Raw genomic sequence first — 257,116 nt, 5'->3', positions numbered from 1 at the left:
TTGCTCTTTCCATTCACTCCAGTCAAGCCTCTGAGGGTCCTTGTAGTTCACATAGGATCATGCTTAATTCTTATTCTTCATGAGTTTACTGTGATTACAGGAATGCCTGGAGACCCCCCAGGGAGATGCTGGTCCTACTGCTGGAGCTGTTGTATATCTTCAAGGCACCAGACAGGTCAGGATCTAAGCAGACAAGATGGATGCACAGTGCAGCAAAAAGAAACACAGTGACTCCCATATCAGAGGCAGAAGAAATGGAGCAGAAAAAAAGATTAAGGCCTGGTCTCCCCCAGAAAGTTTGAGTGCATCCATGAGTTGGCAAATTCCCTGGGTGTGAGCAGCAGGGTCAGGCCTTTCCCTTTGCAATGCCTGGCTTCATCGTCATGGGGAAATACCTGGTTGCAGTACACCCTGGGAGGGCACCCAGATGTGCAAACTGCTTTTGGTTCCTGCTGTTCTTAATCTGCAGCCCTGGCTTCCCTGCTGCCCTGGGGAGGGCAAGGCTGAGGGTTTGCTGGTGCTGGGTAGAGTGTGTCCAGCCCCATGCAGGCAGCGTGAGTGCCACTCACGCTGAAGATGGGGAGCTGGGGACAGGGCAGCTCCTCTTCTCCAGAGAGCATGGGGAGGCCAGCCAGGACAGCTTGTTGGGGTGCCAGCCCTATGGTGTCTCAGCACTGGGAGAAGGCATGAAAGGAGGCAGCAGGCTGCAGCCAGCCATGAGCTGGAGATGTGAATTCAGCAAGTGACCTTGCTGATCTGTTTTTGGGTCAGCAGGGCTCTACATGGGCTGGGAGATGCACCAGTCTGGCAGGAGGTCAGAGCAGACTCCAGAGAATGCTCCAGCAGAAGGAGGCTGCACAGTCACTGTCCATCCAAAGTCACCATCTGAGCCTTTGGGGAGCTGGAATGGGTGGCGGCAGACAGTCCGGGGTCAGGGCATGCTGTGCCACGCAATTTGGGGAGAGAAGAAGGGGAGGAGAGCTCAGGAGCTGACGCATGAGGATGCTGCTGTGAGTCAGAGGCAGGATGCTCTGAGTGCAGGGCTGAAGGCAGGGGGGAGCTGCCAGTGCAGCCTCCCGGTGCAGAGTGCTGACACTTCTTTTTGTTCAGCCTGACAGCAAGCACCTGGTGCCCCCACACGCAGAGCTGCCGGCCGCCCCCCCGCCCGCAGCGTGTGCCCGGGCACACACACGCGCTCGCATGCAGCCCCGCAGGTTGGAATCAATGCAAACATATGCTGCCATTAATGTGAAAATCACTTCTGCAAACATGAGGGTCTTTCTATTCATGGCCTTCCCCTTTCTCTGCAGGGAGGAGGGGGGTCAAGTGCAGACCTTTTATTTGAAATCCCTGAAAGGGACAAGGGGGAGAAAGGGGGAGATGGATGAGGCTGATCACAATATGGAAAATGGGACAACAGCCCAGACTAACCTACGGAAGCTGCTCTCCTGCCATGAACTGTGCTAAATCTGCATTGCTGCCTTCCCTTCTCCCTGTCCAAACACCTCCCTGGTACTGCCAGGTTTGCCCTTGCCTATTACTGATAAATGCAGGAGGAGCATGTGGGACTCGGAAGAATGGTCTGACTGGATGTCACAGTGATGGATGCTCATATAAGAGCTGAGGAGGCAAATTTCTGAGATGGTGGCAAGCTCCCCTTTCATGGTTAAAAGAGTGCTGATGAAAGGTGCTAGCTAGAGCAGTTTTGGTGACCAGTGTGGGAATACCCAATCTTCCGCAAAAGCACAGCATATATTTTGGTAAGCCCTGATGTGTGTGGGCTCTGTGCACTGAGCTGCACAGGGCTCAGGTCACTTGCAGTCAATGGAGGCTGGTTATCTGGATGCTGTTCTTTCACCATGCTGCAGTGCTTCAGTGAAGAGTGGGCCTTGCTGCAGATATTTACAGCAGCCCCTTTGGGCAAAGCGGCTTCTCTTATGCCCTTCTCTTTTCCACTGGCCACCTGCTGTGAAACACCCCAAGGTGTTTCTTCCCAGCAGCAGCAGTGTGGATGTGATAGGTGGGCAGGTTTGGTTCACAAAGCATCTGGGGTCTGTAAAACAGCTGGAAGGATACCATGTGCATCTGAATGTGAAAGGGGACACAGCTGATGTTAGAAGAACCAAACGGAGTTTCTGGACCTTGCAGTCATTTGACAAAGGCTTTAGAGCAACACTGTGAGATGTCACTAAGGTGTCTTGCCCCACTCTGCCTCCAGCTCCCCTGTAAGACAGGCTGTGTCCCTTGTCTGTCCTGTACAGAAACAGCTTTACGCCAGTGAATCTCTTCTATAAATCCACAAAATCCCCACCGTCTTTAAGGCTGTCTCCAACTGCTGTTCCCATACAAAAAGTCTTCTACAAGCTGTAGTTTCACTGCATGGAAAAATGCCTTCTTTCTCTGCATCTTGTTTCTCAGCCCTGAGCTTTGCTTTAAGGAGGAAAATTTTCCTGGCTCAGCTTTATGCCTGTCTCAGACTCATCTCAAAGCACCTGGTACTTTATAGCATCTCCATTTTGTTTCCTTGTGATGTCCTAGCCCAAGCACGTGTGCTGAATTCCCCAGCATCTGGCCTTCACTCATATCTATCTGTTGGAAGCTGAATGCATCTCTGATTTGGGAAATCAATCACACTTAATTGAAGGGTGATTGTTTTCACATACGAGCCTGCCACATCACTTTCATCTTTATCACATTCCCTTTCTCTCTGGGTTTTGTGTGACAAGATACTGCAGTGCAGAGGAGAAGAGGTCGCTGACCTTGGACCTGGATATAATTGAAAAAAGGAGGGCAGCATCTCTTTTCTTTCCTTGGGTGGATCAGTTTGCATTTCCTTCAGCTGTCGGACTGAGCACGTGCACATGCACTCAGAGCCATGTTTAATCCAGTCTCGCACACAGTCACGCTGCGATGCTGCACAGCAGAGCAAGCTGGTGCCCAGCACGGTTGGTGGCTCTTGCAGGGCTGTGGAGAAGGTGCATCCCCTCCATGCATCACAGCAGGGAAGAGGGAATGATACAGGATGAGGTCTGACATATGGCAGAACCTTTTGGGTGCCCAGTGTTTCTGGGTGACTCTGGGTGTCTTGAAGAGCAGCTTCAGGGAGATCAGCCTGGCTTTTTAATGAGATTTTGGGCAAGTGTCCTTTCTGTTTCCTCTTGCTCTTTGCCTGGTCACGCTGGAGACTGTCTTGCACTAGGATTCAGGTTTTTTTTACTGGAATATTATGATGCATAACAAGGATTTGATTTCCTTCAAGAGCTCCCATAACACAGATGGTGCATGAGCAATCCCTCCCAGTGGGCCTCTGCAAGGACTTGTGCCCAAGTCCAGTCCCTTGTGGCTGCCTTTCTTGTCATCCCACTGGGATATACCAGTTTGACGTGCTGATAAGCTCTCAGCACACAGAGATGTCTTCCTGTCTGTGCCAGTGAGCTGAATTGTAAGCTGTTCCCCAGACTCCAGTTTGAAGGTCTCTATAGTATTGACTTTCTCGCACTTGGAAGTGCCTCATTTATCTTATGCTCTGCATTTGTCTTTCCTGCCAGTGCAGTAGTAAGTGACTGAAGCTTGCTGCCAGCTTTTTTCCCTTAATGACATACCACATATGCAGACAAGGATCTGAATCAGAGCTTTGGAGTCGGTCCCTACTTCCTCACTTTGGAGAAATGTACCTTAATGCAGTATCCTTCCTTTCATAATCCTATCCTTGCAGTTTGTCTTGGGGCTTGGCAATGGAAGAGCCCCAATACCCCTGAAGGTTGTGATCCAGGGCATGTCTCCATATTTTGGACTCGTCTGAAGGCCGATGATGTCAATAGGAAGGCTCCTGCTGGCTTTGATGGCTCTTGGACCAGGCAGCTCCAACTATCTCCAACCTCCATCTGTGGTCAGATTTGTCCCTTCCAGATGTGGGGAGAGCCTTTCCCAGCAAAGACTTAACACAAGCCTTTTCCCGGACAATGGGTCTTTTCTGGATAACATGGAAGGAATTGAAGGTTCCTCCTGGTACAAGACCACGTGGTACCTGTTTTTTCTTACGTACTTCCAGCACGTGCCTCTCTTTCTGACAGGTGCTGATGACTTGCAGCCCAGGCAGACGGAGCTGAAAAGGGTAGGAGGGCTGGAGATTGTGTGATGGAACTGTGGGTTTCATTGATTTCTAAATAAAGCTTTCACGACACTGAGCCTCACTTCCCTCCCAATTTTGTAAAGCTCTTGTCAATCTATGACACAGCTGCCAGGGCAAAAAAAAAGCTGCTGGCATCATTGTGAAGGCGTGTACAGAAGCAGAGCAGCGGGTGGGGAGTTGGATGTCTTGCCTCTGCGGAGAGGAACCAGAACCCAAGCCCAGGACAATGCTAAGATGTACCTGCTGCCTGGCTTTCCCTTTGTGGCAAGTAACCCTACCGTGCTGATGATGCTCCGCATCCTCTGGGACTGCCCTGGCCCAGAGGGAAATTGTGTTTGAGATTAACTTTGCAGTGTTGGTGTGAGTTACAAATGACCTTTTGCAAAGTCACAGTGGAGCTAGGCAAGGAAGTGCATGATATTCACCAAGGCTGGGAGTACATGGGCAGAGCTCTGCTCAGGGCCAGGGATTGAACAAAGCCTCTGGGGTCCTTTTAGCATGGTAGCAAGTCACTGTCCTCTCCCAGATCTTCCTTCTGAAAGCTGCCAAGGGTAATTTTATGGAGCTGGCAGGACAACCTTTTACTGCAAGCTGTGTGTCTTTGGTGTCTTGTAGGGTAAAGCCTTCCCCATCACTGTGGGAGGTGGTGGGCTTGTTCCTCCCAGGGCTAGTGGAGGACACACTCCAGCTCCCTGCCTAGAAAGTGCTATGTTCTGGAGCAGGAGGATGGAGAATCAAGCCAAAAGCAATGATACAAGCATTATTTGCCTCTTCCACAAAATTTTGATGAAAACAGATGGAACATTTGTGGGTTTTTATGAATAAAACAAAGCCCAGAAATTTGAAGAAATTTTGTATTTGCTGTTAGTCTTTTCAGGCTTTTTTTTCCCCCTCTTGGCAAAAAATAGTTGATGACATTTTCCATCACCAAAAAATTTCCCCACTGAGGGTTAAATATCAAGTCTTCTGTGTTGCGCAGAGCTGAGAGGAAGAAGAAACTCTTCCCATTTCATTGACTCAGGCCAAGAGGGATCAGAGATCACTTGCTGAGAGTCCATCTCTCTCTGGCCAGCACCCAGAAGGAGCAGAGGCTCTCTCGAGCACTGAGTTGCTGCTGTTTCTCAGTAAGATGGCAAAGCCTTGCCTTTGTGAGTGTCAGCAGCATCTGCCATTTTAGCCTGTGCTCTGAGAGCTCAGGATGGTCTGAGCAGCCCATGCTGGCTGGCAGAGGGAGCCACTGGGGCTTTCAGGGAGGCTGAATCCCCTCAGAGCTGGGGAAAGGCAGAAATCACAGCAGGGGTGTGTGGGGTGTGGGCCACAGGGTGTCCTGCGGACATCCCTGGGAGAACAAGCACCCCTGAGATGGCCAGAGCATCTTGTCCTTGCCAAGCTCTTTGCCTGCGAGAGTCAAGATAGCAGAGCCAAACCCCTCCGCCCTCATCTGTCAGCATGGATGGAGGAGCCCATGGCCTCCCTCCGCCTTCTTCCACTGGCATTCAATTCAGACTTACACTAAAAAAGGAGCTGTCGGTTAAAATAAGAGCTGCTTTTCCAGCTCCCAGAGGACCCCCCTGATGTGACCTGCAAGGTGTTGCAATCCCTCTCTGCCACTGGCCTGCCTGGTTTTTGCCACACATGCACACACCTTCCTCCACCTTCCACAGTGCTTATCGCAAGCGTTTTGGTAGAACTGCCCTTGTCATATAAATCTAAACATAATTCTCTCTTTCCTGTTAAGCTAAAGAAAATAAACATGTAGGGCTGTTACTGGAAGCCAAGCTGTAGGACTGCCCTAAATTCTCTTCTTATTGAGTCTGGGCTGAAAATCACTCAATTCTGCTGAGGACACACATCTATGCTTGCACACACAGGGAGGGAAGGCAGGAGGGGGGAGGGTGAAAGAAATAGAGAGAAAGAGAGAGAGAGAGAGAGAGAGGACGCGGTGTGTATAAATATCTCCAGCTCTCTAGACAGTCGGCAGATTTATTCCGCTGCCAAGCCTGCAGAAAATTGACTTGTTTCATGGAGGCAGGCTATTGACACATTACCGCAAGGAGGGTTAGGAGAGAAAGCGGTGCGGCTGGCGCCCCTCTATTATACGATAATGTAATCAGCATTGTGGGAAATGACTGTGGGTAAAATGGCATCGCTGACATTTATATTAGAGGATATTGATGGCAGGAACTGTGACCACATCTATCGTACCTCCCGTTTGCCAGGATTGACACAGACGGCTCTTGTTGGCTGGATTTCCTCTCTCTCTCTCTCTCTCTCCCCCCTTCCTCTTAGCTCCGTTGCTCGCTGCTGTCACTGCAGATAGATAATTGAAAAATGGATCTCACCTTTCCAGCAAACAGGAGTGGTTCAGGCAATTACTGCAGAGGTTATCTACTCAATCTCGAGGCCTCTTCTCTGAGAGAGATTCAGAGGAAATTGGATTTTACATGGATGTTTTATTCTGCAAGGGCTTTAGTATAAATAGAGGCAAGGAGACACCAGCAGACTGTATGGCTGAGAACCACATGCAGAGGGGTAGAGTGGTGTTTTGACAGGGGGGCTTGGATGTAGATGTGGTGGTAATACCATGCCATGGCCCTCTGCAGAATTTCTGATCTTGATTTTTTTTTGAGGTTGCTGTTGGGTTTTTTCCATGTGTTGTTTTTTTTGAGGTGGAGGCTAAAAAAAGCTACCCCCATCCACAGCCACCTGGCTATGTTTTGCCCCTGGAATCTAAAAATAAAAGGGAGCTGTTCCCAAAGGAAATAAACGCAAACAGATGGCAAAATGCTCTGAAGATGAGAGGGCAGAGGAGAGCGAGATGTATTAAAAGTGCTCTGGAAACTGGCTTTTAAAGGAGGGGAATTGATCGCGGTGAGGGAATGTTACCCAAAGACCTATTCCCCATGAGCATCTTTGAAGAGGGTTAGGCCTTGAAGTGCCTGGCTATGTAAGAGGCAAAAATATACCTATGGTTCTTTAGGACACACTGTAATGCCAGGCTTTGGTTTGTGCTTGGTGGGAATCCAGCCCTTAAAAGCAATTTGCAGCTGGTATCCTCGTCCTCAGAAACTGCTGAGTGGGGGAGGCCAAAGAAGGACCTTGAAGATTTTGGTAGCCTTGATAGTTTGGTGTGGCAGGAAGAGACAGAGTACTGCATGGTTTGGAGCACACATGTAGATGCATGTATGTGTGGTGTACATTGCACTTGACCTCTGTTTAGAAAACTTCATGGGATTTCTCTTGCTGGAAATCCGGTCTTGCAAACAACAGGGTATTATTGTTACTGCTGTAGGACCCTTAAAATTCTTCATGGATAAATATGATCTGTCACTGTCCTGGGCTGTCAGTACAGCACCTTTCGTTGGCACTGAGTTCACTTCTAAATGAAATTTTAAAGAGAAAAACTTGGAAAGGGTTTCTCTCAGTGGTTTTGAAAACCTTGCTTCTGAGAGCTTTGTCTGGAGGAGTCTGGGTTACACAGCCTTTTCCTACCATTGCTCAGTGAGCATAGGGGAAGGCGGTGGGGTGGCCCACGGAAAGGCTTAGCAGATGTGCCTGGTCATGGACTGCTTTCCAGAGATAGGCAGACTAAGGTAAGGTCTTCCAGGAAGAGTTTGGGCAAAGCTGATTCCCCACTTGGGGAATTCATCCATCTTTTAATAGGCAATATACACTGTGTGGGGTGTTTTCACGTGTGGGTAAATACTCATGGATTTGGGTAAGATCAAAGTGCCCTTGCACCATCCAGTTGGTTTGACTCCCAGCCAATGCGTAGGGACACATCTTTGCACTATCAGCTCCTAAACTGTTATCCCAGATGGAAGCAGTGGGGCTGGTTTTGCAGAAGAAGAAATTCAGCACAGCATCAGACAGTCTCATCGGCCCATCTACTGCCCCCAGCAGAGACCCATGCCCAGTCCATGGGTGTTCCTGCTCAGCCCTGGGTCTCTGCACCCCGCCATGCACTGCAGTCCTGCTGTCCATCACTAGCTTTTTCGCACTCTCCTCTGCCTGTCCCCTGATGTCAGTGCTAGAGGTGCTCATCTCTCTTGCTGATCAAATCATTCCTGACATGCACAGCGGCAGCCTCTTCTTTGCTGAAAGTCTGTCCCCAGGGTCCTGTGTGAGGTCCTGCTCTCTCTTCCCCAGGTAGTAAGAAGGCAAAGATGGGGGAGGGCGGTGAGGAGGGCTAGGACAGGCTCCCCCACCCCTCACACCTCTTCTCCCCATGATACTGGAAGCCAGAGAGCCCCCCCAGCCTATTGCCTATTCTGGCAGTGAATGCAGGGCTGGAGATGAAGCCAGAAGGCTTTGAATGAGCAACAAAGGCCACGTTTTCAAGCAAAAGAGATGACCTGCTAGACCTCAGACTTAACGCAGGGGTGGCTGTTACATTCCTGAAGATCCCTGAATCTGAAAGGGATGTTTTCTGGGAAGGCAAACACAGGGTATGAGGCTGAGCTTTAGCTGAAATCTCCCAGCATTAGGCTGGCAGGCTGAGAGGAGAGGGGGGCCAAGGACAAGTAACGCTTTGTGATTGCTCTTCTGCATCAGCCCTGGGCTTCCCCTGGTGGCCACAAGAAAAGGTCTGACCTCTTGCATCAGGGTCCCAAAGCACAGTCATACAGATTCAGTAGAAAGAGATGGCAGAGCTTTCTGAAAATGGCTCAATTAAAAAAAAAAAGAAAAGAAAAAAGCACGGATAGGGTCAAGCCTGTGGAGTTAAAATTTGCATCTTGCTTTTGCACATCTTTTTCAAGTAAAGGAAATAGTGAGTTTCTATAATGTGACCAAAAAGCACATTCTCTGAAGAATGACAAAAATCTGCTTTTTGAGCTGCATATGATGGTCTGAAAGAGGGTGAGGAGTCCAGGCATGAGGAAGAAGTTTTAAAAAAACAGCAGCAAAAAATTTCAAATCACAGTGAACTAACACATTGGCTTCATTTCCTTCTGAAATTTTTCATTTAAAGAAAAAGGCAATGAAATGCTGCTGAAATGACATTTTTGACAAAGTGCCATTTTTCAGCATGACCTCTCGGACCCACTCACACCAGTGCTGCTAACTAGTTCTGCGTTCATCAAAGCCTGCAGGAGCGGAGGGCAGCGTACTGTGTGCTGATGAGCAGAAATTTTGGGTTTTTTTCTCTACCAGGGCCTTGTGGGTCTAAGTCCCAGAGCAGCTTCCACTGGAGATGTTCCAGATGGACTAGTGGTGTTTGTGACTTCAAGGCCACAGAAGAAAAGGTGGTGGCTTGAAGAGGCTTCATAGTCATCAATAACCTGCTCTTGTTTTACTCCTGGGGATTGCTTGCTCCTGACAGGCTTGTACCAACACAGCTCTGGAAGGGGAACATGATTTTCAAAAGCCGGAGAGCTTTCCATCTCCAAGCTGCTGGTGTCAAGTGGACAACCCCAAGTTAGTGCATGAAGAAATGCCTCTTGCAGAGCTCCAGGGCAGGAGTTAGGGTATACTGAGTAACACAGGGGAGAAGGCAAGACTCCTGCCTTCCCTGTGTTCCAAATCAGGAGCAGATGGGTGCCCAGCATCTGGTGAGAAACCACACTGCTGCCACAGCTGAAGATCTTTGCCATGGACCACAGTAGGTTCTGAACACCACAAAAAGTCCCTTAATACATCTAAAAGCCTAGTGTTTGAGCTAAGTGTCCTGGTACACTGTCTTCTCTATAACCCCTGTAATTGCTCTGAATATGGTATTTGCTTTCATTGCTTGGCCTAGATTGCTGTGGACTATTATTGCATACTCATAAATAGCTGCTGTGTTCCACCTTGGAGGAGACTGTACTCCACAAAGGTGGCGAGAAGGCTTTGCCGCTGTCTAAATAAGCTTTCCTGAAGTGGGATGGATGCCATGAGACTTAATCTCCTTTAAAAGCTTCAAGCTCCTTGGATGGAGTAGTACAATATTATTTTATTAACATTACCACAATTGTTAGCGGTATTACTAATATCAATCTTGTTATAGTCATAATATCTGGTCAGAATCAAAAATGATACAGCTTGACTAGCTGGCTGAGATGCTGGGTCTCCAGCCACATGACAGAAAGGTTTCCCCAGTGGGCACGTAGCGATAGGCCACCAATGATCCCAGCCGCACTGCAGCAGAGGAAATAAGCCTTGGAGATCCTGTACAACACAAGACACTAGCATGTTATTCCTTTGGAGTTAGTTTTCCCCGGTATCATCCTACTGTGGTAAGACCTCCACTGTGGATCAGGGTCCCCTCTGTTTCTGCAGCCCCAGAGCATAAAGAACTGCCTCCAAATTGCTTCCAGCCAAATGTGCTTACAGACACAGTGCTAGTGAGCTTGTTCAGTGTGACAGGGAATGGCTGAGCACTCCCATCGGCAACTGTGCCCAGCACTGATCACTAAGACCCACATGAGGCATGGAGCTGCTGCAGCCCAGGCACCCTGGGGGATGTGAGGGAGACGTCAGGGCTCTAGCGTGTCCTCTGAACAAATGGATGGAGAAACATTACCCCCCACTACTTTGGCCTATATTTGCAGATGCATTTGCTCAGCCGCAGAGTGAACCACCTCCACCTGCAGCTCTGGAGACATGTAAAAGGTCCTGCACTTTGCTTAGTTTGTGTTTAACCTCTCTCCATGTCCTTGCCCTGGCCATGCCACCCTCTGTTCCCAACCAGAGCATCTTTCCAGCTTTGCTTTCTTTCTCACCTCTCTTGGTATGCGCCCTGGGGGTGGGAGGAAGGTGGGAAGGATTCATGGCATTGATCAATAACTCTTTCCTACCCAGCCAGGAACCCAACCCGCCCAACTTTATTGCTGCAACCAGATCCTGGCTCGAGGGATGTTACGACAACCCGCCTGGGCCGCGGGGGCCAGAAGAACAAATACCTCCCTAACAGGCATGACTTTAGTCCACACATGCCCTGCTCGTCGGATGGCTCCTCTGACAGAGGAAGCCCCTGTGAGGATTTACAAGTCCCAACTACTTCCTGAAATTGCCACTCCTGCTCATTATCTCGCCCTCCCATCACCTTCACCAGTCCGGATGTCCCTTTGAAGGGAAAGGAGAGCCCTGAGAAGGAAGAGGAGGAGGTGTGCAAGTCTTGGTGATCGTTGGGCTGGGGGATGGCAATGGACCCCAACGATGAAATATTTGAGCACTCTGGCTGAGTCTTTTTACTACCTGTGATGGAAAATGAGTGCCAGCTGCAAATCAGGGATTTCAACAGCCTCTCTGAAGGCACGTCAAGCATTTTATGGCTGGAAATACATTCAGGGTTTATTATGGGCTGCCCACTGATCTTTCCTGCATGCATGCAGTGGCTAGACCCTGTTCCCACCCTGCTGTTGGCTGGGGAGGGGTCCCCCCAAATTGATCGGTTTTCGGATGGCAAATTGATTGGTTCCATCTGCTGCTACTCTGCTTTCCTGATCCTGAGCAAGATTTAACCTCACGTTGAGACAGGCTGGAAGCTGATTTGGAGGGCAGCCCTGGCCTGCAGTGGGATGCAGCATATGTTGCAGACCTGTCAAATGTCATACATGGCAACACTCACCCCATGGCTCCCTCCACAGCAGAAAGAAGCTCTCCCCTTCCCAGTGCTGTGCCCCAGTCTCCCCATCCTCCAGCACCTGAGATATGTAAACACCAAACCTTCATGAAAAGAGCAGCCCCATCATCCAGTCCCATGCAGGGATCTTGGGAGAGTGGGCAGAATAATGGGAGCCAGACTTCTTGGAGGTGGGAAGCTGCAACCAGGATATAGCAACATGGCTTTGCAAATAAGCACACAAGCTCTCCGGGAGCCTGAACACACTGGTTGTTGGAGAAAACATCTCTTGGCTTCACTGCTAGATGTGCTATAGCCATGTCTTCATTGCACTGCATCATCCCCCAGACAAACCTGGGCTTAACTTTGCAGCAGAGCAGCCAAACCGTCTGCTCAAAAGACAACTAGCTACATTGAGCAGTGCAAAGAAAGGCAGCAAGGGGATAATGGTCTTTCAAAGCTTGAGCTCCTCCTCTCAGTGAAGGTGTTAATTTGGGTTCTCTTTTTCCCAAGCACTTACCTTCCTAAAGACTGCCATAACTTAACATCTTTGAGGCCTCCTTCCTTCTGTCAAAAATACCTGAAAGCGTCCAACAGTTTCAGAAGTCACTGAGGAGGAGACAGGCATAGATGCAAACAGGGGGACTAAAGCTTGCTTCCATAGGAAATGCCAAGCTAAGGCTCAAAACTGCAGCCCTTTGGGTAGCAACCATAAATTACAGACACCTTGGCTGCGAACAAAGGCATTGGGTTTGGAGGAATGAGATGTATTGCTAATCAGTGGGACAGGCCTCCTACCAAACCCTCTGGCAGATGGCCACACCTCTCTATATGTACTGTATATGTAAAAGCATATTATGCCTGGCTATTCCCAGCAAAGCTTCTTGAAGGAACCCTCTCCACGTGCTTGCCAAAATGGTAATGTAGCCTTCTTACTATGCAGCAGAATAAAAGATTCCCTTAGAAAAGAAGATGCAGCTGATGCTCTTGCTGTTGATCTGCCCTCCTTGCTGCACCTGACTCTTGCTTGCCACACCATGACGCGGTGGGCTTGTGGATGCCATAGCATGCTAACCTGTGTACTAAGTGGCTTGTTGGGCAATCACACCCAGTGCAGCCCTGCTCATTAACACACCCAGATGGATACTGCTGGTCTTCGCTCTGCTCAGCTGCCGACCATGCCCTTTAGCATTGGTAGCTCCCTTCCTGTCCTGCCGCCCACCCTCCTGGCGAGTTTCCCCACTGTGCTCTCATCTCAGGTTGCTCAAAGGATCTTTTTCGTCCCTTCTTGAGAAACAGTTATACGCACCATACACACCTCAACCATCCAGATCCTTCTGTTCAAATGTTTGTTTAATGGTTCCTTTTGATTTCTGTAGATTGGTCTCTGTTCTTCCTGTTGCACTCACATCACATTTTCATGCTTTGCCAAAAAAACCCCACCAAAAAGTCACAGAAATTTCTCTGTAGCGTCCTGGTGCTAAGAATTCAGGACTTGAACATGTGCAGAAAGTCATCACTGTGGGTGATAAATCAGGAGAGCTGGGTGGATATACACAGGGGAGGAGGAAGAACAAAGGGAGGAAAGAGGGAGAGGAACGGGAGTAAATCTAAGGAGCTGAGGGAAGAGATGAGAGCTGCTATTACGTCACATCCTGAGGGAACAGTGGTGTGAGGTTTGAGGTGGGAGTACTACACTCTAAATGCAACCTGGGGACAACAGGGCTGTAAGTCAGTTCCTGCCCAGTGCTGTGGCAGCTGTCTTGGCCTGTGCCACTGCCGCCATCTTAGCCTGTGCCACCGCCGCCATCTTGGTCTGTGCCATGGCAGCCATCTTGCCTCACCCACCCCAGCTGGCCACTGTGTCTACGAGCACATCTCCCTGCCATTTCATATCTGAATTGACTGTGGGACTGGTGAGTCCTTCATCAGACTTGCGCTGTCCGTGTCCAGGGCTGTAGCACCCCAGGGTGCCTCGGCTCCAGGCGCTGCTTGCTCAGCAGCCATTCCCCCTGGACATCGGCCTTGCCGTGAGGAGCAGCAGCATCGCCGTGTCCAGCCTGGGGTCCCGGTGTGGATGCCCATCCCCTCGTATACTCCTGCTACCATCTGCTGGAAGGAATCAGCCTGTGCGCTTGCCCGCCACACGGAAACCCTGTTGGGAGCCATAACGGCGAAGCGGGAGGACGAGGGCAGTGCTAGGGTGAGCCAGCCTCGCTGCCTTCCCACCCTGCACTCGAGGGGACTGGGACACCCGGTGCTCTCTCCTAGCGTGTGGCCTCCTGCGTGTTGTTTGAAGGCTTCAGTTCCTGAGGGCTTCCTTGGCTTCGACACCACCCCGCTCCACAGTCTCGTGCAAGGCACTGATTTAGGCTGTACCTCAGTTTCCTTGCCACTACTTAAAACGCCAGCTCTTGGTGTTGCTCAGTCCCCTCCATTTGACTTGCTGTGATGGTGAACATTGTCCCGTCCTAGACAGGTACCATTATCTTCACCATGCTCCCATCTCTGCTCCTCCCCACTTTTCCCAAAACACTTGCCATCGAGCAGCACTCCCCTGCAACAGAAACACAGCCATGCCTTGAGCAGGGCATGTGGGCTGCTCATCTCTGAGTGTCTGGGGAAAAAAACGGTGCCGAAAGCCAAAATACCAGCTCAACATGCTCTCCTGTGCAAGCTGGGCTGGGGACCAAAGACAGTCGGTACCAAGCTGGAAGCTTGTGTATTTTTGTTATGGGTTGTTGAACAAACCACACAGTTTTACCCTACAGGGTATCATAAATAAGCAATGAAAAAGCAGAGAAGTGAAAAGGAAAAGTATTTGCCTGCAAAAATATGCCACAAAGTAAATGAGTCAGAAGGACATGGACCGCACTGTGCTGGGCCTGCTCCGTCTAAAAGCAATGCTTGTATAAGGTAGGGAAAGTGATTTAAGAGACTACGGGTAAACATGAGCTGCCACGTAGTGTTCTGGGGAAAAGTGGCAGAATAAATATGCAAATCCTTCTTATGTGACAGCCAGGATGGTGGAAATGATTATGAAATAGACCTGGAGAAGGCTGATTAATAATTTATCCTCAAATGGAAGTTAATTCTTGGCTGAGCAGTGAGGATAATAAGGCTGAGGAATCAATAAGAGCATTTACAACTCTGTAAAATGCGTTTACAAGTGCAAAAAGATGGGTTGCTTTGTGGCCATGCCTTGTATGAGCTAGGAGAGAGGGAAGGGAGAGCGCACAACAGTGATGGTGCAGCATCAACCATGCAGACAGGTCTGGAGAGGAAGCTGAGCATCAGCAGGTGCCGATGGAGCTGAGCATCATCTCTGGATCACTACTGCAACCTGAATGATCCTCCACCGTTAACTCATCCTCTGACAGCCCATGCAAGACATATTAATTAAGCCAAATCACTTATGAAGGTTCCCATAATGAATGCAGTGTAGACAGTGTTGACACAGTGGTTCAGTAGTGCCTTCATCCAGAATGTGACTGTCCTCAGGGACACAGAGTGGAAGTGACTGTCTGGGTCACCCACTGTCTGGGTGGCCTGTACACATCTAGCCTAGCTAATCCACCTCTTCACCACCACTGCACCATAGCACACGTGGGCAGCAATCTCACCCTGCTCTCACAGAGAAAGAAACAACCAGCAGCAGCCTCCTTTGGTGTAAACTCTTTAAAATACGTGCCTCAGATTTCAAATAATGTCCTCAATGAGATCTGTTGGGAAGATGGGAGGTTCGTTGCTTGTCCACCCCATCTCCCCTGGGAAGTTGAGGGAAGGGGGCCTTAACAGCAGCGCTGCTCTGAGAAGCGGCAAAGCTAGAGGCATCTTCACGTGGCCTGGCTCAGAGCTGAGAGCAGGTACCTCTGCCTCGATGTAGCTGAGAAGGATAGGATCTCCCAGCTTGGCCCCAGATGCTGTGACCCTGGAAGGACCATGAGCCCTTGACATGTAATTGTCACCAACGACTTCCAGTCTGTGGTCTGTGGGGTCCCAAAATGTCACTGAAAAGTGAGAAAGAAAAGCCAGTGGGGCTGCAAATGACCAAAATCCACATTGCCCCTGGCAAGTTTTCCTTTGTGGTTTCCTCTGTAATTAGAGCAGTGACATTTTGGAGGAGCAGAGGGAGGTGAGAAGGCATTTTCCACTGGGGATGTGCCGTGATATTGAGACCCTTCTTGCCTTCAGCAGAGAGTACAGATAATAGATTTGCACAGATTTCCTCTTAGTGCTGTTCATCCCCTCAGGGTCTTTGGCAGAGTGTCTCCAGCCCCTGGATGGTACGGTCTGTCCTAGCCGAATGGTTCGACAGAGGGAACATGAAGGGAGAATGTGAGGCTGGAGGGACCCTGACAGATAGTCTTGCAAGACAGCTCTCCCCAAACTCTCCCAACAGATGGGTGTCCAACCTGCTTGTAAGTACTGCCAGTGAAAGAGGCTCCATCCCTTCATGACAGCTTGTTCCAGGGTTTGTGTGTGCTCAGAGTTGAAGGAATTTCCTAACATCTGACCTAAATCATCTCTGCTGCAAATGGAGCCTCACTCTCCCTGTCTTGTCTCCATGCTGAACACGGAGAACAATCCATCCTTGTATAAAAACCTTATAAATGAAATTATTTTTTATTTGCTGCTTTCTGGTCCTTTCCTTTTTGGACAAAATAAATCCTGTTCCTTCAATTTTTCTTGCAAGGCTGGATTTTCCAAAACATTTATCTTTATTATAGCGTGATGCCAAGAATGGTGTGCAGCCCTCTGGATGTCCCACCTGCTGTGAGTAAAAAGGGATAGTCAGCTCCAGAGCACACTTCTGGTCTCCCCACTCAAAGAGCACTTAGCAGAACTTAATGAGAAAGAGAAAAGCGTTACAAGGATGGTCAGAGGATTAACACTACCAAGCATGAGGTGAGACTCTTCAGCTGGTGAAAGACTAGAGGCAGGTAGGTGACAGAGGTGAATGTTATTGGAACAGGTAAATAAGGAATGACTGTCCACTGTTTCTTTCAATACAAGAATCAGAGCTACGAAGTGAAAACAACAAGAGAACAAATGGAAAGATAAATTCTTTGTGCTGTGGTACAGCTAACCTGAGAGACTCTGTGCCTTGGGATATGTGGATGCTAGTTGTTTGAAGGGGTTCAAAAAGGAACTCAAAAAAATGCATGGGAAAAAATCCACATAAGCTGCTGTTAAACACAAAGCCACAATGCTTGGCTGAGGAAGCTGCCCATCAAAGATTGCTGAAGACCAGGAAGCTATTCTGGAGAAACAACATGGCACATCGACCCTCTTTTTACACATTAGTCATCCTCTCAGACACAATGCAGGGCTGTGTGGACCTTAGATCTGACCCAATCAGATCAGGCCTTCTATTCTAGCTTACACTGCGCCTCTGTTGAGCATCCCAGAACACTGTTTGCTTTAGTGAGCAACAGGCCTGATAAAAAACGGGTTCAGCATTAGCGGTCAGCAAGGCACTTATGCTGACTCAGTCACCTAGGGTCTCTCAGTAGCTAAAGAGAGAGGACACCTGAGAAACATGAAGAAAGGAAGAGAAAGAAGGCATCAGTGTGTCTTGTAGAAATTCACGAGGACTGACCAAACTTGGTCCCGTTTAGGGGAGTGCTGTCTAGCATAATAAACTGTGATTTTAAAAACATTACTCAGCTAAAAGTGCATGCTGAGCTAACATGGGACACTGGGACGGGGGTAAGGTGGCCTGCCTTGCAGCCTTGTGTGGCCACAGCTTTCTTCATGTCTCTGCCCCTGGACTTAAGGCAATTTATAGTAAGATTTCACATATCCCATCTCAGCCAGGTGTGAGATCAACTTACTGTCTGGAGCAAAGGTCAACCATCTTGGAAGCAAAGCGGTGTCTTGGCCCATCTGAGCCGGGCTGAAGCTGTCGGCAACCATGGCTTTTGTGTTTGTAATTTAAGCATGGATAGACACAAAAAGCCTAACTTTGGAGGCAACTCTCATCCTTTCTCACTGTTACCAAGCCTGGGGCTGGAGTACTCAAGAGCAGGAGACCCCTCCTGGTGTTACAGTCCTCCTGGCACGGATTGGAAGATGCCTGCTGCAAGTGGAGGACACTCCAGGCTTTAGAGGGCCCTGGCTTGTAAACGGTTTAATTCTACAGCAGCTCCTTCCAGGGAACAGTGCAGACTGACTTATGACACAGCTCAGCTGGTGTAAGCAGCAACTAGTGGGACCTAGAGCAGGGCAGCTGAGTTATTTGCTCTGCCCTCCAGGCCAATGTGTGCTTGGTGGTCTTTTTAATTCCTTCCTCAGTAGAGATCATGGACGACTCTTTCCAGTGCTCAGCCAGGGCACAGGCTGTCTCCAGGTCATGCAGCTACCCACATCCCCACTTCCAGGGTGCTCAAACATACTGAGGGTCATGTTTCCTCTGGGAGAAAGCGTGTAGCTGCTCTTCTGGAGGCTGGTGGCATTGGTAGGGTGGAGAGGGCCATTCCTTAGATTGAACAAGGCCTGAACACATGGACTGAGAGGAAGGGTGGGCACAGATGTGGGTTTCCAATGCTTTATTTATTTTTACAATCCTCCCTTTTCCCACCTCCCTCTCCAAGGTGTTTTGGAAGCCAAGACTGACACCTGCCAGGATGTGAGATGTCCAGACAAAATCAGAATGATCCTCTCCAAAGCTGGAGTGGGGGGGAATTGGCTTCAGCTCCTGTGGAGATCAAAGGGCCAGCTGGGTCTGGGGTTGCAGGGCTGGGTGATTCCCAGGTGCAGGGGACTGGCGAGGTGTCAGTCATGTCCCCCTGCACATGCTCCTGTAGACGCTCGGCATATGACTTTGGGGCAGCTGGTGGCAGCTAAACCTTGGCCCGCACACCCCCTTCCTTGAGAAGCATGACGGAAGGGATTAAGTGGCTTGTAAGGTGACACGGGGTTGATCAGCTCTCAGTGGCATGGTGGGAGGGGAGATGCTGAAGTGGCTTTCCATCTCTGTCCTTGGTCTCCTGTCCAGTTGTTATCCAAGCCCAGAAGGCTGTCCTCCCTGGAACTGGAGGAACAGCAGCTCCTATACCAGCCACCTGCCTTTCAAGCTTTACCTCTATGTCTTTCTTCCTCAAGGAGGGCAGGATTTGTCCCTCCAGCCTCTTCTCTGTGTCCCAAGCAGTGACACTCCCAGTGGGCTGCCTCCAGGAGCTGAAGGTGAGGAGGATGTATGGAGGCAACTAGACACTGTTCAAGCACAAATGTGTCCATTTGATGGAAAGAACTGAAGTCCCTCTGCCATTCCCATCTCCTTTCTGTCCTTGCAGCCCTGTGACAATGCTTCAGCTTTGCTCAGAAGAGGAATGAATGATCTGCAGCACAAAACTGCTCCTGCTTTCATCCCTCTGTGTCTTCCCTACTGCAGGGACACAGGAGCCAGATTTATCCCAACCAGCTCAGCTCACATTGAGCAGATTAAGCATTGCACTCCCCAGCACAAGGAGAGCTTCCCAGGGGCTTGAGGATAGCCATTGCCTGGCCATTAGGGAGGGAAATCTCTGAATGTAGCCCTGTGCTGAAAGTGTGAGCATTGCTGATTTTGATAACCTCTTCCTTACCTTGGGTCAGTTCTACCACAGTTATTTCCCCCTCGTATGGTACACACAAACATGGTGGGAACTGTATCACACAGAGCTTTTTCTGCAAGCACAAGTGGCTCCAGCATGTCCCTGCAATCCCTCCTCCGTCTGCACTGCTCTATTATCCTGCTCTCAGCCAGTCCCCTTGGCAGGCATTTCTGTATGGCTCCTGTGCTCTGCACTGGACCAACGCTTGTACCCCCACTGCTGCTGGCAGACATAGGATGGCAGCACATGGGTCTTGCTGGCAGAGCCCTAACAGCCATAGGGAGCAGGATTAGCAGCTCCTGTGGTATCCTTGTATTTTCCCATGCTCTGCCAGCCTTGTTATTCCTCTGCAGCCTTCCCACCCTCCAGCGACACCCAGACTTTCCGTAACACAGATTCCTCTCATAGAGAGACACCAGAGGGCAGGGAATAAATTTATGAGATTAGTTCATAATGACCGGTCAGGGCTGAGACTGGCCAGATTTTTTCCATCTTAGTTCATGTCCCTGCAGCACCTATGAACCTCACTGAGGTCAGGCACTCTGCATCTGATGGGTGAATCTTCACTAGACCTGCAGAGTTTTTTACAGACAGAAGAAACATTTTTGATTGTCCAGTCTTCTCTGCTAGCTCAGGAGCAGCTGTTGAGCTTTCCCCTTCCCAGGGCAGAAGACAGCAAACATCAAGATGCGGGTGATGTCAGGTCAGATGGTGGAGGAAGGAGTAAGGCACAAGGCTGCTTGTGGCATGGAGACCATCTCCTGTGGTCCTCATGAGCTTTGTTTGCTGCTATATCCCCCCTAGTCTCCCTCCCGATCCAGGATTCTGTGTGCCAAGTATGGCTGCATCAGTAGCAGGGGTCAAGAAGCAGGGAAAACGTTTGGTGCTGTGAACAAGTGATATCCAGACTGGCTGCAGGGCAGGAGACAAGGCTGCATACTTAATCCTTGAGGCTTGACAGCTTGGTGCTGCCCTGTAACAGAGGTTTCCCTTCACTGTGAGAACCCACGGGTGAAGGCTTAAACTAAAAGGGGTGAAAATATTCATGATAAGCATCAGTAGGGGGAAAAAAGGCATGTTTAAATGGCATCTCTAGTGGAAAATCTGCATCTCTAATGCAAGAAATCCAGGCCAGTTCATACGGAGAAGAAAGCTCAGGGTGCTGCTCTGCTGAGTATATCTATATCTGTATCTCTATGAAGGTCCCGCAGCGGCCGCATTGCTGTCGGGCCGGAGGTGACGGAGGAGCGAGAGGGAGCGGGTGCAATACAGACCTGGCAACATTAGAGGGAGCTTTGGGAAGGGGTTTGGAAAGAGTCGGAAACAATAACTAGATGTAAATTACATTTTGCGAGTTTGTTTAAATAAGGGATCCAGTTTAATCCCATCGACTGTTTGCTGAGTGTACAGCTGAAAATTAGCATCAACAATTTTATGCACACTAATAAATTTAAGCCATTACTCTCTCCATCTGCAGCTTCATTCATATAGTTTAAGAATCAAAGCGATTTCCCTGTAAATTTCTAAGGCTTGGTAATTTACTCCAAAGAATGTAAATAGAAAATGCCTGAAGGCCCAGAAAGACGGTCTTATAAGCCCTCCCTCCCCTTCCTCCCCTTCTCACTCATCTCCGGCGAAGGCGATGTGAGATGCCCGGCCTGGGGAGCGAACACAGATACCAGGCTGCAGTCCCTGACTGCCCATTGGTGTTATTCTGTGGCTGGACATGGCACACATCAGCTAGGGAAAGGGAGTCCTGCACACTCAGATGCTTGGCGTGGGTACAGCACCATGATCCAGGGCGGCCGTGAGGAAATCAGTCATCTTTTACTGTTCTTTGCTCCTCTGGTTGGGGTGGAACTTTCCTCCTAAAGAGAAACTTGTTATCCTCCCCAGCAATATCCCTGCTGAATTCCTGGCATTGGCGGCTATAAATAACCCCCATACATGAGAACAGCATGTGGGCAAGGCTCCCAGGGACCGCAGGCAGCGTGGAATCCATCCTGTCCGCACACCAGGCTCTGCCATCAAACCCCTGGGAGAGCCTTCCAGCCTGCTAGGGAGGTTGTTTCCCTGTTCTTAGCTTGAAAGCCAAGGCAAAAGAGGCAAAAGACTGCAAGGAAACCAGCTGGCCGGGTGTTCTCACTCCAGGGTTTTAGGTTTGGCTTGTCCAGCTGGGACAGGGACAAAGCTGGGATAAAGATCTATATCTTAATGAGTTTTACAGTCTGAGGCCTTGAAATATGGTTGGAATTAAGATTAGAAAGTCTCACTTTTTTTAAGAATTGTAGAAGTGTCCCATCCCAAATCAGGATAAAACCACCAAAAGTCACAGCAGCCCCCTTCCCATCCCCAGAACTATTTGGTCAGAAAACCGGATTAATATTTTTGTATATACCACTTTGAACCACCGGGTTTCAGGTTTCAACCTTTCAACAAACTATTTTACAATTTGAAAGAAAAAGCTCATTTTAAGCAGATAACAACTACTTTTTCATTGCAGATCATTTAAGCATGTAAATGGTTTTAAAATGTTTATATGGAAATATGTCTAAACCAGCCCACTGAATAATTTCACTTCAGCAAATCAAGAGATAAAATTAATAAAGCACTATTCTGCTTAGGCACGTTGTCTCTATTTTACAATCAAGGAGTTGGTGGATCATGCAAGAGGTCTGTGGCAGAGCAGGGGGGTGTTTGGAGGAAACTATGGGGTGGCAGGCTAAAGTGCAATGGATGCTGCACAAAGAGGTAACATGAAACAGCTTTCTAGGAGCAAATCCGTGCTTATAAATGAAAAACATTTGGCTCCATAAGAACTGAAGCTCTTGGATTTGGACTGGCATTGGGACTACCATTTTTAAATACTTACATAGCATCAAGTGCAGTAAGGAGCTGGCCAGAGCTCTGCAAAGTGCAGAAGTTTGCAAAATACAGAGAGGAAATTAGAAATGTCCATCTCCTTCACTCTCTGCTTTCACTGATTTCAAAACTGTCTGCAAAGGAAAGTCCTCAAGGAACACTCATTTCAGATCAGATTAATTAATTTCATTTTAATGTCAAGGTTTAAAAGCATCATAGTTTTAAAATGTTAAAACAAAAATAGTCGTGTCTAAAGAGCAAGCATAGTAATTTTTGAAAATACAGAAGTGAAATCATTAAACATTGACCAAACTTTTCCTCTGGGTTTTCTTCCAAACCAAAATCCTGGTAGCATGAGGCAAACTTTTACAATGTTGGAAGAATGGTCCATTCTGATCAAACGTTGTCCAGCAGAAATACTTTCAGCCATCTTGCTGCAGGGCTGATTTTTTGGGCCCTTCTGAGCTATGTCACAGGGGAAGATGGAAGCTGGCGGTGGTGTGTTTGGTATGAACAGATCTTACCAGAGACACCCTGGCACACTGATCTCTCATAAGCAAAGGCATCAAGTTGTTGCATTGCCACTGAAGTTGAGAGAAGCTGGATTGCTGCCAGGAGCCATGGGCACAGCAAGCCAGGTGAATATGGGTGAAAACGAGGTCTTTCAGGTAGGTTAGGGTGGAAATATTTTTGGTAGGATTTAAAACAGGTAATAAACACTGTGCTCTCTACTGGGTAGAAAAAAAGGAGATGGGCAGGGATGACAGGAAATCAGAAATCCAAACCAGAAATGAGATGCAAACACTGCACAAAAGCCAGTAAGAGAAAAGCAATACTGGTCAGGGTATGTGTACATGTGGAAGTGTCCATGTGAAAAAGAAAAGGTGATGAATATGCCTATGTGGTGATGGTGGAACAGGCTGCATGACTTCTAAAACTGACAGACTATCACTGTCTGACAACTGTAGTCTAGAAGTAAATATAATGAAGAGGAGAGAGAACCTTGGCCAGATCAGCATCTCTGCCCACAAAAGCCAATACCCAGTCCCAGAAACACCCAGAAGGAACGGTGCTGTGACTCGGGGGTCTAGAGGGTGTGGCAAGAAGACTGGTGGGGACTGAGGTCTTTCCATATCATGGGTGTGGACTTACAAATTCAAAAGATGAGTGCAAGAGAAGGAGAACCACCATCAGGCAGTGGATTTCTTTGGAGCCTGATTACACAGCTGTGTTGGGATCCGGATGTGATTTACCAGTTGAATCTACAGAGCTGGACCTAAATTCCGCTCAGTGTCTTTATCATCTGTACTTATTATCTGTGGCTTCACTCGGCCACACCCTGACCCCACTGCATCTAAACTCAAGGTTGCTCCCCTGAAGACGACAGCCTAGGTCAGTAATGCAGCTAGCAGGCCTTTGGGCAGGTTACACTAGCTGTGGATCCAACCAGCCAGAGTTGGGGCATCTTTGCAGACCACAAAGGATTGACCTCTACTAGTGATTAGACCCTGATGGTTGGATTGCTGTACCACCTTCCTCACCACCACCTTCCCATGCAGCCCATGACTAATCCTACAAACATACTGTATCTCTCCAGGCAATAAACTGCAGGTGCTGGGGTACCAAAGCAAATGTTGGGGTGTAGCGAATCCCTCGTCAAGGTCTGACGCATTCTCTGTTTTTCCAGCACCTCATTTTCCCTTCCTGTGTACCAGTTAGCAGAGATGTTACTCTGTTAGTTTGAAGGGCCACTCAAATCCCAATAGAATATTAAATTATCTGGTGTTGTGCTGCTGGCAAGAGCCAGCACAGAGGGCTGTATGTTAGCTTGACAGGAGAGTTGTCATTCTCTTAAGTTAGCTACATTTAAAAGCCGGTATCTTTGTTAGAGGGGAACCACAGGGTGAAGCAACTGGAGAGGGGATGTTCCTCCTTACCTGCTGACATTGTTGCACTCTATCAGGTTGCATGGACCAGCCACCCCAGTCTTCCTGCAAATAGGTTTGGGCATATATCCTCCTCCAGCCTCATCTTCAGATGATGTTTTCCTTGCCTACTGCTGTGGGGGAAATGGAACCCCCACCACTCTGCCCTTCTCCTAGACCAGGATGTTGCCTGACTTTCTTTGAAAGGCCAAGGTGAGGAGCAGGGAAGGTATGAAAGGGAAGCACCACAAGAAGCCCCTCCACAAAGCTAGAGGGGGGACCCTCCTCACACCTGTTGGGTGGAAAGACACCAGCTTGTCCAGGTGTTCCCTATGTCCCTACTAAGCTTCTCCAGGAGAAAGCAAGGCTTTAGGCTGCCCCTAGAGATGACCCTGGTAGCTCCTGTCTTGCTTAGGTGACTCCTGAACTGTGTTCTGGAGGGGACAGTTGAGCCACAGCATCTACCCCCACTCCTAGCAAGGCCATGCAACAAGCAAGGCATGGGGGCTGGGGTGGTATGAATCTGGCCCAGATGTGCTCCCACCTGGCTGCAGAAGCAAAGCAGCTGCAGTGCCTCAGTGCAGGATGTCCTTATCACTTTTGGAGAGAGGAGGCTGAACGAGCTTGGCTTGTTTAGCCCAGCACGACACCCACTGAGAGGGGATCTGATTGCTGTCCATAAATACATCAACAGGGCTAACAGCAGGGAAGAGCTGCTGAAGCTAAAAGAGGACATTGGCACTGGAGCAAACAGGGCTAAAGCAGAAGGAAGGAAATGTAGGCTGGAAATTAGCAGCAGATTTGTAACCATCAGAGCAAAGAAAGGCTGGAATAGGCATCCCACAGGGTCAGAGCAGGCCAAAGTCAATGCTTGTGTAAGACAGAGCCTGCTCAGTTTGTGAAGGGGCTGCTGTGCTAGATGCATTCGGAGCTATAGTCCCCAGCCCCAGTAATGTTTTCTATGCAAGTCAGGCATTGCTGGTGAAAGACACTTTTCCTTGTGTCTCTCAGTGGAGCTGCTGGCACCGGGAGCCCCCCTTTCTCAACCAGGTGGACTAGCTTCTCTGCTGGGGTGTGCTCCAGCTCCGAGGCCCCAACGGGCAGCTGGATGTTCAGCTTTCCACACCAGGTCCAACCCATCTAAGACATGACATAAGCTGTACCCATTCCCTGCTAGCAGGAGCATGCTGAGGTATCATTTGATACAGTTAAGCTTGGGTGAATCAAGCCACAGCAACGTTATCCCGGCTGCATACCCTGCCTCTGCTGGAGGGACCAGCCCTGGGGTAGTCAGTAGAAGGCACTAACAGCATAACCCAATGCTGAAGATGAATTTGTAGGCTGATCATTGGGGTGGCAGTGGTGAAGGCCATGTTCCCTTCTGCTGTTTCTGCAGAGTAGCAACATCCAGCAGAAGGGCAGGGCAGCTGGCAAGCGAGAACAAGGGACAACTCTAATGCTGCAGGCCAAGGTCAGATGGCAGACGTGCTGTACCCCTCACTGTCTGACTGGTCCCAGCCCCAAAGCTGTCCCTCTGTATGGCAGCAGCTGGATGGCTGTATATTTGCTTCTGAAGTGACACAGCTTAAAATCCAGCATCAACACTGCCTGCTGATTTCCCTCTGTGCCGATGCAATGGTGGCTAAAAGCTTGTGGCAGGTCGCGGTGGCTCTGGGCTGGACACACGATGTGTTCAGCTGTCCCGGCTGCGGAGGGCAGCAACATCTGGGAGAGCATGAGGGAATGGCTGTGAATTGATGTATCACACATGCCTCCCATTTGTGTCGGGAGCTCGAGTGCACCATGCTGACAGAGCCTGACGGGTTCGGGCTGCAGCCAGCCAGCTGGAGCCTGGGGAGAGCAAACTGACAGGTTTCAGCCATCAGCTGGGCACAAGGAGCCTGGATCCGGTCCAGTTTCTGTCCAGCCCTGGAGCTGGGCTAACCAACAGCCCTGCTGGTGGCCCTGTGATGTAAGTGGCTTGGGTGGTTGTTTGGATCTCATGGGGATTTGGAGTGGGCAGCGCAAGCTCAGCAGGTTTGTACTGGGTGGCCTGTGTTGCCCAGGCTAGATGTGAGCTGTGGGACTGGCCACGTAGCTCCACTGGTCCCCATATCGGCTTGGGCCAGACGTCCCTTTTCTCCTCTATGCCCAGAGCAGCTCGTGTTTTATGAGGAATTGAATTTAGTTATGTGGTTCATTGACTCTGTGCCCTGGAATTCCCTTGCCTCAAGCACCTCCTCCCTCCAGCACGTGCTGGGAATCTGCTCCGAAGCAAATCCCCTTTGATATCCATTAATCCTTTCTGTCTCACTCCATCCCACTGTGCCCCGAGCTGATACTGCTCTCCCCTCAGGGGCACAGACTCTTCCTCAGCGACCTGCTTAACAGGAGCCGCTGCAGCCTTCTGCAGTCAAACACATGCTCAGCAATGTGTTGTCCTCTCCTAACCAGCTGCTGGTACTGGTTTTGGCTGATGGCAATTGGAACCATAATTGGCATCCATAGCACCCCTCTCCAAACAACAAGTTCCCAGGCAGCAGCACACCCTGACCCCAAAAGCTGACACTGGCACTTCCTCTGAGCTCGATGCCTGCCATAAAGTTTAGATCCTTATGCAAATATCGAAGTGACAGCCACCTCTACACCTGCATCATCATCATCACTTTCCTGGCCACCTTGTCCAATGACAAACCAGTGTTTCATGCAGGCTCACAACTAAGAGACCAGTGCCCGGTGGTGGTGCTTTCCCCAGCAAACACCACAATGGTGACTCTGGGGCAGGCAGGGGAGGGACACAGCCTCGGCCCCTCTCCTGGTCCGCTCTCCCTACGATGGTGTTGTGTAAATGTTGAAATATAGCTCTTTCTTATTTCCAGTTATGAGAGGTGGGTATCCTGCTTCGATCTGTCTCTCTCATACACATTCATAACATTCAAATTTATAATGTAATCTTACTTGCCGTTCCATATTTATGAGAAGTTTTGATGGGTGTTTCTTTATGTGATAATATCAAGCAGAATGCTAACCCATTGCCTCAAACCACTGTAAAGTCGTTTTCTTACATAATTGACACCAGCATATTCTTTCATTATACAAGATTTAGCATGCATCTGCTCCACCATTGCACGGCAATAGATGACTTTTTCCAGAGTCTCCTATTATCAATTCAAATTAGCCCCATTTCCCGAAGCTACTGTATGGATTTTACAGTTGACAGTAAGGGAAAAACACAGGAGCATAATGACTCTATTAAATTATTCAGGCCTAGTTAAACCCAGTTCGGTCTGAACTGGAGAGCAAGGAAACAGGGAAGAGGGGGGAGAAAGGGAAAAAAAACCCCTAAACTCCACACAACTCATTGGTTATAAAATGCAGCCATCTTTACAATGAGTTATAGAGTGCATCACCTGCAAGAGGCCTGGAAGTCCTTAATCAAAGAGAAAAGTCTGTCATATTACAGCACATTCATTTTAGTTAGGGTAATTGGGTTCAGCAAGAGGCTAAGAGGAAAAGTTTGGTGAAGAAGCAGACATTTATCACTTTTTATCTTCCCAAATTTTGGTCCTACTTGGTTTTGTTTCCAAACTGTCTCACGGGACTTTCTGCTTCCTGCTAATCCTATGTCACTGCCTTTCCTTCTGTAAGGATGGGCAGCAGGACAGGGTGCCATTGGGGTTTGCCAGCTGATGCCATACTGACGAAATGCACTGTGCTTTATTCCCTTGGAGGACAGAGAGACAGACAGGTAGATAAGGATGAACCTGTGACTTGGGAGACGGAGATACTGTGTGAAGATGGACAGGTAAAGGGGTGACACTTGGGTGCTCATGGATGGCTGACTGGAAAGAAGGAGAGATGGGACTAGGTGTTTTGGCAGGAACACATCTAAAAATGGAGGACAGATGTATCGGGTTACCTGAGACATAGAAAAATAAGGGTCAGAGTTTATCCAAAATGCAGGCAGATGCTGAGTTCCTGAATAGTTTTCTAGGATCTCACACTGAAATGAGTATGTTGGATGCGATCAGCTGTAAATGTTAGACAAACAAGCCCTTTAGTATACAGCATGGCCAGTCAGTGCCCTTCCCTCCTCTTGGCAGCCCATTACCTGGTCTTCTTGGCCCAATTGCACCTCCAGGTTTGGCTTTGTGCTGCGTAAACTGTGAGCTCAGTGCAGACAAATGGAAAACACTGGCCTTAGGTATAGTAGTGCTCCTGCCACTTTGCCTGGATTATGGACAAGCCCCAGTGTTTGTGCATTGACTGTGGAGTCATGCACAGCGAGATAATAACAATTTGTAGCTTGCCCAGCTATGCCCTTTAACAAACAGCACCAAACCTACAGCACTCTATCCCCAACCAGACCCCACCATAGCATCATGACTTTCATCTTCATGAGCAAAGCCTTGTGCTAACCCATGGTTGTGAAAAAAATGGGCGAGCAGTGGAGAAAAATCCTCTCGCTGTACGCTTTTTGTGGCTGCTGGAGGAGCAGGAGTGATTCGGAGATATTTGGGTTTTTTTCTTTTTTGAAGGGAGCATGGAGGCACAAAAGCAGGAGGGAAGAAGACAAAAGTCAGAAGGAACTTTCTGAGAATCAATCTGTGTCCCTGACTTGAGATCACAAGAGGCACAAATGAGCTTCTCACAGCTGCCCTCTCCTGCTTGGATATATTTGCTCAGGTTGAAAACAGTGAGTCCAGCACAGCACAAACTTGTTGCCTGACAGGCTGATATAGTGCAGCGTGTTATCTCACTGCTGGTGGCTTTGTTTCACATATTAGCTACTGGGTCTTTTACAGAGTGAAGATTGTCCCTCAAATCCGAGAACCCTGGGCTAAGTCCCCCCTAAGGAACTACGCAGGGAACTGATACTTCCTGTCCTGCAGAGAAACTCCCTTTCCCCATTCCTGTTACAAACAAGTATTTTGGCAGCTCTGAAGTGGTAGCTGTTTCCAGATTTGGAAAACCTAGCAGAGATTTTCTTGAAATATAATGTGCTAGCACCAACCACCATGGGACATTTTTGGTCCAGCAGCTGTGCTTTGTCAGCTCCCCCTTGGTGACAGCTGAGCCCCAACGTATGGATTCCAGTCTTGCAATGGCTTGAAATGTCTGGTGCATGTAGAAGCAAGATGGGAGCTGCCGTCACCTGGGGATCCTGGCCAATGTGAATTGCTCTCCATTAGCAGAAATAAGCCTCTGGGGTCAAGAGCAAAATGCTGATGGAGAGCAACATTAGCCCTTCTCCCCATGGTGGGATCTGAGGAGCTTGTAGACTTGCCTTATGTGGGGTTTCCTCTCAAATGGGGTCTTTCTCCTCTTTTCCTCTTTGTATTCAGGCAGTACTCAGGCTTTTCTCACTCTCCTTCATCCGTTGCTACCTGCACCAGCAGCTGTTTCTTGCTGTCTCTTGAACAGCATGTCCCTGGGGTCTCACTGGCTGCTGGGGCTTCCTTTCTGTTTTGCTTCATAGCAGCAGGTGATAAAGTCCAAAGAGAGCATACCCTGGGGAACTGTGCCCAGTAAATTGCTGGTTGAATTGGGGAGGATCATTTAACAAAGCAGGGAAGTGAGTGGCTCAAATCACAGGACTGTTGGTGAGCAGCCGATGGAGTCAGACTGAGGACCCATGCCCCAAATTCCTGCTGTCTCTCCTTGCTCAGCAGATCCCAAAATGTTTTACAGACAAGTTTGGCGATGCTGCCTGGTTTAACAGAGCCGCGCAGATCAGAGGAGCCTGGATAGCAGAGCTGGGTGTATAACCCCCCCAGCTACGCAAGTGCTTTAGTTGTTGGATGGCTTGGTGCTCTTAGAGCAATGGCTGGACTGGGCTTCCCATGCTGCAAGTGGCATGGTGCTCAGTCCAGCTGTCTGGGGGCATGGGTCCATTGGTTCTGTTCACCAGCTGCTCTTTAATCTGTGCTTTGGCACTGCGGGCCAGGCTGCCCTGACCATCCCTAGTCTGGCATCACGGTGTGCAGGAGCCCAGCTTCAAATTCCCCCAGCCCAGATCACGGCTGATCTTCTCAGAAAATTTGCGTCGAAGGGCAAAGCCTCTGCATAGTTTAGCAGCAGCTGTTTTGCCTGATTTATTGGCTGTTGCAAAGGCCTGTGCAAATGTAGCAAAGTGGTCTATTATCACAAGATATATCCAGTGCCCCCTGCCTTGCAGATGACTGATGCCCTGATCCGGCAGCTTATGTAACACCTGTTCAGTTTTAAGCACGTGGGCCCGACCCTTTGAAGTCCTCTGGGAGCAGTGGCAGAGCTCATGTGCTCACAGTTTGAGTGTGTGCTTCAATATTTGCATGAATTGGGGTCCCAGCGGGGCTTAGATTTGAAAGCAGCAAGGGGCAGGACAGCACCTGCTCTCTGTGATGACTCTTACCCACTTACGGGGTGCAGGGCTGGGTAGGATTAGGGTACATTTGGGCTTGTCTCTTTGTGCCAGTGTGGGGCAGGGTCATGGCTGCACTCACAGACAACGAAATCGCAGAGAAATGGGGTATGGAAACCCGCAGAAGGGGGGCTAGCACAGTGCAGGGAAGGTACATCAACCAGGCAAAACCCAAAACATCTTGCATAGGGCCCCATCAACAACTTTTGTTCCAAAGCATACTTTGAGCCATTTTTTTACAAAACATATGGAGCTTTCTGGCCTGGCTGTGCCTGGCATTGCTGGCTGCCTGCCACCTAATTCTAAGGAAGTTTTTTTGTGGATATTGGGAAATCACTTCATCCCGTCCCCAAACCCTCTAATGGAGATATTGCTTTAAAATCCCAAAATATCTCACTGTGGTAAATCCTCCAGAGGAGACAGAGATGGGACAGAAACAACCTGAAACAAATTGTTTTGCCAGTCCTGCATTCTTCATTTCAAAGGGGCATTTTCCATTTAAAAAATTGGCCAGAATTTTAAGAAGGGCAGAAAAGGTTGCAGGAGGGACAAGCTGTTAAAAAAAGATTTGGAGCCACCATGAGTCCTGGAGTCAGCGATAAAGCAAGTGTGTTCTCAACAGGGAAATGAGAACGGTGTGACCCTGTCACCCAGCTGCAAAGTGGACTACCATTTTCCAGCACTGATGCCTGGTGTTATGACAGCTTTTAATTAAGCTCCCTGTTAATGATCTGGGAAGAGGTTGTTTCATTCCTGAAGCCTGTAGGTGGTAGTAAAGGCAGGAACAGACAGTGAAATGACACCAAAATATTTAGCACCCGGTTTCGTTTCCAGTGGGAGCTGGACAGAGCCCATGGGAACGCTGACCTGGGGTTTGAAATAGCAGATGAAGGTCAGCTTGGGAAAACACAGCTGATCTGCAAAAGGGAAAGTAACAGATGGGACCCGTCAGCTTCATTCCAGCTCCCAACCCAAAATACCCAGCGGTGGCTTGGCTTGTCATGGGGGGAAAGAATCCTGATCCATTTTCACCTGCTTCACTTTTCATGTGAGTTGCCACCACTTTCCTTGTCAGCTTAAAGGAAAACAGGCTGGCTTTATCAAAAGGGAATAGAAAGAATGAAATTTTATCATGTTTTTTTCAGTTCATGTTGGTTCAGCTGGTGTTGGAGTGGGGGAACATCATGCTTGGGCACAGCCATGAGTAGCCAGTAGAAAGAAGCTTGCCATGGGAAAGATGCTGATACGATTTGGGACTGAACACAGATGTGCAGAGGGAAGGATTAGCCTGGGAACACCTGAGCAGCTCTGCCTATGATCCAAGTAGAGTTACAAGGGTCATTTCCAGGCCTATGACCCAAAAGCCAGTGGCATGATTGGAAGACGTTCAGGAAAAGCTATGAAAACAAGCAGAGGTGCAAAGGAAAAGATTTATGCCGAAAGATTAAAGGAGCTAACTGCAAGAGCTTAGCCTAATGATGACTCACTGAAGACGAGATGATAGCTTGCAAATATCTGAGGGGTATTAACACTAGGAGCCAGCCTTGGGGGGATGAAAGGGTATAATTTAGAGGGACAGGCGGCAGGGAAGGCAGGCAAAATAGAGAAGGAGTTTCGAGAAAGCTTCCAGAGAGCCAGGAGCACTAGGAAATGGGAGGTACTCATTCAGGCAATGGCAGGACACAGCCTGGGAGCCATAAACAGCCTGAACAAGGAGATGGGATGTGTGCTGGGGAGCACACCTGGAGTGAGGGGCCAGAGTGAGGCCAGCTCACAAGCTTTTCAGATTGCTGGCCCATGTGATTCCTGGTGCGATGGGCTGGCACACTGCTGAGGAGCAATAAAACACCAGGCACAAGAGGCAAGCATTTGTGGAAGTGCTGGGGTCCAGCACCAGCTGGGCATGGCTGGAAGCCAGATAAATCCGTGCCTTAGTTGCACTCACACATCAGTTGGGGTGCACAGTCCAGGCCAGTCCTGCCCCTTTTCTGGTGCCTGCCCTGTCTTCTGCATCTCTCCCAGAGCTCCCCAGTGCCAGCTCTGCCGTTGCTGCTCAGGCTCAGACACCAGGCTCAAGGTCCCTTTGCTTTCATCGTACTCCTGGGCTCTCCTTGCCTCCCACCTTTCCTCCCAGCCCCTGCTAGGGAATCTCTGCACATCCTCCACGCCATGGTGGGCCTGACCTTTCCCACCTCTGCTATTCCAGCCCTCTGTCTTTCCAAGACAAGGATTCCCAATCATCCTAAGTAGCATGCACAGGGACCTTTCCACTTTTTGTGATACTGAATATGCATTGGCAGCAGGCTCTTGGGGAGGGCAAGCACCCTCCAGCCACCACCCTGCGTGTCCCTATGCCTCCTAGCAGTGCCAGATATAAGGTCACCTCTGGAGATGGAGTGCCACATGGCACAGAGCTGTGCCAGCCCCATCAGCTGATGCAAACACCGTTCCCACTCCCAAGGGAGCAGCGCCAGGTGCAGAGAAGGGAGGGGATGGGAGAATAGTGAAAGGCTGATTGCAGGATCTGACCTTACATTTGGACCTCCCAGAAGCTCTGCCAAGGTTGCCCACCATATGGTTTCCCAAGAAGAGAGGCTGACTCCCCTCTCTGCATCTCTCCCAGGCAGGGATGAGTCCCTGGAGACAGGAGCCCCTCAGTCACATCTTGCTCCCATCCACGTACAGCTGGGCTGTCAGATCCTCTTCGCAAAAGGCCCCTCAGCATCTCTCTGAACAGAGAGACCCTTCCAGCCCCTGGGACAGTAACCCCTCAGAGGTGGGGACAGGGTGGGCACAGCCGAGGGGAGCAGAGCTGCAAGCAGCTTGTTGCAGAGGTGGCAGGGAAAGCGTGATGAATCACCTGGTGTCTCTGCTGCTGGACAATCAAAGAATTCCTCCAACTGGTTGGATTTATCCAAAAGTGAAGTGCATCTGGGCTGGGGGCGGGGAGAGGGGGCTGGCAAGGGACTCTCCTTGTAGTAACAGCTGGGACCAGGCCTAAACATGATTAATTAACATTGTAAAAAAAATGAAAGAGCAAGACAGAAAGAGAGCAAGAGAGAGAGGAAACGAAAACCCTAGTCACAGACACAATTAAGATTTATGGGCCCAGAAGGATGAGGAGACTGGGGATGGAGAAGAAGAAGGAGGGACGGAGAAAGAGTGCCAAGGAGGTGGATTACAATTTAATGCTTGTTCGTGCTCAAAAATTACAAGAAGGGGCTGAGCATCGGTCCCTGGGGTGCGGGCTGTTGGAGCTTGGCTGGGCAGGAGTGGGGGGGCGGTGGGGGCATGCAGGCTTGCTGTACTTTTTGAAGGGGGAATGTGTCCTGAGCAAGATGCCACCAGAGGAATGTGCAGGCATGATTTACAGCTCACAGGATGGCCTGCCTGGCTGCATGGTGCCAGCGCTTGTTCGGCTCACAAGGCTTCAACGCGTGGGACCCCGAGTGGTGCGGGGCAAAGCGGGTGGCTGGCTCCATCCCTTTGGCTCTGCCTGCTCCACAAATGGCTCCTGGGGAGGAAGGGCTCAGAAAGACAAGGGGGTGAGATAAAATTGGTTTTAAGCAGAACGAAAGTGCCATGGCAAGGGGCCAACCACTGCCCCAAGGCTTTCACTAGAGGAAGCCAAGGTTGAAAGCAAGAGGGAACAGGAGCCGGGGCAGGTGACACACTTTGGATGAAATAGGAACCGGCTGGGACCTCCTCCCAAAACTGCCTACCAGCCCAGCTTTGCTTTACTCCCCTCAATTCACTCACAATTTATGGAACAGAGGGTACATGATCCCAAACAGCCCTTTCACATCTCTGTCTAAGAGCTGTCTTGTACCAGCTAGAGCTGTGACATGGCATTGACGTTTTCCTTCTGCCTCTCTGAGTTTGTGTTCAACTGCCAATGGCTTCACTTTTTCTCCTTTTTTTTCCTATGGATGGCTGGAAGAAACTCATCCTCACTCTCTCCGAAAATCAGCTTTCAAAGCCAGATTTTGTTAAATGTGCTGGGCTTTCCAAAAATCAGAACAACCCCCCGATTGTCATTTCTTGTTTATTTCGCCTTACTGAGTCCTAAATTGGACACAAGGGCATTGCCAATTTATAAATAAATAACAAGAGGGTTTCTACTGAAGTGAAAAGTTTCCGCAAAGGGTTTGCTTTAAGAAATGTTTTATCCAAAATGTCACCCAGTTTCATCAGCATTCGCTGCAGATGTGCAGAGTTCATGAGCAGTGCTACCTTTTGCCCTTCCCTGCTAAGTCATCAGTGTCACCAGCTCTGTTGCCTCTCATCTCACAAGGAAAATAAGGCTATGACTCCACTGACTCCATCCAAATAACACCTTGTTGCTTGCCCAAAACCACTCATGGCATGCAAAGCACCGCCCTTCCAGGATCTCTGCATGCCCTCTGACCAGCTTGGCTCCCACAGCAGGCAGCAGATGTGAGATGAGGAGAGCCAAGGGGCTGAAATCTAGCAAAGTGGGGGACTGCTGCTGCCTTGTGCCCGTGATCTGTGTCTCTGGGTAACTCCAGCCACACTGCAGACCAGCGAAGGAAAATTAACTTCACACCGCAGAGGTCTATAGTCTTTTTTTGATAGTGTGCGAATCACAGAGTGTTTGGGGGAGACAGGGACTAGCAACCTTCTCTGCTTCCCCAAGTTTCAGGGTTCCCCAAGTTTCAAGCCTGTTTCAGGGTGCAGATCAGTGCAAAGGTCTTGGTGGCTGATCAGGCTACACAATGTCACAAACGGGACAGCAAAAAATACAGACTCAGGAGTATCCTGTATCTGGCTCTGAGGGGACAATGTGCTTGTGGGAAGGATGTTAATCCCGGCTACTTTGGTACAGCATTTCATGCCATGCTGAAAGGGATCAGCAGGCAAGGCGCCAGCAGAATGGCATCGTATTGTTGTCAGAAAGTGGGAAAACTGTGGAATAAGGAAAAGTTTGGGGTGTTAGGTTTCACTACAGCAGATGGGAAAATAAATTAATATGAGGAATTTGGGAATTTACACCGGAACCTTGACTGGACCCACCATCCATCTGGGCTGCCCTTCATCCATCCCTCCATCCATGGATCTTCTGTGAACCACCCATTTATCCGTTTATCTTCCTCTTCCTGCCTGTAGTAATTGTTGGCACAAGGCATCGCACAGGGGAAACCAGCTGCAGAGCACAATGTCAATTTGTATCGGTACTAATTCCCCAGGAACGATGCTTCATGGTCTTACAGGCTTTCTAGTTGCCCCTTACACGTTAACCATTTGCATGTAGCAGAACAGCCATCCCAGCATTTCCACAGTGCAGGGCCTGCTCAGATAGGACAATTGCAGGCAATTTTCTCCCTGTTAAATCAGGACACAGGGAAGCAAGGAGGCTGGTGGTGAGGCCAGTGAGACCTGGAGCAAACAGAGCAGAGAGGGAAGCAGGGAGGGTTGGATGCAGTCTGATAGGAGATACCCGGTGGGGAGAGGTGAGGACAGGAGAAATAAGGGGTGTTGGCAGGAAAACAGGCACGAGGGAGAGGAGCAAAGAGTCAGAAGCTGCAGTGGTGGGAGCAGATGGGCTCATGCTGTGCAGGGGTGTCTTGAAAGGGTCCTGCAAGGAAAAAGGAGCTGTGAAAGGTAATAAGAGAGGCCACAAGACCCGGCCTCCATGTTCCCCCGAGGTGAGCAGCTCTGCTGGCTCCCTAGCCTGGCGGGCTGCTCTGTCCCACACTGCTCCACAGCACTGTCAGTGTTTTTCCAGCTGTCTCCCCTCTCCAGGGCAAACCCTGGGGTTTCAGCAGGAAAATGGCAAGACAGCATGTTCCAAAGTCATGTCCATAGTAAATCCCTGTTTGCATCCCTGGAGCCGCTGTGGGCAACAGTGGCTGGCGTACTGAAGGTGAGCCATGTGTCACTCCCATCAGAAATGAGGCAGACAGCATCCTGGCCCAGGTGGTTATCCTGTCCCTGCAGCACTGGGAGGCTGCCCCGATGCCGTGTCCAGTTTGGGAGGGCAGTGGAGAAGCTGGGTAGGGTCTGGTGGCCGGGACCATGGCAGGGGCCAGTGAGGAGAGAGCAGATCAGTCCTGTGCTGTAAGACAAGGTTTGTATTGCATTACCCATGTGTGTCCCTGTGTTTCTGCACCTTGGACCAGCCTTGCAAGAAACCTGAGAGTTTATTTGTTTATTTGAGGTAAATGTGAAATATCTCTGCCCCATTGCTGGGATCTATCTTCAGATGCCTCTTGATGCCTCTTAAACCTGATCCAAAATGTTTCGCACTGGTGTGCCTGGAAAAGGGACCCAGGTGCTCTGCTCTGAGCTCATGATTTGCTCTGGGCACACACTTTAGAACTTTGGATCAAGGCACCTTTCCCTTCACCTCTCTCTTTCCTCAGCAGCACAGGTCACACCGGAGCCAGCCTGGCTGCTCCTGGGTGATAGGCTACATAAACCAGGGAAGTATTCTGGACCTCTAAACCCCAGGATCCAGGGAACATATGCTGAGGGGAGCTAGAGGGTGGCCTACCTGCTATGAGGTTTTCATCCCCTTTGGAAACATATAGGTTGGTATGTTCTTGTCTGGTATCAGCATCATCATGTGGCAGCAAGGCACAGAGTCAAGTTCCTTGTGTCACCCCCATGTGCTCTGCTCTTTGGTTCCCCTGGAAGCCCCTTGAATTTTGTGTTGCAAGGCTGGGAGAAGACACAACAGCTCCCTCTGCTATTTTGTACACAGTTTTCTCCTCTCCCTTCACATTCACCCCGTCCTTGTCCTCTCCTGCTCTCCTACGAAGGGAAGTTTTCCCAGTCTCCCTGTCAGAGGTTCAGCCAGACATCCAGGCAGGAAAAGCTGCAGTTTCAGGATCCTTGTAGGGAAAAGAAATGGCTTAATGCTTAAATACCCTCCCCGCCATGTTGACACCTTCCTCCCCCCGACCTGGCGCGTGTTGAGCGAGCAGCAGGGTACCCCAGGGAGCTTTGCTCCAGCTGCATGCTCATCAGCCATACGGGGCGCACGCAGCGGTACTTCGCCACTAACGCTCGCCGTGTTTAATCACACATCTGTGGGTTCAAACAGATTTAGCCAGCGCGGGAAGGGACGCGCCAGGTAGCTTCAGGTGACAGAAGTTGCTGATTCTGGTTAAACTGTGAAAAACAGATTAGTTAGGGAGAGGAGAGAGGCAGTGTCATGGCAAGAGGGGAGCCATGGGCATCCTGGCCCAGGCATCCGTGGTAACAAAATGTCTGTGTGTGTGTGTGTGTGTGCATACATCCATGTGCATATGGGAACATCCAGACCTTTATACCTCTTTGATCAACGTAGGGTGCACAGCCTGGGTCTGCTGCGCTCCTGCTACTTGGTTCACACATGGGTCAACAGCGCCTGTGCACGTGGGTGATGTCTTTGTACACAGAGCAAACCCCACGTAGGTTTGAGCTGAGATGTTTGTGTAGCAGTCAGTGCAGGCTGCAATGATCCCATGTGGATGTGTTGGGACAACAGTGTGTTGCTCTGTGTGGCAGAGCCCTGTGTGGGTGTTTGGCAGGAGGAAAACTTGAGTCCATGTAGGTGTTTGCTGAGGTCTGTATCTGTGAGATTTTTTTTCTTTATTTGTTTGCATGCACCAGCAACAGAAATGAGTGGGGATGCTGCATCTTAAGCACTGGGGGAAGTCAGGGCTGGGAAATGAGGTTTTTGGAGCTTGGGCTCCTTCCTTTTGCATGCACGTGTGTGTGCGTGTTCACCCCGCTGACAGGCACATGTGTGCAGGGAGCGTGTGTGTCCCACATCTATACATGCACTCAGCCAAATGCCTGCACACAAGCTCCTGAGGAAGGAGGTGGGTGGGCTATGGTCCCTGGCTGTTGGCCATGGCACAGCCTGCATGGCACAGCCAGCTCAGAGCAGCCTCTCCCCCCTTGTGCCCCTGGCACAGTCTGCCCTGTTTGGGGAAGGGGAGAGGGGTCAGCCCGGGGCTGGCCCCAGGCATGGTTGGCTGTCACGGCCGGCAGCACTACCATGCCCAGGGATAGAGAGCCAGGACACGGGGGCCTGATGCTGCAGCTCACCAGCAGCTATTTCGGCAGTTCCCACTAGCTGTCAGCACGGGCAGTCACAAGGTCCCCCGGGCTGCCTTTTCCCCCAGGGATGCTCCCGAGCTGCCTGTGCCTGTGGCCTGACCTTTACCCTGCCTCTGCTGTCCCTGCCTCCAGTTTTCATGGTGCCCTGTTGCCACCTCTTCTCCTGCCTTCAGCCCCAGCTAGCAGCTTTCGTGCTTTCCCATTTCTGAGTATATCCAGGCAGCCCCTTGCTGCCTCCTGCCCAACTCAGCTCATTGTCCTTCGGTCCCAGCTTATCCCGTGTCTGATACACGGGGTGTCCAGGCTGGCAGCCGTGCTGTGCTGACTGGTGGAGGGGACAGGTGGGGTCAGAGGCAGTCTCTGTTCTGCAGCATGGCACAGTTCAGAGCCACATTTGACTCCCTCAGCGGGAGGGAGGCGGGCAAGGTAACGGCTGCTCTTTTAGGAACACGAGCATCCATCTGGTGTGCTGAGGGCACAGGGGGTTTGGCACCCAGGAGCTGGCTCTGCCACCACGTGTCCTTGGAAGGGTCAGACCTGAGCTCTGCCTGGAGAGAGAAACTTGTCCTTCCATCTGACCTTGGGGCTAAGTGGTCCCTGTGGGGCACACCGCATCCCTCAGTCCCTCTGCTCTGCAACAGCTCTCCACGCAGGCTGTGCGCAGGCTGGCCTCTGCCTGTCTCTTCCCAGGCTATGTCTTGACCCTGACTGTAACAGTAGATCTGGGGGACAGTGCGTTGGGCTCTGCACCTTGTGCCGTTACTTGCATCAGTGTAAAATGTGGGCATCACAGCATCACCTTGGAAGAGCATTTCATACACCTGAGGTGTGTTTGCAAATGACTGTACATCATACTGAAGGGTGAAGAGTCTGGAGATGCACAAGAAATCCCCACCAAAGCACACGAGGGGCTGAAAGGGAAATGCAATGGCAAGATGGGATGCACATGACCAGGCTAAGGAGAAGGCTCTAGTGGCAGTGGAGCATGTTTAGTGGCTTACCGTAAACCCTATTGAAACTCTGTAAAGAAAGAAGAGGATTTAGCTTATTCCACTCCTCTTCCCACTTCTCCAGTAGCTGCCTCACTTTCCCTGTGCAACACTGGCTATTTTTGTTTCCCTCTCCTATGGTTTAGTAACTAGCCCTCTGTTTCCCTCAAACTTGGATTTTTGTTATTGTCTCAAATGGACCCCAGAAACAGAAGGTAAATGCACCCCTTGGATGCCAACACATCTCTGCAGATGCAGGAGCCTGCTGGAAGATGTGTCCTTGGGAAGAGGCAGCAGGGACACCCGGATGCTGGTATAACCTCAGTGTTACTGCTGACAGATGCACAGTTAACGTTTTGTCTTTTTAATGTGTGTCACTTTGGGATCTAAAAACTCAAACTGGTGAATGGAAGTCCCCTTGTGCTGCAGCATCAAGGCTCTTGCTTGAGTCCCAAGCAGAGCAGTGACTTTCCATCCCTGGATCTCCTCTGTGTGAGTGCCTGGGGGAGCCAGTGACACAGTATGTCCTCATCCCATGGGAGGATGTTTCCCAAGTGCTGCTGTGTGAGGGATAGCAGCTCCTGGACTGGACAGGCTTTTTGGGGCACCTGGGCAGGTTTGGGGACAGACTACGTAAGTGCCAGGGGTGGCAGAGGAGGAGTGTGCTTTGAGGTTTAAGAGCTCCTTGAGCATTATTTTCTGTGGGTGGATTTATGCCATAAGGATTTACCTGTGTCCCCGCTACCTGCTGCTGAACAGAAACCCAGCACCATCCCAGGTGCAGCAGCAGAGGCTGGAGTTTGGAGCAGGAGGGCTCAAGGCTGCTCTTCCCCCAAGGATGTGTTTGAGGGCCAAGGGGGGAAAGTTGGATGACGACGGGACATGCAGGGCCCACAGGTTGTCACACTGATTCTCACAGAAAAAAACAGCAGGGTTCATTGATCCATGTCCCCAGAGCCCACCGCAGCCTGCAAACAGCACCACGACATTCACAGCACTCCCTCCCTCTCACTGCTCCACACTCACCATCACGCTGCACTCCCAAAACTGAAGCTGCGGCTCAGTTCCCCTGGCATCACCAACAACCAGGGTTGTGAGACTGACTCGCAAGCAAACACACCGGGGTGCTCACCCCCCTTGCCCCCCACCCCGCTCCCAGCAGGACAGCAGCCCACACCGTGCCAGGAGCCCGGTGGGCAGCACACACAGCCTCTGCCCGCGCCCCCGCGCTCCAGGAGCCCCCCACGCCTGCTCAGCCGCCCCGGCTGCTTGGAGTTTCTCCCTACTGAAGAATTATGTAGCATGAAGAAGCAGGCTCCACCATCTTGAACTGGCAGTGAACTTTGCTTTCTACATATAAATACAGATAGCAATCACACCCCAATCAGCACACAAGCTTCAGGGCATCATCACGGCAACTCTAACTTTCCCATTACGATAATGTGATTTTCACTCAGTCTATAATATCACCAGCCATGAATAAAACAACTGGCTTTTTCTCTCTTTCTCTCTCCCTTCCCTCTCTCCCCCCTCCCTCCCTCTCTCTCTCTCCCCCTCTCTCGGATCACAGTCTTTGCATACTAATGATGGCTGAATATGGCTTCCAGGGTGTGATCTCTGATGGAGGGGGGAGGTCAGGCTCTGGGTGGATCCCTGGTGCTCTCCGGTCCTCACATGCAAGCCTTCATCCCTCTTTTACCCTCCTGGTTATGTGGAACCCGACTGGACAGACAGACCTAGCTGGACAGACAGGCCATCGCTGCCTTCTTGCCCCATCTGTGTCATGCACCTGGAGTGGGGCAGGGACACACTGCAGCTTTTGTGGCCGGGTGAAGGAGGGGGTCTTCATTCCAGAAGCCCCCCAGCCCCTGCCCAGCTCCCGGGAGCATCCTCCATCTTTGCTCTGAGGCTCTGGTGTGTGGGAAATATGTCAAGCCAGGATTAATCCTGCGCCGGGGCACCCTCAGCAGCGCACCCCTGCTGCTCAGCCAAGCTGTTTGTCTAACCGCGTTCAGGTCTGCTGTCCCTGAGGACACACAGAGGCCAGGTCAGGGAAGCAATCCGGCTGAAAAAACCCCTATCACAAAAAAAAAAAAAAAAAAAAAAAAAAAATTTCCCACGGGGATCATGTCCCTGATCCAACCCACTACACAAAGCAGGGCTGTCCCAGGGAATTGCCTGGATTTCCCCTCTGAAAAGCAACTTGCTGGATCAAACCCATCCTCTTCTGGGTCCCAGCGCGCTGCCAATGTCATTAAGGGCTACCGCAGAGGAGAAAAGGAGAAACCCCTTTTGCAGTCTTTTAGGGAATAACCCTGACCAAGGGTTCCTGTTCACTCCAACAGCTCCAGATAAGCTTCCACCTGCCAGAAAGGGCTCCTGACTGACTCTGGTGTTTTCCAACAGACTGAGGGTCATGATGCATGTTCTGGTGTAACCAGGTCACCACTGTGCCCAGTATTACATGTCCTGCTCTGCATCCAGCCCCAGCAAATGTCCTATGCCTGCCCTGCACACCCCTGGCCAGAGCTGGCACCCAGCTGGCATGGGGGTGGCATGGAGCAGATCCCCCCGCATATGCAGGAACTCAAGCAAGATATGTCAGTTTGATTTTGTTTCCCATTCTCCCTTCAGAAAATGCCATGCCAAGGAACAAAAAACCAGGAGCAGTTTTGCCCATTTGAGGCCACGCTGATCCAATGTGCAAAGCCAAAGCTCAATTCACTGACATCTTCCCCCAGTTTGTTCTCTGCCACCAAAGTTTTCAGTAGAAGTGTGTTGTCTGGGGACAGCTGGTGTCTTAGAGAACTGTGAAGTTCTCTAACCCCGGGCTCCATACCAGAGCCAAGCACTGTTCCTTTAACTCCTCTGCACTCAATGCTTTGGATAGGGTTATTACCTTGGGGTGGGCAATTGATTCCCTTGAACATCAGCAGCTGACCCTGGGTGGGAGCTGTGCTGGGGAGAGCTGGCAAAGCACAGGACTAGGTTATAAAATGCAAGAACACCTGCTTGTGCCTTTTGTTTTCTCCCTAAGATCTACAAAGTGAGAGAGGTAAGGAGGCAAAGTCCCTGCCTGCTCTGCTCCAGGTAGGTGCCTGTGTGCAAGCTGCCGTGTGGAAGGGACTGGCTCTCCTTTTTGCAAGGTACAGGGATGCATCAAGCACTAATTGCTCAAGTGGCTGTTGAAATGCCCGTGTTCCTGACCAGTGCTCCTTGCTGTGTCAGGATTGCTGCAGGATGAGTGTTGAGCTACTAGGGTCCTCCGAAGGGTGTCTGAAGGAGCATTGCAAGGAATTAGGACCAGAAATGGGACAGGATGGTGCCTAGACTTTGTGGAGGGCAGGTGTGGGCGTTGTGGCTGAAATTGTGAACACCAAATGAGTTGTCTTGCTCACTTGCAAGTTTTTGAGTGCCCAAAGGGGAAAAACAGTCAGGAAAACAGAAAGGAGAGGTGACATCCTAAATTGTGCTACAGTTCTTTTACTGTGCATGAAGGGTGATGGACTGCATGGGGCAGACTCTGCTGTTGCTAACCTGTGCCAATGCTTTACTGCCATGGCTGAGCTGGCAGGATGGGTGCATGCAAAGAATGCCCTGAGTACTCTCAGCCTGAAAACATATAGCCGGGGTCTGCCATGTCACAGAGCTGCTGTGCAGCATTGTCATTGCTCCTGATTGCTTTGCTGGAGAGCTGCACAAGGGAGATGGGAGACTGTCCCTGCAGCCTGTCTCTGGGATAGGATGAGCCAGGAAGCTGCATATTACAGAACCTTGCAGCAAAAGCTGGCACCAAACCCTCCTGGTAGGGTGTACCATAGGTTGGCAGACAGGGCATCTCAAAATGAGACTGGGACAAGCTGCCTGTTCCCTCCTGCCTGTGAGTGCTCACACTTTCTAAGTGTCCTCATATATCAAGCTTCTTTCCTAGCTGGTGGCTGTCCCTGCAGTCTAGGTGGCTTTGGGGGTGACTCTGTCTCCACTGTCTCTCTGGTGTGAGATGGGCTGATCCAGAAATTCAATGGGTCCTGTTGCAAGTAGTCTGGAAAGTGCTCTCTGCAGATGAGAAAAGTGTGCTGGGCTGGTGTACTCCAGAAACCTGTGCTGGGGTCTGTCACCTGTCTTTTCCCCAGCCCCCAGCAGTGCTCTGGTCTGGAATGTCGGATGCTTTGGGGTTTCAGAGCCAGGCAGGAATGAGTCCTCAGCATTGCAACTGCTTTGGCTCCTTCTCCAGTTGGGAATGGCTCCCTTGCCTTCCCTGCCTTAAACAGAAGAGCAGAGGTGCTCCAAAAGCTAGCAGGCACCTTTGCCCGTTGATCCCCCCACAGGGCTCACCCCACACAGCAGGGGACATGTCCCTCGGTGGGTGACATAGCTGGCTGAAATGGATGGGGCTGTAATGGAGGTACCTGCCGGCAGGGCTACCTGGGAGACACTCTTATCTGTCATCTGATTTATCCAGGTTAAAAGGCTGCAATCAGTCACCAAGGTAGATTCATTCCCCAGTAAATAGTGCCCGAGGGCTTCCAGGACCTATTTTACTGCTAAGCACTCTCTTTCCAATGCTTGAATACCTTTGTTCCCGACGGAGCCATTGCTGGCTGATATATATAATACGGGGAGTCCCAGTGACTTTTTTATTTTTGCTCTGCACAGCTCCTGGCCTTGTCTTGGCTGTGTTGGGCTGCACGATGAATGATCTGTCCAAAGCTTCCTTGCATCTGGGGGCAAATCCAGCCGAGACTGCTCATGGCTGCTGGGAGACCTGTCTCTGCGAAACAGGCTCTGCCCAAAGCCTGGGTGACGGGCACAGCGAGAGAGGAGAGGTTTGGAAGGGAGGGAAGTGATGCCTGGAGTGCTGGTGGGGCTGGCCCTGGTCTTGAGCTGGGTGTGACCCGGCTCTCCTGCCATCACTGCTGCTGTTGGGGCACTTGGGAAGGGGGGGGGGGGACAGAGCTGGGCTGAGGGAGCGTCATGTGCTGTGGGTGTCCAAACAAACAGTTGTTTGCTCCAGTGACTCAGTCCTGCTGGACCCACCTAGGGCCCATCCCCTATTTGGGTTTGGATACTTCCAGGTTCAGGGAGGACTCCCAAGATGGGAAAAGCAGTGACAGACATCTCTCTGACTGTGATGCCTGGACCCCAGTGATCACCAGAAAAAGGGCCCCTTTTGCCCTCTGGGGTTCAAATGTTACCTCTCATGACGTGCCACAAAGCCATTCTGGTTTTTTCCTCTGGGCACAGATCTCCCCTGCCCAGGCCCTGTCATTCTGAGCATGTTTGTATCTGACTTGGTGGTGGAAGAGAGGAAATCTCTGGCAAGAAGGCCATGGGCGCAATATCAGTTTCTGTCCTCATTTTAATTTTTTTTTGTTTTCTTTTCATCCCACTTGAAACCAACAGTGCAGACCCCTGGAACTGCTGGCAATGGGCTGCCATCCCCGTTGAGCTCTGGATGCTGCCTGCCTCGCCGCCCCAAAGGCGAGGGGAAAGGCTGCATCTTGCTGCCTCCTTGGGGGAGCTCAGGAGCCCTTTTCTGCTACACCTTGTTCCTATGTACCTTTCAGGCACTTCTGCAAATATCTGAGATTTGGCTGCTCTTTATTTTTTTCTGTCTTTGACAAACCTCTTATGTAGTTTATCATCCCAAATGGGTTTGTTAACTTCCTCCCCCTCTTCCCCATCCCCTCCCACTCCTCCTCCTCCTCCTAATTAGATTTAGAGTGAAGGACTAATGGAGTATTACTGTGAGGGACTAGGCAAGCTTCCCAAAGTGCTTACCTAAGGGGAGAGCACTTTGACTAATAGATGTGCATTAAGGCTGTGCATCCTCATTGTCCTGAGAGTGGGAGGAGGGGGCCAAGAGCCCAGAGCAGAGCTGCAGGTTTTGGTATCACTGTCTCTCTCCAGATTTCCAGACCGTGCTGTATAGTTGGACTACTACTGCGCTCATATGCACCCTCAGGGATGGGTTTCAGATGTAGCTTGCCCTTTGGTGACACCCCAGGCAGGTGGATTTGACTTCCAGTAGATGCAACATGGTCCTTTGCCAGCTAGATATGAGCTTTCTGGCTTGGGGGAAGGAGGTCTTTTTTCCCCTGCCATGTTTGTACAGCACCTAGTGCAGGAGGACTCCTTTTGTCCCCTGGGGGCTGCTCTGAAGTGAAGGGCCTGCACAGGTGCTTTGAGCATTGGATCACCCAAAGCTGCCCTGGGACAAGATATTGGGACAGCCAGAAGGAAAGCAGAGGGGTTTGTCTGGTGGTAGAGCACTTCAAGAGCTGCAGTACCCACACTTTCCTCCCAGGAATGTCATGGGAGATTTTTCCTGCTGGTACTTTGGCTTTAAAGCCTCCTGAGCATTTCCCAGGGACTGCATTCAGAACTGGAGGGCTGGAGGCTGGAGCCATGCAGAACCACACAGCCTGAGCTTTGGGGACACGCTGGGATGATACAGTGATGATCAGTTTGCAGGATCAGGGATAGAGAGACAACTTGTTTCTGACCCTGTGCTAGGGTACGGAATCAATTGGATCACCCTGGCAGCCATCACCAACAGTCATTTGCAACCTTAAGTATTTTGCAGCTCAATCCTCTGGACCCCTGGAGGGCATCACACTGACATTTTAAACCCTGTAAATGGCAGCAGTGCTGGGTGGCACCAGGAGAAAAGCCAAGTGCTTCAGTAAGATGTGTGCAAGCGTGGGTTTGCACATGTGTTTGCTGGTTAAGTGGATGGGGACACCTAAACTTGGGAGAGCAGTAGCAAAGGGAGCTCAATGAGGGTGTAAACTGTGGGTGGACAGAGAGGATGGGAGAGGACATAAAAGTGGAGAGGAGTGAACTGGGGCTGTCATGGCCACAGCACACAGCCTGCGCGAGAAAGGTTTTCTGGAAGCTAGGTTTGGAGAAGCAAAGTCATAGTGTCTATGAAATTGTGGTGGCCAGGTTCAGGGGACTCCTGACAGGGGGTTCTGGAAGTGGCATCAGGGGACAGCTTATGGCATGTTTCTGAGACTCCTTGTTTTACCAGGGACAGAGCAACTTGCTAAGTGGACACAATACGTGCATGCAGCCAGCCCCACATTTGTGTTTCACTTGGGCTCTCCAGGTCCCAGATTTCTCCCTGCCATTTCTTGCTCGGAGCCACCCTTTTGGCATCTGACCTCTCAGCAATCTCAGTTAGATAAATGCTGGCTGTTGGGGAAGTTTTTTGTGTTCCTGGCTTTGCTCTCTGATTATCAGTAGCTCTGAAACAGGTGAGGTGTAGGCATAGACGCAGGACGGCTTTATCCTCATCCAGCTTCACTCACTGAAGTCAATACCTGCTCTGAGTCACCCAGACTCCTGGTATCCTCCATGAGGATGCTTCAGGAGGCAGGTCAGCCAAACCGAGCCTGGGCATCAGTGCATAAAGAGCCTGTGGGCAGTGGTGGAAGCATGGCTCTGTGCATCTTGTCCATCTCCTTTTACACATCCAAGGGCATGAAACCCCAAGCGCGGACACTGATATGAGGACTGAACTTGGCCCAGCTGCAGCATGGATCGCAGCTTGCGTCCCTGGCTCTCAGGCTCCAGGTTTTCAAGTGCTGGTACCTGGCGTAGTGTGTGCTGGGAGAAAGGAGTAATCCACCATAGCAAGAAAAGCATCCCCAGAATAATTGCCTACGTGCATTTGAAGTTCCGAGGGGGAGATGCAATGCTCTCCTGTTAGAGGGATGGGGGTTACCACCATCTTGGCCACCCAGCCATGCAAGGGGCTCCTTCAACCTTATTTATTCCAGCACTGGGGAGGAGGAATATGGGAGCTCCCCATGAGCTGGACACTGCTCCCTCCCTGCCTTGGCGAAGGCATGACATGAGGCCGCAGAGCGGGGTCACTCTGTCGTGCTCCCATCAGGGAGGAAGCCTTCCCACACCCTGGCAAACCCCTAGTGAAAGACAATCAGGCTCACTGTCACCAAGCTAATTCCGATGGCATAAAAGCAGTAATGAAATTCACGGCAGGATTAGCCTCTCCATCCAATGGGCCGGCGCCACAGTGACATATCGTGCTTCTTGCCCGAATGTAACACACCATCTAATTTACGTCGTGTAGCGAGCGGGAATGAAATGTTCATAAAGAATTGCTGAATCTTGTCACCTTAACTGCGGCCCCGGGCTCTGAGGCATCTGTCAGGGAGAGGAGAGCGGAGAAGGAGGCTCCTGCCTTGCAAAGCTGCGACCAGGGCTTTAGGAAAGGGGAGATAGCTGCATTAATCTTCTGGGTCTGTGCAATGGAGATGCAGCGTGTGGGGATGAGGACTCGAGGCTGGAGGAGGGGGGCTGTACAGCTCCCTTGTGTGTGCACGCTGTACTGAGTGGTGCCAGCGATAGGAAAGGGGCTGTTAGATCTCCCCCACCCCCAGAACTGCGTGCCTGGGATGCATGAGAAGGGACCTGTGGCGGTGTGGAAATAAGGGGCAGCATCCCTGGAGATCCATGTGCTCACAGCAGAACACAAGTTCCCAGTTTCCATGCTGGGTCCCATGGGCAGGTACACACCGGTCAGCAACTGTGGGTGTTTGTCTCCGGAAGTGTGTGCAAGTGTGCATAACCCTTCTGCTGTGGCTTGGCAGCCCCATTCCCCCGCCTCTCCTCCCTTCCCCAAATGTTTATTTGCAGTTAATTTTCATGGATCCTAATGGCTTGGATCCTGCTAGGGGGGATCATGCTTGTCTTTTCAGTCAGAAAGTTTGCAGAAAAAAATAGCCCTTTCCTGTTGTGTTTGGAGTAATAGCGTATTGGTGTCCGGAGGGGAGTTGGCAAGGAAACAGGGAAGTTTATTAAGAGTAAGAGATTGAATTCCACTGGGTTTAATTGGAAGTGCTTGAGCAAGCAGGAGAGGGAGCCGTCCAGTCCAGCCCCCTGGAAACAGCAGTGCTGTCCCCAGGCTCCATGCCCATGGGTCTGGCTGCTCTGAAGCCACCTCATCTCCTTGTCTGCTGGGGAAGCTGCAGGGTCTGGTTTGTTTGCTTCCTTGGGGTCATCTGTGCACCTCAATCCTGGCTTCCTATTCCATCAGTAGGTAGAATCCCACATGGGCTCTGGAAATGCTGGGTCAGGAGCGGTGCAGCTCTGAAGCAGCTGGGAAAAGGCAGTATTTGAGTCTGCATTTTACTTTGGAAGCAGTTTCAGGGCACAAGGCGTGCAAGTGAGACTTGGGCCCTGTCCTTCCTGTGCTGACCTAGTCTGCTCCTGTGAAAATCCGGGGTTTCCCCATAGGCAGGGACAGCACAGCTCCAAGCTGGGACTCGACAGCGGCTGGATGGTGTTCAGGTATCAGGTACGTAATTTGCAACGGGGATATGTTTTGGGAGAGTAACCTAAACTTGAGAAACCTGTTCTGCTTTCCCATTTTAAAGCAAGCAGAGTGAATCCATTTTAGATCCCAATCCCCTCACCATTCTTCAGTGTACAGAAAAGTCTCCAAGTCAGATTCCCATGGATGAAACCACCACCTGCCTTGGGCTGGGCTGGACGCTGCCAGCAGAATGAGCTGCAGCACCTTTGTGCCTCCACAACACTGACACTTGTAGGTATGCAAAGCAATATGGAATTGTGCCTTTGTGGTTGCAAAATGAGCTGAGTGCCAAAAGCTCGATCCCCTCCCAGAAAAGCTTCTCCTGCAAGACTTTCTCCTGTCCCATACTGAGTTGCAAGAGGCATCAAATACTCTTTTTGCTGATGAAGGTAAATGGGGGCTCAGGCTTTTGTTTCACCTTGAATCCAGTGGATTGCTCTGCTGAAAAATTCCAAATTAAAGAACAATAAATAAAGTAATAAATTATTTAGTTGAATTAAAAAAATGGCTTCCCCACAAATTAAGATATATTGCTTCAAATTAAATGTTTCATTAAAACCGAGATTAAACTTTTGGGGGCTGGGGAAAGGAAGACTTTTTAATTTGGCTGAAAACCTGAAAACTGCCATTTTGCATTGCTTTAATTGCAAACTCTGGAACAAAAGTGACAGAAATTTCACAAAGCACAGTTGTGCTGGTTTGGTCTCCGCTCCCATCCCTCTGGGAGACCAGCAAATTTCTCTTTCAGACTCTCCAGGGTGGCGCATGGCTGCAGACTTTCAGCTGCAAATCCAAAGCGAGCATGTCTCTTATCCCAACGAAACCTCACAGGAAAGTGCTTTAACTGAAGCACTTTGCAGCTCTTAGGCTTTGCAAAGTCTTGTTTCTCCACAACCTTGCTTCGTGGGTGAAATTGCCATAGTGGCTGGCTGTGTTCCAGCTTCCCCCTCTGAAATGAAAACTGGGAGTTTCCAAGGCACAACTCTTCCCAACCTTGTCCTACTTCGTGTATAGCACGCTGTGTGCTCTTTTGTTTTTATATACTTTTCTTTTCAACTTCTTCTTGGTTGATGACCTGTTCTGGGACTCTTGAAGGTGGGATTTCAGCGATATGTCATACCCCAGTCTCCAGATGTGACCTTCGCCTCTGACAATGTGAGATGTAACCTTGTGTCTCTGTTTTCTTGTGGTCTTACCCGTGTGGAGCTTTACTACAGGTTCTCACAAGCACATGGCCAAGCCACAGAGCTGAATGGGACAGCCAGCCTTGCACAGGTGGAAATCTATATAGACTGAAATGAATGAGTTTGCTAGTTCTCTGGGCAGTGATCTGCTTTGCACTGCACCTAGCAGGACTGAACCTGTTGCGGGGGGGGATCTCTGAGGCCTGGCCGGCCGCTGCATGTTAGTACCAACTTTTGTACTCTATCAGGGACTGCTGAAGTGGCTTCCAGTTCAGCACATGCCTCCCTAGCTACTCGTGCATTGATTCAGTCGCTGCACGGCACCTTAGTGCTGGGTGTCTTTAAGATGGAGTGAAAAAGTCAGTGCTGCTCAATTTAGGAACAACGTCCACAGACGCTGTTGCAGAAGTAAATAATTGCTAAGGGGTCCTATTCTTTCCCCTCGGACTTTGCAAGAAAACCCAAGCTTAAGGTTGAGGACAAGTGGAAGAACTGTAGGTCATATGAAATGGTGCTGGAAAAATACTCTCCCCCTTGCCAGAAGGACCCCAGCCAGCAGACTTTCAATGGCAGAAGTGCACAAACTAGTTGGTCATGACAGCATCCTTCCTGATGCCCTCTTCTCCTTCTACAGCTGCAGGCTGACCGCTGTTAGTATGTCCTTCGCTTGTGGTGGTATCTGCCCCAGGTTTGCAAAGCTGGGACCATGGTTGTCTAACAGGACGGTTAGAGAAACAAGAGGAGTGCGTTTGGGATATTGGGTGGTGTCTGACGGAGGGCCAAGGCCTTATGATGTCTACTCTGGGTTGCTCTGAACCAGGCTGGCAGGAGCCTAGGCTGAGGCAAGGCTGTGTGCTCAATTTCCCTTTGGGTTTAAAAGGTTTCCCTAGAGGGAAACCTCTCCTGTGAGGGTCTTTTTGCTTTCAGGAGAGGCTTCCTGGCGAAGGGAACCTTTTAAAGGGCTGGGAAAACTTCCTTTTCTGAGTTGTCCTTCACGCACCAAATGGCAGGGATGTGCCTTGTGAGGAAGGCAGCACGCAGGGTACGGGGGCCAGCTCTGCAAGCGGGATCTCAGCCTCCTTCCCTGAGCAGGTGAATGGTGCTGGAGAAGCGACCTCTGAACTGCATGTGTGTTAGCACCTGGAGCTCAGGTCATTCTTAGACTCGTTGGGTCCATGGCAGAGGGCAATTGCTTTTGGACCTATGAATTGTAATGTCCCTCCAAGACACAGGGAAAGCTATAATTGCTGCAGCAAGCTGGCTTTTGCCAGGGAAACTCTCTTATGTACTTACATAGTAAGTCAAGAGTATTTACAGGAGATCTTGCTGCCTGTAACTTAAAGCTTTAGCGAAACAAATTGGAATTGCCTTCTGGAGGCCATTGTTATAAATTACAGCCCCAACATCTGTCCACATCTGCAATGTCTAGACAACTCGTCTCGGCTAGGAGCGTGAGCATGGGGGAGGCTGTGATCGCAGCAGGGAGGGGAAGCAAAGGGCTTATGCTGGGGCTGTGCCGAGCACCCTGGCTCGTGTTGCCCCTCTGCTTTTGAGCATGATGCTCAAAGTGGGGTCTACCCCACCCTGGCCAGGAGGGACTTACAGGGCCATCTGAGCCAGGAGAAGCCACATCTGCATTCCTCCACTGCAGCGTGCAGACTGACACCAGCAGCAAATTTGGCCCTTGGAAGCCTGGACTGCTGTTGCCTTATTTATTGCATGTTGGAGGATGTGAGGGAAGGCAGAGCCTTCAGGCAGGCTTGTTCCTGTCTTTCCCTGGCCCCTGTGCAGCGCTTGCGATAAAGAGGCCAGGCCCATCAGCTGAACGATTGTATTTTTTTTTACAGTTCCTAGCGCAAACCTTCTCATTTATATGTAAAGTAGCCATTAGTCATAGCTCTGTTCCCTCACACTGCCTGATGTACAATCACATTTTGCAGTGGATGAATCTTTCCACACAGCTGCTCTGCTATGAATAATCCGTTGCTGGGCCCATAAATCAGAAAAAAATCATGCACCTCCTTTGCCTGATCCTTACACAAAGTCATATATTTTACATGAGGACAAGCTAAATATTCATGAGGCTTTAAAAGGCTGTTCTGACTACGAGGTACTTGTTGGGGTTGTTTTTGTTCTGTCGGGTCAGGTTTGGTGGTTTGGGTTTGTTTTTCATTCTCATAAGAAGAAATCTTTCTTCCCCCTTTGCCACCCTCCAGGCAGCAACGCTGGGCTCCCAGTGATGGTCCTCTGGGCTTTCGTGTTTGCCGAAGGACCAATGAATTTGTCATTGCTGCCATCTCAAGGATGGGCTGACAGAACGTGCTGCAAGCACCAGAGGACATATTCTAGAAGCATGAGGGGTGTGTGGGAGATGGCCATGCCTCAGAGAGTGAAGAAACTGCTTTTGGGGGTAAAGAAGCGCTTCCAGATGTGAGCTGGGGGCACCCAGCCGCCTGTGAGTCGGGGTGCGTGTTTCTGTATGTGCACGGCCTTGCGGGGCAGCCCAGTGCTCAGCACCGGGGCCTCTGGCAAGACTGTGGGGGAAACTGGGAAGGCTGCTGACAATGGCTAAAGCCCCTGTTCAAGAACATTGCTGTCACCCTGATTTCTTTTAATCTGTATTTTAAACAAAGTACCTACAGAGTCCATGGACAGGACTGGGACCATGACTTCAGCATCTCCTGCTTCCCAGTGGCCAAGAAAATCCAGGGGGGGACCAGCACCATGCAGCCCCAGGAGCAAGATAGGAAACTGGGAAATGAGCTGAGGGTTACCTGCTCAGGATCCCTGTGAAGATCCCAAACTCCCAGGATCTGGCCTTCCCAAGATATTCCCCCACTCTCTGCCTTGGCCATCTAGAGCCTCTAGTGGCAGTGATGATGCTGTGTGAGCAGGGAGGGCTCAGCCTCCAGGAGGGTCAAGAAACCCTGACAGTGTGAAGACAAGAGGCTTTTCACCTGGTATCTGCTGAATTAGCAGCTCCCCTTCACTGAGAGGGACCAGTCTCATCCTTTCCTTCCCAACCCTGGAGCGCAGTTCCCACCTGCCCTCGCAGTAGTGCTGCCATTTGTCTGATCACAAGAAAAGCCAGTTTGACTTGCCAACGGAAGTGCTTAGTTTATATTTCCTGATTATAATTTTTCTGCTACTATAGTGAATTAAAACAGTTTACTGTGCTAGCAAGCAAGCGTCAGAGCTGGCACAAGGTGAGGGGGAAACGTGGCTGGCAGAGATAGGAGAGGGGATGCAGCTCCCCTTTTCAGCAGCAGAATGATAAATTCAGCTCAACCTGCAATGTCAGTCTGTAGCCTGACTGTTCTGGATTCTCTGCAGACAGGCCTCTTTCTGGTCATCACCTCCACATGTGCAGCCTTGCACATCTCCTTAGTACCGAGGTAATGAGTACTAGTCCTAGTCCTGTTCCATAATGTGAACATAATTCATACTGTGTAGTCTTGGACTCTTCTTTTGCTCTTGCATGACTCTGTGGCAACGTCCCTTTGTCCTAAAAAACTCCTTTGCCCACAAGCTGCAGGGAGCCATTCTACCACTGGATCCCCCAGGCTACTGTGCACCAAACCCCCTTGGCTGAGATGCCTGCGCCCTGTGCAAAACACCACCACCACCACGGATGAGCTGGGGATGGAGAGGCTGAGCTGAACCACTTGGACAGTTCTGGGTGCAGGGGTCCCTGTCCCCCTCTCATGAGCTCTTATGCTATCAAGCACTGTCTGTGTGCTCAGCACTGTGAAACACACCTGCCATAAAGGCTGCTGCTGCTGCCAAGATCCTGCAGGACAAAGGGAATAACAAAAGGTTCCTCCACTGGTGCTCTCCCCTCTTTTCTCTTCCCTTCCTTTTTGCTGCGACTTGGAAAGAATGAAGTCAAGGGACTGCCAAAGCAGAGGAAAACAAGTCCAAGCACACACAGATGGTGAGCCCACAAATTTAATTTAAAATCATTCTTTATTATTCAAAATATTGAAATTCAGGCAATAATGCCCAAAGGAACTGCACTGATTAAAGCTCCCTAATGTTTCATGGCCAAATCTTGCTGCTTCCACCAAGGGTCACTGGGACAAGAAGTGAAATCCCTCTGGAGCACAGACAGAGGTAGGGCTATACCTGCTGTAGATCGCTTAACCAAACAGTTACTTACTGACCCAATCAGCTTCACTTAAAGCAAAGCACCAGCTGTTCCTTACCCAATTAATGATTGCCACAGCAAATTAACATGGCGTTACACCAGGCGTGGATGTGGTCCGCAGAGTCCAGAATGCACAGAGCAATATGCTATTGCAAAAATAATCACAGTAATATCTTTACTGTTAGGTAGCATCCTTCATCTGGAAGGATGGTGAGCTCCCTGTGCGCTATATGGCTTGCTTCATGCAACATGCTCTGCAGTGAGGGTGTGGAGGGCAGGAAAAGGGGTATGTGATTGCTGTTTCAAGGGGAAAGTAAAGAGGAGCTGGTCAGGGCAGCTCTCCTGTGGCAGAGACAGCATCAACTACATGTTTGGCTCCTGCAATCCAAACAAATCATGATTTAATTGGTTGTAAATCTGCTGAACTCAGCGTGCCTTCCCTCTGCCTTATACACCACAGACCTCTCCAATGCCTCTCCTCCTGCTGTGTGATGTGACACTCCAATGGCACAGGACCATAGCAAGGATCTGGTGGGTGTCACAGCAAAGTGTGCTGGCAGTTCTCCTCCTCTGGGATGCAGTGGACATCTGTGTACATTGTACATTGGTACAAGCTGGTGGGTGTAGAGCTGGCCATCCTGCTGCAGCAAGCATCTTGTGGCCGGAAGAGACCATAAGGCTGAGCTGCAGATGCAGGCATCCAGGAGAGGTTCACATGGTGAGGTGTTACCTCCATGCTCATGCTGCCAGGCCAAGTGCTGCCTCTCTGAGTCCTTTCTCAGTCTGTCTGTGCTGTGGCGGAAACTCTTGCCCTGCCCCTCTGCAGTTGTTCTACATTGTGGGGTCCCAATGGCAGTATAGCAGAATAACTCAGCCATTCTCTTCCTCCACCAAGGTTAAGTCCAGCACCTAAACACTCATTAGCTTTTGCTCCACTTTGTTCATTCTTTTTATGACCCAGAGACGTTAATCCCCGGTAAAGTTACAGTCCAGACACATCAATCAGCCTAGAGGGCTTTGGGACAGTGGCGTCTAGTACTGAAGCATTACACTTTTCAATTTTCCTACAATTAGGGCAGCATCAGGTATTATTGACAAATAAACCATGCAATCAAGGCCTTGAGCCTGTCACGCTGCTAGGAAGAGGATCCATTTACATCCCAGCCAACTGCAGGATGCCCAGAGGGAAGAGACGCATGAGAGCCATACCTCAAGTGCCAGTACCCCCTGGTTGCCTGCAGTACTGTTACAGGAGCCATCCCTTTGTAATTATAGGACTCCCTCATTATAATTACTGTTATTTATATAATTGTAGTAAGTGTTTTCAGTACTGTCAGCTGTCTGGAAAATGCCCAGCCCTATTACAGCCAAGCATTTCAGGCGTTTCAGTGCTAAGAGTCTGGCCTTAAAGTATGATGACCAAGAGCATGGCTGGGCCAGTCCAAGGGTAGCAGGCCATGTCCTGGTGACCTGAAAGCTTTCTTTGGAAGATTTCTATGCTTTGGGATTGTAGAGGGATGACACAAGTTTATCCCTGCCTCCCTGTCTCAAGCTACTTCTCTGGGAGAATAGCTCATCCCATAGTGTCACACCCTCCATGGGCTGACATTCCGTGTCACCTCTGCTGGGTCATTGGCTGGAAGAGACACTCCTGGCACTGGGTCACAAGGCACCACCCAGGTCATCATATGTCTCTGCTGGGCATATTCTCTGCATTGCTTTCTCTCTGATTATCTTGTTTAGAAATCTGGAGGAGATGGGGCATTTAGGGAAAATGAGGGAAGGGGCTGGAGCACAGGAGAAGCTGGTTTCATACCTGTAACTTGAAGCTTCACTTTACAGGTCAAACACAGGAACAAAAAGAATGGGTTTAAGCTGCATGTTGGCAAGCAAGTGCTGATGTTTGTGTCTGGCTCCTTTGCATCTAAGCAGGAAGAAATTCAGGGTACCTTGCTTAAGATGCAGAGTCAAATATGTAAATGCAGCAAGGAAAAGAATCTGAGTGCTTCACTGGATGACAAACTGCATGGGAATCAGTGTTGTGTTTGCTATGGAGAAAAGAAAAACTTACTGGGGTCTTATAATTATCACTAAAGATGCAGGAGGTAACTCCTCTCTGTTGCTCCATGTGAGGTGGCTTCAGCTTTTGGGCACACTGTGAAAAATGTAGGAAAACTGGAGAGAGATTATACAATTTAACAAACCCAAGAGGATTAGAAGCGATGGCTGCCAAAGAGTGAGCTGGTCTGATCTGGTGTGCAACAGAGAAGATTAAAGAGGGATGGGGTGTTGGAGCAGGGTGATGTGGTAAATACCCTCCAGTCTGTGCAACTGCTATTAAGGGAAGGCTGGTCAATTTGTTTTTGTTGACTGCTTGGTACAGCAAAGAGAACTTGGCCCGATTTTCACACAAATTGATTTAGAAACGTTATTAGAGAAAAGGCAAAGTGTAAGGGCACCGAAGCACCACGGAAGGCTGTTTATGTGACAGAACTGAGCAAATATCCCTTAAGAATTGTGTAAGTCTCCTTGATCCATCCCAGCGATGCAGGTTTCCTCACCTCGTACCCCCTGCCGAGGAGCAGCAATGGCCCCTTTGGCCTGGCGTTCCCTCTGGACCAAAGGCCCCAGGTAGCGTGGGGGTACGCCAGCGAACGGCATCGACTTTACATGGCGTGCCGCTAACAAATGACTTCAAAACCGACCGTGTGCAAGCACGGTGTGCAGCCGGCACGGGACCCGGTGCAGCCAGGCTGTGGCGGGCGGCGTGAGCCTCGGGCGAAGCGCCCCGCCCGGGGAACCTGCCGCCAGCTGCCACCCGTGAGGTGCCGTGCCTCGAGAGGCGGCCTCACACCGCGCCGGGGCAGCTCGGGGCGGCAAACGGCCCCTGCGGAGGGGGGCGCCCGCCGACCCTGCCCGCCGGTCGCACCGTCACCGCCCGCAGCACTACAGCTCCCGCCCGCCCCTCTCCCGCGCACGGCGCGTGCGCCCGCCCGCTCCCGGCGTGCCCCGGGCCCCAAGGCCTCCTGGGCCTCGTAGTCGCGGCTGCTGCAGCGGGCCCTCGCCGGCAGCGCGGCCGGGGACTCCATTTCCCGCGGGCCTGCGGGCGGCGCATGCGCGGTGCGGGCAGCGGGGCGAGGAGGGGGACGCGGGGCAGCGCAGGTTCCTGTCTGCGCTGGCTGCGGCCTGGCACTGAGAGGAGGGGCGGCCGCGGCCCCGGCCCCGGCCCCGGCGCAGGACTATGGACCCGGCCGAGGCCGTGCTGCAGGAGAAGGCCCTCAAGTTCATGGTGAGGGGCCGCGGCGGTTGGTGGCGGGGATGGGCACCTGTGCGTGTGTCTGTATGTGTCTGTGTGTGTGTGTGGAGGGGCAGCCGTGGGGAGGGGCGAGGGGTGAGGAGGGGCGGAGGAGGAGGAGGAGGAGGGAGATGGGGCTGGGGGCGAGGGGCGGGGGGACCCAGGGGGAGGCCGGGCCCCTGAGGTGCGCTGGGCGGGCGGGGGAGGGTGCTGAGCAGGGCGCCAGAGGCGCCGTGGGGTGCGGGGAGGGGGCTGCATACAGGGAGCGGGACCCTCACATCCCTGGAAAAGTATCGGGTGGGGGGGGGGCAGGTAGGGGGCTGCAGGTGTCACCTGGGAGCAGAAGTTAAACTCGAGTGTGGCAGGAGCTGGCAGAGGGGCCCACTGGCACCGGGAGGGGTTGCGTGTGCAATTCCTGGGATTTTCTCTTTATTTATATGCCTTAGACTATCGTTCTGTACTGCATACCATCTCTCTGCAGTTTTATTTCGTTTTCCATTCTGCCGTGAAAGCTGTAAATATTGACACTTAAATCTTTCACCTGCTGCTGCAGCAGCACATCACTGATAGTGAACGTGAGGAGCACTTCCACTGTTAGAGGTGTGCAGGTTGGCCTTTGGCGTGGAAAACGGCCCTGGGGATACTTGCATCCAAGATGCTCTTCAAAAGTGGGCAGTTTACTTAGGTTTGAGGCGTGATGCACTTAAACTGTAGTTTCTTTCTCTCTTTCTTCATTTGTTGATATTTCTAAGTGTTTTGGCCAGAAACATAAGATTTAGAAATGAAAACAAACTGTTGCCAACTGAATTGAATGTAAATATTGGGTGCCCAAAACTGTTCTTTCCCTAAGGATATAATTTAAATGACTGGCAATGCTTGCTAAAAGTTTGTTTTGGATTAGTGCTTACAGTGGTACAGAATTACATCTAAGCTCATCAAGAAGAAGCAATTCTATTAAACCTCCAGAACATATGCCCAAAATGAAATTGAGGAAACGCTAGTTGCAAATTTTAATTTTTAATGGAGGTTTGAAACACTTGTTTGGCTTCTGTTTTTTAATCTTGTAGGACTTGTTCCTCTTGAGGCTTTTTGACCCTTTTGCTAGTAGTCTCCAAGTTTGTCAGATTTATAGAGTCTCAGCTCAGTGAAGTGGGAAAATGCTATGGATACCTAAATAGGCAGGGTAGCAATTAGTAATCATAAACTCTTTGGTGTGTGATTGGCCAGTGCGGTGTCCCAGATCCTGTTGCACTTGTGTTTGGCCAAGCTTGGTAATTACAACCTGCCTCTGGATAGTGAGTTTCATATCCTGCAAAGTTTCTGCTGAAACACTTTAGTCTTCTGACAAACAGCATTGTGAACATGCTATGCTGACTTCTCATATGCTGCTTTTTTTGCCCCCTGTGCTAAGATTCCCATCCAATGGGTTAGTCCAGATGTTTGAGATCTTCAGTGAGGTTGGGCCTGGGACCTGAGGGAATCCCTGTCCATCTCGCAGCTGGCTGTGTTCTACTTGAACAATAAAGCTCCCTGACACTAGGGAGAGACCTAAGCATGAGAGAGCTGCTCTCACAGGGGATGGATCTGTCAAGAGCACCAGATAAAGGGAGGCATTATCAAGGTCAGGCTGCACTGAGAACTAAAAGCTAAACCAAGTTCCTCAATGTTTTATTAAAATGCCTCTTGTATGCAAAATCCTTTTCAAAAATACAGTGGAAAGACGTGGCTTCCCTCTGTCCACTCTGAACTCTTTAGGGTATTTTTGCTCACAGATTGAGAGGGGAGTGAGAAGAACTTTTGTTTAACACATCTCAGGCTTTTGCTTTAGCTCATGTCTGTCTATAACATGGCTCTTACTTCATCAGCATAATTAAAGTAAAGTTTTTATCAGATTTGGTGGGGTCTTTTGGTGTTTGTGAAGGTGTGGCACAGGTAGGTTGTTTTGATACCTGAGGTATCAGTTGCAAGTATCAGCTTGGCTCTGCTAGGAAGCATCTTGATGTTTCTACCTTTTAGCATTCAGAAAGTGCTTAGGTACTGCAGTAATGGCACTGGTACAATTATCTACATGGAAGTAGTAGATCAGCTCGTGCATCCTCTCAACTAATGCTGAATCATTCATAGTGTATTATGTTGTTCATCTGAGTGTGTGATGTGCTTCATTCCTTATTAAGTAGCTCACAGTTTGAGTTGAGGTGGGCTCTGCTATTAATTACTGATTTTCCCTGAGAGGTTCCTGAGTGTCATAATAGGTAAATACTCAAATATCTTTTGGAGGCATGAGACCTATTACCTCTCTAGCTTTTGATAGTTTTGGTTTTGATATGGGTTTGTGATAGGTTTCATTTAATGTGGAAAAGCAGCCCTGTTGGTGGTAGTATTTTTGTGCTTCTCTAGAAAATAATACTTTTTCCACTTAAAAATGTCAGTATCTAGTTTTTGGCATTGACTTTGAGCAGCTGTCTTGAGTCACAAGGTATCAGGCAAGATGGACCAGGTGATTTGGTTTTTATTTTAATGTCTAATAGAAAATCATCATGTGAAGACTTCATCCAAAGCTAATACTACGAATTATTTTGCTTTAAAGTATCTATATTGATGCTTTGAAAGACAAACTGGATTCTGTTTGTTTTTCCTGTGTGCTCATGTCTGTGCAACTTTTTGATGGGAGTAAAAGAAGGCCGCTGTCTTACTGACTGGTATTGGCTTGCTTACTTGCCAATAAAACAGTATTACATTTAGCTAGTATCTGCTATGAGTTTCCTAGTTATCTGTGGTCAGCTACGGTATGTATAACCCGGTACTTTAAGTAATTTATTTAACTTCATTTGCCTACTCAATTTACCTCTACATTTTAAGAAGGCCTAATTTCTGATATTTAATTGCTATGTATTAGCATTATGCAGTACCAAGCAACTGCTTACCAGGGAAGACTGTTTTTGCTGGTGAATGAGTGTTTTCTATTGTGTATTCCACATGTCATCCTTCGGAGTTTCTTTGTGAATGAAAGCCAGTTTACAGATTTAAAATATGGTCTTGTAAATGACATAGTCCAGTGTTCTGCAGTCACACCAAGGGTTTTACCAGAGTGGAATCTGTCTCAGTTCACCTCAGCCCCTTTTCATGCTTCTACAGTACTACAGATAAAACTACGCTCTTCATGAAGCATAGTGTGCGAGAGACTGATGCATAAGCTAAAAAGAGAGGTGAATGTGCCCATTAGCTTAAAAAAACCCACCACCACAAAACCCACTCCCAAAACCTTTTGCTTTAGAGAACTCTGGTTTTATGCCTTCAAGAATATGGGATTTCTGTTGTCATAACCATTTACAGAAGTACTAGAATTGAGGTGCTCAATAAGTAACTTTCATATTTGAATAAAGTGTTTAAAACTGTAGATACAGTATTTAAAGTATGAGTGCAATAGGCTCAACTGAGACTTTGATTAAATGTCATATAAACTACATATGCCTGCATAGAATAGTAGATATTTTTTCAAAGTAGCTTCAAATGGTTCTGTTAAGTATACGAATGTTCTGATGATTATCTTTTTAATTAAAATGAGAAATCTTTGTTTAAAGTGGCATTCTTTTTTACGGCCTGTTACAGTCTCTGTAACAATCATTTCTTAAGTCTGAACGTTTTTAATTCCAGGAATCCATTTATATAAAACTATGTTTAGACTTAATTAAGGAACGATTCTTACAAAGCTTGTAAATAGCCAGGAAAAAAGGGACAGAAAATAAAACTGACATTCACACTTAACAGAATGATTGTTACAAGGTATGTAATATGCTATAAAAATACAATAAAGCCCTTTTTATAAGAGTTCATATTTTTTGTTCCTCATTTTGAAAGGTATTTAAGAAAAATATCAAAGCTCTGTGAAGCAACATCTGTTTTCTTGAATGGACTAGTGACAACTTCAGTTGTGTTTAATTAGCAGTGCTTGGAGCTGTACCTGACCAGTTTGGGATCCTGTCTAGCATGGTTTGGGAGGCAATAGCTTGGTAGTTAATGAAGTTTTACTTTCTCAGTTTTTCTGAATGAATCAATTTGTAGTACTTAATTTAATTTCCTGGCTTGTGAATAGGAAGATGTTGATACTAGCGTTTGTCATGAGTGTGTTTTTTCCATGTCATCTCCAAATTATCATTTATCCTTTTCTTTCTGGGTGGCATGATTCTAGTAGGTCCTAATGGCCTTCCAGATTCATAGCAGAAACAAAACCTTCTGATTGTCTTTTAAGACAACCATCTGTGGATGTTTTTGGGTTTTTTTTCTTTGTTTCTATGAGAGAAAACCCTGAAGTTCCTTAATTTTTATATTCTCATGTTTGTAGGAGCTTCCATATAACTGGTAGGTAATATAGTAAGGAATAGTCAGTGTAATTTGAAGCTGAATGGTAATAGACTTGGAATCTTTTCTTTTCCCCACCGCCTTCTCTGTGTGTGTAACAGATGGACAAAGGCTTATACTTTAAAAGAGGTTCTGTTTGCAGTGAACCTGTATGATTTATGGTGTCAGTAGGACTGGGATTTTTGAGACCTAGGACTTGTTAGCTATTGTTCTCAAAGCAGATTTTCAGAATCTTACAGTCTTCCTAATAACATATCTGTGTTGTGGTCATTGTGGCAGAGAATCTTGGGTATCCAAAGCAAGGGTGGCATGAAAGCAATGCAAACAATTTTGTAAAGTGGCTGGGATACCAGCGAGTTGCCTCCTAAATGTGGGGTTCCAAGTCCTGCTTGAACATTAAACAAATGCTTAGTAATTTTTCCCAATAGGACTGAAATAACATCCTCTTAGTTTCAGGATTTGTTGGGACTAGTATTTTGTAAAGAAAATGTTGATTTATTTTCTTCTAGCCCAAACTTTGTGCTGTAGCTTTTTCTGCACTTGGTGCAGGCCTTTGGTACTTCAGTAACTTCACCCTTACTTCTCTGGTAATGTTTCATTTCAGCCACTTTGCTCCATTAAATATATGCAATTAGAAAAGCAAATGGCAAATTTGCTATCGCATCACTGAAGTATTTAGTTTCATAGACTTAAAAAGCAGAATTTGTTGCACTGTGCTCTCCGCACTGTAATATATACCATAAACATCAGAGAGAATAGGCTGACCTTAATATTTGCTTTCCAGACTAAATCGCCGCCTTGCAGCAGTTATTTCCCACTGAATAAAAAGTTTAATTTCACGCCCTGATTAGTGCTAGTATGTGCAGGTGGATATTTATTTTATGCAGCTAAACTAATCTGCCTTGGCAAATTATTTGCCAGTCAGCAGAGCTATAATTCCTCATGAGTATTTGGTACTAAATTATCATTCTCATTAGTGAGATAAAGCAGACTGTTCTAACCACAAAGTTTGGTTAGGCAAAGGGTTTTCTAAATAATCCTTGGAAGATACAAGACATGTACAGTGGCCTCAATATTCTGTAGTGGGTTGTGATACAGAAAGAGCTAATGAAGACTTCAGAGGAAGAAAACAAAATTATTCTGTAGATGTGTATTATCTCTAGAGGTAAGGTAGGAATGTACAGTGTTCAGAGATTGCCTCTTTTAAGAGGTACCTAATGAAGAAAAAATGAAATGGTGTTCTTTGGAGTATTTCCAATTGGCCAACCAAGCTCTGATCTCTGGGCAGTAAATGAGATAAAAATACGAAGTTACATTGTTGTCTTGTTTATTTTCAATGTTAGCAGCTACTGAGGTAGTGGAAAGAATGACTTGAGACTAGAAGTTAAGTGGCAGAGGAAAGTTTGTGGTCTGAGCTCATTCAAAATTCACTTCATGCTCTAAAAACAATTAAAGTGGGGATCAGAAGGTATTTCCTGATGTACAAATGTTGACTGGATACACTTGTCAAGTGAATATGTTCATCCACTGGTTTGTTTTCTTTGGGTTTTACTGTGCTGGTAGTTTTTGTATCATAAAATTTGTTAATTAAAAATACTTGTTTTCTATGACAAGGAGAGTCATTTATACCTGGAAATTATGAATTTTTATTAAGAATTGAGTGTAGGGATTCCACTGATTTATTTTTTTTTCTTTATAGATACATTTCTTGTCATACTCATTTTCTCAGTGATTGCTGCAACAGTATTTAGGGTATAAATGATCAGATCACATGTAAGACCAGCAAAATCAGCAAGCCTAGCAGCTTGGTTTTGTTGTATAAAAAAATTTCATGTTAAATTCAACAATGCAGGTGAAATAAGCTGTTTTTTCACATCCTTGTTTGCTTACATTGTGCTGTCTCTAGCCTCCATGTGAGCTGGTGAGATTTGCTTAATATTTAACCATTCTCAGTGGCAAACTTAACTAGTGTTTCTAATACTCAGTATTTTCTTCAGCCTTCCTCATTTCCTCCTTCCTACAATTCAGGAGATGCTCAACAAGGCGTATTATTATATATATTTTAAGTGATTTTGCACAGAAGGGCTGAATGCAGTGTGTGTGTGGCTGTGGAAACTGAAAATGAGTTGTAGCCTCGCAGAGTCTGTTGGCTGCAGCTATATAGTAAGTGATCAAAACACAGTTAATAAGCAATCAAACATGAAGCTGTTTTCTTGACAGGATGCTGATTAGTGTTGCGAAAAAGTTCTTGCTCCTACAGAAACTGTTGAAAATAAACATCTTAGGAGTTGCATTAGATGTCCTGCTTATTAAACAACAATGTTTCTAATGTCTCTTTATTTGAGGTCTTGAGGAACTCTGGTGTTGGATAAATATTACACCTGCTTTGCAGGAAGAGAAAGCTGAAGCTCAGAAATTTGCCTGGGGTCATGGACTGGGTACTTTTTGGTCTGGGGTCGTCTGGTACACTGATAATAGAAGAACAGGTTTCTTTTTACTCTCTTCTATTAGCTAACCTTGTGCTTCTGACCATGTTTTGGTTAATTTTACAATTGACTAGCCACCTGTTAAGATAACACATTTTATCATTAAACAAAATTAATTTTAAAAATGGCTTGAAACTGTCTTATTTTAATGGGATCTGAATATTCTTATTTTTAATCTGCCTCATGAGGCTTGTCTTTCTTCTGGGAAGTACATTGTTACATCATTAAAATACCGTCCCCTACTGAGAGAGAAATCGGTCCCATTCACTAAATGGCAGTGCTGAAACAATGACAAGTATTTCTAAAAACTGCATTAAAATTCATTTTTTCTTTTTCATCTGCAAGTTCAGTGGTTCCATTAACCAATGGGTGCTCAGACAGCTATTAGCTGTGATGGCAGAAGGTTTGAGAAGCAGCAATGAAGACTTTCACTTCTAAATTCTTTCACTTATTAAAGTGATTGCTTGGAAACAAATGATTGATCATAATTTTGCGCTCTCTAGCTGCTTCTAGTCTTCGTCTGTCTTAAGAATTGAGGAATATCTGATTTAATTTTCCCTCCCCCCACTGCTGAAACGGGGTCTGTGCATCATCATGATGAGAGCAGCAGGAAGGAGAGAATGAGGGAGAATGGGAAAGCTTGGCAAGGGGTCTTGGCAGTTGTCTTGAGGGAAGGACAGAAGTGTTTGCAGTCTGTGAGCAGGAGCCATGCAACTTCTGGGCAGAATCCACCGGAGTAACCAGTTTGGACTAGCAGAAGCAAAGAGCCTTAGTGCTGGTTTAATTTCCTTCATCCCATGATAAGAAGGGAAAAGTTGCAGGGACTTACTATGATCGAATTAAGAAGTTTGTAAGTGCAGTCGTATGTTAGCTGAACAGTAATAATTGTACTTCCAGCTGTAGTCTAGATGGCCCATCTTTAGAAGCACCTGGAGCAAAATAGATCTGAAGAGGATTGTAGAAAGGGAGAGATACCAGCCAGCGAAGAACTCTGGTGTCATTTTTCCATAAGCTGGCTTTGTGCCTACATGTGGATTCTCCCAGTTTGTTTTGAGGAGTCCTCTCTTGATGTTTCCAGCTAAGGACACAGTTATTCTTGCAGATTGTAAGGTATTATTTCAAATATAGGAGGATGGAGGACAAAGGTGATGGCTGTCTTTGCTCGGATACAAAGCAGGGCTAGACTGTAGTCTGACTAGAAAAGAGAATCATAACATTTCCAGGCTTGCCCATACAGCAACCAAAACAGTCTCTTGTTGTTTCGGAGAAGAATAGTCTAGCATGAAAGTCCATCATGCAATATAGTCACTCTCCCTCTCTACACACATCGTTTGTAATTTGTTGTGAGTGATGCAGAATGGAGCAGTGTTTATGTGGGAGTTGCTTTTAGTTTATGGATATTTGGCCTCAAATTCTGTCTGTTAGGAAGATACTGGCAATTCTCCAGAAGGGTTGTTCATTGGGTCTGCTCAATGCCCTTCCGTTTTATATGCCAAACTCTCAATGGGATTGAAAAATGCAGCCAGCTGTCATTCATCTGGAAATTGGAACAATGGAAAGTGGGTGTAGTCTCAAGAAACGATGGATCAATCTTGTTTTAGAGGATAGGTCTTGGAAGCATCTCAGCAGTTTTCTGATGAAAGCCAAACAACATTAACATCCTCTTCAAATATGACGGAAGGTTTTCTGTTTCTAATACATTCAAAAGAACAAAACTCTACATTCCCTGTTTATTTTCTTTTTGTAAGTTTTTTCATATTTTTCTTCTTTTGACTGGGATGACTCCAGTGAAGTGTGTTGCTCTTGTACTTTGTCACAGCTGTTGTTTCCAAGCAACCATAGATGTCCTGAAAGTTTTGTTGTGTTGCTTTGTTTTGTTTTTTAAACTGGCAAGGAGATGTATATTTGTATCTCACTGACGTTAAAATAAGACTTTGTGCAGAGGCAGAACAATACAGGGCCCATCAGTGAGAGAAAAAAATCTCTGCACAGGATTGGAACAGGTCTTGTAGAGCACAGGTTCAAGTCTGGTATTGGCAGACGGCGTACTCTCTAGTCCCCTTTGCAAGCTACTCAAAGCAGTTCTTGAGTGGAATTTTCTTTGCCATGCCGTTGTAGAACTATTCAAAATGTGACTACTTTGAAAGCTAGAATCCTCATTCTTATTTTCCAGCTTTACTTCATTCATGGCTAATTCATTCTCATCTGTTCTTGTGCCAATATTGTCCTTGAGCTGAAACAGCTCTTCTTGCTCCCCTGTGTTCATTTGCATGTATTTGTGGAGAATAATCACATCCTCCTCTGAGCTGGATCTGGTCAAGCTAAACCAGCGTTATTTTTTTTTCTTTCTGTCATAAGACATTTCCTGTAACTTTTGATCATCTTAACATACCTCTTTAAACAGCTGTAGGATTTGACTAATCTCTCTGGAACATGAATGACCAGATCTAGACAGAATGTTTCAGGAAAAGTTTTACTGGTTCCTTGTACAAAAGAAGTAATCCTGATTTCACTCTTCTGGGAATTTTTCACTTTATACAGTGTCCTATTATTTGTAGTATTTATAGTATTTGCCATCTTCATGGCTGTATTCTATTGGTGAACCATCATTATCTAATGAGTAACATATCCCGGAGCATTTTCCCCTCTTCTCAGTTACTGAGTCCCTAGTTTATGATGGAAGTAATGTTACTTTTTAATTTGTGTACATCTTGTGTTGGTTCTGTTACCCAGATCTTCAAGATGCTGTGTCCTGTGTATTTGTGATGTCTCTTAACTTTGTCTTCAGCCAATTTCATTAGCACGTTGGCAATTCCAGGTTTTTTTAGCCATTGTGAGAATATTTTATCATTAATTTCAAGATTAATAATGAATTTCAACAAGGATCAATCTCTGTACAGCTTGATGATTCCTTTTTCAAAATAACCTGTGATCCTCTACCCTTTTTAGTTTCTTATCCTCCTTACAACTCTGGTATTAATCCTAATCCTCTCCATTTTAACTAGTAACTTCCTACATGACATCTTTCAAATGCTTAACTACTTCTAATTTGTCTGGACTTCAGTGATCTTCTTAAAGAAGAAGATTGGGTTAGTCTAGCACTAATTCTAATTTGTTCTAAATTGGGAGTAGATTTACTTGTGTCTCCCATGGTGATTGCTTCATTTTGGCAATAGTTACCAGTACGCAGTCTCAGTAGATTCTCTTTCTTGGGAGGCAGGACATACTGTTTGTCTGTTTGTGTTTTGGTGTTTTCGCTTTTTAAGGGTTGGTCAGTCACTTCTGCAACATTTTTAGACTTGTTCTGGTTAGTCGTCTTATAGATAGTTGTTCTGCATGGGGATGCTACCGGAGGCTGCCCATTAGGTGTCTTCAGCTACTTCTGTTGCCCCGGTTCATTCCTGTATCCCAGTCCTACAAGACAACAAGCTTCTTTGTGTTTTAAGGAGGAGTTTCCTCTGGTTAACCAAGCAAAGGAACATTTACATCTTGTGCCAGTCCCAAAGAGTTGAGAACTGTCGCAGAGCTGAGCTTGGTACAGGGCATTTAGATCAGGAAGGGAGATTTAACATATTCCTCTTACAAATCTGTCAGCTTCATTTGTGAACTGCAGATTTCCTTCCAGGATAGCTGGGCACAGACCTGTAACCTGTCTCTTCTGCATGCCTTTTTTTGTCCACTACCTAAAATTCAGCAGGGGCGATCAGAAAAGTGAAAGTTAGTCCTGTATGTTCCTCTGCTGATTATGGAGATCATAGTTTTCCAGACTTCTTGATTTTGTTCACCTTGGCTGTATTTTTTCTTCAAGTATAGAAAATTCTCTACCTGATGATCTAAATCTCAGTAAAAAAAAATCAGAATCCAGGTGAGCTTTCTGACTTTTCCATGGACTTACAAAAACAAAACGTTTTATTGATCTGGAGACAAGCTTCCAGCTTTTGTTTTATACATTAACACTTGCACTGTGAATGCCACTGTTCTTGTTGGATGCTTACCTGGCACAAGTTCAGATGGTAGAGGGAGAGAGAAATGTAGCTTCTCTTCACCACAGAGCTTGCAGTCTTGAAGGAGGCTGAATATAGGACTTGAATTTCAGACTTAAAATCAGCCATGCTTTTGCTTATGGGCATGAAGAGGATCTCTTTACATTGCTATATAGGAAGCGTGTTTGCCGAACTTGCTGTTACTTTGTCCAAAGATTAATGGAGTGCTGTCACAGGTTTCCATTTGGGTTTGAATACTGTAGTTTAGTACTCTTGTGAGCCCTTAAGAAGCTATCCAGGTGTTTCATGTTACACAGGTAGTTTTCCTGGTATCTGCTGCTCTTGAAGGATATAAAAACTTGTATCTTTTTATCTGTCAAGGAATATAAATAGACGTTCTCCAGCCTGAGTTGGTTTAGAGCTGATCTCTGTTGACACACTCTGAACAGATTCACTGAAGAACTGGGGTAGCCATGTTCACCGTGTGTGGTGAATTCATTAAGTTTGCAGACAGTCGGAGCCTACTGTTTGACGGTGCTGTGTCCTTCTGATGGAGTTTGTATCAAACTGAGATCCGAGTCACCTGACAGTGTTTGCTTGTTCCTTCTACAAAATTTCATAAAGGGCACACTTAAATATTGGCAGCTTACTGTTTTAGAATCAGAGATACCATGGTTTTCTCTAGTAATAATGAATGATTTTGAAGTCCTGTATTTGGTTTTGTTGAGAGTCCACAGATCTAAGTGTGCTGTATTTTGAATACTGCTTTGGGCAGTGGAGTAAGGTATCTGTTTGGGCCGTGAAGTTGTGTATTTTGTAGTAGGAATTCAATTTATTGCTGTAATGCATACAAACTCTTTAACGAGTTCTAGGCCACACGGGATATTTTCTTTTGCTGTGGAAGTCATCTCAACTGGACAATCTTCAGTGCAACTGGCCATGCCCTCTCACGTCAGTGACTGACAGATTTAATTCTGTGTTTGTAGCCGAGCGCCTGTTAGTTAATGGAGTCGTGAATATTGTTACTCAGAGGCAACCTTCAGAGTATTAAAATGCATTATTCCTGTTCGTCACTTGATATTTATCAAACAGGGTGTTATATCTAATGAATGCAATGTTATCGTCAAATAAATACTGTGTGTAGATCATAACTTAAAAGGAATGAAAATATAAGTAGCTTCACTGTTGCTTTGCAGTGACAGAGAGAGATGGGTTTAGCTTGCCTGTTTAAATCGTATGTGATGGAAACAGAGAGTGAATGTCCTCTCTGAGGGAAAAGGAAGCATTATGGGTTATATGATCAGATTCATAAGATCCTTAGTACATATATATTTCATACAGGTCTCCCCCCCCTTTTTTTTTCCTACATGGAAGTAGATGAAATGGAGAAGCAGCAGTACTGCCTTGCAAGTACTGTAGTAGGTTTCCTTTTATAGTTATCATTCTTAACTTATTTATCTTTTCTTATGGAAGTGAAGATGCAGATATTTAAGAACCCTTCTTGCACAAAAAAGCCCAATTTCCGCTCAGTACTTAATTAGCACTTGTTTATGACACGGCATCTGATTTGATTTTCAAAACAAATTGCACAGTAAAGAGGCTGATATTTAAACTGTATAGTAACCACAGCTCCAGCTGTGACTCAAATATTGTAAGCCTTCAGGGGTTGTGTTTAGGCTTAGAAAATAGGAACTCAGGCCTGTAATTAAATGTCCTCTAAAAATCAGCCTTTGTAGGAAAGGGAAGAGGGTACCACGGAATTTTAAATTACTGACTTGTTCTCAGAAATCATTCTGTTGTTCTGGGCCTTGCTAGGGACTGCAGAAATCAAATGGATAAAAAATGGAAGAGTAGATTACTAAAGGAAACAAAGTCAGGAGTTGCAGAAAAAAAGATGAGCAAAGCAAGCTATTCAGGCTCACAGGTTTATAGGCAATTGCAATATATATAATAATTTTATTATTAAATATTATTAATATTATATATATAATAATATATATATAATAATTTTAGTATGTGGGTATATAGATGACAAGTTCTGTGGCCACCAAAAAGACTAAAGAGAAAGTAGGCATTCATTTCACACAGAGTAAAATTGCATTTCAGAATAGTAAGTTGCTGATGGTTGTGGAATAAACCATCTGCAGTGGTGGAAGGCTCATTTTTAAAGTCAGTCATCAATAATAAATGTGAATGTCTTGGAAAAGAAAGTACAAATTAGTCACTCACCTAGATAAAAATGTGAAATATTCACAAAATAGCATGATAGAAATTAGTAGTTAGAGTGCTTCCAGAGTCACTTTTTGAGGAAACCGAACACTGTTGTGGCTACTGAATTAGAAAATAAAATTACCCTAGCAGCCTGACTTCTAGTCATGGTAAATGCTGCGGGAGATGCTAAGAGAAAATACTGTGCTTATGAATGATATTGAACCATGAGCATAAACGGCATGTGCTCATGAAGATACAAAAATGAGTGCATCTTGCTGGGCAATTAATGGTATTGTTGATAGAATTGCCTTGAATAGATCATAATTGTGGAAGATTTTAGTGTTGATTGACAAAATAGTACAGTTTTTGAACAAGGCAGTTCTGTGTCCCACATCTTTTAAAGGCTGGGGGAAGAGGGGCAATTTTATTTTATTTTTTAAACTCTCAAGCATATATGGGTTCCTCTTCTGGCATTCTGTAGTTGTCTGCTCTTATTTGGATACTGAAATTCAGAATGTTTAAATCGGATATACTTATTTAAGTGCCTGTCTGGCTGAAGAATGCATTCCTAGGGGCCATTCACACAATGTGCCTTGGAGAACCACAGAGCTTCAGAATTTAGGAGATCAGTTGTAAATGTTTAGCCAGTGGTGATTCTGTGAGATTGTAATTAAATTACGCTTTTTGATCAGTGTTTGTATTTCATGTGAATAGGGGCTGGTGCAAATATCCCACTTTAATGGCATAATCAAAAGTATGTGGGTAGTGACATACCTCATACCGGTATAATTTGCTTCTATACAGTTTATTTTCCTCTTAGATGAGGGTGGTAGGTTCATCAAATATAAAGGAGATGTACAAAGATTTTGCAAGTACAGCGTTGAGGGATGAGTGATGGGTCTTAGTTTCTCCTATTTGTATATTTAACTTGTCAGCCTTAAGAAATAGAATTTACAGTAGCTGCTAATCTGCTGGAAGTCCTGATTACTTTTATTGCTATTACTCGAGCAACTTTGTGTTGAAATCACAAAGAACTTGTGTTGGTAAGAGTTATTAAATAGAAATACAGTGTTATCTTTGGTATTGGAGACACTTCTGCATGAGAGTAATCCTGTTGATGGCAATAGATCTGTTAATACATATCTGCAGGACCAGGGTCTCCAAGTTAAATGGCTTAAATTCAAACTATTCTGGACCGATGAGCTTTACCGATGTTAAGGAGTCTGTCAGTCCTAAGAGAAAGCTTGAATGTTATCCTTGAATTTGTAGGTTAGGTGACAAACAAAGAAATGAAGTAATTTTTCACAATGTGGTGTGTGAACCTAGGTAAATTAAAGACCAGTATTTGGGGGGGCTCTACTTCTGTCACTGTGGTTTCAAAAGATCATTATTTTTGCTTGTTTATAAAGGCTTTCCCCACCCCCGCATTGGCAGGTATACTGTGCTGTGCTACTTTGAAAAAGCAACTGTAGCACTTGAGCCGGAAGTAAAATGTGTGTTTCTGCAGTGTTCTTGCTAGATACATAGCACTTCATATAGTTTCTTCCATTTTTCAAAGCATGTAGAAATGTCAGCAGTTCCTCTCAGCAAACCTGTGAGGTGGGTTAAATGAGTGTTGTCCTCATTTTACAGTGGTAGAGAGACTAACCACCCATGAAGTTAGTGCTAAAGTAAGGATTAGAGTCTCAGAGCATGATGCTTCTAGCTGTGTGAGAAGTCCCCTAAAACATAGTTTGTTAATGTATTAAGCAATGCAAGTCCAAACTCAGCAGGTGATTGCAGTAACCAGATATACTTGACTTTAATTAATCAGCACAATGGTGGTTATTAAAATTAATGTTTAACTGAGATTACTGGCTAGGACACAAGGGCGTAATCTTACTGCTGCTTTGCAGGAGGATTTAAACTTAAACTGGAAAGAAGCAAAAATAACTAATGTTCAATGTATATTGTAAAATCCTGTATGTGTACTTCTCTTTAAAGACAAGATTTTAGTTTGTTCTTGTTTTGATTTCAAATTCCAAGGCTGGACTACCTCCCCACCGTAGATGTGGAGGTCTGTCATTCAGTGGTGAAACATTTTTCCTCTCCAACCAATTGTATTTTTAGCATTGCAAGTACCAAGATGGACACAGTTTGTACAAACCAAACATTTTGTTGACACAAGAACAAGTGGGAATAAACTCACCTTGAATAGAGCCATTTTGAAAATTAGAAAGATTTTTCCAGCCTTCCAGAAGTAGCAGTAGGGGCACTTATCTACTAGTTTGGAAGGGAAGTACAGTGAATTAAGAAAGGGATTGTGAAGTAGTTTCTAGGAGCAAGAAAGATCTCTGGACTTGGTGTCTGCAAATGTCCAGTCTCGTCCTGTTGCTTAGATGTGATTTTGGTTTCTGAGTATCTTCTTTTTTTGGGAAGAGGGGGGAGTACAATTGAATCCACTTGATTGTGAAAATACCTTCAAACTGCAAATATATCATGACAGGCAATGTTTCATTTCTTTGTTACGTACTTTTTTCTAGCTGTAAGTTATGCTATATGTTTTGTGCTTCCAGAACAATTGGATGTCTTGCTCTTTCCTTAACCTGATAAATCATGAAAACAATAAATGGGGAGAATGTTATATTTGTTTTACCAGTTTGAGGCATAATTTATGGCTGTGTGTGCATATAGTTTCCTGTTACCCCTGTATTAAGGCTGCGCCTCTTTGGGGATTTTCCTTAATTTTTTCATGTTGTCCAATGTCTGGTCTGACCATGTTGAGGATGGTGGCAGTAAAAATACTCTCATAGCTTGACCACTGTTGTTTTGACACCATTTAGCTTTCTGTAGTGGCAAAAGCATTAATGACCATTAGTCTTTGCTACTGCACCCACCACAGAGGCTGTGCTTATCCAAGTGCGTTTGTGTGGAAATTTTAAAGAAAAACCTATTTTTATATATATGTATATACAATGAGAAATGTGAAATGGTGGAAATTGTAAAAATGGTGGTGGCTGTATTAGAGAAGTGTTCTTGAAGCAGCTGATACCAGAGGAGTAAACAAGAACTAATGTGGGGACTAAACCTTCATATGTGGCTTAAAAAAAATCTGCATCGTTTAAAATGCTCCAGAACTTAGATCTAGGTTAGCTAGGTCCCAGTGTAAAAGGAGGTCTCTCTTTATGTCTATTCTCTCCTAGCCCCGAATACACATGCCAAAAGATGGATTCCAACTTATATCTTCTGGATACCAAGCATGGCTAAAGCAGGTTGGACTGTATTATTGTTATTCATCTCATGTGAGGGACCGTGTTGGATACCTGTGCTTGTCTCATTAGTGAAGTACATAAATGAGGGTGTAATGAAGTTATGGTGCCATGTTAGCTGATACCCCTCATAGCCATCACTGTTTTGTGTTTATGCATGCTGTGTTTGTATAACATTATCTCACCAGTCTTATGAATGTGCACTTCCTGTAAATAAAAGTTCAAAATGCAGTCATCTGAAAGTGAAAAGGGTCAGAGTCTGAAAACAAATCGACAACAACAGCTCGAATTACAGAATTAAAATGGGCCTTAAAACACAAAGCTGCATGGTGGTGGTGCTGGTAATAATGGGGAGGCCACTGGGTTAAAACTCAAGAGAATTGCATCTAGCGTCTAATTCAGATCTGCCTGGGTGAAACAAGTATGGACACTTACATCACATAACAATTGTGCAGTTTGACACAATCTGACACTATGGGGACTCCCCACTTGGAAGTGGCTTAGTGCTATATTACTCTGGCTATTATTAAAGGCCAGGCTTTAGATGTCTCAGCAGTCTGCCTCTAGCAATTGCTGTCAGCTTTTCACTTTTGTGAGTGAAAAATCCCCTTTCAGAAAAAATAGCTTAATTTACAAATTGCCTGTACAAACCCCTTCTCTCATGAAGATACACATCTGATGAATCCTGCATCCTTGAGAATACGTAGCTTAAAGTTGCTGTTTTTGTAGAAAGCCAAAATGATTGTGGTGTTATGGCAACGAAAACTGAAAATATGAAAACAGCACAGATAAGCTGCATCCTGTTGTCGTGGCAACTGGAGTTATGAAATGACGAAATGGGGTGGTGAAGGGTTCTATAGTACTGTGACCCCAACAGAAACAAAGAGCAAAGTCACTTGAGCGGAGTGGGAGAGAGTGAAAAACTACAGCTGCGAAACCCCTTAAAACACAAGAGTTTTCATTGCAGGTGCTAACAGGATGGCATTGATTCTCTCCAGTCTTGTCTCAGTATCTTACAAGTAGTAAGTAACTTATTTGTGCAAGTTGCTTACAGCTGTCAACTTACATTGACTTCTGTGAAACTGAGAAGAGCTTGAACACCTGTGAAGAGATGGGCATTGAGTCCTGTATTAATTTGCAAACCATTTCTTTGGGTGAGTGATGTGTTGCAAAGGTGAAGCGTACTTTGGATTTCTCTCAGGGAGACCATTTCTCTCTCTCTGCTCCCCCCTGCCCCAAGTCCACACTAGTGAAGGTCAGCTGGGACATTGAAGCTGATGTTTTCTTGATTTAAACTTTGCTGAGCTGAAGGCAAGGTGTCTCAGAGGAATCTCAACTCTGCAATTATCGTCTCACAGAGCTCAAGTTTGTTGACCTATGGGGCATGGCATCAGTTTCTGTTACTTATGTGGTAGGTCGGGAGGACAATAGGAAGAGGATTGTATGGCTGTTCTGTTTTTCTTTTACTTCCGAGGCAAACAGCATTTGTTCTTGTTGTGTTATATCACCAGTGCTCTGATGCAGGTGGGATATGTGCTTTTTTGATTCTGAAAATACTGAGAGGAGAAAAAAAAATAACCTCAAAATGCTTAGTTATTCCAAGGAGACTTTCACACTAGGCAACCTCAAATAATAGAAAACCTTACTTTTTAAAAAATATTTTTCTGTATGGCTGCTTTCTTTTTGATTGTAGGTTTTCTGTTATTGGTTCTGAAGCCTTTATTTTAAATCCTCTTACTCCTCCTTGATCCAAGGAAAAGTTATAAACCTGAGCTTGTGTCATCAGCAGATGCTGTCATGGAGAGAGCTTTGCTATTGCAATTTAAGTGCTGTGATTTCACTATAGGAAGTATCTGGGTAAGGGGGCTGATACAAAGGGTGGAAACTTTTGGTCAAGAGTACTCATGAGAAGCAGAGAGGTTAAATTTTTTTTGAGGTGAGACCAGTTTGGTGTGGGATACATACCCAAGGTCTTACTTCCAGATTCTTCAAAACTGTATATTGGAAAGAAAGCCACCTTTGATGTATTTAAAAGCAGTAATCATGTATGCATCCAGATGGAATGGTGGCTGTGCATCAGGTTTATCCTCCTGGTGTCTGTTTTTAACAGGGTCCTAACATAATGATTTTTTTATTATTATTTTTCCCCCCCCTCAGCATAGCTGAGTATTGATCTGCAGCCAGACTTACACAGAATGTGAGAAGAATCCCAGTAACACATTGTATTAATGTGAGCTAAAAGCAGGTTATATTACAGATGAGCCGGAGGAAGATGGAGTTCTGCAAGACTGGACACATACCATAAATAACAATAAAACTGACAATTTTATCTAAAAATTGTGCTGGCTGGATTTGCGTATTTTCAGCCTACTTAAACTGGGGATAATAGTTGAACACTACCTGAGCATGGGTCGCCCACACTGATGTCATTACCCTCTGCCCTTTAATGGCAGGTTTTTATATTTAATGTTGCTGTGCTGCAGTGGAGAGCTGTATTGTGTCCCATGTGGGCTGGAGGAAATACAATACCAATGGCCAGGAATACATGTTGCTTTAAGAATAGCATTTTAAGTAACTTGCAAAGCTGTCTTCAGCTGTTTCCTGTGAGTTTATCTTTTACAAAAAGGCAAACACCTACAGGTAATTTATTCAGCCTCGATCTTCATTCAAGCCTTTCTTTGAACGGCAGAGTTGTGCTGCTAGCAGTCTGTAACATCTCATCACCTAGATGTTGACCCTTTGAAGACAAGCTGCAATTGACTTCTAAGGGGAGGAAGGGGGGAATGTTTCTGTATAAATATGATCAATAGGCATGACATTCCAATTCCTATATTATATTGACGTTTTCTATGATTTAAGCCGAACGGAAATTGGGCAAATTAAGCTCTTAATTAGCTGAAACACTTACAAAACATTATTCTGATTACATAAACGGGGAAATTAGAAGTATCATTTTAAGTGGTTTGTGAAACATGGTAATTCAAAGTTAAAGCTAATTCCTCCCCTTTGCATACCATTGTGAGCAAGTATGCATCACATAGGGTATGTAATATAATGTACTCATCTGAGTCTTTCTGCCTCCCACTGTCTTTTGGAGTAGAATTTTTAGAGCAAAGTTATAAACCTGTAAATGTGTTTTATGCTGGAAATTCTTGGTGCTACCTTAACTAGATTGGTACCAGCAAAGGCCAGTATAATCAAAACAAGGCACTTCAGATATTAATGGTCTGCACTTCAGTCAAGTCAGCTGGAAAAAGAGTGTAAAAACCAGGACTGTGGTGATAACAGGATTCTCCCACTAGAATTGCACTTCCTAGGAGAAAAATGCAATGATTCTGGAAATACTCTGGTTTTCTAATTTTGTCATTTAGCATCTCCTCCTTAACTTCTAAAACATATATTCTATTTTCAGTGGATACATATGCTTTTAAAAATTTAGATACTAATTCCTTGGGTGGAAAGTAGAAATAAACTTTCTTTCTGCAGTTCATTATTAATACTTGACACTCTTATAGTTGCTTGAGAATGCAAAGTGCTATGCAGACATATTAGTTATCCTTGAAACACTTTTGTGTGGTAGGTGCGTAACATAACAATAATCCTGAGAGATTTTATGGAAATAAATAAAACTAGAGATGAGGGAAAATCTAATGAAACCTCCATTTCATCTCTCCACTAATACAGGTTTGTTCTCTGCAGTTTGTGTGATGAAAATCTGGACCAAAGTTGTAGAAGTGTCCCAAGCTGAGGAGGTTTCAACCCATATCTTGGAGTAGGGTTGGGCATTTTTTTAAAGCCTCATAGCTGTTCAGGCTCAGTGATGGTTAAGCAGTTGGTATATTACCCTTTTTGCTTTTTCTCAGAAAGATGATTCACTATTCTCTTCTTATTGGCTCCCTGTTGTTTCAGTTTTTGCTGTTTATATGTCAGAGCTTCATAATTAAGGCCACATGCAGTCTCTGACACCTCTCTTAGGCAGGGTAGTTCAGTTGTCCTTGCTCTGCAGATGTGGAGCTGAAATGCGGTGCTACTCTGCCCAAATTCATTGCAGAATGCTTGTGTCAAAGGATTGGATTTAAGTTTTATGGCATGGTAAGATTTTAAATTGCTTGGAATTGCTGCGAAGTTGGGCTTTGGACATGATGAAGGTTAATAGCAACTGTGTTTTCTTGCTTACGAAAGAGCCTAATGCTCTTGCTCTTATAAGATCTCTATTTTAAGCCTTCAGATAGTTTCATGCTTTAGACCTTGGTGAGATTGCTTTTGTAAGTTTGGGTAGGGCTTGCTTTTAACAACACTATCTTTGGCGTTTCTTAAAGCAGCACACACATGTCTCTGCATGTTACACTTCTTAAAGAAGGCTATGGCATCTGAATCTTAAAGCTCTGCAAGTGCACAGGTTTAGATTTATCAGCTTCATGGATTAAAGAGCTGTAATTATGAGAACATTAGTATTGTCTAGTTCAGATACGATCTATACAAAATCCCTCAAGCACTTGGCAACCGAGGATCTTGTACACCTTATGGATGGGAAGTTGGCACCTTTCTGGGGTGTGTGATTTCTGTTGATCTGGAATCCTGGGGGTTGAACTCCAGTTACTACTCTTTGGGGAAAACATTTCCTCACAAACATTTACCTAAAAGGTGTGATTTGATTCTCCTGGACCCCACTCAGGTAAGAAATTATTTGGATAATCTGAATATATAACCCCTTTTCTATGTCCCTTGGTTTTGATATTGAAGAGTAGTTGGTGAACTGGAGGCTTTGGTAAAAAGTTACTGTAAGCTAGGAAGTTACCAGATTAGAGAAGAGTTTGCATAATATGTATGTTAAGGAAAATTTACTGACCAATTACATGAAAAGTGGGAGGCTGAAGGAAAAGGAATGATTTACAGCAGTTTGAGCTGTATGTGCACAGTAAAGCTTGCAGAATGTAGTAACTCCCTGAGCCATAGGCTGAAGGGAAAAACTGCTGCACTGAAATCTGTGATCTGTACCAGTGTAAGAAGTCCGGTATTTCCTATGTTTGGAATCTAGGAAGTATGTTACAATTGAACCCTGGTAGCATGTTTCAGCCTCTGATTTGTGAAACCTAATTGTTCTGAAGATGGATCCTACAGTTGTCCCAGGAACATATTCTCAGCTTTCCCTAAGTGAGATATTGGGGTGCTTGATTTGCAGTTTGTGAAAATGCTTCAAGAGTCTTTAATAAGATAGCTCTATTACTTTTATTATTGCAAAACAAGAGCACAAGCCACTTTTAATAGTCTTCCATACATGCTTGGGGCAATGAGACCAAAATGTCTGAATGCAGTAGAAGCTGAGAAATTGTGAAAAGCACTGGTTATGACAGCAGCTGCATGTTGCCCTTCACAATTCTGGTGCATGATGTGCCAGCTAGAAGAGCTGGCAGTTTGTGGGCTAGTTGAACCCTGGGAGTTCATCCTTCTCATGTTAGCACTCCAAGGAGTATTGTAGTTGCCTCTTTATTTTATGAGTTCCTTTTCTTACCATGGAAGGACTTTAAAGAAAAAGACTACCAGTGACAAAAGAAGAATTATCCTGTTTAAAGTGCAGGGAATGGTGGTCGGGGCTCTAAGGTGTAAATTTTAACTGTATGAATTTTGGCCATTGTTTTTGGCTTAATTAAGACTTACAGGTTTTAACATTTTTCTTATTTTCAAATGAAAACAGGCAAAAAACTTTTGAAGAAAGTCATAAAAGTATTAATTTGCTCTGAGCCATGCTAGTCTCTTTGGTAAGTTCATAATTAGGCAGGATTTTTTTTTTTTAAATGGCTATTCTTGTCTCTCAGGTATATAACTGCTCCATAACTGGTAAATCTGTATTCATATGTTAGGGATTTTAAAGGCGTATTATTTACACAATTCACTGGAATGGCTCCTTGGAAAGCTGGGTGGCTCTCTCATGTAATTATGTATTTAGTATGCCTTGTATCCACTGTTGGGATAGGGGGGAAGAGAAAAGAAAAAACAAAGCCCCACAAAAAAACCCTACTAATATTAAAACAAACAAAAAAATTTCATTCCATTTTTGCAGAGTTTTCTGAAGCCATATCATATACCTTTTTCTCAGATAAAAAGCCTATATGATCAAGTGCTACTCAAGCTAAAAAACGAAGTATGTATGGCAGGGTTTTTTAATTGTGAAAGTACACAAGATGCACTAGGAATTTATTTTCTTTTTTTTTCTACCTATATCATGTATATTTAATCAAAGAGAACACCTCTCTGAACTGTAGAGGGAAAAATAAGAGATACCTTTTCATTTTTATATGTATATGTGAGAGGTCAAAAGGATGAAAAGTGTACCAAAGAAAGGAACCAAAACCACTTTTTAGCCAGGAGTAAATTTCTGGAATTGTTATTAAGTTTCATGATACCAACATTTGTAATGTAAATAGCAGCTGCCTTATCTGATATGTTTCATACAATGTATTCCATGCTGTGGTGACAGGAATAGTGCACATTGGACACAATGTGGAAGCAATGTGTATGGTATTTTTGGCATGGGCTTAGTTAAATATGTGGCCAAAAGAGGATCTGAGTGGGATTGAAAAGTATTGGGGTTTGTTCTCCCATTTATTGTGTTATCTGATAAAATAATTGTGAATATTAAGAATCCTAGTAACATCTGAGTGTGTGTTTAATAAAACATTGTGAAGGATTAAAATGTGAACATCCCATATTCACTTTCTAAAGTGATGAAAAGAGGAGATGGGGAAAGATCTGTCTCCTCATATAAAGCTTAGGTCTGGTGTGTTTAGTTCTAACACTCTTCAGAGCATCCTTTACGTTTTATCTGCTCCAGTTTGGGTGGTAGAATTTCTAGCATTTTTTTCCCCTCTTCTGTTGTTTGTAATAACTACGACTTGTGTTTCTGTTTTGCTTTGTACAATCTTGGCCAGTTCCCTGGCTTATGATCAACTGGATCAACCAGAAGAAGTCCCATTTCTCTCAGCTTTTAAACTCTTCAGCTCGTCAACATGTATCATATATTCATTAAGGAGCATAAATAGAATATTGGGTGAACAGGATCTTAATTCCCATGTCCCAAGAGAATAAGAATTGTTATTGGTTTATCTTTAGAGTTCAACTGCATAATGCAGTGGACACTGTACTAAAAGGGATGTAAATCTGAACTAGGAAAGCTTTGAAATAGTATTATGTATGGTTGACCAAGAATCAGCCCTTGGAAAAAAATGTGGTTTCCTTCTTGGCTTTGCCACTAACTTGTGAAGATGTGCAAAAATAAGTCAGGTTGCCTGTAAATCAAAGGTGTTCTAGGCACAGGGGTTATCATAAAGTTGAGGGGAGGGTTCAGACAGGGATAATAGGTTATTATACTTTATCATGTTAAAATGCACCACAATTAAAGACAGTTGTTCTGTACTACTGTCTAATTAATTTCTCTGAAGTGTTTGTAAAGAAAATGTCCTTAGGCAATTGTTTGGGGTTTTTTTTGTTGTTCTTGTTCTACAGTGAGTTCAGTACAGTGTGCTTGAGTTTTCATACCTGTGGACTATAGCTGTAAATTGTAGTAGTTCAAAAAGTTTTGGTTTTTTCACCATGTAGAGCCCACTTAATTTTACAGGACAAGGTGATATATTTCTGACCTGTAACACAATTTACTAAAACTGTGTTAGTTACCCTTAGTATATTGTATTTGCTGAAGGACTAGAAGAGAACAAATTTGATAAAAACAACCCAACACCACCCCCCCACCCCCCCAACAGTCTGAAATGGTAATGTATAATCTAGTAATGCAATAGCAAATAAAGTAAATAACCAATATTTAGTACTGGCAAAAATTTAGTCATTGAGTGTGTATTGAGATTTGTCTTTAGGACATCAGGTAATTGGAAGAGAGGGTAGGCTATTAGAGGCGGAACATCTGATGTAGTCAAAAATGTTCTTGTAATATAGTTACAAGAATAATTGAATAGCTTAAAATACGGCTTCCCTTCAGCTCGTGGTTACTGCCCACTCGGCTCAGCCAGTGACTGTGAATGCTTCTAGCCTGTTTTAATTCAAAATAAGGCAAGCCCATTTTAATCACCGGTGGAGCAGCTGGTACCAGCCCCTGTCAGGAGGAGGATGCTGGTCTTGTTTGAAACTGTTCCCTATATTTCTGTAGTGGGAATATATATTTCCCTATATTTCAGAGTTCAAGGGGTGGGTCTTACAGTTCCTTTTTCCAACTGATTTTTGTGTTTTTGTTAAATAATTCCCTATCTTAGGCCACTTAATGTGTACTAAAGATACTTTTATAAGTGAAAAGCTTTTTGTCTCTGGGTCTGAAAGTTGTGCAGATGTCTGAAGTATTAATGCAATCGGGAGTCAGGAAGGTAGAGAGTCTGCTGCATCCTGGCCCAGCACTTAGCAAGCAATATCAGCATTCCCATTTGGCTGTGGTCCAACCACCGTGCCTCTCTGTCTTTGTTTTGAAGAATCAATGTAGATTGACTTGAGTCCAGGAGAGGATTTTGTCAGTCAGCTTTCAAGTAGTGAACACTGAGGCCAGTCCCTTGTTTGTGGAGCTGACAGTACAAAAGTGAGTGTTTGATGCGTGGCTTGCTCAGTGGATGGGGATAGAGGCTGTTGAGATTTTTCAGAGATCAGGCTGTAAATGAAGTTGTTCTGTTGGGTCACTCATCTGATTTACACACAAGCTGTTTCTATTGAAGCACCTGGGGCCTTTTGTTCATGCTTGTGAATAAGCCTCTTTCAGTCACCACCAGTAATTTAGCGTCTCTGCTTCCTTCAATAGGTAAAAGGCAAGTACAGGAATGACATTTTCTCCCACTCTTGTGTGGAACTTCACACTTATTTTTTAAAATTGGTAACAGAACTGTATCAGTGATACAAATTTTATTATATACTGAGGCAGATTCGGAAGTTACTTAAGGTGTTGGTAATTTTTTACCACATACTTCCTAATTCTGGAACAATACTAAGTAGTGGGAATGCATGGGTGAGTAATGATATCTGTTGGAGGTACAGAGAGTTCTGCAGAATAGATCTCCAATGTTTTCCTTTGCTATTGTGGCAGTTTTAGAGGAAGACATTTCATTATGTTATAAGTACCCTGGCACAATGGAGTGCCCTACCTGCAGTTTGTGGTGACTCCGACTTGAGCCATAATCTCACATAAACTTTAAAGCAACATAAGCTTGCTTTTCCACTGATAAGAGTGGTCCTAATTTTTCCTGCCTCTGTGTCTTTCCATGCTTCGGTCAGTACAAGTATTTAAAGTAACTTCTTCTATGTTGTCAATCAATTTTAATGGTAATCAGTTCTTTGAGTTCATTATCACAGTATGAAAACTTGAGCCAGCACAAGGGATGGGAAGGCTTGAGAAGAGGGAATAAATGATTGGGGTAAGACTTTGATAAGTCTGAATGGGGGGAAAAAAAATTACCCTGTATTTATTTTGTATTATATTATGAATCATGGGGTGGGTAATGGTAAGCAGCTGATGCTTACCTTGTGAATTTGCTCTGCATCATCAAAGGTACCATGCTGTAGTTAATCTCCCTTGTTACTGTGATGTTCTTGGAGAGTAATAAACAACTTTGATTTAAGTAATTGTATTATTAAATTGGTGAAATGCTTGACTATAGATGTCCACTTCATGTATATATTTTTTTTCAAGGCTGATTGTCACAACAGCTTTTAATAGCTGCAGTGATACATATTGTATTACAAAGAAAAGATTGCTGGCATTTGGAAGGTTTTTGTATGTGGGAGTGTTTTTCTAGGAGGTTAGGATGGCAGACAGAATTATGGCTCAGATTTTTGTGGCTCATTATACTACGGCTGTGATTATTTTATTTTTTTTTGTCTTTGGGAGGGGCATTATTTACAAATGCATGTGATATGAAGTACTCAAGTTCTTGAGTTTTGGTATTTTTGGTGCTTTGTTTTTTTTTTTAAAAAAAGTCTTGACTTTACAAAAGTGAGGTGAGGAATTTATTTTGAGGTATCATAAACTTCTAATGAACACATTTGTATAGGTTATGTTCCCCAGCAGTTTGTAATAGTGTTTCTGGAACAGCAGTGTAAATTGCAACAAAGTACAGCAAAGAATGTGGTGATAGACAGGGTTAATCTCTCAGTGCCTGTCTGTACAGTACTAGGTTATGGATGTTGGTGATCACCTTTCTGCTCATTCAAGGATGGGTTATATACCTCTTACATACTAATTTAGTGCTAGATTGTATGAGGTTTTCTAGCCCTCTTAAGAGCAATAAGAAACAGTGGCTCAAAAGGCAGCTGTCATTTCATACCCATTCCAGCTGCCCTTTCCACTCAGATTTCCTCCCATCCCCCCTGTAAAAAAAGGGGGAGGGGGGGGAGAGATAGGATTGCAAAAAGAGTATGACTGTTTGAAATCTCTAATGTTTAATCTGTCATATCCTACAGTTTTCTTAGCTATCTGCCAGTTTAAAATATACTTGTTTTTTCCTGCCTTGCCAGTAATTAGACAAATGCAGCAGTGCTTATGGCATCAAAACCTCTGTGGCCGGTAGAGCAATTTCTATCATAATGTATCCCTAAATTTAATAGTAGTGGTGTAAAATTAACAAGCAACTCACTATGTTTCAGGGGTAATGGCTTTAATTATCAAAATGGCTAGTATTTTCCTTGATTGGCTGCTTTGGCTCCTCTTTCGTGTTTCTGTTTGGAGGAACAGAATCAATTTGTTATAATAATTGTATTTTATTTAACAAATAACAAGGCAAGCAGAAACATGAAACTCCTATAAAGTGTCACCAAGTTCCTGTTCACCTTGGCTTGCAGGTTTTCCTTTTATCCCCTTTACAGACAAAACCCAAACCTTTTCTTTCCCTGCCAGTATTAAATTTAAAGTTGTCATTTCCTTTTCTGCTTTCCTTGCAAAATTGCTTGCTTTGTGTTGTGCCTGGAGCATGGCTGTGCATGAAGAAGAGGTCTGATTAATTGGAAAGAAACTTTTTGTTACTGGAAAAGCTTGCACATTGGTGTGTGGATCAGAAATTTACTTTCTTGATCCATAGTGCCTTTTTCTTGCTACTGTGACATCTGTAAAGCTTCTGTCAGGGAAGAGACTCATCACTAGTTTGTGTTCTCTTAAAGATGTCTCAGTCTTTAAGGCCAGGTGCAGTTGTGTTGATGCCATTTGGCTAAGCCTTGAAAGTTCCTGTAATCTGTGCCATCCTGTCTCATACAGTCCCATCTCATAGTTGTCCTTTCTCTGCAGTGCTCTATGCCCAGATCTCTGTGGCTGGGCTGCTCCAGCCTGGCGGACAGCATGCCCTCACTGCGATGCCTGTATAACCCAGGGACTGGCGCACTCCCAGCTTTCCAGGTACTTTCTGTCTCTCTCCGCTCCTTTTCTTTCCATCTGTGTATGTGTACATCTCCTTCTTTACTTGCTTGCTTGACCTCCATTTATTCTACTTCATCCTGTATGCCTCGCCTATGTCATGCAGATCTCTGGTATTTAAACCCATCTTGTGTAGATTCAGGGCAGCTCAGTGCTGGGGCATTTGCATTACCTCAATATAATATAATTATTTTGTCAAAATTGGCTTGGTACCATCATCTTTTTTCCATTGGCTTTCAATTGTGTCAAAAATATACCACTTAATTGTATTTGGCAAACAGTATCCATCACACAGTCTCCAATCTGGCTATTCATGCAGTGATTCCCCTTCTATCTAAATTTTGTCTGCCACTTAGAGGACTGAGGGGGTGGGTTCATTGCCATAGTGATAACTGATGCCAGCATTTGTTTACTTCAGGTTTGTTAGCAGTAGTCTGGACATCTTGATCACAGAAAATTATTGTACAAGTAAGCTGTCAATCAAAAGGCAAATAAAGGAAACTTATTTTTTTCTTTGGTCTCAGAATTTGTTAGATCTAAGCTTTGCTCTGTCATGAGACAGGTTTCTGCCAAACAGATTGTTCAGGTGCTTCGGGTGGCCAGGGAGTCTTACAAAATGCACACGCTCTTCTGTGGGGAGAGAGAGAGGCAGCTATTGGGTGAGCATCTAGAAACCTAGACAAGGCTCTGAAGATCATTGCAAGCATTTTACGATGACATGTGCATGTAAACAGCAGAGACCGGGCAGCAGAGATGTTATTTTTATATCGGATACTCTCTCTGAGATGTGTGAGCTTAAGTGACTGAGGAACCTTAGGAGTGTCTCTATAGAGAGTGTGTTTATTGGGGCTCATGGTAGCATGAACGTTTACTTCAAGGTTTATGCTGCTGGATTACGCTACTGCTGACCAAACCTGTGGCAGAGAGTTTTGTTCACCATCATCTTGCAAAACCGAATGTAATGAGTAAGCTAGAATCTTTCTGAAATTTTCAGTCAGTTTGGTTAAAGTTAATTATCTCCTCTAAAGGACAGCATGCAAAGATTATTTTGAATTTGACTTCCTGCTTCCAGGGCTAGGAGAGTACTGTGGAAATAATCCTATCAGTCTTGGGAGGTTTAAGTGTCTTGCATCATTTTGCTGCAACTCTTTTTGCTGACCCAGCAGTAGTACTGATGGGCTCTGGAAGGTGTCCTGCCAGGCCTCCTTTGCTGAAGCAAGCTTTTAGTGGAGCTTTCTGTGGGGGAGGAGGAAGACGATTTTTTATTAGTCTAAGAGGACTCTGGAGACAACAGGCAGAGTTTAGACTCCTACTTCTAATCCTGATTTGCATAATTTGACTAAATCGGATGGGCCTCATTTTTTGGGCTTTCAGCTGTTGAATAAATCTCAGCGCTCTTTAAGCTCAGGTTTTAGAAAACCTTAGCAGGAAAACAGTTTATAAACTCAAACTGGGACTCCTTTTTTTTTTTACTTGAAATATTTTTGATTACTCTGAATAAGCATATATTACAAAGGGGAAGGGAAATTAGCCTCTTTTAGCTCAGTATGTTCTTGCCAATGATAGACATGAACAATAACTTTTCTGCTAATGCAGTGCATTGATGTCTGGGGTCAAATGAATCAGCTGCACAACCGTTCAGTGTGTGTACTGCCTTCTTGGGAGAGTAGTAGGACTTTTGACATTTACATTCCTGCAGATTTTGAGACATTTCCATGTGTGTTTAGTGACCATGGGAATTGGGGAAGTCTGCCCCATTTGCCATCTAAAATGGTATACTGGTACTCTTCACAGCATTCTGTCTGCTATGTTGAAGAATGCATTTAGTGCCAATTGAGAGAGAAACTAAACTGCCAGCAACAGCTTCTGCAGCAGCGAGTCATCCATATTTCAGTCCATTTTTGTCAATGGGCTTTGATCCTCATTAACTTGAATGGTTTGAAGAAATTTCCCCTCTCTGAGGCATGGCTTCTGCATTTTCCATTGCAGAAGTCTGCATGCGGAGTGGTTTGGAGCCTGCTTGAAGCTGTGATATTGCAATATTTCATTGTTCTTTAATGCTTTTTTTGGTATCAAATCTTCAGGAAAGCATTGAAGACTTCCTTGCAGCCCAGCAAATTTTCTCATATTATTTTCTTTTTTCTGTAGCAAGCTTGAAGTAACTGGAGAAGCATATCAATGTTCTTTGCTTGTGGCAAAAGAGAAGATGCCATCTGGAAGGCTACTTAGTCACTGCTGAATTTGTTTAGTTATTTACATGCTTACCTTCAGATGCTCAGGCAGAAATGTGGAAAGAGGCTCTTTTTGAATAGCTCGGTTAAATCCCTGCTGACTCCTCATGGGAAACATTGGCAGATATTTGATTTAGAGGTGATTCTGTTAATATGTCCAATAACTTAATTTTTCTTCTTTGTGTGTTTTTATTATTGGAGATACTTGTGTGAAAACAGGATCTTCTGGTTCATCAGCTCTGTTTGGCAGTCCTCCCACAGTGGGAAAGGTTTTAGGGCTAAACTCCTGAATGAGTGAATAAAGAGCTGGAAACGGTGGTTCTTAACAACTTTTATCTCAAACAGCTTTGCAACTGATAGTCTATTGTGTAACTGAATTTCATAGAGGTCATGTTGGAGGATGACAGCAAATTGGAACATGAACTCCTATTAAGGCACTGTGGGAAGGGGTCAAAGAGGGTATTTTGACAAGAGAAGGCGGCCAGCCATTCCATTTTCAGTGGCTTGGGTGCCAAATTTTACTGTTCTACAAAGCAACAGAAAACTAGGTTGCATGTAGATTCTCTTAATAATAAAAAAAATAAATTTATGCAGAGTATATTATTTTTGTTAGAAATACCTGCTTTGGAACTTTCCAGATGTTGCCAACAGGTGTCTGCTTTCATGACATTTTTTATTTGAATATACTTAGCCTTTTAGAATATTTTTCCGTGCAGGCTCACAAAGCTTTATTTATGTTGCTTTTAGTAGTTGCAGTTCTTTGAAAATTCTGATTTACAATTACACCCATCAAATATGCCAAGGAGATGATTGTATTAATCCTTCCAGGTTTGCAGAAGACCATAGTATTTAATTTATTTCTGTAAGCTACTGTATAAACAAGGAGACTTAAGGAGCAATTTAAAAATCTTGCTAAAGGTTATGTACCAGCGTAATCACAGAGAACAGTCCAGCTCTTCTTTTTTACCTAATTGACACCCATCACAAATACCAGCTCCAGTTTAGATTGTAAACTTTATGGGACGAGAGTCATGCTTTTACTACTTTGTCTGGACTGTAGGCACAAGTAAAAAAGTGAAGAGTTGTCTTGTCAGCTTTATTTTGCCAGAGCTGAATCTCTACTTCTGTAACAGACTCTAGTAGTCAGAGGAGGATTAACTTTTGTGGCAGAGGTAGCAGCATCTTGTTGAATACAGAGATATCTCTCAGGAATGCCAGAAATTCACATTTTGCTTTACTTGAAGTGAAGAAGGTCTTGATTATAAAGAACTACATGTCAGGGTTTGTCAGATGAGGGGGACTAACTTCTGCTTGGTTTTGCAGAAGCAAGGGGTGTCATCTTTAGTCTGGGCAGAAAGCTGTGTCCTGCTTGAGAAAAGCATGGGCAAGCTGTGCTACGCAAATGGAAGTGAACAGGAGCACCCCTGGTGCTGTGCAGTGTGGATATGATGTACGCCTCCCCTTTCTTTGGACTGAGATTGCTTTTGGAAACAGGTGAGAGCATGAAAGTTGTAAATGGGCTGTGTAGTGATGGAAGCCTGTTGCACCCGTAAGGAAGAGACAAACTAATTTCTCAATATTTTTTTTGTTCATATTTTTGTGATAGGAAGTGGAAGCTTTGTTGAAGTAGCATTGTCAGTAAATTGTTAGAAAAATGCCTTCAACCTGTTCTTACATTTTTGCCTTAAAAGTTGGCATTTTATTGTCAGGAAATACAGTGTTAATGTGACTAGTAGTATGTTATTTATGGTTATACAGGAGGTTAAAGCTAAAGTCTTGGGGTGGGCAAACTGCATGCTCAGAAATGCATTTGTAGGAAATTGTTTGGCTTTGGAGCCAATGCTTGCTGGCGTGCGTAGTGCTGTCTCTGACTGCGAGAGAGATGGGGTGTCCAGTCAACAAACTCTGTTGGTGTGGAGATGTGCCTGTCCTCGACCAAGCCTGGGTTGTATTCCCCGCTCATGCTCTCCCAGTGGCCATGTGAAATCTGCCTGTGGGCTGTTTATGGTGCGCCTCAAATGGAATCATAATTTTGGTGACTAATAGCCAGAGCATGTGGCTGCAGCACCCCCCCGGCTGGTGGCAGGCTCTCCCCTGGTTATGAATGTCGTTAGGTGGCCCCCAACTGTTTACAAGACAGCAGAGGTGAGATCTTTGATTGACAAGTCAGAAATGCATTAGATCATTCCCTCTGCCAGTCTCTGGTTCATGCTGTTAAAAATGTCAGCCTCTCCAAGTTTGAATGGCAGCCCGAGGGCCTCAGAAGCTTTTTGTTTTCTGAGATGGAAACACAAATTGGATGTGTGCCTGAGCGCTTCATCCTGGGCTGTAATTTCATCTTTTAGCTAAGAACCACAAGGTACATGAGCAAAGCACCCTGTAAACAATAATACTGGGGAAAAAAATAAACAAGGTCGTGTTTCTGGTACGTTGATCCACTGGTGTCCTGACCTCTATCACGTTGAACATCTCCACTCTGATTGCTGTTCCCTTTGGCATTACAATGAGAGGAGAGAGACTGACACGGGAGGCAAAGATTTAAAGTTGCAGTGTTGTTGCACATTCCTTGTATTGGCTATGAAATATTGAACTGCCACAATGTGACACCTGGTTTTTTAAGCAAAGTTTCTTGTTGGAGGTGTTAGGCAGCAGTTGCTCCTGTTTCTCCTCATCTTACCACCTGGCAGGAGCAATTATAAAGGCATGAGAGGGGACATGAGAAGGAGCAGAAATGAAGCCAAATTAATTGCGTAATTTTTGCACTTGACTCCAGTCCCTGTCTGTGGTTCAGACTTTTGGGAGCTATGCTGTAGGATGACCATGAGGGTTATCCTAGCTGGGGATTTATTTTTTTTTTTAAATAAAGTAAATGCCCAGTGACTACAGAACAGCTTTGTTAGGCATATTTAGTGTTTATCCCCCTTTAAATCTAATGGCCTTTTCTGGCTGGTGGCATAACCTGTGCTGTTGCTCGGTGATGCTGGGAAGCCCACTGTACTCTGAGAGTCCCCAGCTTGTGCTGTAATAATCACAGCTCTCAGGTAAGATGCTTCCTTCCTTTCAGGTGGCAAAGAAGTCCTTCTCTGTGGATCAGTGGAGATGGTTTGGGTTTTTTTTGGTAGAATGATTTAAATTTGGTGTTTATTCTGCACCTGTACTGATCGTCAGAAGTTGCACATGCTTTTTATTAGTTCTTCAGTCTGAGTATCAAGAAGTATGACAGCATCTGTCACTGAGAAACACCACCCCACTATGCCCTGCATGATGATTAATTTAAACTGCATTCTAGCTAAAAGCCCTCCCCCCCCCCCCCCCCCCCTTTTAGCTTCTGCATTAATGGTCTCATTACTATGAAATGTGCTCTTCCTGGTAAGGAGAGGGCAAGGTCTTTAGCACACTGGCATTAGTTTGGCTGGTTAGTTTAAAAAAAATTATACAAAACTCATCCGAGTTTTCTTTCCTCCCTTGTTAGAAGTCAGAAAGGTGTATCAAGCCGTAGTGACAAATGGCATATGCAGCGCCACACCGAAGGCGTACAGGTATTTTTAAAGCTAGCTCCAGTTCCTCAGGATTGTGAACATCTGCTTGGAGGTATTGTAGAGCTCCACAACGCACTAATTGAATTACTCTTTTTCTGGAGTTGCAGGCTGTGCTAATTGAATTAGAATCAGGCAGTGCGGGTGCGCGCACGCGCTCAGCGCGCACGTGCGCGGGGGCGGGGCGGGGCGGCGGGCGCGGGCATCCCGCGTACTGTGCTGCCCTCCGACGGCCGCGGCCGGTACTGCGGGCCGGCTGCCGCCCCTTGCTGCATGCCTTGCGTTTCCTAATGGCACTTCTGTGACTTTTCCCTGGGCTTCCGAAGTCTAATCTTATTCGTTCTTGCTTTATATGGAGAAAGGAGGCATCGGGCATACCTCGCTGCGGTCCCCTTGAAGCAGTTATAAATGTTTGTGTGCCGCGCACCGGCGTAGTCCACTATAAATCACTTGACTGGGTTATCGCTTTGAGTGTGGTAGCTAGGTGGGCAGTGTTTCTGAGGGAGCCAGTTGCACAAGATCAGGTTTGCCTATTTCTGCAGAACTGGTACAGAGCTAATACCACATTAATTTGAAAATTAAAATATGAAATTTTACCACAGATTTGGAGAAGTCGTGAAGTACTTTATCATCTAGCATGTAAGCCAACATTAGAATTCAGTGACTTCTGGTAAATATAACATGTGGAGGTAGTTCAGAATAACTTTAAAGGCGTACATGGATATGGAGAACAAAATGAATTATTTCTTCTTTGAAATCAGATATTTGTGTGACCACGTGCAAATTTCAGGAAGACCAACCCCAAACACTCAGAGTAGAAATGCACTTGCTAAATCTTAAAATTCATAGCTCGAAGAGATACTTTGCTGTACTGTCAGGTGGATTTCTTTTTATTTCCTCTGCTTTCTATTGGCTACTAATCATATAGTGCACAAAAATAGTCAGATATTCTCTATCCTGTATTCTTTCTTCTGTAGGCAGTGAAATTACTCAGTTTTCCATACAATTCCAGCCATTTCCACTCAGCTTTCTGTATGTTTGGTAGATCATCCTCATAAACTGTATCAGAGATAAGATGGTATTTATTTTGCTTCAGTGGTTTTTCCTTGGGTTTTGCTACTTTTCAAATAGATGAAAATAATTTACTAGAATGCTCTGCAAACTAAGTAAAATTAAACTATGCTTGTCAAAATACATAACCAGTACTCCATGATGTGCGTGATTCTTTTTTATTATGTTTGTAGACTTGCCCTGTGTCTGGTGATGTTAAACAGGGCTTCTAATTGGCACTGAGAATTAGCAAAGTGCTGCTATACACAGAACTTGGGAATTTTCAGTTTCATTGAAATTTGTTTAACAACCTGCTGCCCCAAAAATAGAATGCAGATTTTTTTTTTTTAAATGTATGAAATAGATTTGTGTTGCTTTTAGAGGAGAATTCCCAAACAAATTTATCCATTAAATTTGTTTTGATTTTACTTACTTTTGTAGTTTTTTCTCTTTTGCATATTTATATTTATATATAAATAAAGTATTAAAAACAATAACATCAGATTGTCAGCCTTCTTGACTCCCTTTCCTAGTAGTCTGGTAGACTGCTTCTAGCAGCCATTGCTGATGAAATATCCAAGTAACTCATTGGGTTTGCCCAAATGTTTATTTGGGGTTCATGTTTAGTTCTTAACTGACTGAATATAATTTGGTACCATTGTGGAATTTTCTAAATTGTGCCTGTATATCGTAAGATCAACCATCGGCTTTTTGCCAATCTTCTACAAAAATCATTGTGATTTATTCTCTCAAAATACAACCATATATCCAGCAAACAAAGGAAGCAACTCTTCATTCAGCCAATAAAGCTGCATACATTTTTACTCTTTCAGGAATATGCCTTGCTCTTCTATCACATACTCAGAGTAATAAGCTGTGCAGCAACCTTTTGATGTAGGTAATAACATTTGACCTTGCAAGAGAGTATGCTCCCTTGTGCAAATGAAGACAACTAACACATTGATGTTTTGTGATGTTCTTAATTAAAAAAAATAATAATAATTGGCGTGTAGCATAGGACACCTACATACAGTGCCTTCTTTTGGTAGAAGTCAGAAGTGAAGATGGTCATGTTGGGGGGATTGGCGTTATCACCTTTAAAATAATGTGAGGGTGAGTTCTGTGCTGCCTTAATAAGCTGTAAGTGGGAAAGAATCCATTCCATCCAGTGTATAAAGTGCTTTTAAAAACAATCTATTTCTAGAACCTAAATTGTCCTGGGACCAGCTCTTGATATAAAAATTCATAGAAACCTGTTTTTCTGAGTGTGGTAACTTCTTGCCATAGTGCTGTAGTGTTAGAATTCACATTGGCCAGGTTGTTCTGTAAATTAAACAGTGACAGCTTCCCTCGGGGGAACAGCCAATGTATTTATGATGATGTGCTGATTACACAAAATACACTGCAAGCAGAAAACAGCTGCAGAGAACAAACCTCTTAAAAGAATACAATTACAAATAGCACCCTCAGTATTTCTAGTGGTGAAAGTAAAATACAGCATGCTAATGCAGGCTTCTAGTTTGCTTCCAAAGAAGACAAGAGATCTATGAAGAAGAGGCTGAAGTATGGTTGGATGCACACGCAGTGCCAATACGGAGTGGCATATAATCGCTTTCTGAAGGTGAAGGGCAAGAACATACCTCAGGCCTGCTTTTTAGCTGTCCTTGTTTCTTGAAATTTCTGTGATTGTAGTTCCAGCAGCACTGGCCAGTGGGCCATCGGGGCTCTCTGGTTTTTGGCATTTTGACCACTGTGGTTCATTCCCTCTGCCCTGGTTAAAAACTGAGATGTGGTGAGTTGACTAATAAATAGTTTGTGCTACCAGTCTGTTACGAAAGAGTTTGTAGGAGCTGGGGGGGGGCGGGGAAGAGAGAAAGTGTCCCTGGTTCCAAACTGATCTTTCTTCTGCTGCTAATTGTTTGTTTTGAGGGAACTTTTAGAAATAAATCTGAATTGTTTTTTTCCTGGACTGCAGTGTTTCAATTTTAAAAGGTCTTTGATGTTTATGTGTATGGCAAAGACTTGTACAGGCCGGTTTAGGATATGGCAATAAAACTTGAAACAAAATGTTACTGGACTGGAATTGCTTTGTGTTCTGTGGCTGTATGCAAGAAAAAAGTTTAGAGAGAAAACTAAGTTAAAGAGAAAAGATGGCGGTAAGAAGTGCTACAGTGGGATTTTGTGTAAGGGGTTGTTGAAAATTAGGAGAATGTGGTGGTGGCAGCTCCCACAGCTGCTAATGCCTCACTTTGCAGGGCTTGAAAACAACAAAATCTCCAAAACTCCAAAGCACAATCTTTTTATGTCTGAGATGAGCTGTCACACTTTAATCGTTAAAATGCAACACTTATGGCTATGTCACGTATGTATATGGGAGAGTTCAAGTACCAAGAATGCCCTTTCCATCCACTTTTTGATAGTCATTGATAGGTAAGTACAAAGCCTTTTAAAAGTCTGGGATTTCTTGTGTTTGGTGTCTTTGTTATGTTCCAAGACCAGTATCAATAAAACATGTTTCAGATACTGGGCAAGAAATCATCTGCTTAAAACTAAGAAATGTTGCCCTTTCAACATACAGATCTGATTTAAAGCAGATGAGGAACGACATTGGCACTCTAATTTGGAAGGTCTTAAATTCACTTGCTTACGAAGAAGAATCAGGCTTTCCATCTATGGATTGCTGGCATGTACTAATAGACTGTTACTCATCTGTCTGTATTTTCTTTAAATTGTTTTTGAGCCTCCCTGTGTTGTCCTGCTCTGCTGACATGTATCCCATGTGGCAAGAGGGAGTTTTGTATAATCACCCTGCTTTAATCAATAGAATAATTGATAAACCAGATAAGATTTAAACTGATTACCTCCCCGAGTAGAACTCCCTGAGGGCCTTGGACTCTCTTAATTTTGACATGTATGTTGTGTACCCTGTGGATGAAGTGCAGTTTGAATTATCTGTTTTTATTTGCTTAATGACGGGGAGGGTGTTAAAGTCAAATGTTTAATTAACCCAGCAATGGGCTGCGCTGTCACTTACACACACATCCAGCTGATTGAGATATCTCACCGAGAATACTGAATAGGAATGATAATGTGGCACTGAGACGGAAGATTGCTTTTTCAATCCATTTGCTGGGTCACTGCTTTGAATGTCTTATTGGATGAAAGGCATTCAGCCTGGAAAAAAAAAAAAAAGCATTTAAGTACATTTTGTTTTCCTGGCCCCTCTTCACCAAGAAGTTAACTAAAACAGATATGTTGTAGGTTTAATAAGCCATTTATGTTGTAGCAAAAAGCTGCAAATAGTGGATCTCAATAGGCAGTGATCTAGAGCTGTATAATTTTCTATAGGAACAAAAATGTTTGTTTAGCCCCAAGGTATCTGAAGGCAAGAGACTATATATGCCTTTATCTTCCCTTCTTTGATTGCTTGACTACCCACCCCATTTGATGGTCTCCATAGCAGGTACAAGTCTTCTTCCTCACCCGGCAGAATGAGATGTGCGATAACATTTTGTAACTCCTTGCTCTAGTTCAAGAAAATGGTGTTTCGGAGTTGGAATTATTTTGTAATAGCAGAACCTAATAGTGAGCTTTTAAATGGAAATGTTACAGGAGGGGCTGTTGTGTTACCACGTTCAAATGTCGTCTAGCCAAATCAGGGGGACCCAGGCGTTTGTTTCTTGGGAGGCAGCTGTTAAAAGTCTGCAGTGCTTGCTAGCTGAATGTTATAATGTGTGGTGCCTAATTTGTGATTTTTCCATTCTTTTATTAGAAGATTCTAAAATTTGTTTTGTTTGATGTCATGGAAGGTTGCGACATGTTTAGATTTGCACTTTTTTTTTTTTTTTCTTTTTGGTATCTGCAATGAGGTTTTTCAATAGCACTGTATGGAAGTAAACACAACATATATTGGAAATTAACTAAATTTGTCCCATAGTCCAGTGGTAGATGATGCTTCCTGTAAGGAAAGCTGGAAAAAGCTCTGAGGCCTGCCTGTGTGGACAAATTACTACTGTGAGGCACATTGGGGAGGTGGAGCTGTGTCACCCAAATATATGGTAACTCTGTAGGTACTTCGAACCTGTTTTAGATTGAAAACCAAGTTGCCTGGGCTGCAGGATCACCTGGCTTACATTGTCTGAGGCATAAAGATACTGGTGCCTCTACGTACTGTGTTGTAGAAAACGTGCTGCAATCTAACACTGCAGTGAGATCACAGAGTGGCCATTTCTTTAAACAAGCGGCCTGCTTTCATTTGCTGTTTTGAGGAGGAACCATGCCTAAACAGTCAACACAGTGTGGGGGATAGAATTTGGGGTTTCTTCCCCCATGCTGTCACTTTGACTTTAGGCAGGCAACTTCTGCTTCATGCCTTTGTTTTGTATCTCCTTCTCCCTTATCCTGCAGTGAAAGATAGGAAGGAAAATACAAGGAAAGCAGAAAAGTACAGTGAGATGAGGACAGTGTGGTTGAATTAGGTGTTCGGGAATGAGAAAGCCATGGGCTCTAAGGAAGGGGTGTGACGAGAAGTGGAGGTCTTTTTGTCTGCTTGACAGGAAAGCTTGGAATGAGAGGTTTTTTTGGAAAAAATAAAATCAAAATATTAAGTGTAGGGATGGGAAGGGACGGAGTTTTATAGTGAGACCAGTGAGATGGCATTGGTCCTTTGAGGAAAGTAGTTACAAAAAGCTAGAAAATGCTTCAAGGACATGAAATCTGTAGCAAAACTAGCCAATTTTACAACCCATTTCTCAGAGCACTTACAGCTCCTATGCAGATGAAGCTGTAATAAATATTATACAAAGAAAGTTAATCTGTATCTAGAGAATTTTAATAAATAAAAAGTTTTTAAAAACTCCCTGGATCCGTTGGCTCTTGCTAATTCTTTGTTAGTGCTAGAAATATGTTTTTGACATCTTTTTTGGATGTTAGCTTATGTTCAGAGCCTGTAAAAGCTGACTTTGTGCTTCCCTCCGTCCCCCTGGGGAAAAAATAAAAACATCTTATTCAAGCATATAACAGCTCTGATAAAAGCAAAGATTCGTGGGTGGGGGAGGGAAGAATCCTGCAAAATGTGAATTAGTGAATAGTTTCAAACTTTAGTACTTTAACATTCTGGGATGAGTGTTGAAAATGCGTTTTTGTGGAAGGAATGTAGCAAAATGAAAGCAACAAAGAATTGAGAGCCAAGCCTTGATTGATTCTGTTTCTCTCTAAAAGACTTCTGTTGCATGTGAAATCCCTCTTCCTGAAGTATTCTACAATTTTACAGTTCTGCAGTCTGGCAGAGAAATTTAGCTCAGCTGAAACTGGTTAAAAAAGAATTTGTGCATGAATTTAAAAGATTGGAGAAATCATTAAAGTTGTCCTGAAGAATAGAAAGGTGAGCAGATATGCAGGATCAGTCACTAGTAAGAGACAAACCAAAGCACAGCGATAAGGAGATTCAGAAAGAGTCCTGACACCAGTCTTATATAAATGGCCTGGTTGGATATTTGGAAGTATGCTCATATTATGTGTATTATAAGGTTAATTGGGTGTTTTCATCCATGCTTTTGGGGAATATGTGCTTTCTGTTCCTTAAAAAGATGTAGATAGCTTTGAACTACTATAAAATCTTGAAGTACAAGATGTACGCCATAAAATCATGCATAGAAAGTGCTAGCTATAAAAGCATATGTATACCTGTGAAGGTGCTGATCAATTTGTGCTATTTAGGAAAAGAAATTCTGAAACAGACCTGGCTGTGAAAAAATGCAAATAATAAAATTCAGCTAGAGGTCCTTGAGGCTTCTTAAGCTCTAACCTTATTATGAGGAATGGGGAAGTCGAACTGCCTAATGCAGATGTCTGTGAGTTACAAAAATAACCAGATGTCCTGATTAGCAGAAGCAAATGTTCTTCCCTTAATCCACGTGAAATTATATTCAAAGGCTCTCCGGATGTAATGCTTGTGTAAATAAGGCACCAACAAACACTGGAATAGAAAGGGCCATTGGCCAGCTAGCTTGCAAGGCTTGAAAGCTTGAATATTAAAAACAAATTTACCACTGCTGACTCTCTTAAATTCACAGAACAGAAATGTTAAGCAGGCCTGCTTCCCAGGGAACGTGGAAAGACTGCTCTCATTAGCCATATTCTCTCTCTTTCCCTCCCCTCCCCCCGCCCCCCCCATCTCTCTCCCACTCTCTTTTAAGAAATGTGTATGAAGTGAAGCTAGCTTTTAAAAATCTCCCTAAATAGCTTGTTCCCAGGATCTGGATTTCTGTTTATTTTTTAACTAAAACTAGACTCATGCTTTTCAAAATGTGACTGTTCATCAGATCTTTGATATTTGTGCTGGCTTTTGGTATTTTAACATTAAATTGAATTTACTGTTCTTCTAGTAATGTTGAGACTCCCCACACCCTTAAATTACCCTTTAATAAGTTAAATAACTTGATAACTCTTCTCGATGTCATGAAGTTGCATTATCAAGTTGCATTGCTTTGAAAAGTGTGTATTTTTCTAATGATCGCTTTGAATGAAAAATAAGGAAAAATACAGAGGATCCATTCTACAGGTGTAAAAACCAGAATCTTGTCCTGGTTTTCAGCTGCAAAAAAGGTTGAAGCTTTTGTTATCGTGATCATGCATTAACACAGATGCAGACCAAACTAGGACTTGTGTGAACATGCGTGTGTGCGTCTGGTCGGAGGGGCGGTGCTGTACTTCTCCATTTTCACTGCTTGTCAGAGCTTCAGTTTTAAGAATTTAGGTTATACTAGGTATATGAGCTGCTCAGGCATGAACTTGAACTTCATTTCTTTAGTCACCTCACAAACGTTCAGGGTGGGGATAGAGAGGTCTCTATCATGGGGAATTTATAAACAGAGGAAAAAAAGCCAGGATTCTGTGCAGATACCAAAATAATAGTTATGTAAACATGATGCATATGTGCATACCGGTCTGCAAAGCAGGCACTGAACTGGAAGACCAGTTTAGTTTATTCCCTTTCCTTTTCCAGTATCAGTCATTGGAAGACAGGCTGCAGTTTCTTTCCCCTGTCTGTCCGTCATTCTGATGCTTAGCCATAAACCCCTTACAAAAGTACCATTTAACTTCAAACTTGTAAGAGCTGGGAAACTTGTCTGTGCCTTCATTCTGGGCTGAAGTCACCCCCTTGTGCCTACACATTGCAATTTATGGTGTTCTCTAAAAGGATCTAATCTTGGTGAATGTTCAGAGCAGCAAATGCCAACCAGGAATGGGGTCTGATACTTATCTCTGCATTTTCATTGCTGTGGATCTCCCTGTGTGTTACAGCTGTCATTTTTGTTTTATCTACCAAACAGGCAGAGAATTGACTTCAAACTTGCAGCTTTCATACTTGTTTTTCTTAAAGAACATTACTGATGTTAAGGACAGCTTTTATATGTTGTAGTGACTGGCCAAATAAGCATGAATTTGAATGCTTCAGGCCTCAAAATAGGAGAAAAAGGAGACACTATCCTTAAATGTTTTTACTTGGTGTTAGACCCATTTTTTATTTTAAACGGTAATACTGCTGACATTGGCTATGCCAGGATTCATCCTAGCACTGTTTGAAATGGCTGAGATATTTATAAACTGACAGACAGCATTTATAAAATCAGGATGCTGACAGTCCCTTAACGGTAACAATGGGCTTGGACTCATCTATCACTTACAAAGGTTATTGGAAAGGGAACGTAAGGCTTATATGTGCCTCTAGTCTTAGACTGGCACTTATTTCCACACATCTCTCTCTCTCTTTTTTCTCTTTTTTTTTTTCCTTCTTCCTCCACCCCCCTCCCCTTTTCAGTCCATTCTGGCTGACATGGACATTAGAGAATTGCAGCTAATTTCTCCATACCTTTACGCAATGATTCCTTGTCCGGTTTTCTGCAAGAAATTGATGCAAACTAGAAGACAACTAACTTTGTAGCATTTTAGGGCAATACCTCCTCCCTCCTAAGTCCCCCTCTCTAAACCAGGGAGGTGTCCTGGTTGCTGCGCAGGCTGCTGGCTTGAATTGGGAATGATGAACAGTGTGCATTGACTGACAGACTTAACCTGGGGCTGGGCAGGGGTTAAACAGGCCTTCTGCTTCTTTTTCATATAGCACCAGTCTGCAGGCAGAATGCTGATGTACCTACTTTATTCAGCGGCTCCCTCTTGGTTGAGGCAGTACCCCTCTGCCCTTGGTGAGGAGGACCAAGCGCAGCACAGGGACACTTCAAGAAACAAGAAAGAGGATGTCAGTTATTTTCAAGCTCTGATAAAATGCTGCATTCACTGAGTACACCTAGAAGCTTGAGGGTCAGATCGTATCAACAGTTTGCACTGGGAAAGGGGAAATGCGCTGAAATAATGTGCTAAAGCATCTATTTTAATGCGGCAACAGAAATACTGAGACAGCTACATCTGGCATCCAGTTTGCCCTTGAAACATTTACTCTACTGTAACTGTTTGGACACTGTGTTCCCACTGTATTATTTGCTTAGAGACCTGAAATACCCAAGTAGATTTCCTACGTGTGGTTGGATCTGCTGATACCACTAAAAACACACCCTGCCCAGGCTTGTGTTCAAACTGATGTATACGCATGCAATGGCTAGAGCAAGACTTGATTGGCTTGAGGGCGTCTATTTATCAGGGAACTCGATTAAAATACAGACTGCACATGACACCAAATTTGTAATCATTTTTCCACAGCAAGCAAGCATTTTCTGTATTGGATGCAGGTGTTTAAAGGAATAGTGTGTTTTAAGGGCCAGTGCAGCACAAATTCTGGCCTTTGGGATAGTGACAAGTGTTTTGCCTGCATAAACAATATATTATTTTTTTACCCCCCCTGAGGTCCACACACACCTAGCCTCCCTCAAGCTCATCATCTCTGTCAGGTTAATCAATAGGCACCGTATGGCAGAGGGTCAGTAATCAGTGTCATCGTGCCTTTAAATCGTGTTGAAAATTTGCTTAAAGCCTGGGCCAATTAACATCGAGATGATGAATGGATGGGTAGATGGGAAGAGCCTGGCGCTCAGGGGCTTTGTGAGAAGGAGATGCTCAGCTGTTGAGCAGCAGACACCAGCGAATAAAATCAGCCATTCATGTGAGCTCAGTCCACCCACTCTTAATGATAATGTCAATCTAGCAAAATATATACACATTGGAGTTGTCATGAGTTCATAAATCAAAGGAGTTTGTCAAAGGCATTCAGATTAACGAGGCAGCAGCAATAACAAGTCAAATTTGCATAGAGAATTGCCCGAATCTCAGTAAATTATGATCCTGTTTTTCATTTGATTATTTGCTAATGTCTCAAGAGGGAGAATGATTATATTAGCATGCAAAATCTACTCCAGAAGTAGAAATCTGAGGTATAGCAGACCAGCACATGATGACAATTAATCAGTTTCTGCATACTAGCATAAATGTGCAAGGCCCAGAAATGAACTCCTTTTTTTATTATTATTTCTCCTTGCTACTGATCCAAATGGTTCAGCTTGACAGAGACTTTATATTGCTTTAACAGTGTTCTGAATTGTGCCTGCAGGCAAGACATAGTTATGCAGCTATAACCAACCTATCCATCTGCCAACCAGATTGGAATTCTCCTATCCAAGGCTTCCATTAACCCCCACTGACAGCTCCAAACAGGATTAAGAATTTGAAAGCATAAAAAATACTTGTGCTCTTCACATAGACACACGCTTCTCCCCCACCCCCACGTCTCCACACTTGGAAAAAGGCTGTGCCTGTACTCTTTTATAATTAGTGCAGGGCAGAACAGCACCGAAGAAAGCGTCCCCCAGTTGGCAGGGCTTTGATTTCCACCACGATGAGCAAGGCGGTACTAAAGGTAGCTCTGCCCAATTGGTAGTCCCTGGGAGTGTATTTCTCTGTGTATTATCTCTCATTCCCAGCAGTGTTTTGCTGGGCTGTGTACACAAAATACTGCATGTCATCGCCTGTCAAACGCTTCAGTCTGGGGATTTCATCTGCTTTGTAGCATGTTGTGTTTAGTGGTGGAGTAGGCTTCATGGGGAGAGTTAAGTAGTAATAATTTCATAGTGGTCTTTAAGACATCCTGCCATGGAGTTATATTCTCTTAATTACAGGCTGAAGTTTTACATGCAAATCAGATTTGAAAGGATTTCATTACAGACAGTAGCCATTTTAGGAGGAGTGGGCTATGGAGGGCAGAGCCCCTTTACAGGAACTCCCTGCTAGAGAGAAATCATGAAGGTTACAAGAACTGTGAGCTTGGGTTTCCAGGCTTCTCTTCCCAACACTTCCACTGTCATTGTGTGACCTTGGGCGAATAAAAAAATGTATTTTACCTGTCTGTGGAAAGGCCGGGGCGGGGGAGTATTTCTCTCACCAACATTGATCAAATTGTGCTTTGGAGACTTCAGCGCTTCTCCTCTTATTTTGCTTGTACTTGTTCAGTAGGAGAGACCCCTGCACAAACACTTTTGGCTAGTCTGGCTTTAGTCTATGAAGGAAGATTTATAGGATTTAAAAATGTTCCCCGATGGAAGGGAGTTTGTATGGCTTTTCAGCTTTCTGTATGCACTGGTTTTCTTCGCTTCTTTCACCCTAACGAATTCCTTCGTTCCTCTACTACACATCAAGTACAGTCGCTGCAGATCTTTTAATATTCCCAGTGAGTACACCCAACTTACCGTCTGGATACCAAATGCTTCTTTCCAGGTCCGTGCCCAAGACGTGTGTTTCAGTAACCACGAGAGGGTGCTCAGAGCGGTTCCTCCCTTTGTCTGCCTCTCTTGTGGCGGAGAGCATGACTGAAGTCCTGCTGAAGCAAACCTTATTCTGACCTCGCACATGTTTATCCCTCCTCCCACCTTGTTCAGCAAGGAGAAATATATAGATGTACCGTTTCAGTCGATTACGTTATGCTCTTCCCATGGCCGTGGCTAAGTGTTGCCCTATCAAGTGAAATTCACTTCCATGCAGCTACAGTTAGTCCTGAAATACACAGGGTCTTGTACCTGCACCTGGATTGATAGGTTTCCTATTCCTGAGAAATGAGCGGGAGTTATAAACATCTGTGCTTTTTCTTAAGTGTAATGCTTTCCAGTCATTCTGTCTTCACCAAGCGTAACTTACTTGCCGACAAAAGTGCATGAGCAGCGCTCCTCTTTAATAGTCTGCTATCGGAGCTGCTGTGTTGGTGCTGTAGAATGGTGAGACGCCAAGCTGTGAACCACCATATGCACTTGGCAGTCTTTGTCTGGTCTTTGTTCAGCCAACCTCTTAGCCTTGCCACCTATAAAGATAATGAATGCAAAATGGTCCTCTGCTTGCTCTTAAAATTAGATGCTCAGCTTAAAGAAAAAGTAGATAACTTGATGCTTTACAGTAACTAGAAATTTCAAAATAAGGGCTGACAGTTCAGCAGCACTGATTTTCCTGCTTTTGGGGATGTGTTTTGAGGGGGGGATCCTTAATGGCTTTGAAAAGTGAGAAGAATGCAAGATTTCACTGGTGTGGAAAGATTATTTGGAAGGGGAAATTGTTTTGGCACTTATTGTAGAGAAGGGGGTGGATGCTGAAAAAGCATCCAGAAACAGTAAACCTCCTCACCACCCAGCCCCCCCCCCCCCCCCAATGCATTTCCTGGAAGAGTATAGTAACTCACCTCAGATTATTACATTTCTTGCACTTGATCTTTGTCTCCAAAGCACAGAAATTAAATCCTTACTTGAATTAACTACTTACTAAACTGTATTTCATGAGCAGAAAAGAGCAGCTTTAATGTCTGACCTTTCTTTTTGGAGATAGGTGATTCTAGCTTGTACATGTTTACGATCACAGTCCTTTCTAAGCTGGATTTAATGTAATAACTTGGTCCTGGCTGAGACCTCATGTGAAAACTTTTAAAAGCTGGCTTCTTACAGCAATTTATCAGGCCTGTTTAGGATTGATTTCCATTACAAAACCCTGGTTACGGCATCCCAGATGTCATAGTTCTTTGCAAGTTCTATACCTTGTTTAAAAAACCAAAAATCCAAAATCACTGGTTGGTCTGCAAGCCTTGATTTACGCAGAGTCCTCCTGACGAGTTTATGATATCCCAAGTGGGATATTTTGTTGTTTTGTTCCCCCCTGCCTGTTGTGCGCTGTTTCTCAGCGAACAGCTTCTAACTCTGCCCTACGTCCTGGCAGTACCTTTTCTTCCCCTTCACCAGACCAGCAAACCTGAGCTGCCTAGATGGTGCCTGATCACGCAGCACTGCGGTAGGCACGCGAGCACGCTACTCTTCTGATGGCTTCCCACAGCCTGTTTGCTTTCTGCTAGCCTTGCTGTGCCACGCTGGCTGTTTGTAGGGCCCAGCTCCTCCTCTGCCAACAGATGCCACTTCTGTCTCCTGAGGTGTTGGGCTGGAAGCTGGCTCTGTGAGAAGCCAGGCAGAGCAGTGTTCAGCGAAGGACAGGTTATTTGCTGGACGAGGCGGGAGAGGTACAGAATGCAAACTTCTGCCTTTAATATACACACTCCTGAGCTCGTCTGTAAGGAACTGGAAAACCACCCCTTTTCCTGGCAGAGCCCTCCCTAAGCAATTTTTCTGTATCTCTTTAAAACCTGTTTAGTTGCTCACTACTGAATGCGTGGGAATGTGGCCTCAGGCTATGAATACTGTGGTGATCAAACTGATTTTAGATGTGTGTGTGGGATTCCCCCAAAGCTGGCTGTCATTACTGTCAACACAGTGGCTGAACTAGTACAAAGGAATGCTGTCTTCCAGAGTAGCTGACTTTGGCGGAGAGGACAGGATTCTCCCCACATGCCCAGCAGTTTTTAACCAAATGTTTGCTTACAGACTGTGCGTGTCTTGAGATTACTGTAGCAGGTCTTTAAAGCAAGTAATAATTGGTTTTAATCATGAGGTTAACAGGACAAAAGTCTTCTGGTGGTCTTTCTTAGTCATGCTTGAAAAGCCCTCATATTTCTTCTTGTCCACCTTCTCTTATCTTACCGATGCTCTCTTCTTGGAGGTGGCAGCTTAAGTTTTGGAACATCAGTCTTTCTAGAAATTGTACATGTATGTAGAGTCAGAGGGCAGAAGTGAAAAGCATAGCCATAATACCATATACTACTTCCACAATTGTTATTTAAGGATCTCCTGACAACCTCTTTCACCAGACTTTAGTTCTACCATAATTTCTCAATGATTTTTGGCAGCCAGGCAGCCTTAGTGCAATTAATAGTTGTTAGACAGACTAAAAGCATGGGGATGCAGAGAACAACAGTTATACCCATTAACAACTCTTTATTTTCAACAGGTTTCACTGTTTTAAATAGTTATTCTGGGGTGTTCAGGAGCACTGGTGTTGCCATGCTGATCCAGCCACCATTTCAGCATTTCAAAGTGACCATTATTGGTAGTTTCAGAATAAATCCCCCAAAGCACAGGCTTCTTCAATAGATACCTGCACAGTGCTGCATTGTTGTGTTGAGGAGGAGAAATTCTTTCTCTGCCATAACAAGCTGTTTGGCTTAAAAGTACAAGTTAGCCTCCAGTATATGTATGTGTGAAATACTACAGCCTGTGTAGTACAAATATTTTGTTTCTTTTCTCCTTGTAGAGTAATATTAGGGATAAGAACTGAATTAAAGCTTACTTTCTTTCACAGAATTCCTCTGAGAGAGAAGACTGTAATAATGATGAGCCCCCTAGGAAGATCATTCCAGAGAAGAATTCACTTAGACAGGTATGTGATCAGTCTCTTTAAAAATGCAATAAAACTTTCTAGCTATTTGAATCCTTAAATGATTCTGGAAGCTGAAGTCTGCTTTGTGCTCGTGGAAATCCTTTCTTTTCTCCTTTGAAGTCTGAACAAGTCAAATTGTACCTGTGAAAATCAGACACAGAGATGTGGCTTTCAGGAGAGTTTAAGGACTCTTTCTAAAGAAATCTAGACTTCTGTTTATTGCAGTCAACTGTGACTCTCTAGTTTTACCTTTCTCTAGTTTTACCTTTCTCCAGCTGGTGTTCAACAAGACCTCTTCAGCCTTTCCTTCTGTAATTGTTCTTGTCTTGTTTGTAGTATATTTTGCCTTGCTGCAGATCAAGTCTCAGAGTGTTCTACAACAATTAAGCTTTTTATTGCCCTTGAAGGTAAATTTTCTTGGAGGTGATGTCCAGGTTAATAACCTGAAAAATGACCTGTTCTTGTTTCTTCTACACTCTTACAAAATACTAATGGGTAGAAAGGAGAAAGGGTGGTCTGATAAAACATAATCTCTTTGCCTTTTATATACAGTAAGGCAAATTTTGTAACAGTTTAAAAGAATCACTTTTTTAAATCCCCATGCTTAACAAAGGGAGTCTGGCTTGTGATTTCTGGGGGATTTAAGTTGGATTTAGTAACTTCAGATCCTTTTTCACCTTGCTCTTTCTCCCCACTGCAACCTTCAGGCAGCAGAAGTAAAAATACATATTGACCTCAGCTGCCCAAGGTTGCTGCTTGGTGTATTAGAGTAAAACCTTGATGAATGTGACTTTTGATGAACTTTCATCAAAACCTTGATGAATACCCCAGGCCACACATTGCAACAGCTAAAGAATTGGCACACTTCCTTCTGCATCTCAGGCAAAGGAATAGGGTGATACTACACTGCCCCGTTGCCTTATTTCCCAGAGAAATTGTTGGTCAGAACCATAGTAAAGGAAGAAATGTCTTTGGGACGTTTTGGGTTTGGGTGCTCAGAGTTGTTATTTTAGGGGTGCTGGGGCAGCGGGGGTGTTCTGTGTGTTTGGTTTTTGTTGTTTTGGTGTTTTTTTTTTTAATACGGTGTTATGTTAGACGTGTTTGATTTTGTGGAAGTAGGTGTCATGTGAAGGACTACATATGTCTAAGACCAGGTCCATCTAGCAGGGGTAGTCCATGTAAGTCTTTCAGACAAGAAGCAATATGCTAGGATAATGAGTGAGGTCCCAGATATTGCTGAGGAAGATTGCCTTGTAGAATTGGTTAAATATGTTATATCAAACTTTAAATGTTTCTGTCATTCGGCAACCAACAAGAAGAGCTAGAGGAAGAGGGCAAAGCTATGAGGTGTGTACCGTGTATCTTCAGGATAGCCAGCAAGGTCCCCAGCACACCAGAAAACTTTTTTCTTCATCTTAAGAGTTATTGATGGCAAGCCTTCAAGTTAAAGAAGAAAAGGTGTATGTCTTTTCTCCAAGAAAACGTTCATAGTAGGAGATACTAAGTCAAAATGAACAGGAGTTACCTGTTTTATGTGCCTTCTCATTGCACTGAGTCCTTCCTCATGATTGTGAAACAAGCAGTGTTGTACAGATGAAGAAGCTACAGTTTCTAAACTGTGGCCAGGGAAAAGCTGTCTTTCCCACAGGCCCACAATTCATCACAACCAAAATGACTGTATATCAAGAATACATGTAAAAACCCACTTGTCTTGACCAAACATTTCATATTGGAACACGGACATTGTTTATGTTGAAGATGGTTAGCTGTGTTTCAGGATATTGTTGAGCTTTTGTATCAGAGTCCATCTTTGTGTTCAGTCCTTACAGTGACAGGTGCAGGACAAAATCCTTGCGTCTTCTGATTGCTATTTTGGGGCCTTTTGCATTGAGAACAATGTTTCTGGATAAGTTCAAGATGTAGTCTTAGTCTTAAAGCAAGTGCTCTTGTCTAGATCATAGGAGGTGGTTGACTGTGATTTAGTGCCTATTATAAAGGTATTTTGGTTCTTTACATAGGCATAAATAAAGCTGTCTAAGCGTTTTGGAACCTCAGTTTGCTCCTGTTCACTATTAGTGATGGGCAAGAAGCAGTGGGGGTATTTCCAACTCTAGTTGCAGAAATCAGACACATTTGCAGTCATGTGCTTATACACTCAATGAATAGAGTGATACTTGCTTGAAAGATTGGCATCTCATACAGGAGGTATGCACAATGGCTATCCTGTCTTACATCTATACATACTTTGTAAAACCAAAAAGATCTGACCTGCAAATGCTGTCAAAGCAATAATACACAAAAAGTGCTTTCTGCCTTAGTGGAAAGATGCAATTTGATAAGTACTGAGTGGACAGTTTTGTATTTTCTGTCCCTCCCTGAAGACATCAGTGTTAAAATGTCATTATTGGGGAACAATGACCTACGTGCATAGAGGAATTGAATGTGTGTATGTGGTAGGGGAGAAGTCTGTTTACTTAAATGGTTTTTCCAGTGAAGGTGTCCACATATTTAGTACTTTTTGATTAGTTTAAGAAAATTAATGAGATGTATCAGACCAGGGGAAATATGATGTCTTGACATGTTTAGTTGCTAACAAGTTTAAGTAAAGGTGCATTACCTTTTCTTGCCTTGTGTGCAGTGCTGATATGCAGCCTTAGCCATACGTATTTTCTCAGGTGGGTATGTGGAGCAGACATACCAGAAAGTGGAAGACAGTAAGGAGGTGTAATGATTACTTAAACATCTGAAGTTGTAAGCAGGGGCTGATGACACCCATTGCTCAGTGCTAGGGACCTCTTAATAGGAGAAATATCATTCTTCTATTGATTAAAATGGGTTTTGGGGAAGGGTGTCTTCCAAAGTCCTAACAAGTGGAGCTGTGTCCTTGGCGTGCTGGAAGTGAGAGGCACGGCCACTCTTAGGTGCATGAGGGGCAGCAAGGCAGAAGGGATATGTCAGCATCTCAGCAAGTCAGAGATGAGATTAGCACTGGGAAAGGAAAGACAAAAAGGCAATGAACTTGACACTATTAGTTGGAACAGTGAAAAGATCTAAGCTATCATAGCTTCGAAGGATGCAGGCATTCTTGTTGAGTGCTTGATCTGACAAAATTAAATTTTGAAGGGGTAAACTGAAAATCGTAGCATGAAAACAGACTTCAGAAAAAAACAATGACAAGTGGCAAAAGTTTTTGGCAACTTTATTTAAGCTAACAAACGAATTTTCACACTGCAAAGTTATAAATTAATTTTAATAGGCTGATCCAGATGGTCCATTTGGAAAATGGATAGCTTGATCTGTTGAAAATTAAACTAAATTTATCTCTCTCATACTTCAAACTGAAGTAAGCGTGAGAAGAGTGCCCATTAAGTCCAGCTCATACAGATGGACCGGCAGGTCACACATGGGACTAATCTGATTCATTTTAAAAATAAATGCATGAGTTATTGAATCAGGTTCCTGTTTCAAGCCCTGTGTGTGTGTGTCTGTGTGTGTGTGCCGCCCTTTCAAAGGGACTCGCAAATGCTTCAGTGCCTTTTTAACCTGTGTGTTTCCATTTTAATTCAACTTCCTTGCCAAAAAGCATAATTAGTTTTCAGTGCCTATCATTTAGCGTTAGACCCAAACACTAGATTGATTAGGTCAGACATTTGTTATTTTAAGGGCTATGTCTCCATTCTTCATTTATGAAGAACATGAGCTCAATAGTCTTGGGGAGAGAGCTGGCCTTTAGAAACTGGAAAGGGGAAGCTCTCTGGGGGCCCCTCCAGCCTTTTAGCTCCTGGGTGTTTTTAACAGAGCCATGAATGCAGATTTGTAAATTTATTGCAGTGCCATCTGGTTTTTTTGCAGGAACCGTATTATTGTTGGCTCGTATCTGTCTATTGTGGTGGTCACTCCCTGGGAGCTTGCCCTCATAGTCCTAAGGAAAGTGATGAATAGTGGGGGTCAACATGAATAGGTCACAGGGCAGCTGTCCAGGGCTGCCCTGAACTTGATTACCCCGCTGGTTTTTTAAAGAAGATGGGCACAATGCAGGTTGTTCAAAACCCTCCCTCTCTTCTCTTTGGTGCAGCAATAATGAAAGTGCCTTTTGCTGCTGTGGTTTGTCTGTGGGTGAAGGTGCCTTGTGGGGAAATGCTGGCAGCAGCAAGGCTGCCACACTGTACCTCCTGCAAACCTCACGTTGGACTCTGCTGTCTTTCTCAAAGCTTCCAGATGGAAGTCCGGGGGGAGAAAAATCCCTGTCTGTTACCCCATTCAAACAGGCCCCTTAGCATTTTCAAGAATTTTTCCTCTTACTGTTTTGGCACAGAATATTATCTCAATTCACTCTTACAAATTTGAGATCATTTTGTGAAATTACGTGTAGCACCTAAAACATGCTCTCAGAGCTATTTCAGAGTTAAAATAGGCACAGTCTGATCTTAAGAGTTTAAGGCCAATACTCAAGCAAGCGCTAAGAAGCAGAAAGCAACTAAAGAAGGTAGAGCTAAGGAAAGACAAAAGGTAGCAACTTTCAACTGTTTACTTCCAGCTGGTAGCCTCATCCCTCAGCTTAGGGCTCCTTTCCAGGCATATTTTTCTTCTCCAGAAGTATCTCTGCTGTACAGAGTTGAAGCCCTCTTTTTAGCTAGTGAGCAAGATTACACAGTGGGCTGGGAGTGAGGATCCTTCAGCTCCCTCCCTCCCTCCAGGGAAGATGCTGCAGTTCAAATTTGCCTTCTGTTGGAGAGCTGGCTGAGGCAGGACGTACCCAGGACGTACCTGGTGTATAAAGTTATCCTGGTTACCTTACCTTTCATGCTATTAACGCTTGCTAGTAAGGAGTTGCTGGTTGAAAAGCCTGAAATTTCTAGAAGTATATCCTTAGTCTTTTAAGATGATTCTTTCTGTTTAATGCTGTTTTATTTATTCTCAGGCAACCACAAAAAATATTTTCCATTCCTCTGTGACACTTAATGCATGTTAAAAAGGTAGCCAAGGCGTGTTGTGCTGAAGCCGAAGTTACAATGGGAATGCTGCCTTGTGGCGGAAAGGCCACTGGGCTCTTTCAGCATTAGTGCTAATAGGAATCTGTCACCCCGCCGCATTGCTGCATTCCTCTGTAATTGAGTAAATTGCAAGTGTTGTCTGCTCCCCCTGCCCTTTGTGTCCATGTCCACTTACCATCCGAAGAACGTGGGCAGTGATAAATAAAGCGCTGAACAGGGCTCTCAACTCTTTGAAAGCAGCATGTTGCCAGCCCCCTAGTTATATTTCTTTAAGTGTTTATGTTTTTCTGTATTCTTTCTCTTGTGTGGCTGGAACCCTGGGGATCCAAAGCCATGAGAGAGGCCAAGAAGCTAACAAAAGTAGCTGTCCCCTTGTTAGCTTGTTCCTTTCTTCTTTAAAAAACAAGATGAAAACCATCTGGCTCAGGGCATTACATTTTCCTCCCCCGTGCACCTCTATAGATGAAGAGTTTCACCTGCAGTGAGGGTTTACATTGATTAGGGAGGGAGCAGTAATTCAAGCCTCCATCCACTTCAGTGGTACTTTGCAGTCTTTAAAGGTGCTGACCCATTGAGTTAAACTGTCAAGGGAGGATAAAAAAGGATCTTCATCCCGGGAGGTAACAGCTGCCAGGTTTTCAACACCTTGCGCGCTGCTGGAAAAATGTCACAAATTGTCAATGGAAAGAAAAATCACTTGGCTGCCATCTTCCCTTAATGACGTGCCTTATAAAATGAAAGATTTAAGGGTTTAAAAATCAGCAAGTAGCTGTCAGGAAAAAAAAAATCCTGAGGGATTTTGAACAATGGGTCCAACAAGATGTATCCTGAAAGACTGCAAATAATGCATCCAAGTTGGAATAACCAGATCTGATTGGGATGACCATGGTTATGTTTGCACAGTGGGACAAGAGGGAAGTGAAAGCAGCAGCAACAGCACAGAAGTCTAACATTGACATGTTGTATTAAAAAAAGAGGAAAAAAAAAAAAAGAAGAAAAAAAAAAGTCGCCTGATTCATAAGCCAGTGAACTGAGAGAAGACATACTGTATTTCTGCTCTTTTGAGGACAATTTGTTTTCAAGCAGCTACCAGATGGCTAAATACCACGACATTTCCTTTTCCTTTTTTTTTTTCTTCTTTTCTTTAACAAGAGATCTAGTTCTTCTTGCTCTTTGTTTTTGTTTGTTTTAATGCTTTTACATTGCTGAACCCCATGGTGTTTAGGCATTGTGGCATACTCTTTTTTTCCCCATTGTTTTGTTTTGGTTTTTTTGTTTTCTCCCCTGTGCATTGATGGATGAGGAAAAAAGATCTTCAGCTTTAATGTAATTTCAGATAACAGGCAGATTGGAGTAAGGCTTTTTGTTTGTATTGTCTTGAGGTTTTTTGTTTTAGAGGCCCTTTTTTTTCCCCCTGTTTGTTTTAGGTAAGTCATTTTAATTGTACTGAGTAATTAGAAGGTACACACAGCCAAGGGAGCTTTGTTATGGTAATTGCTCAAGAAAACCCACTCCCCAACTACCATTGCCATGTGTTGAGACACGTCTTCCCTCTAGTGGCAATATTAAGGACTCTGGCTTTCACAGTCGGCAAGGTGTAATTGCAATATGACAAACTGTGCTTTAGGGAAAATCCTGTAAATGATCTAGTTTTTTGTTTGGCTAGTCTTTATTTTGTCTTACAGCTTTCCATGGAGACTACCTTTCCCAGTGCTGGGCTAGGGGTAGCAAAAATTTTGTCTTAGGAAAATAATTGTGGCGAATCCTGGGTAATGTCTTACAGCTTGACTTAATTCTAGTCTTCTTTTTAATTACCTGTTTATAAAAACGTTTTTAAATTTGTTGAGATTACTTAATTCTTTCGGAAGAAGCACCTCATTTGAAATAAATAAATAAATTGCATTTATTTTAAATAGTCCATGTGAAAGACCTTTGAAGGGTAATTAACGCAAGTCTCGTAAGACTCTAAGTAAGATGAAAGCGATCTTTCCAAATCTGCTGGAGTGATTTGTTTATATAACTTCCCACTTCTGCTGAATTCTTCTGAGTCTAATAACTTTTTTTTTCTAACCATTTGGCAATTTGTGCTTAGCTACAAAAGCCCTTGTTCAAAAAGAACAGTTTAATAATCTTTTTGCTGAAAATGACTTGAAGGGAGGGTATGGGTTTTGTCTTTTTGCTGTGTTTTTATTAGGGTTATCTTTCTCTGATAAATCATGTAATTATTAACTATTGGGGGGGAAATCTTATTGAACTCCTGGGTTGCAGCTTCTATTGTGAAGTGGAGTTTTGTGCAGAGACTGGGGATTCTTGGAATAAATGGCCAAAGAAATAGATTTCAGTTGGTATGAAAGCTGTGCACACACTCACACTCACACCCTTCTGCCTGGGGTTTGAGGCTTCAGGTTGGTGTTCAGTGTTTGTCCAGAGCTGTGCAGACAAGAGCAGAAATGCTTATGTGTTTGTATCAAAAAGCAGGATCATACTTCCTTTAAAAACATAACCAAAGACACTTACAAAATGAGATCAGATACAGCTCTATCTTTAGTGAACCATAGTCTAGCGTCTCTGTGGCATTTTAAGCCTTTGGCTGAGAGTGAATACAGCTTTGTGGTTCCCCTGATTCTGACATGATTTGGTGTTCCCATATATTTGTAGGTTTCTATTTTTTTTTTTTCATTAGAGCTTGTTTTGCTATAGGGCTGCTTAACACTGTTCTCAAACGGCTTTTGCAAGGTTAAAGGAATGCAGCTTGGTAACAAGTTTGTGTCATTTTAAATATATACCTCCCAGTAAATAAGGAGGAGCCTTGCAATCAATCCCTTTTAGTGTGTTATATGTTTCACCTGACAACTAAACCCTCTATTGATTAACCATTACTTTGTTAGATAATCTCGTGTCATTGAAGCCACCGTAAAAATTAAACTCTTTAAAATGTTTTACCCTAGCAGCAGTGCGAAAATTGAAAACTTGTTCAGAATTACAGCCAGCTTCCACAAAGAGGGTAGTTTCCAACAAACTGGCTTATGTTTGCATGCTTTACATGCCATATAAAAACATATTAAAGCACTCCAACGTAAAGCTATCTGCTTGTGGCATTGAACGAGGCTACCATTTCAGACTGCTTTTCCTTGGTGAAGAAACCTTTTGTTTTGATGAAAGGTGAGGAGAAACTTGAACAGTTCTGGTGCAGATCAGATAGATTTGTAAAAGGGTTGAGCTTTAAAGGTGAGCTTGAGAAATTTGCTTTTCTGATGCTTGGTTCTGGTTTTCATTTTCTTGGTTTTCTTCCAGGTTAGTCAGTGTTCCCATAGGCACTGGAGCAAATGAAAGGACATACTCTTGATATTGCAGTGTAACATGGGACACCATTGAATGTTTCACCTAAAATGTAGGGCTCTGCATTATTATTACTTGATACGACATTAATTCTGCTTTCAGTTAGGTCTGTTCACTAGTAACTGTTACTGTACGAACACAAATATGACAATATCAGATGAAATCAAATATCCATGTCCAGTGGTAGGTAACTCGTGTCTCATAGTAGCCAGTAACTGCTGCCCACAGAGAAACATGAGAAGGCAACCATACAGTACTACCTTCACAATATATTCTCCCAGCTTCTTCTGACTTGATTTCATGAGCCAGATGCAGCTTCTTTGCAACATTATCAATACGTTTCCATTGAGACCTATTAAGTAGAGTGACATTAACCGTTTTTTTCCCCTTAAACTTCTAGGGAGAAAAAGTCTGTCTTCTGCATTTTTGCTTTAAACCTTTTAAAAAGGTACTGTAGAACATGCACATGAATTTTCTTTACCCTTTTTATTCATCCCACAAGGCTTATGATGTGTTCTTCTGTAAGAATATGAAAATAAGAAGTTTGTAACATTGCAAATGTAGTAATGGATGTTGAACTGAAGATCACTATACATTTTATTCTCAAATCTGCATCCTTATTTGAATCAGTTATACGTACTCCTTTTGAGAGTATGTGTAACTAATACTATTGAGAAACAAATTGCTGCTGAAGGACTAAATGGTTGTTTGGTAATCTGGCTCTTATGCAGATCTTTAAGTAATAAAATTACTGTGTAGATGTTGATACTCACAGTAAAAGCATGTTCTTCTCTCCTTCCTGTGGCTGAAAGGTTTGGGAAGGAGGAATTTGAATTGGCATGTTTTCAAAGGGCAGACAGGTACTGATAGTGCGGGAATGCCCAGGTCAGTCAGACCCAGCGCCTGCTCATCCAGTGTCGACCCCAGCACTGTCAGTGGAAGATGCTGTTGAATGAGAGCGACTGGGTCTGGCCTCTCTCTGTGCTTGGTTTCCTCCTTCTGCATCATCTCCTGTTTTTACACTAGGGCTGTCTGGTGGATACCTCTGCTGAGTACTCTGTGGACATGCTGTCCATGGGTTTGTGTAATCCCTTTTTGCACTTGGTGATGTTGTTTCTCTCCGCAGTGTCCTGGGACAGCAAGCTCCAGAATTTCACTGCCTGCTGTGTGAAGAAGTGTTTCATTTTATCTGCTTTAAATTTATTTATATACTAGTTCCATCAAGTGTCACTAGTCCCTAGTATCATGGGATTAGATGAACAAGTTATGTTGGCAGTTCAGTTGATGCTGTTCATGCTTAGATGTAATGTGTGGATGAAAGTAATAAAAATTAAGCAATACATTGGAATAATTTTTTTGTATATACATTCTGACATGTGCACAACTTTTGAACAGTTGCTTAGTGAGCTTCCTTCCTTCTCAGAAAGTTGTAGGGGTTTTAGATGTAGCATTTAGTATTTCACATTGTGTTTTGATTGCCTGCTCTTTCCCATTTGTAAATGTGAGAGGAAAGCCTGTTGTAAGCCCAGCTTTTAAAGCGCTGGCTTGCTACCCAGGTGTGTGCATACCTGTCTTGGGAGGAGAAAGGCTAACTAGATATGAGTTCAGTTCATGGAGCCACAGGCTTCCTTGTTACTTTCAGTAAATGTTTTTGTGGCTGAGCTTTTCATCTGCAAAGTGGAGTTAGTAGTGGCTTTCTTCAAGAGCTCCTCATAAAATTTACAGTTGTGCAGAAATACTGCTAGTGGAATTTTAGGAAATGCAAATGAAAGAAATCATATGTTTATGATAAATGCGTTAGATTATACAAATACTGAATAAAGAATCTTATCAACTCTTCATGTTTTTTCACCTTTGGAATCTGCTTGAATTTAACTAACACGATGCTTATAAATTGAAGGTTGCATGGTATTGTCTGAATGTCAGTGCAAAGCAGATGGTGTCAGCTTTCTGTCCACCAGTTGGGCTGCCACTAAGCCACAATTTATAGTATTTTATGTCATTCTGATCTTTTTCTGAGGAGAAAGTTCTGTGCATACCAGAATGATGGTTTTATGATGTTGGCAAATATTTGCAGGAGACTAAATTGAGTCCATCAGATTTCTGTTTGCTTGTGGCCTAATCCCAGTTTGAATCTGAACCTCCCCTGCTGAAAGATGCACTCTGTTCATTTGCACAACGCTTTGAAAGGATTCATGTGTTTGAATTTTTCAGTTTCTCCTTCTGGATCCAGTCAGAAATTGCTAGCTGGCTGCTAGTCACAGCAGATATCAACATTATGACCTGTAAGGAGAGCTGCTGGAGCCAGGATATTCTGCATTCCTGTCTGTCACTGGTTAGAGCTCACTGAGAAATAAAACACGAACTACTAAAGCGATGAAGATAGGGCTTCTGTGCTTCACTTTGTTTCTATTTCATGGTGAACTTTACAGGAGGTCTGTAAAGAAGTAAGGTGGAAAGGACTGTGATTTCCTGAATTTCCCCAAGAGGTTCTGTACTATGCTGGACCAGTACAGATACAGCTGAGCCAGTATATTGATTTGGTGTGGTGGGCAGTAAAGAGTTCCCAACAGTTGGTGCTTACTATCTTACTCCTGAGCTGGAGACTGTTAGGAACACTGGATTTGTGGATGTATTTCCTATTGCTCAGCAAACCCCCCTTTTAATCTCTTTGCATTCTTGCCTCTGATGTCCTTTGCAGTATGTTCCTCTGCTGGTTTGTGCATTGCTACTGACTATATATATCTTGTGCAGAGTCAGGCCTATGGCAAGAGGGCAAAAAAGGGAGATTGTTTATTGGTGCTGAGGGAATCTGGCTCTGATGACGTAGCTTTGGAGCAGAGGGAGAGGTTTAAGAGCCCTTAGCATGCCAGCGTTGCCTGCAGGTTTTGTAACCTATGGCGGGTTTTGGGTTGAATTAATTTCAAACCAAACAAATAGAAATCCGTAGCAAGCTCTGAAAGAATCTTCGGAGATTGCCAGCAAATATTACAAAGACAACTGACAGGCAGTTCGTTGCAAATCTTTTTGCGTCCTCCCCTTGAGGCAATCTTAAAAATATCTTGAATGTTAGTACGTTTTACTTAGTGCTCTTGGAAATGTCTTTGTAGCAAGTTTAATTTCATTCTCTTTCAACATGCTTCTTGGGTTTTCCCCATACAACTATTTGAGGTAGCACCATCTTCTCGGTGGTCCATTTACTACTCTTAAAAAAACCAAGTTTGTGCTTACTGTTGGGCTGCCACTTTTGCTTGGGAGCAGTTTTCTGTAAACGGTGACAGGTGCTGGGGTGTTAATCCAATATTGGAGTTCTTAGGTGCTACTATACAACTACTACTAGCAAATGTGAGCTTAATCAAGTAGTAATTAAAAAGGCGTTGAAAGTGTGTGTGTGGATCCTCTGTTAGAAACTCATGAATTCTTCAGGCATCTTAGTTTAAATAATCAAATCAACCAAAGTGTCACTTTAAGCACACTTTGTAAGTACAGTTCATATGCTGCCCTTCAAAAAGTGAGAGACTGAGTAATGGGTTCTGCAAAGACTCCAAAGTGTGCAGCCCCAGCTGAGGGTCCCCTGGGCAGGGCAGTGTATGAGTTAAAGAAAAAAAAAGGCATCTTACTTTAAAAGAAAAAGCTTTCAAAAATGTTCCAAAATACAATAAGCGAGATGTGGTCTGCCTTTGTTTCTTTCTGAGTGTAAACTTCATACTGTCCCCATGTATTTTTACCTGATAAAGACAGGGGACGCTTATTAACGTTTGACTTATGCTATGATAACTAGTGTGTAGAAATTGCCTTGCTGGAGTTGTTCAGGTATACAACGTTTTGTGAAAGACTGAACAACTGAGATCAGATATTTTTTTCCTTTTTCAATGGAAAATAAGAGAAAAAATCTTTCTTTTAATTTGTATCTCAGAACTATAAAATTGTACATCTCTTCTCAGAGGATGTGCATACCCTGAACATAGGCTTTTGCTGTAAAATAGTTTATTTTGGTTTGAAACGTTTACACCTTAGGAAAAAGGAAATGTAGAAGAGTTGTCGTGGGTTCCTGTGCCAAAAATGTGGTGCCTGAAAGAAAATTGTGTTCTTCTATTCATAACCATTTTAATCTTTCTGCAGACCTACAACAGCTGTGCCAGACTGTGCTTAAACCAGGAAACAGTATGTCTAGGAAGCACTGCTATGAAGACTGAAAATTGTGTGGCCAAAGTAAGTAAGAGAATGGCTTTGGTTTTGAGGGTTTTTTAGCAGATTGTTCTTTGTTAATCAAAGAAAAGTTCTTGTTAAAAATTACAGTTAGGAAAAAAATAAATTAATCAGCAAGTATTTTGGGTAGACTTTTCTGTCTTCAGTGTAGAGATTTCAGACTTGCTGTTTTTCTCTGTTTGAAATGATTACTTGAGTCCTGAGCTATCTAGGATTGAAGGGTTCATTCTGCTATACAAGTAATAGGCTTTTCCAGTGGGATGACCTCTGCCTGCCATGTAATTAGCTGTGCCAACTTCAAATGATAAATGTCCAGATACATGCTAAAATACTGCATGAGAGCTCTTTGTGTCATGGTTCCCTTTCCTAGCTACCAGAGGGGAGGTGCAAAAAGAAACACCTTTCATTAAAATACTTTGAATTTAAGGGAAGAGGAGGAGGGAGATACTGCAGTCAGAATGGTAAGAAAATGGATATATTAGCCCATCAGAGAAAAGTCATTCCTGGAGAATTGTAGTAAATGTGATTGGAAAAGATGAGGTGCCATTAGCCACCTTCATTTCTTAAAATTCAACCTAACCGGAGTAAAACAATATACATGCAGGGCTGTTTGTGAATGAAAACATTTGAACCGTGATGCAGTATGTATAGAAAGGCTGTGTGAAGGATGCGTTTAGCCTTGTGTAAGCTTCGTATTTCCACTGAAAGGAAGTTCAGAATGGGCATGCAGGACAGATCAGTGTGTGCAGCCATCTGTTACTGAAACCAGCTGGCATTTTGTTGCTCTTCTCTCACCACAAACCTGACCACTCAAAAGCCTGTTTTCTCTTTCAGTTATTTATTCCTTGATCTATCTTGAAGTTGTTTTTTTTTTTTGTGGGTGTTTGTTCTGTTTGTTTTCATACTTTGAATGGTTGTTAAAGGTGCCTTGTCCCTTCGGGGGCCACTTTTGTATTGACTTTTAAGATAATTTTCCAGCTAAATCTTTGCTGGGATTTTGCTGGTGAAATTTGGATGTCCCATTACTTTTAATTCCTTTCAGGGAATTGGCCATCATAAAAGTTTTGTCATGGTGCTTGCAAGTGGCTTAGCGGTCATAAACTGTGCTTGACGTGCCAGGTTACTTTCCGCTGGAGAAGCACTTCTGAGAGAAGCTACTAATCTTGGTACAAAGTGCTAGTATTTAATAGCAACACCTCCATTCTTAACTTAGATGACTGGTTATTGCGCACTGCTTCCTAAGGTGCTTTATGAAACAAAGTAGGTGAAGCTCTTTAGGGAAGGCACCAGAGCAGGTCTGACTTAATGATATCATCGTACAGCATTATTCCGATGCCATGAAGCAGCTCACAGCAAGCTAACTAGAATAAACCCATTCAACCCCATCTGCTTTTTAGCATCTTGTTTGACCTGATCGTCTTACTAAGGAGCAAGGATGTGCAAGAACTACGGCTAATTTAAGTGATGCCTCTCTTAAATGACATACCTTTTAACATCCTAATGCCTTAAATGGTAAGGTCTCCTAAAATTATGTTTTCAGTGGGTTTGTGGTAAAAGGTGTCAGTAGGCCTGAAGACAGGAACAGCAAGTCTTGTTTCATGTTGTTGAGGATGAATTTGAACCATCACCCTGGAGAAAAATCATACGTTTTTTTAAGTATTGTGTCTCTATATGCTGTAAGACAACATATATATGCATGCTCTAAGACAATTTGCCATCACAAATATATATATGAAAAAACGTGAATACATGCATATATGTACACACACATACATGTATATTTTTGCGTGTGTGTATGAAAACATAAGGACTTTTCTGGCAGTATAATTCCTCTAGTGCTAGCTTGCCTGGCTGTTGTACTCCTTTCTTTTGCCTTCCTAGCAATAAACCAAAATGAGATCAGTTCTAAGAAGGCTTGTCTTTCAAATTCCAGAAGTGTTGAAGCATTTATAAATCCAGTTAGCTAAATGCAGATGGCTCAGTGATGGCATAGGCGAATGGCACAACTGTTAAATGTTCCCTAGGTGAAGGGCTTAAATGGGATTTAAGGAGTTCAGAGGCCTTCTCCTAGTCTTGTACATATGGCGAGTTTTATCCTCCATGATTGATGTGTCTTACAGCCTTGGACTTTAAAATGTTTTGTCAAGAGGGTGAGTACTGGAAAGTATAGCTGTGGGTTTCTTCATCTGCAGCACTTCTCCAAAAGTGTTGTAGGGTTTTCAATATTTTGTATTTATATTTTTTATTTTAAACTGGCAGTGAAAGATAAAATGGATTGCTTTGGAGATCGTGATTTACCTTTTATGATTCTGCAGTGCAGTATCAGCTCTGACTGGGAACCACAGTCAGCATTATCACATACTTGTCAGACATGTCAGTCAGTCTGCAGGAGAAGCATCTTTCTCTTTTTCTGAAAACAGAATTTCTGGTTCTGCACCTACTTGCAAAAAAGAAAATTGTGCTCTGTTAAGACTGTATTAATGCCATTTACTGATTGTGTGCCTGATGTTTCTAAAGTTTCTTCACAAAATGACATGCAGTTTCCTTTGAGGCAATGTACATCTTTTTTCAGACTGAAGCACTGTCCATCCATCAAACTCTCTTGTGAACAAGTGCTTCTGTACGGGACATCCAGGTGTAAATTACCAACCTAACAACTGGCATTCTTTCTAAAATGGAGGGAAAAGAAGTTTATAATAAACAGATAAGCATTTTTAAGTACAGAAAGTAGCATGGGGCCACTGTCTTTTTGACCACTCAAGGAAGTCTGTGTTTTTTAGGAAACCTTGTCTGCCAGGTTTTCTATACAGTGTCACATTGCTGGTACAGTCAGGTGCTCAGTGGCTTTTGCAAACCAATGGATTATCTAGTTTTATTTAGACATTTAAAAATAAAAGTAGAATATTATGCTCTGTTTAATCTTTGCATATTGTTCTTAGGCTGGCTTTTCTGGTATTTGTCCTCTGAAACTCCATTGGTGGGACTTGGGCACATTTAGGCGGAAGCAAGTAAGAGCAGTAGAAATTATTTCAATGGGGTGTGCATATTTTGACTGAAGAGGTGGGATCTTAAATTGAATATTATATGTTGTCATGCAAAGGTGTCACCTCTGTGATCTTGTATCATCAGTACTCTTCTATCCTCAGAATTTTTTCTGTAATCTCTTGGCATCTTTTTGCCAGTTGTCTTTGAGTGACCAACAAGTCTGATGTATATTTAACCTGATGTATTTTAAAAGGAAATGCAATCTCTAACTGTGTTTTTGGATGTGTGCATACACACACACATACATATAAACTCCTCCTGTTTGTCTCTTCAGAAACCAAAAAATGTCTGCAAGGGGACTTCTTTTTATGATAATACTGGTGTGCAACCACAAAGTGGACAACTTTCTCAGGAATTGGTGCTAGGTGCTTAAATAAAGTAGAAATATAGCATGAACCTGAGCTCCAAGGACAGGGTGTTTGGTTTTAATGAGGCTTATTGAAATCTGGCCAAATGAGCATCTGTTCCTATTGTTTGTTCCATATTTTGTAAGCCAGTATCTTCAGGCCAGATAATGGTGTTGGTGTGCGCTTCATCCTCAATTAGAGAGGGGCACAGTTAAAAATCCCCTGGCATCTGGTATGTCACTAGGATTCTTGTGATGCTCCTGGGTGTGCAAACAAGTTTCTATTCTGTTCTGCACCCGGGACAACTTACTTTCTGTGGTGACCTTCACACTTTATATTTCTGGTGCTGTCAGGGATGCTCTGGTATGTCTCCAGTCTCCTTGGCTGAGCCTTCACTTGGGTGGATTATATATGTTTCTGTTTTCAAACGGAGGTCTTACCTTTTCATGCTTTCATAATGTGGGCTGTATTAGGGTTTGAGTTTTACTGTTCATTAGATTGTTTTGGAGTACGTTAGGTTTTGCATTTCCCTGGATCATGGAAATACTCTGATTCAAAGTGCTCTTTTCTTTCCCAGCAAGAGGCTGGTGTACAGTTGATCTCATAGAGTTCTACAGTCACTACACATTTCCTGCATTCATTAGATAGGTCTTTACTGTTTGTCAACTCCTGCAGTCAGTTCCAGTTTGTCTGTATCTGCTATATAAATAAGTGTTCTCAGGTTCATTTCGCACATCAGATTTTTTCCTACATGTGCCAGAGATAGGCACCCTATGGCATACCTGCCAGAGACAGCACACAGACACCTTCTAAATGTCATACAGCATCCACAGGTTTCTACTTAGTTCTGAACTCAGCAGCAGCTGCAAGTGTTTTTCTGTGTCTATCTAAATCAAATTGGAGGAAGAAAAATGGTTACGCACACCACCCTTGAAAAATTAACTTCTGTTTCAGACCACACCTTGCTACACACATGTGATAACTGGTCCTGCTTGTTAAGGACCCAGCAAACCAAGGGACTTTTCAGGGTCTTTTAAGCATGTTGTGTTTTCTAGTGAATCATGGATTCTGTTCATCATACTTCTAGATGTGCATGCTGCAGTGGTTACAGTATTGAACTAGGAATCCAGAGGGGTTTATACCCCTTATTTTTAGCACTGTGATTTTATTCTCTGTGGTCACGATGGCTTTTCTTGCTTCTCTTCAAAACTGGAACTGAATTAAAGTACTCTTCCTGCAGAAATGTAGTGAAATTTAACTGGATGATGCTTTTCTGACCCTTGGATGAAAAGTCCTGCTTAAGCATGTAGTGATGTTCTGCCTGCTTGGCAGGCTGTTTGTAGTGTACAGGGGGACAGAGCTATGTTCTGCTCCATTCTGGAAACACAGAGCAGGGCTCAGCACTTCAAGTATGCTATGTGAAATTTTCTTTCAAAGATGCCTAGTATTGTTTAGCTATAGCTACACATTTTACATTCAAGGATGATTCAGCTAAAGCAAGGAGTGGTGGAAGTAGCTGGTAATTGAAAGCTACCTTTCTTTGTCAGTTCTTTCTGCACTGCTACTTCCGAATTTTTAGAGTAAAAAAAAATCTGCACAATAATAACATTGAGCTCAGAATTTTTATATGAATTCAAAGGAGAAACCACAAGTACTCTTTAATAAACAAAACATTTAGGGTTCCAGGCTGGATATTCCAGTTTGGCAGTAGGACAAATTGATCTGAAGAGTGTCCCTTTTGTACTCTTAAGTCCCTTTATGTCACAGATTGATGGCTTCTCTTTCCTGAGAATGTCCCTGTATTTACTTTGCATGAACAACACAACCAACTCGGATTTCTGCTGTGATATACCACTGAGATGGTGTATCTTCAGATAATGCATAGTTTTCCAGTGCTTTTGAAGCCTTTCCAGTCCTTGAGATTGAAATTAGAGCAATTTAATCATAAACAAATAGTATTTGACTAGCTACATTCAATTTCCTGATGTTCCTTCCACTGTTTTAATGGGAAAGTATTTTCCTCCATACCTTAATTTTTAGTATTACGCTTCTGTGTAATGATGCAGAGAGGCTGTCAGTGGATATGCTTCCAGCTCCAAACCTCTCAATAGAAGTGTCCCCTTTTGTGGCTTGGATATATATACACCTTTCTCTGGGACGACAGTTTTTGAGGCCGTTGCAAACTGGAATAAATGCTGCCTCAGCTACTGGCTAATAGAGATTTAAGCATGTCATTTCACCCTTCTGTTGTGGATATTTTCTGTGTAAAAAGAGGCTTGTGTTAATGGTGGATGTTGCAGGGACATTGCTGGGATTACTTAATGTTCAAAAGGTGCTTTGAAACTGTGAATTCTCAGTATTTAGACAGCACAGGTAAAAAACAGCATCAGAAGTATATCTAAAAGCTTTGACCTAATGATGATATTCCTTTCTTAGTAATATGTCTACTTTTATCTTAATTGCAAGTTTCTCATTTTATATATATATATTATATAATTTTTTTTTAGGTCAAGACAACCTTTATGCTTTAGCTTCCCTTCGGTCTAATAACCTCTTCACAAATGACTGAGAAAGAAATGTGATATTCCTGCTCCCCCCACCCCACCCCACCATACACGTTCTCCAGATTTTGATAGACTTGTTTTATTTATTTCCAAAATTATATCCGCAGGAAACAAGCTGTTTAAATTCAGATTATGCTGAAGCAAAATGGTCCTGGTATGAGAAGCAACGTGCTGTTTTATGAGCGCAGAGTCCCTTTTCTCATAACTGATTGATAGTAAATATTTTCCTGAAGAATTATTGCCAACCATGAACAGTGCAACTGTTTCACTTTTTTTTCCGTGCTACTTGCTGTACCAGCCATTGTCTGTAATTAAGATCTACAATTCACAATGCAGACGTTTGCACTTCCTCTGGGTCTGAGCTATTTATAAGGCATTTCAGCTGTTCAGAGTTTCTTTTGAGTGTTAAACTACATGTAAGCAGGCTTCTTTAGTCTTCAGTTAAGCAAACACTGTGGAGTGGTTGTCTCATCTGCTTCTCTTACCACCCAAAAATACTTTGCATGTCAATGAAGCCACAAAATATAAAAGAATGAGACTTGGGCTTTTTTAAGTGCAAAAGAGACTTTGAAGAATTAGTAATATTAACTGCTTTATAGCTGAGCGTTTGTAAGTGTGTTCTGGAGGTCAATTCTCAAAGTTCTGCAGTAAGGATGGTCAGTCAGGTGATAATGCAAATGTGAAGAATAATTTCCAGAGTTCAGTGAACTCGATGGAGATGTTTCTACTTTTTGAAGCCCTGGGTTCAGAATCTTGAGAAAGCAAAATTCCGTTACCTGTGAAGTTGATTTCGGTAAATACTGGAAAGGCTCTTAGAAAATCCTCCTCAGGTTTGACTGGTTTTAAGGGAAAACTTTTTCGTGGTGATGACAGTCAACTGGAACAGGTTGCTTGTGGAGGCTCTGCAGCCTCTGCCCTTGGAGGTTTTCCAGACCAGGTTAGATGAAGCCCTGAGCTACCTGGTCTGACCGCCTAATGCACCCTGCTTTGAGCAGGAGATTGAGCTGGAGAACTCCTGAGGTCCCTTCTAAACTGAACAACCCGGGCTTCCCTCAGTATACAGGCAGTGAAGAGGTAATAGAAATCTTTTAAAATTTAGAATTTGACCTGGTGTCCTTAATCAAAATTCCCCTGCGCCTGTATTCTGTGTTATGTCACACACACGCACGTTCTGTGTAGTTCCACCCCAAGTGTTTGCTGGTTTGGTGTAAAGGATTAGAGCCTTGAGGTCTTTGTTCAGGTCCTGTCACATTGAGCTTTTAAGGAGTGTTCACAGGGTAAGAGTTATGAAACAAACTGGATTTGCACTTACAAAGTATTTTGGGATCTTTTGTCCTGAAAATGTGAAACAGTTTAGAATCCCAGTCATCAGTGGCTTTAGTGGTAAATGGTGGCAAACGTGAAGAGAAGCATCGCTTCTTAAATAGCCATCTACAGTGGCGGCACCCTTAGATGGTACAGAATGCAAATACTATTAACATGACATTATGTTTCCAGTATTTTTGAAATGCAAGAATTGAAGAAGTTGTTTGAAAAATATGTCCCAATTCTTGTCTAAGGGTTGTGGTGTGAAACGCTGGAGTGATCATTTCATAGTGTAGCCCACTGCAGGGATGTTGTGAGCGTGGCTGAGTATCACATTTCGGAAGGCAGAGCTGAGTTCTGAGTTCAGCCTAGCCAGAGAGCTGCTAAAAATGAGCCCTTTTTTGTAGACCAGGGGGAGTTAACGTGGGGTAGGCTCCAGTGTCTTTGCTGTTAGGAGCGGACAGGGGAGGGGAAATAGTGTGGAGCGAGTTCATCATCAGGCATGTACTGCAGCATTGCCCACTGATGCATGCCGGATCACCCGCACGCAGAGATCACATGGCTCCTCCAAAAGTCAAACGATCAATTCGCCTCGTTTTGGCTCTGTACTTAATGCACAAACAGTGCGATCTGCAGGGCTGTAATTGCATTGTTAGGGCCAAGGAACAAGCCTGTGCCTTTTCAGCAGACAGCTGGCAGGGAAAGAGGCATGTTGTTAGGAAAGAGAGAGGCAAGGCAAATAAAATTACTGCTAACGCTCAGAGATCGGCAGGAGTCCTACTTGCCTAATCTTACCGGTGGGAGCAAGCGGCTGTTGTAATCCAATTATAGCAGCATAAGCAATTTGTTAGACACTCCGCATAATGTAACAATTTCCCAATAAACTCTGACTTGTAATAACGTCAGCAAGAGCCCACATAAATCTGCCCGAATGGGGGGGGCTGGAGTGTTCGGCTGGGGGCTTGTAATTTGTGCCATCAGCACGTTTTGTGGAGTGTGGTGTGGTGCAGTCTTTCAGTGCAGGAATTTTAAGGAGAAAAGCGTGGCACGCCCCTCCAAGAGAAAACCATTAGCAAGGGTCAAAGGAGATACCAAACAAAGCTGGGAGGTGGCTTTTTTTAGGAGGGAGGAAAAAATCAACCCCTAAATGCAAGGCTTCAACTGATGAGGATTTAAAAATATTAAAAAGCAGTAATGAAAATTGTAGTGTTTTAAATTACAGCAGAGGGAGGAGGGGGAACTAGAATTACATCTGTTTTGGAGGGGGAGGGAGGAGAACACCCTTCCTCATATTTAAGCCGTTTAAATATTAAAAAAGAAGCTCAAGTATTGAAAGGGATGCACCGTGCTTACAAGACAGAGAAACCACAGATCCTGTCCCAAGCAATTCATAATCTACGAAGGGAAAAATTAAACCTTTTCTGGTATCCAGTTACTCTCCCGTTGTCTTTCTTGCAGCTCCTAGCTGGCTTCATGCATATTGGCACAGCATCTTGATGATGTGTCTGAGAGATAAAACGTAGGTCTAGAACCATTCACTTTGAGCGTACCCCAGTGAATTTAACTTTTTTGGCACAATGATGAATGTCCCCTCTGGTTCATGCAGATCTACACAAAGAACTAATCTAATTTAGATATTATTTAAAAGTAAAATCAGTCTGCTGCGCTCTGCCTGTCACTCTTAGAGCACATTGTGAGTTACAGCATTGTAGCCACCAGTTTAAGGTTTATGTTTAGCAAGATTTAAGGTATCATATTTCTGTTAATCCCTCTATTTAGCATTTCCCTTTGCTAAGATGCAGATAGGCAGCAGGCAAAATCACGTAGGTCCCTTTATATACACAGCACAGAGGCTGTCAGAAGTCCAGGATTTTCAATGTAGTTCTTACCTCTACTGCGGTGTAAAAATGCCTGACTTCATACCACTAACAATACTGTATTCATGTCTTAGCTGTGGGCTGCTGTGAGGCTCTGGTGTGGATTGACATTTCTGCTCTGAATCATTCCCAAGTTGTGGCAGCACGCCTTTTCACAGGGGAGAAAATAGTTCCCAGCTGTACAAAACAGTTTCCCTTATCATTTGGAGTCATTTGGAACTGCTGCTTTCAGTCCCAGTGTTTTGATGCCTGGCTACACAGGCTCCTTTGCTTAGGGGGGAAAAAAAACCACCCAAAAACCAAACCACTAAAAAACCCACCAAACCCCAAACTGAAGTGTTGACCTTGTACATGCACAGCTCACACAATTATGCCCGTACCGTGTCTGCCGTTATGATGGTACTATATTTTGTGTGATTCTGGAGTGGTTTTACATATTCACCTGTCATATTAACAGCGAGATGATTTTTATTGAAGTGTAAAACAGTACCTGGGACGTTCAGGCAGGCTGCCGTGCAAATAATGTTGCATATTTTGCCCTTCTTTATGTGGAAGTCAAGCTTCCATTGTTCTTAATCTTTGTTGTCTGCCAGCGTATCAAGGTAACAGCCTGAGATCGTGTGTGTTTCCAAAAGTATCCTAATAAGTATTTTCTTTCAACATAAATACACCTTAAAAAGTGTGTTTAAAGAGGGCAGGTATTATCTTAGTATACCGAAGCTGCATCAATAAATTGCAGTGCTTCCAATAAAGCCACTCAGTGTCTGGGTTTAACTAATGGCTGATTTTCACGGCTGTGACAGTGAGCTGTGTGCGTTATTTTCTCCTGATATTGTAAAAATAATGAGAGCAAATTAGAACAATCAGTTTACCCAGATAGCTGCTGATTGGAGGTGATGGGCAATATGGCAGCGGGTAATCCATCTTCGGGCTCCTGTCACATTAACTTCAGCAGTGTGGAAAAGATCAGGCGGAGCGAGCGGGAATCCTGCCCAATCAGAAAGCTGAAATTAATGAGAAGAGCATTGTTCTGTGATCAACCTTTTAATTAGCAAGAGTGGAGATGGAGGGAGTGATGAAGCTGGCAGCACAGCTGCACAATGCTGGGCATGTTTTCGGTGAGGGGGAGGAAAAACATGGGTTTTAAATTACCCCTTCTGTGCTCCCTGTACACCGGCAGTGTGTCTTCATTCTAAACCCCTTAAAAGATCTTAATAAACAGCCACATCCAGGTTAATATTGCAAACATGGCTGTTACTAATGAGTAGTTTCAAAGTAGGTCCTTTCGGGGGTCATTTAGGAAAATGTTGATCACTGTTTACAAAAAAAGAGAGAGAGAGAGAGAGACTTGGTTTGGTGTTAGATTTAAAGTTTCACTGCATGAAGGAAAGGAGAGGAGGGAGACAGATAAAATTAGAGTAAGGGACTGCCTGTTTTATTACTCCCCTCCTTATTTAGTATATGTTTGAAATAAGATTCCTCAGCATATATTTGAAATGAGACTCCTCAGTTAAAAATACCATGCATGCCATGTGGCTTTCAGCAGCAAAAAGAGAGATCAAATACTGCAGTGATTTCCTAATGCTCCTTTTTGTTGGTTGTTTTTTTTTTGTTGTTGTTCATTTTTTTGGCGGTAGTATTTTTCAGTTTATTCATTTACCAACAAGAAATTGTAATTTGAAAGATTTGGCTGCTGTAATTGCTGAGAAGATTGACTTGATCTTTTTTTTTCTTTCCCGTGTGGTTTGATAAAATTGCAGTTTTCTCAAGTATATTCTAAAAATAGACACTGGAATTAATGACTGTCAGATCTGAATACCAGTCTTAGGAAAATCAGTGGTTTTGTAAAGGGGAAAAAATAATGTGGGGGAAAGAGTGATATTAGGGGGTGATTTCTGGTAGAGAAAATAAAAATTACTACAAAGTAGTATGCACTGCAGGGGAATCCAGCTACTTCTGATTAACATGGTTCCTGTTCTTTCTTCCTTGCTCTCTGCATTGTGTTTTTCAGGCGTTTCTTTCCTCCTTCCCCATAATTCCCAAAGAAGTTGTAACGGTTGAAGAGTGAAGCTCCTCATTCTGCACACAGTGCCCATGCTGCTTTTCTTTTGTTTTTCTAATCAGAACGTGGGCTTTCTTCACTTCTAGGTATCCCACTTTCTGATACTGAAAAGCAAGTAAAATCTTAACCAGTCTGCAAGAGAAGCCAAAAATCAGTGCATTGCACACAGCAAACTGTACAGGCTGTTTGTGTGGCTCCGCTGTGAGCTCACACCCATCTGTCAACGTTGCATTGCTTACCTTTAGGTAGGTAGTAGTAAACAGGTGCAGGTGAGGTTGGTTTCTTTGGATTTTAGTTCTAGACAGATCTCACCATCTTTGCTTACTATAGTATTTTGAACTTTCTTACTTTGTAGCAGTGATGTAACCTTTTCCCTCCCCCTCTAAAAATGATGGGGCTTTGTACGAGTTCAGTGATATCCCTATAGTTTTTGTAGCTTGAAAGATACTGTGTCTCTGGAAAAAAGTTGACCTGGTAAACCACAGACCTTTTGTACTGTCTAAATCGTTTGTATTTCTAATATAATAGTGAGTGGGGCTTGTGGTTCTGCCTGTAAAAAATACCTAATGTTTTCCTTTATAAGAAACAGTTTGAAATTTTTATGACTTTGCTACTATTTAACCCTTTGAAGTAAAATTTTATTTCAGCCTCAGTCTGATTCCCTTCCACTCCCTGCAGCCTGAGGCAGAAATAAAGTTTGGTGTGTGGGATGAACAGTATTCACTTAACTAACAGCTGCTCAATATTTTATTTTATTTGTGGTGTTTGTTCTGTGCCCTGGGCTGTATTTATTGCATACCTTTCAAGCCCTGGTCAGAATATGGAAATACAAACTTCCTCCTGGGGGTTTCCCCTGTAGTTTGTGTGCTTCAAAAACCTTAATTAATCCTTCCGGTGTTTCTTGGGGTGAGGACTGGACTCACAGCATCCTTTTTTTGTGGTGAAGTTCCAAAGTTAGTGTTACAGTTGAAAGCTAGGGAGGAAGTAGTTTATTTATAGTAAGCAATGAGGCCTCACAGGAGGAATATTAGATTAGAAATTATGGCTTCAGATTTTGAGACATCTTTTGTCTTTGTCATGTTCTGCTTTTCCATCTCAGTTCTTCCATCTGTAAAGGGGTATAATGCTGCTTAACATTTCCTTATTACACATTTGGGGATTTGGAAACGTGGTATCAGTTGAAGCTTAAGCATTATTTTTGTTTATATACACCTAATGCTGATTTGGGCTCTGTTCCTGTGGCACTTTCTCTTTCCCCAGGTCTGTCTGCATTTTTAAAAGGCTGTGTTAGACATGTATCTTGGGAAAGATGCACTTGCCAATGGGTGCAGTCAAATTTGCAATCAAACATGATCCTTATGGGAGACAAGGGGAAAGTCTAAGAAGAAGTGGACACTTTCTAAGCCAAACATTCTTGTTGTTGCATAAAACACACAAAGCTCTCAAAGCCTTTTGTTCTCCTTTAATAAAATATAAACCCAGTAAATTATTCCACAGCTGCTTAAATCAGTTTGTCAGTTCCCAAAGAGATTCCCTTGTGGGTTGAAACCAAGTGGTAAATTCTTGCCCAAAAGTAATCTTACAGCAGCAGAATAACAGGAAAGAAGGCGATGTGTTACAGAATTCACCTTAAGCATGGAGCCACTACCGTGACTCTGTAATGGGATGTCCCAGCATGGGGTATAATATCATAAATAGTGTAAATATGCCACATGTGAATTAATAGGCAGCCTAAGGATTGTTAATGTTTACATACATGTTAAAATGAACATACAGCTAATCTTAATTATTTTTTAACCTAGTAAAATAGTTCTGTTGTAGGTCCTTGTTGGGTTTTGCAACTGGATGATTTTGTCAGTGCTAGAAGTTCTTTGGGTTTTTTTGCATCCTATTTTATGTTACTTTGATTTAAAAGGTTTCACATATTTTTCAAATTAAGTTGTATTTTGCATTTTCTCTGCAGTTTTCCAGCCTCTGTTCTCCCACCCCCATGCACAGCTCTTCCTGTTCAGGCCCCTTCAGTTTAAGAGCTGCTTTGAGACTGGGGGAAAAAAATCATTGTCTGGGGTGTCTTACTTTGCCTTTTTTGCATGACCTCTCTGAAGTTTTTCCTTTGCCATCCTTCAGGATCAGATCTGTGTGTAGAGTGTTACTACTTCGTGTCTTCTCTCTGAGGCTCAGTCAGCTTAGGGAGCATTAACATAATTCTGCAACACCCTGCAAGGTAGCTGCATAGTATCTCAGGAGAAGAGCTGTGTCTTAACCAGGCTCAGACAGAAACCTGTGGAGAGCCAGGAGTAAAAGTTGTCCTCTAGCCATACTGGCAGTCTAGTCTTCTGCTTTAAGTGCAAGTTCATCTCTCCTTTCACAGAGGTACTTGCTCACTTTCTGGACTCCGACCAATTTTAATCACAAGTTCAATAACCATCACCTCTTCATTGAACTCCCTCTAAAATACTCCTCGTATGAATGTAACTTTCTGAACATCAGGACTAACATAAAAGGGAACCCCACAGAGCAATATACCTACTTTTGTAAAGCCTAGTGATGACCTGAGGCCACCACAGAGGCTTCTGATGTACAGCCAGGTTCTCACACAGTGTTGTGTGCGCTCTAAGGAGGTTACAGCTCTGTCGGCTTCTGTGATCTAGAGATCCTCACCCAGCCAGGACTCCTCCCTGTGTAGAGGGGTGGCTTTCATCTTCAAGTAAGCTATCCAGAATCCATGTACAAACTGCTGCAGGGCATATTGCTGCAAGGCAAGTCATACAGACAAGCCAGGCTAGTTTGGATCTAATAAAGAAAATCATTACATCATCAGAGTTTATACAGGAAGAAGTTTTCCCAGAACCATTCCCTCTTTCTCACCCTCTCTTTCTCGCCCTCTTTCTCACCCACTTTCAAAGAGCTCCCACAACCTCAGTAAACATTGCTAGAAACAGATGCTTAAGCAACCAAGGCCACACCAGACCGTGTTCAAGTAACAAAAGTTCCTGAAGCATTTCCCCTGTGATGGCCCCAATCAGAGTGCTAGACTCCATGGTTCCTATCACGTGCACTTCCTAGAATATACATGCTTTGTCCAGCACACCAAAAGCCTTCCTGAATATTGTTTGTGAAGCCAAAACTAAGTCTCTTTCTACTATGTGTTAGAATTTTCCTACTTCTAGATAAACTCTCTATATTTTATTTATTCCAGTTATCAAATTCTGTCTTTAGTCTTTAAGGGCTAGCAATATCTCTACTAGCTGTTGACAGAACGTCAACAATATTTTCTTTAAAATCTCTCCCTCCCCAGGTTAAACTGGGTCACATTTTTCAGACCAAATTTAACTCAGAAGATGTTTTTGTGTGTTTGAAAAAGTAATAGTAAGTATATATCTGAAGGTTTTGTGTGGTTTTTCCAGCTGTATAATCAGTATTACTATTCCCCAGAAATACTTCCTTGCTTGAAAATTACAGTAGTATCTTTTTATAGGTGAAACACTTAGAAAGTTGGAAGATTCAGAAGTTTTCACTTGATTTTAACTGTACCCTTTTCATACATAGTATGAGTCAACATGTGATACATGGTAACTTTGTTTCTCAAGTAATGAAACATGGTATCTGATCTGTAAAATGTAAGTACCTTAATTTTTTTTTTAATAATATAAAAACACAAGGAGAACATTTATTTAAAGACAAATAATTTTGTAAGTTTACCTATTAAGGTTTTAATAGCTAAACAGTTATTTATGAACTATTACAGAATGTGATTTGTCTTTAAAGATACTATAAAACCTTAGCTGTACTAATGAAATCAATACATATATTAAAGTACTAGCCCCTAAAATACATCTTGTAGTTCCCACAAAGGTAAGGTTAGAGAAATGTGAATTTATAGGTTGCATAGATAAGTTACCAGCTGGGAAATGCAAGGAGCGCTGTTGAATCTGCAGTCTCATCTCCTACAATAATGTTTAATAGACTAAAACAGTTCTCATTGAGAACTTGATGTCTTACCCTCAGTTTACTTCCAAATATCTAATTGTCTTTACTTTCATTTCTGACCATTTGTCACCATAGCAACTTCTTTGGATCAAGTACTAACACTTAGAATACCTTCTAAATATGAAAGACTAGATCAACAGGCTTCAGATCCTGTTGTCAGGTGGAGACACATTTACCTTCAGAGTTTCCTGATACTGAACTACAGAACTCTTCATTTTATATGGGGACCTCAAGTGATTCAACATAAACAGTCTGTGTGGAGGTCAGACACTTGCTTCCATCATTCTGGCTCTTGAAGTAGGTCACTGTTGACTGGCAGGACAAGTTTTGATCCTGCTGGTCATAAGAATTGATTTGGAGCCGTGCTGGGCTGCAGCTGGTGCCTGTCTTGAGTTTTTGGTCTTCACAGTCCCAAGAATGGCAGATATCCATTACAACCTATACCCAGATAACTGGTCAGCTAAAGGTAGATGCTAGCAGAAGACAGCAACAATGTTGAAATCAGCTATCTTTTCTTCTAATTATGGAGACAATAGACAATTGGCCCTGGAGATGCTTGAGTTCATAGTTGCAACAGCTGACTGCCCAGCAGGTCACAGCCTAATCTTCCCAGTCAGTGGTAAGTGACTTCAAGGTAACTTTTCCAGCCAAAATATCTCCATATCAGGGACTCTAAGGTCACTTAGACTCTAACATTACTAACATCCAGACATCTCATGAATTAACAGCTTAGAGATTTTCCAGAGATTCTATGAGAGTTTACCTGGAGGCAGTGAAGGTATGAGAAGAGATTATCTGTTCCCGTGTATTACGTTTGTTACAAATACATCAGAGTCTGTGAGAAGGTATGGTGTTGAACCAACTACAGACACAGTGAATATATTGTCATGGCAGCCTGAAGCTACCCATGAACCTGCTGGAGCTGAGATAGATGGGTAAAACCATACCAGAAGAGTGTTTCTTGTGTCATGTGCAACTCAGCAGTTCACCTAGTGGAAAGGTGTAGGTTGTACATTTCATAAATTGTGTGTGTGCTCAAGCTCATTGGACACATGCCAGGCTGAAAATTGATGGCTCTTTTTGTGGGTGAAGGAGTCGCTCATCATTCGTGATGGAGGAATGAAGCCCTACCTTTGTGTATTTAACAGAGTGGAACCTACAGTCCATCAATGTTCTCTACTCATTGAAAGTCAGTTTGCTCAGTTACCAGTCAACAAGTTTGCATCTGTGCCTTCTCAGGTATACTCTGAGCTATGGGTGACAAATGTTCTCTTGCAGAACAGGATATTGACTGCTCTGTGTCGTTCTACCTTCCGGGACCTTGCAGGTCACTGGTTCCAGCCTCTTGTCTTGCAGACAACTACTTTGTCCCTTTAGCGAACTTACTGAGTTCCATCTTACAACCAGTTAAAAGTTGGTCTGAGGTCTATTTTCCATTCTGTTTACATCAGAAGATGATTTCAGAACCCAATTGTTCTCACGACTGGAAATCCTCTCTTGAGTTTCCAAGCCAGCTTGTTCATGGAGGGATTGTACCACTGGTTCTTTGGCTTGTTTATTTATTTTGTTTTAATAGTTGTTCTTCCTGTTCTGGTGTTTATCCCTGTGTATTTTTAGAAACCAGTCATACCCTCTTTATTTTATTATGATAATTGAATGGTCCTTGGGGAGTGGCTTAATTTAAGAAATGAGGAAAGAGAAACAGTGAAGATGTTTGAGCATTTGTGGTTGAGGAGTTTGTTTTCTAGGAGGGATTTATTTATGTTTACTTTTCAGATTGCTGTCTCTTACACAGAAATTGTCAAATTGTTGTCCTAAACTGTACTGCAGCTATTAACAGTCTCATATGCATGTAAAGATCTAATTCTTCTGGCTGATGCAAAGCTTATGGCTTAACTGTCACATTAAAGCAGTTAAAACTGCGTTTCTTCTGAAAGGAGAAGGACGCTTGGGCAAATGACTGCATGTTCCTCCTCCTTATTGTCAGGTATCTTGGTCCCTTCATTCTTTTGGAATGTTGTTCTGCACTTTGCAGTACACAGTGAATACTACTGCTTGACTGGATTAGGTCTCACCAGTAGTCACTGCCACTAATTGGCAGATTTTAAGATTTTGAGTTTTCTTAGAGGGAACCTAGAATGGGAAATAACTCATGTTGTGCAGTAAAAGAATCTGTTCTATATTTTCCTTCATGTATATTTAACACAATCTGTAATTTACAAAAACAGATTGAATTAGTTTGCCTGTGGAAGCTCATATCTAAGATAACTTCAAGAAGGCAGGTAGTCCCTTGTTGCATGTGACTGACGGCTTTGTTGAGGCTGCAGCTTGGAGACAAATAGCAGTACTGACTGTATACGTTGCTGAACTGTATTGTAGAGAAAAATTAAAAATAAGCAATGAGGTAGTTGCCCTCACAGACCTGAAAATGGTATTCAAAATAGCTGCAATTACTTATTTTACCGTAATAGAATCTTCACAGGCAAGTAGTCCTTACCTGCTCAGCTCATAGAGTAGTTTGAAATTAGGGAATGAAGAAGGCACTGTATGGAGCCAGGCTGTCTGGGTCCTGTGTCCAACAGGCAAACGTGCTTCCATGATGCGCTGAATATGATAGGTTTGTCCTGATCGTGTGCATAGGTTCAGATTTAGCTGTCTTCTCCTATCCATAAAGTCTGAGATCCTCCTGAGGCTTGTCAGCACAAAATTAAACCCTTTTAACAAGTGACCACAAACTGAGGATTTAGTTAAAATACATGATGATTAAAATATTTCACCATTGTTTGTTCTGACCCCACTTCTGTCAATTTAAACAGTAGCTTGTGTGCTTAGACTAACATTCATTTAGAAGAAAATAAAAGTGAAAAATACTTAAGTTAACAACTATACTACAAAAAAATTAGATTGTTAATTAAGTAAGACTTGTAATTTCTCAGCAAAGAAAGCCCTCTTTCTGACAAATAAACCTTCCTTATAAGTCTTTGATTGTAGGTAATAAAAATGTTGCTTAATTAATGCCACTTATGTGCATGTGTTGTTTTCTTTCAAGTCACTGGATTTTGCAGAATTGGTTGAACTACAAAGTTGAATCAGGTTGTTCTCCTGCCATGTTAATTTAGATAGTCAGCCATGTTCTGGATCATAATTTGTAATCCTGGACAGTTCAGAGGTGGAGTGTAATGGTGGGAGTATTTTTAGATTTCATGTAGAAGTTTGTAGATTATTAGGCATTGCAGTCAATTAATTCATTGTTTGAGACCTCAGGTTTTAAACTGGTTCAGGTCATAAGTGAAGGTAAGTTTGGAATTTAATAATCTGTGGAGAGAATTAGCTGCAGTTCTTAGAGAACACAAGCAGCATAACAAAATGAGCAATTTTTGAAAAATCTTAGATAGTTGGAGGGATGGAATTGAAAGTCAAGACTGGATGTCCAGACAGGTCCCTTGAATACTGCATGCTCTCAACTTGCAAAGCCAGAGGGCAGGTGTATCTGCTTTTTGAAGAACTTATCTTTTGTTGAAGAACCTGGTATTCAGTTGCTACAAAGAATGAATGATGCAATAGCAAAGGCTTGAATGATACAATAGCAAAGGCTTGTGAAGCCCAGAGCATTTTTTAAAAAAGAAGTTCAGATTTTGCTTGTAATAAATGAAGTACATTCAACATCAGACAACTATAACTTAGCTTCAGTCAAAATCTAAATTCCTTTTCTCTCCAAAAGCCTGGGAAGTGTAGAAGAGCTTTGACTATAAGGTTAGAAACAGAGTCACTTAGGTTGGAAGAGACCTTAGGATGTCCAACCTTTTGCTCAGAGCAGGGTCAATGTTGAATTCATGATTGCTGGTTAACCTCTGCTGCTAGGTACCTGCTTCTCTCGGGTTTTACTTACACAGAACGTCTGTTTACAGAGTCTTCCACTGCACCAGAGGTGAAGCCAAGACTTTAAGTATGTTTGCATGATAAAGGCTACATTTGGCACTAGCTACTGCCTCCCTTGATCTCCTATGGTAGCACAAAGGATCTCATTAAGTTACACAGTCCAGAAATAACAAAGGCACAAGAGCAGTGGTTGCAAACTGTTTCCTAAATGAAGATGAGAGATACGCTGCTTCTGGTATACAGAAGTGATCAGAAATCTTGGAATTTTCAGCACTTGCGTATGTGTGTGTGGGGAAGTGCTGCTGATGCCGTGTCTTACTGCAGTTCGGTCAGTACAACGTCTCTCTTACCTGTGTCTGGTTCGGATGCAAGCCAGGGCGATGTGAAGGTGCAGGCAAGAACAGGTGGGCTGCAGGGTCAGCCCAGAGAGGCATGCAGCTGAGGGCTGCCAGCATCACTAACCGATCCACAACTGCAGAGGTCTCGCTTTCACTTCAGATGTCCTTTGGCTGTTGCTGGACAGGTCAGGTATCGGACTGTAATCCTCTCCTGCCACATGTGAGAGGTGTGGGGAGAAAGAAATTACTGCCAGTGCTTTTCTTCAGGTCCTCTTAAGGGGATAAAAGGAACGACTTTGTATGCCATCAGTACCGTGGGAGGGAAGGTCTGTGTTTCAGGATTTGGGTGCAGCAGTAGGACTGTGTACGGAGTTCGGGCTCAGAATGTCAAGGACAGCTGTCAGCTGGGACTGAGGGACACCGGCAGGCGATGCTGGGAAGTTTTTGTCAGGTGCTTCTGTCATCTACTTGGGTCTAGTTACTTCTGGTCTTTCTTACTGGACTTGTCATAGACGTAAAAACATAGCTGTGGATAGCCTAACACATCCTATTGTATTTCCTCATCTGTCACATACTGACATTAACATTGCAAACTTCTCAACCCAAGCAATGTTCAGAAGTCCCCTGGTGGTTACATATTGAAATTGATTCGATGTGTAAAGGAACTGAACTGAAGCACACCCTCCCTAGGGCACTTACCTTCAGGGGTGTGTGAGTTGTTTCCATGTTTGTATTGATTGTAGGAGTGGTACCTGGATGCGGTGTCTCAGTCTGAGAAAACTCAAGGTGGGATTTTTTCTTAACACACTCAACTTTTGATTCTGCTTTGAAAGGCTGCTGAAACAAGTAGTACAGCTGCATTTTTTCTAATTGGTGAAGCCGAGGCCATGCCTTTTTAATGAGTCTGTTTTGTTTCATTTTTAAGTAACAAATTTGTTCACTGGCACTTGAGGGGAAGTTTGCACTTGTGTAGAGCGTGGTGCAGTGTCACCTGGTAGCATTGCCTTCACCAAACACCTTTCATGCAGAGGCCTCCAAAGATGTTCTCAGCATTGAGCTGTGCTTTGTCTCTTACATTGAGCTGTGTTAAGTCTGTTAGGATATATCTGTTTAACTGATAGACTCATGAAATGGAGTGACTTGCCTATGGCAGTGCAAGAAGGCAGTGGGAGAGTTAGAAGTAAAACTCAAAAGACTTGTCTCCCATTTTCCTTTCTCATATTTACATTGTACTGCCAGCTTTCAGTTTATCAAGAATTAATAAATAATAACCTATGATTGAAAAGGGCTGACACTGTTTCTGTTATGAGATGTTTCTCTGTCTTCAGCGTTGTGCAGAACTCAGCAGAGTTACACCTTTTGAGTTTTACTTAAGTGGCGTTACTCAATATTTGATGGCGAAATAGAAACACGTAATTCACAACTGCAGGCGGCCTGTCAGCTGCTTTGGGATGTTTGTCAGCTGCAAGGGAGGGTGAGATGGCAAGACTTCTTTATGCTGTGAAAACTGAAAATTTTCAACAACTTTTTCATTTTGTTTCTTGCTACATTTCACGTTGTACACACAGATGACATGATAATCCTTCAGCTGGTCCTAAATTACATTTTAAAATAGAGATCAGTTAATTATAGCAATCTGAGTATTTTTATTCGGTTATAGAGTGAATTTCTCCTGACACTTGGTTCTCCTGAATTTCAGATAGACTAGTGGATGTATTCTTAATTATTCATGTGACAGCAAAAAGTAAATCAAATAAAAATTACGGACAACCCTACCCAAGACTGCTTTGGATGAGACCAGATAGGCACAGCTTAGCATCTATGGCTCTTCTGTTTCGAGAGTGCTAGAGGGAGCTCTAACCCCTTGATCAAAGGAACAGGCTATGAATGGTGCATCTGATCGTTTGGTCTGTGGTAGGAAACATTGAATTCTCTTAATGTTTAATTTTGTTTTGTATCAGAGGTTGCGTATTTTTTTTCCAGGCATGATCCCATATTGTTCTTCTTAGATGAGAAGATGCAAATAGTGTGGGTTTGAGTATACTAATACTAGACTTGATACAGGCTATTGTGAGCTGACTGAAAATAAAGGAAACAAGTGAGAGGTATTGCAGAGGTGTTTATTATTAAATAGCATGCAATGTTAAAGTCTAATATTCCCTTCCTTTCACAAAGGAGGACAATTTTCGCATTAGAAGACCTACTGATGTTTAAAAGAGAATATATTTGAAACTGTTGTAAGGAGAAGCTACTTTACTCAGCATGTAATTTGTTCTTAGATGTTTAGCCAATTATAGTAGAAGTTAAAGAAAGGGTTGGTGTTTGTTAGATAGATTTACAATGGGATGCATCAGTGCATGAGGATTGAAGAATTTTCTCACGTTGTATGCTCCACACCGATAACATTCTCGATATGACAGGAAAGTAACTCTCAGAAGTGGGATGAAAAGAAGAAAGGAAAACTTACCCTGTATTTACAGAAAGGGAAATGCAGGTAGATTGATGCTATTTTCACTGTTTATTAGTCTCATTAAAAGGAATAGTACAATCATACCTTTTAGTGAAAGAATATTATGTGGAAAATGCAGTATGTTGAAGGACCTGTTCTGCCACAATTTACTGGGGTTTTTATGTTGCTTATATTTAAACAATTCCAGTTTGAGTCTACCATAGGGAGTAGAACACTGGAAGGCTCCCTCCTTCTTTTAGTTGGAGGGTTTTTTTCTGGAAGATTACTGGTGGCTAAGCACTGAGTCAGGGAGGAATCCCTATTGTGATAGTCTGTGACTTGGGCTTCTGAATTGTGCAGTTTGAGTATCAGCTGATAGGGACAAAGTCTGCTTAGCTGTGAAACTGAATATGCCTTCCTGAAGTGCTGTTACGGTCAGAGCTGATCACTTGTTGTGAAGGGTGCAAGTTCTTGCCTTCTGTCATATATCTTATCAACTTATCACTTATCACTTATCAGCATCACTTATCAACAGTGTTTGGCCTAACCCAACCTAATGAAATTTCTGAAGATACAGAGTTCATTAGAGAATGTCCTTAGCTTGTATTTTTGGAGTCTGTTGCTCAGGTCATGAATCTCTTGCCAGATGCCAGTGGAAAGAATGGACGAACACAATTTTAAGTTAGAATGGGACTTCTGGAGATCTGCAATCCAGCTGCCTGTTCAAACAAGGATTACTTCCACAACCAGCTCATTTTGCTCGGAACTTTGCCCAATTGTATTTTGAAAATCTCCCTCTTAGTGACCTGGATTTTGCTTGCTACAGCTTGTGCCTGTTGTCCCTCTTCCTGTTGTGATGCTTTTCTGAGAAGACTGTGTCTCACTTTCCTCTGTAACATCCCTTTAGGTAGTGGAAGGCTAGTGGAGAGCCCCCAGTCTTCTCCAGGCCAAATGCATACAGCTCTCCTAGCAAGCCTAGTGGTCCTCCGTGGGAATCAGCCCAGTTTGCCACCAAGGTAGTGTTTGACTGCCAGGTTAGAACAGCTCATCTCGAGAAGACAGTGCTCATTAGTGAGTGAGACTTACGGGATAATCTTCTAGAGGTTAAAGGAGGCTACAAGGCAAAATCTGTCAAGATTTTGGCTGCAGCCCACTGACCAGCTTTGACCTGACACTGTGCAGGAGTATTTAATAAACTTTTCCTCTCACAGCTGCCTCTGTGGTATCCGCTAACAGCAGTAGTATTGGTATCAGCCAGTGTGAGCTGCTGAGTTGTCCTCTTCTAGATCTAGCTGTACTGGTGGAAAAGAATACCACTCAGCCTTCATCTGGCTGCTGCAGGTTGCTGCCCTCCAGGATCTGTCAGCAAAACTGCAAACCCGCTTTCAGTTAAGATGAGGTGTTTTAGCGTAGACAGTTTAAATAGCAGGTCTTTGCTAACAAGCTTATTTTGACTGAAACAGGTTAGGGAGTGCTCGTGTAGCCAACTCTGCCAGCAGATCTAAGGAGTACATTTGCAGTGGGAGCAAAGCACGTACGTGATTCTTGCGGTTCTTCAGAATGGTGCTGCAGTTTTGCTTGTTGCGTCTCTCCAGTACACCTGGAAATATGTTGTACTCCTGCAGCTGGGAAATGGTGTATGATCTCCAGCATGTGTCTTCATGACCTCCAGTTCTGAGTTGATTGCTTTGCCTTTGCCAGTTAGTTTGGTGTGCTTGTGCCTTCTTTGATGTTGGTGGCAAAATGCATCTCCAAGGAGGAAACACATGGAAAATAATACTGGGTAAACTATCTTGGAGGGCTTGTGTTTCTTGATGAAAAAACTTTACATATATAGAATCACAATGTTTTGAAAATCACAGTAGTTTATTGAAAGCAGATAACAAGTCTTTTGGGTCATTCTTCCCTTCTACTTAGGTGTTGTTCCCTGTAATATAGTTTTCACTGTTCACCCATGTTTTGGTTCACTCAAGTCCACCTACCTGTTCCTGGGTGCTTTTCTCTCTGAATTAAGGGAGTACTTGGAGCAAAAAGAAAATCAACAGTAACACCTGTAAAGAGTAACTTCAGTCACGCAGTAGATCATGCTTGGGTGTTTTAAAAACAGAAGCAACTGTTCCAGAAAACTATGAAACTGCTGCTTAGAGCATACCTTGTGCCTTTGCCTGCTATAAATGAGCCCTTTGCTGCTATTGGCCATTACCCGATGACTTTAGTAGGCTGGTTCTCCAAGTGATAATGTGCATATTCCTTCTCCATTAACAGTAATAACATGTAATGGTCCCAGCAGTTCAACTCTGGTTCTGGTAGCCATACCAAGGAAGAAAGCATATCCTTTGGTGACTTCCACTGGAAGTGATTTATTGTTACTGGAGGATCTGCTCGGAAATTTGTGTATGATCACTTTACAGCTAATAAAAGGTGTGCTCTGAAATCTGGCTCTTTAAGAGTGATGGCGTCTGCCCTCCCCCCCATATGTCTAGAGAGGCATTTGGTCAGGGATCGTAGTTTGGGAAAGTAACATATGCCAGTGCTGTGCTGATGCAAGCAGATTTCTCATCACTGCTTGTTATTTGCAAAGACAACTTGGAGATAAGGGAGGAGGAGGAGAGGGACTCCCAGTTCACATCCACTGCTGGCATCAGAGAAATTTTATTTTGGAGGCTTTTGCCGATACTTAAAATCTAGATGGGAGACCTATATCAAAGGAAAGTTTACAGTAAGAGCTACAAGATTCCAGACAATTAAACTTTATTAGTCTGTCTGAAACATTAAGTATTAGCTTAAAAGAATAGTTTTTTAATCTCCTCTCCCTGTTGCTGTTTACTGTGTAGCAGTGTGGGAGGGGAGCATCTTCTCCAGCAAAGGTATTACTGCTGCTCTTTGTGTAGCTGCTGTGCAGGTGCCCATGGCTCAGCCCTGGCTCCCCAGTCCCTGGTGAGACTCCGCACATTACTTCTCTGGTGTCTGCAGCTTTCTGTGTCCCTAAACCAAACCAGCCTTCTCCCTTTCTTCTGTGTCTGAGGGAATATCCTTAGCCACTTGCCCTCCAGGCTGTCACCATAGTATAGGTACTTAGAATGGTACCTCTGAAAACTATTGGCCCTCCAGGGTTTCAGAAAGTGCAGCAGGTTGGGCTGCTGTGTCCAGCATAATTCCACTGATCTTTCATCTAGATGTATCCTTTCTTATCAAAGTTTTTCTGCAGGTGATTAGAAGCCAAATGTGGGCAAGCAGCTAAAAGCCCCAGACAGTCAAAATTCCAGGAGACTGTTAATTTCAGATTGAGCGTGTGTTTTGAATTTTCTCTTGAAAATAAATAGTAAAGATGCTGTGGTTTCTTTCATGGTGCTTTCTTTTTGACTCTCAGATGTGATTGATGATCATCTGCTTCTGGGTTACATTCGTTTTTCAGAATGTTTCAGTGAGCTTTCCAGCGTGGAAACTAATTCAGTACTGAGCGAGTAAGTCCATATATGTGCTAAACCCATGGTTAACCTCACAGAGACTGTTATGTGAGATGGAGGCGGACAGAAATGGGTAGATTCTAAACTGAGCTTTTAAAATAAAAGTAAATGGAGTGAGTTGTTTAATGACCTAGCATTGTAGCCTTGCTGTCAAGTCAAACACTGGAAAAACAGGTTCATCCTGCAAATGAGAAAAATGAGGAGCTGACTACCCTACTCATGTGTTTCAGGTGCTAGGCTCAGGAGATCCTGCTCTTCATGATGAAACACCCCCTTGCCACCCCCCAGTTCTCAAAGCAAAGGATATCTTTAATAGGAAGCTGCCAGTAACGAGCTGCAAAGGACTTATTTCCTCTTTACTTAGCCTTGGCAGTCTGGGAATCCGTTCTGCAGCATTTGGTAATTACAAGCCTAAAAAAGAGGAAGCACAGCCGTAGAAATTGAACCTGTATCCTCTTAATTACGCTGCTGCTGCCTTTAGGCCATGCAGACAACACCCTTTCAATAGGAATCTGAAATAACTAGCTCTGCCCTTTAGCATGGAGGCCTGGCATACATTCTCAGCTCCGTTTCACCGTTTTTGTTAACATTGCTGCATTGGAGTGGTATTGAGTGGTTGATACTGCATCATGGACTGTAGCAGTTTCATGGCCACACAAGTAGCTTTGGAAAAGCCAACCGTGCTGAGGTTCTTTGACTAAGAGCAGCTTTACAGGCATCAGACCGAGTCATCTTGTTGCCACATTGGTACTTTCTTAATCCCTCTACTTTTCCCACACAGCTTCTAACATGTTCCAAAATTCCTGAGCTTTGTGCTGCTGCTGAAACTAGTTTCATGTCTGGATTCACTGTTGTGTTTATTCTTAGTGTGATTAATCTTGAAGAATATTCAAGATACGGAGACAAATGTGGCTTTGCTTTCATTGTGAAGTTCCCATCTTGCCCCTACTCTGGACATACACCTCCATGGTTCCTTTCTTTGTCATCCCATTGCTTGTTTTTTTCCCCCAGTGTCTTTTATCTTGTGAGTAAAGTTTGAACAGTACGCAGAAAGTTAACTGCCTGGAGTCTTTTAAATATAAGTAACACGCACCCAGTAATAAGCTGTCGGTTGTTTTTTTGCTGCCTGCAAAGAAACATAAACACAGCGCTCATTTCTGGCAGGTTTTTACTGTCAGAGTTTCTCCTATTATATTTATCTTACAATTTGCCAGGGGGTGAAGTTATTAAGTTTTAGCAGCAGCCATCGATCAAGTTCACAAGTTAACACGATAAAGGCTCTGTGCCGCTCTGATCCGGGAAAATGATGATCCTCACTCGGTAATTAACTAAATGAGAAAGTTAAATCTTACTTGAGAGCTGGGAGAGATGAAAGAGAGGTGTTTGTCAGTTTCTCAGTGGAAATTAGAAGCAGTTTTCTGCAATTCCCTAAGCTGCTGCTCTGTCATATTTTACATAAGCACTGGGAAAACGTCTTGTAATTAGTGCTGTCATGAAGGATTTTTTTTGCTGAAGGATGTTGGAATAATTCATTAGATTATCAAGAAAGGCTTGTGTCCTGAAATGATTAGCACAGTGAAATTTAAACCATTAACGATAACAAGTTTAGAGCTTGCTGCAGTGCAGAGGCACCCGGGGTATGTCTGTGCCTATTTCAATCATTTCTTATAATTAAACATTATGTCCTCTTTTTTCCTCCCCTTCACTAAGACCCATCCAAAATTCCTGTTAAGGTGGCTCTGTCTAGATCAGTGACTCAACTACAACTGGTGGCACAAGCAGTTGGAGGTGAAATGCTGTTGTTGCAGATAAGCAGTAGGAGACGTCTCTCTGTGTAAGAGCCTGAAGTCCCAGTGAGGCAGTGAAGGAGGAAAGAAGCTCAGTATGACCTGCTGGTGCTGCAGGATTGAAGGGAAGTCCCTTCCTTTTGTCTAGAGAAAAACTGAGAAATTTGCAGTGGTGGTCTAAGCTCTAAGTCTTTTCAGAGCTTCAGCATGAAGATGTCTTGAAGGTTCAGAAGGTCCCAAACCTTGCTGGGGTCATTTAAGCCATTCTCTGTATTCTGGGAGACAGGTTCTCTTTTCCTTTGACTTCAAGAGATGTCTTCTTACCATAAGAAACATACAACCTGAATTCATCCACCCTGTAGGAAGTGCCTTAACAAAGTCCTCTGCAATGATTAGAGGACATGGTGTTTTTTTTTAAAAGTATGTAGAAGCTGTGACCACTCACATGGTTGGGGAAACACTGTACCTGTGCTAGAATCAGAAAACTGTGCTTGTGTTTGTTTTTTCTGTGCTTTATGAGGCTCCTTGGTCCCCTGTACTGAACAAAAACAAAAGTAGCCTTTGTTGTTATATATAGGTTACAGCTCTTATATACCATGGCTGTTTTGTTTTACATGCAGAGCAGTAGATTTATCCAGGCTTTATTTATCTGCGTTGAAATATTGCGCCTTCCTATAGTTGCAAGCCATTATTTAGATTAAAGTCCTTTCATATATTAGTCCTCTTCTACTTCACTGGGCATACAAATGTGCTTTGTGTTAAATGTAGCCATTTGGAGAAATGGTCTTGTAATTATGGTCTGCAGTGGAGCATAGTACGTAGATCCCTGAGCTAGTACCAACCTGAGGCACTCAATCCCCTGGGTTTCCTGGCACAGCTTACTCGCTCAGGCACGCTGTTGTAGGAGAACACCTCTACTGTTCCTGCAGATGAGTAGTTGTGCCTAGAGCCAGCTGGGGCACCTCTCAGCCCTTGCTTACAGGGGGTTGTCAAAAGGGAGTCAGAAAAGCTTTATCTGTGCTGAGTTAGTGGTTTGCTCTGTTATACCCAAACTTCCTCCCAGGTGATGGGCTACCAGTGCCTATTCTTCTTTGCCATTTTTGGAGGTGAAACTTATAAAAAGCATGACTGTATACAGTGAATTTGGATGGATATTTATCCTAGCACTATGGATGGCGTGTGGGACAGTTTTTTTTCTTTTTCAGGTGAGGCCTGGTTGTTGTACGAGGAGAGGGAAGAGGCTGTAGATGGTGGTGTGCCCTAGGAAATAGTTGCTTTTACTGTTCTGAGGTGGTTTGTCGTGAACTTGAGGCAGTTGATCAGAATGGTTGAGTCATCAGGGTTTCTCAGGAAGCCAAATCAATTCTCTTACTGATAGTAACTGCCCTCCCCCCAGTGCTTTAATAATACAGATGCTTAATGTTGTTGTTTTGGTGTTGCTTTTTTTTAATAAGAGGTCTTTTTCACTGAACTTCCTTCCAGTGGATTTTCAGGAATCTTCAGATTGAAATTCTGGAATTGTATTCTAAACTGCATAGCTGCAGGTGTTCTGGCAGAGGCATGTGAGTATGTATAGTGATTTGGGAGCCCTGTGAGTTTGCCTGTCTCTACTCTGCAGAACTGATGGGTTTGTGGCTTGCCCTGTCCTCCTGGTCCCCTGCTTATGTAGACCACAGGACCTGCTGGGCACACCATAGCTACCTCTGGGCTTGTCCTCACTCCTTTTGGTGGGAAGATAGAGCAGACAAGGGTGCATACCAGGTCTCAAGTTGACATTGTCAGAATGCAGCTAAAGTAATGCGTGAACCTGAGAAATAGTGTTCCCCTGCCTGCTAATCCGGACATAAACACTGTAACATGTATAGTGCTTTTCTTAGCAGAACCACTATATAAACCTGGAGTTTGACTTCTAGAGCTCTTAGAAGTGTTGGTCAATGGACTCTGTAATTTATTTACAATTCCCACCCAAGAGGCCTGTATTCACTTGGGATCCAGGCAGAATGGGTTGTTTTATCCCATCTAAGCCATCTATCTGTAGGCACATAAGCTGTAACTTGATTTTGCAGATGTTGCAACTTCTGTTTGATACCCCAAACCGATGTTTTAGAGGTAATGGGGAGCTGAAGGCTGCTGGGAGAAGGGTGCTCAGGAATCATGGAAAAGCCAGAACGTGGTACCACCCCATGAAAGGATTGCCCCTTTTGTGGTCTTTGCACATCAGCTGTCTGCCCCACTCCAGCTCAGCACGAGTCAGATTTCACGGTCTCTCAAATTAAAAGGCAGAGGTATAGGTTTTCAAAAAATGCTTTGTAGAGACAGCCTGTTGTGAGATGCACAGCAAAGAAAATGAGAAATGAAATGAGTTCAAGCTTGTAGAATACAGCATCTCTCTGCTGTCTTAATCCAGCATTTTTACAGGGGTGTCTGTTTTGTAGGCAGCTTAACTGCAGCAAAAATGACCGGAATCCCTTAAGACCGATGTTCAGTGCAGTCCATTCGTAATAATTTTTTGCCAGGCTGTTGCCTGCTGTGGATGTTGCTAGGAAAAGTCCAGCCTTTCACACATAGGACTTCATGCCCACAGTCTCTTTAGAGATTTCGGTATCTAAAAAGTTGGCCCAAGAGAGAGTATTTCTTTTCGGCTGCCCAGCACTGGTTCTGTGACCCCCTTGCAGTCAGTGCTGTCAATGTGATGACTAGTGAAAGTGTAGCTCAGACATAGCCCTTGTCTTGCATGATCTTACTGACCACAGAAATTTGCAGGGAGGAGTGGGGATAAAAGTAAAGTTGAAAACACTGAGCTGCAGAAATGAGCACCGAAGGTGTGATCTCCATGTTCTGATGAACTCTCAAAAGTCAAACCATAATTCAGAAATAGAAGAAAGTGCTTGTTAAAAATCACAGCTAATTACTGGCTTTTTCTACCAGAGGAAAGTCTGTGCAGCTCTGCTGGAAATGCTGAAAAGAATATTTAGGTGGATTTTCTCTAGAAAATGAAATGTACATAGTGACTAGTTGGGTAGATTTTAAAATCATGAGATTTTGGGGGTTCCAAATTCAGGATTGCTGTCAGGGTTGGAGGAGTATTGAAGTACAGGAATTATTTACTCCTGAGAAATTCCTGCATTCCAAACCCAGTTTTGGTAACTAGATTTTGTGGTCTCTAAATAACCCACTCTTTTGGCACTTGCTGAAAAAAGTCTTTTGTGGTTTTCCTTTTCCTGTAAAATCAGTTAATTCATGCATTTCTTTTAGATAATTAGATATCTTTGCAGAGAGATTTAGGTACTACTTCACCCCTTACCCCTTAAAGTTAATAAAGTCTCCTGGTGAGGTTGATGCCTGGAATTATCATCATAGAACGTAAATATAGCATCCCTCCATCAATGTTCTATATATTCTGATATCTGTAATTTGGTTTGAATGATTTTATAAGTTTTAGAAAACCTCTAAATGTATTTTGTAAATAAAAAGGATGTAATAATTATTGAATGTTATTATGCTACTGTCTGGTGTTAAACCATTGGAATGAAAGAGAGACAATCACGTGTTTTCAGCATTTAATAGAAACTGTTTGACCAGTATAGGAAAAAATAATTTCCCACAGAGTTAATTTTACTTGGACTAAGGATATCCTTGCAATGCAAAATGTGCACTTTTCTTCCTGTTAAATCATTTAGAAAACAGAAATTTTATCTTGCTATCAAGTAGTAAATTGAAATGTCAATGTTTTGCTTTTCCTTGAAACTTTTCTTTGAGCTGAGTCTTTCTGACAAGATATTAACAGTGCTCAGAAAGTTGAAAATCTTTTCTGTGAAAGAAGTATGTACCAAATATCAGGGTGTGTTTTAGCTGGCTTTGCTCTCAAGGTATGATTTTATACTCAGAAGAAGTACTATCAATTTTTTTCTCATCCATTTCATGCATTCCCTATGAATTTTAACAGCAGTCCATTCTTTAGCAATAAAACCAGAATACAAATGCTGTTTTCTATCGGTGCATGGAAGTAACTGGTAACTGTAGACTAGGAATACAAATGAATTTTACTGTGTGCACAATGTAAATAAAATTGTGTTTGTTAAATTGCCACTCAAGGTTTCCCATTGAACCAGAGTCCTTTGTGTGCAGCTTTGGCATGAGCCAGTGCATTGTCCTGCAGGGGTTACAGCTCGCGGTGCCAGTGCTCCAATTGACAGCACCAAATGCGATATGTGGTCTCAGCCAACTTTACGTATCAGAGTGCTTTTTTCCTTCTATTTTCTTCCCCCTAAAAAAACTGTACAACCACTTCAGCTTCTTTTCACATGTGTGATCTGGGATGTTTTTCTCCTTCCTGTTTACAGACAAAACTTGCCAATGGCACTTCCAGTATGATTGTGCCCAAGCAAAGGAAACTGTCTGCAAGCTATGAGAAGGAGAAGGAACTCTGCGTCAAGTATTTTGAACAGTGGTCTGAGTCTGACCAGGTGGAGTTTGTGGAGCACCTCATCTCCCAGATGTGTCACTACCAGCACGGACATATAAACTCATACCTCAAACCTATGTTACAGCGGGACTTCATCACTGCACTGCCAGGTATTTCTGCAGGCAGAAGGAGCTTGCCTCTCCATCTTGTCTTTCAGAAAACTATTCCACTCTGGCCTACCCTGCTGGAGAGGTCTCTTCTTAGGGTCAGTTTGCAAAAACAGCTAATAGCTTTTGAATGGAATGCTCTATACTGGTGTGAAACGTGGCAATGTTTTACTTTGTATTCCTACCGTCTCTCAAGGCATGATCTACTACCATCATGGTTTGGCTAGGAGTAAGTGATAGCTCCTATATGTATTGTAAGTCTAGTCATTGCAAGCCACAGGGCAGGTAGTTGTACCCATAATGACTCATAAATAACGAAAGTTTTTAAAATTAAAATTACTGCTCTTTCTGGTTGCTCAGCTGAGGTTTTGCCTTTTTTTTTTCTTTTTTTTTTTTTGGTGTCTGTCTTTCCTAGTAAAATACCTTCCTGAAGTCATTGCTTTGATTATGTGTTTATTGCTAATATGAGAGAATGGAGGACGTAAGATGAAAGGATGGAAAAAGGATGGAAATTTCTTTTTTTTGCACCTCTGTAGTGCTTTCCATTGAAAATATTATCCCAGCTGTTCTCAGTTGTGGCACTGGGTGTATCTCACCGAATGCACACATAGTGTACGTGCAGTTTTATATTGGCCCTGTCTTAGAGATGAGAAGACTGAGACAGTGGGAGATAACATATATACAGTAGTAGAGTTTCAGAACCAGACAGAAATTCCTGGTTCTTTGGTCTTTTTTTCAAACCATTAGATTATACCACTGTAGATAGATAGACAAATAACTAATAGATTAGCATTCCCATGGCATAGGTCCTTAGTTTGAGATGGACCTGAGCAAGAAGTACTACAGGTGTGGTATTCAGCTAGTTGAAGAGAGGACTTTCTTGCCAAAAGCGTATTCTGTGAGTACCTTCGGAGAACTGCTGAATTTGTTCAATCAGTCATTTGATCATTCTTCAGAAAGGATTTCTCAACATGAAATTTAAGTTTCTAGGATTAAAAGACAGTAAAAAGCATGTTTAATAGTGAATTTTGCGAAGCATAAAGGCACTGCAGGAGTTTTGCTATGAAGTTAAATACATAGACTTACTGGATTTTTAAGGTCATAATCAAATGGCTGTTGTGGCATTAAAAAAAAATCTTAGTTATGCTAAGTACCTGCTTTATGTTAGTTTTTAGTAGTCCAATGACAATAATCTTGTGTACTTAGAGCAGCATTATAACTTGTGGAGCTGTTCTGTTTCAGAAAAACAGAGAGGGTATTTTGAAAGTGCACTGGTTCCCCCACTTTTAAAGTGGAAGTATGCGTATAGTTGCATACACAATTTTTCCAGGTCTTTCTCCACAAAATTCCATCAAAGCAAGCAAGCCCATCTTGTCTGCACTTCCTTAATTTCATCCTACAAGCCTTTTTCTGAAAATTTTGGGCAAATGTTATATTTGCAGAGCCATTCAAAGTTTCCTAGCCATACCTTATTTGTTAGTGGTCTTTTCACACTTAGCCAGGAAGCAGCTAATTTTACTGTCTCAGAATGCAGAACAGATAGGAATCGGGCAGCTAATACGTGAGTATTTGAATAGTTGTGGGAACTGTGTGCTTAAATAATGTATGTGCATCAATTTGCATATTTGCAAAGTGTTAATGTCCTAGTGAATATAGCTCTAGAGGAGAAAATTAATGTCAAGGAATTAGACTGGTGCAGACTCTGCAGTCTGTGCAGGATGTCCTGAGTATAGGTAGGTTTCTAATGAGGGGAATGGGAAACGGGAAGGTAAGGAACTGCCTAGGAAAGAGTGATCAACCTAAAATTTTAAATTGTCACATAAATAAAAACCCCTAAACTCGTTGAGTGTTTTTTTAGCTTTCTGAAATTCTCAAGTGTTCAGTATTCTGATTTCACTTTTATTCTTTCATTCTTTCATGCTCTTCCCCCTTGAGTGAATAAAACAATAAAGCTACTTCAAAATCATGAGGCATCTTATCTCTGTCCTCCTAGCACTGTCCCCAAGAATGGCCAGAATTAAAGGTAGTTTTAAATTATGAGCATGTTTTACTAATGTAGACTAAAATTGGCTCAGATTATTTTTCCAGTACTTTGAACAGAATTGAGGTTGTTTGAAAAATACAGCTTAACCGTGTACTTAATGAACTTTGTTCTGTTTCTGAAAAATAAGGTCTCTGCTTAGCATTTCCAAGCTGTTTAACATTTTTTATGAGGAAAGTCATTTTTATAAGGGTTTCATGTGTGAAATAACTGCAGCATTCTTGTTGGTATGGAGGACTGAAGGGCTAATCATGTTTCACACGGATTTAGCAAAAACTTTTGTGAGCAGAGATTTCTCTTCTTCAAGGAAGTGATGCTTTGTTAGGTATAAGTACAAGTTAGGTATAAGTTGTGGTGTTCCTAAGAAACAAAATAATAAAGTTGAGTTTGCAGCCAGGCCAGAATAGCTCTAGCCATCCACTTATTGTAAGTGTGAGGACAAGAGGCCAAAACATTAGTAATCCTTCTTTGCGAAGGGTCTAGGATCAATATCAAAGGATAACTTACAGTCATGGAAGTAGTTACAACACCTCATTGCAGCAAGATCTAAAGTGCAACTAGTGATGAATCACAAAGGGCAGGTGAGTCAGAGGCAGACTTGTGGGTGAAGATTACTGTGCCCAGTTTATGCAGTGTACCCCTGCTTCTGAAAGCCAGTGATTGTTCCCTGTATAAAATAATTTATTGCTGTGATGCTGCTGACATAAAGCCACCAGTATGGGTAATACACAGGCAGGCATTTGTAAATGTCCTGGTGGGTCTGCAGATGTCTGTGGGCTCATTGGAAGCAACACAGATAAAGAAAGCAAATACACTATTTCCACCCAGTAGAGAGAGCTTAGGGCTGCAGGTGTCAGGGTGGGGAAGCAGGGGGGATATGATGGCCATTTCTGCCCTACCAAATCGTGGAATTCCTGCAAATTCCAGCTCACGTTCACTAAAACATAGTATCTCCTTTTCCATGAATTGCTGTTTAGTCAATCTAAATTTACAAACACTTTTTTTTTAAAGAAGTTTATATAGTGGCTGTATATATCTTTTCAGATTAAATACATAATAAAGGCTGTTGATGCTTTTATTTTGCAGGTTGACATCTAATTTTGCATCTATAAAGATAAGAAATGTCAGACCTCTTTCTGCACTCTCTGGTTGTGCATGGTATCATTCACATGCTTTTTCCGTGTATGAATGGAAGCATAAAACGCTGGGCAGAATGTCTCACCTAAAGTGTATTATAAATTTAGGATGTTTGAAAGGACTGAGAAGAGGCATGCTGAATTTTCTCATTTTTATGCATTGGGAGATAATTTTGACATCTTTTGGTTAACGAAAACAAAGGTTGGACCTTTAATGTCTCATGAACTCTAATCAGAATCAGCTGACTGCACCCAATTTGGGTTTGCAGAAGTTCAGACATGTGACTATAAAAATGCACTGGCTGCTTTTTCTTTCGCTGTCACAAGCCAGGCCTGGTCTTTGAGGCTGCTGTTTTAAAAGCAAGAAAAGACGTATTTAACTCTGTCCCAGATGTGAACCAGAGGGAAAATGCATGTAATGCCAATCTGCCATGCTTCCTTTTTGGTTGGTCTGAATGTTATGCTTGAGGGGTGATGGGGTCTAAACCACAACTCTCACAAAGCCTGTGAAATGTGACCTGTGAAGTGAGATAATCTCTTGATGGTGCATCTCACTCGTGAATTAAACAGCCTCCAAGAGAAGTTGTATTTATGAAACATCTTATTTAAAAGGCATCTTATTTTTCTGAAGTCTTGCTGGTGATTTGAGTGGGTAAGGGTGCGTTTTTACTGAATACATCCATCCAGTTAACATAGTGTAACCTTCCCCGGCCCCCAGCTACACAGACGTTAGATCAGGCTGCTTGGTGCTAACCAGGCAGTTGCGTTACATTTTGCTCCAGCCGTGTTGAAATAGCCAGTTCTGGTATTCACACTGAAAGATATTTGCAAATTACGCCATTTTGGTGCATATTTTCCCTCCACCCACTAAAATAAATGAAACTAGCAAACCTGCTTCGCTTTCTCCTTACACAGCCTCTCCTTCCCTCTCGACTTCCTTGTGCATCTGCATATCTTTCCCTCCCCCATGTCTAAAGGTACCACTACCCTTCAGGGCACACATTGGGAATATATATTTTTTTCTTCATTACGTTTAAAAGCTACTGCTTTAGCAAAAACAGCTTTTGAGCCGTTGGAACATGAGAACAGCTGTAGCAGTGAGATGAGAAATGGTCCTAATATAGAGAGATTTTGGGGGCTGCGTTGCTGAGTTGGAAATGCCATCCATAGAATATCCCCCTAGTGCTAAAACCCATCGAAATAGATTGGAATGACTTCTTGGATTCTTTATTATTTTTAATGACTTGTTGTGTTATATCCAAAGGAGGTTGGAGAACACTGTTCACTCCTGAACTTAGCTGCAAATGCTCTTCTGTGCATTTGGTCCAGCTCTGCATGCAGAAGAGGAGATAGAAAGATAGGGTATCTTTGTACTAGCAAGGGGAGTTGTTTTAAACTCTGTGTCTCCCCCCCCAAAAAAAAAAATATTTTTTTTTTTCTTCTCCCCCAGCTCGGGGATTGGATCACATTGCTGAGAACATTCTGTCATACCTGGATGCCAAATCGTTGTGTGCTGCTGAGCTGGTGTGCAAGGAGTGGTACCGGGTGACGTCGGATGGTATGCTGTGGAAGAAGCTCATCGAGAGAATGGTCAGGACAGACTCCCTGTGGAGGGGGTTGTCAGAGAGGAGAGGATGGTGAGGAAACTGCATCTTCACCTCTTTTGACCCCGTTCAGGACAGTAGGTGCTGAGTGTTTCAAACCATCAAATGTGGGTTATTTAGCTACCTGAAACATCATGTTGGTTCCCAGCCTGACAGTTGCTTAAACCAAAATTTGGGTGTTGAGGTGTTAGGGCATCATCTGGCTGTGCAGGCAGTGTGGGGGCTTTTTCCTCACCTTTTTCATCTGATCATGCTCTTTTCCCACTGTGACAAGTGAGATATACAGACTGAGATTTTTATGCCCAGCTGTCATTCGGTTCAAATTAAGAAGCTATGTACACCCCAGGGGAACACTAAACTGGTCAGCAGTTCACAACAGAAGAGCTTTTTTAGGGGTGGCAGTGGGGCAGCATGTGCTATGAATTAGTTGTTTCCTGATAGGTCTGTTTGTTTTCCTCAGCAGATTTTCACTATTAGATATCTGTTTAATTTTCAAACTGGAAGCTGAGGGTAGGTACCATGGAGAATAGGGGACTTTGGAAATGCAGATAGATTAGTTAATAATCATCTGGAATAGCCTTACTACAATGTGGGTCTCACTCAAGTTTGAAGCTGCTCTGTTAACATTTCATTAGAACTTTCCCTCTCAGGGGTACGTCCTTTAATACATAATTTTCTTTTCCATGGGTGTCCCTAGGATGTTGGCAGAAAGGAAGCTGGGTATGAATATTTCATAAACAAGATAAAAGTGACAGCTCAGGCATTTTGGTTGCTATTAAAAAGAAAAAGATACAGAGTTGCAAACAAAGACTCCTGTTTTATGGTTAATTTTGTTATACAGTTTGTCTCAGGAAGTAAAGGCAAGTAAATCAGGATTATGAAACATCCTTTAAAAACAGATACTATTTTGATCTGCTTCCAATAGTGTAATGTTTAGAAAGAGTATAAAATAAACACAAGCATGGCATTAGTAACTTTTGTATTCCTTTTAGTGCCTTGTTCTCTCCAGGACTTGTATTTTTGCTCTGTATTGTTGAGGTCACAGTCTGAAGGGGACCTTGAGAGGTTATTTAGTCCCTCCTGTTTCCCAGAGGCAGAGCCAGGTTTCTCTTTAGTCATTTCAGACGTTTCTCTAACTTTTTCACTGATGGAGATTCTCGAGGCCTTGCCTGCACAAGGAGTTCCACTGTTTCACAAACTTCAGTGTTAGAAAGATTTTCCTAAAATCTAGGCTGTCTTCCTAACTGTAGTTCAGCCTGTTATATTTAGCCTACACAGACACACAGGACAGTTTCTCATTCTCCTTTTTGCAGTGATCTTTTCCATGTTGGAAGATGATTATGTTTCCTACATTTTGTAATGTAACCAACCAGAATCCTGTGTTGTCTTTCCTCTTGTTATTCTTGGTTTCTCTGTTTAGACCCTCCTCAATTACTCTACTCCATTCTTGGAGGCTGATGTGATCAGCTGGGTGTCTTGCTTCTGCCGAGGCATTATCAGAGTTTGGTGGTGTGGGAAGTGTTGCTTTGCATGCTGTATGGAGGGCATTCCATTTTATGCTTTCCAGAGAACATGTGCTCTTTTCTTTAGCAGTGGTATGTAATACTGTTATAAAATTAATTACCCTTTCAGTGGAAGTTCTACTTTGCCATTATTGCTCATCTTGCATGCTTGTGTTGTTACTCAGTGATGAACTTGGCACTTGTCCTTACTGAATTAGATTCTATTTATTGTTTGGTATTTCTCCATTTTGTCAGGAGTGTTATGAGTTTAATCCTGTCCTCCAAAGTTCTTGCAGTTTCTCTAAGCTTTAGTATCACCAGCCAGGTTATAAATGCACTCCCTGTTCCATTCTTTGTCATTAATGAAAATGCTCAGTAATGATACATCTAGGACAGACTCCATGCAAGATCCCAATTGCCATCCTGTTAGAGAGTGCACCATCAGTAAATGTGTTTTCCAGCCATGTGTGTCCACCTGTGAGCTCTTCCAAGATCATACTTCTCTTGCTAAGTCATGAGAATAGCCCTTGAGAAGTGAGGTTAGTTTGACTGGATTGACCAGTGTTGTCTATTGTTGTCACCTTGTCATCTTCTAGGCACTCATCTGATTGACTGCGTGCTCTAGAACTGCTGAGCTGTCAAAGTTGAGTTGGATGGTCCACCATTTCCTTGACAGACTTTCTTCCCTTCCTTTAAATGCAAGAGCTACATTTGTCTCTTTCCTGTTCTGTGGAACTTTACCTATTCTTTACATCTTGTCAGGGATCGTTGCAGATAGTTCTCAAGCTGCTCCCTTCCAGATCTTGAAGTAACATTAACACCAATTTCTAGTCATACAAACACATGACATTTCTAAACAGCAGTTGTAAAATCCTACTTCTGATCTCAAAGGACAGTCACACCCTGTCACTGCACCTCTTTCTCGGGCTTACACTGTGTCCTGGAGGTTGCTTTGACACAACAGGAGCAAATTGTGCCCTGTCTTTCAGGTTGCCCTCTGATTAGCTCTGGAAGATACAACTGCAGTCATGGCAGGGTAGTTAAGAGAGGCAGACAAGAAATATCCAGTGTAGTTGCATCTCTGCCATATAGAGCTTTATAGCTTGTAATCAATGGTAAAGCTGTGCGTGGCACAAGGAGGCGACTAGCTGGACAGTTCAGAATGGTAAATGACTGGCTTTATTTGCTTACAGCTCCTCACTTTGCACATGGGCTGCCTGATTTCAGCATTTGAAGCTTGTGGTTTGCAACAGAAACACACAATTCTGCAGCACGGTAACCTTCACTGACAGCTTGTTGGGAGCAGTAAGGGTTACACAGATTTAGAGTAATATAAAACAGAAGCCCAGAATCTGGGCACAATTGTGTCTATCTGAATACTTGATTGAATTGGCCAGTCATCAAAACCCACAAACAATAGTTCCTTTTATCCCAGAACCACAGCACAAGGCCACTGGGATGCTGCGGAAAATTCCAAGCAATCCTTTAGCTGAGCTGTAAACAACTGACCCTACGTGCAGCAAGGCAGGGCCTATAGGTAGCAACAAAACCTTGTATTAGTTCAGCTAGTAAATCTAGAAACAGTAGACAGGTTTTCAGGCACATAGGCTTGTATGCAGATCATCGTAGACCAACTGCAAGTCTTCCAGAACATGTCCTAGGTATTCTGTGTATCTCCAAAGCATTTTTCATTTCCCTGGCCCAATAGTTTTAATTTTCTTGTATGCATTTCCAGACTGGATCACATTAAGTAGGCAACCATCTAGTTAATTGTTTGCCTGCATCCGTGAGTCCTTTCTTTGTGTGTGTTTGTCCGCGTATAAGTGGCTGCTCGTCATGGTGTTTGAAGACTCAGATGATTGCTTTATCCAAGGTGGAAAGCACCTTTCTTTCACATCATACTTAAAGTCCTTTATTTAAAGAATTTTCAAAAGTTCTTTTTGTGAGCATTTGTTATTTTGTTTATTCAGTCCTGTATTTTGCTACTGCCTCATAACCTAAAAATTTTGGTTCATTGTGATTTCCCTAGTTGAAGTACATCAGGGCAGCTGAGGTACAGTTTCTCAAATGAATTTCAAGGTATACTGCATGGAAAGGACAAGAAAGAAATGCTCAAGGAAGTACTGAACAATTAATTTTGCTATAATGGAGCAAGAGAGGGAGAAATGAAGAGCTGGCCCAGTGTAAACTCTGTGCCTCTGATGCCAGGATTACACTCGGAGACATTTGTGCCTCTCTCCATTTTGTGAGGCATGTTGCCAGGCAGAACAGCAGTTAGTACGCCCATGGTGGGGTTTACTAGCTTCCACACCGTGTTTGGTGGCTTCTTAACTTCAGGATGAGGAATTAAAGTTTTTTACACAGCAGGTAGTGATTGCCGTTTACGGATTTTTTTTGTAGCAAAAATCTAGCTTGGGATACGAGTATTCCAAATCAGTGTTGAAATGAGGGAGGCACCACAGATGAAGTGTTGCTTATCAAAATATAGTAGTAGCAGTAAAATGTCAATATACCAAAACTGTTACTGTTCATGGTAATGCAGATAAAAGCTAGCCGTGAATGTATAGTGGGTTTGAGGGTTCCTTAGCTTCTTTCATTTTTTTTTGTACACTTAATTTTAAAGGTGACCTTTGATATGGGTATGTGTATTGCGGGCATGAGCCATTCTCACCTCTTATTGAGTTGAATGGGCTCATGTCCATAACAGAGAACAGATTTCCCTTCCCTGAGTGACTAGACGCAGGTCTTTCATGAGTGTTTCAGTGTCAAAATGCAACACTGACATATTTGCACAGGAAACAAACAGGAACCACCCCATCTTACTGATTAAATTAAGTTTGAATATGAATCTGTGCTTTTCAACAGTGGTTACCCATTTGTAAAATGCCAGGAAGACCTTTCTGTAAAATGCTGAAGCATGATTTGTGTTCAATGTCTTCCAGGGGACAATATCTATTTAAAAATAAACCTCCTGATGGGACTGCACCACCCAACTCCTTCTACAGAGCACTTTACCCCAAAATTATACAGGACATAGAGGTAAGAAACAGCTTCCAGATGTGGTGGTGCTTGGTGGGTGGTTTTTTTTTAAATCTCCCTGATTTATTCATGATGCTGAAATTCTGAGAATATTTTGTTCTAATGAAATATTTCATTAAATCTGATGTGTCTGTGCTTGTACCAAGTTTGTAGATTTGGGATAGTTTTATAAGGTCCCATGCTTCACTGCTCCTTTAGACACAGAAGAAGCTGGATTGTTCAGTGAGCTGTTTGCAGATGGAGTCTGTACAGCTTGCACATCAGATGTCACAGCAGCACTGTACCGTCTTGATTTTCTCTGTTCCGTGGTACTTTGCTCCACCCAGTGCAAATGAGACCCAATAAAGGAGACATCAGGAACTGAGCCAGGGAGAAAGTGCATTGCTAAAGACTACAATCCCAGGACCCAGAGCAACAGAAAGCAACTGAGCATGGTTGCCTTGTGTCTAGTGTGAACAAAATGTCATGTTTTGGTAGCTTCCTAGTGGCAAAAGTGGTGCTCAGGCACTGTTGTGACAAGTTTGTACAAGCGCTTAGCTAGAGCTCAGCTGAGATTTTCTCCTCAGTTGTTTAGTCGTTGAGTCACAGGGTGTTAAAGGTTGAAGGCAGAAAAAAGCTTTCAGGTCATTTCTCCCTCACCATTCCACATAACACAGTCAAGTTTAGCCACGGTATGTTTCCAGGCTTTTGTCCAATTAATTGGACATGTGTTACTTCTTCTGGAAAACAGTTACATCATTGTACGGGCCTGATGGCAGGAAAAGTGTGAAGAAAACTGTCTTCTCAAACAAACAAGAAAAGGGGAGATAGTTCTGTGCTTTGTTTTTACTCCTGTTTTGTCTTCTGGCTCTCCCCAAGACAATAGAGTCAAACTGGCGGTGTGGGAGGCACAGTTTACAGAGGATCCACTGCCGAAGCGAGACAAGCAAAGGGGTTTACTGTTTACAGTATGATGATCAGAAGATCGTAAGTGGCCTACGGGACAATACTATCAAGGTGAGAATGCTCCAGAATGGCATACTAAAGGCATGTAGCACCTATGCCATAAATAATAGTGTCCTAATTTCAGTGACACCTACCCAATCTCTTGTTCATAACCTAGCCTTCTCCTTCCCCCACCTCACACCTGCACAGCATGTATGCCTCTTTTATCTGGCAAAAGAGACCCTGCTTTCTTACAAACAGATTCCACTAGCGGAGTTTTCGTCCATCAGTAATTATAGGCTATGTAATTACTGTGCCCTGTACCCTGATGAGAAGCATAAAACCAATATTCATAGTAAAGCCAGTAATATCAAAGCTGTTAATGTATTGCACCAAAGAGCCTGTAGAAAACTCTGCAGATACTATTAAAGGTGTTCTAACTGCACCATGGATCATGTACTATAATAAAAAACAGACCAGTTAAACCAGTAAGTGCTGAAAGATGAAAACCTTGCTGAGCTGTCTGGTTTTGAATGTTTGCTGTCTTAGATCTGGGATAAGAATACATTGGAATGCAAGCGAATTCTCACCGGACACACGGGTTCTGTCCTGTGCCTCCAGTACGATGAACGGGTGATCATTACAGGATCTTCAGATTCAACAGTCAGGTGTGTGCTCATGATTTGGAGCTTTTGGTTTGCCTTTTAAGATTTTAGCCTTGCAAGCGGCAGAAACAATTTTTTCTTAAAACGTGTGCTGTTCAGTCATTTCCATGAAGTAGTTCAGCATATTTGTTCAGTCGTCTACTGTCCTTGTTTATCAGATGTCCATGCAAATGACTGTCAAGGAGAAATGAGAACCTAAACAAAGGCCAGTCAAGGTCAAGATGACTTAGGAAGGCCATCTGGCATTTCACCAAGGTTTTGCATGTTTTGACACTCCCTGAGAATGTTTTAAATTCTCCCTGAGAATAACTTTTTAAGTTGGCTGAAGCTTTCAAAGCAAGTTCGAAGGTTTAGTCATCCATTGTGGCTTAATTTTAACAAAAGATGTATGACTACATCTCTTGTGACTTATTAAAATTTCAGCATGTTTATTTTCAGTCTTTCTAACCTTGCTTCTTTCCAGTCTCCAGAAAAAGGCTGGACACCTCAAGTCAACACTTGCGGTGCATGTTGTGCAGATGTGAAGTCCACTAGACATTTTACAGAACCCCAGAATGTCTAAGACCTGTAGTGTAAACACAGGCACGTATGCGTTAGTGAATAGCAATATGAACTTGGATGTGAGAGAGCAAGTCTGTCTTCTCCATGTTGTTACACATTCTGTTCTTGTCAGAGTACAAGCAATGCTTATGCGGTGAAGTTACAGACAACCAAAAGCTGTGTCAGTAGCCTTTTCTGAAGCTATTAGCATGTTTTTCTATGGCTGCAAGGTCTTCATAGTTATCACCGTGCTTGTGCGTAAATGACCACTGTTAAGCTAATAACCATTAAATTTAGTTCCTGACATGTGATGCATGCAGTCTTGTGGTGCTGCTAGATTTTGGGGTCCTATCATTAGCAGAAATCCAGAATTCGGCAATACCACCTGCCTGGAGGCAGTGTGGGAACTGCACTGTGCTAAACAGATTGCAAAAGGAGAGGCTGATTTCTGTAACAAGCACTATCATCTTCCATATCAGGCCAGGCAGGCCAAATTGTAGACTGGCTACTTGCCCAGAAATACTTTGTTTCCCACTGTATCTATAAATGTTTGTGCAGACCCCAGAGGCACATAGGATGCATCACTTTTTTTCCTTGGGTCTCCTCGGGAAGAGGGGCTTCATCCAATAGACGGTACAGATGGGCTCTTAATGCTTCTGAGATCTCAGGGATGCACTTGTCCAAAGAAGTCAGTAGGTCTCCAGCTCCTGCTCAGTTTGGCAAACCTATCTGCAAACTGCTTGTATGTTAATGGCTCAGGTCTTTAGTCTGTGGGGTTTTCTCCTTTGCATTTTGTAATTGGATTGTCATTTTCTTTCTCATTTGTAGTCCAGAAGTTGAGGCACTTCAGCCTCCATAAGTTAGAAAATAAGATATTAGAAGGCTTTCTCACATCTTGCCTTTTCTTACTGCTCGCCTTATTGGAAGAGGAAAGTTTTAACTTCTGTAATGTCTGATGTGCCTGATGATACAGCCACTCTGTGCTCTCACATAGTGTATCTGGGATACAGGTGTGATAGTGCCAAAAAAAATATCTTTATGGAGGGTAAAACAAGTTTGCCAACAAGCAGCCCAAAAGAAACTTTTTTAAGGCTTAAAGCATTTCAAATCCTAGAAGTCTTGTATGAAGCCTTTGTCCAACTTTCATCTTATATTATCTTTCAGCTGAAGCAGTTGGTTCCAATAACATTAAATTGACATAAATGCTCTGTCTTAATTTGGGTATTCAGCACATGCCTGGAATGTAGCTGTGTACCAGATGCACTGCAGGGTAAATGCAATTCGTGGTGCATCTTGTGGCAATTACTTACATTTGTTTGAAAAGCATTATCTTGCCTTCTGCTTCTGTATAAATTATCCTTCGAGTTGATAGTCCTGTGAGAGAGGTCAAAGATTAAACCTGTGACTGAACTTGCTTCTCCACGGGTCATGATTAGGGACTCGTTGGCTAGAAATGGAGTGTGTGGTAGGCTGACACAACCAGGAAGCATCAGTCTTTAAGGCCATCGATCTCACACCTTTCCTCAGCACTAATTTCCCTTAATTAAAGAACACGTTTTTCCTGGCTGGGTTATTTTTATGGTGTTAACTGCATTGCAGGATTTTTGGCTGCTGGACTGTCTCGATGTATGCATAATCAACAGGTTTTTATAATACATCTTGTAATGAACTATTTAATAATGTAGATATAACTTGCGGTGTTTGCTTCTCTAATATTGCTAGAGAGTCAATTACCTCTCCCCATCCCTCCCTCTCTCTGCAGAAAATCCACTGTACATTTTTTTAACTCTTTTCTCTCTGGTTTGAAATTTGAAACTGCAGGGTGTGGGACGTAAATGCAGGCGAGATGCTGAATACACTGATTCATCACTGTGAAGCAGTATTGCACCTCCGCTTCAATAACGGCATGATGGTGACATGTTCCAAAGACCGTTCCATTGCTGTGTGGGACATGGCTTCACCAACAGACATCACCCTGAGGAGGGTGCTAGTAGGGCACCGAGCTGCTGTCAACGTAGTGGACTTTGATGACAAGTACATTGTATCAGCATCAGGTGACAGAACTATAAAGGTGAGGTGTTTGAGGCTTTTTATTTCAGCCATGTGTATTTAATAACTGGGAACAGTGACCAGACAGGGATGGTGATAGTCCTTGGCAGTTATTACACAGCTCTTCCTTTAGCAGCAGTGTTCTTCCCGCTGCTCGTTTCCACTCGTACCTCCTCTGTTGAGCTTGCACAACTTGTTTACAGAGCTATGTGGCAAATCAGATCCAGGTAGAGAAGCAGTTGAAAAAGGACTTTTTCTTCTGTGTTCTTTTTCAACTTGACCACTTCCATAATCTGTTTCAGCATCGGTCATTCGAACAGCTGTCAGAGGGCAGCATGGGGCAAAAGTGAAGGTGAGTGGATAGGAGTCACTTAAGTGTTACTGCTATGATCCCAATCTGCAGCATTAAAACTGAGGAAAATCAAGATCCTGTGTAGACTAAATCATAGCCCAAGAGTGCTAAAGCCTGATTTTGGAAGCTAATTCTCATACGGTATGGCAAAAATCTGTGTACAGTGACCCAAGATGGTAACACTTGCGGACTATAATCACAAGTCATTGGAGGGGTAATTTTCCCAGTCTTAATGATAGCATCTTCAATTAAGAGTATTCTGGATGCAGCCATGTATCATGCAGATACCAGTTTTTGTTAGTCTCTTCTTAATAATTTTGTCTCTGTGTGGTTCCCTCCCCCCTTCCCATCACAGGTATGGAACACTAGTACCTGTGAATTTGTGCGCACCTTAAATGGCCACAAACGAGGCATTGCATGTCTGCAGTACAGAGACAGGCTAGTAGTGAGCGGCTCTTCAGATAATACTATCAGGTAAGAGACACACTCCCCAATGCAGAGTTCTGTACAAGCACGTTGTCTCTGATTCCCTGGGATGCGCAGAGGTTAGGCAACTGAAGTGCCATGTACCCTTGTCATCTATGAAATATGCTTTCTTTGGTATAGAACATTGGGAACTACTGGAAAGAGATATTAGAAGCCTGTTTTACTGTGTTGTCTTTCATTCTCTGTATCTCAAGAGTCCCATACTAATCAACAAGTTGCATTGCTCTGACAACTCTGGTGTATGAAGGAGCTGGCAAGTACCGCTTTCTATGATGTCCTCTTGTGATATTTTAATTGGGCTATGTGTCTAGTTAAAGGGGTCAGATTTGCAGTAAGAGGCATTTAATCCTCTGCAGAAATCCTCCTGGGCTCTCGCCAAACTCTTCTTGTGGTACTTGGCACCTGGTTAAGTTTGGAACAGCTGGTTTAGAGCATGAAGTTCAGTTTGCTGCCTTTTGCACTTCTCCAGCTGCCCTAGTTGCGATCTGAGATTTAACTCCTTCTGGTATCATGAGCCAGGATTTCTCCCTACATCCTACAGCTGCTGGCAGAGGGATGTCCCACTAGTCTCGGGGTGTACAGAGCAAGCTTGAATATTAGTTTATGTAGGGAAATGCTCTGCCATGCCAACAGGAATAAGAGCAACCTCCCTTTTATCTTTGTCATTGCTTTAGATGCCTGTGTTCTGATAAAACTTGAAAGCTGGACAGTGTAAGCAGAAACCCTTTGCTTTGCGTGTCAGTAATAATTCCTCTTCAGTGAGAGCGGTCATGCTACTGTTTGCCTGCAGGCTTTGATTGCAACATGCTGCCTCTCCCTGCTTTACATTCTGTGGGAAAATGGTGGTCCTTTGGTTGATACCACCAGGTCATTGTGCCAGATTTTGGTATAGGGCTGTCTGAGAGCATGACCGAGAGAGCTGGAACTTCTGTCTCTTCATCAGGGGAAAGAGTATTACAGGCATTATGTAAAAGCAGCACCACTTATACATGGTGAGAACTCCTGCACTGCAAATAGGAAAAAAATAACCCTCTGCAATTGTACTATGAAACTTGGTCTCAGAATTAGAATAAGAAATGGTTAAATAGTACAGCAATTAGGGAAGTATCTAAAATATGACTTGCAGTGCTAATAAAAATAAATGTCAGGATAGTGATAACGCTAAAGAGGAATACAGTTGCTTTTATGCTTACACTGGACAAAATCCCTAGTTGACAGATGAATTGTGCTAGAATTTCAGGAATGTTGGCAGTGAATCTTAATGGAAGTCAAGTGTGGCAGCTGTGTGGGCAAGGCACAGGACTCACCTGGTCACATTGTTTTCTGTCAACCATTAGCAGGGGGCGCAAGTCAGTGGAAGGGTGATTGAGAAAGGGCAGGTTACTAAGTCATGTTTGTGGGTATGTTTGATTTTAATCCACTGTAAAATGCCAGACGTTGTGAGTTGGCCTTTAGTAGAGGCTGCCTCTTGATACAGAATTTGAAGTTTGTCTTTCCTCAGTTGCAGGGAAACTTTTTCCAAAAAATCCTTCTGTGGTTTCTAGTTTTGCAAGCTGAAAAATCAGTATCTTTCTTCTAGAGAGACTCCATGTATAAAAATTATTTAGGTTTTGGTTTAGGCCAGAAATTTCACCGGTGTAAGAGGATCAGCTATATAGGCATCACTATCATTGTGCCAGTTTCCATCTGGTAGAAACTGATCCATCAAGTTTAATCCAGTCCCTTCAGTATCTTTGCCTCTAGGATCAAAGTCTGTAATTGCTACAGACAAGCATGGTATAGAAGAAAAGAAATAATAATTTAGAGCAAGAAAATAGAATTGGACTACATCATCTTGGGTTAGTTTTTAAATGAGTGGTTAATTTTCATGTGTGTGCACACATGGGAATCTGGTACTGGACTGTTTAGACAGTAGCATTCTCTCTAGGAGATGGGCATTCAGGCTCACCTGCCTTCTGTACATCTTCCAACTCTGCCAGGACTTCAAGTGAATTAAAGGCTGAGATAATTGCAGACCTCCTCTACTTCCAGAACTTCTCCCAAATGTATAGGAAGAAAGAGTGGTAGTGTTCTTGACTGCATACACTTCATAGTTAATTTTTTCAGTTAGTTCTCAAGCCTTAAGAGTAGTCCTCTTGCTATTTGGTTCTTTGACTGTTTAAAGAGGTAGAGATTTGAGACGTTATCAAATCTGGGAGATACCCTTGGCACCAATTCAGTTATCCCTTTTGTGCATGAAGGCCCATTCCCCACATGGCTAGGGACATGATCTTCTCTTTTAATTCCATTCAGATTCAGGTAAAACCTCAAACTGGCACCTGAAACTACAGGCCTGAATTAGTGATGCAGCCTCCCAGAGCTGCTGGCAATCTCAGTATTGATGGCAAGGAATGGAAACACGTGGCATAAAAGTTCCTGGCATAAGATTGCTCTTCAAACCTTTCTGCACCAGTTCATTTCTGGCATTGTCCATCCTGTTTACAGTCCTTGAGAGGCTTAATTTGACTGACCATGCGAAAAATCTGACCAGCCAGAGTGCCTTTGGCTGAGCTTTGCCGTGGAGTTGCTTACTCTGACCTTGACTGGTAAGGTGGTACTCATGTGAATCACAGATCCCTGAAAGATCAACTTCACAAATCGAAGAATCACCTTGTGCTCCTCGTTGGCCTCAAATGTGTGCACAGACAAATCCTTTCCCAGTTTACAGTGATTAAAGAGTTCTGTTCATTCATTCCTCTTGTCCAAAATGAGAGCAGCTTGTTGTGGCAGGACAGCTGCAATCATTATCCACCAACCTTGGGCACACATCCGCTGGATCTGGATTATTCCCTGGGGGACCTCAGGAGTAAAATGTATGGGGACAGTTTATCTCTTTCTTTGTCTGTCTCTCAAGGAAAAGTGACCTGACCCCTCAGCTGCTGTGCTGCTTCAAGATGTGTCACCCAGAGAAGTTCTGTGAACGACCCATATTTTTCACTTTTGTAAAGTTCATGTCAGTCTGAACACTAATTGAATGAACATTTATGGACATTTGTGACTGCTTGCTTTCATCTGTATGTGAGGGAACCGCAGAAGATACCGCTATTAAAAGATTCCTGTATGAGCAGAGTATGTCTCAACCAGAGACAGAACAGCTCTAGACAACACATGTCAAAGAATTTCAGTTCTTTATCTTTCTTTATCTGTGGTAATTGGGAGTTATGTCAAAGAGCTGACAAAAGTCTGGAAAGCAAATAGACTTACTTGAGAACTTTTTCAAGTGTTTCTTAAGTATTTTTCAAGGTAGTGTGTAAGTCTGAAAAATAATGTATTTTTATTTATTCTCCATGCTACATGTTATTCATGGAGCCCAAAACTCTGGGATGTTTACATGAGAGAATAACGCATTGCTGGGTCTCTTACTGGGATACTGTGTACTTGTTATGGTGTCAGAACTTTTTTAAAACATTGGGTTATTAGAAACAGCAGGGAGCCACAGAAATTATTTGAAAGCAAGAAGAAAATGCATTACAAAATAATAAACATAGAGTGCCCATTTTAGCTTATGTATAAGGTGCCTAGATTATAGAGTAAACCTAACTTCAGTGGGAAAAATGACAAATAAAAAAGGCTTGTTAATTCAGCACTTTCACCACTGTATTGCTGTCTTAAATTTGTCTCGTGGTAGCCTTGAAATCAGAAATAGGCATGTAGGGGTACAGAAAGGGGCGCGTGCCCTGTGAGTGTGATCTTACCCATTGGAACAAGCTGCCAAGGGGGCTGGTAAGTCTCCCTCTCTTAACATCTTAAAATCAAGGCAGGTTACCTTTATGAAAAAGTCAACTTCAGTAAAATAAAGTTATGAGGCTCACTGTGGAGATAACTGGGCGATATCCTCTATTACTAGAGCAGTAGATGCTAGACACAACTGGTCTTAAAATTTTTGGATCTCTGACTCACTTCCCATGTGATACCGTAACATAACGGTCATGCTGAAAAGCAAGCATCAGCTTAACAGCAGGAAAAGGAGTGATGAATGTAGTTTGTTTCGTCTTTGTTGTTTCAGCATACTCTTTTATTTCCAGGTTTCCATTAACTACCAGCAAAGACCAAATGTTTCATTGCAATGATCAGATACTCAGACATTCTTAGGGTTTCTTTGTACTCTCTTACAGACTGTGGGATATCGAGTGTGGGGCGTGTTTACGAGTACTGGAAGGCCATGAAGAGTTGGTGAGATGCATACGCTTTGATAACAAGAGGATAGTCAGTGGGGCATATGATGGGTGAGGCTGTCAGTGCAGTTAATACCTTGCATCTTCCTGTCTGTCTCAGTGTCCCACATCCCACTTTGCTGTATCTTCCTTATAAGTATTAGACTCCTTGTCTGTCGTACCAAGAAGACCTTTTCATGGCCAGTAGATGAGGACCATGCTACAAAGTATACCTTTCTTCTTCTTTGAAATCAGTCAGTGTGATTTGATCTGTGTGGTCCAGTTCTTTAGTTTGTAAGAGTATCTGACTCAACCTGAAACGTGTTCTAGCTGAACCACTGGTAAGAACAATCTTTCCCATCTGTGGCTATGTCTTCTGGACCATTTGCCATTACAGACCAGGTGTCTACACTCCCATGTGTTTCTGTTAGTTATTACCACATGCTTTTTATGTGTTTTACTTTGTGACAGCATATTTTTTCCTCCCATTAAGCTCTGTAAGCTTTACAAAGGGGAAATGCAAGAACCAGGTCTCAAGAGCAGAAAGATTGCTGTAATTTTCCTTGAACTGATGTATTAGCTAAGCTGTACTAACAGGTTGATTTTTTTCTGGGGGCACTTGCTCTTTTCTCTTTAACAGAGCCATGGTGTTTGTCTATTTTTTTGGTACTAGGAAAATTAAAGTATGGGATCTTGTGGCTGCTTTGGACCCCCGTGCTCCAGCAGGGACCCTCTGCTTGCGAACCCTTGTGGTAAGAGCTTTTGGTAGGGATGTTGGAGGGGACAGAAAAGTGCTTCATCAGGACTGTCTTGAGCCATGAAAACTCAATTCAGCTTAGCCCCAGTCCACAGGATCTAGAAATCATTGCTAGGGGTTTGGCTTTGTTGGGTGTCTGACTTTTTTTTTTTTTTTTTTTTTTTTAAATGTTGCAAACTATAAAGCATTACAAGTTAGAACCTGTGGAGTTTTCACTCACTTTTTAAGTTTTGTTCTGTGATTTGAAGTTAGTAACTAAATCCATTTTGGATACTTGTCCTTCTTGGAATCCATGTGCCAGTGGGTTTACTTTAACCTGTGTGTACCTGATGATGTAGTAGTAAGTTGTCTAAACTGTTGATATGAAATTTCTTAAAGAAATGTAGCACATTCCAGATTTGAGGAACAAGAACAAAAACACCATTGGGATTGCTTTTAACTGGCTTTTGGGTGTTTAAGGAAAAAGCAGGTAAGGACTGGAACAGTGAAATTGCCTCATCCTTAAACAGCAACTACTACATCCATTCTGTCCATCGGTATTTAGTGCAGGTTTGATGATGGTGTGGTTAAAATGTCATAGTGTGACTATTAACAGCATTCACAGTCATGCTTAACAGTGGCTCTGCGCTGGTCTTACAATACTGCGGGAAAGTTGAGAGAAAAATGCCAGTACAGCCACAAGGGCATGTGATGGTTCCTATAAGCATTCCTCCAGCATGTTCACCCCAAAGACCTTGTACTGTTGCTGGGGTAAAGGAAGATTTAAGTCCAGTACCAAATTCTCATTGAAAAAGAAATACTAAATGTATTTAATTTTTAGCTAAGAAGTGTTTGGGCAGTGTGTGGGTTGGTATACATTAGACCTTTTCCTGCTGTGGCATGTGACTGTAGACTGTGCTTTAAACCAAGATCGTACAGAGGCGGTCTGATTCTATAGATGTGTGGTTACCTCACAGCAGCTGAGCTGTGCTAGCTGACCTTCTGCACACTCATTGACCACCTGAAATGCTACAGCAATGGGTGTAGATTTTGCTCAAGGATTTTACTTTGCATTTGGTGCAGACTGTGAGGGTTACTGTGACTCAGCTGACAGGCAGTAAATCATTAAGCTGTGCTAACTCTTTTCCAATCATATATTTGGACCATAAGCTGTGGAGTAAGAGTCTGAGAGAGCCTTGGATGCCTGCAGGTACTATGTTGAAAAACCTTCTTGTTAGCCAAATAGAACTGCAAATAGTTTCATGGCTGAAATCCAGAAAAACCCTTTGTTATTGGCCACCCAGTTCCAAACTATGGAACAACTCTGTGCCCAGGAGCACATTCCTGAGAGTCTAAGACTTCAGCTTGGTATTAGTAGTGTTCCTGCTCCAGCCTGAGACAAATGTGTGCCTAGTAACCTGTAGACTTAATTTAACTGGTGTGATTTCCTCTGCATTTTCCAGCAGTGGACAGCCAAAGTGCCCCAGCTAATTATATTATAAATCAGAAGCGGTGGGATGGAAACACTGTAGGAATCTCAACACATGGATACTCATAAATTCCTGTTTGATAGCAATGGAGGGGGCCAAAAAGGGGGGAGGGGGGCAGGGGGCACAGAGGAAGCTGTTGTGGCACTTTTAGGACTTTTCATGTTTATGACAACAGGGTGTCCTTATACCCACTTACCCATGGTTTGGGTTTTTTTCTTATTCTTCCCTCGGCCTCCAAAATTAAACCTGGCTGCACAATGAACATCGTGAGTCTCCTGCTGCTCGTGTTCAATTTTCAAACAGTAGGAGGAAAGTGCACAGATAACAAATGCTCGCTGCATGCCAGGTCCCTTCCAGTTATGTCTTCCGTTAGCTGGAACAGCAGCCACATGAATTTGACAGAAGCTTCCCAGGCACAGAATAAACACGCAGTTCAGCTTTCCTTACGAGCTAAAGAGTCCAGGTCCTTGTGGCCTCAGCTTAGGGTGTGCATTCTGCTTATTGCCACTGCAACAGCAAAGGGTAGGTGCTGTGTGGAACTTCTAGGGCAACCTTATTTAGCAAGGCGACTGGGAGAAAAAAAGGGAGGTTTGGAAACACTTGTTGGAAGTGCCTCTCTCTGTCAGTGTCTCTGTGAGCAATCCCTCAGTGGATCTGATTGTTGTAGTGGTATTTTTAGAAAGAAATTTTTTACTTTGCTACCTCAACACAAACTCTGGAAAAACAGTTCTTTTTAGAATAGGTGGAAAGCAGAAACCCGTAAAGTGTTTTTGAGACAAATTCAAGTTATAGGTAGAATATCAGGAAAGTTCCAATGATTAGACCTTTTTAAAACTTTATTTTAAAAGTGGAATCTGGCTTTGTGTGTGTGTATTTTCAGTTAATTTTAATTTAAAGATTCAGAGATTCACTTCAAAACAGTTGTTGCACTTTGCAAACTGAGCTGTATATTTGTAGTCCTGTGCCGTAAGGCAGAGGCTTCCCATTTAGTAGGTAACAATTCTCTTTTGTATAAATGTTTGAGAAACCTGTATTTTCAGTATTACAGTATTTTAAGACATGTTTTTTTTCCCCTGAGCCCCTCACAATGTGTGAGCACTGAAGAGAAATATGTATTAATGGAAGAGACAGGGCTCACTCTAGCTGCATGGTTTCTCTTCCCTTCTGACTGAAGAGGCCACTGCTCCTGCAGCAGCGTAAGCACCAAGAAAAAGTAGGCAACACAAAAGGGAAAGCATAGCGGATTTGCTCTGCGATATCCAGGATCTTGCCGTTACCTCCTGTTAATTACAGTCTGAACTCTTGCCAAATCGTCATGCCATTTCCACTCAGCCTCAGAGCAGAATGCAAACTGCCGATAAAGAATGCCCTTTCTAGTTCATATTTTTAGAACTGCTTAAGAGGAATTATTACTGTGTCACTGGACTTTACAACAGGCTTCTTAGTGTCCTCCAGTATTAAGCTCTTTCCTCTTTAGCAGTGGCGATGGTGCCAAGGCTTGAATGCAGAGTTCTCATCTCTCCCCATGTAACCTACTGCATCTGGGAATGCTGTGATTTCAGAAAAGAGTTTTGCCATGGAGCAACGAAGACAGTGTTCCTATTGGCCTCACCAGACTGAATTGTGTGGTGGGAGGGAGTTTGGTCTGTTCTGCACAGTGTATGTCTAATACTGGGTTTTAAGGGGTAGCGGGTAAAGTAATGTAAACTTCCTGCCAGCCAAGTAACTCGCATATGGCAAACCCTTTTTACGGAAAGAGCCTTTAATTTAAGCTGTATGATGGTGATGCACAGTGTGTATGTGAGGTTTACTGAGAAATGGATGTAACATTAGAATCCAAGGCCAAGTTCATCTTCCCTGCTCCATCCCAGGTGCCAGCAAGTTTGTGAAGTAACTGCTGTGTCTCCCACTTGCATTTAGGAACATTCTGGAAGGGTCTTTCGACTCCAGTTTGATGAGTTCCAGATTGTCAGCAGCTCACACGATGACACCATCCTCATCTGGGATTTTCTGAATGACCCAGCTGCCCAAGCAGAATCCACTCGTTCCCCGTCCAGAACATACACCTACATCTCAAGATAAATAACACTACACTGTACCTCACACTCGCACAGGTAAAAAGAAACGAATATAATGAGGCTTAGAGGTGACACTGGATGTAGTGCTAATGCAAGCCTGCCGCTTGAATAACTAGCTGCGTCTATCAATATTTCTCATCTCGGCTGGACAGTAATTACAGTGTCCTGTAAAAGGACAGAAATCTTTTGATACCTTAGAATAGGGACTTTATTTTAGGATTTGTGGCATGTGGCGCCTGTGATTTCCCCTGAAGAACTCCTCCTCCTCTGTCCATCACCATCAATAATTAAATCAGCTATCACTGCTGTCCAGAAGGAAGAAGGGTTTCTGCAGAGCGAGTAGAGCAGCTGCTGCCTAACAAGGGGATGCAGATGGCCTGACCCTGGGCAGTTGTCACCAGGCAGGAGGCTTTTGCCAAGAAGTGTCAGCTTTATTCCCTCCCTCTGAAGTGGTGACCGTTCTTCTCTCTCTGCAGCAAGCTGATTCAAGAGAACAGTTTGGCTGGGGGAGGAGACACTGAGGCACAAGCCCAGGTGAATTTAATCGAGACGCATCAATGTGCGAAATCATTTACTCATAGGGCCTAACCCTTGTTCTCTCTAGCGTAGGACAGGTGTTAAGTTCTTCACATCAGAGCCTGGCTGATTTGTCTTGGCCAGTGCAGTGTGGGGATTACATAATGTTTCATACGTTTGGGTCAGTTGTAGAGTGAATTTGATATGTACGTGAGTGGAATGGGATAGCATGATTGCCCACTTTGGTGGGTACGTGCAGTTACTGTTAATAGCTTGAGAAAAATGGCAGAAGAGCTGACAGGCTTCTGCAAGGGGTGTCCACAGTGACATTTCCCCATGAAAATGCTGTCACAGGGCACATCTTGTATCCTGTCTGTTTGATTGGCAAATGTACAGTGATGCTCCAGAGCTGTCAGATCAGCCATCTTGATTTTCTCAAACACTCCAGTCAATCAGATGTTCTTTTAAATCATTAAAAAGTTTAGTACAAACAGGGTTTGTTTGGTTTGTTCTGTTTTTTTGTTCCCAGGACTCATTTAAGCTGCAGTATTTAAATTATCTGCCAATGCCAGGACAAAAGAACTATCCACGTAACCAATACTTGCTGAAGAGAGAGGCTCTCAGACTTGTTTCTGGAACAAAGTTGGAATGCGGTTGATCTCAGACAGGGTCTACTCAGCGCGGCTGACTGCTAAAGTGCTGCTATATCAGAAGATGACTTTTATCTTTCATGAACAGTTAACATTTTTAAACCTTGCCATCCCCTTCCTCCCTTGTCCCCCTCTTCCTGTTCCACTCCTCTTCCCTTTACCCTGTTTGGTTCCCTTCCAAACCCAGTCACAGATGTTCTATGAATATATTTAAGATGTTGCCGGAATGTGTTGCTTTGCTGTTAAGCAGAAGACTTATAGCCACAGTGCATCCTGCTGAGAGAGTCACTTCAGGGTGGGTGGGAGGGTGAGTGGGGAGGAGGCTGCTACTCAGACTGAAATCGGTATCCATTGCTAGGCCTTTGTGAAAGCATTCAGCTCTGAAGAGCAGAAGAAACACTAACAGCCACACCAGCCCCGCCTCCCACAACTTCCCTGTGGCTTTTGGCTGTTCTAATTGCAGACCTATTTTTTGTGGAGAGAGGACCCTTGAAATTTGACTATTATGAGCCAAATCCATCTCTTTCCTCTCCTGCCTGCTATGCTAACCCTTTGGAAGCTGGATGTGTATTGTAGTCTCCCTTAACATCTGCTTGGCTGAGGAATGCTAGTCGATGAAAAGTTAAAACTTTCTTCTGCCAAAGTTCCAAGCACGATGGGCTGGGGTTGAGATCCCGTCCACCCCTGCCCTGGGTGAAACGTTGGCCCAGGGCAGTATTTCACTAGCAGAGAGATTGTCATATACCATCTTCCTCCCGCTGTTCTCCCTGAGGACAGTGTGTTGCTTATCAGACATTCTGTAAACTGGAGGAAGTTTGAGGCTGGTATGAGGAGGAAGGCTCTCATCTTTCCAATCCTTCTCCCCTCAGAGAGGCTGTAGTTGGGTGCTGGAAGAGGGAGCTGCTAAAAACCTCGGGGAGCTCTCAAGATTAAGCCACCCTAGTGTGGAGACACTACACAAACACTCTGGCTATGACAATAAGACTTTGCTCACACGAATGAGCAAACGCACAGTCCCGTGCTGATGGCAGATGGGTAAAACGAGTATGGCCATGAGTATAGCCAGTACAGTTAGCAGTGGCTCCAGGCCAGTTCTGCAGTATTCCTGGGGCTGGCCTTGCTAGAAAGCCTTCAGGAGAGCCTTTGGTGTGCTCCTCTAACCTATGTGCATGCTGTATTGTGTTTTAGGGACACAGGCTGATTAGTCCCTTTCCTGGTAGCTGAGCTGGATCTTTGCTTTCTAGCAGCTTTTGCAAGTTGTCATTGTTCAGAAGATAAAAATAGCCCTAGAGGAGGGACATGAGAAACAATTCTGCCTGTCTCTCAACTAGACAGAGAGGTCTGGGGGAAAACAGCTCTTTTTACAGAGCTGGAAGGAATTGCAGCAGGCCTGCATTTAGATCAGGAAAGACTGTGTAAATCAGTCCCTGGCTACTCCAGGTTTGGGCCCAGATCTTCCACTGTAGGTCTTGAATAACCCCCACTGCCTTAATGGGGAGTTACTCCAGTCCCACAGTAGGAACATGGGGTCCTTCATCTCGGGGCTGGAGGGATTTAAACAGGCTCTGTTAACACCCTCTAAACTGGGAACTTGACAGATGGGAATTTTTTTTAAGCTATACTCATCAACTTCACTTCGCTGGGGAAGCAGTTGCGTTGTTTCTAATTGCTTCAGATGTGCTTTTTCCACCAATGAAATTTTGCAAGGAGCTGGGCCCAGAGTCCCCAAAGATTACTCCAGAAGGCTTAAATCATTTTGGTGACAGCTAAGACAGACAAGGTGATGGAGTTACGGAGGAAGGGAAGGCTGGTGCTTGGCGAGTACCTAGTGCGGGGCCTGAAGCACATGGGCAGCAGTGTTGAGCGCTCAGCTCCCTGTAGTTTCATTGAGCCTAGAGACTACATGAGTTCTAAAGAGCATCTTGGAGCCTGTGGTGACACTCCTGTTTTCTGTTTGAGCTATTACTGCAAAAGAGTCAAATAGGTTAACAACTGGGCTCTGTTCAGGTAACACTGACAGTGTGACTTACCTCTGCAGAGTCATAGAAGTTCTGAGTCACAATGATAAGTTCATCCACAACTGACTTTGGCACTACTTTCAAATCTAGGAAGGCTGTTTTGGATTTTCAGGCAGCTCTACATACCAGGCATACTGCAGTCCCAGAGCCAAAGTGGCAAGGGAGCAGAGAGAATCAAAGTTTACATCCCAAACTTGGCTGAGTTGACGTTCTGAATCTTGCTGTTATTTGAACACTGTTCCTCTAAGTTCAGTTATTACAAGGTCTGCAGCATGGTTGTGTGTCAGCAGGGTTTTATGAGACTTTGGCTGCAGATTTAAGAATTATTTCTTCAGTTTGGTCATCCTCTGTCTTTTACATTTAGGTTATTGTGGAAAACAATGATCTGTTACTTCAGCCTCTGAAGGCTGCAGAACTTCCTAATATTTTAATTGCATCTTTGTGGCCAACACCTACGAGGATGCATTTTATTTTGCTAGCTGAGAGAATCTGGGAGAAACGGAAGACTGGCTGGCCAAACACAGAGACAACACCACTGCAGATTGTCCTTGGTTGTCATAGCCCTGCTGCTCCGTGCTGCTATCCTGTAACTTCTAAGCTCTGTTGGGTCTTCTAGTGGTACCATAGTTTGAACTCTGCTGTATAGAGCTGCTTAAGGTACAGTTAGTGAGCAACAGCTGAAATCCATTTTCGGCACATGGTAGGAACGGTATCTTACCCCCAAGAGGGACTGTGTCTGGGTACTTCATACAGAACTGCAGAAGGGTGAGGATTTCTACCCCACTCCCTGAGCTGTACAAATTTTCTGATAGCTAAGAAGGAAAGTGAAGTTAACTGATCTAACTTGAACTTGAAACTGCCACAGCCTGACGTTTGGTGGTGTTTATTGTGCACCCAGGGAGGAACAATCTGGTAAGTAAATCTCCCAGTGTCAGAAGAAAGTGGCTTTTTCAAACTTCCCCCCGCCCCCTTAGGATATGTGTGTGTGTGTGTCTGAGTGTGTGAGTGTGCAAGAGTGCATGTGAGAGAGGTTTCAGCATGAACTGGATGGATAATCCCTCCGCTGGGTTGGAGTAATTGCAGAGTTTATAATGAAAAGAACTAGAATTTGCCTGCTGAAAGGAGATAAAAAAGGGCTGGAAGTGTCTATGGGCTTTTAAGTGTTGCACATCGCTTTGAAATGAAATTAAATACCTCTGCTGCATAGAGATTGGCACTTCTCCCACAAGTAGGAAGCTCACACTAGCCTTCCCCCTTGGACTACGGGATGGAAAGTACTGGAGGTGTGGGATATTCAGAGCAGGACAATCCGTTATGGCCACACCATCTCCTGCTTGTGACTCCTTTGCAATAGGGTGCAGTTTTGCTGCAAATATTTCTCATCCTCAGAGGAATACAGCTTGCTTTAAAATATGCAAACAGAAATAGCATGAAGGAATTTGCGGCGAGAAAACTTCTGCGGCTGTCTCCTCTGGAGCAGCTCCCTCTGCTCCCCATTAACTTTCAGGGACAGACACATCCGCTGTTGGAACGGAAGGATTCAGGTGACAAGTTGCGAAGTCTGTGATCATCGGAAACATTGAAATGCTTTACACTTGTTTCTAAACTGGAAGCTGACTTGGACCACCATGCTTTACCTACCCGCCACCTGCTCCTGCTCCAAAGGATCCTTTTTTCTTTTTTTTTTTTTGAATGCTGAAAAAGCTGGAGAGTATTGTGCACATTTCTCCGCTCCCAGGTATGTGTTTCCTGCCCCTGCCACATGTTCCTTTCTCAGTCTGAGCAGAGCTCCAGGCTTGGTTCTGAGTTTTTTGGTATCCCAGCTCCAATGGGAAGCACATCTCCAGGTTGGGCTCTTTGCCTAACTTTGTTAGTTTCCTTAAACACCATTTTAGATCTGCCTTTTGTGGCTGATGATGCCTAAATTCGCTTGGTGTGGGGATATTTGTATATGATAAATCACAGAGCCTAGCTAGAGAAGCAGACAAGAAGGAGCAGCCAGCCTTCCTACTGCAGGCTTGCTCTTAAGTGTGGGAGGAAAAGGAGGAGACAACCCAAGTGGTTGAAAGCTAGTAGGAGGTGCAGAGATGGAGATGGATCTCTACAGAAGTGGGGACTATGCTGAAAATAGATCTCTTAGCCTGTGTAGTTGACTCAGAAGAACAGAGGTTTTCTGTGAGTACATCAAAAGTCATTAGGAGGTAATGAAGTAAGGCCTCCAACTGTTGAACTTGTCAGTTGATGCCCCTTTACGGTTGTACTGGGGACATGAGGAGAAAGGGATGGTCTAAACTACACTTGCCAAGAGAAGAATGAACCTTGCCAGGGTCTCCAAGTGGCATGTATGATGCATCTGACATGCTGAGCCTTGCCCTACTGTTCTCCCCAAAGCAATAAGCAGCAGCTTCCCAGAAGGAGGGGGGAAGAGCAAGCGACCCCAGCTGTCCCCAAAGGAGGTCTCCATATGAAATCTCTCCATCCTCCTGCTGGCAAATCACTACTGGAGTGATTGGCATGAGGGAGGCACAGTCTTTCTGTCTCCACTTCTAATTCAGAGATTCACAGAAGCAGCAGTTCCTGTTGCTTCCCCACAGCCTCAGCAGTGGATTGAGAGGAATGGCTGCCTGCTGAGCATTTGGCTTCCCCTCCTTTCCCCCTCACCCCATTATTATTTTTTTTTTAAATGAGATGTAGCCAAATTACTGGCAAATTCCTGAAGCATCTCTCCCAGGGTGAACCTTGGAACACTGCCAGAATAAATTGTCCTTTGTCGTGTCAGAAAACTCTTTCCATCACTTTGTGCTTGTTCCCAAAGACCACTGGGCTTCCACATTTGTTATCCAGCGGATATCCCATGGGAGTTGGCAACACTGGTTAATCCTTAGTGATATTAAGCTGATACTCTCAAAATTGGAGGAATCCTGATGTAAATGGATGTACAATCAGCCCTTTAGATATTATAGCCAATTCCTAAATAGGTCCCTTTTTTTAATACCCTATCACTGTAAACTATATCCTGATTTCTGCTCAAGCACAAGGCAAGTGCAGCTGTGGCCAGAAATCCAGCACAAAACAAAGTCTTCATCACAGAGCAATTCTGCTAGTACCTGTATGATGAGTAACAATTTGTTGCCTTTACAGGCAAAGTGTTTTAATCTGCTGGCACTCATGCTTTTCATCTAAGCAAAGCTCCATGTGCAGGAGGAAGACAGGACAGCCTGTCCTGGGCTGTTTGCAGTGGCTTTCATAAGGAACTAGCTGTGAGAATTTTTGGGCAATTCAATGTGAAAATCTGGAGCTGCTTTTGAGCATAAAACTTTGCTTTTGGCTACTTCTGGTTTTTTCGTGCGAGGCATTGCAGGGCTCAGCCTAGGCACAGTTTTAGCATGGCAGAAAAATAATGTGGACCTCAGCAAAGTGTAGCAGATCCCATTTCTCCCAGTCATTTTACATCACTACCTTTAGGAGAGCTGCATGCCTGCCAGGCCAGCCTATGCTGCATCACTCCTGCCTGCTCAGGCTGAGGTGGGTGTGGGAGTGGGAGAGGTGAGAAAGAACATGGTTTCTCCAGAGTTTTCTGTTTGTTACTCTGCTATATTTGTTATCTGGATTCTTAAGTAATGAGTGCTTTGAATTTCGTGATTATGTTACGGTGATGTGTAGTTAATGTACTAATGTTCACTTGAGCTAGGATCATGGTAACAGTGTGGTTTGTTTTGGTTTGTTTTTTTTTTAACTGTTCAGAAAATAACTTAAATACAAATACAAAGATTAAGCTGTGAATCTCTCCTGTTTTCCTTTTGGGGTGAAGGACACCATCAAAACAGCAAGCCTAAGTCCGTATCTTCCTTGAGCCCCATGTACGTGAGTCACGCTTCTGCTGCGTGTGCACTGTGCATGATACTTGCGGTGTGAACACCTGGAAGTGCTGTGGCTGTAAGGTGGGTGGCTTTGCCCCGAGGCCTGGGTTGATGCAGCTTCACAGGACACGTGGAGTCTGCCGTAGCCAGTCCCACCTCAGAGCTGCCACTCATTGATGAGTGCAGCATAAAAGACTGCTCAGGCAGTTGGGAAAAACACTTATTCCTAAAACCACAGCATACTTTTTAATTAACAAACTCTCCATTCATAGCTGATGGCCTCTGGCTGGGGCAAATGGGTCCACGCTGTAAGCCAGAGAATGGATGTGACTGACACAGAAGAGCTGGAGCCATCCTGCCCATTAAAAAAGTGGGGGGAGAGAGGCTATAAAGACTTTGTTTTTCTGGGTACTGTTGCAAGATCCTGGTAGGAGAAGCACAAATTTGTTTTATAAGCTAATCAGAATCCTGCTGTTCAATAATGAGTGAGTAATTGACATATCGCAGCACCGCCATGCAACTCCATGGCTGGGGATGCTGTCATGCTTAGGGCTCGCCTGAATTTTAACACAAGCACCCTTGCCCTCAGAATACCTTTCTCTTAAAAACACTCCTTGGATAGCAGCCTTGGATCTTGCAATTTTACTTAAGAGCCCCTTTTAAAACAAAGGCTGCTGCAGTTTTAAGATCCTGACTCCTGGGGTGGTCAGAAAACAAACCAACCCCCACACTCCTGTCATCTCTCTCCCTGCTGGCTCCATTCTTGGGAGCCAGCGGGGGACTGGAGATTGCAAAGGCTCCTGCTTTTCTGAAGCGCTAAGAGCAGGATTCCTGTCACTTTCAATCCCCATCTCTCCTGTGACAGGGTTCCCGGCAGCCGCGTGCTTTGTTTGGCAAGGGTTTGGGGTTTTTATGTGTGTATATATATGTATTTACACTGCTAACCTTTTCTGTTCCCTCCCTGCTCTTTCCTCCCATCCGATAATAGATTCGGAAGAGGAATTGCAGTGACAGGCTTCATCCATCGTTTCAGATTGGTCTGTAACACAGGATGCAGCTTGACTTACACACGTGGCTGCCTGCACACACAAATGAGACCCCTTACCTTGCGTACTCACAGCCCCAGTACTCAAACGACACACATACTACCCAGTCCTACAAGAAACAGGTTCTCCTCATGGATTGTTTCTAGCTCTTCCTTGGCTAGTTCCCCCCCTCTTCTCCTTGATATTTAAAGATGAGGATCAGAGTCTTTTTTTTCCAGGTTTCGAGGACCAGACAGTGCTGTGCTGCAGGGCATGGGCTGGAAAACTTCTCCCTGGAATTCTGGCATCTGAAAACTGGAGTACTAAAGAGAGTCTTTGAGAAAGAAAAGCAATCTCAATTGTAAATTTCCACTGGAAAAGAATGAACACCAGACAGCTTATCTTAAATAGATTCAGTGGTTAATTACCCTTTCTGTTTAAAAATGTGTGCCTTATTTCCACTTTAAATGAAGGAAGAAAGTAATGTTTACCATAGCTTCAAATTAATAGCATTTGATCAGCCTACAGCTTTAAAATGAAATATCTTGGGTTTGTTGGTTTGGGGTTTTTTTTTCAAATTATTATTATATTATATACATGCTTACAAAGAGTATAGTAAGCTAGTTTTTTGCAAGGGGAAGTTGGCCAGTTTAGACCTGCTAGGCGAGAATAAATGTATTTCTTACAACCGGTGTTTAGGATGAATTCAGCAGTTGGGTGGTGCTGAACCGGTTTGGAGAGGGTTAGGATGGCGAGCTGTCAGCAGAGGAGGCAGCATGGCCAGGGAAACAAAAGCCCTGAGCAGACAGACATGCTCTAGTGCTGCCATCGATTTCTGCGGGCAAGCTGTCCCCTGGTCCTGGCAGCCCCTGGGGTATGGGCTGCGCCTGGCTCGGTGGCGTCCTGGCCCATTTGTTCCAAGGCCGTGTGCGGCAGAGCTTCCCCCAGCCCGTGCAATGGCACCTCCATCCAGGAGGTTGTGGGAATGATGCAACGTTTGGTGGGAATAGGATGCCACTCCTGGGCTTGAGAGCCTGGTGGTTTGTCTATGTAACTGTGCCTGCAGAAGATTTGCAAGTGCTCAAGTTGCTTCACAGCCAACACACACACTGCCCTGTGTGTTGGGACGCACCCTGACCCAGCAGGAAAGCACCTGTGCTGCTGGAGAAGACTGAGAGGAAAATAAGATCCTGCTTGTGCTAACTATCCCATGCAAATCTAACGTAATGGGGTGCAGCCATCTGAGGTCTCAGCTTGTCCCCTTTGCTGGCTGGTCCTTCCTTGGCCAGTATGGCTGAGGACATCTGACAGACAGGGATGTGATGCCCTTCTAGCAGGCTCCAGTAGTGCATGTGTGTGACTACCAGCCACTTTGCTTTGCCCTAAGAGATCTCAGACATGCATTATATCCCCAAGGGATACTCTCTTGTTTCTCATCAGCGTTAATCTTCCCACCCTGAGTTTTTTTTCCAAAGTGCTTTGCTGGCATGCACCTGGGTGGTAGGAGCAGCTGAAGTCTCCAAACCAGCAGGGAGGTGGCTGAGCTGTGTGGGGTTCATCTGCCACAGACCACTGAAGTTGGATAAGGAATATGACCAGGAAAACCTGGGCTGGAAAAGGTTTCACCTGTACAGGTAAATAGCCTTCCCGCAGCTGGAGAACAGTCAGATGAGCTTTCCAGTGCAGTAAGAGCCAGCTTGAGCAGTGCTTTCACTAGGGACACGGCCGAGTTTCTTCTGGAGGCCAATGTGGTTTACAGAAACTCAAGCCCTTGGTTAAACATCACACAGCTGGTGAGTCCAAAACTCCCTGTCCCATGCCCAAAGCACCGTGCTGGTGTTCACAAAGTCAAGGAAGCAGTCTCCTCCCAGGGGTCAGCGAGGCAGGGAAGCTGCTGGACCGTCTCCGTTTCTGCAGTGTCAACTCCAAAAGGGCAGTGCCAGCAAACTGCTCTGACCTTTTAAACTGCAGGGATGTCTGTGAGTGGCTCCGCCTGCTGCATCCATGCTGCTGAGTTCCCTCTCTTTCAGCACAGGGAAAGGGGTCAGTGGCTGCTAAGCAATGCATCTTTTTGCCTACATTTATTTGAGCTGCTTGTTACTTCCTTGTGGACTTTGTTCTAGTTTGGACTAGATGGTGCTGGGCAGACACTAAAGGCAGCACTGAAGACTGTGTCCTCTCCGAGGGATTTCCATCTCATATTGGAAAAGGGGATGAACTCTCCTAGTGGGTCTTCCCCACTGCTGCGCTCCCCAGTCCTGCAGAAATCCTCATATTTTTTTTTTTCAAATGTTTTATTCTTCAGTGTGGGGTCCCACATGGCTGGCTCATGGCTGCCAGTGCCTGGCCCTGGGGAGCTGGGCAGGGAGGCAGGAGGCACCAGGTGCTCTGCCATTGCAGTGGGGCTGGCTCTGTCCTTCCTCTCCACAGCATGGCAGGATGGATCCTGCCTCTGCCCACACTGGGCAGCGGGGCTCTGCTGCGACCCTGTACAGCACCACACCATCATCTCAGGGAAGCACTCAGGAGAGCATGGTGCTCCCAGTGGCATCTCTGTCCTCCTGGCCTTGGCAAGTGTCATCACTCTGTGTAGGATGCATGCCGGGGGGACTGGCTCTTCTTGCTGCTCTGCCTCTCCCGGTCCTCCCGGGTTTCTTTGCATGCCCCAGGCACTGTGTTCGGCGCCTGGAGGAGAGGAGGCACCCGAGCATCCCATTAGGCCTAAAACGGGAGCAGCCCCAGTGCTGTGTCTGGGGACCAGGGCAGCAGCAAGGCAAGAGTGGGACGGGAGCTCCCAGGAGTGACACTGGGAGGGGATGAGGGTAGTTTCTGGGCTCACAGCCGCTTTCTCAGCCAAGGGGGGTGTTTTAGCCAGGGACTCCTTGCGTGGGGGCAGGGGAGGAACAGGGACACCTGTAAATTGCAGAGACGAGCTCCCTTGCAGCACAGAGCAGTGGGTGTTTCTTGTCAGCACTTGCCTCCATCTTACCTTGTGCCACCATCACCGAGTTGGGTCACAGGAGTGTCTCCAATTAACACAGCTCCCTGGTGACCCTTAACTGACACCCTGGGCTTTTCTCCTCCTCCCCGTTCCTCCCAAGAACATGTTTCTCACCTTTACATCTGCTGCTAAACCTCTGCTCCCAGCATCCCAGCCACTGCTGGGAACCAGTGGCAGTAACCCAAATTTACACCCTAAATCGAGGCAGTGGCTGCCCCCCTGGCTTGAAGCAGCATCCTGAGGATGTCCCTGCTTGGTCTGCAGCATCAGGCGGTGTGGCAGGAGGGGGGCTGTGGCTGCGGGGCTGGGCACTGGGCTTGGGGACAGGTAAGGGCTTCACTGCAGAGGGCCTGGGAAGCTCCAGGAGGGTTCTTAGGTGGGTGTTTGCTGAGGTGGCTCAGGATGGGGGAGAGGTGGCTGCTGCTGTTTCTTCCTCTCCTTGTGGCAGGGACCACTGGACAGGGCACATTTAACCCTCCAGGTGCTGGTCCCAGAGATGAGCCGTGTATCTGGATGACCGGAGTGGGAGCACGGACCAGCTCATCACTGGGTCCCAGGTTTGTTGCTTTGCCCTGTTTTAGCACGGGGTTTGAGGTGAGTCCTGGGGGTATTTAGGGCTGCCCTGTAGCACTGCAAGTGCTTTGGACATGGCTGGTACCCTCAGGCTGTATGTCCTCCTCCTGCTGGGCCATCGCACCCATGTCCGATAAACAGATCTTCATCTTGCTGCTCTGGGAACAAAATGGGACATCCCTAAAGGGACGCAGCTCCCTGCAGGTGTCCCCCCCCCCACTGTGGCCCTGTCACCGAGGTCTCTGTAGCTGCCCACCATGGTAAAGGTGGTGCCCCAATCGAGACATGGAGAAACCAAGTCTGAGCAAGACGTAAGGAGCTCTTGAGCAGGTACCTGTCCTGGGAAAAGCTGAACAGCAGTGGGCTGGAAAGGGCTCATGGCTGGGGAGAGGGCACGGTGGTGCTTGTGGGGAGAGCTAGAGGCTCACGTGGAGGGAGGAGATGGGAGCTGAAGCATCCTTGTGTGGGAGGATGCGACCCGGACAGCCGGGCTGTGTTTGGGCACTGCAGGGCCACAGGTGCTGGTGCCCGAGGGGGTCTCCCAGCCCTGCCTGGGACCCCTGCCGAGGTGGGGCCAGCCAGGGGGCCTGTCCCTTTTAAGCCCCTTGAGCTGTTGCCAGTCATGGCTTAGTGGGGTCCCTATCCTTTCAGCTGGCTCCTCGGCAAATTAAGAGCTTGCTATTAGGCTGCTAATTAAAGGCACTTCATTAGCAGCAGGGGAGGCAGCTCCTGGCCGCAGCAAAATTGGAATCCTCTGAGCTGCCATGAACCGACTCTCTCCTCTCTGGGGCTGGGGGCTGTGCCCCTCTGTGTCTGGGGAAGAGAGCTGCCCTGAGCCATGGCCTTGCGGTACCAGCCCTCCTACCTGAGCCGCAAGGATGGGGCACGTCTGCCTCAGAGGCTGACCGAGTGGGAGAGGGTTCGGGGGCGATGGGTGATGTGGGGCTGCCCCTTCGCCCCCAGCCCCGGGGGTGATGCAGGGATGCTGCCCTTAGTACAGGCCCTGTCACCACCCTCGCTTGGAGGGGACATACAGGGGCTCTCGACGGTGGCAGAGGAGCACACCAGTGGTCCCGCTGTCCCCAGGCCTGGCCGTGGCCCCTCGGGGGTGTCGGCCTGCCCCTGCCTCCGACGAGGGGGGGGGGGCGACTCCTCCTCCGGCCGCTCAGGCGCCTCCAATGAGCCCCGGGGGCACGCAGGCTGCCTGCGCTGCCCTGCCCTGCCCTGCCTGCCTTCCCTCTCCTCCTCCTTCCATCTAAAAATGGGAGAGCCGAGCCAGGCCGCAGGACCGGGGCTGCCTTCCTCCCCCCCGCCTCCTCCTCCCGGCCCCCGCTCCGGCTGCAGCCTCGCCCCGACGGCCGGGAAAGGGACCCCGCAGCCCGGCGGGGACATCACCGGGGTGAGCTCCCTGCGGAGGGGGGGGCTGTTCCATCCCCCTCCCCATGTGCCCCACGGTGCTCCCCCCCACCCCTCTTTCGTGGCTGGGGATTCCTGATGGGATTAGCGGGGATTTGCTGTGCGTGAGCCGGGAGCTGCTGGGTGCTACGGATCCGGCTACCGTGCGGGGGGGCTGCGGGGAGGGCCGGGCTCCGGGTGCGGGGCTGCTCCCGGGGGACGCAGGTCACCCCGCCACAGCCCTGTCGCCGCGGGATGCTCAGCGCTCCAGGGGAGACAGCCGGCTGCAGCACCCAGGGGTGCCCCTGTGGCTGCGGGGTGCCCTGAGCGCCTCCTGGGCGCTGCGGGGCACCCCGAGCCCGCGGTGGGCCGGTCTTCGCCCCCCCGGGCTGGGTCAGGGCTGCAGGGTGGCCCCCCGCAGCCATCGGCTCCCCACAGCGAGGTCGCTCCGGCCGCCGGAGCTGGTGACAGAGGCGCTGGTGCGGGTGGCGAGGTGGGTGCACGTGGCATTTTGGGAGGACCGGGACCTGCCGCGGGGAGCTGCACCCTTCGGTGGCGCTGGGCGCCCCAGGCAGGGAGGTGTGCGCGGGGCAGCTGCAGCAGTGCCGTTTGGGTGCCCCCGTCCACAGGAGGGGGTGGGTGTCTGTCCCTGCTCCATCTGCCCCTTCTGCTCGCTGCCCCCTCCCAGCCCCGGGCCAGGGGGGACAGGGCCAGGCGGCAGGGACAAGCAGCCTGAGCTGGGTCACCGTCAGGGTGAAGCCTCCGGCCACAGCCTGGAGCCCAGCCGCGGGGAAGCCAGCCGGGCTGGGTGCTGGGTGGTGGCACGAAGCGGCGCTCAGCACACGGCTCCGTTGTGCTGGGATCTTTGCTCTGGGCTAGGGACATCCCTATAGCAAAGGGGCAGTGACCCAATGCCATGTGTGACCTTGTCCCCCAGCTCTGTGGGCCGGGGCCCTGCTGATCCCTCCTCCTCTCTCCCAGCACCTCACCTTCCCCCTGCTGTCGGTCACCCTCCTGGTGTCCTTTGGCTCCTCCATGCTCTATGGCTACAACCTGGCCGTGGTGAACTCACCGGCAGCGGTAAGGGATGGGCAGCCTCTCCGGGAGCAGGGGAAGGGCTCTGTGTCCCTCCCTGGGAGGGTGGAGGGACTGCTACACAGCAGCCCCACATCAAAATGCTGGCAGTCACCCATGGAGAGCAGTCCAGGGGGAGGAATGACATGGGAGGGACATGGGAGCCTATGTTCATGTACTCCCCCCAAACTGGTCCCCTGGAAGGCAGGGGCTGGGGAAAGCTGCCCACAACCTCCTTGCTCCAACTCCAGCTCTGCCAGTGGCATCTCTGAGGTTGTCCTTAAACCCCTCCAGTTTTGAGGCTGGCTGAGCAACCAGACCAGCACATCGCAGTCATCCCCGGTCACATCCTGCCCTGCACCTCCTGCAGTGCTGTTAAACCCACGGCGTTTTCCCTGCACAGCCTGTATTCCCTTGTTTTCCCCTTTCTCCCAACGCATTTGGTACCCGGGTGTCTCTCTCTGCCCCACAGCACATAAAGGCTTTCTACAATGCCACGTGGTCCCGGCGGTATGGGCACGGGCTGGCCCCTGGCCCCCTGACCCTCCTCTACTCTCTGACTGTGTCCATCTTTGCCCTGGGTGGGCTGGTGGGCTCCTTGCTGGTGGGGGTGCTGGTGGAGCAGTATGGCAGGTAAGGGGGTGGGTGGCATGGGACAGGGTGGCTGAGGGATGGGATGAGGTCAGAGGGGCTGCCTTGCTGCTTGTGCCCTGCTAGGAACGGTGCGCTGAGTCGCAGTGCTCTCCTTGTCCTCCTGGCCAGTGGCTTCATGGGCTTCAGCCGGGAGCTGGGGTCCCCAGAGATGGTGATTGTCGGCCGCTCCATCACAGGGCTCCACTCTGGTAGGTGCTACTTGGGCTGTGCCCGGTCCCTTCTTCATGGCTCGGTCCCCTACAGCCCATTCCCATGGGGCTGGAGAAGGCTTCATATTCCCCATGGCCACAGGCTCTGTGGTTGATGTCCCCGTGGGGCAGGCAGGGTCACCTCCCTGGCCACAGGGTCCCCACTGTGGATGGTGCTGGACATGGGAGGAGATGCACTGAGTGTCTGGCTGGGCACCCTTCTCCCCACTGCCTCTCCCATCCTGGTCCCTCCTGTCCCCCACAGGTATCTGTCTCAGTGTGGTGCCCCTCTACCTGGGTGAAATCGCCCCCAAGAACCTGCGAGGTTTCCTGGGCCTCATTCCCAGCATCTTCATCTGCCTGGGCGTTTTCTTTGCACAGGTCCTGGGCCTCCCAGAGCTGCTGGGTGAGGTGAGCACAATACACCCAGCCGTGTGTGCTGGACCCTGCTCTGCCCTCCTTGTGACATGTCCCGTTTCAACTCCTCTCAGGACAGGTTCTGGCCCCTTTACCTGTCGGTGGTGGTTGTTCCCGCCTCCCTACAGCTCCTGCTGCTGCACTGCTTCCCTGAGAGCCCACGGTACCTGCTGATAGAGAGGAACGATGTCTGCCGGGCCACCAAGGGTGAGGGGGCATCCCGGGGAAGACTGGGTCTGGGAGGTGCTGGGTGCTGGTCCAAGGTTTCCTGAGGCCAAGGTGCATCCTCATAGCATCCTTCCACACCCAGACCTGACACCCCACCATAGTCCTTACGGTTCAGCCCTTGTGTCTCACCCAGTTGTGCCGTAGCATTTCCATGGTGCCCATCACCACGGTGTGAGGCATCTCCTCAGTTCCTATGGATGTTCAGCCCCATGGATCAGGGAGGTCCCCTGGGGAGGCTGAGCCAGGGCAGAGCCAAGCCCCTGCCCCTGCCCTGTGCCATACCTGTGAGCATCCACCCTGTGATGGGGAGATGCGTGGCTGTGACCCCCACTCTCCCCACAGCGCTGTGCCGGTTCCTGGGGACATCTGACGTGCAGGAAGTGATCGAGGAGATGAAGGAGGAGCAACGGTCGCTCTCCTCTGTGGAGATGGTCTCCATATGGCAGCTGCTGCAGGACCACTCTGTCCGCTGGCAGACCCTCTCGGTGGTGGTGGTGAACGCCGGCATGCAGCTCTCGGGGATCGATGCTGTAAGCCCTGTGGCATCCTTGCCCTGGGACCTGGCTCTGCAGAGCCTGAGCTGAGACCTTCAACTCACTTCGAGTGCCCCATGGCTCCGTCCCCCCAGCTCACTCCAGGTCCCCTCCTTGGCAGATCTGGTTTTACACCAACACCATCTTCAAGAACGCCAGGATCCCTGCAGCCCAGATCCCCTACACCACCGTGGGCACTGGTGCCATTGAAGTTGTTGCAGGGCTGATCGGGGTGAGTGATGGACGAACAGATGGTTGCAATTCCTCAGTGCCAGAGCCTAGCTGTCAGCTCCTAGCACCGTCAAATGGGGGAGGCTGGAGGGACCCCAAATGCCACCCGTGCCACAGCACAGCACTTTTGCTGGGGGACAGAGTTTGGCAGGGAAATGGGGTGAGGGGGTGGGATGAGAGGGGCTCAGTTTGAGGGGTCACATCTAGGAGGGGGTGGGAGAATTTTGAGGTGATGGGTAGCAGGGAGGCTGGGGGAGATGCTGGGCAAGGAGCAGGTTGGAGATGATGGAGGGGGCTAAGTGGTTCCTTCCGGCTCCTGATTTCAATGTCACTCTGTTAGCAGAGCCACATGTCCCCATCTGCCCCCCCAGCCAAGCACTGGCCTGGCCGCAGGCTAGCAGCCCTGCCCCCCCCCCCCCCCAGCCAGGGCTCATTTAGCTGGAGAGTTAGCACTGGGCCAGGCAGATTTATGGCCCTTGTCCCATCTGTGAGCGTCACCCGGGGCCAGCCCAAGCCACCCGGCACTAAATCCACTCCCTGACAATTAGAGAGATGGATGGGGGGTGGCTGCTCCCAGAAAACCAGGGCTGAGCTGGGGCTGCTCCCCTCTCCCCGCAGCTCAACCCATGGCAGACTGGGCCCCTCTGGTCACCCCCCTGCCCTTCTGAAGGGTACCCCCTTCTCCCCTACCCTGGCCATGGGGCTGCCCCAGCCCCCCGGCAGCCACCCAGCGTGCAGCCAGATTGCTCAGGAGCAGCCCCGCAAATGGCCCCCAATGGACGTGACGAGATTGGTTATAAAATTACAGGCATTTGTTCTGCTGTCAATACCCTGCCTGCTCCAGCCGCTGCCGCACTGCCTGCCCGCACCCTGCCTCCTCTGCCCGCTGCCCCACAAACAACCCGTGCCCAGCCCAGCACCTCTGCTTGGCACCGGTGCGAATGCAGCCGTAGGGCCACCCCAGCTAGCCCTGACCCTGCTCTGTGGGACCCCCCTGCTGCCCAGTGTATGCTGACTCTGAGACCCCAGAGTCCTGGCGCTTCCCATGCCCTGGCCCCAACCCTGGAGCTCTGAGCTAGGGCCACCCCTGATCCCCAGACGCCACTGGGAGAATCCTCCCACCTTCAGCTGGATCTGGGGTTCAGGGGGTTGCCCCCATCCTGGTGGGGAGCTCCCCACCACCCCACCAGTCTCTGCTCTCCCTCGGCAGTGCTTCACCATTGAGAAGGTGGGCCGGCGGCCCCTCATCATCACCGGCTTCTGCACCATGGGCATCTGCTCAGCTGGCATCACTGTCTCCCTGCTGCTGCAGGTACGATCTGGCCACCAACACCACCACCCCCGCCCTGGGCCATTGACCAGGGCTGGAGCCCTGGCTGCATTAACAAGGGCTGGGTGATGAAGAGAGGGGTATCCCCCCAGAGGAGGGATAAGAGGTGAGCTGGCTCTTCCAAGCAATGTTTTCCCATCAAAGTTAAAGGGAAGGAAAATTCAAAGCAAAGAACAACAAAAAAGAAAACCCAAATCCACATGAGAAAAATCCCGCCGCTTCTGGCGGCTTTTCTGCAGAAATATTTGTCCCCAGGGAGGCATCTATGAAATGCCATGGGAGGTGGAGGGGTTTGCAGGGTCCTACCTCTGCTGCCTGCTCCTGGTGGATGCTCCTGCAGCTCTGGGGCTGCCTCAGCATCACCATTTGCTGAGCTTTGCCCCCGACTACCTATTTCTTGGCTGCGTCTACCCCATGCATCCTGCACGGCCACCATCCCCAAGGGCCACCACTGAGCAGAGGGGCAGGCATGGAGCCCCATCCTGGGGACACCGCAGCATTCTCCAGCCCAGTGTCCCCTTGCAGACCACCCTGCCCTGGATGCGCTATGTCAGCGTCGCCTGTGTGGTTGGCATCATCGCTGGCTTCTGCATGGGACCAGGTGGGTCTGGGGCTGGCAGGAGCAGGAGGCAATGGGGTGGGAATGGGGGGCCCCAGGAAAGCAGGGAGCAGTGGCATTTGCAGGCAAGCAGAAGGACCGGTGCCTTGGTCCCTTCCCCATGGCCAGGTCCTGGTTTGTCATGCTGTGCCATGTGAGCAAGACCCCACCACGAGCCCCTCTAGACCAGTAAGTCCCCAGGGCACGCTCCACCTCCTCCTCCTCATCTGTGCTCCTGGGCCAAGCAGGGAGAAAGCCCTGGCAGCCTTCCCCAGGCCTCTCTGGAGGTGCTACCCTCTCCTGTCACAGTGCTGGTGAGCATCGTCCTGCCCCTGACTGAGCGCGGGCTCGAGCAGCGAGGAGTGAAACCTGGACTGGTTTACCCAGTTGATGTATTAGCAGAGCTGTTAACAGATCTATAATTCATCCTCAGCCCAGACTTCATTCACTGTAATTACATCTTTAATTAGGATTTTAATGGCTCATTGTTCACAAACAATGATGAATAGGAGTTTTAAAACAAAAAAATATATATCTCTATTCTGGGCAGGCTGTGAGTAAGAGTTCATCAGGGGCTCCACTCCTCCCTCACTTCTTAGCACTTTTTTTTTAGTTTAACTTCTCCCTTAGAGCATCTTTTATAAAAACAGTCCCAGTCAACCTGGTCCCAGGCAGTGGGATGCCAGGCATGTCACCATGTCAAATGCAGTCCCCTGCCAGGTCCCCACGTGCCCTGGGATGTATGCTGGACCTCGGATCCTGCCCTCCATCAAAGGAATAGTCCTGGGACCTAGGGCTGCCAGCTCAGTGACACGTGGCAGGAGGGGCTGAGTCCCTCCAGGAGAAGCAGCCACAACCTGTATCCAGTTTTCAGTGGCCAGGTTGGCTTGGGAAATCATTTCTGGTCATTCTAGGTGTTTTCACCATAGGTGGGAAAAGCTGGTTGGAAAATGGCGTTTCTGTGTCCTGTGGGAAATCCTGGTGCTTGGAAATACGGTTGCTTCTTTCCTGCCTAAATCAGCCACGGTGTCGATAGAAACTAATCAATAGAAGGAAATTTTCTAAATCATTTTGATCAAGGGAAGCTGGGAAGGGCATTACGGAGGGTGCCAGGAACATGTTTCTCTTTCTATGCCTGTGAGTTCTATATGAGATTTAATATATCTGCATTTAGGCAAATCATTGCAAAATGAGGATCCAGATGAAATGTTCCGCTTTGATTTTGCCTCGGTATGAAACTTTCCTATCAAGTAACTTGTGAGTTAGCACCCAGCAAGGCACAACTGCAGCATGTCGGGGGGACATCCATCCACCTGCCAAGACAGATCCCAAAGGGAGACCAAGGGCAGGATGCTGGTCCACCCATCCCCACGCTCCCCACCTCCCCCAGCCCTCCCAGCACCACCATGTCGACCCATGGGTCTTACTGGGCTCCAGCCCTTTGGCTGCAGGACTGAGATGGGCAGGACCTACCAACCCCGGGGTGCCTGCAGCCTGCTCCTCACACTCGATCTGTCCCCTCCCTCTGCAGCCGGCGTCCCCTTCCTGATGACAGCAGAGCTCTTCACCCAGTCACACCGCCCAGCTGCCTACATCGTGGGGGGATCCCTCAACTGGCTCTGCAACTTCACCATTGGCTTAATCTTCCCCTTCTTGCAGGTACTGGTCTGGAGGGGCTGTGGGAGGAGGAGGGGATGGCTGCAGCCCTGCTGCTCCCCCCCAGGATGGGGTGCCAAGCCAGGCTGAACCCAAGGGATGCTCATGCTCCTGGCTTAGCTCAGTGCTGGCTGGAGCCAGCTCAGGGAGAGATGATGGGAGGGGGTGCTGCCTCATGCCATGCCCAGGTTGGGGGTGTCTGGCTCTCTGCCCCATCCCTGCTCTCTCATTGTCCCCAGATGTCAGCTGGCGCCTTTTGCTATCTGGTTTTCTGTGGCATCTGCCTGCTGGTGGCCCTGTATGTTTACCTTGTTGTTCCTGAGACCAAGAACAAAACCTTCATGGAGATCAGCCACATCTTTGCCACCCGCCGCTCCTTCCTCTCCATCCCAGCCCACCTCATCGGGATGAAAAAGCTGGACGGCTATGGGGCCTTGGAGAGCAGCTCCCTGGAGGACTCGGGCTCCCGCCTGCCCTGATCTGGGTGGGCTGAGGGGACGGGGATGGTGGAGGAGGCACCGGGCTGGAGAGGGAAGTGGAGGCTAATTTGCTCAGACTCAATCAGCTCTGGGTCTCCCGGGATATCTCACCATGTTGCAGCCTGTCGCCAGGATGAGCCCTGATGATGCACCAGGGTTGCATCAACCACTGTGCTTTGCTCCCGTACTGGAGGAAATGACCTCCCAGAGCGAGGGGAGCTCCTAGGGACAGGGGGTTCACATCGCTCCTCTTTCACATTGTTCCTCTGTGTGTGGAGTTGCCAAGAGCTGCCTGCGCAAGGTGTTTAATAAAGAACATTGCCTCCAGAGCCATTGTATGGCAAGCCCAGTCTGGGATGGCAGCAAGCTGGAGTGTGTTGGCACAGGTGGGTGCTTCCCCCAGTGCCAGTGAGGAGCAGGATTGGGGGGGGGGGGGGCTTGTCATCCTCCCTGCTGTGCCTGGCTGGAAAGGTCAAGATCGCCTAACATTTCCTAGGAAGGGTGGCCAGGGTGGCTCCCAGGCTCTTGTGTCTCACCCTGGCTTGGTCAGGCAAACCAGAGGGTGCTGCAGCAGGGACATGGAGCTCAGAGCTGGGGGTGACTATCCAGCCAACATGCCCCCCCCCCAGCGTGCCAGTAGCCCCTTGCTGCCTGGCCTCGTGTGCTAGCCCCACAGAGTGCTCCCACGGGACCCCTGCACCTCCCAAACTCTGCTGAAGACAAAGGGGTCCTGGCTGCACCCACAGCCCTTTGCTGCACCCCGTGAACTGCTGTGACCCCGAGGTGCCTCTCCTCTCTCTGTCACCACCTCTCCCACATCTCTGCCCTGAATCCTGGGGGCTGTGTTGGGGGCTGCCCTGTTTCCTGGGACTGCCGTGGGCATGGCAGTTGCATCAGCCAGGACTCTCGCAGCAGCTCCCACAAACACCGTGGGGTGGGGGGCTCCCGGGCTGACAGACCTTCGGGGAGCTGTGGTTTGCAGGAGAACTACAATATTTTGCTCTGGTAAGAGGTAAAATCCAGATGGTGGGGAGGGCTGCGTGGTGAAGCCCCCCTAGTGCCAATGCAAGCATGATTTATTCAGTTGCAAATAATTTAGCCCTCTTTTATCAGGTTGCCCACCCTGCGATGGGCCCACAGCTTGTACGTTTGGTGCTCGTGGTCACTTGGTGAGGAGCTCACCCTTTCTGCTTCACTTAGCAAAGCCTCGGGGTACCTCTGGGGGTGGGTGGGTGCTGGGCCCATGGGGACAGGGACCAGGCCATACTGGGTTCCCAGTGCCTGGTTCCAGCCCCTCCATCCTCAGCAGCTGACATGGGGCTCTCCTGCATCTTGAGCCATTTAAAGGACACGAGTCAAAGCAGGGGTCACGGCTCCACAGCATCAGCTGCTTCCCACTCCGTCTCCCTCCCAACTCGGCTGCTCTCGGCAGCAGAACAGAGCGGTAAATATGTGCAGCATTACATATGTATAATGGAGTGTAAATAACCCCAAAAAGTGCATTGTAAATAGACTCCAAGTTTATCCTTTATTAATGAGGCACTGAGTGCCCTGCTGTTTTAGAGCAGCGAGACCTTCATAATATCAAAACCTAAATTACACTTGTGTCTCTCATTCCCAGCAAACGACAGCATCATTTCAGGCCTCTTTGCCACTTGTATTTATTTATTCTGGTATTTATTTATCCCTTCTGCCCAGCATGTGGGGTGGCTTGGAAGATGCCCCCTGCCCTCCATGTGGGAGGCAATGCCCCCCCTGGGAGCAGGCCCCCATCCCAGGGTCCTGGCACAGCCAAGGAGCCAGGGTGTTGCCTTATGGCCCAGGACTGCCCTGTGCCGGCTGGTGAGATGGGGCAGACCTAGGAAACATGGGACTGGGACCCATTTCTGCTAGGGCTTCAGACACCACCAGAGCCAGAAGTCCCCTCTTTCCAAGGACTGGAAGTCACTGGCAAAATCCTGTGGTGTCTTTTGGGTGTGTTTGCTCCTGTGGACCCTTTTAAAGCCATCCTCCTTCCATCCAGACCTGGAAGGGTAGAAGCAAGGAAGCCCCATGCTCATGGGACATTAGTTTCTCATCAGCTTTTTCTTTAGGATATTGGGGCAGGATCTCTGTTTGGGGCTGTCAGTCCTTGCAAAAGCAGGACCTGAGCTTGCCCTGCCCAGGGAGGCATTCCCAGCCACTCCACTGCAGGCTTCTCAGGAAGGATATGACTTGAGTGAGCTCTGAGTTCTTCCCCACGTCCAAAGCTGCTTCCCCATATCCAAAGCAGTTCTCTGGATTCAGGCCTCCAAAAGCACTGGTTCTGCTTGATGAGGGTAAGGCTGTATCCTCTATAGTGTCCAAACAGACCCTGAAAGATTGGAGAAGGTACAAAGAAGAACCCAAGAAATTACTTTGATGCCTGGAAATGCTCCTGATCCTCTTTAAGGTTTGCAGAAATGAGGATGACTGTCTCCAAATGGGCAAGTGCCTTCCCGTGCTGTATGCAATGCTAAAGGGTGGGTAAGTTTAAGCATTAAGGTATACACTTGGAGAGCTGGAGCTTGCCGCAGCCAAACTGGTATGGGAAAGAAGGCCCCAGTTTGCACTCTCCAGATACTTTGAAATGGGTTCCTCAAGGAAATGATCATGTTCCATCACTTGTTATCTCCAGATTCCGCAGGGAAGCTGCCTGGAGGGTGCCTGGCTCAAAGTGAATGGTCACATCCTTACTGGGAAGCTGATGAAAGCTTCCTGGACACACCCTGGTGTCCCTGTGCCAGTACTGGTGGCCAGTGAGGCAGCAAGCATCTCTGGGCTGTGGCTGGACAAGCCCAGGAGCATTCAGTGTGAATGCTCCTTGTCAGAATGCTGCCTGCCAGTGCTCATGGTCCCTGTGGCTCCAGCAGGGGTGGGCTCCTGGGGATGGATTCTGCTAATGATGGGGACCCACTAAGCCTCTGAGGCTAAAACTTTCTTGTACTAGCTTCACTAAGTGTACTAACAGTGAACTGTCCCTGTCACTTCAGCAGGGGTGTGCCCTGGCTCTCCCAAAAGCTCACCTGACTGCAGTCATCATCGTCAGGCTCCATCAGGGACCAGTTTTGAGTGGGGTGTGGTTCCTGCATGCTCTGAGCAGGGTGAAAATGCTGCTCCTGCTTCCTCCAATGTGGAGAACAGGGAGCTGGAGCAGCACTCCACTGCCCCACGGAGATGGGTGCAGGATTGGTCCCTGCCTTTTGTCTCACCAGCAGAGGAGAAGCTCCAGAGCCAAGCAGTCCCGTAAGGCTGCCTGCAGCTTGATGGTACCCGAGACCACCGCAGCGTCCTGCCCCAGCACTGGTGACCCCAAAGCAGCTTGGTGCAAGGCTGAGCCCCAGGCACAACCCCTCCAGGGCCAGGCTGGCACTGTTGTCCCCTTCAGCCCGGGTAGGTTCGTGCATGCTTTCCTCGTCCGTGTTTCCAGTGCAGCAGCCATGGGAGGATGATGCTGGACATGGGAGGCATTGCCCAGGGGAGGTCGGTTTGCAAACAGCCCCTGTGTCTGCAGCCTGGACCCAGGATGCGTCTGGGGGATGATTTACCCCCCCACAGGCCCCAGCTGCTCAGGGCTGTTCAAAGCAGGGCAAAGCTGGCAGAGGAGCTGGTGTGGTGTGGGGCTCGTCACTGGCCCTCTCTGGTTTCTGTTCTGGAGCAGGGGGGACGTGGCTGCAGGGCTGCATGGTGGCAAGGACGCGGTGCATCTGGCACAGCACACCGTGGGGAGCAGCCCAGGCTGACAGGCAGAGCTCAACATCAGTACTCACAGAGGATCTGAGACTGCGGGGTGGGGGCAGGACCCCCACTCCCCACCCCCCGCCACCGCCCCACCATCTCCCAGTGCCCATACTGGGGCACTCCACATAAGCCCGGTCAGAGCCTTGTGTGCAAACGTGCCTTCAGCAAAAGCATGGAGAAGGCAAAAGTGGCGGGGACCCCTTCCCTTCAGATACAGGGTTTGTCCTGCAACAGCCCCCCTGCCCTCCCCAGCACCCTGGGGAATGGGCATGGAAGGGGAGGGGAAAGGGCAGCAAAGGAGCAGGACATGGCAAATGATGGAACAAGGAGCTAGGACCAGCCCCTCCCCACTGCCAGCCTGGCCAGCCCTGGACCCCCGAGCACCACTCGTGGTAATAACTGCCAGGACACAAGTGACCCAGAGGGCAAAGGCTGCACCCCCAAAATTAGGAAATCACCCCAGATGGCGAAACACCCCCTCTGGTTTTAGCATAGAGTGGGAGGCTCTCAGCACAATCCCAGGGCATCTTCTGCCTGGGAAGGGTGACTTCAGCCATGAACGGGTCCTCTTGGCACCTTCTTTTGTTTTTGTTTTGCACAGTGGTGGTAGGAGTCCACCAGGGAAGGGGACAAGGACGTGGGGACAGGGACGCAGTGTTGAGGGCGTGCCTGTTCCAGGCATCACAGCCCTGTGCACACCCTTATGCTACGACAAACCTGGCTTGCTCCTGGCTGAACGTCATCCTGCAGCGGGGTGTCCCTGGGCTGAGGCCACAGCTCTCATCTCCTTAAAGTGCAAAGCCAGCTCCAGGCAAGCCTGCAGTTTCACACGGGCTCTGATCAGGAGTCTTTTTGCAGGGGAAAAACCTAAAATAGGTGATTTTTTACGGTGTTCTGGGAAAAGGGCGCTCAGCTGAAACCCAGCAGTTTGGAGGGGTGGACAGCAGTGATTTGTTTCTTTTGAAAGCCTAAAATATTTCCTCAGCATTGACTGGACCCTCTCAGCCTCTTAAAAAAAAAAAAAAAGAACAATTTAAGGGCATATTTGAGGAGGGGAAAAAAGTGTTTGTTACCCTATAGAAAAGATAATTCTCTATCGATGCCTGCAGGTCCATGGGCAGCGCTCTACAGGAGCAGGTGTCTGCAGCAGGCACTGGGTGCTGGGGCTGGTCCGGGTGCCGGAGCCCGGTGTCGGGGTGGCTGAGGCAAGGGTGCCCAGCGTTGGGGTGGCCGAGGCAAGGGTGCCCGGCGAAGGGTGCGCACCAGCAGATGGCACTCCCAGAATTTATTGCTACAGCAAGCTGCCTCTCGGAGAGCAGTCATGTAGGAGATGTCCTATTATATGGGCAGTTGACTTTAATAGTCATTGTGTGCTTAAAGCACAGCAAAACAACAGTGGGAAAAAAAAAAAAAAATCCCCACTCCACTTGGATGGCCCTTTTCCCCCCAGCCCTGCTAGTCTATTTGTACAGTAAATTAAAAATATGAATCACTTCTCTCTACTGCCTCCCCAAACACTCATCCTGTCAGGCTCTGTGTTGTCTTCATTTGTATTACCTTAATTTAATGTTAATTATGTTCTTCATTTACAAAGAACAAGCATTTACACTCCCTGTCTGGGGATTTTCCACGCTCGCGGTCTCCACAGACTGGGAGGCAAAGGGGAGCGGCAGAGGCAGTGGCGCTGGGGAGGAGGCTGTTAGCACGGCCACGGGGATGAGGGGAGTGGGGATCCCACCCCCCGAATGAACCGGTAATGATGAGCACTATTGCCTTCCGATTTATGAAACCGTATTGCTGCCTGTGCTTAAATCCCCCCTAATAAATCCTTTTTAAAAGGTCCTTGGCCAATGGAGGGCAGTGATTTATGGCAGAGAGCCGGGGCACAGGGAGGGTTTGGTGGCAGGGTTTGCAGCCAGGGGACTGGGGACCCAGCTGGGGATGTCACGGGGCTGGGAGCCCCGCCACCACTGGCCAGCCCTGAGAAAATTTCCAGGACACCTTTTCCCTAACGTCTGCAGGCTTGTCAGGTGCTGTTGGTGGTGGGCTGACCCACAACCACGGCGTGGATGAGGACCGTCAGCCCCTGCTCTGCACCCCTTTCCCCATCAGCACCTGGAAATCATTACCCCCGTCCCAGTTCTCCCCACGCCAGAAACCCCCAGCCTGGGTGACAGCCCCAGGTTCTGGCCGGGGCCCCAAACTTTCGGGTGCATTAACAGAAGTGACTTTGGGCTGTGTGGGGGTTCAGGTCTTTAAAAATATCCATGCGGGTCCCCCCAGACCTGACTCTGCCATGCACGGAGCTTGTGTCTGGAGCAGGGAAGGACAGAGAGGAAGAGCAATGAAGGAAAGTCCCGGGAGCCTCCCGGGGACATGGGCCACATGTGGCCTTCTTCACAGCCTGCCTCTGCCCACCCCCTGGGATGGGGGTGTGGGGGTGAAGGTGCTGCGCACAGCGACATTTTCAAACCTCGTGCCTCCCCTCTGCACCAAGCAGGGTTTAAGCACTGCCCACGCCTGCCTGAGCGCTGCCCATAGCTGCCGGCTCCCTGCCCATTGCCCGAAATTAACGGCATCGTGTCCAGTCACAGGCTGGGGACCTGCGGGTTGGATTTGGGCAGAGGAAGAAACATTTCTGGACCCCCCTGGGCTACATCAGGGCTCCTGGAGTCACATTTTGCAGTGCAAACCAGGGTTTCTCCAGGACATTGTGGGATCTGGGAGGGCAGTGAGTAGAGCTGGCTGAGACACTCACCATAAAAAACTCCCAAACACCCCAAAATCTAATTTAAAAATAAGTAAAAAAAGCCACCCAAAGCCTCCTGTTCTGTATGATCACAGGAATCCCAGAAAGCACAGAAAACAGACTCCCCACTATGAAAAACCAGGGTGCCATGCACCCTCTGCTGCTCACTCTCCTTCCCATCACCTGTATCCACGGCAACAGCCAAATATTATGGGATGAGGACCTGAGCCCCCTTGCCCTGAGACAGCCCCAGGGCCTGGGGCAGGTCTCCTCGCTGGCTGCTTGTGGTGGGGAGGGTCCCAGGTTTGGCCCTCCGGACTTCTGCCCACGCGCTTGGCATGCAGCCGCAGAGCCCCATCCTGAAGCGCCACTTGTGGGGTGCTCAGCCCCCTCTGCCTTGTCTGCAGCTCACCCCACGCCCCACTCCTGCCTTTGCCCAGCCACAAAGGTGACCCACTGAGGGGTCACCTCCCCCCCAGCCTGTCCTGCTGCCACGTAGGTCTGAGGCCACTCACGTCATGACATGAGTGGCTCAAATACACCCTGCAGGACAAACACCACCCCCCTCCAGGGGGGTGACCGTCGGTGCCATCCTCCGCTGGCCATGCCTGCGTGCTCCTGCACGCTCTCCCTTATTAACAATGACCTTTCCACCGCACTTGCCGCCGATTCCCCAGTCCCAAATATCTTTTAAATGGGTTTCAGGAGCTGATGCGCGCTCCGTTAAAAGGCCACTGCATCGCACCCGCACTGTCCCACGTCCTCCTGTGCTGCAGCCCCCCGTCCCCCCGTCCCCGTGCAGCGCCACCCGCGCACAGGCTCACACTAACATTTTAATTAATGACAACGGCTTCTTTTTTTTTTTCTTCCTCCCCTCATAAGCACTTTAATGTGTGTTCGCAGCCTGGCTGATCCCCACAGCCATGGAAATATTAGGTTGACGGATGTGGTCTGTCGCCAGTGCTCCCTCAACGGGTCTGCCTGTCAGCTCGCCGATGATGACATTAACACAGGAAGAAAGTGATGACAAATGCCCGTTATCAGGGAACGAGGCCTGTGACAAATCGCACGGCGCCTCGCGAGCATCCCCATTACGCTGTAATAAAAAAAGATGGATGGCTCAGCGCACCGGGGCCCCACGCTAATGCGATTTTGCCTGGTCTCTCCGGGTTCTAATTAAGGCAGAAAACAGAGAACGAACAGGAGTCCCCTGTGCCCCCACCCAGCTCCCCCCTCAAACACCCTGTGGTGATGGGCGCTCGCCCTCGGGGATGATGCCCCTCCAGCCATCCCTGTGCCTCAGCCCCTTGGGAGAGGGGTTTTGGGAGGGATGCTGATGGACAAGAGGTGCAGATGTCTGCTGAGGGGCTTGTGGTAGAGGTGGGGGCTGAGAGGGACCCCCCAGACTGTGTCTGCCCATCCCACCTCTGCTGGGTGGTCTCAAGGCTCCTCCATCCAGGGTGAAGGGAGGAGGGGGGACACGGCCACTGTCAAGTACGTCACTTGCAGACAAATGTCACCTCCACCATCTGCTGCAGCATGTGAAGTGGGGGAGGTTGCGCTGCGTGGTGGAGAGGGGCCGGGACAGCGTCACCCAGGGAAGAGGCTCAGCTGCTGCAGAGCGGGGCCACCAGGCCCTGTGGGCACAGACAGGGGGTGGCCACCGAGGGGCTGAACAGTAAGGGGTCCCTGGGACGCTTGTGGGAAGCATCATCTTGCTTTGGGACAGGAGTGGGAGAAGGCAGATTGGGGGGGGTTGGGTAGGGGGGTGGTGTCAAACCCCTCCCTGGGAGATGCGGCTGTCGGTACCCACTGTGCAGTGCCCTTGGTGGCAAGGAGACAGCCACAGCTGCCAGGGAGGATGGGAGAGGGCCACATCCAGCGCCCACTGGGGGAAGGGAGCTGTGAGCCCCCTGCCACGGTGCACTCAGTGAGGATGCACACCCCACAGCCCGGGGATGGAGTGCCTAGGCTGTGCATGCAGGCACCTCTCCTGACAGACCCTGCACCTCCCCGCTGCCCCCCACCTGCTGTAGCTGGGTGTCCCCCCATACACCCAACTGCCTGCACACCCCTGCCCCCTCCCAGCACTTCAGCAAGGAGGTAGGTCCAGTCTTCCTCCCCACGTCCTCGGCCCCTTTGGGTGTTTTCGCTGGGGTGCGGGGGAAAGATGTGCAAGTGATGGTCATTCCCCATCCTCTCCCCAGATACCTGAAGAGCATCCACAGATGTGGTCAGACTGGCAGGGTGTCTCCGTGGGCTATAGATAGCCCCACCAGCGCCTTCAGTCCAGGTCCTGAGAGAGGACCGGTTGCGCTGTCATTGGGGTCCCTCTGCATGGCTCGCTTCGGCCCCGTCAGCGCCTTGCAGGCAGGCTGAGAGGCCACACTGGTGGGCTTTTTCCATCTTCTCTGCATGTGCAGAAGGGCTGGGCAGCCCCCGCCCTCGCCAGACCTGACGTGGGTGATGCTAAGGGGATGCAGCCAGCCCCTGCACGCACTCTGCACCCTGCAGGCCAGGCAGTTTGCAGGCTAAGACACTCCAGTTCTTTTGCTCTGTGGTGTGCATCCCCACAACTCTAGGCAGGGCACAGCAAGGCATGGGGAGCAGATGGCACAGGGGCCTGCCGGGGGATGTCACCAACCTTGGGCAACGGAGAAGGAGGCTCGGATGCAGCCTGCTCCCTGCCTGGGCACTGCGTTGCGCTGCCCTGACTGTGCTTTAGAAAGTAGTTTTTCTTTTTAGTGAAGAGCTGGGTTTGTTCAGGAGGGATCCGTGAGTGATTCCTGTCATGTCCTGGGGAACTGGTCATTTCAGGGAGCTTTTTTTTAAGCTCCCACTTATTTACTGCTCCCTACGCCCCTTCCACCTGCTCAGGCCTTCAAAGGGGGTTTGATAAACTTGAAATATTGCTGGAGCAAAACTGGTCCCAAATGGCAACCGTTTTCAGCGGTAGCATCCCAGCTCTGTAGTAAAAGCTGCTGATCTGGAGCCAGACTCACCTATCTGTACTCATCAACTTTTACATCCCAGATCTAATTTTAGGCCTGTTCAGAGTGATAGCTGAGCAATGTCCTCCAACAGCTTCTTCTGAATTAAGCTCAGCCTCCGGTGCTGTCTAGCAGCATAGATTTAACCTGCTTTCCCAAAGCCAGCAGCCAAAATAAGTGGGGAGGCCATAGAAATTATTTTAAATAAATCACCTTTGCTGAGATCCAGCTGGGAATGCATCGAGCTCCCGCTTCTGCTGTGGATTCAGACCAGAGGATGTGCTTCTTCAGCTGGGCTGAGCTTTGGATGCTGCACTTGGACCTGTCAGTGGTCAATGCTCAAGGATGGTGCAAACCACAAGCTGCTGTTGCCTGAATCCAGCTTAGCCTAAGAAGGGCCCTAAAAAAAAAAAAAAGGTCGCCACCATAATGTTGCAAAATGACCTGCAGTGGGGTCACATGAATGACTCGATAAACTTGTTGGGGAGGAGTTGCTTGTGAGGGTGTGAGCTTTCACCGCAGCCTTGCAAAGTTAATGCTCCTTGTTTAAGAAACAGGGTGGAAAAATGTGTGTTGTCAGTTGGAAGTGTCAGTCTGGACACCAGCGGATGCCTCCGTTTGCACACAGGAGCAGTCAGCCTGGTGGGACCACAACAGACCCATCGCATCTGTGGGACGGCCAGGCAGTGCCAGGAGAGCCATGCAGCCCTGTGTGTCCGGCTGAGGGGGTGGCAGCCAGCACACTCCAACCCTTGGCAATACAGCCCACTGAGACAGAGCCCATCCCACCACGGGCAGGCAGATACTGCTTATCTCTGGGAAAGTCCTGGTGTCTTACATGGCTACGGTTTGCTACCTTCTCATCCTTCCGCAGCAGAGAGCACAGGCAGGGTGTCAGCAAGGCTGTGCTACATATGCAGCATCAACCTGAAATTTAGGCCAGACCAGGGCCATGTAACTCCAGCCAAGGGCAGCACAAACAATTGCCAAAAACCCAGCCCTGGTCCTGTCTCAAAGATGGTCTTAAGGGAGAGATTTGTGCAGACATTTCGGGGGGATGCAGTTTTCACCCCAGGGACTGTCTCAGCCTCAGGACCCTGCTCTGCCCCTGGGATCACATGTGCCACCCTGTGGGTAAGTCCTTGGCCAAGCCAGCACACTCTGTGTGTAAACTACACTGTAGAGAGAGCTGCTCCTGGCAAAATAAAGCCAAATCAGGAGCATCGGGAGACTGGGCAAGCAGGGAGCTCCTGCAGTGCAGCCGAGGGGTGGGAGCCCTCCAAGCAACCAGTTTCCCCTCCACTGCCTGGGCAAAGCTGTGCTCCTGCCAGAGCAGGGAAACCCCAGCCCGGGGCACACCGATGACATTAGCCATGGCAGTGCCGCCCCTGGGGGACACCTGGGTCCTGCCCAAGCACAAGACAGCAAGGGAATCACTGTGCTGTGTAACCGCTCCTGTGGAGCTTCAGGAGTCAGAAACCTTGTTCTTCTTGTGCTCTCATCACTTTTTAAAATGTTCTCCCTTATTGCTGGACAGTGGGGAGCTCTCAGTGTGTGGTCAGGAGCAGGGCAGGTGTTTTTTATAGTGTCCCCAAGGACTCCCCTCAACCCACTCAGACCACCTAGACTGGTCAGGCTGGCATCATCCCAGGATGGGGAGCAGCTGCTTGGTGGGTATGGGAATATCAAGGTTTACAGCCATGCTGAGGTCCCACCTCAGTAGTTGCTGCAGGCAGGGATACGGCAGCTGATACGGCTGTCCCCAAAGCTCAACTGCCATAGTCTGGCCGCGTTGCTGGGCTGGTTATCCAGTCCAGCTGGGAAAACAAACAGGGCTTATTGCCGAAACACATGGAGAGTACGCTGCAATGGGGCCGAGTGACACAGGGCCCATACGCACTGGAGTGGGAGCAGGTCAGAGACCTAGAGAGATATGTGTCCCAAAGGGGGAGCAGGAGGAGTGTAACCCCCCCCCCCCGGAGACTTCTGCACCCCGGGGCTGATGGATCAAGTAAGAGGTGGGAGCAACACACCAACGGGGATCATGCTTCAGGCCACACTGTGGCATCACATTTTGCTGTACCTGTGCCAGGTCCTCGTGGTCCCTCATCCCAGCGAGTCCTAGGCGGGGGCTGGGCTCAGATCCCCTGTGCCCTCCCTGGCTCTGCTGTCAGTGTTCATGAAGCCATCAGCGCGTGGGTGCCTCAGATTCACCTCCAACAAGAAGCCACCCCTCCAGGCTTGCTGCTGCTGACCCAGGACCCTCTGTGGTGAAAGCGGGAAAAGAGCACGGTCAGGAAGAGCCCTCAGGAGTGGGGGACAGGGACAGGGTGGAGGGGGACACGCTGGGAGCTATGCCTGCCCCAGCTCTGCTATCCCTGGCTCTGGGTAGCTGAGCCATTGCAACCGGGAGCCTTGGCAGCCCCCCTGCCCTGTGTCCCCCCTCCCTGGCCCCATACCAGCCACTTCACTTTCGCTGTAGCTCTGCTGACCTGCCATTAGTTATAATGCCTGAGCCAAAGCAGGAGGTCAGCGCAGGCTGGCCCGAACATAAATCAGCTCCCTATGGGCGAGGAGGCTGGGGCATGGCAGCGACAGGTGCCCACCACGCACTGCAGGAGGCCCCCTCAGCCCTGGGATGCTGCCCAGGGATGGAGGCCTCACCCCCTCTTCTCATCCAGCCGGCATCCCCAGGGGACCCTGCTGTCCCCTCAGCAGATCCTCGGGGCGATGGAAGCACCGAGCCACCCGCCCCGGGGGACGAGGGACACGGTGGGGTCCAGCCACAGAGAAGTCGCATGTCCCCCCAAAACGAAGCAGCGGGGCTGAGCCCCCCACAGCCCAGCGAGGGGCTGGGGGACCCGCCCGGGAGGTGCCTGCAGCAGGACCGGGGGCCACCGGGGGCCGTGTGGGCAGCGGGTCGGAGGGCTGAGGGGGCAACCTGGGGCCACCTCCCGCTGCCCTGCGGGGGGGCACCTGGGTGGACGGGGGTCCCCCCGCCACGGGGCTGGCTGGCAGCCCAGCGCTGCCCATCCCCGGTCCTCCAGCTCCCTCTGCTGCCTGCGAGGGCGGCGGCCGCCCGAGCCCACCGCGTCGGGGCCGGGCCGGCCGGGAGCAGCTCCCCAGCCGCCCAGGGACCCCGGTAAGGTGCTCACCCACGGGCGACAGGGCGACCGCACCCGCAGCCCCACCCCCACCCCCCCCGGTCCACCGCCCTGGAGAGGGAGTGCGGGCGGGGGAGCTGCTGGAGGCATGGGGGGACCCCAGCCCTGGGCAGCCCCCGGGCAGCTGGTCAGCCCTGCGAGGGCCAAGTGGGTGGCTGCAGAGCCTGGAGACCCCAAGAAGGGCCAGACCATGGCGAGAGTGCAGCCTCCATGCTAGACACTGGGGACTCCGCGCAGGGACGGTTCTGAAGGCCAGGCGTTTGTAAACCACTCCTTTCAGCTGAGCTGATTTTTTTCCTCTGGGTAGACACAGGTGTCCGTGCACGCACGCCGCGAGTATCAGGAGCTGCAGAGCAGCCAGTCTATTTCTTTTAAAAGTTGACATAAGCAGGTAAATTATCCCCAAGTAACACATTTACCACAAGAGGAGAGACGTCGGTGCTGCTGCCGCGGCCGGAGCGGGAGTGCCTGCCTCCCATTGCCCACGGTGACAGGGAGCCTGAGTTACGGCCCTGTTGGAGAGACAGCCGGTTTGTAAATGCCTCTGTTTGTGCTGTTTTCCAGCCTGATCAGAGCCCATTGATCACTGGGGCAGGAGTAAAGCCAGTGAAGAGAAGCAGGAGTGAGAAAGGTGGAGGCACACGGCCGGAGCCATGCCAGGCACTGGGGACGTGCAGGGATGCTTAGATCTGGCCTTCCCTGGGACACCTCTGTGTCCTTTCCCCTCTGACGATCCCTGGTCCGAGGGCACAGCCTGCATCTTTCACCCCTCAGACAAGCTGCTTTGCTTGGACTCAGACAGCGATTGCAAAAGGGTTTAAGTCAGGACCCCATGGCACCGCAGGGGAAGGTCCCTGTGCCGGGGGGCACCAGCAGAGAGCTCACAGCACGTATATTCCATGTGAAACAAGACTGCTTTGGGGGTGAGGACTGTGCCTTTATTTGGCCACATCTCACAGCTACTAAATGCTACCCAGGCTTCTTGAGAGCTGGGGTGCTCTTTGCACCCAGTGAAAACCAGACCCTGCCCAAGGAGCAAACAGCCTCTGGAAACGCAAGAAGGAGGGAAACTGAGGCACAGAGCAGCACTGTAGCGAGTGGGCACATCCTGGGTTTGAGCCAGGGCCTCAGTACTGGACCCTTTTACAGCCTCAAGACCTCGCTGTAGCACAGCCAGTGCTGTGAGACTTACCTGAGCAACGTACAAACTGCTTGGAGTGAATTTTCGCCCAGAGACAGGTGAAGGAGGGGTCATTTGCCCAGTGCCTGCCATGAACCTGAGCAGCCCGGGACTCGCCCCCCCCCCCCACCGCAGCAGCTCCGCAGCAGCAGCCCAGCTGCTTGCACACACAGCGAGCATGGAAGAGGCACCACAGCACCATGGGACAGGGCAGAATGGGGTCATGTTGGGCCCCCCTCCTCCCAAAAGCCTCTCCCTGGGAGGGGGGCATACCACACAGCTACTCCAGGCACAGAAGCTGCCCCATCAGAGCTGGTGTGCTTTAGGCACGCGGTTGCTGCCCCCACCACGAAGTTGCCCACCCTCTCCCTGTGCCCTGCAAAGCTTAGGGGTGGCCAAGGGGCTGTGTTGAATCAGGGCACTCTGCTCATGAGATCTTACTTGCAAGTCGCAGGCAGGTTGTTTCCTATAGCACAGGTAGGGAAACTGAGGCAGGGAGGGCTGCTGGGACTCGGGGAGCAGGGGAAGGTGACAGTGGGCCTGTCCTGGCTGCACCCTCACTGCTAGAGCAGAGGGAAAGTCACTTGTCTACCAAGCACGAGGCCCCTGCACAGACCACCTGCATGGGATTGGGGTCAGCATCGCCCCACTCAGCCGGGGGGATGATCCTGGGTTGCCCGAGAGGGCACCGTCTCCAGGCTTTGCTCCTCCAGACACAGGCTCATGCTCCACTGGAGGACATGGCACAGCACCCTGTGACATATGCATGCCATGTTCCCATCAGGGCAGTCCTGCCATCACCTGGGTGGACCTTCCCCCAGCCAGAGACCACCCGAGCTGGAAACAGGGACCACGATACAGAGCATCGGTGCTGGGACCTGGTGCATCCCCTGCTGCATCCCTCACTCCTGCTGCCCACCGACTGCCAGGCAGGGCTCTCGTTCTGTATCCACTGGCCCTGAGGATGCCCCGCAAGGTGCTCTGCCCCCAGCCAGGCCCCCCCTCGGCTGCACCCCAGCACCCCCTTCACTTGCACTCCATGCCGCACTGACGTCGCCCTGGCCATCAATAGTGCTTGGTTAATTAATTTGATGAGACCAGCAGGGACTGCACTTTGCATTTAGCGAACTTCTGAGAACTTCCAACCTCATCTTCATAATTGGCCTCATAAATTTGAGGAAAGAGAGAAATCAGCAAAGCCAGAAGAGTGCGGGAGGCAGGAGAGGCCCTGCACGCAGGCGGGCGGGCGCGTGAGAAGTGACTCTATTCGGTGTCCTTATTTAATTTTATTGCACAGATCCATCTTCACCCGCCCCCTCCCTGCCTAGCCCTCTCCCTCCTGCTCTCCCTGCTGGGTTCACCTAATCATGATAAATTCATATTCATTTCCCTGCCTGCTCCGGCGGGGGGAGCAGCTCCCCTACATTCGCCCGGCTGTGCTGCCATTAGCATATATTTACTCACGAATACGAAGCGCCAGTGTTAGGAGCCAAATCACCCCCTCTGCACCCCTTTTTTCCCTAGCTCTGGCACCCTCCTACCCCTGCACGAGGACAAGGACAGTGACTCAGGATGGGCGTTCTCCCTGCAAGGTAGGGAGCAGGGTGGGAAGAGCTGCCATAACGCTCAAAGCTGCGGTGACTTGGCCCAGGCTTTTTCTTCTTTTTACCCCGGGGGCCAGAGAGGCTTGATGGGGGGACAGAAACTGCCTGACCCCATCTGGACCCATCTTGGGGGTGCAGAGATTGTGGGGTGGGAGCAAAGGGCTCTGTGGCAAGAGCTGAGCATCTGTCCTGGCTCCCCGACTTTCCATTCAGTCTGTAAGTGCTGCTGCATTTGGGTTTATTTTTAATTTTCAGGATGATCAGACTCACAGCCAGGGAGGGCGGGAAGGGGGTGCGCTAGGGGGGAGGAATAGCTGAAGCCCCTTCCTGGGAAGCAGGAACCAGGTGACACCTCATCAGAGAAGGCTAAAACCATCTTTGCTCACCCTGCATGCACCCATCCTGGGGGCTCAGCACCCACCCCTCCTCCCAGGCACCACCAGCAGCCCCATCCCTTGTCCTCCTTCACAAGTGTGGCACCCCAGGATTTAGAAGAGGCAGAAGGTGTGCTGGGGTAAGGGGGTGGCCAGGTCCTGCCTTGCTGCAAGGGCAAAAGAGGGGTCTCAGAGGAGCGCGTGGCCTCAGGGGATGCCAGGCTGGAGGTTAGCCCCTGGGTTGGGGTCTGCAAGTGACTGGGAGAATGGAGGGCAGGAGTAGGGGCACGAAGAGGAGACTCGTGTGGGGCAGCTCCGTCCCCCCCATGCAGGGGCTAGCCCAGGGCTGACTCGGCAGGCCGCAGGGTCTAGCCCCTCATGCTTCCTCCCTTGCACCAGGACGAGGGAGAAGCAGGAGCCTTAAGGACCCAGAAACGTCACCCCAAGCTGCTCTGGACGAGCTCCTTACTGTGCTCCTTCACCTCCCGCACCTTAGCATCTGCCGCAGCTGCACCCAGGGCGGATGGTCCCCATCCATCCTTGGCCCACTTGGCTGCAGCTGGGCCACAGGAGGGGCCTCTGCCCCCTCCAGAGCTCCTGGGCAGGGTCTGTGGGGTGAGAGGGGACAGACGTCAGGCCCCTGCCCCCACACAGCAAGGGGCCGGCAGGACTTCTCGGCCAGCAGCCTCCACGCGGCAGATAAGCACTAGGGCCACCCTCCTGCCATTTCCCACACATCCCCACGTCTGGTCTCTGCCTTGGGGAAAAGCAGCTCAAAGAGCAGGGCCAGGGCTTTGACGTGCTGCTGCAGCACCTGTTTGGCGCCAGAGTGTGAATTGTGACCCCGGGAGGGTGCGGGGGGGGCTGGTGACAAAGGAGAAGGAGCTGAGGGCCAGCAGTGCCACATCTCCCACACCTCCAGCGATGTCCCCAGCATGTGGCCCTGGTGACAGAGGCAGGCCCAGCCCTCCAGGAACAGCTCGCCCCGGCATCTAGAGGTGGAGGCAAACCTGTGTTCACCAAGGGGCCAAGGCGAGCAGCTCAACACTCCACTCCCTGCCCCAGCCCAGGCAGAAATAGGCCTGTGCCCTGTTCTGCTAGGACAAATCCTGCAGGATCATCCTAGCGGCACTGCAGGAAGAAGGAGCCCCCACCCAGCCTCCCTCTGGGGCTAAACTATCCCCAGCCCTGGACAAGGCCTGCTGTGGCCCTGCACAGCCAACCCAAAGATGAGGACCCCCCTTCTCTCTGGGGCTGGCCCCTGGGCCGCACAGCCCTCCTGGCAAGAGCTGCCAGACCTCCCAGACCTTGGTCTGAGGCTGACACTCCCACTCGCTCCTCGATAACCCAGCCCAGTCCTCACTGGCTCTGCCCCAGCAACCTCCCTCCTCTTCTCCAGCTTCTCCATCTCCCTTTTGAGCCAATCGTTCTTGCTGCTCATCTCCATGTGCTCCCCTGGCCTCCAGGCTGTTCAGATCCCCTCAGACAACCAAAGTACTTCCATGCTCAGGACGCTGAGCTGCGGTCCCAGCATAGAACAGGAGACAGCAGCAGCCAACTCCCATACCCCCCACTGTTTGATGAATACGGTAAAGCTGACAGCAATCCCTCCCTGACTCCACACCTGAAGCAAGAGCTCAGCCCAAGGCTCGGAGCACGGGAATTGCTCCTTCCTCTGGGCGCGGCCAGCCCCAGCTCAGCCACAGGGCCAGCTGGATGCCAGGACAGAGCCAGGTCCTGCTCTGCCATGGGAGGATGGTGGCCAGCAGCTCCCTGCCCTGAGAACCAGAAGTGGTGATCCAACAGCGGGAAGGTCTCCACAGCCTTCTTCCTGCCTGTGCTGAAAACAGGGAAATGGGCTGACACAGGAGGAGCTCCTCGTCAGCCAGAGGGAAAAGTCCCAACAGTTGCAGGGCAGAGCAAAATGACAGATGCCAAGGAAAAAGAGAGAAGGAATTTATTATACTTCACATTTTGAAGCACTGAGACATGCCAGAAGACATAAATTTCCATCAGGTGTTCAGCAGAAAGGCTGGGCTGACAAACGACACTTCCGCAAGCCAAGGCCTCCCCAGCAAACACCCCAGCCCCACTGCTGGTGCCCAGCAGCCACGCCTGACAGTGCGGCAGGGAGCTACACAAACCCGCCGGGTTTAATGCCCCTGTGCCTGCCCCAGCAGCAAACACGCATCTTGTCACTGCAAGTGACAAAGACACGGCAGAGTGCAGAATGGAGGCGGCCTGGTCCCCCACAAGACAAGTGAGTGGGAGGCCAGGCCAGGCCCAGAGAATGGCCAGAGCGAGCCCCAGGGCCCTGGCACAGAAACACCCACCACGGCGTTCCCTGGCAGCCGATGCTGCAGAGCATCACCTCTGCCAGGAGGAGCCACTGCCATACCTGTCAGAGACAGAGCACTGGAAGTCTCTGGGTAATTCATCTGCAGAGTATACAACAGCTGAGGTTTCCTGAGAAATAAAATTCACTCCCATGGAACTGACCGGGCCAGCCACATGTACATGCATACACACACACACACACACACTTTCTCTGATCAAAGACCAGGTGACTCCACGGCTTCCACAGAAACAAAGTGGGAAATCTTTGCTTTGCCCAAATTAGAACTATCTCCTCATGTTTCTCTCTGCCCCTGTGCCTCCCGTGGACAGCCAGCCAGCCCTGCTGGGTTACATTCAGTGCCATTACATTCATTCAAACCCTTCCTGAGCACAGCTGCCCCAGCTGTGAGGTCCGGTCCTCTCCTGCACCGAGAGGAAAGGAGCCCTTGGGGCCAGAGCAGGGGATCACCGCTCTCTGCGCTGGAGGATCCTTGGCATACAAGAGCCACTGAGAGGCAGCAGGCGCAGCACTTCAGGTCCCTACGCCTCTTTCAAGGTTTACCTGGCACCAGGGGAAGCTGGTGGCAGTCGCAGCAGCCTGGCCCTGGGCAGCGAGACCCACCAGAGGTCACAAGTCAGCTCAGATAGAGGAAGGACACAGTGGCAATACAGGGTGACGCTTCACGATTCTCACAGTAGCAGCTGCCAGCAGCAATGAGAAAGGGGGAAGGCCTGTTCCAGGGCCAAGCTGGATGCCAGCTGCCTTCATGCATAGCTCAGGACAGAGATTCTGGGGTGTCTGTGCTCAGACACAGAGGAAGATGCATCCCACTTCCCCTGTTTCCAAGCACTGGGAGGGGCTGGATCACAAGGCTCTGCAGCCCAGCCTTCTGAAGCTTCCCCAGGGAGAGCAGGGCCAGAGTAGCTGATGGGCAATGAGCCCTTCTGGTAGCCAGGAGTGGCCTGCGACATCAGGCAGCACTTCCAGCGTCGTTCCAGCCCATGGCCTCTGCTAGGTGAAGTCACACAGCTCTGCCAGCACAGCCCCATGCTTGCAAGGATCCCCAGTTTGCTGGGGTACGTTCCCCAGTCTGCAGTCACCACAGAGCAGCGTTGGGGAAACCAGCACCCTTCGGAACAGCAGTACAGCAGCGGACCCAGGGTGCTGGGTGACAACTGGGTGTCACCAGTCCCGTTCTGAGGGCTCCCGGTAAGGCAGCCCCAGCTGAATGAAGACATCTTTCTCAGTGGGAGTGGGCAGAATATGACCAGATGCCACCTTGACGCCTCCAGGGCCTCGCACCACAGCTGAGCTGAGGGCATGCTCTGACAGGCTCATGCCCTTGGTCTTGGCCAGGGCCCGCATGGAGCGGTTGAAGTGAGCCGAGCCGGTGAAGTAGAGCAGGGCACAGGCAAACTCACTGTAAGGCACCACGATGATGTCAAGTCGGCGGTGACGCTGCGCTGGCCCAGGGAGGCGGCACACCCCCAGGTACTTCTTCTGGTCACCATTGTCCTCCTGACTCACCAGGTCATCCGTAAGGAAGCCTGGAGAGAGAGAATAGGCAGAGGGGAGATGGATGGTAGAGACTGACGCCACCCCCCTGAACTCCCCACTGTCCAGACAGACAGCAGCTGAGGTGCCTCATAATGTGCTGTGGGACCCCAAGGACAATGCAGCCTCAGCTCTGACAGCATCCACAGACCGGAGAAGCCATGGTGAGCTGCAGTAATGCTCCTTAAAACTGGCTACGGAGCTGCCAACTGGAGCAGGGCCAGGACCAGGGGCAGTAGTCTTAGGAACTTACAACATGTCCTGTCCTTGGGAAAAGCAATCACCTGCCCTTCAGTGAATGCCATTCACCGCACTGCCTCCTCAGCCTGGCCACACTAAGAACAGCTTCGAGCACCACGTGCCAGCCCCCAGCCCTCTTACCACTCCTGTGGAGGCTGTCAAGCAGCTTGCTGAACACCCCACGGTGAGACTGTCCATCTGGGTGAGTGACCAGCACATCCACGTCTCCACAGGTGGGCTTCCCCCGACGGTAGGAGCCACACGCCACACACACGAGCCCAGGCTTCAGGGCCAGGGCAGCTTGTCTGACCTCCAAGAAGAGAAAGAGGGATGAGGAGCCAAAGACCAGTCTCTTCATACCCTTTCCATCAAGGCAGAAAAGGACCCTGTGCCTGGCTTGTGGCCTGTCCTGCATCTCCAGGGTCTCTACACAGAGCAGATACTCGACACGCATAGCAAACTGCCTCACCAAGGAGGCTGGCCTGCTGTCAGGAGCCACACGAGCTGGGGTGGCCTCCACCCAGTCCTGCAAATGCCTAGCCCACTGCCACACAATACAATGATCTACCATGGTGCTACCATCAGCCATCAGCTCTTGGGGGCACTGGGCTGGAGCTGGGTTGGGACAAGCAGGAAGATGCAGCAATGCCGAGAAAGCAAAGTACAGCACAACCTTTCAGAGCCTTTGATTTCTGAGTCAGCAGGACAGAAGTTTTCCAGCTCTCCTGTGCGCCAAGAGGGCAAGGCTCACCAGCTCTGCTCACAAAAAGAATCAGTTCAACACAGGATGGTCACAGGTCCTGTTTCAGAAGGAGAGATGGACTTACGGAGAGTCTCCCCAGCAGGACCCAAGACAGCAGAAAAACTGTGAGTGTCCCTTGGAGTCCACTCCTGCCAGGAGCTCTGCCTTTGCAGGACAGCTGAGCTTCCTGACCCGAAAAAACCACAAATGTCCCAGCATTTTATACCAAATGGCTGCCAACATGCTGCTGCCAGCAATCAGACACATATAACCACAACTTCCCCTAATGCAGCCACCTCCAGGCTGGACCTCAGCCCCTGTGTTGTGCAGACAGTGCTAATTCTGATGGCTTCATTTATTAAATGCTTAAGAAAGGCTCCCAAGTCCTTGGACAGGAATGAAGTATCCTTGGTCTGATTGTGCCAATCACCCTGCTGGCAGCAAATAATTAGGGGCTCAGCAATTCCCTGTGACGAGGCCATCACAGAGGCTGGGGTTCAGGAAGGCAGTGTCCATGCCCACAGCCCCTTGTCACTCTTGGGGATCATCCTTCATTAGCAAGAGATAAACCCATTAACCTTTGCCCCAGAGGTGCTCCAAGAAGCCAGAAGCCTTTCTCATGCTGAGCAAGCCCTCCTCTGGTGCCTTTGCTCCCTTCTGGCTTTAAATGAAGATTTCTAGAAAACTCCCAGCCCCACCCAAGAGCCTGAAAGCTCCTCAGATCTCACTGTGACAGGCAGCACAGACAGTGACTAATCCCTCATTCTCTCTCTTGGGCCTGGATCAGAGGTGTGTGTGTGTGGAGGGGAGTGCAGTAATCTCATCAAGATAACAATAGACCCACCCCCAAGAGCCAGCTCCTCGACCCATACTGCCTGGGAAAGGGACCACTCACCACCAAAATGACTAATCCAGCACACGGGACTGACACCCCAGCAGGAGCCTGGCAGAAGTGTATTCTTCGTGGCCAGGCCCTGTGGCCGAGTGACAGGGTCACGCTGGCTGCTGCTTCCATGGTGATCAGAGAGCACAGGGGTAGCATGACAGCGTGTCCCCCAAGCTCTCTGCTCACATTAGGGTACACTGGCTTAGCACCCTATCATCCTGGAGTGCCATGGCATACTAGAGCAAGCAGCACCCATCTGCAACCTGGCTCCGCTTTGCTTCCAGCAAGGATATCTGTGCTCTGTTTCCCCACTACCAACCAGATCACAGGGTGCTCACAGCTTCTTCTGGAGAAGCAGCACCAGGAGACAGCTCAGGGGCCTTGGCTGAAAACACACATCTCGGAGATGATGAGCGACAGGAAAAAGGAGCTGGGAACCTGCTCATCCCACCATGCTACACGCAGCCTTTTTCAAAGCAGTGTCTAGAACTGACACTTCTGACACATCCTCCTCCTTGCCAGACGCTCAAACTGAACCTTCCTAAGGGGCTAAGTAGGTGCCTTGTGGGCCCAGGCCCAAAAAGGGTCCCCCCAAGCACTGACCCTGCTCAGAGGAGAAGCTGAAGAGCTCAGCTACAACAGTGAGGGACATTTCCACAGCATGCACCCTCCTGTCAGGTCCCAGCAGGTACTCCGCTTTGAGGGCCCAGGGACAAGCTACTCACAGTCTGTTCTATTTCTGCAGCTTCCTCCCGAGGCATACGTTCCAGGAAATCCGTGTAGTGCTTCAGCCCCACAGCTTGCTGGCTGGTGAGAGTTGCCTTCGTGCTAATATCATCCAGTGTCCGGAAACCCTAGTGCAGACCATGTGATGATATTCAAACACCTATTGAGACTTTGTTCTTTGAATACTATCAATCAAGATTTGGGGAGACCGTATTTAACCTGTCTCAATTTCAGGCCACTCACAGCTTCTGAGATCACATGTAGAGATCACTTAGGGCCTGGTTCCTAAAAGAAAGGATTTAGGCAATCCCACTACCCACGCACACGTCTAATCTCCACCCCACAATGACTTTGAATCTTAACCTGACAGAACACTACTGTTCTTAAGGCACTATGTTCTTACAGCTTGAAGAAAAACAAGTAATGCAAGATAAAGGAACAACACCCACAATATCCCAGTGAGGGAAAGCCTACAGCACGAACACAACTATATTTTTAAGACAGCAAAGAATCCAGTCGCAAATCAAATGCTACAGGAAACCAGGCTTCATCAGCTCTGTGCTCAGGAGACAAACTCTTTTTAAAGAAGGAACCCACCAAGTGGGCTGGGTTGCTCCTGTTGGCACAATTAATTCAGCCTCGTTTTCACAGCTTCCAGATAAGGTGGATAGCTGCTCTGACAGATACAGGAGCCAGCCAGGCTAACAAGCCAGCAACTGGATCAAGAACTTTCATGGCCAAGATATTCTGGTTCAAGCCTGGCTCTTAGCAGTGTCACTGCCACAAGCAGTATAAGATGAGCTCGAAGCAGTGACACTAATGAAAGAGGCAGTGTGTGCCCCGCTCCCTTTGTCCTCTACCCTCACCTAAACTCAAATGTTCAGCCAGGTGCACTCCATTCACCCCAAACACACCCACAATGGGACCCAGCCTCATAACTCCTCCCATAAAACCAGAATCAAACCCCATCTGTGGATATCGGCAATTGGAAACTAAATGTACAAGTAATTCTCCAACATTCAGCAGCAGTCTTCAAACCCTAGTCTGAAAACCTCTTGGGAAAGGTACTAAACTTACCTGCTGATACCACATCTGAGCTGTCTTGACGCCTGCTCCCCAGATGTTGGAAAACAATTCCAGCACAGGCACACTCTCACTGATGTGATCCAGCTTGCGCAGATGCCCACTCTCCAAGATCTCCAGGATCTTCTCTGCCATCCGCTTCCCAATCCCAGGTATTTTACAGGCTTCCTAGCAAGAAAACAGAGCCACTACTGAAAAAGCGAAGATCACAGAGAAGTTGGGGAGCTGCTATCCACTCGGAGCCTGGTTAGCCATTTGATCAGTGATTGATAAGTGGCAGGACTAGTTCTGCCTGATGGTCTCCATTCCAGCCCAGGCTTACATAGTCTACATTGATTCAGTGCCAAGTGGAAAAGGACAAGCGTGCAGAACAGTCCTGAAACACTAGCATACCAAATGGCTGGATTGTCACAGTCAGTAAGGCTCAGATCCAGTTAGTTTGATACATTATCCTGAATGGTGGCCAGTTGCTGATGCTTAAGAGGAAGGCGAAAATGTCCCTGCATTGTGCCGGGGGAAGGCATTTATCTCATGAGTGCTCAGAGCTGGCCCTAAAAGGCTCGGAGTCCACTTTTTTGCTGTTCTGAAAACACTACAAAGGGCCAACGAATCCCAACTCGCACTTGCTACACAACTTCCATCAAAAAGTCACCACACGGGCAGGAATTCCCAAGGCCTGAAGATAAGCTATTGCATGTACAGAAAGAGGAAGGGATCTGGCTCGTAACTAGAGCTAGAGTGCTGGGTCTATCTCCCTGCTCCACCACCCTGGGAAGGTGTTTTACCTGGTAGGAGGTGACTGGTTTGTGGTAGCTCTTAAGTGCATTGATGGCTTTGGAGTAGCCCAGAGCTCTCCACTTGTCCCCCTGGACAGAGTAGGCCTTTGCCAGCACTTCGAGCTTCTCTGTAATGCATTGGTTGTGATTCTCCTTCTTGCTGTTGGAGGACTGGGCACAAACCCACTTGCTGGCAGGCTGGGCCACTGCGGAAGAGCTGTCACTGGTCTCCTCTGATGATTTCACAGGGTAACGGCCAGAAATCAATGCTTCCAGGTCTCCCTGGGTGACACCAGCATCTTCTCCTTCACTGTCTTCATTATCAGAGTCTTTCTTTAGGGAAAGGTAGAAAAGAAGCCATGTGAGAATAAGTGCATACCTCACATTATGTCCCCCTTGGCACAGGCTGCTCCTGAGAGTAGGAAGTCAGAGCACTAACCAACCCGCAGGGCACACAGTGCTCAAATTGCCGTCTCTAGAACTGATTGGTTATATAAATACCATAGCTCTTCACGCCTCAGGCTACACATGCACCCCTTAAAGCTACATATGCCCCCCGTCCCCTGAAGCTACATGCACATCTCACAAAGCAAAGGAGACTAGAGATTGCTGTCCACCAGTGATCCAAGCACACATGCACCTCCTACTGCCAAGCCCCTGAGACCTAACCGAAGACAGACACTGGTTAAGTGAGCAACTGCTGCCAGTGGCACGGTATGATGGTGCTGAAATCCCTGACTGCAGGAGATCCCATCTCCCTGCTCCCACTGGGAAACATTTCACTGGTCTGGTGGCTGCATAGACACATCTCTCACATTCAGACTCTGCACCTTCCACCCCATGATGCAGATGACAGGAGATAGGCACTGAACTCTGTTTTCACATTACAGATACAAAATCTTAACAGGGTAGTAAACTGCAACCCCCCCCATTTTCCCCATGGCTATCTGCAAGAGAAAAGGGGGAGGAAGGAATGACACAAAGGACTCCACATTCCTCAGTGACAGAAGAAAGAACCAATGTATACATTTGCTGATACCCTCAGCATTAGGATGCCTCTGTGTAGACTTAAGAAACAATGAGCCTTGGCTTCAGGTAACGAACAAAAGAGGATCGGATCGAAGTGGGAAGCTGCACAGAGGCTTTGTAGACTGCTTTGCTCACTGGGGTCACCCATATAAACACAGAAGTCCACGAAAATACAAGAGCTTCTGGGCTGTGGAAGTAACCCTGAATGGCACAGGGCTGTTTGGGGTCAGTGAGCCATGACGTGTGGCACAGAAGTCCTGTTAGGAGTTTCTGCAAAGCATCAACCTAGCTAAGTCAGAGCCATATCCTTACAACCTCTGGTTTTGCTGGCTAAGGACATCTGGAGACCTTTGCAGAGATGCAGAGCTGAAGTCTCTACCTAGGCAGAAGAGGCAGGATGTTTTCCTTTTGTAATCTGGTTTTACAAGTCTGAAAACTGGGTCAGACTGAGGATTTGATAGACTAAAGCAGTTTTATTCGCCTTGAAACCATTGAAACACAACTCCCTTAAGACACTGTTCCCTCTAAGCGCAGCAAAGCCTCAGAGGGTTCAGATTGGTTGGTAGGCCCCTTAAAAGCGTTCAAGGAGCATGTTATCCAGCCATAATGCAAGCAACTCTGCAGCTGGAGCATGCAATTCTGGTCCTCTCGGCCAGCAGTGTCCCACAGGTGAAACAGCACATAAACCCTTGACTCTCTATGCTTCACCAACAAAGCCAACAGACCCTTCACAACCATATGTGCAAAACCAACTAGTCCCATTAGCTTCTAAGACATTCCAGGATCCTACAACATCTGAATTGCTAGAGCTGGGCGAGACTGGGATGTGCACGGTTTGTCTGGAGCACAGCACAGGTGCCAGGACAGCAGTTGAAGCCCAGTAGCTGAGGCAATACAAGCACTTCAGAGGGAGGTAGGCAGCCTGGGGTAACAGCCCCAGGGTTCAGCCAGTGAATAACTGGCACTGCTTGCAAAGGCTGCCTTGCAGAAAACTACCGCAGCCAGAGGCCAGTCACAAAGTGGTTGCTACAGTCTGACTGGTAACAGAGTTTCCTCCGAGGAGTTTATATTCAAATGCAGAACTCCCAGAGCAGCCCGTGTTCAGTATGAAACACGGGCACACTCATCATCTCCCAGATTAAAAACATCCACCCAAGCTAGAAAAGACTCTGTGCTTAAATGAAGGCTACTTCTAAGCTGAGGTTTCAGCTTGAGTGTTGTAGCTGGGTCTCAAAAGTTGTTGGTACCATCTTTACAGGATATCCCCCATGCATTCTCCTCTCCTCCTCAAACTCACATAGTCCTAAGCTCGGGACAAGGGATTTTACTGAAATGGCTACAAATATTGTTTTGTGCACTGACTAACAGGAAATATCATTGTTGAGGGGATTTAAAAAGAAAAAAAGGCAATAAAGCTTCAGACTGCAGCAGCTGTCTGACCACTGAAAGTAAATGTGAGCAGAAAGCAGGGCAGATACCACAGGATCTGTAATAGTACAAAAGATCATCTCCCATTAACTGTGAGACTTGTTAAAAAAGATTGCCACTAAATAAAGAGTTACAAGAAACAGAAAAGATGGGGTAACTGCGAAGGTGATGTGGTTAAGAAGCTGCCAATTCTGCCTATAGCACACTGCATAGTAAATCTAAGGAGAAAAGATTCCCCCCTACACATATTCAAGAGAGAGCTTAAAACAAAGGAGCCCTTCAGCAGGCTGCCAGTTAGGAAGTAACTGCAGGGTTTTGTGAAACAGAATTTGGGACTGTGTTAGGAAATAGATGTCAGAATTATGAGGAAGCCGCTGCTTTAAGAGGTCCAGGGTAACTTTGCTACAAATAAGTTTTAAATGATGCCAATGCCCAGAAACAATTCTGCAAACTTGAGCAAAAATACACAGAAAGGAAAGAAAGCTAACAGCAAGTTGGAGAAGCTGATTCACAGCAGAGGCCACTAATAACCTAACACAGATATTTTAAGCACACCACCACAATCGTTTGAGTGGCAACCTGATCCACTACACACGTGTCTGAACAAGGTGCTTGCCAGGGAGTGGAAAATGGGTCAATATGGCTCAGGGAAGAACATGGGATGAAGTATCAGAGACAGCTTCCTGAAAGGGAGATATTCTCAGCCAGGGAACATTCCTCAAAAGGATGCAGGGGAAACATGATCACCAGGGTGAGCCTTGGCCTGATCAGAGCACCAGGACTGCTTCAGCTGGAAATGTTCTGATGGGGACAGGAATTAAAGGGGTGGTGTTTCTACTTTTAACACCTAAGAGGAACAAAGAGAAGCAGTAACCATGTTCACAGCCTGAGTCTGCCAGCACCAACCCACTGAAACATTCAAATACCTTCCCTTTGCTGAGAAAATCTGTCATTGTACCCCAGCAGGGATGCTCTTAGCCAGGGAAAGCAGCATGCAAGATCTGTTCACAAGAAGGGGCTGTGCAGGAAGCCTCACCTCAGCCAGCTGCTGCTGTCCAAGGGTGCCCAGGCCTCGTTGCAATGAATCCTTCACCTGTGCTTCAGTATTTGGTTCTGCTGCTCCCTTCTCTGCTGGGTGCTGGATCTCTTCACTGCCCAGGACCTGCTGCTGCTCTTTCTGCAGTTCTCCCTCCTCCAGGTACCTGCCATAGATCAGATGCTATAGAAGGAGGAGGACTTCAGAAGTTTGACTGAGAAACCTTTCTACATGTTTTGGGCTGGAGCAAACCACCCACACAAATTATGCTCTTTCAGATCACAAATTACTCTGGTTTTGGCTCAATTCCCCAGTTGCCATCCACCTCACTGACCTAAAACTTTCAATCCTATCTATTTCACTGTTAGACTCTTTCTTCAAAAGTTTGCCAAAACATTTTAATCCTAACCTGTGGCTGCCTGCTGCACCATCCTTTGTTTCCTCTTGTACCTAGTTGTAAACTCTCTATTCTTCATCTGCAATAAGGGAGAAATGCCATTTAATGCTCAGTGTTTTTAAAAGAAATCTCCTGTTATCACTGATGGATTAGGACTAGATGACTTTAGCACCTGTAGCAAGTGACAGGATGCCTGTTAGCACTTCTGGGCTCTATTCCATGTTTTGCTACCCCACAGAATGGCAACTGGTCACAAAGTCACTAAATTTCATGCTCTGTGTGGGGAAAAGTGACTCTGAGTTGCACCCACAGGAGCAGCAAGGAGTTACAGCCTGAGCAGAGGTCAAATTTTAGTGCTGTTCAGCTTAGGATAGAAGTACTGCAAGAAGGAATGACAGTGTGGCATTTACATACCTGTGAGGGATAGAGATACCATAGCCAGCGGTACTTAGCAGCTTCTGGTCTCTAATGCAAGCACTTAGCCAGGATGCCTTCACTAGCTGCAACCCTGAAGGTAGCTTGGTTAACTTAAGGAGCCGAAAGGCCCGATCACAGTCCATGTCTTCAGCCACAATGACATGCGTCACCTCCGAGGAGAGCTGGTTGCATACAACACCCCCATTCTGGACAATCTGCTTGTGGAAGATCTCCGCCCTGGCTTGGCCAATGCCAGCTTGCAACACGTAGATGGTGACTGGTTCCAGCCACTCTGCTGAGGAAAACACACGGGCAGGAGCTAAGTGACAAGTGAAAGTGTCCCAAACCAACAGGGCTACATATCTCACATAGGACTTGATGGCACAAACAGTGGCAGGCAGTCTCTGGGGGGCACCAGCTGGACATACCAAAGCAAGGTATCTACAGAAAACACACTCAGGGGCCAGAAAAAGCCTTTTGGGGAACAGCACCTCCAGTTAACAAGCTGGGGTAAGAGTATTATATTCCACATCATGGGCACACAGGACTTACCCTCAGGTATCTCTGTTCCTTCCCCTTTTGGGATCTTCGGCGGGACGCTTTTCCCTGGGTCATGCCTCACCTTCTTCCTCTTGGGAAAGGCTTTGACAATCCCTCGTGGCTCCATGGGCCTAGTGGGAAGTTCAGCTGCAATTGCTGAATACCAACAAGAAAGAGGGAAATTGCTTTGAACAGTGTTATACAATCATAACTTAAGATTTGCTCATTTTGCTGTCTTTGTTGGTTTGGAGGGTTTTTATGGTTGTTGCATTGTTGTTATGGTGTTCCAAAAATGCTCACCCTGAGGAAGGCACCTGGAAACAAGAATTACCACCCCGAGGTCAGAAAAATCGAAGCTAGAAACCACCACAAAGCCACTTAAGATGATCCTGCTTGAACATCTTAGAAACCACTAAAGCTGAGTTCTCATAATAGAAAGCATTCAACTACTTCACGTTTTGAAGCTCCCTCCTGCCCAGCCAATAGAAGCAACTTTATTTTCCAGATATTTCTTAAGCACATTCCCAAGAGGGAAATGCCTCACCTGTCAGGGCTGAAATCCAGTCACCGACAAAAAGAGATAAAGCAGCTGATTGACACCAAGTGATTCATATAGCCACAGGAGGAAAACCAACAATCTGGCTTCAGTTAGAAATAGGAAATTAGTAAAATTACCTATTTAAAATATGTATTTATTATATATATATAAAAATAATTATAAAAAAGCCAAGTTCAATACATCTGTAGCTTTACCATCGCAAGCCTTGCAAAAGCGAATTTTGGAGCTTTAACTACTGGCCCAGGCTACCAGGGAGTTTGGTTTTCCATAGTCAAAACAAGCGCTCAAATCACTGCACATCCCAACAGTTCCTTCCACTCGACGGCAGCATTAAGTCAACGCCAACTCGGTTTCTTCTCTGCACGGCACTTTGTGTTTTGCTTAGAGGTTTCTCACGCACCAGCCAGGACCAACCTATTACATTAAGCCTGGAGGAGCTGAAAATGTTCCCACCTGTCTGTATCTTCTCCCTGTGGCCACCTTCTCATCCAAGCATTAAACACAACCCTCAGCTGGACTCGAGTCCTTGCTTCTGTGAGGAAGAGCTCCGTTTCAGGGGAGAGGAAACCCTGCTACATTTCTATAACTCCGCTTCACAGAAACATGTCCATTTTCAGGACATTTTGAACAAAAAGGTCCTCTGAAAACAGTAATGCTTTCTATTAGACAAAGAAAAAAAACCCTCACCAACCCCTAAACCTCTCGGCGCTTACGTCCTTTTCAAGGCTTGGAAAAGCATTTTTCCACGTAGTATTTTAACTTGTCAAAGACAAAACACTCGTACCAGGTACCACGTTCGCCTTGCCAGCGTCCTCGGGCCGAGAAGGCTTCAGTGCCACCAACCCGGCTCGCCCCAGGCCCAGCAGCACCCAGAACCTCGGGGGCAGCAAACAGCCCCCCAGCAGCTCCCGGCGGGGCCACGGCCGGGGTCGCCCAGGCCCAGGGGAGGAAGATGGCGGCGGCCCGGCCCGGCCCGGCCCAGCCCGACGGGGGGCGGCAGCAGGGCCGAGACGCCCCACGCCGGCGGGGGAGCAGCCGGAGGCCACCCGCGACCCCCGCCCCGAGGAGGGAAGGGACCCCCAAGCCAGACGGGGATCTCCCCACAGCCGGGAGCAATGGGCCCCCGGGCCGCTCTCACCTACGGGCCGGGGCGCCGGGAAGTGCTTCCGGGTGGCGGCCGGAAGTGTTCGTGTTGCCGTGGCGACGGGGCCCGGCCATGGCGGTGCCGAGCTGGCTGGAGAGGCTGCGGGCTGCCAGCAAGACAGCGCTGGTGCAGGACGGTAACGGCGGCGGCGGGACGGGGTAGCCCCCTCCTTCCCCCTGACGTGTTTTGGGGTGACTCTGCGGTGAGCGGGCAGGGGGAGGAGCGCTCCCGGGGCGGCCCTGCACCGAGACAGGGCCCCGGGCGAGGGCACAGGGCCGTGGGCGCGGGGACACGGCCCTAGACGGTGGGACGGCGCCCCGGCCCAGAGCGTAGGGCCCCAGGGAGCGGGACAGAGCCATACACCCAGGGATGGGTTATTCCTATTTACCCTCACCACCTGCCTTGCCTCTAGGGAAGCGGAAGATCCACTACCTGTTCGAGGATGGGAAGGAGATGGCGGAAGAGTACGATATGAAGACGAGTCAGTTAGTGAGTAAGTGGTGCTCTCAGCTGGCATGGGTTGGGACGGAACGGCAGCACACACAGCAGCAAGTCTGCACTCTCAGGACAGCGGTGCTGAGAGAGATTTGCCTGGTTGGGAAGAAATCGCCGTTAAATATTCTGGCAGATATGCATGCCTGTAGCTGAATTTTGTAGGGACAGAAGTATGGTTCAGTTTGGGCCCAGGGCTCTCTGACTTCCATGGCGTAGCAGACCCTGCTTTAGTCCAGGATCTCTCCCAAACAGCTCATCTGTCACAACAGACTCGGATGGACTAAATGGGATTGCAATCTTGCATAGCCAGGCACCGAGGCTGTAGCACATGCTAGGGTGAAGCACACTTTTTGGTAGCTTCTGCAACCAGACAAGCAAGGTGTCGGTTACAGTTCTTGTCAAAAGCCACATCAGCTGTGGCACAGCACCTGTTGCAACCCCACAATGGCTTAAGTAGCAAACGGAGAGGCACTCGGTACTGTATTTCTGACTTCAGGAACAGGCCAGCTAACAGATGCACTCACACCAAAGTGGAAATGACTGGAATTAAGATATGTATCTTCGTATCATCCCAGTGTGCTGGGCAACTTTGACAGTCATTTGCTGGAGGAGTTCTTATAGGGCAGAACAATGAAAACTCTTCTCCCTTCCACAGGTAGAAAATGGCGAGAGAAGAACACACTCGGGGGCTCCGGCAAGTGGCAGGTTGAAGTAGGAGAGCCAGCCTCACCGCTCCTGGGAGCACTGGAATCAGAACTCATAAAGGAAAGCAGCTCCAATGTATGTAAGCGACTGCAGGCACGACTGCACCTAAAACTACCTTGTCTTGTGGTTACAGCAGTAGTTGGTAGATCGCAGGTCATCTGCAGCCCCAAGAGACAGCCTTAACCTGCCCAGCACTCTACTACCAATCATCCCAAAGCTGTGGGGCTGGGTAGAAAGAAGGCATAGCTTAGGTTCTTTTGGAGTCTTCAAGGGATTTATAGTTTCCTTAAGTAGAGAAACTGCACTGCTGTGTTGGCCAACTACTAATCTGGCTTCCAAAAAGAGTAGGCTGAAAGGAAGGACAGTGCCAGGACAAGGCATTGGATGGGAAGCCGGGGCAATGACAATGGAAGGCTGGCAGAGGCAGTGCATAGCAGGCTGCTCCTTAACATGGTAGAGCCTGTTTCATCTTCACATCCCTCTGGCTTAGGGGGCAGATGGTTTAGTCTCTCACCATCTTTTCTACAGACCTGAAACACAAGTGCAGCCCTGCACAGCAAATTGGGGCAGAGCCAGGACTGAATCCAGCAGGTCCCTAGGATAGGCAGAACTCAGTATTTGGTTGCCTGTGAGGAAGGGGCCCGGTTTCCCTGTAAGCCTGTACTGCAAGACTCCCTTGCTGAACAATTTCAACTTCCTACAAGGAGGGCAGGCAATGCCCAGGGTGAAAGTGCTAGGAAAGTGCTGCTCAGACAGTTTCTTGAGTTACTCCCTAATGCTCCAGTGTGAAAGAGCAGCTACTCCCACCTGGAGCTTCTCAAGCTAGTACAGGAGGAAGGGGACAGGGAGGAAAGAAGAGAGCTGGAGGGGCCTTACTAAAGGTACTTGTTTGCTGTAGCCTGTCTTCATGAGGAAGGATACCCTGAGCAGCTTCCAGTGGCGGATCCGTAACCTGCCCTACCCCAAGGAGGTCTACAGCGTCTCCGTGGAGCAGGAACAGCGCTGCTGTGTTGTCCGGACCACCAACAAGAAGTCAGTAAGGACAGCACTGCCAGTGCTGACAGACCCTTGGGGTAGGCTGGCACAGGGGGCAGGCTAGTGATCACACCAGGGGGTTGTCCTCTTTTGCCTTCTGTCCCTAGTGTGCAGGGGCTGAGGTGCCCCACCTCACAGCTGTGTGTCTTCTGCTGTCCAGTTTGCACTCCCAGCTGCCTCAGACACGTTATAGTAAAGCCCCTCAATGTCTATGCTGGCCTTTGCAAACTTATCTCATGGTTCCAGTAGCATGTGTTTGCACTGCTCTTTCCCATGTCACTCTCTTAGAGAGATAAAGAGCCCTGCAGACCTTTTGAAGCTAGAGCATCCCGTCTTCTCTCTCTGACATAATACTTTGATCTAGTCATTTTATCTCAGAATGCACGGAGCTGCAGGATTCAACAGGTACAGCAAAGTTGTGGGCATCCAGGCAGACAGATCTCCCTGCATAAACCTGCCCTGTAGTCACAATGCCAATGACATGATCTAGAGGTAGCAAGAAAGGCAGACTGAGCCTGGAAAGGAAACACCTCAAATTTCTTTCAGCAGAATATTATGATGGGAGGAAAACAAAGAAAAGGCCTTTAAGCATCATCTTCTACTGAGTCAGTACATGGCATCTCTCATGGTATGTGGCACACACTTGTGCCCCAAAGCATTTACAGCCTCCATGAGATAAGCCAGAATGAGCAGTAGTATTCCGAAGAGATAGCAAGGAGCAAGTATTAGGAGCCCAAGGGAGGATATTGGAAGATAAGTGAAAGCTATTTACAAACTGGGATAATATACCAGTATGGAAAGCTGGGGAGGCTGCTGTCTGCTTGCCTTCCCTCTCCAACATTGCTGTAGAACAGAGAAGGATCAGATTCCTGGGTAAAATCAATCAACCCCAGCGTTTCCCTATGTGCCCCCTGCCTCTTTAAGCCACTCTTGGTCGCTGGCTGTAGGTGGCGCTGTTGGCAAAGAGCTGCCCCACTTCGGCTGCCGAACGCCTCGGGATCCTCCCAGTCCTACGAACGGTAGCGTGTCCGTGGGACCTTCCTTGCCTGCGTGGGTGCTGCACACTTACAACGTACCACTGAGGCTTCACCCGTGCTCTGCCTCACTTCAGGATTTTTTGTACCACTCTCAGGAAAACAGTAGAGTCCCCTACAAGTAGTTGACACCTACACACTCATAGGCTTGCATCAGAGAGAGTTGAAGGGCATGACATCAGCTCATGATATGGAAGTTAAGGGCTTTTAGAATTAAAGCTGAAAGTCTCCTCACGGGGGACAAGAACGATTTTGCTGTCAGTAGGGAGCAGGGACAGACTCCAGCACCAGAACACTTAGTACAGGCTCCAGGATATCTTGTATCATTTCTCCTGGGTCTCGGCCAGGGCAAGGCACCACTCAGCAACTAATTCCAAGATAGCAACAAAGGCATGGAGTCCACAGAGAAATCGCACATCACTACGGGAGAGAAAGGAAGCCTCGGAGCCTCTCCAGCCCTTGGAAGTCAGCCACGCTGCTTCTGAGCAACAGAGCTGTGCTGACTGCCAGCCAGAGGCTCAAGCAATGGGATGGGTTGCCAAGTCACTACTGAGCAGTCAGCTCTAAATTCTCAGCATACCAGTAGCAGTTTTCCCTACGGCTGACAAAAAGTGGGTTTCCAGTAGGAAAGTAATAGAGGTGACTTCACATATGCACTGTGGAACTCGGGCCAGGACCCAGGCTCACAGTGCAATACTGCCCTTGGCCATGGGGTGAGAGGCGAGGGCAGAGAATCTGCCTGCCTCAGCAGCGATAACCGCCCACCAGCTACCTTCCCAGCCCAGACAGGAGCTCTTCACTTCCACCAGTCACTCCCGTTCCCTCTGGCCACGGCAAGGGCTGCTCAAGTGGGATTTGCTTAAAACCTCTTGCTGTAAAATAAATCCATTAAACTAAACTCTAAAAACAAACCCAGAAAGCCACCTCCCCAAATGCCAAACCTGATTCAATTATTGTAGCAAGAGGCAGTGGTAATGTTAGGAGGAGGAGGGGGTGGCCAGGCAGATCTGGTTTCCTTTGATCTTGTCACAGATTTTAGTTTGAGGCCAGCCAAAGCCATTCTTCTCCCCTTCTCCTTAGTCCTGGGGCAGCAGAATGCTGCTGTTTCATTGATGACTCCCAAGGCCCTTTGAAACAGTGGGTTTTTTCTGTGTACTGCTTTTTTTTTTTTTGTCTAATCGGTAAGAAGTTAACACTTCCTTAACATGTCTTTGTGTTCATCTAATCTCTGCTGTTTAACCTTTGACATCTCCCTTATTATCCATGTCTGCCACCTTTTCCAAATACCGACAGCAGTGACAACACAGAACGGTTTGAGCCCTGCGGTAACAAGCTGCATACATTCCTCCCACTGCACCAGGAGAGCCATTTGCCCTTTGTAGCTGTTTTCACTGTGGCTTGGAAAATAAACTGCAATTTGGGCAGAGGTAGCTACAGAGGCCAAGCTTCACACACAGCCAGCTGAACAGAGAGGAACCCCTCATGGCATGACAGCAGCTGCTGCCTATTCCCACTCTGCTCAGGGCACCTCAGTACCAGCTACAGGCCAATCCCTTGGAGAGGATTGGTCAGGAGAGTGCTGAAAGAGATTAAGAACCCAGCCACGCTTCCAGGTGGGCATAGGTCCACCAACTAGTGTATTTGGTGCAGCCCCAGAAAGAAGCAGCAGACGCAGGGCAAGCCATGCCAAGTCTCAGGCAAACACAGACGCAGGTCTACCAGGTTCTGGTCCCAAAGTCTTAGGAAATCTTTTAGCTGCCTAGACATCTTATAAGCCCTACAGTTCTGAGACATATCCCCTTTCCTTCATACTGAGCGTAGCCCAAGGTCTGGTCAGTGGAGACACACAGGCTGGATGGGGATCTGGGAAAAACCTTTCTGTCCTCTGCTTGGATGTGAGAGGTGGTCTGGGATAGAGACCAGGGCAAGAACAACTAGGGGAGCTTGGAGTGCAGAGGAGCCACCATAGGGGCTGCATGGAGAAGCTGCTGAGCAGAAGCTGAGGTGACTGAGCAGCTACACCTGGAGCTCTGTGCCCAGGGGCATGCCTGAGCACCACTGTGCCACCAAAGGAGGAAGTTGTCTAGGAAGTACAGCAAGAGGCCAAAAAGACGGGTTTAGGACAGACTGCAACACAAAATAATGCATCACTCAGGAAAATAAATTGCAGGGCACAAGAGATTTGACAGCTGTTTTGACAAGAGTTAGTGGGAGCTGGTACTTAGAGGGAATGAGAGGCCATGAACAGGGACAAAGACAAGGGACACCTCTTGACAAAGACCTCTTGGTAGGGCTGAGTAATCTGGCATTACTCAAGGGCAAGATGGAGGGACCAAGGCTGCTCTCACACACCAAAGCCCTTCAGGACTTTGCCAGCTCTGATTTGGAGGTTTTGTTCAGTGCTCCTGCCAGCCTCAGGGCACCAGTAGGCACACAACATGGCAGTGTCCTGCTGCCAACTCTGACAGGTCTGTTGTCCTCATCTATACCTTGTAGAACAGCTCTTCATAGCTCAGCACTGCTAGTGGGGGAATAGGAACCCCACTTTTCTTATTTCTGTCTTCTCTCTCATTTGTAGGTACTACAAGAAGTTCTCTATTCCTGACCTGGACCGATACCAGCTGCCCTTGGATGCAGCTGCCCTGAGCTTTACCCATGCCAACAACACCCTGATCATCACGGTGAGGTTTTAGCCACAGAGAACAGCACTTTGCCCTTCTTTTTATGTCCACAAAGAAGTTAAAGTTCTTACACATGGGGAAATGAGGCAGAGCAGGGAGATCTGCTGAGGGTCACTGATGAGCCCCCTTCTCTGTCACACAGTCAGTGGAAGTTTCAGATTACACGAGGCATGCTGACACTAGCCAGGACAGCCTGGGCTTCAGCAGGGGCCCTGCTTGCTGCTCAAGGTGACTTGCAGGTGGAAGAGTGTCTGTCATGCCCTGTTTTCCATGTATCCCCTCCCTCAGGCCTGAGCAAGCCTCCGCTCTCAGTAACAGCAAGTTTCTCTTGCCTCAGAACTCAATTGTTAGGAGTCCAAGGACCTGCTGCACTTAAAGGTCTCTCAGTCTTAAAAAAAAAAAAAATCACCTGCTACTTTGTGTCATAGAGGACACATGGTGGAAGTGAGAGACTAACCAAAGGTGTACTTACTACTTGTTGCAAGGAGCAGACGGAGGCAGAGATGCTTTGGAGCAGCAAGCTCTTGTCGTCTTCTTCAATGTAGAAGTCAGCTACCCAGAAAGCATCCTCTCCAAGGGGAACCTTGCAGCAGAGCTGCAGATGCATGTGCAGAGGAAACAGGCCAAGAGGAGCACCTTGAGCCCTTTTGAGCTTCTGTTTGCTACGGACAAACCCTTGCCAAAAAGCACCTGCATCCACCACTGAACTGCAGCTGGGCGAGGGGCCTCCGAGGGGAGGACAGAGGAACCGCAACTCTGTCTGCCTTTTTTTAAAAAAATGCATATTTATATATATATATATATATATATATATATATATATATATAAAAAACATGTGCGAGCATACAGTCAGCAAGCACACCAGGAATCTGCATGACACAGCTTGCCAGGATATTCCAGAGGGGTTGGTGGGGGCCAGGACTCCACACCCAACTGGAAAGTTTTACTTGTACTGTAAAAGACACTCCAGATCTTGGCAATTGTCCCTAGCTTGATAGCACCACCTCTCCAAACAGGCTTTGGAGGCAGCTGCTAACAGAAAGGCCTCCCTTGGCAGGAGGGCCCCAGCTGCGCTGGTAGCACCTGGCACTAGTTTGTCTGCTTGGAGCAGAGGCGGAACAGGAGTGCTAAGGGCATTTCTCTCTGTCCTACAGTACCAGAAACCAAAGGAGATCCTGGCTGCAGAAGAGCAGCTGCAGAAGGAGCTGAAGAAGATAAAGGCAGCTAACAATGGGGATGGCGACTGCAAGACCCAGTAGGCAGTGGCTGCTAAGAGGCAGAGGTGGTGGGGCAGCTCTCTGGTACAGTTCATGGTATTTATTTTGCCTTTTCTAATAAAAGTTAGTGCTGTTGTTAATAGAACTGTTTGGAGGAATCTTTGTAGGCCCAGGGAGACAGCAGCGGTTGATCTCTTTAGTGCCTGACCTGCTGATTTACGCTGACGTGCGATCCTTACGTGCATTGTGGAAAGCTGCAGCATGCAAAGGAAGCATACTGCAGCCACAGCCAGGAGCCCTCTCCCTGTCTTCCATGAACAAGATGAAAGCTGGGTAGTTCCCCTTGGGAATTCCCTCCATCTGCCACCACCACTGAAGGCAGTAACATCTGGAAAACAAGAACACCCTCCTTGCACCTCTTACCTGCCTGGGATGTGCTTGGAAGCAACTCCCTCCTGTGCTGTTGTGCAAGGTCCTCCATCAGTTAGAAGGATGCTCTGGCGACCCTGGTATCTCTGCAAACAGCATCAATGCTCAGACCTGAACGGGCACAGTCTGTGAAATAAGGTGAAGAGGAAGACACCCAACTGCTTCCTTCCTGCCAGCCATGCGCAACATGATGCGCAGAAGGCAGGCATCTGTGCAGAGTGCAGAAACCGAAATGCAGCTGCCTTCATTTGCATGGCATGGAGGGGAAAGTGATGAGAGCGGCCACCGGCCAGCTCAGGAGTGGCAGTAGCACAACCCTCCCGTAAGGGCATAAATGTGGCCCATCACAAACCTCATGGCACTGACGGCACCCCATGTACGGGGACAACCCCAGCAGTGCCACTTTAGCAGCTCACCCTCCAACCAGCTACTGTCTCTACCCTGCATCAGCCACCCCTGTGCTTGGATTTCTGCATGTCCTTCCATCCCAGTTCATACTTGGACAGCTCCTACCCAAAGAAACCCTACTTTTAAGTGAGCTGGTCACAGCTTCCTAGCATAGCTCCCTTGATGACTGTTTTCGCTAGGAAAAATCCTTAGAGCCTGGGTAACATCCCCAGTTAGAGCCCCACTGCTGGGTGGCTGCAGGACCCACCTGCATAGTCCTCCCAAGACAACAGAGGCACCACTGACTGGCACAGCTCATCAGAGCCAGTGCACCAGCCTCATCTGCAGCTTCCCTGTTCCCCATCATCACCTGAGATGTGAGGGTGCATCCTTCTACCCACATGGCACCACCATGGGGCTGCAGCTCTGCTCCAGGCTTCAGCCAGGAAGAACCTAAAAGCACAGGACCCACCGACATGGGCTGCAGAAAAGAAATGGCAGGACTGGAGCAGCAGCATTGCAGGCAGGCCTGACATGGGAGGAGTCTCCTGCATCAGTGACACTTGTTCACCTGCTCAGCTGACGTACTCATTCCTACCCTGGGCCTTGCCTGAGTCCCAGTGCAATAAAAAACTCCTCCCACCCCACAGTTACTCTGGTTCCTTCACAGCCTTTCCCTGGAGACAGTGCCAAAGACATTTAATATTTCCATCCCTCCCTCCCAATTTCATTAAAAGGACCCGTAACACACCAGGACCTGAGAAAAACCAGACCTCCCCCACTCCCAAGCCCTACCAGCTCCCTCTATCTCATGCCTAATTGCTTACCTAAAAAGCTCTCTTTGCATGCAGAGCCTGAAGTGCTCCAAGCAATATAGCAGCAGTATTTAGCAACCCCTGATGCAAAGCACCACCTTTTCAGCAACAGCTCAGCACTACCAATAACCCAGAGGACCCCCCAGAATCATTATTTTGGACTAGCAGTCTTTGGGACCTACAGCTCTGAGCTGATGGAAGATTGTTCCAGCCACGGCATCTTTTTAAAGTAGCAGATCATTGCTTGGGGCACTCAGACATTAACTCTCCTGCTTACACAAGGAGCACGTGTAGCATCATGATAGCTAGAAGGGAGCTGGCAACAAACAGGCACAAGCGGCAGCAGAGGAACAGGCACAGATCAGGAACTGTTGATGGGGAGCTGTGCTGGAAAGATCCTTGTGAGAATGTGATCCTGCAGCAAAGCCACGCTTTTAAATTACTTTGCGCCCTGAGCTGCTGTCTCACATCAAGGTGAGGAGCTGGTTGGGTCCACTCTCTCCCTGCTCAGGCAGGAGCTCCAGCAAACATCCTTGTCCAATTTTTATGTATCGTAAGGGAAGAGCAGCCACTTGACAGTGGAAACGACCTATTAAGCTCTAACAAGCCCCATACTGGGTGCTTCACCCTAAAAGTACTCCCAGTTTGTGATACCAAACCTCTCCTTTACCCATCCAAGATACCAAAACTCACAGCCAAGTAGGGTTCATGCACCTCCTTCCCCAAAGAGGACCAGATCCCTGACACTGCTGCATTCACTCACAGCACATTCATCCACAGACATCCACATTCACCCAGACAGCACAGAGCATGCTGAAATCTATGGTTGTTCTGAGACCCAGCTCAGGTGCAGAATGCTGACACAAAGAGGAGCAGCCCACTTGGATGTGCTTACAAGATCCCCAGCAAATCACATCAAGGCCTTGGTGTTTGCGCAGTTTCAGTATGATGATTCATTATGCAGCCAGCAAGCAAGCTGCAGAGCCTACTTTTTGAATTTTGTTTGAAAAAAAATTTACATGAGATCCCAGATCCCAGGAGTTACCTTCAACACAGGAGCATCACACGGTCTAACCAGGGAGAGAGATCTATTAAACATGTAGACAGCATTTGAAAATAGGCCCACTCTCCTCCACCCAGCCAGGCCTCTGCAATCAGCAGGTAACTTCGCAGCCCCTTTGGAACTTGAAACAAAATATACAGTCTCTTTTGTTTCCCTTCAGAGTTTTATTTAGCAAAACGCGACTGTTCAGCCCTGCCAAGTGCACAACCCGACCTGACGGCCAGCTTGGGGAGGCATACACTGAAAGCAGGGCTGGCTCTGCCTTTTAGCTCAGTTCTTGTTCTTGGCTGCAAAGGACAACACAAGCAGCTGCCAAGAGAGCAAGCGCAGGTGAAAGGTGGGCCCCGCTCCAGACACCTTTCCCTTCCACCAAATCAGTCCACCCCACACACAGCCTAGACTTGCTTCACATGGCTCAGAGCCTGGCTGATCTCAACCTGACCAGCACACACAACTGATAGGGCATCCCAGCTCAACTTGCCCCTCAAATGCTGTATCCACAGGAGAGGAGAAAAAAAAAAAAAAGAAAAGAAAAGAACACAGTTAATAAAACAAACTCTGACTTGCACAAAATAAAATGGGTAAAGGACAATCGGCCTTTATATCCACTAATAGGCAGGTAAGGTTGAGAAAGTCTGGCCCTTTGGGCACTCTTCATTGTAGCTTCCTGGCAGGCAAAAAAATCCCTTCAGAAGCCCTAGGGGCCACTCTCACCTTTCCTGCCCTGCGATTCCCTGAGCCAAGTGTCAACTCTGCTGAGTTGGGGTGACCAGAAGCAGCTGTGGTGCCCTTCATGGGGCTGTGAAGTCTAGGACGTGCAAGGCTGATGCCAGCGCAGCATACAGATGGGTAGTACTGAAACGGAGGCAGTACACTGGGCTGCTGGTGGGCGAGGACAGGTGGAAGCTCTGCAAGAAAATAGGAGAATCAACCTTTCAAAGAAAAGGCCATCCCAAAGACCCCAACCAGTGTTACAGAACCAAAGGCCAAGATGTGAGAGCAAAGCAGGCTTTTCCCTGCATATAGGTTAGGTTCCCCATGGCAGGCTCACCCCAAAGACAGCCCAGCAGCCCCTCTCTCTTCCTCCAAAGAGGAAGGGGCACTGGGCTGCCAGAGAACAACTCAGAAGCTCTGCTGCTGCCTGGCCTCCAGCCAGCCCTCACCTGCAGGCACTGAGTCTGCCGCTTATCCCAGAGGCGCACCACACCATAGTAAGAAGAACCACTGGCGATCATATGGTTCTTATCACTCCTTATGCAGTACAGGGCGCTGTCATGGGGCTCTTCCCACTCCTGGACACACTTCCTGCAAGGGCAACACAAGGACTGAGTTTCCACTCCCCCACTGGAACTGAGGCACGATTCATCTGAAGGAGCCAATGCAGCTGCACACAAGTCCCCACACACTGCACACGGAGAGGCAAGGAGCCTCATGTGGGCCCCAGATGCCAGCTGGGTAGGCTCACCTGGTGCTGGTCCGGATGTCCCAGTAGCGGATGTAAGTGTCATACCCACAAGAAAGGAGAAGGGAGGGTGTTTCATAGAAGACATCCAGGACTCCAGCTCCACGGTGGAAGTCAGTCCCTAAACAGGTCAACAGCTGACTACTGCAATAAACACATTAGGAGAAGAGTCACTCAGAGCACAGTGCCCTTCCAATTCAGCTGGCCAGAGCAGAGATGGCATCACAGAAGTCTCCTAGATCTCATTTCTGTGATTTAACAGAATGCAAAAAAGCCTGCGCAGTTTTTCTCTCCTTCCCACAGATTCTCTTACTGGTTGGACCACTAACTTGTCATAGAGGGTGACCAGCAGGAGTCACAGCTGTAAGAGGAATAGCCAAGGAAGAGGCACAGCTGACACCCAACAGAACAGGATCATTTTCTGTAGGAGAAATGACCAGTACTCTGAATAATGGGGGTCCATTTCCATGGGAAACAATTCTTAACTTAGTCAAACTCCAGAAAACATGCAACAGCCACTTAACCTGGTCAATCCCACCCCATCCCAGACTCCCTCCTTTAAAATACTGCCCACTGGGCTATTTTCCTACATCTTCAACACACAGCTTAGATCCACAGGCAAATCAGACTTTCCTGACCCAGTGTGCCATGGATGGTCTTCTCAACCCCCTCCAGTTACACCACATATTGCAAACACTGTATCTGGGGCTGAACATGTCAGGTCAAGAGCAACCAGCCCAGGGCTGCTCGCCAGATCATTTTCCAGAGGCTAGCTTTTTTTTTTAGGCTGCCTCCTCCTTTTTATTTCCTTGTTTGCTGTGAAAGAGCAAAAGCAAGATCTCCATGAAGCTCTAAGCCAGATGCTTTGTGGCCATATCGCTCTGCTGCTTGTTCATGTGCAGAACCAGCAGCTCGCTAGGCGGATGGTGCCTGGTGACAGCCCACCCTGCCAGATTGCAAGGAGCTTGAGCCCCTTCCCTGGGCTCTATGAAATTGCATCAGGTACATGGCACAGCCCATCCTCAATATCACTGCACCTGCCCCTGCAGCCAGCAATAACCAGCCATGGCAGATTCTTGGGAACAGAGGGGACAATCTGCCCAGCTGCTTGAAATGGCCACCTATTGCAAACCCTCTTTTTCTTCCTCCTCCTCACACCCTCTAAATCAAAAATGCTGGACACAATAAACCTTGGAAGCACCTGCTTTTCAAACCCTGCTGCACAGCCACCCCTCTCCAACAGGCTCTTGGTTCTCAGGACAATGAAGCGGTCCTGAAAGCCGACAGCATGGATCCCACAGTGGGGTCACTCCCAGCATCTCCCCCCATTATTTTGTTACTTTCTGCTCCTTGATCCAGCATCACACAGTTCTGAGGCACATCGCCAAATGCCTTAATTCTGTCTGTAATCTGGGCTAAAGCCCTTGTCGGGGGATAAAGACCACACAAAAGGAGAAATAGAGTCCCGGGAGATGTTAAAACAAGTAAACACCTTTGTGTCAGGAGAGAGAAATCGCTGATAAAGCAGATTAGCGCCTCGAGCCCTGGTGTCCCCAGATCAGAAGGCGAGCCCTGGCCGATCTTTGCAGCCAGCACGCTTCTATGATCACAGAGCTGGCGGCATGCTGGGGCCAGCCTGTTTCCCCACAGTCACTCTCCAAAGAGCAGATTATGTAGAATAACAATTTCTTTGTGGCTGTGTAATTCCCTCCGTGACCGTGGCTGTGGGCAGCTACATTGGCCCTTGATGCCAGGGCCCTAGCAACCATTTAGAGAGGCCAACCAGCCCTAGCAATGGCCCCCCCATGCAAACCTCTCGGACAAGCTTTAACATCAAGTGCATGAATTAATCCCCCCCAACATGAATCCAGGGGTGCTGGCTTATTGGACTTTGTGTTTCTCCAGGCAAGAGATCGAGGGGATTCCAGGCTTCAGCCCTTTGCAACCTTCTCACAATACGTTAACCCTTGGAAGGTTACTTGCAAACCAACCCAGCAGCAACTCTGCACCTGCGTGCAGGTTGAAAGGTTGAAGCATTTGCAGTCTGAGTGCTGGGAGGAATTGCTGCGGGGTTTGGCCAGGGCAGATGGGTCCTCAGCTCCACCATGGAGTAAGACATAGATGGGCATCTCTGAGCTCTGGCACTCCACTGCCCTTCCAAGCAAACAGATCCCCTCCATCTGCTGTTCTGCAAAGCCAGCGGGACAGATGGACACACACATAACCCTTCTCGAGGCTTCCACAAAACCTTCTTCATTCCACAAGTTATGTGTGTGGCCTGGATTTGTAAGACATATAACAGAGGTATGAGGAGGAGTCAGCTGCTCTCCCAAATGAGAGCCCTCGAACTACCTGTGAGATGCATAAGAGGCTGCCCAACCTGAAGTCTTCTGCCAGCTGCTCAGGCAGGAGCAGGGAGTTACTCACAGGAGATGAGCTATCTCAGCAAGCCCAAAGCAGCATCAGCAGTTTGGACCCCTCTCTCCCCACTTCTACATACTATTGCCTTTTTTTTTTTTTTGGGGGGGGGGGGAGCACATGGGTTTACAGGGTAGCCCCTGGGCTGGTACTCTGAGCACATAGCACTCCAGGAGAAGAAACCAGGACAGGCAGCTGCACATGGGCCACACAGCCCAGCAGCACACCTGGTGGATATCTCCTGGTAGCCAGCTGAAGCCTGTTTATGTTATTTCCCCCCCACCAATTTCCCTGCTAATACCCCTTTAACATGTAAAGGGCTAAGAGAGCTCAGTGAGAGAGGAGCACTGTGCTGAGAAAAGGTAGCACGATGCAGAAGCACATCCTTTACTCACTGGGATCAGCCCTCTTTCTCCTCTCAGGTACTTGAAATGGATTATAGCAGATGTCCTCTCAACCTCCCACCTCTAAACAAGCACCCATCATATCTGGAATAAGCCTGGCCACAGTAAGGCTCACCTTCCATTTCCCAGCCCAGACCTCAGTCTGCAGTGCTGCAAGATAGCAGCAATTTTTAATGGCAGCCTGGTGATGTCTCCAAGTGAAAGATTTCAGCATCAAAGGGACAGAGGAAACCACAGAGTCTGGATTCCTGCTTTCAGAGCTTCCTGTGCAGCACCCAACACCACCCAGGTGCCTTGCTCCCAGTGTTTCTCCCCGTCTTCACACCTCACTACAGTGGTACCCAAGCATCCCAGCAGAGTCACACCTGTTTTCCTCCCTCCACTTCCCTTTCCAGTCTAGGCAACAAAAAATAAAGAAAAGAAAGAGAAAAAAAAAAGGGGGGGGGGGGGCGGCAGGGGCTGGGGAGCGGAGAAAGAATTAGCTTTTCTCTGTGGGCAGAAGGGCACAGATACTTGCAAGTTACTGCAGCAAAGCAAACCTTGCTTTACTGGTTTGTTAATCAGCACACTTCTGCCCCAAGAACAGGTCAGCCAAAGCAGCTTTCAACTGGGAGGAGGTCCAGCCCTGCATACAGCAGCAGTCCTTCAGCGGTTTACAGAAACAGCACATTAGTTGCTACAGTGAAGCACTTACTGACACAAGGGGAAACTCATTCTGTGCTGTGCTCTGGGCACACAAACCGAAAGACCTAAGTGTTCTGGCATGAGCACACTTAAATTGAAAAAGATGCAGAACACTTATTTCCCCTGTTTTGCAGCAGATGAAGGTGTCTCGGGACCAGCTACCACCATGCCAGGCTACCTCCACGTCCCTACAGCATACGCAGCCATGCCGAGCCCATGCTGGGAAGGGAACGCTGCCATCACAGACCTCTCTGTCTTGGGATCGTAAGTTAGTGCCCACCAATTGTCCGGTCTTTGTTATCCCAAATACTCCCTGCCCTCAAACCCTAGTCCACAACAGTTTGCACTTCCTAGGGAGAAAAACCCACAGCTAATCCTTAATAACCCATAAAGGATCAAGATAACCCACCAAGGGGCAACAGAAAAGCAGCAGATAACTATCAGCAATGGGCTTGTTTCTAAAAACTTACATGGGCAGAAGATACCTACTCAACGAGGGACAGAAAGAGATATGATAGCTACCTTGAACCTTGTTTCTCACTAGCTTACAGAGATCACCAGCACCAGCCAAATGCAACAGGGAACAGCCTTCTCCCTTCCTTTGTGGGCCCTTTTTCATCCTCTGCACGCAAACACCTTCCAAAAGCCAGGCAGCTGATCCTCAGCACTTCAGAGGCCAGGGTGCCCAGTCCTTGTTACGTGCTATGAAGGTTAGTCAGCAAGTGACTGTGAAGCCCAAGCAAGACCAAGCATGGAAGGTCCACACCACCTGCCCACCATGCCCTGGCCCTCCAACAGTAGCAAGGAGAGGCTGTTTCGCTCCCAGGCCTTGTTTGGGCAAGCCAGGTAGTTAGCTGTGCAGATGGTGGGGCTTAGCTTTGCTGAACAGTCTGGGCCAGATAGTGCTGGGGTTCAGTCCCAGTGCTGGGTCGCACCAACAGAAGCAACTCCACACCAGTGAAGCTCCGTGGAGCAGAATAACAAACACGACAGTCCGGGTTTCCTGGAAAGACCAGTCTAAAGTCAGAGCTCTCAGCTTCAGCACCTTAACTACAATCCACCTGGGCCAACACAGAACCTACAGGCACACAGGTAGGCCTCCAGTACTGACCATGAAACTCACAGATATTCCTAGTTTCTCCTACTTTTTCTTAAGCATCTAAGCAAATCAAAATCACATGGGCAGTAATCCGGTTCCAGCCTGCAAGGAACAGAGCTAGAGCAAATCCAGCAGCCCATTTCATCCCTAGCACAGGAAAGCTGCGCTAGCACCAGGCTCTGGACTCCTTGCTGACAGAACAAGATGTTTAAAGTCCCTGTGCCTGGGAAACGTATCAAACTGATGAGTCCAAAAATGAAAGGCATTCAGGCACTATAAAGAATCCTTTGATTCATCTCTATCAATTCCCACGTTCCTCAGAAAACAAGACTTTTAAAAATTACTTCTAAAATAAAACTATTGGGGGGGGGATTTCCACATTTCACTCTTTTCTTTCCATGCTGGAAATCTAGTCACAAGCATTGCTATTGTGATACCTCCAGAAGACAGGAGCCTTCTACCCTGGAAACAAAGTGAACTACCAAGGAATGGCAGAATCAAGCTGATTTCCTTAAGTTGTTTTTTTCCTTCTTAAAAACAGCTTAAGGCTCTATTGCTCCTCACTCCAGCAATATGGAGACAAAATAAGATCAGTCATGGCACAGCCCAGATGGTTAGTTTCCAGACAATTCATGGGATGCTGCTGTCACCAAGCTAGAGCCATATACAGCCTCCCAACCCAGTGATTATTTGTGTGACCACAAAAGCACAGGATTTCCCCGAGATCTGGCTGATAGCTGGAGTACAAAAGAAGTCTCCACCTTGCTCCCTGTACCTGCCCATTTGCTGCAGGTCTTGGCCAGCTAGCTGTCTCCAGTACACATGAAATACCCTCCAAAAGCTGGCATGAAACAATACTCCCACCCTCAGTTTCTGGTGACCCAAATTCACTAGAACTGGTATTATACAAATATGCAAATTCTAGGAAATTGTTGAATTCAGAACATCTGCTGAAAACAGAGATGTGCAAAACCAAGGACATACTCATTTGCTCTCAAAACCTCATCTGTGAACCGGGATCATCCATTGAAGAGGAGAAGCCATTGCACATAAGCAAATGACTATTCAGAAACAGAGCAGAGTTCTAAACCAGTATTTTAGCCCCGTAGCTACTTGTAACAAGCCAGGTGGGAAGCATATTAAGTTTTAAAAAAAGAAAGTGGAAAGAGCACCATTCAGTTCAAAACACTAGGATATTTGAGCTGAGTGTCAAACAGAAAGGAAACAAAAATCCATTCAAAAACAATTATCCAGAGTGCAGCATTTGCACAACTTCTGTCATCCAGTTTGGAGAGCACACCAAAACTGAGGGGAAGAGCTGAGCTGTCATTTCTTCAGGGTGCTTTGCAACAACAGCTGAGGCACCCAGGGGATGCAGCAGCTTTATACCAAGGGAAAGGCTTGGTCAAACATCATCTATAATGTACATAGGGAGAAGCACAGATCCTTGGCAAAGTCATTCTTCACAGAGTTATCCTACCCCAAGGTTACCCCTGTGCTTAACCAAGGCTACTAATTCCTGCATGGAGATGTGGGATTAGTTTGGGGAATTTTGAGGGAGCACATCCATGTGAAATGGCTCAGAGATGGTGTTATAAGTGATTTTCAGGAGAAATGCCTCCTCAGTGCAGCTGAAGGGACTCAAGTCTGTATGGAGGAATGACACCAACGATAGTTTGAGATTGTGTCAGGTCAGGGGGGGAGACAGATGAGGGAGTTCTGCCTTCTTTTCTTCTGCTTTCTCTGAACTGGCCCACACACGCTTTAAATGGTCCAATAAAAAGATACAATTTCTTTACCTTTCCAGCTCTGGGACCCTGTGAGTTTTTGTTGTTCGGGTTCCCGTAAGGTTAAGTTCAGAGGATAAACTGACATGCTGGGCTATGGGAAAAAGCCAGTTTCTTCAAATAAAGCCACAACGGTGCAAAAGAGACCCTGCTGGGGCTTTTATTTGGGAAAACAAACAGAAATGGCACCAAGCCCTTCTGCTTTACGAACCAATTTAACTATAAAACCAATGTTCTCCCTCTCGGGGGTGAGGAGGGGAGAGAGACAAGACATGACAATAGTCCAAAACCTTGGGAGGGGGGAAGATAGGACAAAAAAGGTTGTCTGTCCCCTTTTATTTCTTGTTCATGGCTCCTTTTCTTAGCACACGTGTGTTCTTGTAAAAACGATTAGATTGCAATTTGTATAACATGGTGACCCCCAAATTCAGACATTTAACCCCTTTTCTCTGCAAAGAATGTCAAGAATGTCTTCTGTCTTTCTTTCCAACGGGAGGAGTAGGGGGGAATTCTCTCAAACTGTGATTTCTTGGGGGAATAGAAAAAGAGGGAGGTAAGGAAAAGAAGCAGGGAATTCTCAAAGCCTCTCGCCTGTCGCCCCACTTGTGTGGGAACAGGCGGCTGTATTGCTCCCTTTCTGGATGGAGCTCTGCAGGTCTCCTTTGGTGGAGAGACAAAAAAATTGAGAGTCCAAATCAAAACAAAGCCATCTGTTTAAATGAGCTACCGCTAGCCAGTGGCGGAGGGGGTTCCTCATTCACTCCTTCCCATTCTTCTCTCTTGCCTCTGTTGATTCTCTCTCAACCCAGGGAAAAATAAAGATTGCTTTTGCTTTGGCTCAGAGGGATGAAACCGATTGATGTGCCTGGAGTGTCCAACCCCCACCCACACTCTCCAATTGTTCAGGGCCTTGTAAAGTTGTCATAAATACGTCTGAACAGGAGTGCAAAGGCCACAGTGTGCCCTGGACATGCACACATCCAAAGGGCAGGAACTGGCCTCATGCTTATCTGTAGCGAGACAGGGCCAAGACTGCTGTATGGAGGAAAGGATTTAGGATAAACACCTGTATGTTCTTCCTCTTACAACTGTTTTACATTTAGGTTAAGATGTACCAGAGCCCTCTTAACAAAAGGAAGGGACAAGATGCTCAGCTTATGTGATAGAGTTCAGAAAGGTGATGTCATCCCCCGCCCCCAGAAATCAGTGAAGAACCACGAGGCCTCAATCAGTTTTGAGAACACATGCATACCATGAGAAATACATTGCACGGACAAGACTGAAGCTACCCATTATAGCTAACAGACAGAGGTCTGAACACAACAAAGTCAACCAAAAAGGAACAGGAGACCACCACTTAAGAGGCTCCCTGCAGCAGCAAGCTTCCTCCAGCACTGGCTCAAACAGTGGGCCATAGGCCTAGTGTCCTGCCTCCAACAATGCCCAAGATCTCAGAACAAGGGAATCAAATCCTACAGTTCTGAACTGCCAAACTGGGGTAGAAATTTCCTTCTGGCCACGTGAAATGATTAATTCATGCCTGAAGGCAGGAGTCCTGTTTAAATCTAGTTTTGCTGCTCAAGTCACAAGTGGGATTGTCAGGTCTGTGAAGAAGGATCTGCTTTTCCCTTTGCCTAGATGTACATCTGAAGTCTCTCCATTCTGCCCACCTTACCTGCAGAGGGATGGTTCCCGAGGACCAAATTAAAAAGCCAAAGACAGTCATTATGCCAAAGTGATTGAATATGCCAAGAAAGGGTTCACCTGAAGACAAGAATTCCCCTAGGACAGACCCCAGTCTGTCATTTCACCAACCTTTTTCCCTTTGAATTTCAGAAAGAAGGCAAGGCATTTGTGTTCCTGATTAACCAAAGGACATATAAATAGGCATACCCAGAACAGATGTTTTAAAAAGAGTAACTAAAGCCATTTGTGGATGGGGTGGGGAAACAGCAGAGCAGAAAAACAAGCAAAAGAGCCTTGGGAAAAGAGAATCAGCAGCCATCTGAGGAAAGGCAACTACCTGTGGATCATCCCACTGCAGTTGGGTGGAGGCAGTAGAAAGCACACATTTGCATTCACTTACCTGATATAAAAGCACAGCCCAGAAAGCTGTTTAGCGCACTGTTGGACAAGTTTTGGATTGGTTATTGTGAACTGTGTTCAGACAACACAGAGATGCTGAGAAAGAAACCCAGGCCTGAAAGAAGTAGGGAGCCTCTTTCCCACAAAGCCTGAAGAGAGTCTCCTTGGCAGAAAAAAGAAAAGATACTTGGCATGATGAATCTATGGACAAGCAAGGCAGGAAAAGGGATTTTGCATCTACAGCATGGTATTATGATTCTTCAAGCCCCCAAATTCTGTGAAACTTATCAGTGCCAGGATATAATTTGCTATTGCTTGTCTATCCTGTTACCAGAGATATAGACCCACTTGCTGTGACTGGATAAATCCAGTTTAAATGCCTGAGTGAAACAGAGTCCCCACACTTCTTGAAGTCAGTCTCCTTTCAATCTAGTAGCTCCAGTTCTGAATCCATTTTCTCCCTTCACCCAACAAACTCCTTTTATTATTAAATTAGAGGGTCTTAAACTTGTTTAAACTTTAGAGTTCAAAACTCTGGAGAGAACAATCTTCTACAGAGCCTGCTTTAGAACACAATGCTAAGAAGTCTGCTTGTGTATCTTGGGCCAAACTTCCACATTAAAAGTTTTTGTTGAAAACATTTAGCAAGCTTAATAACCAAGAACTAGACCTGCAGATTCTCATTTCATTTATCTACTTTCACACACACAAAATCTGAGTACAAGATGCAAAGCCAGGCAAGACTGGATTTAAACAGGAATGCATCAGTAGAGCTAACCAGGGTGTCCAGTGCTATGTCAAATTACACTTACTGTTTAAAAACAGCACAGGCAGCCCAAGTTTTAAAGCTCTCCCTTCCTTATTGACAATTGCTCACATTCAGTCACTTAATCGCTTTAAAGAGCCACCAAAATGGATGCAGATCAACATACCCCAAAATTTGAAAGATAGCAAGCAATTCTTGCCCACCCCACTGCACAGACAGGTGTAACCTAGCAAGGGTGCCATGAAAGCACATACCAGAGATCCAAGCAGCAGCAAGTCAGCAAACTTCAGCTAGCTGCTTGTGATGGTAACGCTCATGCTGGCTCTCTGAAAGAGCACAATGCATAAGCACTAGAGGCAAATACGGATTATTAACCTGCTCAGCAGCTGCCTGGCTACCCTGAAAAACTCCTCCCCACCCTTCAGCTGAGGGTACCAGCCACACACCTGAATCTCCCTTCTCCTCCTCTCCCAAGCCACCCTCATGAATCCTCTACCTCCCACCTCCCCAAAACTTGCAGACATCAAAGGCACCTGCCTTGAACACCTGAAAAGCAGGGGGGCCTGACAGTCAAGAAATGCAACTCTGTATCTTCCCCTTCCATGCACTCTGTATTCCCCCCCCCCCCCCCCCAGCCTCTTTGAAAAAGGTGGCAGAGATAAATGGAGAACAAAGAAACAAGAAAAAGCCACAACTCTGGCCCACACCCTGCCTATTACTTAAGGGGGAAGGAACTCTTCCGAAAGAGGAGGAAAAAATGTGCTCAGACACAATGGCTCAAAAGGCCAGGCAGCAAACCGGGCCACTTTGTACTGCTAACAAGGGAAACCTAATTACAGGAAGAGGGCAAAGAGGGACAGATAAAAGGGATACAAAATTTCAACATCTGTTGCCATAAAGGGATAAGAAGTGGGGAAACGCAAAGTGTCAGTTTGGTGTCAGTGACGGCGTAAAGCCACTTTCAAAGGGCTCAGAAGAGGGAGAAAAACCGAACAAGAAATTAGAGGGTTCTTTAAAAAAAAACAACAAACAAACAAAACAAAAAAAACCCACTCTGCCAAAAATGTTTTCAAAAGGGGGGAGGAGATGGACAAAGACTGGATATTTAAAAGATACAAGATCAAGGGTGGATTGCAGGGCACAGCTAACTTTGGCTTGGTTTTCACAACAGCTCTCGTGCCCCGAGTCTGTCACGTTGTGTTAGAGGAAAGGACAATGTAGGACTTGTGCATTCAAAGTGTTTACAGCATGAGAACTACCATGCCAGAGAGATGACTGGTCCACTTCAAACACAGGGCAGGGCAGAATAGCTCCTAGAGTTGCTGCAAAGTGATCTCTCTAGTATCCTACCCTATGGAGAAGCATCCTTGAGGCAGGGGCATTTATCACCTAAAGACACGCAGACCACCACAACAGGCTGAGGAGCAACAGTTCTCCACAGGCAAATGACAAATGCTGGCCTTGGAGCTGTTCCTAGTGGCGTGTCATCCTCATCTCCCAAGGAATTTAAACTCCCAAAGGAGGCAGGAGGTGGGGAGAGAAAGAAAAAAACCCAACCACTATCTGAAGAACGTTTCCTTTTCTCTTGCTGGCCATTAACTGGCTGTTCTGTTGAGCCATGCACTAGCACCGGCAGATGAGACTGGAAGGTCTGAGCAGAGAAAGGCAAAAGGCAGCAGAGGTACCTGACCTGCAATAGAGGCAGCTACCATCATATCCCTCACTGGCACAGGGGAGCAAAGGGACTTGCAAGAGGCCAAAGGAATCAGGCAAGGCCTGATAATTGATGCCAGGACACAGCTTAGCATCCAGTGTCCCATACTGCTAATCATTCCCCTTTCCTGTGCAGACCTCTAATCACCTAAGTTATTCACAGTGCCTCTCCGCGCGCACACACCTTGATCCTGAGTGGCAATAAGTACATAGCAACTTTCCCACATCTAAAAGCAATCAGATGGCACAACATAGCATCTGTGAGATGAGATACGTCCTCCAGAGGTGCAGCTAGTCAGCTTCAAAAGTGTAAGAAGAAAAAAAATCCTCCTTTATTACAGGAGAAAGGGCCAGGTGTAGCAGCAGCTGGAATTTCAGCCATCAGAGACAATGTCTTGGCATTACGCGGTCATTCCCCTGCTTTAGACTCCCCTTGACAATTGCTTGTTGCTGCCTGTTGCGGCTTTGATCCAATGCCATCATCTCAGCAGAGACAGAAATGAAAGACAGTTGTGGGGGTGGGATGCAGCAAGAGGCGTTTCTTTTCCCCACTAAAAATTTCCTCGCTGCCAAACCCAACCAAGCCCTTTTCAAAGCCCAGGACATATTTCCAGGTGAAGACATTATCCCCTTCCTCTTGGAAGGATGAGAATGGTTGCCCCAGGGTCAGGGAACAGCGAAGGTCATTAAATACGAAAACATACCATGACCAACAGCCACAAGCACCAGCCGAGGACTTATCTGGCCTGGAACTAAGATGATCAGTACACAAAAGCTTATTTAAGCTTTAAATCCTTTTTGTAGCATGTTCCAGCTCTCAGCCGTTGGGGAAAAAGACCACCTACCCCAGGGAAAGAGAATGCCACAGAATGCTACAACGTTACTTACACACACCCCCATGCAGGAGAAAAAAAACACCAGATGACTGAACAAACTGCTCTTTGACAGCGCTAAAGATCTAAGTGGTGGTAAGGATTCCTGTAGTTTTAAAGAACACATCCTAAGCATCACTCTGCCCTGCCTCATGTTTTCTGACAGAGAAGCTGCCTGGATGCTGCTCTTAGAGGTAATGTCCTTGCCATATTCAGCCTCTGCAGGTCGGACTCTGGCCCTCTGTGGCCACAAGGAAGGGGTGAGCAGCAAACTTGGGATGTCTGGTCCTGTCTGCCACATGTTATCAGAGCACAGTGAGCACAGGAGGAGCTTTGCAGCCCTCCTGCAAAAGGATAGCTCTTAAGATTTTGAGTTTCCATGCCATGCTCCCACTTCTGAAGTCTGACCAGAAAGACAAGCCTCAAAGGAAGAAAATAGCATTTCCCTACAAGACCACTTCTGGCAACCACCAGAGCCTTTGAAAATCAATACAAACCTCTTCTGGGAAGACCAGTTTATGGAGAAGTCAAGACCTGGAAGGACAGCTATGAATGATCACATCAAGCTTCATGTGCTAGTTTCCTGGCTCAGTCTCCTGCCCTGCATGTGCTGGTGAGACTCCCAGCTCACACACAGGTCCCTGGAGAGGAAAAGACCCAGTGGCATGGTGCATTCCAGCTGTGACAGGTGAAGAGGGAAGAATAAGTTTGACACTCCAGCCATTGCAACAGAAGCCCAGTGGCCTAGGTTGCTTTGGCTTTTTTATTTGCCTGTCACTCAGGCTTTGACGTTATTGAAAGATCAAACTCCGTTGTGCCTGTTCATTACCTTAATCCTATTTTCTACACAGCTTTATTATCTTTTCAGGCTTCCTTGGGAAAGGCTGTCAGAGAGGCTGAGGCAGGGGGGAAAGGGTTGCCTATCTCCTCACCCCTGTCAGATGCCTCTATTCAAGAACAGCCAGAAGACTTGATGGGCAGGGTATCACAGCACAGCCTGCATCCTTCTGGGATACTCCAAAAGCACCATTGGACTAGGTCACTGAGAAACATGCACCATAGCTGAGTGCACTGATGCTGTCTTTCCTGCTCTAGTTCGTCCTTTGGGGGATGCATCCTTTGCAAAGTCTTTATTTTTGTTACTTCAGAGAAAACCAAACTGGTTTATATTTGTATTTGATGCAGTTGACTCCGACAACCTAAACTATTGATTAGAAGGCAATTAGCCTCAGACCAGACCTGCATCCACACCAATCCCCAGTCTTCCTCTACCTCCTTTCCCCAAATACAGCTCTGCTGACACCCCTCAGGCCCCTTCTACCAGTGCCTCCCTCTCTCCCCTCCCAGAGCCCACCAGCTCACCTCAGTCATGACAGCACTCCCCCTGATAATCTTCACTGTGCCACTCCTACCCAGAGCATACCGGTCCTGGAAAGCTGAGCTGCTGTTCAATAATCCTGCCAAATATTTGTTATCTGTCCATTACTACACAAAGACCCCCAGGCTGAGAGTTTCAAATTTGTCAGCAGTTGAGTCCCACATCAGGATTTGAGCCCGACATTTCCCCAGTTGCTAAGGTCAGCGCCTTCACCAAATAGGAACTACTCAATGGCCCCAAATTAGAGGCCACAGCAATTAACCTCCTCAATGCTTATTAAGACAAAGAGAAGACAACATGCCTAAGTCACTTCCATAGATAACCTGTTGCTACCCCTCATCTCCCTGAGCTACCAGAAACACCAGCCAGGACAAGATGACTGTAGAGCCTGCACTTGCCTCTGGCTTCTGAGCACCACAGACAAGTGGGTGAATGGGAAGATGCAAATCACCTTCCTCACCCTTCTGGATTAGGCTGAAGCATCAACTGAGACAAATCAAAAGGAAGGTGTAATGGGAAGGAAACGGGAAGGCTGTGCCATCAACTGGAAAAGCTAGCACGCAAAGCTGAGCTGCTTCCTACTGAACTGGAACCACCCCACACACATACCTTGCCACACCAGTTTGTTTTGTCCCCCACTTCGTCCCATATCTCATGTTTAAACATCCCTTGCCTACATGGACTAAAAGAATGATTTTATGGCATCTCCAGCATTGCATTTCTCATTTTTACTCACTTTCCTCATCAAGTCACTCCCCGTAACCTGGAAGCTCACTCACCTCTCAAGGTCCCAGATTCTCAGAGGTGAGGTGTGTCCACAGCAGGCTGTCCCAGTCACAAATGAGCTGTTTAAAAAAACCAAGCAAACAAAAAACCACTTACTAATCCTCATGTTCTGAGGAAATAGTGCATGAGCAAGACAGAGAAAACAGGCTACAAAGCAAACTGAATTCTGGTTCAAGACTATTTCAGCACCTTCCGCTGCATTTCACAAGGGGGAGGCAGTAGCAAAGTGAGAGGTGCCCCAGAGCTCTCAGTAGCTGAGCTTTCCAGATGCAGCAGGTCACAACTGCAGGGAATTGGAAGGACATGAAGATGTATTTGCGTATGCAAAGGGAAAACCAAAACCAGAAGCAGCTGTAAATTGCAATTTTCAAAACAATTAGCACAGTACTCAGCACTCCTGTAAGCTACAGAAAGGTTCCATGGAAAATTCCCTGTTGCTTCCTACTTCATGTCGGCCTTCTTTGCTGGCAGCTTCTGAGCACAGTCATGATTTGGCTGCAGCAACACAGGCCTAATGAATCACAGAATACAGGTCCCCAGTCCAGCCTGCTCAAAGCAGGGCCAGTTTCAAAACTGGATCATATTGCCCTCCCCAGTGCTCAAGCACTCTCTATTAGAGGCACCACAGCTCTCCTGCAGCAGTATCTGGCTCAGTTCACACTCTCCAGCAGGGTCCACTCCGAAGCTCTCTTTGGCAATACTATGTCTTTGCTGCACATGCTGGCTCCAGAGGTCGCCTGACAGCCACTGGCCTCAAACTAGTCGATAAAGACAGGACAAATCCTTAAAAATCAAGCAACAGGAACACGGGTGCTGTGGCTCTCCACACCACACCGCTTGCTTTGTGCCAACTTCCTGTCATCAGTCCAAATAAGAGAAAGCAGTTTATACACAGACTTCTAAGCTATAAATGACCTCTCACAAAGCCATATTTATTGCAGCTACCGAGAATAAAATGCCAAAACTATGTTTAAGTCATTGCAACAAGGATAGCACGAATGCAGGAAACTGAATGTGCTTTAAATAAAAGATGGGTCTATGCTTTGCCTAAACATCTTTTACAGCATGACATGGGGCTGGCAGCTGAAGGATGAAAGCTAAATAAGGAAACAATGTCATGTCTGTAAAAATAACATTTTTAGACATTCCTTTGATCCTCTACAACATTCTTCCTTTGGAAATCAGAAGGTGTCTCTAAGCCTCCACTGCACCAGGAAGGGATTCTTGCAGTGTCCTTGACTTCTGTCAGAAGCACTACTGCTGCTGTTTACAAGGCACCCGACAGCAAAGCTGTGAATACACACTCAACTCAAAGCCAGAGAAGAGCCTTGTGGAAGCAGGGCCAGAACTCAGGACTCCTTCTACTCTGATTTAGCTGAACAATTAAGTTTCTCCAAATCATAAGGCCAAAGCAGCACTGCCAATACACTCTGCACAAGAGGCAAGCAGATAACATCATGCTATCTCAAAGAGCTATGAGTATCAAGGAAGAGCTACAGCTACCAAGGCAATCTCTTTCTCTCTCTCTTGCTGGTTTTATACTCCCTACCCAAACTCACACACCTGGAGATGTCCACAAGTCCTGTGAACCCTAGCTGCCTTTCAAGGCTAGACAAGGCCTGCAGCACCAGAGCTATTTCAAAATCTCTCCAACCAGGTGTCTTATATGCAAAATCCCAGATTCATTAGCAGTGCACATGCAATTGGCACAATGCACCTGTAGCACAGGGCTCTTTGCACAGGTGCTGCAGGGTGCACACATTCTTCTCCATGGAAGTCCCTGACCAAAGTCTAAGAGTCTAAGGAAAAGCCAATTACTGTTGCTGTGCAGCAGCCAGGAGGACCGATTAGGAAAGGATGCAGCATTTCTTATTTAGAAACTGGGTTTGTGCTGAATACCTGCCTTCTCTCCACCATAGCGCAGGACAAGAGCGAACATTTCCCTTTGCCAGTGTCTGCCATCTCAGAGGAAAACAAGCAAGACACCCACCCTGACAGCTCACTGGTCAAATCCCATGTCTGGAAAGCAGTACTTTGGTGAGGGAGTCCCTCAACTACAAAGCTAGGTGTTGGGTTCTGTCCCTCTCCCTCCCAAGCATAATCCATTAATAACTACTAAAGCCAATTACCCTGGTTAGAAACATAATAGCAGTCAGGGAGTCAGTCAAGCAGGCAATTGGGTGCTTAAGATTTTTCTTTTGGGGGACAAACTGACTCTGTCCCAGCAGAGAACGCCCTCACGTGGGAGACAGGCCCCTTTGTGCAGAAGGTATGCACAAGGCTTTGATGGTTGCCACAGGTCTAAATTAGCATGGAGGCACACCAACAGGGAGAAAAAGGTGGGAGGAACAGCAAGGTCTAATCCCCACTCACGCTGTCAGTTCTAGACTTCAGCTTTCCCTCCTCAGTCCTTACCTCTCAAAAAAAAAAAAAAAAAAAAATCATTAGATGAAGAGATTTCTCTCCAGCATCACATACAGGCCTCAGGGTCACAAACAAGCCTCTTCTGGGTAAAGCTGACTCCATTCAGTCAACAGGAATTTTGTCTCATACTTCAGCAGGATCAGGTTTGCAGGCCTTATCTTTAACAGGCTGGAGCCCATTAGCAAGCAAAGATAAGACTTCTCCCAGAAGAGTGGGGCACCTCCACTGCCAGGATTAGAAAGAAGCATACGCAAGACATGCACAAGAAGCAGTGCCCATGAGAAATTCTCAAAGCCTGGGAGCAAAGTGACCTGGAAGTCTGGATTCCCAGCGGATGATACAGGGCCCCGCACCTTGAGTCTCGTCTGCAGGCATATACCTTGAACCCCCAGGCCCCTGATAATGGGGAACCTCAGAGGTAACAGTTTCACTCCAAGCAAAAGGGCAATACAAGTCAGCTTTGGCAGGTCTAAAGCAACATGCAAATCAGAGCTAAGCATGTAAAGCGTGGCTCCAAAACTTCTGAAACATCATTCAGCATAACAGAAGCCTTCTACCAGGCTTGCTGCTTTCAGTTTACCTTGAACAAGACTTTCTGTCTTGGAAAGCACAGAGGACACACCAAAAACCTCTGACCTTGAGAAGTGCAACCTTTTCACAACTGATCTTGCCAGCTGCCCAAAAGAAATAACCCAAGCTGAGTTACTAGCTTAGCGCGTCATTTATTTTGCCTACAATGCTTTCTGGAGTCAGAGACTGAAGAGAAACTAGATTGGGAAAAGGAGCGCCTAAGATACCTTATATATATTACTGCAAGGATGACCCATCTCTCTGAAGTATATATGATACAACTGATGTACAGAGACATTGACCAGGTGCATCTACATGCTACACAAAGACATCTGTGTCAAAGCTTCAAATGGCCTCAGAGGTGCAAAGTCTCTTCCCCACTAAGCTTTCCTTAGCTTACTCTGGCTACAGTCCAGCGGCAATGACCCCATACCTGCTTCCAAGGTGCCAACAACACAGTTTCACCCCACCTGTAGCATCCCTTTTTACCCCATCCTGGATGGAACATTGCCAGATGTGGATGAAACAGAGGGAATGAGGTAGCTGCCCATCAGTCCTTTTGGAAAGATACTGTTTGTCATGAGGCTTGGAAATGATCAGCTCCAGAGACAAATCCCACTGCACAATACGTAACTTCCGCACTGTCAACCCAGCCTGCAGAGCAGGCACTGCCTGAGCTGGGAATCCTGCAATGCAAAGGCACGGATGGAACCTGGGTGAAACAGGCCCTTTCCAACTTCTTCTCTCTAAACCTTCCCCCGTGCCGCAAGCTTGCGCCCTTCCCCTGTACTGTAAACAGATTGCTTCTCAATTCTTACTCTGCTCTTTGGCGATTTCAAATCTAGAATCTGCTTGACACGTGCAAGAGCCTGTTCCTTCCTCCTCATGCGCTCCCCCGCCCCCTGGAATTGGACATCGTTGATCCACTTTGGAGACTATTATATACGGAGACTCATCAGACTGGGAAACAAAGAAGTTATTACTTGACAGAGCCCTGCAGCTGGGAATGTGGAAGGAGGGGGAAGAGAAGAGGGAGTACCGAGGGAGACAGGATGGGGGGGCTGGTCACAGCGCTATGAAAGCGATCAACAGAAAGGACAGCTCAAAGATGGGAAACATCTTTTTTAAAAAGTCTCAAGTGAGATGAGAAAAGGAGAAGAGAAAGCAAGTCCAAAACAGAGAGTGGAGAAGAGAGAAAGCAGTTGGTGCTGACGGTGCTGCGGGTTAAACACACGGGTCTGTGGGTTTGTGTAGCCTTTGATTCAGCACTGACACGCTTTGGCAAGGGAGGCCACCAGAGCTGTCAAATCCTTCACCAACGTGCCCATCAATTGTATTCAGCTCTCCCCGACCCACACTGGCATTTTAATTACTGTTGGGTAAACTAATTTGTACAAATGAAGGCAACTCTGCCTAATAGAATATGCAAGCTCTCTGACCTCTGACAGGCGATGACACAAGATACAAAGGAGGCAGAGGAAGGCTTTTTATCAGAGCCTTATTACTCTCTATTACTCCAATTAGTTAAGCTCCAGTGCTCCTAATTGGGGGAAAAAATTGCAATTAAATCAATTTTTGATGGGCTGAAAGTGGGTTACCGAACCGCCCTGCCTGTGAAACACTGATATTATAGCAGCAAAGGTCAAAGTCTTTGTCGGCACCTGTGGGGGCCCCCACCTCCCCTCTCTAAGCCCCTCTGTGCCCCCCCAACACACACACAGAGCTCGCTAAGGCGAATCATTAGAACATGTCATGTCTTATCGCGGCCGCCACCATCCCACTAACCTCATCAGTTGACATCATTACAGAAGGTAACTCCTCCAGCATGAATACAGTGCTAAGGTCACACAAACTTGAGGGAGCCCCTGCTGAAGAGCCCAGGAGGCTGGGGAGCAGATGCAACAGTAACAACATTGTGAAGGGGAGAGGAGGGGGTCAGAAACTCAGTGCAGGGAGTTGCAGCATCTCCAGCATGAGGCTTCTCCAACAGACCAGATACACACAAAGGGAGGGAGACTGAGATAGCACTGGGAAGCAGGTGCTCCTTCCCCACGGGGATTTAATTTGCAGAGGAAACAAAAAAAAAAAAAAAAAAAAAAAGCACACACCATCAGTTTAGCATTTACTTCTCCATGAGAAAGTGGGCACCACAAACACGCAAGAAGTCCCACCTGTCTTTGATTCAGGCAATGCTGGACAAAGCCAGGATTGGGTGGTCATACAGGGCTGGTGTTCCCCTTTCATGGTCCCAGACTGATCCCTTTAGCCCCACTTTGTGCCTCTTGAAGGATGACCAGAGAACTGAACCAAGCACTGTCAGTATCTCAGAAGTCAGTCCGGACAGCTAGGCTATATATTAACAACTCTGCAACCACAAACTGAACAAAAATCAGCAGGTAAGGCAGTTGCACCAGAAGTCTGGCCACTGTTAACGGGCCAAAATTACAACCTTCCAGAAGAAGGAACATGGGGACTGGACAGCTATTTAGAAGAAGAGAAGACTGGAAAAGCTGAAGAAGCCAGTAATGCATGATATAACTGCCTGAAACCTGTAATAACAAGTGCAGGTTGCATCCAGGTTACTACAGCTCTGCAATATCCCTCTGGCTTTTGGTTCTAGACTAAGTCTTTCCACATCCCTCAGTACTCCAGAGCCTTCCCATCCTTCTAAGTCCCATGTACCACACTCCTCTCGCATCCCTGCTATGCAATCCTTCACTTCCAGACCTTCACTGCAAGGAAAAGACAAGAAGGTCCATCAAACTGCCTCATACATTTTCTGCCTGTGCTGCTGGCTGCTGTAGGCTCAAGGTACCCACACTGCACTGTTACAGCCTGGTTTCAGGAGTCTGCTGGCAGTCTCCTCTGGTCCCTTGACCACTCCAGACTTGTCGCAAAGAACAGCTTCTAGAGCACTCTAGAGCCAAGCTTATATTTGGGCCCAACTGCTTACAGGCATGTAAACTATTCTTTTATTTGGACTCAATAACAGGACTGAGCTCACCTGAGCAAGCAGAGGCCCACAGCCGCATAGTCTCAGATTTGTTCAGCAGTAAACAACGTTGCCAAAGAGAACTAGCAGCTGGAGGCAAGTGAACAAGCTTGTTTCACAGGTTGGAAAGCGCTGGCGTGTTTGCTACTACTTCTTTGAGCCTTACGTGCATGCCACAGTGTCTCTCAAGGCATCAGTCAGCTCAGGGTTGAACTGTGCCCCTGATATGCATCATAAATTGCACACAGAGAAGCTACAAAAGAGCTCTGCCACTCCCCACAAGGGACTCAGCACAGAGAAAAAACAAAATGTGTAAAGATGACTGCATGAAAATCACAACGTTTACAACCATTACTGCTCCAAGGGGAAATGGTCTCTGGCAAGGAGCACCGATGACACAGGCACGTACAGACTAATAACTCATTCAGATGCTGCCTCGAGCCTCAAGTGGACAACTAGACAGTGGTCCCCAGAAAGAAGGCATTTGCAGTTTGTACTGAAGGGCACTGTAAAGAAGCTAGGTTGAAACACTGAAGTCTCATATTTGGGGCAGAACTCCAACACATTTGATAGAAGAAATGCTCATGTCCTTGCCTCCCATGTCATTTACTGTATGCCTCGGGATAGAGGGAATGCCAGCTTCATCTCTCCAACCCTTCACCTTGGCCTCTAACTTCATGCCTTCCTCCAGACTTCAGAGACTCACAGGCTAGAGAACAGAATACGCCTTTAACATCCCCAAAAGCCCAGTTCTCAGCATGGATAGACAGATTACCCCTGCTCTAGCAAGTTGCTTTGCAGGTACCCAACCTAGACACCGCCACCTTGCCTTCATTGCTTTGCAGTTTCACCCTACACTGTCTGCCCAACTCATCCTGTAACCTTGCTCACTGTCCCTTCACCAGCCCTGCGGCAGGTTAGTTTTGTGAAAACAGGCAGCCAGATACAGAATGTAATCCACATTTATAGAGAAAAACTGAGCTCAATGACATCAAGACAGAGTCCAGATAGGACAGACACGTGCACACAGACCTCTTCCACACTGCAGCACTGAACAGGAAAATATCCTTTATTACAGACTAGTTAGTCCACCCACAGAACAATCCTGATGTTCCTAAAGTTGTCTGCATCTAAATATCACCCTCCTTTCCTCCATGCAACACATGCTTTTAGGGAAAAGCAAACGTCCAGGACAGGATCACACTCAGGTTAGCTCTGTAAAAGTTAATTGAGGGTCCTGGGTGCTCCTGTAACAAGAGGGATATTCAAACACTGCTTTTCACAGTGCTGCTGTGATTTTTCAGAACATCAAACAGAATTGCCTTTGTGGCTGCACAAGTGTTTCTACTGGGCTGACTTTATTAAAAAGAAAGGCTTGATAACACATATTTAATGATGTAAAATACTTATTTGCATGGTATGTCCACCACTCTTCTTCATCCTTCCTCACTTCCCAGCCTCCAGGCTTGCCAGACAGAGCAGTTGTTCAGGACAGAGGTTTTTGTACAAGAACTCTTGCACGCCTAGCTCTCTCTAGACCCAATTTAATCCCCACCTGATGCTCAAGTTATTACTTTTATTACAGGAAAAAAGAGACTCCTTAACCACAGAAGAAGTGTAATTCAATATATAATACAGGCACTAGTCTGAACAACATGTACCAAACACCAAGGGGGAGCAGAAAGCCCATACCAAAACAGTTTTGTCTGTGCTTGCTTACTAGGCCTTTCTGTGAACAGAGGTCTCTTTGCAGGCCTCCACTGGGGTGACATACATCTTGGAAGCAAAACCAGAAAAAACACAATTCTGCTGAGAAACCGCTCCTGAGTCTAGAAGCTGAGCTGTGCAAGAGATGCAGTTCTCTCTTCCTACCACAGAAAGCTTTCTG

At 46.5% G+C, this 257,116-nt stretch overlaps 5 protein-coding genes across 21 annotated transcripts in view; 3 read left to right on the top strand and 2 right to left on the bottom strand.

The window, feature by feature from the left end:
* Nucleotides 1–35,155: 35,155 nt before the first annotated feature.
* Nucleotides 35,156–179,753, top strand: BTRC (beta-transducin repeat containing E3 ubiquitin protein ligase). Of its 7 annotated transcripts, XM_080402397.1 has the most exons (16): nucleotides 35,158–57,485; nucleotides 73,713–73,781; nucleotides 85,042–85,149; nucleotides 105,650–105,727; nucleotides 118,183–118,272; nucleotides 149,723–149,954; nucleotides 154,579–154,765; nucleotides 159,177–159,273; nucleotides 160,132–160,269; nucleotides 160,747–160,865; nucleotides 163,224–163,473; nucleotides 164,159–164,277; nucleotides 168,444–168,554; nucleotides 169,156–169,234; nucleotides 172,629–172,822; nucleotides 173,832–179,753. In XM_080402397.1, exons 1-15 carry the CDS (start codon nucleotides 57,438–57,440, stop codon nucleotides 172,788–172,790), a joined length of 1,887 nt encoding a protein of 628 aa, XP_080258523.1. In that variant the 5' UTR covers nucleotides 35,158–57,437; the 3' UTR covers nucleotides 172,791–172,822; nucleotides 173,832–179,753. The 7 variants fall into 7 exon arrangements, with proteins under 7 accessions (XP_080258525.1, XP_080258523.1, XP_080258524.1 ...); XM_080402399.1 differs by lacking the exon at nucleotides 118,183–118,272 and having other exon boundaries at nucleotides 35,156–57,485; XM_080402398.1 differs by lacking the exon at nucleotides 73,713–73,781 and having other exon boundaries at nucleotides 35,160–57,485.
* Nucleotides 179,754–184,645: 4,892 nt separating this feature from the next.
* LOC308069677 (solute carrier family 2, facilitated glucose transporter member 9-like) lies at nucleotides 184,646–198,003 on the top strand. Of its 5 annotated transcripts, none has more exons than XM_080402392.1 (12): nucleotides 184,646–185,828; nucleotides 186,806–186,904; nucleotides 187,371–187,531; nucleotides 187,661–187,740; nucleotides 188,006–188,151; nucleotides 188,232–188,364; nucleotides 188,728–188,915; nucleotides 189,040–189,150; nucleotides 190,360–190,461; nucleotides 191,005–191,080; nucleotides 192,609–192,736; nucleotides 192,973–198,003. In XM_080402392.1, the coding sequence occupies exons 1-12, from the start codon at nucleotides 185,268–185,270 to the stop codon at nucleotides 193,210–193,212; spliced, it is 2,025 nt and encodes a 674-aa protein (XP_080258518.1). In that variant the 5' UTR covers nucleotides 184,646–185,267; the 3' UTR covers nucleotides 193,213–198,003. The 5 variants fall into 5 exon arrangements, 4 of the variants coding, with proteins under 4 accessions (XP_080258518.1, XP_080258517.1, XP_080258519.1 ...); XM_080402391.1 differs by having other exon boundaries at nucleotides 187,616–187,740; XR_013930483.1 differs by lacking the exon at nucleotides 192,973–198,003 and having other exon boundaries at nucleotides 187,616–187,740; nucleotides 190,360–190,585; nucleotides 192,609–192,637.
* A 12,968-nt stretch (nucleotides 198,004–210,971) lies between these two features.
* On the bottom strand, nucleotides 210,972–234,638 carry POLL (DNA polymerase lambda). 6 transcript variants are annotated; one of them, XM_080402408.1, is made up of 9 exons: nucleotides 234,503–234,638; nucleotides 222,237–222,380; nucleotides 221,682–221,979; nucleotides 220,871–221,036; nucleotides 217,387–217,710; nucleotides 216,596–216,769; nucleotides 215,518–215,646; nucleotides 213,306–213,474; nucleotides 210,972–212,917 (listed from the first exon to the last, which is right to left on the bottom strand). In XM_080402408.1, the coding sequence occupies exons 2-9, from the start codon at nucleotides 222,349–222,351 to the stop codon at nucleotides 212,553–212,555; spliced, it is 1,740 nt and encodes a 579-aa protein (XP_080258534.1). In that variant the 5' UTR covers nucleotides 222,352–222,380; nucleotides 234,503–234,638; the 3' UTR covers nucleotides 210,972–212,552. The 6 variants fall into 6 exon arrangements, with proteins under 6 accessions (XP_080258534.1, XP_080258530.1, XP_080258531.1 ...); XM_080402404.1 differs by lacking the exon at nucleotides 234,503–234,638 and adding an exon at nucleotides 231,518–231,649; XM_080402405.1 differs by lacking the exon at nucleotides 234,503–234,638 and adding an exon at nucleotides 231,518–231,649 and having other exon boundaries at nucleotides 221,682–221,976.
* Nucleotides 223,957–231,209, top strand: DPCD (deleted in primary ciliary dyskinesia homolog (mouse)). Of its 2 annotated transcripts, none has more exons than XM_080402431.1 (6): nucleotides 223,957–224,063; nucleotides 224,340–224,420; nucleotides 225,078–225,202; nucleotides 226,026–226,159; nucleotides 229,775–229,877; nucleotides 231,032–231,209. In XM_080402431.1, exons 1-6 carry the CDS (start codon nucleotides 224,000–224,002, stop codon nucleotides 231,134–231,136), a joined length of 612 nt encoding a protein of 203 aa, XP_080258557.1. In that variant the 5' UTR covers nucleotides 223,957–223,999; the 3' UTR covers nucleotides 231,137–231,209. The 2 variants fall into 2 exon arrangements, with proteins under 2 accessions (XP_080258557.1, XP_080258558.1); XM_080402432.1 differs by having other exon boundaries at nucleotides 226,026–226,200; nucleotides 231,032–231,187.
* FBXW4 (F-box and WD repeat domain containing 4) overlaps nucleotides 233,933–257,116 on the bottom strand; it is a 65,970-nt gene continuing 42,786 nt past the window's right edge. The window contains 4 exon segments of the mRNA XM_080402414.1: nucleotides 233,933–234,696; nucleotides 234,952–235,093; nucleotides 235,254–235,394; nucleotides 249,236–249,301. Of these exon segments, the coding sequence (XP_080258540.1) occupies nucleotides 234,580–234,696; nucleotides 234,952–235,093; nucleotides 235,254–235,394; nucleotides 249,236–249,301 (466 nt within the window). The 3' untranslated portion in view covers nucleotides 233,933–234,579.

This window comes from Falco punctatus (assembly GCF_963210335.1).
Source record: "Falco punctatus genome assembly, chromosome: 9".
Taxonomy (NCBI): domain Eukaryota; kingdom Metazoa; phylum Chordata; class Aves; order Falconiformes; family Falconidae; genus Falco; species Falco punctatus.
This window is presented reverse-complemented; position numbering and strand designations above follow the sequence as displayed.

Coding starts and splice junctions, on each gene's coding strand:
- LOC308069677 (XM_080402391.1), top strand. CDS start 185,268: ATGGCCTTGCGGTACCAGCCCTCCTACCTGAGCCGCAAGGATGGGGCA. Junction 186,905..187,370: donor TGGTGAACTCACCGGCAGCG/GTAAGGGATGGG, acceptor TCTGCCCCACAG/CACATAAAGGCTTTCTACAA. Junction 192,737..192,972: donor TAATCTTCCCCTTCTTGCAG/GTACTGGTCTGG, acceptor CATTGTCCCCAG/ATGTCAGCTGGCGCCTTTTG.
- POLL (XM_080402404.1), bottom strand. CDS start 231,575: ATGGAGGACCTTGCACAACAGCACAGGAGGGAGTTGCTTCCAAGCACA. Junction 221,037..221,681: donor GGTATCTCTATCCCTCACAG/GTATGTAAATGC, acceptor GATCTATGGCAG/GTACCTGGAGGAGGGAGAAC. Junction 216,770..217,386: donor AACCAGTCACCTCCTACCAG/GTAAAACACCTT, acceptor TTTTCTTGCTAG/GAAGCCTGTAAAATACCTGG.
- BTRC (XM_080402397.1), top strand. CDS start 57,438: ATGGACCCGGCCGAGGCCGTGCTGCAGGAGAAGGCCCTCAAGTTCATG. Junction 164,278..168,443: donor TCTTCAGATAATACTATCAG/GTAAGAGACACA, acceptor ACTCTCTTACAG/ACTGTGGGATATCGAGTGTG. Junction 169,235..172,628: donor TCTGCTTGCGAACCCTTGTG/GTAAGAGCTTTT, acceptor ACTTGCATTTAG/GAACATTCTGGAAGGGTCTT.
- DPCD (XM_080402431.1), top strand. CDS start 224,000: ATGGCGGTGCCGAGCTGGCTGGAGAGGCTGCGGGCTGCCAGCAAGACA. Junction 224,421..225,077: donor GAAGACGAGTCAGTTAGTGA/GTAAGTGGTGCT, acceptor TCCCTTCCACAG/GTAGAAAATGGCGAGAGAAG. Junction 225,203..226,025: donor TAAAGGAAAGCAGCTCCAAT/GTATGTAAGCGA, acceptor TGTTTGCTGTAG/CCTGTCTTCATGAGGAAGGA.